Here is a 235,303-nt window from a genome sequence, read left to right on the forward strand (position 1 = left end):
GTTTCTTTGTAAAAGGATTCTTATAATAAGCCTGTGTCTTTCCCGAATATAAGTAAACTCTGAAGCTCTAACCCCGAGAGGCATTCTAACTTGTCATATTGTAGAGTTCCTAAGCATTTTAATCTGGTTCTAGCTAATGCAGGGCAAGAACATAGAAGGTGTTTACAATGAATAAAACACGTTTGAATTTTCCCAAAAGTGATTTTGGTGATTTTGGCCGAGTTTAACAAAGCGCGTTTTGAAACGTGCAGGCCGGCCCCAGTTGGGCACACCAAGTGAAGCCAAGTCTTTCTCCACCTGATCTTTGCAATGACTAACGACCAATGAGGTCGTGCTCTTCCCGTTTTTTACAACATCATTTGACTAAAGAATAAAATTTTGTTATTTTATTTGGAGAATAATTGGAGGTCTTACTCTTTTAACCCTGGATCACTAAAAAATCGTCTAACAGACTACGCACGCCTGCAGTTTTGCGAATCCTTACCACACCACCTTACTAACAAGTAGTTAAATAGAAATATTATAATCCTTTTCTTAATTTACACTCATTTATTGCTTGAAATAAAATAAGGAAATATAAAAATATACTTGTTTATAGTCTGTGAGACGAATGATTAGTGACAGAGTAACACTGATTTAAGTTTAGTGATCTAGGATTAACACAGCTTTATCAATTTCAGAGCTTAGTATTAAAACGTATATGGCCTGCAATCAAAAGGCCTGCAGCTGGCTTCTTAGTAGGGTAGAGGTCTCTCTCTCCACACATTTTAGTCTAACCTTATTAATGCTAACTTAAGCTGCATATTCCTACGAAACCAACTCTATGACATACATACTGCATAGGTTGTTCAATAAGTTTTGCGGTTCGGTAAGAAACATTTCATGGTTTGAAATACACTTTATTATTCAGTATAGTCTCCCTGAACATCAATACACTTGTTCTAGCGAGATTTCAATTTATGAATGTCATCCCTGAAGTGAGAATCGGGAAGCTGTTATGACCTCATCATTTGCTGAAAAACGCTTTCTATGCATGCATTTTTTTAGATCTGGAAACAGCTGGAAGTCGCTAAGGGCCAATCTGGTGCACACAGTTGATGCTCTAACTTTAAGTTATGGATTTTAAACATTGTCAAAATGATTTCGTGACAGGGCGCATTGTCCTAATGAAAAATTATTTTTTTCTTCTGCAACTGTTTCACGAATTTTTCCCTTCAGCTTGTCTAAAAGGTAACAATAATATTCAGAATTTATGGTTTTACCAGTTTGCAAGTAACTCACAAAATTCCTTTCGCATCCCAAAAAACTGATGCTAACACCTTCTTGACCGATTTCTGGACACGAACTTGTTTCGTAGCCGAAAAACGAGGATCACACCACTCTTTAACCTCTTGTTTTGATTTGGGATCATGGTAATAGACCGAAGTCCCTTCCTTAGTGATGAATCTACGCACAAAATCCACTTTATCCCTTCGAAAACGCTCTAAACTAATAAATCAAGCATAGTATTACAGCTGCTGAAGTTTTACTGCGAAATACCGTTAGATGGAATAATATTGTGATGCAGGTTTATTTTCGAGCCAAGTACAGTCTTCACCTGAATTATCAGAAAACCTTGGATTACTAATCCAATACTTTAATGCTTTCTTCCATAAAAATTATTGCCTGTAATCAAGTGAACCGGGCTGTATGTATGTATCTACGGATACCAGATCAATTATAAAGTTAAAAAAATGTGTAGCATTCTGCAATTTTACTTGGACTCACAATCTAAATCAGGCTTCTTATTACCATATTAAGGTTGGATGTATTTAGTGCAAAATTTTAGTAAATCCTACGAAATATGACTGAATTCAACGTCGATATGCCACAAAGTTTATGGAAAGGTGAATAGGATAAACCCGCTAGGCTTAACTTGATCTTTTTGCGCATACATGCATATGTATTTGTGTGCAAATTATAATAGCTCGTACTTCCAGCAGAATACCCGCATTTCAAATGTTTACTAATATAAGGTTTGTTGTACTTGTAATGAGTGCATATGTTAATACTTCCTTGTAGGTATGTACATATCACTAAGTAATTTAAGGTCACTTTAATGTCTAAACAAATGGCATAATAGAGATGACAAAAAACGTTTTAACGCCAAAACAACTAGCCAAGCATTGTAAATATATATGTATGTATGTATGTGCGTGCGTAGCTCATTGCAAGTGCTTAGTGCAAGTCTTACGGTTGTATGCCGATAGTTATGAACACACATATACGCATACAAATATACATACGAAAGTGCATTTGTATATAGGTGTGTATAAAATGGACATTAATGGGATATATAATATATATAGGTATGCATGAATGTATGTATATACGTACGTTTGCTTGAGTATATATAGTTTCTATGTACATACGCATGCACATATATTTCTGTAAGTGCAGTAAATGTTATATGAGGGCGATGGAGTACATTCAAACAAAATTTACTAAAACGCACCCACATTTTCATACATATATGTGCGTATATACAAAAATACTTATATATATCTACAATACAAATAAATGCACACATTTAAAGACCACTCCCTTAAAATGCAAACCCACAAAACAACCAATCCAGATCATTTTAAAAGTGCTCTCTCGCAAAAGAAATCAGCTCCATAACTCTCTCTCGTCCCTTCTTTGCTTCCAATCCCTTTTCCATTTCCATTTAAAATCTCACAATTTTCTACACGTTTACAATATTTTTAGCCGCTGAAATACTCGTCTACATAGACGTATATACATACATACATACATATATGAATACGTATGTATTCCATTGAATATCAAGTGAAAACCATCAGTATTTTGCACAGCTCGACTAGACACACAAGGACCAACCCAGTTCAGCCCACACTAAGCACACAAACACCCATACACACTTTCATACACACATATACACACGTTTTGTAGGTAAAGCGACTAGTCGACCCAACTGACTTGCTGGATCCCGGCAACAACTCCAGAAAATGCAACACTTACCCCGAGCAGCCAGTCAGCCAGCCAAGCAACCGACTAGCCAGCCGATATAAAGTGTTGAGCGCACAATCCGCTCACGATGTACCGAAAGTCAAACGGGTACGGCCAGCATTAAGCCGAACTAACGTTCAGAGTGTCAACCACCCTCACGCCCACCAACCCCATCGCCACCTTACACGCATTTGTACATGCATACATACATATATACAATACTACATATAAAATATACCCCTTGTATTCTGGTGGTTGCTAAACACATTCAGCAAAGCGCTTTCTTCCATTTTCCACTGGAAGCAACAATTTTGAGCTTGAATTTGAGGGTAGGACCACCGTTACCGCGATTATGTCAGCAACTTTATACAAATCTGACAAGAACAGCAATAACAAGAAGAAAACAATACCGACATAAAGTTATCAACTTTGTTTTTTGCTTTACAGTTATTTGTTTGTTGTATTTTCATAGCAGTGGCTGGCTGTTTACCGTTTTTACCCCTGAATTATCCAGTGCACTTGCGGAGAGCACACCTAACCCAGCCGTCCATCTGTAAAGATGGGCTTGCAGTGCATCAATTCGGTCAGCGTCAGTTCGGTACGAGACGCACCTTTCAACTAGTAATAGTGTTTGCTGGTGCCGTTTTTTAACGTGCTTTGCACTCGCGAAATCGATCGGCCTCTGAGAGTCGATTTTTTCTGATGTGTGATAGAGATCAACGGTCTTTGTCTTTTGATTTTTTATAAAAAAAAGCTAAATTAAAAATTGTGCATTAAATGTGCTTTTGAAAGTGCACATTCATTGTCGGTTGTAACAAACGGAAATGCACATTTAATAGCGATTATGGATATGGATAATGTGTAAACGTTTCAAACGCCGCACGGTAGTTTTTTAGTGCTGTGCTTCGCTGATTCTAAATCTACAGAATGGAACTTTTGAAACTTATGATGTTTAAAAGTGACTTTCTGTGCTCCGGTGGTGGAAAATGTGATGATCGAGTACCACCAATCAATTTAAGTCAATTGCCAGAATTTTTATTGTGTAAGTGAATCCGACGATTATATAAATGAGTCACATGTGGATTAAAAAAAAATATGGAATATACTAATTCTCAGTGGGAAACACAGATTAAATGTATAATTTTACATACACGTGTATTTATGTACATCCATATGAATGCATTACATAAACAGATTTCTGCGTGAAAACTATTTTTCAGGAAAAGTAAATAAAAAATAAAAGAATATGTAAATACCTGTACAGCAAATCCACATAACTATTCACAAAAATATTCGACCAACTCGGGCCTATCAATTTACGTTAGCACAGCTTTTTTCTTAAACCGAACAATATTACAACATCTGGAAATAAAAATTTTCAATTTGGAGAAACAGAATTGTAAATGGAAAAAAAGAACCAAGAGGGTTAAATACACATATATTAACACACATAGCGTACCACCTTGAAAAAAAGTTTCACCGGAATATATTCAGAAAATTCAAAAGACAAGTTTATTCCTTTTATGTGATATTACCGCCTTCAAAGTACTCCTCATCAACTGCAACGCACTTAGGTCAGCGTTTATTCAACACTCGCGTATTTCTGGAACCCTATTTCCGGTATAGTCACCAGAGCAGTCTTCGATTTTTCCATTACTTCCTTTCGGCTGTTAAAACACGTTCCCTGTAGTGGTTTTTTGATTCGACCAAACAAAAAAAAATTGCACTGAGCCACATCAGGTGAATTCGATGGCTGTTGGATGGTATTCGTTTCATTCTTGATCAAAAGTTCCTGGTTAATGACGATACTGTGCGACAATGCGTTATCGTGATGCAAAATCCACGAGTTGCCTTTCTTTTTTGGCGAATTGCTTCACGTAAACGTCTCATAACCCTCAAATCATAGTCCTTATTAACTGTTTGATAAATTCTGTTAGAAATTAGTGGTGTACAATACCGTTATAATCAACAAAAACCGTGATCGTCGTGACTGAAAACGACGTGGTTTTTTTGGCTTTGGTTCATTCGGAGTTCTCCGCTTACCTGGACTGCGTGCCTTACTCATATCCCACGTCTCATCTTCAGTTTTGTTACCTTTGGTGAATATTGGGTCGGATCAATCCAGCGATATCAACGCAGTCACTTTTTTGCATGAAATTCAGGTCCTTTGATACCAATTTTATATCAACCAAATCATTGACCCGGTATTTCGGAGAACTTCGTTTGCCTCATATTTTGTTGAAAAGATATATACTTGTATATTTTGACCTCTCGACCACGAAAATGAAGCCCATTTTCAAATACACTGCTACACTTTTCCGGAAAATACGAAAAACTAGCGTTACAAGTTTCTTATGAAAGAGAAAATAACTTTTGTGCATCCCTTTTTAAAAAATTTCGCAAAAGAAGCTGTTTTAAAAGATTTTCATTGAAATTGTAACCAAGGAAATAATGAAGATAGTCGTTGAATTGAAATAAATCATGGTTTCATATGATAATTTGCAAACGACTTTACGCAAAGTCCTACGTTGCATTTTATATATGCCGTTCATCCGTGATCTTTGTGGATAGTGGATGGTACTACGAAATGCCCATTCTGATCATAACGGAGAGTGTATTGAACTCGACCTGGCTTTTGTGAATATCTGTGGGAAGACATCGGACCAGATGATTTAGCTCTTATACCGTAATGGTTGTCGTCGCAGCTTTAATTGAGTCATTGTTGGTGGCATTTTTCGATAAAGATGCCAAGCATTTTCAACACAAACATCTACAGGCGGAAAAAGTGCTATAGTGGTTCCCCTGCACGCGATGAGGTATTGGGGCTATTTTTGGTGGGATCAGTCCACTCCGCACATACATTTATTATATTCCGTGATCACACAAGGAGGGGTACATTTATTTGGGCTCCACTTGGCCTGAAATAACGCTGTGCTCTTGAATTCGGATTTTCACCAAAGCTGGTAGACAACATGCTACATTATTATCTTTTCATTTCACCAAACGAACGCCAGTGCTTCTCATCGCAATTAATTCCGAGTATCCTCTTTCCATTGGCTTGAAGATTTTGATATGCACCAGTGAATTTTTATATGATTGGTGGAATACAATTTTCGTGAATTGTTTCCGTATAATTATGATATCCCAACAAAGCAAAATAAAACAAAATGCAAATATAAATAAAATTCGAAAAAAGTACCCTAGGCGACCCACGATTACCATATGGTAACGCCTTAATTAAAATGTAAAAAATAAAGCAAACTAAAATTTGTTCAACAAAAATGAATTTACGTTGTATAGTTTATTTCATTATTTCATTTCGGTTGAAAAAGTATTGATATAGTATGTGTATATTTACCAATGTGCCATATCGGAAAACGGTATTTATTTAATTTTTTTGTCACCTCTTGGCTAATTATTATTCGGTAATTTTTATTTTGTTATGTCGTCTTGAACTTATTCGTGTAAATACAACATCATATTTTGCATTGTCATATGGTAACCGTGGGCTATTTCGGGTTAACTACAATATCCTGGACGGTTCCATAAGCAATGTTCAAGTCCTCTGCCATCTATCTTCTGCATCATATCCTGCCACTCGTTTTTTAGAGTTCTGTTTTCTTTAGAGTATCATTACCGAAACAGTTTTCCAACATTTGTTAGTTTCCGCATCATTGAATCCATTTTTAACACAAAATTGAATGCAAACTCGTTGTTGCAAATTCAAACCAATTTTTAAGCCTGTAAAAAATGTAGTTTCTGGATTCCAGAAAAATTTGAACACCTACATATATGGTGGGAGTATGCCTATAAATTCCATTGCGAAGCTTTGCCCTTAAAGCTGTAAGCCCTTCAGGACTGTAAAACGGATGACCCATTAACTCGATCTTTCGATTGCTCAAAAACTATCTTGTGTGAGCCGATACATGACAGCTCGCATCGACTTTGTTAAGGATGATTATAACAATTGGAAAAAATGCCAATAATATTAAAAATTATTTCATCGCACTGAAGCAAATACATTTGATTATTAAATTAACAACAATTATAAATTTAATTTGGGCTGGATGTTGGAATTGAAAAAAATTCAAGAAAATTAGCGCTTTTGGTTGTAACATCTGACGGAGATTTAGTCTTGATATAAAAAAGTCGCCGTGGTTTTATCCGATCTCAATAACATTTAAGTCGAATCTAAATGGGGCGGGGAGCAATTTATGTACCAAATGTGAGCGAGTATTATTCAGACGCCCCTTTTTCGAAGTTTTGTTTCCGTCATATTTCTTTCCTTGGGCTCATCATTTGTACTAAAATTGAGTAATTAGGTTTTTCCTTTTTTGCAAATCACCGTTATGGCCGATTTTTCCCATCGTGTACCAAGTTTCATTGAAATATATTAATTTTTCCTCGAGTTATCGTGCGCAGGAACAGACGAGCAGGCGGGCATAGCTAAATCGACCCCACTCTTCATTCTAAGCATTTTGATATAATCTGGTCTATATCTATTTCGATTATTTTATTATAATACTCTTGCGCGGCCGCCGTGGCCGAATGGGTTGGTGCGTGACTACCATTCGAAATTCAGAGAGAGATCGTCGGTTCGAATCTCGAATTTTTCTAATAGCGGTCGCCCCTCGGCAGGCAATGGCAAACCTCCGAGTAATGGATGGCGGCCGCCGTAGCCGAATGGGTTGGTGCGCGACTACCATTCGGAATTCACAGAGAGAACGTCGGTTCGAATCTCAGTGAAAACAACAAAATTAAGAAAAACACAGTTCATACGGGTAAATGTAAAGTAAATGTAAAGACGGAGAGTTGTCGGCGCAAATAGTTACTCTTCGAAAAAACCTTAATTCCTGTCACAAATGTCGCCAGTATATGATACATAAACCGTTGAAATTATTCTAATCAGAAAGTTTCACCTTCAAGGAAAATACGACAAAAATGTATACCAGACAAAATTCAAAATAAAATCAAAACAGAAAAAAATGCTAAATAAAAACATATATGCATCGCCAGTTATTTGGTACAAAATGTAGTGGTTTCAATTTGTAGTTATAATTTAAACTAAATTTTCGTCTTACATTAAATGTTGTGTGCAATGGCACATTCAGAATAAATTCACATCCATAATCGAGAATGAGTTTGAGTGTTGCCTTACATCACTTCTGATCACAATATCTTGTGGATGGATGAGAAAGTTATTAATATTTTTTTCTGTCATTTTTTTCAACTAACCAATTGTTAAGTTATTATGCGTCCAAAGTCATGTCCGACGGTGACTTTTCGAAGAATGATGTGGAAAATCAATTTCAAATGAATCCTTTTATGGGTGAATGAGAAAGTTATTAGTCAGGCCTATTATTAATTCCAAAGACGTGGCAACGTCGGAAAAATACTATTATCAATTCCGAAACACAGATTTGACAGTTTTTCCTGACAAATTTATACTTCAAATAAAATTAAATAATTAAAACGTGTTATTAATACATTCAAAGTGAACAAAAACTTTGAGAAACATGATTTATTGGTAAATGGGGCATAACTTTTAATCTATTTTCTCAATCATCCACAAAAGGCGGCCAATAAGAAAGCAGGATTACAGGGTTGTCCATATTCGACCGACCCATCTGGCAACCCGGTATCTTTTGACAGAGACGTCAGATCGCTTAATGACATACCGCGTTGGAAGCGTCAGCCCAAGCAGATTTTTACCATGGAACAAAAGAAGTCAAAAGAAGAAGAACAAAATCATCATGTCCAATGAGGCTCATTTCTTATTGAATGGAACGGTAAACAAGCAAAATTGCCGTATTTACGCCACTGAAAATCCTCACGAAATTCAAGAGGTACCTCTTTACGATGAAAAAGTCACTGTTTGGTGCGGCGTTAGTGCGAAAACGATTATTGGGCCGTTTTTCTTGGAAAATGAAGATGGTGAAGCTGTTACCGTCAATCAGGAGCGTTGTCGCGATATGATAACCACTTTTGTGATGCCAATTATTCGTCGAAAGCTTATGAGGCAGTTCTGGTTTCAACAAGACGGCGCTTCACCACACACAGCTCGCACCACAATCGATTTTTTGAAGAAATTGTTTCCTCGTCGTTTGATGTCGAAAAATGGCGATTTTGACTGGCCACCGCGTTCGCCCGATTTAACGCCACCTGACTTCTTCTTGTGGGGATATTTAAAATCAAAGGTTTATATTAATAAGCCAAAGACCATAGAAGAGCTCAAGAACAACATCCGTGAGGAAATAGCTGCTATTCCAGCCGAAATGTTAGCTAAAACTATGGAAAATGCTGCAAAACAGGCACAATACGCCGTACAGGCTCAAGGCGGCCATTTGAGAGATATCATATTCAAAAAGTAATGTCAACAAATCTACTTGAACCAAATAAAATAATTATTATCGTCAACATCAAAAAAATTGTGTTTTTCTTTGATTTAAAAAAAACACATGGGTCCGTCGAATATGGGCAACCCAGTATTTTACTTCTCTTTCAAAGGGAAACGCTCCAAATTTAATACGACAGCAAAGGGTTAATAAAAAAAAAAGTTCCTCATAAAAATTATCTGCCATTTGGAGTCCGTTTGAAACTGTAGGTCCCTCCATTTCTGGAACAACATCAAGACGCACGCCAAAAATACGAGGAGGAGCTCGGCAAAACACCCAAATATGGTGTACGCGCCAAATTATGACGTTGATAGCCACTTCTGCTGGAAATTGAAGAGTACTGACTACGAGGCCTAGTTCCGTCATTCCACATTAAGGGATCCCGCTGGTCTAGAGCTCGAAAATTTAGGAAGGAATTTTTTTTACAATAACAGAATGAAAAACGATATTTAAGTTTTTTAGTCTCTGTATTTAACTGTAATATGTAAAAGAATACAAAAATGAAAAAAACAATTGTCTTTAATTTTAATAATTTTAAAAATAGCGCTGAAGTTGACCCTCCCGAAAAATTAGGCCTGGACCACACCGTGTCCATTTTGGCTCTTTTATATATCTGAAACTCAAAAAAAAAACATTAATCAGCATGACTGTAGTAGCCATGTCCCGCTACTGGAATAAAAAAATTGGCAAAATGGCGCGGTTTTGAATTTGACACTCTAAAAATCGGGTTTTTCATGTTTTTAATCAAAAACAACATGTTATAATTTCAGACGATTCGGTTGAATAGGTTTTTTTCCTTTTGACAACACCAGGCCGAAAAAGCTATAATATTGGGAATTTCCGCATAAAGATATAGTATATTCTTAAGATACTATACTTTCGAAATATCGAAAAAACTAAAAATCGATTTTAATGGCTTGAACCAAGTGCATGCCGCACCCCATCAAGTACCTATTTAAAAAATTTTCGATTTATATTTTTTTTCCATTTTTACATTCGAGATTGTTATTTTTCAGGATTGAGCATTTTTGCAATATCTCTATCCTTTTAGTGGTAGTTCAAACGCGAATTTCATTATCACTAAAAATTTAGTGATAGTGGAAAAAAATTGCATTATCTCAATTTAGTAAAACCTGATACTGAACTAACCGCTTCGGTGAAATCAGGCCTTTACGGTGCAAAAAGCATTAATTTTAAACCTTTTGAAGATAAAAATTTTTTGTGAAGATGTTTAGTGACAGTGCAATTGTTTCACTATCACTAAAGGTTTAGTGACAGTGCATATTTTCTTTCACGTGTTTTAACTATCACTTAAGAGATAGTGATAGTGAAACGCTTATTGCACTAATTATATTATATATATATATTTTTTATCATTATTGCTTTATTTAATTACCTATCTTTTTGAAAATAATGATTACTATATCAACAATTTTCAATGTAAACAAAAATCATCTGAATTCTATTTAAAAAATCAGTAGCACTAACTCGAACTTAGTTCAAGTGGTTGGCAACACTAACTAGGAAATCGTCTGAATTACTAGTATCACTTTTCCGGAAAAGTAGTTCGTAATACATAATATGGATGAATATTTGTTTCTGTCATGCGCAACTAACCAAAAATTAAGTCATTATGCGTTCCTAAGTCATGTCCGACGGTGACTTTCCAAGTAACGTTGTGGCGGATGCATTTCAAGCGAAACATGCGCGTATTATTCCAGATTAAATGTGTTGAATAATATCAACATTTGAGGAGCTTGCTCTCCCCTATTTGGATTTTAATTAAGATCACTTCTGCTCAAAAAGTAGGTCCCTTCAATTTATCGAAAACAACCACTTGATTCCCTTTCATCAATTTGGTTTCAGAAAAAAACCACTCAACAATCAACTCAATTCACTGCGTTGTAAGCACCATCGAAAGCGCTATGGAAGAGAAGAAAGTATTTTCCGCATATTTCTTGACTAAAGCGGATTATAGTTGGAGATCTCAAGTAAATTTTATTTTTACTTATATGGCTTTCGTACCTGTATTTAAAATATAAAATTCTTCGTTTTAAAATTAAATTCATATTGCTTGTTAGTATTAATATTTACATACTAAGTATTTGCGATATCATAACGACTCTGTAAATTGTTCCTTGCATATTGCGTTAATACGAGGGGTGCCTTTTATATGTCGGGATTAGAGAACAAAAACAAATTTTAATCATCGAAATCACTTTATTGTTTTTCAAAATATTCTCCATGAAGATCTATACACTTTTGCATGCGTTTGAACCAATTGTCGAAGCACTTTTGCCACTCTGAATGAGGTACCTCCAAAACATGCATTCTGAATGCCGCAACCGCTTCTTCAGGTGTCGAAGTTTGTTTTTTACGTACGGGAATAAAAAGAAGTCATTCGGTGCCAGTCAGGACTATACGGCGGATGACCCATTAATTCGATGTTTTGGGTGCTCAAAAATGCAGTTGTTTGAGCCGATGTGAGAGCTCGCATTGTCCTGCTGAAGAGTGATCCGTCTTTGGCGATTGGTTTTCCTAATTTCTTGGAAGACAACTGGCAAACAAATGGTTGTGTACCACTCAGAATTTACTGTTCTGCGTTGTTCTAGTGGTACGGTTGCGACATGTCCAGTTTTTCCGAAAAAACAGGCGACCATTTGCTTGGAAGGGCTTCGTGCGCGAACAACTTTTGTTGGATTTGGCTCATCTTGAAACACCCATACAATCGACTGCTGTTTACTTTTGGGCTCATACGCGTAAATCTATGATTCATCACCTGTCACGATGTCATAGACGTGTTTCGAAGCCCCGTGAGCTTATTTTTTGAGCATTTCCTTCGACCAATCGACACGAGCCTTTTTTTGAGCGATTGACAAATTGTGTGGGATCCAACGCGAACAAATTTTTTTGACAGTCAAATGCTTATGTAATATTGAATGTATGCTGATCCCACTATCCCAATCTCACCATAGGTCACATGACGATCTTGCAATATGAGTTCGCGCACAGCATCAATGGTTTTCGGAACAACAACTGATTTTGGACGACCTTCACGAAATTCGTCTTGGAGTGAACTACGACCACGATTGAATTCACCATACCATCGATAAACCCTGGTCCTTGATGGAGCTTCATCGCCAAAAAATGAATTAAGTTCATCGATGCAATGTTGCTGAGTTAATCCACGCCGAAAGTTATAAAAAATAATCACACGAAAATGTTCACGATTTAATTCCATTTTTGGACCGAGATGAATCTTTTAAGTTACTGTAAACAACACAAATAGCGCTGGTATTTCAAAACGTTCTGAGTAGGTAAAAGCCAAAAAATGTCAAACTTTGCGATACAGCTGTCAGTTGCCAGATTGCAACACCAGGGTTGCCAAATCCCGACATATACAAGGCACCCCTCGTAAAGTACAAAAACAAAAGCACATAGAGAGCTTAAACTGATATTACGTAATTAAGAGGTCCCAGTGATCTAGAGCTCGGGTATTTTCAGGAATTTTTTTTTACAATAAAAAAAATGAAAAACTATTCTTAAATTTTTCAGAATTTTTATTTAACTTATTTTGGATACAAAAATTAAAAAAAAATATTTTTTTAATTTTAATAATTTTAAAAATATATTTTTTTAATTTTAATAATTTTAAAAATGGCGCGGAAGTTGACACTCTAAGAATAGGGTTCCTTTTTTCAGTTTTTAATAAAAAAAATATGAAAAAATTTAAATAATAATATGATTCTAGTACAGGCGATAGATATTGATGTTGTGAACAGCATATTAAAATTTCAGGCGATTCGAGTTAAAGAGTTTTTTTTTAACAACATCAGGCCAAAACAATTCGTTTCAAGATAAATAAGTTTAAAATTTGAGGTACAGGAGCGCGCGAACCGCTCTCTACCTAATTAATGGGCTGCAGAAGTTATAATATTGGGAATTTTCGCATGAAATTTTCACTGTATAATCTTAAGATACTATACTTTCGAAAACGAAAAATTTATTTTTTGAAATTTCTAGACCACCCTTAAGATACCATCGATAATTGCGAATTAGTATAAACAGAATGACGACGCTGAAAGAACCTCGTCGGGCGTAATTTCGCACTCACGAGCTTTGTCGAGAATAGATTTATTTTTAATTTTGCCGCTAAAAACGACGAGAAAATGAGCTCTCAGTGAACAAAGTAAACAAATTTCTTCGCAAACGTTGCTTTACTAGCAGAAATGCCTTATATACAATATTATAAATATGATATTGTATTTAAAACTTTGGTAGTTTGAATTAATCGTAAAATTTGGAGATTTATCTTTTCGCTCTGGCGCGAATTTCGTTTTGGTTTTGTTTAATTGAGCGAAATGTTGCGACAAATATCACCCAACGGCATTGGCCCGCTCGATGAAGTTCGCTCAGTGATTTGATTCTGTTTATACTATACACTGTTATACTTAATAGAAACTTGGTTGAGATTGACGGGAGGCAAGTTTCTTTGTCGTGTGCTTATATTTGTGTTAATTCCAATTAATTAGAGTCTAAAATATAAAATATACATATGTATAATGTGCAATGGATTTGTTTCAATTTTTTCTCTACCAGCTAATATGTACATATGTCGAACGCCGGCAACGTCGTGAATTTCTTCGAACGAACTTCTTCGTCGCTTTGGTTGTGTGCAATCTCATACACTGTAGTGTGATTTGTTTTTGACAGCGAACTTTTCTCCAACAAGATTCTGGTTACACTTCCCTAACAAACTGATAAGCCGTTTCGATGGCATATCCAGGTCACCGGATCCGACCCCTATGAACTTTTTTCTGTGCGAGTACCTCAAAAATAAATTCTACGAAACAAATCCAGCGACCATCTCAGCGAGTGGCGCGGAGTACAGAGGCTAGAGTCCAATATTGTATCCGACGCAACGGTCAATATTTAGAGAAATAAATTTTAATTCCTCATTCTACCACCGGACACCTTGTTAACTTGATTCTGTTTCGCCTTACAAAATTGATGATGAGTTCACAAATGTTACACGTTATGTATACGGCTATAAGGATATGACCACATCACCTTGTGGAGAACTAATCTTCGTGGATGCAGAATTTCTGATTATCTTGCGGCAGAAAATGCTATATTCATGTACAAACACATATATCATCATCATCAGGCAGAGTTTCAGCTCCTGGTGAGCTTTAGCTTCAGTCACAATTTTCTTCCAGGCGTCACGATTTTTGGCTGTTTCCCTCCAGTTGTTTACGTGCATCCCTTTCAGGTCAATGATGATTTAGTCTAGCCAGTGCACTTTTGGGCGTCCTCGAGCTTTAAAAACCAACGGATTATAAGTGGTCAAGGTTTTTTGCGGGCGGTCATTGTTCATGCGTTAAATTTGACCCAACCAACTTATGCTTTGTGATTTAATGTTTTTAATAACATCTGAATGACACAGCCCAGACCCAATCAGCGCAAAATATGCCATTTTGATACACCAATTATAGAACCACTGCTTTTTATTCATTATTTTATTTATTTTATTTATTTATTTTATTCAAGTTAATAATTTTTAAGTTAACCATCGAGAATGAGAATTTCCACAGTATTTTGTGTCTTAGAGCACCCTGACTTGGGCATCGACACAGATAGTGAGAGTCTGTTTCCTTAGATTCTTCTTGATTGCAGCTTCTACATGTATCGTTGTACAGCCACTCCACCTTCCTGTCATGTTCTCCCAAAGGCCAGTGGCAGATTATTGTTGACATAATTCCGAATATGTCGTCTCGTGGCTTTCTTAACAATTCGTCAGTTCTGGATTTGTAGAAATTGAACCACGATTGTTTAGTTATTTTGCATTATTTATTTTGTATCCGTGTTAGCACATCTATTAACGGCCAGCTTTTGGAATACAAAGAATTCCTGGAAGGTTTTATGCCATCCTTGACATTGTCCAAGTAGACAAATGTACAAAGTTACACGATAGAACAACGCGTTAAAATTATTGAAGCTTAAACATACTCCATATCGTTTAAATGTTCCACGGTAAGAGGGTTTCACATGATACCTCTTATTCGTCCGAAAATTCCAAGTCCCTATTCCTCATATTTAATCATATCAAGTATTTCTCGCTTTTCTTGGTACAATTAATCATCAATTTTATGTTTGAATAACTTCTTTATTGTATAAAAACTGATTTTGAGTAAAGGAAATCTTTATTTTGATCTTTACGCGCCAAAATTATAAATCTTCCGATACAGACTATATATACTAATATACTTACATTTAGAAATAACAATAACGAAAAAGAATCTAGCGCAAGAAGAGAAAAGCTTTGTTATTATTAAAGGCATAGAAAAAATCATGTCAAACGCAGCATCATCTCTTTGACGCATACGTTGACAGTATCAAATCAAAGGCTAACAAATTAGAATACTATAGATGCTCTCTTTATACTATATTTGATTATGAATTTTATTCACTGCAAATATTTTTTGTATGCTGCAAAACAGCGTCAAAGAAAGCATTAAAGTTTTTATTTATTATTTCGTTTGAGCGTTTTTATGTGGGATTTTTGATAGACACGAATGCTGAAATTCGCTCTTTTTGTACTCTGAAGTGTTTGCGTTGTGAAGCAAGAATTACAAATATAAATTATAAGTTAAAAAAATACCATGACAGCAAAGAGAGGAAGGCGCTCTTATGGGTATGAGTGTGCGAATGTGTTTGAATTAAAAACAAAAACAGGCATGGCAGCATAGAAAGTGCTCTTACCTATTTGTGTGTTGCGGTTGATCAATTCTTTTAAATGATTGTGTGTGTGTGTGTGTTAGATATGCATGAGTATGTCTATAGGATTTTAAAAGTACTGTAACTTTTTTCCTAAAAAACGCATGCAATTTTTTTCCGGAACGTACATTGCCGTGGTTCAAAGCTATTTATGCTAAAAATCTCATGAAAATCGGCCCATCCGTTTTACGTGTAACTTATTTAACCTACTATGTAATTCGGTATAGAATTATCATGAACGTTCCAGGTGAGTTGTGTACAAAGTTTGTTTGATGCAATATTCTGCATTGAAAATACTGTTTTGTAAAATTCTACTTGATAAAATTATTTGTTGCGAAATGATGTATTTCAAAATTCTGGATCGCAAAATTAAAACTATACTATTAACCCTTTGCGGCCGTATGAAATTTGGAGATGGGTGTCGTACTGGTCGAAATTAATTTCTGTTGAAAGAAGAAACAGAAACAAGATTTATTAATTATAAACATTAAATAAATACAGTATAAAATAAGTATGGTTCTTTGCTATGGTGGCTGAGAGTAGACATACGACCGCAAAGGGTTAAAACAACTAGTGCTAATTCCAAAAGCGGATCAATTCACAAAAAATTTAATTGTATGCTAATTTCTCTTGTATCTAATATCATAATTCTTTATTATAAGAGATATGTGCATACGTTGAGTTTTTAATGAATACTAATTTTTTTCCTAAAAACATAACAGATACATGTTTTTGCAATACTTAACTATGGCTCAAAATAAAATTGTGAGCAGAATTTTACAATAAATTTAGAATCAGAAATTAAATTCAGAATTAGAAATTTATTATGGGATATTAATTCTAAATTATTTTGTCAGAAATTTGTCAGAAGTACAGAATTATGATTCAAAGTAATTTAGGCGTTTATTTTGAGTTTATTTCACATTTTTTCTGGAATTATAACCTAAAAAATGTTTTTAATGCAGAATTTAGGACCGTTCCCCCTCGAGGTAAAGGGTGTTTTTTAAGAGATTGAGAACTTAAAATGATAATTCGAATGAGCAATACGGGAAAATCGCATGACCTTTATTTTTTATTATGATATAGCCGCCGCGGCTACGGGACATAGTCCATTAGATCAGTCCAATTTCAAGACCGCAAGTTTGCTTGAATATTGCAATAAATCGATTTTAAGCGCGCTGTATGGCCAGTTGAGCCGTCTTGTTCCAACCAAATATCGTCGATGTTTAGCTGATTAATTTTTGGAAATAAAAATTCAGTCAGCATGGCTCGAAAGCGCTCGCCATTCCACGTAACCTCAGCTTCTTCCCCATTTCGATAGAAATAAGAGCCTATGATTCCGCCAGTGCTCTATGAAATTTGCGAACAGATATTTTTTTTTTGTTTATTTTTTTTTTCAAAATAAATTTCTACAACTTAGAAGAATTTTTCTGGCATTAAACGATTCATGATGACTTGTCAAACCTTACTGAACAGAAATGTCAAGACAGTTTTCCATTCTCAGTCGCCAGACCATAGATATCGATATCGAAATTTCTCATGAAGCTAAAAAGACTCTTGATTTTATCGGAAAAAGTTTGTGGAAGCTCCTTGGCTTTATATATATTTTAAAAATCTTTGCTTCGTTCTAATTGCGAGTACCTCGAATCGGGGAATGGTACAATGGATTCAACGCTTAGTGTTTCAACAATCGTAAAACTAAAACCGAGACTGAGAAAACGTGAAGCTATTTATTGTTTATAAAAAAAATATTTATCGGTGAGAAAAAATCTTCAATCAATTACTAAAAACCATATATTTAAGAAGCTCGTGTTAAAATTTGAGACTAATCGGCTTAACCGTTTTCGAGTAATGTTGGTCACCGACTTTAAAAACACCATTTTGAGAAAAACGCGTTTAAAGTTTGAAAAGCACTTTACATAGGATAAAAATTCTCTGAAACGCTTTTTCAAATTCGCGAGTAACTTTGAAATATTCACCAAAACGATATTAAATTGTGTGTATCTTAAATATATGTACATTAAGAAAAAATATCGATTTTTTGAAAACTCCAACTGTATATAACCTCTTCATGGCCTTCGAATAATGCGAAGTTCTATTTGACAGCGCTTTGACGGCATTTGAGATTTAATTTTCTAGCGTCGCTGCGGATATTTTGAACCTTTTTTTTCATTTTCCAAAGTTAATTGTAAATTTTAGGTGAAATAATTCAATAATTTATTTTCAGCGTCTCTGTTTTCTTATAAATTATTCTGAAAGCGTCTAAATATACCTTTTGGTCATATAAGCTTTCAAAGTAAATCAAAACAAAGCAAGCTTTTATTGTACCTACACCCTAAGAGTTTTTATGTTAAAGCACTAACTTAAAATAGTGCTAACAGATTTTCCAATCATGACAAATGCAGTTACACTAAATTCAATATTCGAAAAAAGATGTTTACTTAATTATAAATTTATATTAAACACAAGTATGTAAAAATTTAAAAATTGCATTTACGTTTGTCTTTTCAGCTACTATACCCAAATGCGGAGGCTGTCATGAACTTATATTAGACCGATTTATATTGAAAGTGTTGGAGCGAACATGGCATGCGAAATGTTTGCAATGCAGCGAATGTCATACCCAACTAAACGATAAATGCTTCTCCCGAAATGGTCAGCTTTTCTGCAAAGAGGACTTTTTTAAGTAAGTTAAGCTACAAAACTACTATTTAAGAATAAGTACCGCGTAAATTAAGCAGAGAAAATATGTATGCATGTTTTAGTTTTTTGTTTTGCTTGTTGGACTTAAAAAGATGGAAAAACTCAATGCGAAATTTGAAAAAGGTGCAGGAGTAAAAAATAGAAGCAACGCTTTGACTGTTTTGAGGTTATATTTTATTCCTATAAAATCAGGTCATAAGAAAATTTATAGAATCCAAAATAAACATGGCATTTAAAGACTTACCAAAGTTAAGGGGTTACATACGTCCAACACCGCCAAAAATTCGCTAAAAAAAACTGTTTTTAGAAGGGATAACAATAGAAGATGCTTTCCATTTCAATTCAACCGGGCTATTCGGGACATGTTCTTCGATTTCGATGTAACTCAAATATGTTGCTCTCGGTTGAATTGAAATGGAAAGCATCAGAAATAAATATAAAAAAGTTTTATACATTGTTTACTAGTACTGAAACCTTATAAAAAAATGTATTTTAACTTTTCTTTACAAAACTTAGTAATGAAAAATTACGTGAAAGTACAATGAAAAAAAGTTGCTCCACGTTCTGCATCATTTCTCCTTGAAATGTTGATGGCACTGTAATAAGTAAAAAAATTCTTCTAAAATAAAGTTGTAGTTTTTTGAATCTCGAAAAAATTTGCAATTTATGGCATTTATAAAAAGTATGCGTTTTACGTCATAAATGACACACTTTAATTATGTTTATAAAATTAAAAAAAAAATATATCAAAAATCAAATCTATAAAGAAAACATTTTCGAGTATTTAAAAACAAATCGCATCAAAAAATATTAAAAACTTGTATCATGCAGACCGCGCCGGAAAAAGTAGTTTCGAGAAAAACGAATTTAAAGTTTGAAGTACAATTGAAGTACTAGTTAATGGCCTGTAGAAGCTATAATATTGGGAATTTCTTAATGTACTATACTTTCGAAATATCGAAAAAAATCGATTTCTTGAAAATTCTGGACGTATGTAACCCCTTAAATTGAAATACTTGTTCAATAAATTTCTTATGAAAAACTCCTGTGGATAACCCCATAAATCGATCTGGCCAAGAGTTGTCATTCCAGCACCATTCCCCAAACATTTAAGGAGGTCTTATGCTGTTACAATAATAATAACAAAAACCAAAAAAACGGGAGTCGCTACACAAACTGAAGGATCTTTCGGGATAGAAATTAACTGATACTGTTTCAAGATTTAAAAAAATCGGAAGCTTATTTGAAGGAGATGTACTAGATTTGGAAAAATAAATAATAATTGTTAAATTTATAAATTGAAATCTTTCAATTTGATCACGATGTAGGTAGGTTGAAAAAAGACTTGCTCACCACTTTACAATATCTTTTAAAGCCTAAAGACTAGTACTAACTGCAGAGCAGTGAAATTTCGTCAGGCACATGCATTTGACTTGCTGTGAAATGTTGCTAGCAACATTGAACGTCAAATGAAAAGAAACGTCAAATTTATGAGCATCGCCCCAGAAGCAGGTGGCCAATTTTGGTAGGAAAAGTTTTGTTTTTTACTCATTTTCTTCGGAGTATGTGAATTCAAGCACTTCAATCGCAAACGATTTGCCAGTTTTCGTACAATTTCAAATGACATGTGCATTTTAAATAGATGTGAAAAAAATTTTGTTGGCATATTGCGCGGTGTTTTCAGGACTGAAGTGAGTATTATTCTGCCATGAGATACATAAGAAATTTCACGCATATTTCACGGCATAGCAATTTATATGAATTGCGAAAGCGTCATGTTACGTGAAATGCGAATTTAGTACTTAAGGCATCACAAGTAAAGGACAAGCAAATTATTAAATATTGGGGTAGGAGAGAGCAAATCGACAAGATTTGTGAAATTTTCGGCAATATGCCAAATAAAAATTGGCTAACGGCAAATCAATTTCCTACAAAATCATGACTTCTATGGTATTCAATAGAATTTTCGATTATTTTGTATATTTAATTAAACCCATGTCATGATTATTTGCAGTTCTTTATTCAATTCCACCCACATTTCATAAAAACTGGAATAGGGGGTGCTATACATAAACTTCTATCGATGATATAAAAAGTGTATTATGATATTTTTTTTTTTTTTCAAATTGGAAAAATTTGTTCAAACTTGCTTCTTAGCAAACCGTTATATACTACATTAGGGGTCATAAATCAATGCTCCTAATATTTTTAAATATTATTTTGGGGGAAAAAAATCTATTATTTTTACGGTAGATGGCTTAGTGATCGATATCTCGTAAAGTATCGATCAAACAATTTAGAGTTTACGCTCGTTGTCATGTTGACATTTCGCACTAATCAAATCTTTTGCTGTTTTTTGTTTTTCCATTCAGTTGTGAGTTACAGGGTGTTAGGTTGGGTTAGATTAGGTTTTGTGCTCACAAATTAGGTTTAGAATAGCCAACACACTTAGACCATGTAGGTCTGTTGTGGGACCACTCTGTAACACGGGAACCTTAGTGTTTAATCATCATGATATCATAGAACCATTTAGAAGCGTAGGATAGGTTTTATACCAACACCGAAAAGTTCCGTAAGAGAGTCAGGGTCCGGCACTCGAAGTGTAACCAACTTCCGACTGCTCGAGCAGCTAGTGCACGGAAGCATTTTGACGAGAGTAAACGCGAAAAAAAATCAGTAATGGATTTGAAACGTGATAGTGTGATTGCATTATATCTGGCTGGAAAATCACAACCAGCGATTGTTTGTGAGCTCGAGCACCTTAAAGTAAATAAAGTTTTTGTTTATCGCATCATTACTCGCTACAATGATACTGATAGCATCGCGAAACGTCATGGAGGTGGTCATCAAAAGACTGCAACGTCACGTGAAATGGTTCAAAAAAAGGCCAAAAGACTCATGATCTCATACCAAAGCAACAAGTCAGACTTGAGAGAGCGATGTAGTTACTTCGCTTAACCGAAAGTGGTCAATTTCCGAACATTGTGTTTTCTGTCGAGTAAATTTTTCAAATTGAATAATTCATAAACTCCCAAAACGGTAGGGCTTATTTGACCGACCGTTCATACGAGAATTTGAGTCATCGATTGGCCACCAGGAGGCAGCAGCCGCTACAGGTAATGGTTTGAGCCGCTGTAAACGCAGATGAGCGCTCTCCAATCATTTTCATCTTACCTGGCGTCAAAGTAAATGCGAAATATTATCGGGAAAGTATTCTGGAGGTTGCTTTGAAGCCGTGGGCAGACAAACATTTTGGTGGCAAACCATGGACGTTTCAACAGGACTCTGCACCGTCTCACAAAGCTCGAGTGAACCAAGAATGGCTAAAACACAACGTTTCGAACTTCATAACGTCCACACAATGGCTCTCAAATTCACCAGACGCAAATCCGATGGATTATTCTCTTCGGGCCATTTTGGAGAGCAAGGTCCGAACTAAAAGATTCACCAGTCTCGAGGCGCTGAAAAAAGACATTATCCGCGAGTGGGCCAAAATACCTGTAAGTCACATTCGGGCAGCTTGCGATTCGTTTCTAGACCGTCTAAAGACCATAGTCAAGGCAAAGGTGGTCATATCGAGCAAAAGTAAATTGATTCTTAATTCTGTATTAAAGTAATTTTCCTAACTAAATTTATTGGGCTTTTAATTGGTTACACTCTTAACCTGTAATATTTTCCTAACATCGTTGCTCTACTCGCTAAGACTGGACAATTACAGAGGAAGTATTCTACTGTTTCTTCGTCTTCCTCGTCTCTACAACTTCTGCCTTATTCATGAGAAAATTCTCCTAATTCTTCTTACTGTTTTATAAAATCAAGTATACGCAATGGATACCTCTGCTTACGTTACCCCTTTGAATTGTTGAGAAAATGAAAAACTGAGTATGCAGCATCACTAATTATATAAAATTTATATTTTTACGTGCAAATGAAATGTTTCGAGGATAAAAAAAAATATTTACTGTCACATAGTGTTATATATCAAAGATGAAGCCTGCAAAACTTTATTTGTTCATTAATATCCCTTTTGTCCCCTTCAAAGTAATCCCCATGAGATATTATGCACTTGTGCCAACGTTTTTTCCAATCTTCGAAGCACGTCAAAAAATCATTTTGTTTATCTTGTTCAGCTCCTCCTTCGATGTCGTCTTTATCTCATCAATCTTTTCATGGGCCTCTTCAATTTCGGGAACAAGAAAAAGTCACAGGGGGCCATATCTGAGGAATACGGTGGCTGTGGCATCATTAGTGTGTTGTTTTTGGCCAAAAATTCGCACACAAGCAACGATGTGTGAGCAGGGGTGTTATCGTGATGCAAGAGCCAATTTTTGTTCTTCCACAAATCCGGGAGTTTCCGGTGGATTGTTTCGCGCAATTTGCGCATAACTTGCAGGTAATATTCCTATTGACCTTTTTACCCTGTGACAAGAACTCATGATGCACAACGCCCCTGCAATCGAAGAAAACGGTAAGCAAAACTTTTACATTCGACCGAACTTGGCGCGCTTTTTTCGGTCTTGGTTCGTGCGGCAGCTTCCATTGAGATGATTGAGCTTTGGTTTCCACGTCATAACCATAGCAGGTATATACCTATGAAGTGAGACTTTCAGCTATTAGTCCATACATGTCGCTAGGAGTATTTTTAAACATTCCCAAATGTCTTGTTTTTTCGTCTGTCATCTATTAACAATATTCAGTTCATTGTTTGTTACGTTTCATACGACAATGCATTTTTGTCGCTCTTAAAAATGTCGAGTTTCGTGCCTTCAAACTACGATTTGCCGACATCGTTGATGTTCTGTTATCAATTGAAGAAAAACGCTTCTCCCGGTTCAGAAGGAAGTCTTTTTTGCATCGAATCATTACGGCTGATGAAAAATGAATGTATTTCTCCAATCCCAAGCGTAAATGATCGTATGGTCCGCCCGGCCACAAGTTAAAAACAACGGCCCAACCAAATCGCTTAGGGGGCAAGGCAATGCTGTGTGTTTTCTGAGATCAGCGTGGTATGATTTAGGACGAGCTAATAAAACTAGGTGAAACAGTTGACGGTGCACGCTACCAACGACAATTGGCCGATTTGAACAGCGCTATACACCGAAAACGCCCAGAATGTGCCCATCGGCGTCACAAAGTAATTTTTCTCGATGACAATGCACCGCCACATAGAACAAGAGCGACCCTTGGTACATTTTGTACCACCGATAAAGGTTGCTTTGGTCCAAAGTAGCTTCTCCGTATGACACAGCCAACATTCGGAATGCATCCGCACACTTAATTTCGTTTTTCGCACAAAATTTGATACAGCCGAAACACGTGCAAGCAAAGCAACTGTCAACAATTAATTAAACATTCAAAAGGGCCGAACTCGTCGGCATGGGTGAGAGACATGAGTACCAACATATCGCCACAAAAAAATTGAGATTCGAATATACGTGACCTGCAAAAATTCAAAATTTGCGATACTTTTTGAACACACCTCGTACATTAACATCACTTTTCCATAAAACTGATTCAGCTTCACCGAACGATAAGTTCGGCTTTGTCTTGCTTTAGAGAGATATATTTTTAGACCTTGTCCAACAAAGTTGTCAAAGTTTTTAACTTCGGTATACTGTTGCACCCATTTATTTATAAATGTCTTCGACTTCTTCAAATATTTTGCTGCAGATACACGTGGGATAGGGTGTACACATAGGAGTAGTGTTTCAATTCGTTTTCCATGCGCGGAACTCAACACGTATTGCGAAAAGCGCCTATTTAGAAGGATTGAAATTTATTTTATAACGGAATCCTAAGTTCGAATTTCATCGGTCATGCACAGACTGTATCTATATATATATACTATTCGTTATTGTTACTGTTATTTTAACAGCATAAACATGTTGCAGTTATAGTTTTTGGCCGGATACAAATTCGACTTGTTCCGATGTGGTAGAATCACCTCCCGTGTCAACGTGTACATCTTCGCTTTCAGCTTGTGAGGTCTGTCTTGATACACAGCTTCATGCAACGAGCCAAATTCCAGAAACCGTACTCGGAGATTTATATCCTATCTTTTCGACGTCACATACCCGAAAGAATTCGAACTTAGACGTTTAATTATAATGAATTTGACAGTATTAATTTTTAACTAACGTATATTAATTTTAGAATTTTGTTCATTTTATTTTACAGCCTATTGTTTTCTTGTTATTATATTCTCAATTCTCCTAAATGTTTATATCAACCTAACTTTTCATTTTTGTTTATAATAGTTCGCTATTTTGACATCTTCCACGCGGTTCTGAGAAGGAGATCAGCTAAATTCGTCTCAGTTTTCCACTTTAATCTACGTATTATTAGCTTTCATTCAAGATTCTAATAGTACATTTCCACGGCAGCATCATCTGTAATTCGCTCTCCAATTACGAACGTAATTCTCATAAAAAATTTTGAGAGCAATTTACCTCATTGGTTTTGCATTGAGAATCAACCAAATACCCAGGTTTTTTGGGGCAAAAACTAAATACTCACAAAGGCAGTGAATAACCCCGATTATTGCGCGCTAGACCCATTTTAAACGCGTCGTTACCAGAAGACCAAATGTGGCTTCTGGTCCTAAGATATATTTTTCTGACTCTTTACATATTCATAACTCCCTTCTTTTGATTTTTCGCAGGAACATCAAGTTTTTCACATTAGTGTGTTCTTGAGAAATAGTATCATCCGATCTGTGGGTAACCTGCATCATATTTGAAAATACTGTAAGGTCTTGTTTTATGTGGTGGATACATATAAAAAAATGGCATCAAAAAGGCTTCACTTGCCTTGAAAAAGTAATGATACGTTCCGTAATTTTCTAAAATCGCATAAAACCAAAACAACGAGTTAAAATTAACTTAAAACCGCATAAAAAAGTTTGCAGAAATGAAAAGAAATAAGCTGCTTAATAAATTATTTTCCAATTCATTTTTTTATTGAAAAATAATGTAGTTTTACATTTTTAATCATATCGTTCACTATTTACGAAGTGGTTCCAAATCACGTCATCGTCAGAAGAGACTGTTTCTGCAATAGATATTTGCGGAAAAGGTGATGGGTTAATGGATGAATGAGTGAAAAATAGTGTGAACTTTTTGCGTTCCACGATTTCTGAAGACTGTCTATGCACGGGCTTCAAAATCGCATAAAACGAAACCTTACAGTACACGCTCGGTAGTGGTAGCTCTCTAATAGATGCTTACAATTGCTAAAAATAATAATAAAATAACGCCTTTTTCTCTAATCCTCATCATTCTCTCCCTAGCTAATTCGTCATCTCTCTCTAATGGCCAGAAACTGAGAAGAATGAGATGTTTATTGATTAACCCGCCGACCTTGAGCTCAGCTTACAAAGTTTGGCCATATTAAATGATCCATATTTGGCTATCTTTTTGTGCCTCTCTTGAAATGGTTTCTTAGTAGTTTCTTTTATTTAAAGACATATTCGGGTTAAATACGATACGTTTGCGTTGCGTTACATTGCTGAAGTCTCCAAAGAAAGCTTTCTGCAAAACTCATCGGCGACCTTGTTACGGGGGATATTTCAATGTAGCACTGAAGTCTATTAAGAACTATATCAGAAACACTTCACCAAAAAATTTTTTACATCGAAGATCTCGAGTCATTTTCAGTACACAATATTGCAGAGAACAGCACTCAGTTTACTTCTTAACTTCCATGGTATTGTCAGTACAGTTACCAAACATCACTTAGAGTATTGTTCATTTATGTTTTTAAAAAAACAGAAGCAATTTATTTACCGCAAACCACAATAAGTAGCACTAATTAAAACTTCTGCTTTTCCAATGTTCGGGCCTACTAGACGATATGGAACAAAGTGTTCCGCATGTGATATGGGAATTCCGCCAACGCAAGTGGTTCGGAGAGCGCAAGACAACGTCTATCACCTACAATGTTTTCTATGTACAATATGCTCTCGAACACTAAACACCGGTGATGAGTTCTACCTTATGGAAGATAGGAAGCTTATATGTAAGCGTGATTATGAAGAGGCGAAGGCGAAAGGTGGGTGTGTGCTCAATAAACTTAGTATAAAAAAATTACTAAAATATGTTTTAACTCAATTTTGCTTTCTTTATTGCAGGACTCTACCTGGATGGCTCATTGGATGGCGATCAACCCAATAAACGACCTCGTACAACAATAACGGCAAAACAATTAGAAACGCTGAAAACAGCCTACAATAATAGTCCTAAGCCTGCACGACATGTACGAGAGCAACTATCACAAGATACTGGACTGGACATGCGAGTCGTCCAAGTTTGGTTTCAAAATAGGTATGCACGCACAGTTAGATTAGGAAATGCTATGAGTATGCCAGAACCTATACTACCACTCGTAGAAAGTATTCTAATATTCAGTACTCGTGCATGTGGAGAACTAATAATAAATGCTCATCAGTAGATAATAAATTTGTGGTTGTTTGATCGTGTCTAGGCAACTTGTTCCTTCTCTCAAATTCACTTAAGTTAGGTTAGATTGAACTGGTTGAATTGCAGTCACGCGTAGATCGTTTGGATCCATAGCTATACCAAATGGAGTTTATTAATTAGGCGTTTTGAAATAATCCACCCGCATGTTGATGTTTCTATTGCGAATTTGAAAAGACATTTCAACTCCACTTGGAAGGCACTGAATTATTTGGCAGGCAGCTTGGCTGCCTTATGGGACATTGTCATCAGAAAGTTGGATCCTTCTGCACCTTACATTAGGACGGGCATAGCGAAAGGACTTTTCTATTCAAGTACCTACTTAATCCAAAATAGCACTTGTTGGTAAAAAAGATTATCCATTGGATTTCAAGGCTGACATTGTTAACGGTGCTATCAATATCATCGGCAGACGCCAACAATTATACGCTCTTATAAAAAATTATGTTCTGTGGGTCGCATGTTCTTTTCCAGCTTCAGGTTAAAGAAGTCACGACAGGGAGTTACTCTGTTAGAAACCTCATTTGGTTTCAAACGACTCGGAGAGTTCCTTCCCAATTCTGATGGCGCTACTGGAATTGAGTAACGTCATTTTGCATAGCCGTATTAGTTTTGCGAGAATACCAAATTCTGGCATCGTAGCATATAGGCAATTCCTTTTCGTGCTGTCGAATGCAGCTTTAAAAGCGACAAAAAGATTCAAATTCCATTCCTCAACCCCAAAAACGTATCCTTACCAACCTTACTCCCGCACAATAACCAGCGCATTCTTTGCATTGCGGCTGCTAAAACAAGCAAAAAACAAAGAAAAACACACAGTTACACATTGCATCAGTGGCGCCAACAAGAGGAAGCGGGCGACTGCGGTAATAGCGCAGACACACGGAATTTAGCGAAGTCCTCTGTGAGACACAGATATGGCACTCCAAGCAGTAAGAAAGCGTTGTTCTTAAGCAACGACAGGTGGCATTCCCACTACTTAGGACTGGTAGCGGCAATCTAATCACCTACCGTGTCAGAAATCAAAATAGATTAACAAAACTAACGCAAGACTGAGTCTTGTCGAGGTCCTATGCTCCCGAGAGGAGAAAAAAAAATCTAAGTCAGAAACTTAATGAAAATGCTGTCTGAGATTTCTCAAACTTGCATAACTTTAGTTTCATCTGAAGCTGATGTATGTTCATAGTACGATCGTTTCCATATATTGGAATTCCTTAGTATAAGCGATCAAATAGCGATTTTTCGTTGAAAAAAGACTTATGGAGATGAAAAATCAAATTTAACTCTATTCCTGAGATGCTGAAGCTTCTTACTTATTCATCAAAAATACTTGTCTGCATTAAAAACTTTTCTCCTATGTGTTATACATTTTTTTTACTTGGATTATACAAATGTACTTAAAAAAAATTATCTCATTAGGAGAGCGAAGGAGAAACGACTGAAGAAAGATGCTGGCCGAACACGATGGAGTCAATATTTTAGATCAATGAAGGGAAGCTGCTCTCCGCGAACGGAAAAATTCCTCGACAAGGACGAGTTAAAAGTAGACTACGACAGTTTTAGTCATCAAGGTTAGTATTTAAATATATTCACATTTATACCAAATAGTTCTATATAACACAATTGTTGATACGTTAAAATTAATTGGCTCTTTTTCGCAGATTTAAGTAACGATAGCTACAGTACGGTCAATCTAGGTTTAGATGAAGGTGCTTCACCACATAGTATAAGAGGATCATATTTGCACGGTAGTTCCAGTCCACCGCAATACCCAACTAGTCGATCACCACCGCCGGTGGGGCACAACCACTCGTTTGGTTCATATCCCGATAACATCGTTTATACAAATATAGGTAAAAAAAATTTTAATATACTGTGCGAATCCATGTCAGTGATCCAAGCATTTTGGGCATTGTGTAAATTTTTCTAAAAAGAAGTAAACTGGACAAAATATATTTTTTCGAAAAAACATTCCCGCCATCGAAGTTTTTCTTAGCTTGTTATTAAAAGCTGAAACTGTGGTCAGGAGTCCCTGAAAATGTCATAATGAGATTCTCATTACTTTTCGAGTTATATTCAAATGCGTACGTAATCAATTAAAAGTAAATAAAAAAAACTATATAGGTAAATGTTAAAAAGAACCGAAAATATTTCACTTTAAAAAACTCTATACCACAATTTCGACATTGATTAAATCTCAAAATTATTAAATTTTTTTCAAAATTGTATCAATCTACTTTGTATTAAACGCAAGCTTTCCAAATAAATCAATTTTGAAAGGAATTGACGACAATGCCCAAATACTTGGATCACTTGACATAGAATCGCTCTAATGTAATATATTTTTTTCCTAGTTCCTCCTCTCGGGAGCATAGGGCCTCGACAAGACTCAGTCTTGCGTTAGTTTCGTTAATCTGTTTTCGATTTATAACAGTGGAGGTGATTAGCCTACATATCACCTTTTTAACAGTAAATCATCTTCATGAATTTCTTAACATGTTGCTTTCATTTCTTTGTGTACGGATACTTTTTCTGGCAAGTGTATTTAGTTAGAACAAGAACTGCTACATATTTCTCAATAAATTTCGATTTTTTTCGTAGTTCTTTGAACATTTTTAAATAGACAAAATCCAGCAAGAAGCTGAAAATATAACTTCAAATCGCGGTTTATTTATATTACTGTCGCCGAAAAAAAAACAGAAAAGAATGAAAACTTATTATTTGCGTACAATTACGTTTGTGTATGTAGACACAGCTGAACAGAATGTTCTATTCATTTCACGTCACAGGCTGAATGAAAATAATTCATTAGGAGATTGGACACCTACAAGTTACTACATATCGCGTAGCACTTTTTTTCCAAGATCCAAGTAGGCGTTCTGATAAAGACTGCCTCTTCTCCTCTCCAAGCTCACCAGTTTTGGAGCCAGAATCATGCCATCGGCTCACCTTCTAAATAGATTTGTTTTTCTTGTTCACTCCTCTCGGGAGCATAGGGCCTCGAACAGACTTGTCTTGCGTTGGTTTCGTTAATGTAAAGCATTTTTTAATAAGAGGTATTATTTTGACATTCAAAGAAAAATGCTATTTTTTAATATAAATGTTCGTTTATTTATGTTTATTTTATTATAAAGAGGAAGGTATGCCGTTAATAGTGGAAAATAACATCAGGCAAATGACCACCGCGACCACGCTTACAGACCATCAATTTTCCATACCCGAATTGCAAGGTGGCTCCCTATATCCTCGATAGCCTCACGAATTCCATCATTGAGATCTTGAATCGGCCCTGTGCTGTTGGCGTAGACCTTCTCTTTCACATGGAACCAAAGAAAAAAATCTCAAGGTGTTAAATCACAAGATATCGGTGGTCAATTGTGATCACCTCTTCGAGAGATAACACGGTCCGGAAACTTTTCCCGTAAAGGATCAATGGTTTCGTCTTGTTGAAAATAAACGTTATCCAGATCAATACCATCCAAGTTCTGTTGTTGCTTAGGAACAACGCCTTCTTAATACATGGAGCGCTATCTGTGTTTCACATTTTTCTGCCAGAAGGATCGCACAGATGGTTGAGGACTTCGCTAAATTTGGTGTGTCTGCGCTCTTACTGCGGTTGGCCGCTTCCTCTTGCTGGTGCCACTGATGCAATGTGTAACTAAGTTTTTGGGTTTGAGGAGTGAGAATTTTTTTTTTTTTTTGAAAAAGTAGGTAAATTTAGAAAAGTGCGAGGACCGAGCTTTACATGGGATTCGAACCCACAACCTCCGGTGACAATAAGTTGCCAATTTTCCGCTCTTTCTACCATTTTTTCCATGATGTCGTCTGCTCTTAAGGGACCCAGACTGCCTTTGACAACTTTGCGATCTAATTGTCATATTCACATTATAATAATGAGTGATCTGCATCGTCAATAGGTCCATCTCCGTTGATGCATTCAGTGGTTTCCGTTTCCATTTTTTGTTTAGATACTTTCGAAAACACCCATGCCCAGATAGCATCTGAAGACCACCTCTCCGAACTGTCTGTCATACCATTGATCTATGTTTGGTATAAATCTCGCCATCCATCTGCCTTTCGTCTCTGACTCCCAGCGCTCTTGCAATTTTTATAGTGCGTGTGCTTTAATTTGTTGTTTTGCGCAATTAGTACGGGCGCATGTGTGGTCCACTATGGCGTTTGTGGTGCCTTTTTATATATTATAACTTAATTTTGGTTGTATTGACTTGCTTAAGTTGAGTTTACATAGACTATAACTAGCAAACCAAACCATAAATTGTTGCCGCTTTCAAAACAAAGTACATATGTACGTGAAAAGCAGCAGAATAGATAAAAGAGCGAGTGAAATTCGTCTTCCGGTTGCTTGGTTGGTTGGTTTAAGTGTTGATTGACACCATAAATTAGCGCTTAGGCACCATTTTGTTGCCACACCTTCGTTACCAACAAGTTACACGGGTAATCCCTACACGACTATAGCCAGTCTGTGCGATTAAAAAACCGTATAAGGTTGTTTAAGTCTATACCAGCGGCTTGTCAAGGGTAAGGGTTAACAACCTTGCCTTCCATAGGACAGAACATTCACAGAGAAAGTGGAAGATGTTGACGTTTGTTTGTGGCTGTAACATGCGTTAAGGTGATCCGTGTTCATGAAACTTGAGCTCTGCTCTTTGCGTCTTTGGCGTCCTAGACAAATTCGGTGGCACTTCGAAACAATACATCAGAAAAAAAAACCATCAGGAAAAGATAGTTTCATAAAAAATGTAATCATCTAACCATCACTAAACGGCAAAACCTAAAAGACCCATTACTTTACCATTTTTTGAGGCTCAGCTTAACGTTCCTGTGATTAAGCTACATTTTTTTCCGAATAACTCACTTTCTGCCTTATTTTCCCCTCGAAACTTGTAACCATCGTTCATAACGCTAACAAAGCCACAGCTTTCGAATTTTGTGCATTGTCCGTTAGGTATCCATATGGCGAGGCTTCGAATCGCTCAAATCCTTTCTGCAGTAGCTGTCTGGAAGATTAGGTGAAATCATCTCAGCAGCTTCTCCTCAGATATATTGCTCCCGCCGGGCTCGTATTCAGACATCTTGGTTTTCACTTTTTAGCTACACTTGCGGATAGGACATGTTTAAATTTCACACATCTGGTGAATTTTATCAGCAACTTCAAGTGGTTAGCCAACGTTTGGGTGTCATCCTTCTCTAATGACTTCCCCTCTATTATGTTTTGTCTTCTCCCTGTGTTTTCCTCTGTATGGTATCATAATAAACGAATTTGATTGTTTGTTCAAGATGGATCTTACATAAAACAGCCATTTAACCTAACCTAACCTAAATTAACGCATAAGCAAGATTCGACACATTTATTAAAACCGCATTCTGCATTATAAAAATGTACATCTATATACGTCGTCGCCAGATTCAAAATCAAACAATTTTCTGTCAAAAAAGTTGGCTGTCCGACATTTTCTATAATTGCGCTTCTGGCAAATTTAAAACACCAATTTTAAACGTATTTCAGTCGGCTCTCATTTCGAGTCTCCACTTGTTTATAAAGTAATTAATTGAAAACATATATTTCTTTCATTTTATATAAAATTACGCTCTTACTCCAGAGCTCATCTCATAACAGACTGTTACCAAAACTCACAAACGTCAACTAGCTGGAAAGAAAAGAAATATTTATTGCTTCCTATTTACAACTTCCCTGCTCGCCAAGTGGGGGAATATATGAAAGCAACAACAATTTAGCACTGATCAAGCGACCTTGTTTATAGCCGCTTAGCACACAAGCGACAAGTATAAGAGATATTTTTTTATTATATAATATTTTGAATGCTTCCATTGCGCTGGTTTGAAGAACAATGCAGTTTGAGCAATTTGTGATGAAAAGCAAGACGCTTGTTTTTCGACCGTACTATGGCGGCATCAAACCATTTTGCGCACTTGCAGACGAGACGCTCTGAAAACTTATGCTATTACACAACAGTTCGCCAAAATCATTTTGATTGCAGTGAAAGTTTTAGTTTTATTCACTAATCGTTACTAAGATGCCGGTAGTGTTCCCCAATAATCCTTTCAACCGGTTTTAGCAATTTATATGTTTCACATCGATCACACAAAATTTAAAGCGTGACTAGGATGAATATCGAAGTCAGTGTTACGGGTTGACTGGATTTAACATATGATTTTCTACTTTTAGGGCGCCAGTAACGATACAATACAAAAAAGTAATGCGTTTCAATGTGACCCTGTAAATACAAATGTTGATATAGTTCGAGCTAAAAATTTTTTTTACACTTCGAAAGAATGCACAAGACGATTCCATACAAGGTGATAACAGCAGTAGAAAACCAAAGTTTATATGTATTTTCTTTTTGCAATATTGTGAGAGTAATTTTGACTGTTCCGTTATGGGGGTTTGGCCAGGATTGGCCAAGGATAATAGATTTCCAGGTTTGCTATTTAACTATGGTGAAAAAAAGGAACTTTCGCTACCACGTCACTTGGGAGATTCTGCAGCCGAATTCTGCACGATCATTTCACTTGTATTCACTCACTCGTCCAATCAGGTGTGTTTTTGACGGCAACGAAGTGTCATTGGTTGATTTATTCCGTATATCATCCCAAGTGCCACCAGTCCATCAGCTGATTCAGTCAAATTCGGTCAAAGCCGAATAACGGTCTGTTGTGGAGCTCACCTTCTCAATTATTTTCACCATGCTCACACGTATTCACACACTCGACCAATCAGTCGTTGTTCAAATAGCAACGAACCAACATAAGACCAATACCGTCTCAGTTTTTCCGTAAGGAAACCTTTGTCATGACCCCGGTTACGCCAGTACATCAGTTGATTCTTTCAAATTCGCTCAGAGTCGGTTAACGCTTTGATCTTAAATGCCTATTCTTACGCTCATCCATTCTTACTCTCATCGGTGGAGAGAATGCGTCTATCATCATTTTGTCGTAAATATATCACCAACACAGTCTTAGTTTTTACGTAAACAAACAGCTGTGATCACCTCAGCCACTCAATTGATTCTTTCAAGTTCGCTGAAAGCAGGCCACTCCTTTTGATTTTTTTTTCACCATGCAATATTTATTAGTAAAAACACACCTTGTCACACAATAAATAATTATAAATAATACATAAATTATTTTTATTTTCAGATCATAGTACATCATCGAATAATGTATCTGCGGCGAAAACACATCGAGTACATGGTAGCGCAGTTTCGGATTTGAGCAATGATTCTAGTCCAGAGCAGGGCTATCCTGACTTTCCACCAAGTCCTGACTCCTGGCTGGGCGACTCAGGGAACACTTCGAATCCGAATTCGCAAACACCGGGCGTTCATTACTGATACTCGTACACACGCATATTGCTTAAGTATTTGCAAATGCGCAATTACTCTTATTGGCGCGCCAAACAGAATGATCATCAATTCAAATTCACACACAAAATCCTATAACATTAAATAATACTTGCTATTACATTAATTAAAATATTGTATGTATTTGAATTATCAAATTTTGCGGCGCAAATTTAAAATTATTTATTTAAAGATTTTTAAAATTTATATTTATAAATATAGACGTTTTTGTATGTACATAAATAATGAATCAAAAATATATAAATTGCTCAAAACGCCGTACTTAATTTAAAAATATTTGATGTTAATTTTTTTTTGATAAAATATCAATAGAATACCATTTATTTATAAATTCCAAGGAAAATGTGTTACAATTTGTTCGAAACAATAAAAAAAAACCAATTGGTATATGTAAATATTGTATATATAAGTAAACATTAGGTATTCATGTAAAATAGAAAGCATTTAAACATAATGAGAATAGACAAATTATTTATTAAACATATGCTTTATACAAACTAGTAAATATCATTTACGAGAAAGTGATGTCATGTTTATATCTACATGATTACCTAAAAACTATTTGACACACAAAAATAAAAAATAAAAACTGTTAAGAATAATAACTTGTTTTTTGTTTCTTGCCTTAAAGGGAGAATAATGGAGGAAGATTTGTTTATATTTTACATAAGTAGTCATAGGTTTTCCTATGGTTTCTAGAAGTACAAAAATACTGAAAATCATACAGCAAACTTGGTTAGGCAATATTTTTTATGAAATAATAGTACAAGGTTCTGGCAATTTTAAATAAGGGTGGGGTTAAGATAGTAGCATACGCCGATGACGTGGTCCTAATGGTATCGGGATCGTTTCCCTTAATCATGGCCGAGATTTTGTAAAGGTTACTGTTTGCATTCAGTCGCTAGGCTTCCAGTTGCGGCCTCAGAGTCAACTCCGACAAAAACGGAGCTGGTGCTATTTATCAGAAAATATAATGAACCACACTTCAGAACTCTCAAATTAAACAACCAACCTCTTTCGCTTTCATCGGAAGTTAGGTATCTTAAGGTGATATTTGACGCTAAACTCCATTGGAAGCTATACATTGAAAATCGTGTAAAGAAGGCCAGTATAGCATTCTACTCCTGCAAATCTGTATTCAGCAAAAAATGGGGGCTCAAAACACAAGTCGTGCTTTGGGTGTACATAGTAGGAGTTCTGCCAATTTCAACGTATGTATGCCTGGTTTGGTGGGAAATTCTATAATATTACTAAGCTGGGCAGGGTGCAAAGGGCTGCATGTGTGAGCATCACATTGCACCAGTGCTGCCCTGAATGCTGTTTTGCACTTACTTCCAAATGACTTTTACGTTACTTTCATCGCTGCCAAAGTCTGATTGCATTAAAGGAGGTTGGCTTCTGAAGACATTCTCCCAAAAGACATGGCATCGTTTTTGGGCAGTTAACAACCTATTTCTCCGAACTTCAGACATATCTATCTATCAACAAACTAGAGTTTGAAGGTCGCGCCAGGGCAATGTTTCCATGTAGACAGGATTAGAACGAGGGAAAAATCTGTTCCGAAGCTGGTACCTCTTCACTGATGCTCCAAAGTGGAATCGAGAGTAGGAGCGAGGGTTTTCTCTAAATCAGCCAATTTATCTATTTATCTCCTTTAAACTGCCAAATACTCCTAGTATTTTTCCAGCAGAAGTGTTTGCGATCCTGCAAGCATGCAAAATGCTTAGGGACCGCCGGAGCGAGGGAGATATTAACATTTTCCCCGATAGTCAAGCCGCGATCAAGGCTCTGACGACGCCATGGTGCAGATCCAAATTAGTCAACTCCAATTAGACAAGTAAGAAGGGCATTTCTTTGATGTGAGTTCTAGTGTAAAGAAATTGATGATGAGCTTGTCAGTAAGGGGACTTAATTTGTCTCAGAGATCGTCTACCCGGCCATTGCTATACTCCTGACTGTTGTTAGAGGGGAATTGCACAACTTATTTATCAGGAAAGCGCAGAAAAGATGGAGCTCCATTTCTACATGTGCTATTTCGAAAACGCATTGGCGCCAGTACTATAGACGGACGCTCAGAAAGTCGTGGGGACTCCGCGTTATTCAATTTCTAAATTAGGGGAACTTGGGGAGCCCCAGAGTGATACTTCAACCATTTCACCTACCTACCAACCTAATACAAGTCTCGTTTGAAAAGTCCGTGCAAAGTCAAAGAGATTACACTACTGGCATGTATCTAGGCTATGTTGAGTTAGTAGCATCTCTTTGAAGAACACATACCAAGATTCAGCCAGATCCTTATATTCCTTTGTGTTTGGCATTCGTTTGAATGGAGGAAGTCGAATGATTTTCCTTTTCCCTCACGGCAACACACCAGCTCACACCCCAGCAGTTGTGGTCGCAAAATTAATGGAAATAGGGTTCCAACTTGTTTCACATCCCTCCGTTTCTCCAGACCTGGCTCCCTCAGATCCCACGGACTACTATTTGTTCCCCAATTCGAAGAAATGGCTGGCGGCAAAAATATTTTTTTTTAAATGAGGAGATGATTGCAGAAACGATTGGCTATTTTCCAGACTTGGACAAATCCTGAAATCCTAATATTTGAAGGAGATGAACAAACTAGAACAGCGTTGAAAGAAGTGTGTAAGCCTAGAGTGTGACCCTGATAAAAATATTTATAAATTTTTCATAAGGCCAACTTTCCTTCACCTCATCCATTTCGATTACTAGCACTCCTCAACATTTTTCGGTGAATTTAAACTTTAGAAATTTTTCCACAAATTTTGCCTCCACTACAGATGTCAGGAATGCCTATAAGACCCGGTTTATTTCCAATTATGAAATTAAAATTCACAACAAAAAATCAAACGTTTAGCAGTGCATTGTATCAAAAAAATTGATGTTGTTCCACAAATGCCGTTTTATAACACCTCCGAACGGCAGATACTTTTTCGTGAGGAGCTTGTTCATGACTGAAAGGAGGCTTGCCATAGACTGCCGAGGGGCAACCGCTATAAGAAAACACTTTTTCTATCACTTTGGTGTTTCATGCGCGGAGTTTCGAACCCGAATGTAGTCCATTCGACATCAGTAATCGAACTAATTAAAACCTCAACAAAGCCAATAATGGCATCCCTACCTATTATTCATAGTGTTTTATTTGTTGTCCCGCTTTTGCCAATATTTTTACGATTTCTTTTATGGCAACCTGTTTATTTTCATTTTTTTTCAAAAACCCATTTTTCGAACAACCCGAAAGTTGAATAATAGATAACTTCTTTGTAACTTAATACGCTCTCGCTACTTTCAAAATAAAAAGACGCCTTTCAAAATTTATATACACATACGAGGCGTGTTCAAGAAATAAGGTGAATTTTCAAATTGCACGAGCTACATACATTCATCTTTCGATAATTTTCGCCTTTTTTTTATGTTCGTACTCTCGTCTCGAATATATGTTCACGGTATTAGCAATATGGCATGTTTAGTTTGTTTGTGTAAGGCATAAATAAGAGAAGAGTTTTGCGTGTTCGGCGATTTTCTGCTATCACAAAAAAATTGATCAAAAAATTTGCATAAAATTTTGTGTAAAAAATAGAATTAAGTGCTCAAAAACACTTGAAATGTTGGCAGTGGCATACGGTGAGAGTACTCTGAGTCAAAAAATGTTTACAAGTGGTACAAAAGCTTTCCACAGAAGGTCGAGAAGATGTGAATGACGACGCTCGCTCTGGATGCCCCAGCACATCAACAACCGATGAAAATGTTGAGAAAGTGAAGAAAATTGTTATGAAGAATCGTCGAATCACAATTAGAGAAGTTTCTGAGGATATGCCATGCATTCTTTTCGGATATTTTGGGCATGAAGGGAAGTTCGTTCCAAAATTGATGGATTTTGACCAAAAACAATGTCGCATGAGAATTGTGCAGGAATCGCTGAATGACGTCAACGACAATCCAGATTTGCTTAAAAAAATCATAACTGGTTGACGAATCATGGGTATATGGTTATGACATCGAAACCAAAGCCCAATCGTCTCAAGACAGAAGAGAGCCAAGACCAAAAAACGAACGCCAAGTTCGATGAAATGTCAACGTTTTGCGCACTGTTTTCTTCGAATACCAGGGCTTAGTGCATTGTGGAGTTCGTACCACAAGGTCGTATTGTAAAAAAGAGGTATTACCTTGAAGTTATGCGCCGTTTGCATGATGCAATACGAAGAAATTCATGGCTTTTGCATCATGATAATGCACCTGCTTATTCATCTCTGTTTCTAAGAGATTATTTGGCCAAAAACAACACCGTTTTCATGCCTCAGCCACCGTATTCACCAGGGGCTTTTTCCTGTTCCCAAGATTGAGGAGACCCATGAAAGGACGGCGTTTTACAACGATTGAGGAGATAAAAACCGCATCGCTGAGAGAGCTCAAGGATATACCAAAAATATGTATTTTTTGAACTGCTTCGAGGATTGGAAAAAACGCTGGCACAAGTGCATTATATCTGAGGGGGACTACTTTGAAGGAGATAAATTAGAAATTGATGAATAAAAAAATATTTTTTGAGAAAAATTAAAATTCACCTTTTTTTCGAACACATCTCATATAAGTATTTCTACTGCATTTTACAGTTCTGTAGTTGCTATACCCCAATATTTTTTCATCCGATCCTCTTGCTCATTAAAATCATCATCTTCTTCGTTCAGGGCTGAGCGATCCTGTGTTACCGTGAAATCGTACTCCAAATTGTATGGCATCAAGCGTTGTAACGAACCAAAATAGGCTGCATTTGGGCCACCACTCCATTTCGAAGACAATCCAACGTTTACCGCATTTTGGCTTTTCGACTCAAAAAGGTTATATCGAGATTGGGTTTGAAATGAACGGCAGCTACCAAAGTGCTTTGATAAGAAAGACATTTGTTGTTGTTTTTGTTGTTGTTGTTGTCGCTGAAAACGTTTTTCCTGATGTTTATGGGTAAATGTTGTGAGAGGTTTCTTAATTTCACTATATAACAGCTGTGGCGAGCTGTGCGATATGAAACGATTTCCAATATTTTTAATTAAATTGTTTTCTTTGTATTCACTTTTATCCAGTTCAATATTGAGCTCGACACCCACTTCATTTTTTGGATTTTTCGTAATCGATTTCGATATTGTATTGAGTTCTTTATCGAACAGCAGTTGAGTGTTTTGCTCCAACATATATTCCCAACACTTGAATTGTTCTTCTGAAAGCACCGAATCGGTTTCATGCAGAATTTCCAAATCATCATCTTCTTCTATAACATGCTCTGTCGCAAAAGCATATTCTTCATTATTAACACCTTTATTAAGATAGCTATGTACATGATCGCTTTGTCCACTCGGTGAGGAGCGATCACTTTTCATTATGCCTCCCATTAAGTTTTGGCGTGGCGAACAACGTCCAATGAGGCGATGGCTACCTAACGAAAGTTTGTCATCGGTATTCATGTTTTGTGTTATAGGATTCTTGCGTACTGTTTGTTTCAGCTCTTTCAATAAATCATCTACATCCGTGCCAATGTATTTGAACCGTATGACAATAATGCTGAGGTTATGATCTGCACCGAAGCTTTGAGCAAGATCTTGTAACCGCTTTGCGGCTAAAACTATATTTTCTTCCTTTCGTATCTCTTTAGTAACGAGTTCAATGTCCATAACTCCCCAGAGATGAGCGTTGCATATTACTAAGAATTCATCATCGTTACTCAAAAACGTTTCATGTATCGAGGGATCAGTGATACGACAAATTTTGCCGTCAGTGCACGTATCGCTGTTAGAAATTTTCGTACTATGGGTAGCACCTGTCAAACATATTGTTGATGTTCTACGCACTAGATATGCCCCTATATTACCAATGCTTGCAACACGCAGTACGTACCGTCTGGTTCTCTTTGGGCGCATATAGTCTTTGAAGCCTGCACTTTCTTTCGAAATATGACATAAGGCAATATGCATATCTTCGCATCCTTTCTCTCTAGCCAAACGCTGATATACTGACAGCAATGTATATTTCATATATTCCTTTGCTGTTTCTTTTACACTCCGCTCATGTATCAATATTTGTGGCACCAGATTCACTAACGCTGTGGTGACTGCACCCAAAGTCCCGGTTTCAAGAATGCCGAAGAGTCCCTCATCTTCTGCGAAGTTGCATAAGCGTATTTGCTTTACCAGCAGTTTTCGGCATTTTCCAGTTGTTTCGGCGAATCCTACAGTCCATGGCTGTCGCAAACTGTTGCTATCCTTCAATTCTTCCAATTGCGTTGTCGGCAAGCTTGCCCGATTCTTACCAGATACATCAACTAAACTCATTTTCTTCAAACTTTGGCACATCTGTACTTGTTTCTCATCGAATTGTAATTGCAAATTACACGACAAATCTAAATATTTTATATTCTTTGGCATAATATTCAAAAGATTTACATGATCCAAATGGTTGTGTGCTAAATCTAAGACTTTCAAATTCGATAATTTCGAAAGACTTGGCGTTTTATACAATAGATTTGAATGCAAACGCAAAGCTTCTAATTTTGTAAGCACGCAAATATTGTCCGGCAGATTTTGTAATTTATTTCCCGATAAAACCAACACTTCTAAATCGCCCCAGCTTCGTATAATATTTTCGGGCAATTCGCGTATCGAATTATACGCTGCGTAAATGATGCGTAATTTCTTTGCTTCGGCAAAAGTTGGAAATATACTCTCATTGAGATTATTATTTGAAAGATATAACTCTTCCAAACACCAGACGCCATTCAGCGCATGACATTGCTCAATCGCGTACAGATTGTTACTCGAGACATTCAATACCTTTAAGGTTTTATAAGTTATCGCAAAGAAGCTCTCTGGAAGTTTTTGCAACATATTGCATTGCAAATATAAATGCGACACAGTAGCGAAAATTAATGGTGAACTGTTCAAAGAAGCCAGTTGATTATAGGCAACGCTGAATGTGGACAATTCTTGAAAACTGTCTTTGGTGAATATATTGTCAATAGTCCACAGTCGATTGTGATCGCCGTATAAGCTGTTTAATTTGTTGCAAGCACCTATCCAATCCGGTAGTTCTTCGAAATCATTGTGTGATATGTCAATATTCACCAGCTTAGTTGGAGGTGATAATGCTGTTATTGTAGTGAGATCTGCGGAAGAAGAATACATATTAACGTATGGTAAGTTAAAAGCATTTACAGTTGGGTATATGTGCATCTTATGACCAAGGGTCGATTTTTGAATGCCAGTAGAGAACGTCTAAAATGGAGAAGGTACAACTCACGGTTGACAGATTACCAGGTTTGGCCTTCAGCTAAAAAAACCAATTTATGAGAGTAACTTCTGTGGCCACGTCACCGGGAACTCAGCAGCAGAGTTTTGCCCGCTCATTTCACACGTATTCACACACTTGTCTAATCAGTCGGTATTCAGAAGGCAACAAAGTAAAATGAGTGAAGAGCGTGTTGATTTTTTTCGTATATCACGAAAACTGTCTCAGTTTTTTCCTAGACAAACCGCCGTATTTACGCCGGCTGATTCCTTTAAATTCGCTGAGAACCAGTTAATGGTCTGATATTGACAACACCTTCTGAATTTTTTCTCCAACATTTACATTTACAACTCATGCAATAATGATAGTTTTCAAGATACGCTCTTTAACCATGATGGAAAAGAAAATTTTAGGAGGCACTTCGGCTGACACATCTTGGGAGATTCGGCAGCCGAATTCTGGGCGATAGTTTCACATGTATTCACACACTCGTCAAATCAGTCGTTATTCAGACGGCAACAAAGTGTCATTGGTTGATTTTTTTCGAATATCAATTTTGTAAACTCATCCCAAGTGACGCCAGCCAATCAGCTTATTCGCTCAGAGCGGAATAAGGGCCTATAAAAATCTTTTCACCTGCCCAAATACCGTGACCGTACAAAAAATAAGCAAACAAAACCGCTAGGATAAGCAAAAAGTGAGTCGAAAGCCAAGAATCCCAACCAACATTTCTTATCAAGAAGTTGCGAAAAAGTAACTTCAAGAGTCTTGTCGAGGCCCTATGCTCCCGAGAAGAGTGAACAAGGAAAAAAAAGTAGACATAAAGATACTATAATTTTTGATACACTTTCGTTCGTTTTATGTACAAGTTTTAAATTTAATTTTGACTAAAGCCTGGTTTTCATTATGCCATTTTTTTATTAAATATTTTGACACGAAGTGATGACACGTTGGAATTTTAACATTTTGCCATGGCTTCAAATCGAAATGATTTGATGATGAATGATTTTTTTTTTTAATATAATAATGAAAACCAGGCATAAGAGCTCCACTGGTCCTTCTGCTCAATTGCACACATACTCACTATTGTGTTTCGCCGTTAGAGTTTTCAAATTTTTCCCGTTAATAATCAACTCCTTCAATTTATTGTGATTACATATCAAAATCTCAAGTTGCGCTAAAGAGCTCAAATCCAAGATATCCATGCCATTTTCGGTGATCTCCAATTCTTTCAAAAACTGAAAATATATACAAGTTTATTGTTTAAAAATGTGACAGTGAACTTGTTTTACTAATCCCTGCTGCTTAACAATTATTTCAATATTTCTTCATATTTCAAGGTATTGTTTTAAGTAAGAAACTGAATTAGAAAAACAAGATAAGTTACCCGGATCTGCACAGGAGTTGTTATACTTATATTCCTACACGGGTTGGTTATATTTCTGAGCCTTTCTAGATTTCAAGATCCACTACGATTTGCATTAGCAGGGCGTTCAAAAATACACCACATAAAGATAGAGGATCAATTTTGCATATTCTACACATTAATGTTGTAGAATAAAAGTCAGCAGCTCGTATTATCGTATACCCTTATTACCCTATACTATTAAGGCTCATATCTGTGCTATCTAATCCATAACTTAAAAAATGGGTGAACAATTACCACGCTACACGTAGAAGTGTCAACGGATGTCTCTCAGTTTGACACAAGATAAAGGGTAGTGACTTCTAATGAACCATTCCTTTCGCTCACCTGACTACTAAAGCGCCCGAACTAAAATATCAACCAAGGCGTTGAAGTGGTGATTCACCAATAATCCAATTAGTGCATCCGCACCATTTTGTTGGCACATCCTCCCTGCCAACAATTTATGCGGTTATTTCTTCACGACTATATTCTGTCAGAGCGATAGAGAAACCTATTTATGTCTGTACCGGCCAGCTCTTCGAGGTTTTCAAAAAGCGATTTCCAAGGGTTAACATCCGCGCCTTCCATAGAGCAGGGCATTCTTACACACTTTCCTTTTTCCTCGGTTATTAAAAACTACGGCCGTATATTTTGAAAAGGATACCCATTTTGGGTGTCTGCTCTCCTATGGACCAGAAGCCAATTATCACTATCGTGAGTCTCCATGCATCGCTCCGTTTCATATTTGTCAATCTTGACGTTTATTTGTGGTTGTAGCTGGGCCTAAATGTTTTGATAACTTTGCACGTAGTCTAATCTCTCCAAATACAATCCATGATTCGTAGATATTTTGAGGCGTTGCATTCTTGATTGCACCCGTGGTGTCAATACCGATTCCGCAAGAATAGTATTCATGGCAGATCAATGTTCCGATGTCCCAGGGCCCAGGTGGTAAGGCTATTTCTGCTTTTTTCCACCAGTTTAGAGATTGTTGTAGCCGAATCAGTGCCTGGGTTGCAGCTTAGCTATCCGAAAGAATAGCGATATTGCCCTTAAAAGAGAAGCCTATGATTAGTTGTAGGCTACTAAGCTTTCCCTATTGCCAATACTTCCGCCTGGAAGATACTTCAAGTATTAGGAAGACGCACAGATTTTTCAATTCTAAGTCTGTGAGAATATATACTTGCTCCAACACCACAATCCATTTTTAAACCATCTGTGTAGACTGTATTGGTGAAGTGATTTGTAAAAATCCTTAACTCCATTCCTCCCGAGATGGAAAGAGAGTGGCAAAATTCCTATTGAATGTCACTGTTGAGACGATGTAATCAGTCCTTCCTTTCAGCGACCCGCTTCATTTAACCTTGATGCACTCATGATTGCCATATTCTTAATAGCTAAGAGCATCCTTACAAGATTGTTGCAGAACGACGAGGGGCTAGAAAGAATTTCACATCACATAGCTTGGACGATGACAATATCCGATGTATAGTCGGTGAGTATCGTAGGCGATGGAACGATGAGCTGTATGAGCTTTACGACGACATAGCCATATATATATATTATATATAATTGGCGTACACCCTGTTTTGGGTGTTTTGCCGAGTTTCTCCTCCTATATGTGGCGTGCGTTTTGACGTTGTTCCACAAATGAAGGGACTACAGTTTTAAGCCGACTCCGAACGGCAGATATTTTTATGAGGAGCTTTTTCATGGCAGAAATACACTCGGAGGTTTGCATTGCCTGCCGAGAGGCGACCGCTTTTAGAAAAAAAATTTTCTTAATTTTGGTGTTTCACCGAGATTCGAACCTACGTTCTCTCAGAATTCCGAATGGTAATCACGCACCAACCTATTCGGCTACGGCGGTCATAGACATAGCGCAGCGAATAAAGATCCAGCGGCTACGTTGGCTGGGTCATGTCGTCCAAATGGATACAAACTCTCCGGCTCTGAAAGTATTCGATGTGGTACCAGCTGGTGGTAGCAGAGTAAGAGGAAGACCTCCTCTGCGTTCGAATAATCAGGAGGAGAGGGACTTAGCTTCACTTGGTGTGTCCAACTAGCGCCGGTTAGCACGGGAAACAAACGACTGGGGTGCGCTTTATTAAACTCGGCCGAAATCACTTAAGTGGTTATCGGTCAATTAAGAAGAAGAAGCTTAAGAGCAATTTTTCAAATTTTAGCACAGAATATTTAATTTAAAGTTGAAAAGAAAATATCTACTAAAAATTAATTGGTTTATTCCTATTACCTCGGTCATTTAAAAACCAAACAAAAAATCTATGAGTTGGGCAATAGTTCAGTAAAGCAACTTTGTTTTAAAACTAAAAAAAATTACTAAGACAGCAGATGCAGTAAGCCGTGATTGATTGAGTACTCGTAATTTTGAAAATATTTTGATACTTACATCATAATTTCCTATTAATATATTTCCTCCTAGTGTATTTTGATTTTCATCTGATCCTAGCTCTTTATCACTTGTCATCGCTCCTTTAATATCGGACTGTTCCAGTGTATTTGTTCTTATTTTCAGCGTGGATCCAGACATTTCAATACATGCCTTTTGCTTAGTAGATTTATTCATTTTCTACGAGGCACTTTACTGTTTTCGCAACAATTTGGTCATGCATCAGTGATTTACGAAATTACACACTTCACTTTTTCTTAGATTATTTTTGAAAGGCATGCGATTTTAAACTAAAACAATACGAGTATTATTCACATTAAATGTTTTAGATCTATACACAATCTTAATACAATAAATATTTGTATTGTTTTTTGCTATTCTCGAATTTGTTTGCTTCCTTTTGAATTTTGTGTTTTCATCTAAGTCTTTCAGCTGTTCATGCTATAATGAAAATTTTAAGTGGTAAATAGTTACGCCTGAGAGAACACACTTTTCCACCTGTCTTGCTAAACTGAGTCCGATAAGCACTTTGTGGTGGAAATCAACAGGTGCAAGATATTTAAAGAAAAGAAGTAAGTACACTGAAAAAATTTAAATAAAATATATTTTATGTTTTCTTCTTTGATAGTATATAAATGATATAAGTTTTACTATTTATATGTTTCGAAAATGGAGATGTTTCGAAATTCGAGATTAGATTTTTATAAAATGGTTTCAAACTTTCAATTTCGTTTACTAATTTAAAAATGGTATTTTTATTTGTTGAACGCCAGCACATTGTGACATAAAAAATGTATTTCTGGCCATTGTTTATTGGACTTAATCCATCCCTATTTTCGAAAATTGGCCAGAGTTAAATTAAAAAGCACTTAGTTCTTTTATTTACTGGATGAAGAAGCGAAGCGAATGGATGTGGTGGTGAACGAGGTAGTTGGCGCACGCGCATATCGACATCCATATCACTGTTGACAGAAATGATTTCGAGGTTGTTAGAGAATTCGTTTATCTAGGGTTCAGTATTAGCACCGATAACAATGTCAAATAAAGTAGGAAATTGAGTAGTAAAATCCTCTCTTGACGAACAACGCCGTCCTAACGTATGGCGCAGAAGCTTGAACGATGGCAACATCCGATAAGGATGTCTCTTGGAGTGTTTGCGAGAAAGATTCTGCGGATAATTTTTGAACCTTTGCACGTTGGCGACGCCGAGTATCGCAAGCAATGGAGCAATGAGCTTTACGACGAAATAGACATATCGCAGCAAATAAAGATCCAGCAGCTTCGTTGGCTGGATTATGGTTACAAACGCTCCGGCTCAGAAAGTATTCAATACAGTATCTGCTGGTGGTAGCAGAGGATGTGGAAGGCCTCCTCTGCGTTGGAAAGATCAGGTGGAGAAGAACTTGGTTTCTCTTGGTGTGTCCAACCGACGCCGGTTAGCACGAGAAAAACACAACTGGCGGGTTTTGTTAAACTCTTGTTAAGACGAAGAAAAGAGGAATTCCATATTTTATATTTTTTTATTTATTTACTAGCCGACCTGGCGAAATGCATACCATCTCAGAATCAGAAAATATTGCCTTAACTAAGTAATTGAGTTAAATTTTTTTTTTATTATGATAAATAAGTCATTCCGAATGAATTAAACTCAATAAATGAACAAAAATCAAAATGGCTGGATGGATTGCACTTGGGCTCGGTACTCTTCATTGGAGCACATTTCGTTTCGTGAATGTGAAAAGGAATATTTCACAATTAATGCCTCACCATATTCTGTAAATTGGGTGATAATAATACGTATTATATAAACATAATACTATATACGAGTATAAGAAATCTCTTAGAATTTGCATGAATCTATGCTGTGCATCTTCAAGCGGCTGCAATGCCAATTCGATGGTATAGTTTTTACTCTCCCGAGCCAATCCACCTGGATGTATGGAGGACGTTTTTATATATAGGCCATTTGCATTTATAACATCGTGCGTTATACACCTTGGTAGTGTGTTTTACTTCTCATAGATTGCATATTGATGGCATATTTTACATTTTCTTGAAGGTATTTTCGATAGTCTAGTCTTTGATATGAAGAGGGTTCAGTTATTTCCTCACGTTCTTCTGGGTCATATCATTTTACCCCATAGATCTTATAGTGAGAAGATTATTATTATTATTATTTTGCAAAGCTTACAAAGGTTCACTATATTTTAAGACTTTTTAAGAAACTATTTGGCCAATTCGATTCTAATAAACTGTTTGAAGTCTTCTACACGTAAACGTCTTCGAGTCGTGTCTTTGGATACCTCTACACGACTTTTCTTTCAAACTAATTCAGCTTCACGCAACGGTAAGTTCGACTTTGTCACAAACAAATCACTGATCTTCTTATCATGTTTTGGAGATTTTTTTTCCTCGTCCGGGGAAGTCGGCAACTTCGGCATACCGTTCCACCCATTTACAGGGTTTGATTGAAAAGTAATGAGCCTTATTTTTTTAAGCAGTTTTATTAAACCTTTTGGCTTATACAACTAATATTCTTCAAAATAGGACCCTTGAGCGTCAATACACCGCCGGAATCGCGTTCAATTCGGTTGTCACAGTTTTTTGGATCGCCTCGATGGAGTCGAAACGCCTCCCCTTCAGCTTTCTTTTCAGGCGCGGGAACAAGAAGAACTCCGGAGGGGACAGGTCTGAGCTGTAGGGAGGGTGGCGAAGCACCGGAACCCCCATCTTGGCCAATGCAGAGGTGCAGAGGAAGGCGGTGTACGCCGCCGCATTGTCGTGATGAAGGATCCAATTGTTGACGAGGTCGGGCCGAACCCGGGCGACGCCGTTTTTCAGCCGAAGGAGCACTTCTTTGTAAAATGCCGCGTTTATAGAGCTTCCTGAAGGTAAAAACTGTTTAGCTTTACGCAAAATTTGATCGAGTAACGTTGCTCCAACGATCACTGCATTTTCGCCACTGCAAAATCCTAACACACTTTTAAAACAGCTTTCACGCGCACCGCTGTTTCCAGCGAACTGGGACCGGTTTCTAGTGGAAGGGGAAGGTCCCAACGATCATTAACTTACCCCACCAGCCGATTCGGTTGATCGCTTAGCAGATGCTCCGCGCGAGAGGGCTCATTACTTTTCAATCAAACCCTGTATTTATGAACATCAACTTCTTCCAATATTTTTCTGTAGATGTACGTGACATTTTTGAACCTGTATGCCATTTGTATGCATAGAAACACTTCTTCAAGTCGGACTAAGACAAAGTGGTCGTGTTGCAGAATAAACATTTGAATACTTCACAGTATGTTTTGATGTCATATTCATTTTTCAAAAATTTCTTTCTTTGATTTACAATTTTTTTAGTCTAAAGTTACGCGAAAATTTCAAAAAAGGCCTGTAGAAAAGCATCAAAGACACTTTTTTCACATGTTGTCTCGCGGCAGCTAATGCCAAACGTCCTAGTGTATTTCCGCCGTGAAAACAGCTTCTCATAAAAGCTTATCTGCTGTTCGGATGCATCATAAAACTGTAGGCCCCTCCATTATGAAGGCCAATTATATATATGTATATACATACATATGTTTCTTTTATTTTAGCATCGAAAGCCTTTATCCCCTCATTGTTGGACTGTAACCCAAACTAAGCCTCCTATGTCTAAATACCGAACCCCTCCCGGTACTAAAGTAAAGTAATTAGTCGGGAAGCTGTTTCAGCACTAGGCTTTACATCAGCTTAGCTGCCCCTCATGCTGGTTCATTCGCAGAGAGCTACTGCCTTTTGGATTATCATACAGGACCCAGCTTTCATCTGCGGTGATCAAGCAATCTGAAAACGGTTCTGTAATGTATCGGCGAAGCAACTCTGTTTTCTTCAGACAGATTTTGCGGAACCCAAACATCTGTTCTGTTTTTTTCACCAATTTGCTGCAAATGTTCTTGGATGGTCGACCAAGGTTGGTTAAAAGTATTTGACAGCTCCTCGATTGTCCGACACGCAATCGCTTCCACTTGGAGCCTTAACACGTCATTGTCTAAAGTTGTTGGTCTTTCTGATCGATGTAAGTCAGAAAGATCAAAATTACCGGATCTGAAGTTTGAAAATCACTTTTGAGATTTACGAACATCTAAGGCACTTGGGTACACATCGCACATGTTTTTGGTAGCAACTTTTGCATTACTTCCATTGTGAAACTCCAAAAGCATCCGTAGGCGGATATGAATCTCTTCTGGTATTTCTTGTGAATCTTAAATGGCGAAAGAAAATTTAAGGTTTAAGTTTTCACAACTAAACAAGTCAATTTTACTTTGAAACGTCTCCGGCATAAGTTTCAACTACGCAAAGGGTAAGGCATTCACATGCGCAGAAACGACGATACTTTTCGGTCCCCCTTATACATTCACACACATTTATATATTAGTTTTGCTCAAAAGAAATCCATTATTTTCACGGTAGTACGGCTGTAGTGATCAGTATCTCGTAAAATATCGATCAAACAATCTAAAGTTTGCCTGTTTCATTGCCAAGGTCACATTTCACAATAAAAAAATTCTTTGGCTGTTTGCTTGTTCCATTCAGTTATGAGTTACAGGGTGTTAAAAATGGAAGTCAACAAAAATAAAATTCGGTACATTTCACAGTTTTTCTTTAAAAAAGGCAAAAATGCAATCCAGGCTGAAGGCGCTGAAATTGTGAATGATATTTATGGTACCGATACTGTATCAGCTAATTCCGTGCAATTTTGGTTTCGTCGATGCCGTTCAGGCATTTTTGATGTTAAAGAAAATATCGATATGTCTTTAAAATCACAGAAATAATCGAAGTTGGCCGACATGTTAGTAGTCGTAGCATCGCCCAGGACCTAAAGATCGACCATAAAACAGTTTCAACCATTTGCGCAAAAATTTTACGCAAAAATAATGAATTTCTTTTCCCCCAAACTAATAGTATGTATGTCTGTACACACTTTTAAGAGAGTTTCTGAGGAATGTGATTTTACCGATCGTGTCCAGATATAGCGATATTCAGTGTAATACAAGGGCAGAAGAGTCCCAAGCCTAACACATAGATTGCACTAGTTTTATTGCATTCACCTCTTTTTCAGTTAGTACTAACCTTTAAAAAGACAGCTGCTAAAATTTCATAATTTATTTACTAACCTTAAAAAAGACAGCTGTTAAAATTTCATAATAATTTATTTATTAGTTCGTGACGCTACTTATGTCATTTTCAAAACGACGGAACAAAGAGAAGTTCGTGTTTTAAATTTACGCTTCTTCTTGATGGGAAAAATTTAGTTCAAGTGAAGCAATGGCTTGAAAAGTGTTATGGAGTTTCCACTCCATCAGAAACAACAATAAAACGATGGTTTGCTCACTTCAAACGGGGTCGTAGAGACACCGATGATGCACAACGCAATGGACGTCCAAATGAAACGGTAACACCAGAAAAAATAAAAAAAAAATCCACAAAATCGTTTTGAATGATCGTGCAGTGAAGTTGCGGGAGTTAGCTGACATCGTAAAGATATCAAAGAACGTATTGCTTTTATATTGCACGAGCATTTGACTATGGAAAGCTCAGTTCAAAGTGGGTGCCTCGTTTGCTCACTGTTGACCAAAAACAAGACATGCTGATGATTCTAAGCAGTGTTTGGCCATGTATAAGCGTAATAAACCGAAAATTTTGCGTCGATTGTGACAATAGAATAAATATGGATCCATCACTTCACTCCGGAATCAAAACGATCGTCATCTGAGTGGACAGAAACTGGTGAAATTCGTCCAAATCGTCCGAAAGCACAATCGGCTGGAAAAAGGTTATGCCCTCGGTATTTTGGGATGTGCGTGGTGTAATATTCATCGACTATCTTAAGAAGGGAAATATTAGCAACAGTAAATATTATATAGCGTTAATGGAACTTTTAAAGGCCGAAATTGCAAAGAAACGTCCGTATATGGCAAAGAAAGAAAATTTGTTTTATCAAGACAACGCACAACTACATGAATTGAGCTTCGAATTCCTTCCACATCCACCGTATTCGCCAGATTTGGCCAAATTGCTGTTCGCAGACCTAAAAAAAATGCTCACCGGTAAGAAATTGCGTTCGAATGAAGAGGTTCATGAATTTCAGCGATATTGAGGCCTATTTTGAGGCAAAAGATAAATCGTTCCACAAAAGTGGTATTTAAATGTTAGAGCGGCGCTGGAATGATTGCGTTGTTCTTGATGGAAATTACGTTGATGAATAAAGTTAAATTTGAACAAAAAAAAACGTGGTTTCCTTGTTAGGTCCGGGACTTTTTAGCCCATGTGTTATGAATGTACTTATAAACAATTTTTCTTTTTTCCGTTTTACAGGGGTTTAAGAAACAATTTATTTCAATAAAACATAATACATGTTTAGTTCAATGTCCATTATATTTAATCTTATATATGTACATACAATTTAATAATTAAATTAATTAACCAAGTAATTTACGAATATAAAGTAGACGGCTTAAAATTTCGAAAGTAGGATATTAATAACATTTGTTAAAAGAAATAATCAAGAATAATTAGCTTTGTTCAAGTTGAAGCAGCAGAGTGATTTACATTTACAGATTAAACATATTTGTATATAGTAATAATTTACCCGACTGCTAAATCTGTGCGAATGTAAGTATGAGTATATATACTTTTATGTAGATGCAAATGCAGTTGATCCTTGTGAATCTGATCGGTGTCGTGCTTGACTATTGACTTGACTTTCCTATAGAAATACTACAGCGTCATAGTGCCAATAATTATAACAACTTGATCACAATTTTGATCTTGCTACTTTAGAACGCACATACATACGCACTAAGAATCGTTTGCTGTCGTATTTGCTCAATTTCGGCTCCAGTATTTCCATTTTACCATTTTCTACGATTATTCATATATGTATGTAAGTATGTATATAGATATCTCTATCTCTATCCAGCAATGTGTACATATTTAGAAATATCTATAATTAATAATGTATTTGATTATATATATACTCATATATGCATATTTAATATAAAGGGTTCTCATTACTCTCCTGCATCTACTTTTTATATCCTATTTTTATTTCTTTTTCATATCCTTCAGTTAACAATAATTATTTTTTACTTAAATATATATTTATATATACTACATAGAAGAATGTGACTACTGTAAACACAAATTATTAATTCCTAATTTGATTCATCTCCAAATTCATCCGAATCCCATCCGATCGAGATGTCATTTTCATCGCCGAAAGTTGCCCGATGCATGGCACAGAGTGCATATACTAATTGCGACATAGCGCCATAGTATGTGTACTCTTCATTTTATACAGTTATAGTAATGCGAACGAAGTATTTGAATGCAGTCATTTTACGAACATTTGACTAATAAGTTTTGTCACATGCTGCGCTAACCGCAAGCATTTTACGAATTAAGCAAATGAAAATTACAAATGAATTTTGAATATGGCAAGCTATATAAACTCAAGTTTACTACCGCATAATTCGGATGCTTACTGGCGCAAAATAAATAAATATAGAACCAGCTCTATTTTATTTTCAAAATTATACATTTGTTTCTGAACTTACTGCCCTGCAAATATTCTAGGAATAAATATTAATTAGTAACCAAATATACTAAAAGCAATGCAATGCGGGAAGTACACAGACCGCGGCAAACAATAGCACATAAATATTTTCCGCAGATTTGACTACTATTTTTTCCTTTTATGTTCATTATTTTCTAACCAGATATCGACAATACGTAAAATCTTTGTAAGGACCCATGAAAGGAAAATTAACGCACACAATTTTTTCGTCTATTTTAAAGCCACATTTGACAGCACGAAAAGCCGTATAGGCTATAAGCGGCGATGTCTTAAGCTGGTATCCCCGCAAAATAAATACGGCGGTGCAAATAACGTTGAGTAATACCAGCAACTCCTTCGGAATGAGGAAAGACCTCTCCGGTCCATTTGCTACCAAACGAGGTTTCAGACAAAGTGACTCTCTGTCGTGTGACTTCTTTAACCAGTTGCTGGAAAATATTATATTATATTGACGTCATTGGCCTTTAAAACCGTACTGTTAAGTCTGCGTTTTCTAAGATGGATAAAGAAGCAAAGGGAATGGATCTGGTACTGAGCGAGGGCAAAACAAAGTAGCTCCTGTCATCAAACAAGCCTTCGACGCACTCGGCACCCACTTCACTGTTGGCACTTATAGTTTTGAAGTAGTAAAAGACTTCGCTTAATTAAAATTAAAGTAAATAATTGGCGCGTACACTGCTGTTGGGTATTTCTTCGAGCTCCTCCTCCTATTTGTGGTGTGCATTTTGATGTTGTTTCACAAATGGAGGGACGTACAGTTTTAGGGCGACTCCAAACGGCAAACTGTTATCAGGAGCTTTTTCATGGCAGAAATACACTCGGAGGCTTGACATTGCCTGTTGAGGGGCAACCGCTATTGGAAAGAGCGTTTTATATTATTTGATGTTAATACACGGAGAGTCAAACATGCGCACTCCCGAATGAAAGTCACGTACCAACCCATTCGGCTACGACGGGCGCCTTCGTTTATTTATGAACCAGCATTAACGCCGTTAAAAATATCAGGCCTGAAATCTAACGAAGAATCTCTCTCTTGCCAACAAGTGCTTCTCTGGACTAAGTAGACAATTTAAAGTCCTCTCTCGACGAACAGAACTAATGGTTGATAAATCCCTTGTATGGCGCAGAAACTTGAGACAATGGTGTCCCTTGGAGTGTTTGAGAGAAAGATTTTGTCTAAAATGTTTGAACCTTTGCATGTTGGCGACGGCGAATTTTTCTAATTTGTGTATAAAATTTGATAATTGGATTAATATGATTTTTGTTTGTCAGCTACACTTTTGTAAAAATCCATTTATGGCGATTATATTCAAAACAAGCAAAAAATAGTCAAAACTGGTCAAAATGTTAATGTGTTACCGTTTTGTAGGGGGATGCAGTTCCTATGGTATATTGCAGGCTAGATTACTTTTACATGGACATTTAGCTGAGTATTTTACTACATTTTGTTCGCATTTCTATATCCGTATATTTATCTTGCTAGAAAGTTACCACATTTAAATAGCAAACATTTTGAGTTGTATATCTCGGTTTCGGATGTTTTTAGTTACTTGATAATTAATTAAGTCTTATTTAACATTCAAATATGTATATATTAATCATTTGTTATTAAAAAGTTTCACTAATTTTAAACCTTATTCGCTAAAAAAAGCGTGAAATTTGATTTCCGCCAATCATAACTGTATAAATCTCTATACTGCAAGCTCAGCAAAGAGCTGGCAAGTCTTAACTACCATTACACTATATAATTTCAGTTTGTCTTCCAGCCCGCCGTCATATCACTTTACTAACCGATTTCGAGTGAGAATAGTTAAGCTTGCGTAACACATACAGACATTTATACCGAGTATACGTTTTCAGTTTTTAAACACCGCACTCAAAAATTGCTGCTATCTTCACTTTGTATTGACTGCACTGACGGCGGGTGTGGACGAATGTAATGTAGTCGCACTGGACTGTGATCCGACTAAACTGGAACCACTTACTTCCACTGCGTGTTGCTTTTGATGGTGCTGTTGTTGTTGCGGGTGATGTTGAATTTGCAGTGAGTCCGTTATAACAACACCACCGCCACCACCACCACCAACACTTCCTACGGCAACACTGTTTGCACCGGTTGAAACAGTTGGTGATGCACTCGATGAGCCGGAATAGTCCAATTTGTAAATTGCGCTGCGGGTTACATCCTCCATGGACGCTTCTTGACAATCAGGCCCGCTATGACTTTGCGAACCACAATTATAACAAGATAAGTGTTTATTATTAGCAATCGGTGCTGCCTGCGTACTGTACGGCGTTCCAGTCAGTATCGTTGGACCTGGCACAACAGCTGCATTAGTCTGCAACGCCTGCGTAGCCGGCTGTTGCTGTTGCACTTGCAGTACTCCCGTAACACACGACGTAACATTTGTATTGGGCGGCACGGGGTTAGTGGGGCGCAATGTTACTGGTGGCGCCCCCGGTGGTGCGCCACCTGGGATGGGATAATATGAATATATATGCTCATTCGGCATTAGACGAAGAGGAGGTGGCGCAGGACCGCCGGTATGGCTCATCAATCGTTGATGTTGTGCAGTAGGCGCTGCATGATATGGGTAGGTAGTGTTGTATTGTTGATGCGGTGACGGCAGGATAACGGGGTTCGGTGTTATATTAGTAATGATGCCACCTCCACCACCAGCTATACCCGCCGAAGGCGAACTCATTAATACAGGATTAGTTGCTATGTTATTGTTGCTGGAACCCATATTTGAAGTCGTATTCACAACTGCAATACTATTTCCAACACCACTGTTATTATTATTGGCCAATGAAGTTTGCATTAGTCCAATACCGGCACCAGCATTACCGCCGGGTGCCAAAATTATTTCAGTACCATACATCGGCTGTGACTGTGGCGTCAGCGCTGGATGCGTATTCAGCATAGGTGATGTATACATTCCACTAGTAGCCGTGCTAACCGTATTTATGACAACATTCGCCGAAATTAATTTGTCCGATCGGCCATTAAGCCTTGTATTCCCCGTCTGTTTGTTATAACCATGCTGCTGATGCTTCTGAAGCTGACTTTCACCACCTAATCGGAGGCCCGGCACATTTGATGCACTAGAAAGCGTTGGCGTTTCTGGTGGTGAAACATCACCACATGAACCATTAGAACTACCAGTATCACTGCCAGCACTTTTATTCGAATTCATTGATCCCGGAACCAATGTGGTATCCAACCCGCTACCAGATCCATCCGACATTGACATATTTTGCATTGAATAAGCCAGAGCGGAAAAATTTGTAACCGGCTGAAAGTGTGGATTAACTGATAGTTGTTGCTGCTGCTGATGAATCAAAGGTGTATAACTTCCCGCCTTATGCCTACGTGGATAGCCATTACGAATTAGCGTCTGCAGAGGATTTCCCGTGCCGTCGTTACTTATAATGCTCTGAAATAAAAACAAACTTTTTACTCTTCAGTTTTTAAACAATTATGATATTACAAATGATTAGGTGGAAGCAATGGGTATAACTTTATGGGATTTCATCTTAAAAAAACTGAGCAATATAGTTAACACATAGTATAAGGTGATATAACTGTGTGTGTTTTTGTAACAGGCAAAACGTAGTGCGGCAGGCCGTTTGTTATCCGCATTTATGTTCGACTTTCGGCACGTGGATAAGATCACACGCACGAAAATTTACATATTCAATAGCAAAAATAAAACACCGTTAACTCTAACCTAAGCTAGTTCGAACCTGAAATGATCTAAATAAAAACACAAAAGATAATGAAAAACTTTGCCTTCAAGTACCTGAGTGTGTGCTAGACTATATAGTATATATGTAACGTACATACATGTTAGATGTTATTGCGACGCACACTGGGGATTTTTGTACAGAGATGCGGAAAAAAGTATACATCCCAAAAAATATTTACATTTTTACTACTAACGAAGTTGTATATATTTGTGTATGAAAAGAACATGTTTAAAAACTATTTTTTAAAAAATAAATTTTATTTTATTTTTTTTTTTTTTATTAACCCTTAACTGGTATCGTGGGGGCCGCGCAGACCCCACGCGTTTTATTTTTTTGAATTTCTTAAAAACTACGCATAGTACGCGGCTGCCATTTTGAGTAATCTCATTACGTCGCGACACGCGGCGGGTGTCGGACGTTCGGCGCTGAAGCTTTTACCAGAGCGGAGCTACGTACGTTGCGGGGGCCGTGCGGACCCCACTATACGCCCACTATACGTTGAAATACTTATGTTTTAGTTTATTTTTTCAAAGTTGATTTTATAAGAAATAAGAAAACATACATATGTTAGCTAAAGACTTTCGAAATAATAGTTTTTTTTTATTTTTATAGTGGTAAGAAAAAAATACCAAAAAATTGTCCAAATTTTGTGATCTCTTGTAGTAAATAAGTTAAAAGGAGTATATGAATAAAAACTTATTAATTTCATAAAACAAGCTTGTTATTTGTCCTATCAAAATAATTCTTGAAAAAAATTGTAGACATTTGGGTCCTAGAATCTAGTTTTAATAGGGGGCCGCGCGGCCCCCACGATACTAGTTTCGTTAGTCAAATTTACGATACCAGTTAAGGGTTAATATAAGCCAGCAAATATTTAGGCACAGGATACATGTAAGTTCATAATTCTGAATTACCCTCAAAATGTCAAAACAAAATTAAAAGTGTTTCGTTATCATTATGCACACACTAGAAAGCGTTTAGTTATTATCATTGCCAAAAAATAATCAGTGGCGCCTGGTGGCACCTGCAATTGATTAAAACTGAAAGAGACGCTATTAAGCAAGACGTTGATACTAGTTTCTGACCGTAGGTAAATGTAGCTCAACTTCCAGATCCAAGAATATGAAGGAATATGATTTTTTTTTTCGTAAAATTAATTATAAATAGATAATCAAATGCTTCACAGCCTTTGTTCTGCCGGCTAAAATATATAAAAATATCGTACCCTAAATGAAAAATAAAAAATTGGAAGTCGGCTCAAGCAAAAGGAAAAAAAACACCTTGGGCTTTGAAGTTTTTTCTTAGTCAGTTCAATACTATAAAAAAATATACTTTTGACATATCTATAAAAAAAACTGTAAGTCGGAGTTTAGTAATTCTTTTTGATTTTATTGTTGGTTCTATTCTGGAATTTAGAAATATCATTAAACATTGCGGTGGTATGTTGCAAATTTGACTTTTTTCCGCTAAATCCCCAGTGTGCGACGTTGAAACTACAATCCCCGCAAAATCTCTTTGGCCTACTAACTAAAAAGGTAATTCAGTCTTAATATTTTTTATATTCTCGTTTACTCCTCAGTATTTAGCAGAGTTACTACAGAGTTCTCCGAATAAACGTTTAGCTTTCATGCTTTTATATATAATATAATTTAATTTAATTAGGCTTCCCAAAAAAATTAATTAACCAAAGAAAACTAAAAGGAATACCTACAAAGCATATAATTGACAATATCTGCTCTTCCTAAAACATAATATTTTCTGAATGTAAAATTTAAGTTAAATTAAGAAGCTACCAGAGTTGTCTGTAATTTTATGTAGAGTGTAATTTGCAGGTTTAATGTTTTTGCGTTTGCTAGTTTAGCATTTGTTAATTTTAAAGAACGATTGCACTTCGGCTCCGGCCATGTTTCAGCAAAAGTTCAGTTCGGTTTCAGTTCAGCTTTGGCAAAAAACATTTCTTCATTTTTACTATGCCATTTTTTCTGTTGAAAAATTTGCTTCAAAATATCTACCACCATCAAGAGTGGCTAGCAATTTTTCAGTGTTGCAGATCAGCTCTATTCCAATAGACGATGCCGCTTGCTAGGCAGAAATACCGAAAAGCTATTGTTTTTACATTCTTGTCCGAGCTGTATTTTATAGGCACGTTAGCCAAGATTCTTACGTAAAGTTTTCCACATAATCGAAGAACAAAGGCCAACAAGTTGAGAATGACGATGAATAGACGTTTCAGCGCCATACATTCTCAAAAACTGTCGGTGAGAGATGTGCATAAGAAGTTGCACAAAGAAGTTGTATAAAAATATCAAGTTTTTACTGCGTAAAAACATGTTTTATTTAAATATATCTTTTTCTATTTCAAAATAATTTTATTACATAAGGTAGTATATTTTCGTATTTAGAAAACATTGTGCAGCTATCTTGCAAACCATACGATTTCGAGAATATCGCACATGATCTTTTTAAAAGGATAGGGTTTTTCCAAGGTGAATCTATTAAAGGTGGTATCGGTAAATCAGCTGATTTGTTTTTTTCTTTTGCAGTGTCCATGTGGCTGTCAGCACAGAATGAAACAAGGCGAATTCATTCTTTGTTTTCTATTTTTACAAAACTTTGTTTTGACAATCAAACGTACAAACATTGTTTTTGGTCTAGTGCCACCACCTTTAATAAATGCGATTAATTTTGTTCTCGTTTGAGAACATCATCAATTATTCCTTTTTTTCACTAATTTCTTACTGAAATGTTTTGTTTACACTCACAATTGACAAATGACAAGAGTTTGAGTGTTGCTACTCAAAAATTTGTAAAAACTGTAGCCGCATAGATTTGTACATAACTACAATTCAAAAGTGTGCAGGATCGAATCTCCGTGCACGAAACACTAAAACGAAAAAGGTTTTTCTAATAGCGATCGCCCCTCGCCAGGCAATGGTAAACCTCCGAGTATATTACTGAAATGAAAAAGCTCCTCCTCCTCCTCCTCCTCCTCCTCCTCCTCCTCCTCCTCCTCCTCTGTTGTTGTTGTTGTTGTATCAGCATAAACATTTCCCATAAATAGGTATATGAGGAATGCTACTGAAGTGACAGTCCTTGGCCGGATATAAATCCGGGTCGATCCGGTAGCGTAGAACCGACTGTCGTGGGAACGGCTCCTCCTCTGTAAGTACCTCCACTTGTGGAACAAAATCAAGACGCACACCAAAAATACGAGGAGAAGCTCGGCCAAGCAAGCGAAAAGGGAGTAAGCGCCAATTATTATATAATAAATGAAAAATATATAAAAATTCTGATTAAAAAGTTTGAAATTTTGTTAAATATTTGTTGAATTTTTTGAAATTTGCAAAAAGCTTCGATATATATGGTTTTTGCATGAGATAGAACTTTATTTACCAAAAATTATTTAAATTTAATAAAAAAAATTGTCAAAACTGATCGAGCTTTTCCTACAGTTTATGGTATATGTCTTGATGATGTCTGTTGTCCCAGAAATGGAGGGCCTACAATTTTATGCCGCCTCCGGACGGCAGATGGTGTTTTATAAGACGCTATTTCATGGCAAAAATACACTCAACGACCTACCATAGCCTACTGAGGGGCAATTGCTATTAGAAATAACTTTTTTTTCTATGATTTGAAGTATAATACCTACTGTGGGTTTTGTACCCAAGGGAACCGAATAGCAGTCACGCACAAACCCACTCGTCTGCGTTAAAGAAGAAAAAAACACAATAGTCCCACCAATCATAAGTAAAGACGTAAGCCCTAATCAATTTTTAACCCTTTGCAACAGATATCACTTGCGGGAAACCCTATTTTTACTTAATTCATCTACATTGAGAACTCGCCTATATTAATAGAGGCCACATGACAAAGTAAGAGGCATTCTAGATAATTCTTCTCCAGCTTCTCTGTTATAAAGTTCGCCGTTCAAGTTTATTTAAAAGATCGTGCGAGTATTGAAATTAGTGTTCCGGACCAAGTCTTTCTGTTATACCCCAACCACTAAGTCTGCATTGATAAGCTATTCTCGAATCAGAATTGAGCCGTATTCAAAACACTGGAACCTCTATTGACAACTTTGAAAACTGAATATATTTCAATTCAAACTTTCATGGTTTCAAAGTAAGCTTAATAAATGGACAATTCCGAAAGCCGCATGAGAGTTTTTGTATGCACATGTTTAGGTACATAAGGAAAGGGTGAGTGTTTATATTTAGCACTTACATCGTCCATATTCTTTACATTCGATGTCATATTAATGTCATGAATCATTTGCTGATGCTGTTGTTGGCCCATCGGTGGCGGTGTAGTTTCAGCCGAAGGACGTCTGACATTCTTCAACGATGCACTCATCCTTTGTGGGATATTTCTTGATGGTAACTGCATGCCAGGCTGCATCATGTTGTTACTTGAATTTCTACTGGGGCTTGTTGTTCGGCTACTTGAAGGAGAAGATTGTTGGCTAAGCATTGGCGACGCTGACTGAGGGGGATGCTACAATTTTAAAACAATATTTAGTTATATAAAGTTTAAACTCATAGTTGTAGAAATATACTAAACTAAAAATATAAAAAAACGAATAAGCTTTTGACACGCCATGTATATATGTAATAAAATTTCATTAACAATATATATACAAAATACGAAATTTACCTCAACAGTTTGAGGGTACATCCGTTGCCATGTTGGTTGAAAAATAGGATTCGACTCAGTTGGAATGACATTTAAGGAAATCATATGAGGATCAACAGGAACGGGATGTTGCATTGTTCCATCTGCCTGAATTATCTAAAATATTGTCATAATATTTATTAGCTTAAAAAATATTAATGAAAAAATATTTTACACTGATCTACTAATATATGATTTATCATATGTACATATCGAGCCCTAATCGCAAAAAGGGCGTAAGCGAAAACTTAAAAGCTGTTAGATTAAAGTTATGCCGTCGATACAGTACTGGTAAGGGCTATAAAAATATTTCCATAATTCAGTAATATATTTGTATTTTCAAACTTTTGTTAACACCATTTCTTGAGAAATTAATTTTATAAAACTTATAGACTTTCTTCAACTTATTTTAACTTTTATACATACAGCTGTGAACGTGAAAATAGCAGTACCTTTAAAAAATTATTTTGAAATCATTTTTTTTTTCTATAACTCATACAAAATAATGTAAATACTAAACATCTACAAAGGGCTAAGGGATTTCCGATGAATAAATCTGACAACTAAGTAAAAAATGGTTCTTTATTGGCATCCTTACGTTTTTAAGTGCAACATTGAAATAGCAGTGCCTTCATTTTTTAAGGTTATAACAAAGAATATAAATAAAACTTTGCACAGGTTTAGACGAAAGTTATTTTTTTATTATTTATTTATCTAGCGAAACACTGCATCACAGGAAAATGAAAGCAGATTCTGAAATTGAGAGCAGATGGAAGATCTTACACAGAAATACAAAATATTCTTGCACGTTTAACAAAAATTATTTCAAACCCAATCAAATTTGAGGAAAGATGAAAAAAAGAGGAAGAAAACCAAAAACTTGCCTGCATGACGATCGCAGAATTGTAAGGCGCTCCAAAGCTCATCCCATGAAGCCAGATATACAAATTAAAAAAGAGGTGAACTTAATGTTTTTGACATGACTGCGCTTAAAAGACTACGGGAAGCTGGATTAGCAGCCCGCAGCTCACGAAAAAACAACTCTTGACACCAACACATAAGGCAAAACGTTTGGAATTCTGAAAGAAAACATGCTAGCTGGACAGCTGACTTTTATAAACTGACGAATCTAAAATAGATGTGTATAGCGACGCAGGTTCAAGACAGTATGTTAGACGTCCACCTGGCATCGAAAATCAGCCAAAATACACTCTAAACACCATTAAACATGGGGGGATCAAAAATAATGGGCTGGGGATGTTTATAATATTATGGCGCAGGCCGCATACACAAAATTGATGACATAATGGGCACCAATATTTATGTGGAAATAATGCAGAATGTTATTTGCCGTATTGTAAAGAGAGCATGCCAATAAATGGGTCTACCAGCAGAATAATGATCCTAAACACAGGATAATGATCAGAAAGCCAGGAATTGGTTTCGCGCAAACAAAATTGAGGGTATGGTATGGCCAGCTCTGTCCTCCTAACTCAATTCTATAGAAAATCTGTAGGAGGAACTTAAAAAGTGTTGTACACAATGCCAAACCGAGTAACAATCAATAATTTTGGGAAATTGTCAAAGTTGCGTGGTTGAAGATTCCGAGGCAGCGATGTGAGCAATTGAGGGACTCAAAGCCCCGCCGTTGTTCTGCAGTAATAAAAATTTGGGAAATTGAACTAAATATTAGTTAAAATATTGTATCTGTATCCTTTGTGTATCCTTTAATTTTTTATAAACTCGGACAGAATGCGGTACTTATATCAAAACTGCTATTTTAACGTTAACCCTGAATTTCTACCTTTTGTTATAAAAAGTTTGTATTGTGTTATAGAATTGATTTAAATATGTGTTCACTTAAAGAATATAATAATATTACAAAATAATAATAAAAACTTTCTAATCACATAATAGATTAAAATGTTTTTGAAATTTTTCATATTTTTTTGGTGCTGCAACTGTATTCGTGTTCGCAACTGTATCTTATATAAATATTATATATTATATTACATATTTTATAAATACTCGACTTTTTCCTATTTTCCTATAAAAACACAATTTTGGCGGCAGCGCAAGCTATGGCAATGTTAGACGAACTACTGCACATAGCAATTATTTTGGAGGGGGTGTCGTTATTCGATCATACAGAATGTCGAGTCGTTCATCTGCTAAGACAATATGTATACCATACGATCGTTTGATAGACTCGAATGCCAAAAGTCTTCGTACGCATTGATGCAAGTATGAGCAAAGAGCACATAAAAACAAGATGATGGAGTTCAAGCCAGAGTACATCCGCAGTTGACACCAGCCAAGTCATGAATTGTAAAGTGTTTTCAAATAACAGGTGTTATTGGTGAATGGATTGCGCTATCGAGAGATTACTAACGATTTTTTATAGCCGGAATTGGATTGTATTGATCTGAACAACGTTTATTTTCAACAAGACGGCGCTACGTGCCATACAAGCAACGAAACCATTGATCCTTTACAGGAAAAGTGTCCGGACCGTGTTATCTCTCGAAGAGGTAATCACAATTGACCACCGAGATCTTGTGATTTAACACCTTGCGACTTTTTTCTTTGGGGCCACGTGAAAAAGAAGGTCTACGCCAACAGCCCCGGATCGATTCAAAACCACAAAGACGGAAATCGTGAGGCTATCAACGACATAGGGCAGCCACCTTGCAATTCGATTATGGAAAATTTCATGAAAAGGATATTGTCCTGTAACCCTGGTCGTGGTGGTCACGGTATACCTTCCTCTTTATAATGAAATAAACCTCCGACCATTTATATTAAAAAATAGAATCTTTGAATATCAAAATAACACCTCTGTTTGGAAAACCCTACATTTGACATGTTCCTACACACACTAATCTGACACAGAGCATACTGTGTGTAAGACCAAAAGCTGCTGATTAGACGTCACACAAACCGTGTTATCTAGTCCCTAATTGACATAAGGTCTTGAGATGGCTCCAGAGTTCAGATGAAGGCTTCTCCGGCAAACATTTCAATTATATGCCTCGAATTCTGGATTGGATGCTAGCTATCCCGCATCAGAAGTGTGCAAAGCAACCTCAGACCTAAAACTTGCTCCAGTGACGAAATATAGGAAATGGGATCCTCCGATCTAAGCACGCTCTCCCCGAAACTCGTTCCACATTACCGGCCAGACCCTGAATTAAATCCGGCTAAGGTTAATAGTCCTTCAGCAGCTTTCTCCAAAAATTTAAAGGGAATGTTGTATGCTGTTACAACAACAACTGAACTAAATAGGGTCATTGGCTGGAAAAATAGGTGTGTAGAATCAGCTACGATAGAGATGATAAACATGAATTGAACATAGACGAGGTACTAGAATCAATAACATGAAATCAACAAAAGCCAATAAATATAATATATATATATTTTTTTATGTGAATTCAAATTGAAAAAATAACAGATTATTTGTTAATAAAACATCTCCAAAGATGTTTTGGTGAATGGTGCTGAAGTGACGAATATATATTCGAGTCATTTCGGTAATGTAAAACAACTGTAGTGGTCTAATGAAATCGTACTATTATGGATTTTCAACATTTTCATATTATTTTGCCTTTACTGTAAAACAAGGGGAGAATGCGACTACGCAAAAGAAAATATTGTATTTTCACAAACTAAAAGCTTTATATGTGCCACATGGATCAAGAGACAAATTCAATGCACCGATTTCTATCTCGAAACACTGCAGAAACGCAGCGAAATTAAGTAATTTTTAAGCGAAAGATTACTGTTGATGACACTACAATAGTAATGAGGAAAGAAAATCGTAGTGCAAGTCCCTCCAATGGTAGCAAAACCAGGATATGAGTCGAGATGAGTAAAACTGTATATTTCTTGGTATTGAAAGGAGTATGTTATGATCTGATTCCTGTGGAATCGAGGTAGTCTCCAATTGATATTGAAGCCAGCAATTCAATCCAAGTAGTCACAATTAATAAACAGAAAGACCGTCTTGTTCCATTGCAACAACATCATACCACATATTTACATCTTTTTAGAAACGACCGAAACTGAGAACTTGGCCTGTACTTACTTTTGCACGCAAAATGCGAAATTTCGAAATAAATTCGTAATAATGTTCAAGAAGAACCTCATATTTAATTTAATCTATTTCTATTAATGAGAATTTTATTAAAAGTCAATACTTTACATTTCTAACATACTTTATATCTGTGTTATGATTTCAATGAAGCGCACTTTACACTGAGTGTTTCTATGAATGGGAACTTAATTAAAAGTCAATATTTTACATTTCTAACATACTTTAGATCTGTCTTATGATTTCAATGCAGCGCAATGCCATATTATAAATTCTATTTAATTTTTACCACCTGGATTAAAATAAATGTATTGGTTAAAAAATTATATCCATACCTTATGAATACCCTGTGGAAATGTCATCGGTATGTGTGGCATAATGTTGACGGGCGTTAATATCTGTGGATGTGGTTGTCCAGGGATATGCATTGCATGCAGAACATGTTGTGGAATTTCCTGGTGGGACGGAGGCAAATGCTGACGCTGCTCCTGCTGATGTTGAGTATGAACTAGCGTTTGGTCAAGATTTTGCGGTTGCGGTTGCTGCGATTGGAAATCGATAACCAACTTATTCTCTTTAATCTTTTCGAATATTTGAGTGCATTTGCATTGTTGATCAAATGAAAAAACCGGATGATTCGCAGCCATAGTATAAACTAATAGAAGCTCCTGCAAAGTATCTGAGTCATTCATACATAGAAAGTCTCGGTCACCCCAACCATCCAATGTTCGAAATATCTCCGTCACGCAGGTACGATTACAAGCTCTGATTAATGCTAAATAGAGCGCCATTTTTCTTCGTATTTTCTTATCAGTTGGTTCTCCTTTTTGACACGCAACCATATCAGTCGCCAAATCTTGAGGATTATTCACCCTCAACTCCATGCCGCGCAATTCCTGTGAATCTCGCCGGCCCAACTCTTCTAGACATGTCCCTAAGAACCGTAACTCAAATGGCAGACACATGTTGAGCAATGTACACATAGTGTCAATCCTTTTATAGCTCTCGAGTTCTTTAAACCATTGGATAACGTCCTTTTTACAAATCATTTCCGCTGATACATTTACTGTCCCGCATCAACGAAGTGAAAATCTGTTACAACGTTCTCTTTTCTCCTTTTTCTTATAAAATTCGTCTTTTTGATATATATTTGTATAGTTGCACGACAGTGCAAATCTGCATTAAATACAGAGGCGCGAAATTATGGTGCTGCCTCCGACAGCGTCCTGATCGCGCAACTATTTCTTATTATCCTTTCTGTTATTGTTATATTGCTATATTTTATATTTTATGCACAATTTTTAAAATTCAATATTTGGCTTAAGATAGCCTGAGGCCAGAAGGTCGCACCACACATTGGCACTTGATTCTACGGTGGCAACTCGTTACTCGTTCAAATGTACTGGGCCTTACTTGCAGCTCGTTATTTCACACTCTATTCTTTTTGGTCTGCTTGCGCTGTTGATAGTCGTCGTTCCCGTCACTCTACTTTATAGTTTATCTTTCTATTCCTTTACACTTTTTCTTACTTTGGCTCAGCCTGTAATTTCTTCTTACTATGTCACAGTAAAATTTAAACCACACATTTAAACTCTGTAAACCGCGGTGATAATCATGTTAAATGATTTTACTATAAAAATCTTTTTCAAATAATTCCTTTATACGAAACTACTTTGGAACAAAATAGCCCAATGTGTGTAGTCAATTTCATAGATGACTAGATGTGAAACTCTTTTTCTCGTGAGAGCGCTGAAAAATGTGCATTTTTTATAACATTTTCCAATATTGCCACACCGGTAGAAACTTGAATTGGGTATTTTTGAACCAAAGGTCTGGAATTTTTAGTTTCCACACCACCATTGAGGTTAGTATTTAGTGTGCGGTTGCCCAATAGCCTTATATCACTCGTAAACACCTACATATACTAAATATAAGCACAATCCGTATGAAATATGTACATAAATAAGCCAAAAATTTAAAAATTTATATGTAAATGAAATTATTTAAAACTGATATTCATAAATAATTTAATAATAATAAAGTTATGAACCCGAAAAACATAAGTTATAATTAAAAACATGACTTATTGCGATTTTTTAATATAACACAGAAATTGGGTAACAAAAAAAACTCTCAAACAACGAACAGAATAAGTTAAAGCAGATTACTTTTAATCTTTGTAAAATATCTCAAACTTAAATTAAATTCCCTTACCTACGCTTTTCACTCATAGAATATTTACGTATATACAAATTTACAGACATAAACCAACATACAGATTTCAATAAAAGTACATGTATGTACATAAGACTAATTAAAAGTAGAAGTCGAAAAGGATATAATGAGCTTTGGATTCTACAAACTCACTTAAATTCAAATTATTACATTGCAATTGAATTAATTTTAAGACAAATAATTATAAACATTTCAACACGTCATTTCTTCATTAAGCAAAAACGAACTGTTTTCCTCTGTTATTTTTGGCGCGTTTCTTCTGGCAGTCTGCCATTTCGCCTATCAGCTGTTCAAAATCCCATAATGTGTGAGTGCTGCCAAGTTTTGAAACGTCCTCATGGGCGCGCTCTCTCTCAAAATGAATAAGTTTCACATCTAGTTATCTATGGTCAATTTATTCACGACAAGTAAAAACAGTGCTACCACTTACGGACAACAAAACTCACCGCCAATACTGCCAAATTCGGATACCAATGGCAGCTGTGAACATAATACTCCAACAGTGCTCCCCAAACATTTATAGGAGATATTTTATTTTGCTAATTTATTCTTTCGGATTTCTTTAAAAACCAAACTTCAAACTAGACGATTAAACTTCATTTCAAAATTCACATGCTGTAAATTATATATTTTTGTCTAATTTTTATTTTATTTATTTATTTATCTAGCTTTATTGCTATTTTCAATTCATAATTGTATTAAGGGGTGCCGATGGGCTGGAACTCGAAAATTTAGGGTATTTTCAAAATGAAAAACAAAAATTTTTAATTTTAATAATTTAAAAAATGGAGCTGAAGTTGTCCCTCCCGAAAAATTGGACCTGGACGGTGTCATCCGTTTTGGCTCTTCTATTTATCTGAAACACAAAAACCAAAAAAATTATTAATCAGTATGACTGTAGCTATGTCCCGCTATGGAATAAAAAATAATGACAAAATGGCGCGGTTTTGAATATGACACTCTAAAAAGACAGGAGCGCGCGGACCGCTCTCTACCTAATTAATGGGCTGTAGAAGCTATAATATTGGGAATTTCCGCATGAAGATTTCACAGTATATTCTTAAGATGCTATACTTTCGAAATATCGAAGAAACAAAAACAATTTTCTAGACCCCCGGTTCCCCTTAATTTCATAAATTTTGTAATTTTTTGTGTGGTTTGCTTAATGCTACGTTTATTTAATACAATATTTTCTTTAATATAATCGATCAATAATCTTCTAAAGGGTTTTCCAATAACAGGTGTTAGGTGTTAAACAGGAGAGATGATTAACGATTTCTTATGGTCGGAATTGGATGGTCTTGATCTGGATAACGTTTATTTTCAACAAGACGGCGCTACGTACCACACAAGCAACGAAACCATTGATCAACCGTGTTATCTCTCGAAGATAACCACCGAGATCTGGTGACCACCGAGATCTGGTGACTTTTTTCTTTGGGTCACGTGAAAGAGAAGGTCTACCTACGCCAACAGCCCAGGGTCGATTCAAGACCTCGAAGATGGAATTTGTGAGGCTATCGAAGACATAGGGCAGCCACTTTGCGATTCGGTTATGGAAAATTTCATGAAAAGGATATTGTCCTGTAAGCCTGGTCGTGGTGGTCATTTGCCTGACGTTATTTTCCACTATTGACGGCATACCTTCCTCTTTATAATGAAACAAACATCCGATCATTTATATTAAAAAATAGCATTTTTCTTTGACTATAAAAATACCACCTCTTTTCTTTCGCTTTTAATGGTGTTTGGCAATTAAATAAATAATTTTAGTTTCTTATATAATAGAGTATTTTGTGACCTCCACATGTACTAGTTGCTCTGATAAATATTTGGGTAACAATTTATGTTTCATTTACATAAATATAAATAAAGTATGCCACTATGGGCTACAGAAGAAAATAAATGCGTTGCTACCCAAGCAGTACTCCACCATCCTACATTCGTATTTATCCGACCGTTACTTCAGAGTAAAACAAGAAGATTCATATTCATGTCTCAAACCAATCAAAGCAGGGGTTCCCCAGGGAAGCGTACTTGGACCTTTATTGTATTTGCTCTTTACATGCGATCTGCCATGCAATGCAAACTGCGTAACAGCTACTTTTGCCGACGATACAGCTATTCTTTCGATAGGAAACACGGAAAACACATCGACATCACAATTACAATTAGCCATAAATGAAATATATGACTGGACCAATAAATGGCATATTAAATTAAATGAAAGCAAGTCTGTGCATATAAATTTCACCCAAAACAAAATCAAATATGTTCCAATATATTTAAATGGCAGACAGGTTCCATACTCAAATACTGCAAAGTATCTAGTATCTAGACGCCAAGCTAAGATGGAAAGCCCATGTAAAGAAAAAGAAAGAAGAAATAGAATTAAAATACAGAAATTTGTATTGGCTTATGGAAAGGAATCAGCACTATCCACCAATAATAAAATGATTGTATACAAACAAATTCTGAAGCCTGTATGGTCCTACGGCGCACAGTTATGGGGCTGCTCCAGCCAAAGTAACATTCAATCTATACAAAGGCTCCAAAACAAAATTATTAAATGTGCAGTCGGTGCTCCGTGGTATATCCGTAGCTCCGATCTTGAACGCGACCTAAATATTGACTCGGTGGCAGACACGATAAAAAAGATAACAAAAGCCCATGATGAAAGGTTAAAAAACTACGTCAATACGGAGGCCACTATTCTCGCTAATCCAGCTAATTGGAGAAGAAGACTGAAACGCAGAAAGCCCAAAGACTTAATGTACTAACCACACCTTAGCGTTAACTGTTGTATATATGTACCTTATTTTCTAAATTCTAAACAAATTGCTCGTTAGTTAATCAAATTTTTCTTTGTAACTAGTCGCAATGTAAAATAATAAAAAAAAAAAAAAATGTTAATATAAATACGGAAATATTCATTACAGTTCATTGGTTGGTAATAAGCCATTTGAAAGTATCGAGCATGCATGTTGATGGGGTAGTAATTTTTGCAGCCTGTTTATCATTTCTGTTGAAGCCAGGAACAATACTCAAAATGCGGCTTAAAATTAATCATCACATTATTTAATTTTAAGGCGCTATCAATGGACAATATTTTTCTTATTCTAGGAAAAACCCAATCTTCTCGGCACACACGTAGTTCAAATGGCTTTCAAAATTCAAATTTCTATCTGTAACTATCCTGACGTACTTAATTTCACTAATTTTTTCTATTGCTTCGTTGGCTATGATACATCTTCATTTAAATTTTCATTTATTATAATAGCCTTAGTTTGCTAACATTAAGTTTTAACTTGTTCATTTTTAAATACCTATCTATGCATGTTTTTTAAGTTAATGTTCATTCTTTCAATGCATTCGTACGTTGAAATACCAGTTGTCTACAGAGGTGTCATCAGCAAACTGGCAGATCTTGACTACATGTAACACTTTTTCCATATCATTGATTGTACAAGGTGGCGCAAAAGTAACCTTGCGCTGTTTTTTGGCTGTAATTAAAAAAAAAAAAAGAAAAACTTTGATTCTTCTTGTGGATTATTTTTATTTGGTATTTTAATTTTTTTTTTACATCAAGTCGAGAATATGATGTCATGTAAATGGCCGCCGCCACAGTTGATTGCCATTTGAGCCCTTTTTATGGCATTTTCCATCACTTTGGCCAAAACTTCCGGCGACAGGTCCTCACATTCTTGACGGATATTGTCTTTAAGAGCTGCAAGAGTCTGAGGCTTGTTGACGACTTCAAAAAGCCCCACAAAAAGAAGAATGGAGCGGTCAAATCAGGCGATCTTGCTGGCCAGTGCAAATCGCCAAAACGGGAGATTAGGCGCACGGGAAATGCATCCTTCAGCATATCGGTTGTGGCACGTGCAGTGTGTGCCGTTGTATCGTCCTGTTGGAACCACATGTTTTCCAATCCCAATTCATCAAGTTGCGGCAAAAAGAACTCGTTGATCGTTGCTCTGTAGCGCTCACCATTCACAGTAACCGTTTGGCCCGCGACGTCTTCGATGACTCCTCCAGCGAAAACAGCACACCATACAGTGACTTTGAGCGGGTGTAATGGCTCTTCGTGGATTACACGCGGATTTTCAGTGCCCCAGAAGCGTATATTTTGCTTATTTACGTACCTGCTAAGATGGAAATGGGACTCACCACTCATGATTATTTTTGATGAAAAATCATCTTCCTCTTGGTGGTGATTAAGGATGGCTTGGGCGTATGTTAGACGCGATTGGCGGTCAGCAGCTAACAGCTGATGCACCGTCTGGACTTTGTACGGAAAAATCTTCAAATCTTGTACCAAAATTCGCTGTAAAGACCGTCGACTGATACCCATTTGCGTGGCACGTCGTCTGGTCGATGTCGACGGCGCTTCCATGACATCCTCGGCTACAGCAACAATATTCTCTGCAGAACGGCTACTCCAGGGTCTGCCACGCCTGGCAGCATCTCGTGTTGTGTCAGTCTCTTCGAGGCGAGCGGCTAAACGTCGCAGTATTTCACCAGTAGGCGTTGAACGGCGAGGAAATCTGCGACGAAATTCACGTTGTGCCAAAGTCACCGACCGATTATTGGTCACATAAATAGCCAGCAATATTCCGCGTTCTGGAGCAGTGTAGCGTAACATTGTTTATTAACGTGTATTTCGCATGTGTTTACTACACAAATGTCAAAACAGAACTGACATTAGGGGCCAATCGCAAAATTGATAGCATTTTCTGATAGGAGGATTACTTTAGCGCCACCTGTTACATGAGAAATTGAAATGTTCCCAGCACCGCTGCTTGAGATACTCCCAACGATATGGATTTCTGGTCACACATCCAATCCGATATCCTTGTGCACGGCCTTCTGTTACTTAAGTAGCTTTCGAACAATTTTCGTTCAACTCTTTGCATTAGTATTTTGTAATTTTTTTATTAGAATTCTTCTGTAGATTGTTTCAATTACTCTTTTTAAGTCTACGAAGACAGCCACTTACCTACATTTGCATTCAGCTATTACTGATTTCCACCTCGTTATCACTAGATTTATCGCTGACTCACAGCTATGGCGTTGTCTAAATCCAAATTGATATTCATATAGCAATCGGTTCTCCATATGCATTTCTAATTGTTTATGTACAACCTTCTTGCGAAATTCCTCCTGCTTATATGTGTTTCTAGATTTGTTTACGGGTATGACTGTTGAGACTTTCCACTTATTGGGGAAATCCCCAATTTTCAGCGAATGGTTTCTGATATTTGAGAAGATTGGGCCATTAGGTGAAATGCACACAATATCATTTTCGTAGATGTCAAATTGAAGTCTTTTTTTTGCTTATACTTTTAATCACCCTTTCTAAATCGTGTATGTTTAATGATGTAAACTGGAACTGAACATCTTTATAATCGACTATTGGAATGATATTGTTAATTTCTTCTACACTTTTTATAAAAAATACATTCATTATGTTTTTTATTTCGTGCTTTTTGTTAGCACCTCGCCATTTATCGACACCTTGGATAATTCGTTATTTTCCTTTAGAACCAGATGTTTAATAGTTCTCCACATTGCCCTTTGGTCTCGTGCTACTTGAATTTGTTTTTGTATGAAATTGTTTCGTACAAGTTGCAACTCGTAGACATAGCGATTTCTGTATTGCTTATATTTTTGCCAATAACTATATTTTCTGCTCCATTTCGCAGTTTCTTGCAATTGAATATTTGTATCTTTCATAGTATTTAGATAGTTTTGAAACCACCCGTCAAAATTTCTATAACCCGAAATTACCTTAGATTTGGTCATCGTTCGAATGGATTGTGGAAACTTCTTCCAAGATTTAACTAGTATTATACGACAGTAATTTTTTTTTGCCATTCAATTCGAAATATTTCGGATATTTCTTTAAATCCAAATCATAACATGATGTTTGACATGATCTATTACTTCGTAGTTTAAGATCGCAATTTACGAATTCAACGGGATGTTTTGATTAGAGCCTTTTTTCTAGACAAAGAGCTGATTAAAAGTGCAATCATTGTTGCGTGACTACCATTCGGAATTCAGAGAGAACATAGGTTTGAATCTCGGTGAAACATTAAAATTAAGAAAAACATTTTTCTAATAGCGGTCGCCTGCCGAGGGGTGTATTTCTCCTAATGTATTTCTGCCATGAAAAAGCTCCTCATAAAAATATCTGCCGTTCGGAGTCGGCTTGAAACTGTAGGCCCCTCCATTTGTGGAACAACATCAAGACGCACACCACAAATAGGAGGAGGAGCTCGGCGAAACACCCTCGTTACCGTAACTCACTCGGATTTATATCCGACCAAGGACTGTCTCTCCAGCAGCATTCCCCGTGCATGTATGGGAATGTTTGTGCTGACACAACAACAACAACATAATTATCTTTGGATTGAAGTTAATGTTAGGTTAGGTTAGCCCGGTTGGCAATAAGCCGACCTCTATGAATCCCTAAAGTAGACATCATGTAGGATGTCAGCGCTTTTGGCGAATCTAAGTAGGGCTGGGAGCACCGCTTTTAAGACGTCTTCCAGACCCTCAAACAGTGGGGCTCCCAGGCATCTTAGTCGCGTTTTTGATAATGCCGGACAAACGCACAGAAGGTGTTCTAAAGTCTCCTCAACATCCTCTCTGCATTTTCTGCATTTGTCCGTGTTAGCAATCCTTATCTTGTACGCATGTGCAGCCAATAGATTGTGGCCTGTTAGCATACCTATGATAATTCTGCATTCCTTTCGCGAGAGCGTAAGTACGAATTGAGTGAGTTTTTTGTCGTTAGTTCTACACATGAGTTTTGCTGTTTTGCATGGGGTCAGGTTAGTCCACCTAGCTTTCACTTGCCTTTTCATGTGGTCGTCCATTTCATTGTATATTGTGTTTAGCGGTCTCGGTATGTCGTTCTCTTGTTCAAATGGTAGTCTCACAGCACTTTTTGCTATCTCATCTACTATTTCGTTCCCTATAATGCCTTTGTGACCAGGTACCCAGTAGATATGCAGCCTACTGTTTCCGGCTAGCCTTTCTATGGCCTCCCTGCTCCGTCGAACATTTTTGGACTTAATACAATATGAGCTTATTGCTCTTATTGCTGCTTGACTATCCACGTATATATTAATTGTTGAGTTCTTTCTTGTTCTAGTGTAGGCTAGCTCCGCGGCCTTCCCCACAGCAAAAACTTCCGCTTGGAAAATACTGCTGTGGTCTGGCAGCTTGATAGACTGCCTTATTCCTAGTTTTGAGCAGTAGATGCCCGCTCCCACTCCGTCTGGAGTTTTCGAGCCGTCTGTATAGATGTGAAAGGTTCTATGGCCAGGCTTCATGCCTTTGTGCCATCCCTCCCCTTCAATTGTAGTGCGGAACCTTCTCTCCCAATTAAAGTACGAAGTCATGTAGTCTGTGCCACCTGAGCTCCACTTTCCTATTGAGCTGTGACCGAAAGTTCTGCAGATGAATACCCCCGCACACATTAGCCTCCTCACGGATTTCGCTGCCAGGTTTTCTGCCATGAGGTCAATAGGTGGCATGCTGAGCATCATTTCCAGCGCCGCCGTTGGAGTGGTCTTCATCGCTCCTGTTATGCACAGAGCAGCGAGTCGTTGAATCCTTTCCAGCGGCATTAAGTATGTCAGTTTTTTTGTCGCAGTCCACCATACTAAGGTTCCGTACAGCAATATCGGTCTGACTACTGCTGTGTAGCACTAATGCACCAGGGAGGGTGATAGACCCCATGTAACGCCCAGCATTCTTTTACATGCGTACAACGCATTACTGGCCTTTTTCATCCTCTCCTCAACGTTGTGCTTCCACAGCAATTTGCTGTCCAATATTACTCCGAGGTACCTTGCATAATCTTTGAGAAGTAATTCGTTGTTGCCTAGCTTCGGGAGGTTCCACGCCCGAACTTTGTACTTCCTGGTAAAAAGTACCATGTCCGTTTCCCCGCGTTTATCCCTAGCCCTGCGCGAGATGCCCATTGATGTATCGTTTTGAGAGTGCTGTTCATTACATTACTGATGGTGTCCAGGTACTTTCCTGTAACTACTATAGCTATGTCATCGGCATATGCCACTAGTTTAGGTGCCCCTCTGTCAAGTTTCTTAAGAATTTCATTTGCTACTAGTAGCCATAATAGTGGCGATAGTACCCCACCTTGCGGAGTACCTCTGCATGCATATTTGGTGACGCTCGCATCGTTCCACTCCGCTCTTATCTTTCTACTAGCTAATAGCTGCCTTATCCATAGATAAACCGCGGGTTGCACATTACGTGACTCTATGCTATTTATATTAGCATCTTTTGTCACGTTGTTAAAGGCCCCTGATATATCTAGAAATACTCCTAGAGCATACTCCTTACATTCTAACGCCTTTTCTATGTTTAGTACAAGTGAGTGAAGTGCAGTTTCAGTGGATCTGCCTTTAGTGTAAGCATGCTGCGCTTTGGATAATTCGTCCGGCGCAATTGTGTCTCTAATGTATGTATCTAGAATCTTCTCTAACGTTTTCAGGAGAAATGAAGTCAAACTAATGGGCCTGTATTCTTTTGAGTATAGAGGGTTGCTTTTTCCCGCTTTTGGAATAAACACAACCCTCGCTTCTCTCCACGATACAGGAACGTAGCTGAACCTCAGGCATCCCCTGAATATCGTTCTTAACCATGGTACCACAAGGTGGCTTACCTTTTGGAGCATGGCTGGGAAGATTCCATCCAATCCTGGCGATTTATATGGGTCGAAACTTTGTATAGCCCATTCTATTTTGTTGGTTGTAATTACGTTCGTCGGGATTTCGTGCACAATATCTCCTCTAGGTTCGAGATCTGTAATGTCCGCACACCCTGGAAAATGTGTACTGACTAGGTCTTCTAGAGAGTCCTCACAGCTGTCAGCCCACTCCCCGTTAATTTTTCGTATTGTTCTTGGCATAGACGGATTCTTGGATAGCAGTTTCCTGAGTCTAGCCACATCGTTAGTGTCTTCCATACTGCTACAGAAGTCTTTCCAAGATTCTCTCTTGGCTTTACGTATCTCTTTCTTGTATACTTTTAGTAGATCCTTATACTCTTTCCAACAGAACTCATTGTCAGCCACTTTGGCTAACCTATAGAATTCATGTACTCTACGTCTTTGTGCTCCTAATTCCCTGTTCCACCAGGGAGGCTTCACCTTGCGTTTATTACGTGTTGGAGGGCAGGATCTTTTAAAGGCTTTGACGAGAGTAGTTGCAAACAATTCAACCCCTTTCTCAAGTGCGACGTGTGACTTGTATTTCCGGGGTATCATTGGTGTTTTTGATAGTATATCCCTATACAAGTCCCAGTTCGTATTCTTAGGATTTCTAAAGGATGTAAGCTTGTTTTTTGAGCGGAATATGACCTGAAAGCTTATGTATCTGTGATCAGAGAATGAGGGCCTACTCAACACTTCCCATTCCTGAACCATAACATGCCTGCTTGTGTAGAGTGTTAAATCGAGTACATTCTTCGAGGTTGGTCCCACATATGTTGGTTCTTCATCTCTATTAACTATTTCTAGGCTACTTTGAAGAATATAGGTAAATAGTGACTCATCTCGGTCGTTTATATCTGCACTTCCCAAGACCGTGTGATGTGCGTTTGCGTCCGTTCCTACCACCAGAGCGTGCTTCATTCTGGCAGCTGTTTCTACCAGCTTCCGAAGTTCCGTCTGTGGTGCTTCTCCATCATGTGGCATATAGCAGGACCCAAAGAGTAGCGTCTCATCCTTGCAGCCCTCCAGCGCCACCACTGTCAGATCGTTGAAGTTAATGTATTATTACTGACTTTTTGTGGGCAGAATGGCGCATCTTATTACGTAGCCTATCAAATAACGGATATTTTGTGCACTACTTTCGGTAATTATACATCAGACGTTTTTCGACGAGTGCTGCATTAAGACTCGGAGGATCTGCAACGATCTACCTATTTTATGGGCCTGTCACAATAGGTTCGTTGCAGCCATTGTGGCAAGGCATTTAACTGCCGCATATAAACAAACAAACTATATTTTATTTTCGTGAAAGCAAATATTATATTTCGTTGTGTATGAAGATATTTTTGTTGTTGTGATACATAACAAGTATATCCCCAATTCGATTGTATATATATACAAGTATATCCTCAATTAATTGAAGAATGAAATAAGTAATTATCGCCCAATTTCCAAGCTCTCGACATTTTCTAAACTTTTTGAAGCCATTGTCAAAGAAAATTTGTTCTTTGCCACTAAAAGCTTAATTTCGTGCAATCAGCATGGATTCGTCACTGAACGGTTCACAGTGTCTAATCTCACCGATGTTAGTGAATATTGTATTAGAGCCTTCTCAGCAGGGCAGCAAGTCGACTGCATTTACACGGATTTTTCCAAAGCTTTCGACAGAGTCTCTCACAACATTTTACTACATAAATTATCTTCACTAGGGTTTCATTTTGTTTTCTTGCAATGGTTGAAATCCTATTTTTGCGGAAGGCGTTGTTCGGTCCTTTGAAACTCTGATTGACTGCTCTGGAGTGTCTCATTAGATGTAAGTTTGTAATTGAATATGTATATATTTTCATTATTCCTTAGTTTTAGTAGTCAGCCGGAAATTATGTGCAGTTTATGTGCACTACGGCATAAAAAACACATAACTAAAAGGTGACGCAATATTAATCATCCTATTTTGTTTTTGAATAAATTGTTTACTAAATAAAATAAAAAGTAATTTGGAGTATTTTAACCTTTACACGCACCATTGCTTTTCGGTGCCAAGTGCCAAATATGATTGACGTACGACCCCCTTTGCCAAAATTATAAATCTTCCGATAGGGAAATAAATTTTGCGCCACCTTGTATTTAGCTGTCAGTCAAATTCGTTATCACAATGGACCCATTGTGACGGATAATACCAAAAGCAAGAGCAACGTAAACTTAACAATCCGTTTTCGTTTTGGACGCACAAGAGTTCTGCTCAAAATTGCATTGTTCGATTTACAATAAAAGTAGCGCGACACATTGGAAGTTTTCCCTTTTTGTTTTTTTATTAATTTTTGCTTTTATAAAAATACAGTTTGTACCACAACAAAAACCATGACTCAAACTTTGTACAAAATTGAGCATAGGTATTTTCAAACTCTTTATTTAATCAGATTTTTTAGAAAAACTTCGAATATGCAGTTTCACAGTCCATGGAATTTGGAATAACAAAGTGCAAATTTGGTGTGGCTCATAAAAAAATTTCATGCATTCGCCATATGCAAGAAATGTATAAGACCGTTAACAAAAATTTATAAAAATCAACGTGAATTTTAAGCACTTCAAACTGGCGCAATATTATACCAAAATTGAGTGGGCTATAAAACTACACACCAAGAATTTTACTAAAAATTGTTACTAATAGCTTAAAATGTTGATGAATTTTTTCAAATTTTTTATAAAGTTTCAAGCATATATGGTTTCTTTTATAGTATGAACTACACACATTTTTGCAAAAAAGGAATAAAACAAATAAAAACTTGTAATAGTCTGGCTGCTATTATTTTGAATTTTTGTGCTCGACATGCCTCACTTAGTACCTACTAGGCATACCTCACGTAAATACCATATATAGAAAGTGGTGAACAAAATTTTTTAATAGACTTCTTACATAAAAACTTTTATTGAAATACGATTTTTATTAAAGTTATATGTATTTATGTTTGTATTAAATAACTCTGATGGTTAACTTTTTAATATCGTTCAAAAAACATTTAAAACCCATCTTCGTCATCCTCTGCCATTTCTTTAGCCAATTCTAAATCTTGCTGTTCACGCTCCCGACGCTCTTCAGCACTTTCAAGATCCTTACCATAGGATTTCGGAGGATAACGCATCGCTTTTACACTTTGATTGTGCAAATCAAGACAAAATGTAATACGTTCATGAAATGCCAATTGAGGTTCGCGTGTGCTGTATATATCAGTACTTTCTTTGCTCCGCATATAATTATGTTCGGGATCAAGCGTAGCTTCAATAACTCCATCCCGTATTGCTTTAGATACAATAAATTCTGCATCTTCAGCTGAATCTAACATTAGACGTTTCGCAATATCATTTGGAGATATACGGGAATAGGAAAGTCCAATAGAACGTATCGCTGTTTTTATAACATTATGTCTAAGACGAATTATAAGAGTGTACGTGTGATCTTGCTGAAATTTCGGTCCATAGTTCTCTACTACTTCTCCAAATCTCTTTAGATTACCCAAACGCACAGCTTGAGTAAGTTGGAAATATGGAGCAAGTGACTTTCGGAGCGCCGCTTGTCTAAAAATTTGTCGCTCAGGTATATTTCCTAATAGCAACTCAACAACTATAATTAATTTTTGTACGGTTTGTCTAAATCCAACGGCTGCATTTTGCGGAGCTTTTCGTAACGCCTGTACCAAATGTTTATGTGCATCGCTGTATTCCAACTTTGCTGCTTTTATGCGTCCCAAATAATACAAAAATCTTGCCCACTCGTTGTTACTTGCAGAAACCGGGAATACCGATTTCTTTACCAGCTTATCAGCTTGATCGTAAAGTGAATAGTGCAAGTAATTTCGAAGCAAGCAATTGATAAGAACGGCTTGCCCTTCGAAGTCATTTCTCAGAGTAGCTGTACGTAGGCGAGCATGTAGAAATCCTCTTATAGTTTCAAGGCAATTATTAAGTTCATTTACACGAGAATAGTAAAAATATGATTTTGCTCCGATCAAATCTAATGTGCGACGATTTTGCGCTGCAATTTTTTTCATAAGGGACTCGGAACAGATAACTGCACGCTTAATATCTCCCTCATCGATTAATTTCACTAGCAACAGCAAATAAAAATATGCATCTACCTCAGCAATTGGAAGCTTTGAAGCGGACCGGCTTCGTGGGACCTCAGTTTCTATAACCCCTACTGGGGTATTTGGTATCAGACTAAGAGTAGCTTCACGTTCAGCACCGGCTGGATATATAGATTGAATAAGGTTACGGAAAATAACAGCACTAAGCTTTCGACGTGTGTTTGGGAGAGACCGAAGGACTCTCAAAATGAACCTAAATAAATCCAATAATATTATTTGTTTACTTTACTCAAATAAAAAAAGTTTTTTACCGAGATTCTTTTGAGGCTACGGCTCTTTCGATTTGGCGTATTTGCTCACGCACTTCTATGATAGTTGAGACGCCTTGATCTTTCTTCATATCACCAGAATTTTCCCCAGAGGGCTCAACCTCCATTTCAACATCCTGTCCTGCAGTTTCCGCGCTATTAGTCATTTTCGTTTTTCTTCCTTAGTTTATAACAAAATTCACGTCTAAAAAATGCTGAAAATTCACTGTTACCCAAAAATTGTCGAGTAATGCAAATTGTGAAACGCATTAAAATCGAAACATTCTTATGTCAATCGAATGCGGGGACGGTGCTGCCACTTTTATTTATTTTTATTATTGTATGTCTACACATCGTACGCAACAGTGCATAGAAGTTGATGGGGGCACCTTCCGAAAGCAGCAACTTTATTTTTTTCGATTTTGACAACCGGTTGATGCTTTTACTAGACAGGAAACAAAATAAATAAAACGAAGAGAAACCGCTTTTTTGTGAATAATTTTTGATGGGAAGAATTGTGATTTTTAAATTAAACCTGCAAGGGAGCGGAAATCGAGAAATCAAATCCACTTCTCATTTTCCAGAGAAGTTACAAATTCTTGCTGGACAAAATTATATCCAGTCAAATTGTTTAAGAAAAACAGCTTATTTGGCATATAGTTGCATTTTTGTCAACAAAACAACTGAGTCTGAAAAAATTTATAATTTACAAATATTTATGTAAGAATGGACGGATTGCCAAAAGTATATTTTTATTCGCGTTGCCTAGTTTATTGTAATCATATAAATAACATGCCCACCAAAATACGCGAATTTATGAGAGAAGAATTTACGAGTCGTTACTTAAGCTGAGATAAAAGAAATTTGATATGCAATCGTGGCAATCAACTGGCAAGTTTTTGCAAATTTTTAGAATTTTCTGTATTAATTTTCAATATTCTTCGTGGCGAGAACAATACAATTAAATTAAGCAATCAAGAAGAAGTAGTCGTTCGCACGACAGTCGGTTCTACGTTACCGGAACGACTCGGATTTATATCCGGCCAAGAACAGTCGCTTCAGCAACATTCCCCATATATGTATGGGGAAGGTTTATGCTGCTACAACAAAGGTCCTTCTTCGTATTTATAGGTGATTAATGTATATGCATACGGCGGCCGCCGTAGCCGAATGGGTTGGTGCGCGACTACCATTCAGAATACACAGAGAGAACGTCGTTTCGAATCTCGGTGAAAACACCAACATTAAGAAAAACATTTTTCTAATAGTGGTCGCCACTCGGCAGGCAATGGCAAACCTCCGAGTGTATGCCATGAAAAAGCTCCTCATAAAAATATCTGCCGTTCGGAGTCGGCTTAAAACTGTAAGTCCCTCCATTTGTGGAACAACATCAAGACGCACACCACAAATACAAGGAAGAGCTCGGCCAAACCCCCAAAAAGTACGTGGCGGTGTACCAGCCATATATATATTTAAATAAAATGCATATGTGAACGTATTATAAGGTAATATTTAATACACCGTGGTGGAAATCTACTACTACAGTTGTTTTGAACAAGCTAACATTTTACAACACTATTACCTCACAGGTATTACAGCAGCTGTTTTCAATTTAGCCTAGCTTTGATATATGCTTATGACATCCTCCTTGAAGAAATCGTGTGTAAATAGTTAATAGCTAATTCTTTTTTAACAATTTCATTAAACTCAATTATTTTTTTTGCTATAACAAGTACAGAAGGTATAATGAAGGGTCTATCGCTCACACGCTTTTTAAATTCAAGAAACTGCTATCGGCCGACGCTTATAAGGTCTTTTAGCGATAATAACGATAATAGAACAGAACATCCTCATCCAATTCAGCGCACATTTAAACTTCTCCGGAACGATATGCGTAAAATCAAAAAATTCTTGACTCCCTCAATTAAACAACATGAGGAGGTTGAGGAGGAAAAAACGCATGTGGGAATTACTGATGAAAATGAGTTCCAGACACATTGTGATGTTCTAGTAATTGGGGGAAGAGGTGTTGGAGCTTCTATAGCGTACTGGTTAAAAAAAAAAGCCCGCGATGGACTAAATGTTGTTGTTATTGAACGTGACTATCCTGTAAGCATTTAATTTAAGGACATTATTAATTCATCATATTATTTTTGAAAATTTATGTTTTGGATTTGACAATTTACTTTGATAAGTTAAAATTGTAATTATTTTTTCCACCAGCTTTTAAATAACAAGGCTTGTTTAACGCTACCTGTGGGTGGCTTGCATCAGCAGTTTCTTTTGCCTGAAAATATTGAAATGGCTCTTTACGGAGCAGAGTTTATGAGGAATTCAAAAGAGAAGTTGGGCGTTGATGTAAACTTTGACCCACAAGGATTTCTTACCTTGGCTTCTGAGGAAAACGCGGAAACTCTCAAAAGAATGTCACAGATACAAAATGAATTTGGGGCTCGGACTGAAATTCTAACCCCAGAGCGTCTCAAGGTAAAATATCCCTGGCTAAACGTGGAAGATGTAGCCCTTGGTAAGTAAATACAGGTTTGTTTAGAAAAAAAATGCACTCATTTAATTGTTTATTATTATTTGAAGGGTGTCAAGGACTCGAAAGACATGGTTGGTTTGATGCAAACAATTTGTTATTTGGCTTAAGAAGTAGAGCCAGCGATTATGGTGCACATTTTATAAAAGCGGAATTAATAGATTTTGAATTTCAAAGTGACACAGATGTTGTTGTGGAAAGTGGAACCACAGTAAATACGTACCGAGCTTTGGACAAAGCAATAGTAAAAACTCCCAATGGCGATACGCGCACTATAAAATTTGCGATTTGCGTACTTGCTGCTGGATCTAATTCCGAGCAAATTGCTCGATTGGCTAAAATTGGTACAGGTCCTGGCATTTTAAAAGTTCCACTACCAATTCAACGCCGCAACTGTTGTAGTCATATTTTAAGTACTGATGCCATTAACACACCAGGTCTGGGAACCCCATGTATAGTTGATTTGAATGGTTTATATTTTCGAAGAGACGGATTAACTGGTAATTATATTGCGGGACTTACCAATTGCACAGATTCAAATAATGAAAATGTACCTGAACAAAACCATTTTGAAAACAATGTTCTGCAACATTTAATGCATAGAATGAAAACATTTAAGAAGCCACATGTCATCGAAACTTGGGAAAGTTTTTATGAATACAACGTTTTTGATGAAAATGGTATTCTCGGGCCACATTCTTATTACAACAATCTTTACATTGCGACTGGATTTTCTGCTCTCGGCCTACAGCAATCGCCTGCAGTAGGAAGAGCTATTTCTGAACTAATAATAGACGGACAGTTTCGAACAATAGATTTAACGAGGTTTGGTTTTGATAGAATCATTCTAGATCAACCGATATTCGACTATGCCTTTATGTAACTTATTCATATTTTGGAACTATGTATATATGTATCATACATACATATGTATATCATAACCATGTTTATAGTCGAAAAACGACCCAATGTTCAATGCTACTTTATGTATAATGCGTATAAAAAATTAGTACTTTTCTTTAAATATAATATATTAATTGGATACTTTGTATTATGGGAAATGTGAATAGAAAGATAGATTTTTTTTATTTAGATGCGATTCTAAGCAGCAGTAGTTCAAAAGTTGTTATAAAAATCAAGAAAATTAAATGAAATCCGATTTTGTCTAGACTCATGAAGATCTGCTTGATCATGAGGATCCGATGTTAGGATTATTAATGTTATACCCACTTACCAAGCCCTGTCTTGTTCATTTTGTTCATTAATTCTCATCGCCGTTGTTGTCTAACGGTAAACCTAAGTAGTTTACTATTCCAAAAACGTAAGACCAAAGAACAGAATACGGTCATTGGTATTGGAGGGAAGTTATTTAAAGCGGTAATAATTTTTGGATGGTATAATATCGCCCATTAGACTAGTTATTTTTAAGTCAATTACATTTAATATATTTAATAAAAATACACAATGTGATTACATTCAAATAAACACAGAGAATTCAAAGCTCCATACATACATATGTATTTTCATTTGAACTGTCCCGGAGTCGGACCAAACAATCCGCCACCCTGTTTGCTTGCTGCTCTTGAAGGTGCGAATCCCAACAACTTTTGAATATTCTGCCTTATGGACATAGTACAAAGAATGTAAAGGAAGATGAAGGAACAATCGGTATAATCATCGCCTGATAGGTTCCTATGGCTCAAACCTTGTATCCAAGAAATGGGTGTGAACGGTAATTGTGCTACCACGCGGCCATCGAATCTGTCAAAAGATGGTTTATTTACGAGCCCGTTACTTCCATTAGTTATCATACTTACATGCTATTAAACATGCTGAGAAGTGCAGTGAACGCAAAACCTGTTGCAAACATAGACTTCATTTTAACCAACGATAGGTCTCTGTTGTTGTTTTTTAATTTCTCTTCATCGCGCTCAATCTTCTTTTTCTGGGATTTATCTAGAGATTCTCCATGGATTTCCTTTCGTCTTTCTACTAATAAATACATATATGTTTTATTTACAAATGAATGTGTTCATATATAACTTTATTTCTATTAGAAACATTTCTGAGTCTTAAGTCACATCTATCATGAATAAATATAAATACCATAGCTAATTGACAAAATCACATTTGTATATTTATTTTATATTTTGGCAATTAGAAATTTTATTTAAAATCATCTGTCCTTTGAAGGTATCTTATATTGTGGGCACACTACTAATAGAAACAAATTTAGGCTTTTCAATAGTGCATACAGCAGCCTCTTATTCGTGTGCGCAATCAAAAATTTAATTCAATCTTTTTAAACTGTTTTTCTACAAAAAAATGCGAAACAGAATGTATATTTTTATGCGTGTGCTTTCGGTCCAAGATGAATAGGGAGAACATAGCATTTTAAAAGTGAAAATTGCAGTTGAATAAAGAAGAAAAGAAAGTCTAACATAGAGGTACAACTCTTCACTAAAATTCCTAAAATCCTTGAAGACTATTTTTTCTTTTTGTTTTCGAGATTGTCTTACATACATATGAAAATGTTGAAAAACTTTTTTACGAGTGTAAACTACTGCTGTTATTGGTATTGTTTTTGGAAGCAGCATAGACTATTTTTGCCGGTGAAGTGACCGTCCTTAGTCGAATTTATTTTTATATCGATGTAACCTAGCGCCAATCTAAAAAGTAACCTGTTCCGAGAAGATTCAGCGGCGCAACTACGCTCACAAAAAAATAAATAAAAACCAATTAAAAGATCAACATTTGCTAGTACTAGGGAGATATTGACACGATATAATTCATCTCACTTACATTTTTTGCTCTGTTTCTCCACTTCTCCTTTTAGCTTTTGGTACTTTTCAGTCCTATATACCAACACCCAGGTGAGACCTAAAAATCAACATGTGATAAATATAAACCAAATTGCAAATAATCATTTTAGCCGCTAACCTTCTCCCAAAAGTGCTGTACAGATTGATATAAATACAATCAAGACCGTGTCACTCCACATATTAAGCGAAATTAATAGGTTGGAATTGTTGATATAAAATAGTTAAGTAGCATGATAACTAGGTATACGAGCGATACATCGATGTATCGATGATAAAAATCTCCAATATCGAAAAAATGTCATGCATCGATATCACATCAAAGATAACATACAATTTTTGTTCACTTTTATTAGTTCCTCATGGCTTTAGCAAGCAAGGCTTCGAGCGAGGCAATTGTTTCCTTAAGGGTGGCATCCTCAAAGATAAATTGCCTATCAAATTGTTTGCAGCCTACATCATACCCACTGTATATTCTCTGCTGTATACACAATAAAGGAGGGAGCGCCTTCCGAAAACGGCTCCCTTATTTTTCGTGATTTTGACAACCGATGGTGTCCAAAAAAAGAAAGAAAAGTTATTCATTTGTTAATATGTGAACTTTAAATTAAACTAAATAATGAAAATGAAGTGCCGTGTGCTAAATTGTGAAGCCACGAATCATAACAAAACCCCCATGTGCAATATTTGTGTTTTTTTTTCCTCGGACGTCGTGTCAAAAAAGTATGTTTGTGCGTATATATGTTATTTCTTCGTGTGTTTGCCAGTTTACACATGTTACCGCTTACTCTTCCCTTTCACAAACAAGTATCTTCTGTTTCTTTTGTTTGTTTACTCGCGGCATTGACATCACGGCGAATTCGGAAGGCCCAATCTGGTATTCTATAAAAAGAGAGTATATAGAAGTGTCAATGGAAGGAACGCATAGAATTTTGAGGCGTTCTCATTTTACACACATAGTTCACCATATATATCTTTTCTATCATAAACTTACAACAAGAGACTGATTTGTTCATTTCATATTTCGTTACATCAAAAAAACAAGCATTCTAAATGCAATATTGGCTATTAGCAAATCATTCAAAAATATATATCAACTGTGTAATTGTTAAAACTTTTATTACAATACTAGCATTTCCCAGTGGGCTTCGCACCACCATACATAAAATGTTTTTTTATATCGCAAGAAATTTTTCATATTAAGTTTTCTTTATAGAACTCGTAAAATGTTTAAACAGTTGAATTAGTTGATTTTTTTCATTCAACATACTCTCTAAAGATGTCACAATAGCCTTTTCTGTACTTTTTTTAAATTTGATTGTGGTGGTCACCTATATACAGGTAAGGTGAAAGAGCCGATAAAAACTTGTAATTAAACTTTGATTCTTAAATTTCCATTTCAATTTTTTACGCTAAATAAATTATGCTAAAATAAATAAAGTTAAAAATGTTTTTCCAGTTCCTTGAATGCTCCAGTTTTTATTATATTTTCGTCCAAAATTAATATTAACATAGTACGCTTACAACCACAACAGTACAACAGAAACACTCATAAGCGGCTGTGTATTTGTTGTTGTTTTTCCCATACAGGCATTTCGTATGAGAGGAAACCATTACTCACATAAAATGTCATAACGCAGGAACGCCGGCACCAATTTCAATCAAACTTCACACAAACCACCTCCTCAAAGATAGAAAAGAACTCTAAAATTTTTGTGTCAATCGGTTCGGCGGTTCTTGAGTTATAAGATTACCAAGGAAATGTAACTTCTTTATATATATATATAGATTAAGATTAAGATTATTCAATTTCTTCAACCAAATCAAATATGAAAAACTATCCATATAAGAACGCAAAAAGAGAAAATCACTCACATGAATCCATTTTTATCCATGCACACAAACTTACACACATACATATTGTACAAATATGTGCATACAAATATGTGAACTTACATAATAAATATGCAACTGTACGCACTTGCCATAGCAAAAGTCGAGGCGTGCCTACACAGTGTTATTAAAACAGCTGATTTCTTGTTTTCCCATTTCCCTTGAATATAGAATTTCATTAAAAGGGCATAACGAGAACTGGGAACAAATAAAATTGGTCAAAAATCGCCGCCCTCACCGAATTCGGTGCTTTTATTGCAATAAGTTTTGGCCGCTAGGGTATCGATCACCATTCAGTTGTTGAAAGATGAATGAAAAATTCTGGTTGGGTGCTCTGACATTAAATAAATGAGCAACTATAAACACAAATATGCTCAACTTATTAGATACGACATAGCACTGGAGACTCTATCGTTAAAGATTAGCCGATATTCAGATAAAGAACTCGATTTACAGCAGCATCAACAAGGCATTGTCAATCAATCACTGAATTGTAGAAGATCACAATACCCTAAAATTACAGGAATTAGTATCAATTTTCAGATTGAGCTATAATCCAAGTGAATTTTAATATTGAACCAATGATATATGCTTTAAATAACAACTGACTTTTGTCTTCGCAACAATTTATAATAAGTTGGAATATGGTTCTTTTACTATTTCACAACTGAATTGTTAACTATTTGAAATCATGTTGAATATAATCACATAAATACATTCCATTGAAAACATAATAAAGATAATAATTACAACATGATATTTGTTTATTTATGTTTTACTACTTTTTCAAAATTCGCATCTGAAAATGTACTTTCCTTTTTCGTATATTATAGTCCTAAAAAATGAAAATACATTAATGAACTTACTTTTCTAAAATAAATTTATTGATTTCAGTATCTTTTACTGAAGTAGTCATTTGGAAGTATGATGATTTGAAATGAACCACATGAAGGTATTGAAATCCATTATTTTTGCGTAAATTGTTTTATGGTCGATCTTTAGCTACTGGGCGATGTTACGACTACTAAAATGCCTGTCAATTTCGATAATTTCTGTAATTTTATCGACATTTCCTTTAACATCCAAAAATGCCTGAACGGAATCGACTTAAGGGAAATTGCATGTAATTATCGGTTACAGTATCTGCACCATAAACACCATTCACAATTTGAGCGACCTGGCTTGCATTATCGCCTTTATCAAAAAAACTGTACCAAATTTTCGCTTGTTGACTTTCAACACCCTGTAATTCACAACTGAATAGAACAAACATAAAACGGCAAACGATTTTTTTAGTGCGAAATGCCACCTTGACAACGTACTCTGACGAGCATAAACTTTAAAATGTTTGATCGATACTTTACGAGATATCGGTCATACATGACTCATCTATGATATCGGTTACTACAGGCATCTACCGCGAAAATAATGGATTTCTTTTTCCCAAACTAAATGTAAAGTAAAACAATGTAAAAAATGTAGGCGTTTTCTTTGTGAAAACTTGACTCAAAAACGAACAAACGGATTGCAAAAAATCGGGGATTCTGCTATTTCCGTGGCGCCGCAATCTTATGGCGGATTCTTATAGAACTCGACCAAAGAAAACGAAATGAATGAGTAAAGTTTTTTGATATCTCGCTTAGTTTTCGAGATATTGAATAAAAATACTGTGGACTGCGTAGCCGGAGTTGGACTGATGAGGGCTATTTTTTTTGAAGCGCGGCCGAAGGCCGCCCACGCGGAAAAGGGTTCTACGCAAAAATACTGTGGATTGCGTAGCCGGAGTTGGACTGATGAGGGTTATTTTTTTGAAGCGCGAGATATCGAAAAATTTTATTCCTATATTTTGTCTTATCTCGCCGAATTCTATCGAACCTGAAGAAAAAATTATTATTATTATTATTATTTTTTATTTCATATCTCGAAAACTAAGCGAGATATCAAAAAATTTTACTCCTTCATTTCGTTTTCTTTTGTCGAGTTCTTTAAGAATCCGCCATTAAATTGCGGCGCCACGGAAACAGCAGTATTGCCAAAAAATCGAACAGTATGTTCTTTAGTTCCATTGCACGGACATGGGGTATATTTTAATCCTAAAGGTGGCGCTGGAGTTGCGTTATTCGGAAAATCTGTTTATGGTCCAAGGTGGATTTAATAAGGTGACAGCATTCACCCAGCTGAATTTTTCGCCGTAGGTATGGCTTACGTCAAAATGATATGCTTTGTTTGAATGTATTGGTATGTTTACATTCGTATGTTTACATTTGCTTGCTGATTTTGACGTGATGCTTGCACCAAACGCAACAACAAATACATGTAGGGTTTTACTTATATGTGTTTGCTGTCACCTGTAATAAATCCGCCTTGTTATGGTCCAATTTAGATGAAGTTTAAAACGTATGCTGCAGACGAGATTAGAAATACTTCTACGAAAACCGGAACCGTTAGATGGCGGTAGAGTCAAAATATTCATTAAATCGGTATTTAATATTTCTACGAAAAATTAATCCGCTGAATGGAGTTGGAGCCGAGTTCTCTATGTATATAAATTGAATTACTGCTACAAATTATTACAAAAATATGGACGATTGTATTCATATACCACCGTTTTTTTAGTATATCCGTACGTGATATGCAATATCATGATTACTGATCTTACTTTTACCAGAAGATTATGCGGGGAAGTCCAGGCAAATCGATGGAATTTAAAAACTCTGCTGAGTAATTGACGATCTCCTATTGATTCATTACTGTATCCACAGATTTGTAAAAAATCACCTGACCTGAAATTGGACCTTGAATGGATGTGTTGTGATGTCATGGATGTCTTTGTTTTTTGTTTAGCACCTTCACCCAGACATCGTGGTTTATGTAGTTTATTTCTATGTTTGGAAAAACCTTCTACAAACATCTTCGGACAACGTTATAAGCCCAGTTTTCGTATTTACACCTATTTTCCCATTTCAAACACATTTACCATTTGCATTAATTTCATCATCAGATGCTGGTTTTGGAATGACGGGAAGTATTTGACGAAAATTATTGGCCAGTAAAAGTTGGTAATCTCTACGTAGATCTTGTAAAATGCGGTTCAAAGCTTCTAAAGATTTTTTATGCTCTATCGTATTATTTCGCCATTCCACAAGTTTTTGAAATGTTGCATGTTGGGTTTTCATGCATCTGAATATTCAGTGGGAGCTTCAGAGCTGAGAGTGACGTGTAGCAGCGATTGTAGAAGATGCAAGTTCCAAAGCAATCCGGACTTGCAATCTTATTGTTGCCAAGAGAAGTAATATTATGTCAGGTGCATCGAAAAAATACACTCCTCCACTTCCATCGCCTTGAACAGACTTGACAGTGTTGTTGATGGTGGACGTTCAGAAGTTTGGATCGCATTACTTGATGTGAAATATATTCGTTTACCATTTTCGAGGTTACATTATTTCGTTCTTCGTATTTGTAACGGATACACCAAAAAAGCCATGTCGCTCCCCTTAACATATTTGCATACATACGTGTATTTTGAGGATTTGACACCGATATGAGCGTTAAATGTCTCGGACAATAACAGCGAATAGTTCATGATTTAACGATTGCCAATTTCAACATCCTGGTCAGTTATTTTCAACCTAGTCGATTTTCTCGTTATGTTCAGCGGATCGACGACCATACAACGGGTGTCCATCATTACCGGTTATAGTTTCTACGACCAACGCTTTTGAATACCACTTCGAACATTTCGACTGAAATCACATCAACAACATCATTTGGTCCTAGTTTATCTACTAACTAATTAAGAATGTGGGTGTAGAAATGAACGTTTCATAAGTGATTTTATTTTTTTTTAATGCGCGTGATATCGTGTCGATCTAATGAAATGTGGCCCGGAAATAAAAGGTATTTTAGTTGGTTCAGTTGGTCAACATTGTTAACTTTAATATTCATTGCATCACATTCGCATCACAGCATTTTCTTATACAATCTAATATAGTTCAAGCGCTCGCTTTCAATCTTAACATGCATGTCGACATATTGGAGAAACAGCGCTTACAACATTTCGGCAGGTGGTTATGAAAATTCATTGCGCTTATTTTTTTTTTTTTTTGTTGATTTCGATGCCTAAAAGTTAAGACATGAATGTAATAAAGGGTTTTCCAATAACAGGTGTTATAGTTGAATGGATTGCGCTATCAAGAGATGATTAACGATTTTTTATGGCCGGAATTGGATGGTATAGATCTGGACGTTTATTTTCAACAAGACGGCGCGACGTGCCACACAAGCGAAACCATTGATATTCCACGGGAAAAGTTTCCGGACCGTGTTATCTCTCGAAGAGGTGATCATAATTGGCCACTGAGATCTTGTGATTTAACACTTTTTTTTGGGGCCACGTGAAAGAGAAGCTCTACGCCAACAGTCGAGGGTCGGTTCAAGACCTCAAAGATGGAATTCGTGAGGCTCTCGAGGACATGGGGCAGTCACTTTGCAATTCGGTTATGGAAAATTGCATGTCCTGTAAGCGTGGTTGTGGTGGTCATTTGCCTGATGTTATTTTCCACTATTAACGGCATACCTTCCTCTTTATAATGAAATAGACATCCGACCATTTATATTAAAAAATAATTTTTCTTTGAATATCAAAATAACACCTCTTAATAAAAAAAACCCTTTAGAAGATCTATTCAATGCTCTATAATAGTACTCACAAGTTGAAGAGCTCACCAGTTTTATTGCAAAATAATATTCCATCTTCGCCTAACCAATATAACATCGGCTATTGTAAGTGCATTAAATCGACGAGTGCTCTCTGGATGAAGATTTGTCTGCTCAGACGACAACCTTATAATTATCGGACGGGATTATATATAGAGCCGTCTTAAATAATCTAATCATATGTGAAACGATTTTTTTCTTGCAAGGTTTTCTCAACTTTAAATTATCTTAAACACAGAATGAAATATGCACTATCAAAAAAGTAACATCTATTCAATTTTTGCAGTTTCAGATAAATACTTAGGTAAACTCTAGGACGGCCGCCATAGCCGAATGGATTGGTGCGTGACTACCATTCAGAATTCAGAGAAAACGTAGGTTCGAGTCTCGGTGAAACACCAAAATTAAGAAACAGTTTTTCTAATAACGGTCGCCCCTCTGCAGGCAATGGCAAACCTCAGAGTGTTTTTCTGCCATGAAAAATATCATAAAAAAATCTGCAGTTCGGAGTCGGCTTGAAAGTGTAGGTCCCTCCATTTGTGGAACAACATCAGGACGCACACCTCAAATAAGAGGAGAAGCTCGGTGACCCTAACCCAAAAAGGGTTATATAAAGGGTTTAGATAGAGATTACTTAAAGCTGCTTTTATTTGAGTGGATTTTGTTGATTGTTACAAAGACAAACTTGATTTTATCCAAACTACGAATGCTTAGTTCGATTTCTTTGCATCTTTTAATTTTCTGAGAGAAATAATTAAACAAACTTATGATGTGAGTATATATCTATGTAAAAATAATTAACCAAATGTATATACACAAGACTAAAACCGAATACTATTATCAAATAAGACCAAAAGTATGTTGAGAGAACTTATTGTGTTTTATTTTAAATATTGTATCATTGTATATTGATATTAAGAACTTTATGTGGTCAAGTGCCACTTTACTGCTGAATTTGTATCCAAGGTGGCGTCGAGAACACTTGTATTGTAGATTTCAATTGGCCTGCTGCGCCTCTCCACTTAAAAGAATTTTCCAGAAAGTGTCATAACAGATTTTGATGTTTTGGATGCTCAAAATCTGACCGTTTCCTAAGGATATTTTAGTAGCATTTGCAACTAAATTGAATACCCAATCTAAACTTTTGCGGGTATAAGAAGTAATAAAGACTTTTTTCGCAACACATTGGAAACAATATATGGTAAGTTACTTATTTCCAAAACTTGAAAATAACAAAATTACCGACTGTTTCGAGTAAAATTATTTGGAAAAATTAACGATTTGTTTATCTAAGAAAAGGATGGACTTTTGAAAATGACTTTGGCGACAATTTGTTTTTGTGATTTGAAATTCTTTGAATTATTTTTAGTAAAAAAAAAAAAAAATGTATGTATATCTTCGCCAAAGGCTAGGATAGCCGGAAACTATTTCTTTAGGTTTGTTGAAATACTTGCCATTTTTTAACTTCAGAACGATGCTAAATGAAATTTATTTCAGCTTTCGTTCAGCATGCATCCGCTGTTGCATGTGTTGAAAAGTAATAAATTTCAAATGCAACGACGACGTAATGATAATTTGGTTATACAATACCAATAATTGTTTAGTAACGGCGTCGATCACGACTACGAGAACGGCGATCACTGGATCGATTACGCCTTTGATCCCTTTCTCTTTCTCTATCTCTTCGTTCATTGGTCCGATTCCTTTCTTTATCTCTTTCTTTCCCTTTTTCCAACTCTCTTTGCTTAATGCGCTGTTTATGTTCTTCAAGTCGCTTCTGTCGGAATGCCTCTTTTTCAGCAATCTTAAAACAAAAATAATTTAGCACTATTAACTTATTTTATAACAAAATCATTATGATTTTTTATATGCAGATCTATTGGTTTTGTGTTTAGAGTTAGTGAGAGATTAGCATAAGATTTATGGGATCACTATTTATAATCTGTGATACTTATCTATTATCAAAACTTGAAAAAATAACACATTCAAACAAAACATCTGATTTCAATTCAGGTCGTTTCGATAGCGTGATCAGAACTGTATTTGAAAAGTCACAGTATCCCAAGCTCTTTCATTGGCTTTTAGTTCTTTAGTAACATAACTTTATATAACGGTGTTACGGCCGTGCCAGAAGATTCGGCGTCTTACAGAAGTAATGGAGCGACCATTTCTCGAACTTACTGAATAGTGACAAATGTGGGGTCATAGAGAATTTGAAAATCCCGATCACACCATCGTAGACAACGGGACGGTAATTTCGCTACTACCCGACGGGTGCGAATAGTGATAAAGCGGCTAAAGAACAACAAAGCCATAGAAGACATTGAACTGCTGGCTGAGCTAATAAAACATGGCGGCGAAGTACCTTCATCAACTCCTGTGCAAAATATGGTCGGATGAATGCATGTCTGTTGATTGCAATCAACAATCTGTGCAAACTAGCCTGGAAATAGTTTTCTAAATATCGCGTACCCTCTATCGAGCGTATTATGAGAAAGATCGAAAACCACCGTCAATCAACTGATTGGACCTTATCAATGTGTCTTTATTTACAATACCCTTGAAAAGAGAATCGACACACATCAATTTTTCATCGACTTTAAAGCCGCATTCGACAGCACGAAAAGGAGTTGTCTATATGCCGCGATTTCTGGCATAACCGCAAAACTAATACAGTTGTGCAAAATGACTTTGAGCAATACCAGCAGTTCCGTCAGTAAATTACTATGCATTTACTAGTCATTTAATACCAAACGAGGTTTCAATCAGGTGACTCTGTGGTGTAATGATGATGACCCTGAACCTGAGCAAAATTATATAGACATCAACGGCATTAACAACCGTGCTGTTAGTTCTGCCTTTTCTAAGCTGGAAAAAGAAGCAAAACGAAGGCGTCTGATGATGAGCGCGGACAAGACGAGGTACCTCCTGTCCTCACACAAAAAATAAGCGCATTCCCAAGTTAGCAACCCCCACTTACTGTTAGCAGTTATAAATTTGGAAAAGTAGAGAACTTACTTTACTTGGGAACCAGTATTAATAACGATAATAATGTCAGTCTTGAAATCCAACGGAGAATCTGTCTTGTCCGCAAGTACTATTTTGAACTAAGTAGGCAATTGAGTAGTAAAGTCAAGATTAAACAATGGCAACAAGAAGCATACCTTGAAATATTTCAGAGAAAGTTCTACGGGGATTTTTGGACCTTTGCGCTTTGGCGACGGCGAGTATCCCAGACGATCAAACAATATGCTGTATGACCTTTACGGCGACATAGACATTGTCTAACAGAGGAGGGCCTCCATTGGAGGAAAGATCAGGTGGAGGACTTGGCTGCACTTGGTGTGAAAAAAGAAACGACTGGCGTGCTTTGTTAAACTCGGCCAAAATCCCTTAATTAGTTATTGCGCCAATCAAGAAGAAGAAGTTATGGCCATTTACTTGCAGGATATTTTCTTCTTATTTGCAAATCGTAGAAGATAATATATAATATTCTTGGATAAAACACTGAGTCATATTTGAACAATTAGCATATGGCTCGCCAAAAACCCGCGTGTCAATCGAAGGCGAGATATATGTATACATAGAAAAAAACCTCCCTTAACCACAACCGTTCTATGCATGTGCCTATCTGCTATGTTATCTAGTCAATAAGAGTCCACATCATAGATTGAATAAATTCAAATAAAATCCCTACTAATATTATAAATGTGAATGTAAGTTTGTTTGTTACGCTTTCACGCCAAAACTACTTAACCGATTATTACGAAACTTTGTACACATGTTTTTGGAGGTGATAGAAGTAACATAGGATACCTATTGGTGGATAGGGTTCGAGATATAGGTCAAAACGTGGACCCAGGTAACCTTCGGATGTGTATGTACAATATGGGTATCAAATGGAAGCTGTTGGTGAATGCTTTAGTTCAGAGTATTCTTCATGCCGCTCCGTGACTTGGGTCTCGAGATAGAGACCAAAACGTGGACCCTAGAATGTGTTTGTACAATATGGATATCAAATTGAAGCTGTTGGTGAATGCTTTAGTACAGAGTATTTTTCATGCCGCTCCGTGACTGGGGTCTCGAGATGCAGGTCAAAACGTGGACCCGGGTAACCTTTGGTTGTGTATGTACAATATGGGTATCAAATGAAAGCTGTTGATAAGTGCTTTAATACGGGATAATTTTGATACCTATTGATGACTAGGGTCTCGAAATATATGCCAAAACGTGGATCCGCCGTATCTTTGCACCGAATTAAACCAAAATTACACACATTGTTAAGTAAGTATTGAAAATGGGTTTCGTAAAGTTTGGTTGTAATTCGGAACACTGACAACGGGTACAGCGTTCTTTTGAACCAGCCATAATGTCGTTTACTTTTTTAACGCTTAGGGCGGAACTGAACTGTCAAATTGACAGTGTGAGTTACAATGTGTCAATATTTCTTTTTGATTTGGATGCCATAAGGAGAAGACGTAAGTGCAAAGTCTAAAAATTCTTTGTGAATTTTTTTGGAGTGGATTTTGGAACAGTGAATAATTTCTTCCGAAATTTGAGAATTTAATGTGAAATTCGAATGTTCAAATGAAATTATGTGTTCGTGGAAAAAAAAAATTTCGTTTTTTTTGTTTGAAAAATATAAATGGATAATGGTTAAAAAAGCTCTAATGCTTAATAAAACATATAAATTGAAACGAAAAATTCATGGATGATCAGGAAAAAAGACGATTGTATCTTAGTTATTCATTTGCGTTGATTTGAAATTCCAAAGCAATCTTCTTTTTTCTTGATTTTCAATTTATATTTTATACTAGCAAACCCGGCCCGCTTCGCTGGGCAAAGACACGGCGGGTCCACGTTTTGGCATATATTTCGAGACCCTAGTCATCAATAGGTATGAAAATTACCCCGTATTAAAGCACTTATCAACAGCTTTCATTTGATACCCATATTGTACATATACAACCAAAGGTTACCCGAGTCCACGTTTTGACCTATATCTCGAGACCCCAGTCACGGAGCGGCATGAAAAATACTCTGTACTAAAGCATGCACCAACAGCTTCAATTTGATATCCATATTGTACAAACACATTCTAGGGTCCACGTTTTGGTCTCTATCTCGAGACCCTAGTCACGGAGCGGCATGAAAAATACTCTGAACTACAGCATTCACCAACAGCTTCCATTTGATGCCCATATTGTACATACACAACCAAAGGTTACCCGGGTCCACGTTTTGACCTATATCTCGAGGCCCCATTCACGGAGCGGCATGAAAAATACTCTGTACTAAAGCATTCACCAACAGCTTCAATTTGATATTCATATTGTACAAACACATTCTATGGTCCACGTTTTGGTCTCTATCTCGAGACCCTAGTCACGGAGCGGCATGAAAAATACTCTGAACTACAGCAGTCACCAACAGCTTCCATTTGATACTCATATTGTACATATACAACCGAAGGTTACCCGGGTCCACGTTTTGACCTATAGCTCGAGACCCTTTTTTTAATAAGAAGTATCCTATTTTACTTCTAACACCTCCAAAAACATGTGTACAAAGTTTCATAATAATCGGTTAAGTAGTTTTGGCGTGAAAGCGTAACAAACAAACTTACATTCACATTTATAATATTAGTAGGGATTTACTCAAAAACAAATAGAAAAACAAAAAATATTGTTTATGCCAAAGCGCTCGAATAAAGAATAAATAAATAAATAATATGAAAACCATATCTATTCTATTTTAGTGTGCGGCATGAAAAATACTCTGAACTACAGCATTCACCAACAGCTTCCATTTGATACCCATATTGTATATACACATCCGAAGGTTACCCGGGTCCACGTTTTGACCTATAGCTCGAGACCCTTTTTTTTAATAAGAAGTATCCTATTTTACTTCTAACACCTCCAAAAACATGTGTACAAAGTTTCATAATAATCGGTTAAGTAGTTTTGGCGTGAAAGCGTAACAAACAAACTTACATTCACATTTATAATATTAGTAGGGATTTACTCAAAAACAAATAGAAAAACAAAAAATATTGTTTATGCCAAAGCGCTCGAATAAAGAATAAATAAATAAATAATATGAAAACCATATCTATTCTATTTTAGTGTGCCCAGTGAATTGGGCCGGGTGTGCTAGTATATGTATAAAAGTCGCACTATTTTTTACCATACTTACTTGTTCTGGTGTTAATGGTAGCCAGTAAATACATGGTGTACTCTTAGTTTTGCGAAACAAGTCATCCAGAAGTCTTAACGGTGGGTCATTTTCCTTTTTCTTTACCTTCCGTGCTATAAATATATATAAATAAAGTAAAATTGTTTTATTGGGAAATATGTGTGCACATGCAAACATATTGGTCAGCATCCATACCTGGCGATCGGCTACTACTTCTCGCATCTCCTCTTCCCTTAGACCGGGGTCTCCTGTCTTTCCCATTGCGATCAGTTTCCCGATTGCCAAAAAAAATTTCCCTTTCTCTGCTACGCCGCTTTATGACTTCTCTGTTCTTATCTCGATCTAAACTCTCCTTCTTTCCAACATCCCATTCTCGAACCGGCCTTATTGTCTGAAATATATTACATTGAGCCAATAACCCAAAATTCTTTTTTGTCTAGCAACGAATTTAAGGTTAAAAAAAAGAATTTAAGTTAAAATACAAGAAAACGTACAAATGATCTTAAATGAATACGTTAACTATATTTTATTAAAGTGATAAGATAGTTACATTATTCGTGCTCAAAATAATAGCAACGTGACGAATTATCAAGTTTTAACTAGTTTTTTTATGTTTTTATAAAAGTTTAGCGCATTCTACAAAAATTTAAAAAATGTCAAAAAAATACATCAAACTTTTCAACTTTTGATTCAGAATTTTCCAAGGCGCATTTATTAAATGTGGTAGCACTAGACCAACAACAAAGTTTTGTACATTTGATTGTCAAAGCAAAGTATTGGCAAAGTAGAAAACAAAAAATTAATTCACCTTGTTTTATTCTGGGCTGACAGCCACATGGACACGGCGAAAGAAAAAAAAAAACAAATCAGCTGATTGACCGATACAACCTTTAATCGATTCGCCTTGGAATTTTTAGAAAAAATCAATATTCTTATAGTAAAATTAAAGTTTAAAGCGGCTCCCGTTGAATTAAAAACTATATATCTCATATAAAAGACTTCCGTACATGTCTTTACTATACTATATGCAAAAAAAATTACAACAAAGCGATTTTTGAGTAATTTCAAACTTACAATTTATTATTTATAAATATAATACTAATATTGAATGGCCTATAAAACTACATAACTTGAAGTTTTCGAAACATTTTGATTTAAGATAAAAAAATTTAGATGACAATTATTTTTAATTTGTAAAATTTTTGTGAATTTCGCCCAAAGTTTGAAGATTTGAGTTATATGGTTGTTTTTTTTTGTAGAATGCCCTAATTTTTTTAAAACATAAAAAAGTTAAAACTTGGTAATTCGTCGCGCTCCTATTATTTTCAACAAATATATTGTAATATTAACAAACTCGTAAGTAAATTGCAGACTTATTCTATAAATCAAAAATTTGTATTACGAAATATCGTTTCGATTTATGGTAATCGGTATTTAGGCACACTGTATTTGTTTCAGCGTTACATTAGCGGGAAACACTTTCGAGACGTGATGGAAATGTTCCGACTTGCTGATTTTCGATCGCATTATTTCTAATTTAGTAATTAATGGCGGCCGGCGTAGCCGAATGGGTTGGTGCCTGACTACCATTCGGAATTCACAGAGAGAACGTAGGTTCGAATCTCGGTTGAACACCAAAATTAAGAAAAAGTTTTTTCTAATAGCGGTCGCCCCTCGGCAGGCAATGGCAAACTTCCGAGTGTATTTCTGCCATGAAGAAGCTCCTCACAAAAATATCTGCCGGCCGGAATCGGCTTGAAACTGTAGGTCTCTCCATTTGTGGAATAACATCAAGACGCACACCACAAATAGGAGGAGGAGCTCGGCCAAACACCCAAAAAGGGTGTACGCGCCAATTATATATGTATATATATATATCTTACAGTTCAGCTTTGACAAATGAACCGTTTGCACAGTTTTATTTTTAAAATTAAACCTTTAAAAATATATTATTATTATTATTTGTTGTGTACTATTCCAGAAGTGGACGTACTATACTATACTATTTACTATATGCTTTTATATACTATCATACATACAAAGGTAGTTCCTCTTAATAACATTAGAAGCCATTTGACTTTTATGTCTAGGACTGAAATATAGGAGATTATGTAATTATGTAATTTTTTTTTCAAACTACCTTCAATTCAGTTCATATTAACTTTAATAAAATAATAAAAAGAAAAAAATATTTGGACATTTACAATCTGCAAAATTCCAAGATACCAATGCAAGGAAACAGATAGGCAGTTTTCTAAATTTCGAAATATCATAATTTGTCTTAATAAATAATTCACGCCATATGAGCAAAAATGAAACTTTAAAATCGCTGTATCCGTCAACAAATTTGAAGAGAAACTACCTTTTTTTGTATCATGTTCTTTACTATTGCACCTTTTAACACTTACCCTCTTTTCATCTACGCCATTCCTATCTCTATTCCAACCCATGCCGATAAGAACATTATCTCTATGACTTTCTTGACCAAAACTGGATTGCTCCTCTTTGGTAGATTGAATAGCACGATCCATGTCACTCTGTTTTGCAAAGCCTACAATTAAGCATTTGGGGTTTGAAACCGGCCAACGTACTCCATGTAAGGCATGACGCGTTTCAATGGCTTCACTAAAAATTATTTTTCAATTCAATTATAGCAAAAACATATAGAAAATTCAAATGCATACTCTTCTGTCTCATATTGTACATAGCATTTCGATTTGATGCGATCGATCCAAAATCCATCCTCCACCATTTTTCCAGTGCGAGCTAATAACCCTTTTAATTGAAGTACAGTAAATGGTCGTACAAGGTTTGTTATAAAAAGTATATTAGTGGCTTTCTTATTTTGTGGACTCTGTGAACGTTGTTCAACTTTTATATTAACTTTGTTAACGGTTCTTTGTACGGAAGATGATTCACTTTGGTTCCGATTTGTTTTTTCAACACTATTAGTAGTACTAGGTCTGTGAATTTCCCTTTCTGGGGAAGGAGTCTCTTCGCCTTCCTCACGTTCCGAGTTAACCTCTTGTACTTCAGGTGAAGATGCCAAGTTAACTTGTGGAGCAGGATGTACGTTTTCAGGAATTGATGTTTTCAATGTTTCAGTGGTAATCACAAGGAGCGGGCTCCTGTTTTGTACCGTCCTCTTTGTTGTTATCCACGTCCGTTTATTTACTTTTACGTCAGTTTTTTCCTCGGAATTAATGGCTTCGCTTTTGGGCGATTGAGGGTTTGACATATCATTTTTAGAATTATTTGTATTATCAGTAATTTGGGCTTCACCTTCTTTGCTTACCACTTCAGTTTGAGGCTTTTCTTCGCCTTTTTTCTCAGACACAGTAACATTGTCAACTAAGCTTTCATTTTTGCTCAGTGCATCTTGTGATTGCAACTTTTCTTCATCATTATCTTCCGCTTGAATTTCTAACACATCCAATGGTTTCATAATATCAACATTAGTTTTCGGACTTGATGAGCATGAAGCCGCTGTTATATCTGATTCCGATTTTTGAAGTGCTTCTTTCTTTAAATTTAATTCTTGGTCCATTTTTTCCTCATTTGAACACTCCTCTTTTACAGATTGGATTTCTTCCGGAATAGCTTCGATTTTTAAGTCAGTGATAGTGTTCTGAGCTTTACGTTTGGCGGGACTGCTTCGATCCTTTACCGGTGTGCGATTACGTGAACGGTTCTTACCAGGTTCAGTTGACGGTTCTTCATTAGTGGTATCAACGGGACAATCTGCATTTTGAGTACCCTTTTCCGCCTCATCCCCTTGCGGGGACATTTCGGGATATGCGCCTTTTTCACTCGCAGTTTCAGATGTTTTACGCGATCGACGACTTGTTCGTCGAGACACCGGGGCAGGAGACGAAACTTCAGTGGATTTCTTTCTTTCACTTCGTCGCCGCATCATGAAATTAATGCTAAATATTTAACGCTATATGTACGTTTAATTTTTTCAGAGTTCTGTCCCTACTTAAGAAAAATAACTTTGTTTCCGTAAAATATCCACGACTTTTGAAAACTCGATACAACAAGCACCACTCTGTGAAGTGTGAAAGGGAACCATCTTGTTTTAAGAAGTACGTTCAGTGTGTTCAATTTTTAATTGCTACCGATTATCTTTTCCTATTGTGCGTTCATGAAAGACTATTTACACATGGGTAATTTCATGTAACGGAACGAAGTGAATTGTCACTTAATTATCTATTGCTTCCAAAATGTATGAGAAATGTTATAATGAACAGCAAAAGACGGTACAATACGATGGGAAATGTAAAGATTAGTTGATTATAAATTCGTTCCGTTTATTACTACTACTTTGGTAATTTATATGTACTATATATATTTGGTATTTTATATATACAGGGCCCGCCATCTATCGTTACGGATTTGAACTAGGTATTATTTGAAGAATGGTAACACTTAGCTGTCATCTGATTTGACAGAAAATTAGTTTTATTCTTCCGTTGAACGAAAATGGTAGTGTATACGCTCAAAGAACGCTGGGAAATATTGCGACATTACTTTGAAAATCATGGTAATGTTGCAGAATGTGTACGAAAATTACGTACGGCAATGGGAAGAAGAAAAGCACCGAATGAAGCGTACGTGCGTTACTTTGCGAAAAAAGTAAGAGAAACGCCGTTGGATTATTATCTTTGGGGTGCCGTCAAAGACCAATGTTATGCCAACAAACCAGCAACAATTGATGCACTGAAGACCAACATACGCGATGTCATAGCTGAAATACAGCCGCATACAATCGAAAATGTGTTGAAAAGTTGGACCGATCGTATGGGATGGTGCATAGCTAACCGAGGCAGCAATATGAATGAAGTTATGTTCCATCATTAACCGGAAGGATTGTACTTGAAAATAAAAAAACAGTTTGGAAAAATATTGAGTAGTTTCTTTTTTATATCATTTTTAATTTCGTAAAGTTATATGGCGGACCCTTTATATAATAAAATCAATATTACAAAGTTTTTGTAATGCCTTAACCTATACCAAGCGCTATTATTTCATTTACTGAACATCTAATTCCTGTTCAACTCAAAATCGCGTCGAGTAAACATTCATCTTCTTACTCAACTTTGGTTTGGTAATTAAAAACAACTGTGGATGTCACAGAGAATATGAAGATTCCGATCCCCAAATCTTTGACGACGCGACTATGGTTCTGCTAACCAACTGGATTGGACTTTATCAGAAAAGACCCAAAAAAGGAGAATACAATACAATACAATACACACCATCTTTTCATCAACTTCAAAGCTGCATTCGACTGCACAAAAAGGAGTAACCTATATGCCGGGATGTCTAAATTTGGTGTCCTCGCAAAACTAATACGGCTATGAATAACGGCGTTGCTCAATACCAGCAGCCCCGTCAGAATTGGGAAGGACCTCTCCGAGCCATTTGATACCAAACGAGGTATCAGACAGGTGGCTCTCTGTAGTGGGATCATGATGAATCCGAACCTGAAAAAAGATGATATTGACGTCATCGGCCTTAAAACCGCGCTGTTAGTTCAACCTTTTCTAAGTTGGGTAAAGAAGCAAAGCAAATAGATCTAGTGGTAAACGTGGACAAAACGAATTATCTTCTTTCATCACAAAAAAGATCAGCGCGTTTGTAAGTTAGCAACCCCCATCATTGTTAGCGGCTATAAGTTCGGAAAAGTAGACTACTTAGTTTAATTGGGAACCACAAGAACCATCAACATCGAAACAGAAATATTGTTGTAATAAATTTTTTTTATTATAAATTCCTACGTTTATTTTTGAATATCCTGGATGTACCCCGCGTCTGCGAACATTGTACAGATCCATAAGGAAAAATACTCTCAGCTGGTTGCCCAAAAATGCCCACAGCTGAGAGCACCAGATTCCAAAACGCTGTTTTATATAACATGGTTAATCGTATCAAAAAGTTTTAAAAATTACGTACACATTCTAAATAAAAATATATATAAATAAAGCTAAAAAAATATTTGTTATTGTGAATTTTCCCAACTATTTTGTATTTTTTTGTTGTGGAGATTCTATTGTTTTTAATATTACCATAAATATTCCAATTAGGCATATCAACCCCGCCAATACGCTCAAGCAAAAAGACAAGCACTCACACCATCACACATTTGACTGCTTGTCAAACTCAGACCAAGGGTGCCTGTCAAAAAATAGGAAGAATGATTTTACTTATATTTTTGTACAATGGCTACAAGTGGCATAATTCATTCTAACAGTCAAACCTTAAGGAATACAAAGTGCCATTTTTATCAGCCAAATCAAGTTTAAAGATATCGAAGTTCTCATGCAGTTAAAAAAACACCCGATAGATTTGTGCAATAGTCGACACCTTCTTTATTCTCTACATTCGTGTAATCGATAACTCATACCGGTATTATCTGTGACTCTGTTAGTAAGATAGAATATTTTGAACATTTTTTTGGCCAAAGCGCCAATTACTTTTAAGTTAATAGCAAGAAATAAGGAATATGTGGACTTTATTAAGTAGAAAATTAATTTGTATGATTAAGAATTGTTCAATTAGACGTTTTGCCTTGCTTCCAACTGCTGACAACAGTGTGGACCCAAAGGTTATGTTTGAATTAAAAAAACACTTGAGGACCCAGCGGTTGCTCCTTAAAGATGGGCCAACGTGCCTTCAGGTGGAATGTCGTCTGTGTGATAATATATCTGGCGGGGATGCTTATGTGAATAAACGGACCGGTGAGTACTCGAATATGTTATGAAAATGTATTAACACAATCTAATTTTCAGGGCTTTTCCTATGTCCCACCTGTGATATGAAGAAAAATGTGGCAGACGTGCTTCCTTTATATGAAAAAAAGTCCAGAGGCGATGCAAAGTTCAAAACTGTAGATTATAAAACTAAATTCACAAACTTGCAACCCGTTTTGCAAAGTGTTTGTGACCAACTTGGAATAAAGGGACTTAAATCGACAGACTTAGAGTACTTAGGAACTGAATATGAACCCAGTCTCAATGCTCTTCGTTTTCCTCTTCGAAATGTTACAAATAAAGATGTCGGTGAGAAAATTCTTTATTTGTCCGATAAAACAGAGGAAACAATAGAAAATTATAATCAATCTGGGTTACTTTTATGTAATGCTGACCACAAAACCACGCGTGTTGTTCTAGTGTCAAATATTATGGATTTCATCGTTTTAATAATGCAGCGTTTGAGTAACAGTAGGTAATTTTAAATATATTTAAGTGATCAAAACGAGAACTGCCAATAATGTATTTTAAGTTATTTGCTTAGAGCTAAAGAGTTAAATTGGAACTTCTAATCGTGCGTAATTCGTATGTATGAGTTTGACAGCTGAACACAATACACATGTTATCCATAACTATGCGCGTAAACACAGAGAACGGGCATGAATTCGTATACGCACAGAATTGGATTTTCTCAACTTGCATGCGTTTGCTTGCGTACACAACTAATTTTAAGTTCTTTAAATTTGACTTTGAGAATACAAAAGTGCATATTTTTTGAAAGAATATTTGTGCCTTGGTAAGTACTTTGCTTATACTTGTCCTACCAGTATTAGCCTGCGATTTCTTCTGATATATAACCCGTGGCAAAATAATAAAAACAGCACTAGTTTTTAATGTAGTTCATACTACAATAAAAACCATAAAACAAATTTTTTTTCTTAGCTTACAACAAAATTCTCTAACTTTCCTATTGTCAAATTAACCTCATCTCTCTGATGAGAACGGCTCTTTGCCATATAATATTTTTCTATATTTATTACATTATGCATTATGAAATAACGTAGTTGCAGATAAAATCAACTTTTTCATTACGTAAAAAACACGGCTATTATTGCCAACTCTAGCCGGAATGTTTACTTTATACGCAAGATGGGGAACTCTCAAATTAAATCTACTATTAACAGCAGGCGTACGAAAGAATGAAAGAAAATAATACATGTATTTCGTGGGGTATTGTTAACAATTAATAGTTTCTGAATTGAAAATTTTAATCTAATTTCTTTTAATATTTTTCTTTGTTTTCTTTTTTCAGCTGCAATTGCTTGTTTACCGTACGGATTGAAATCACTGCCTCAGGAATGCTTACCCTGCCTTGAAAAATTTAAATCAGTTGTATTTTGGTTTGATTTCGATACAGCAAATTGGGATGCTGCAAAGAATTTTTCGAAAAAATTGGATGATAAGCGCTGTTTTTTTATACGACCGACGGACACTGAACCATCTGCTTTCGAGGCTCATAAGAAACGATACAATTTGCAACATATTTTGGACAAAGCAACACCTATATGTCATAAGTCTATAACTACGTTCAGCGCACTCAAAAATGATATCCTTAGTGAGTTGCAAAATATTGAAAAAGTCAATGGAGTAAAGTGGAAACGGTATCCTATATTGAATAAAATCCTTAAAGGCCATCGCAAGGGAGAATTAACAATACTAACAGGCCCTACAGGCAGTGGCAAGACCACTTTTATGAGCGAATACTCTTTGGATTTGGCTTTACAAGGAGTTTCGACATTGTGGGGTTCTTTTGAAATCCGTAATTGTCGCTTGGCAGCAACACTTCTGCGACAGTTTGTAGGTTATTCCCTAGAGGATAAACTCAATGAGTTTGAGTATTGGACCAATGCATTCGAAAAATACCCTTTGTATTTTATGACTTTCCATGGTCAGCAGCCTCTTAAGCTAGTCATGGAAGCCGTTGAACATGCTCAATATATACATGACATAAGTCATGTGATAATTGATAATCTTCAATTTATGATGGGTACATCCTTTACACAGAAAAGTGACAAATTTTGGGAACAAGATTCAATTATATCTGCTTTTCGGTCTTTTGCTACCAAAAGTAATGTGCATGTAACATTGGTAATGCATCCACGCAAAGAGCGGGCGGAAGAGGACCTCACTACCAGTTCTGTATTCGGGACAGCAAAAGCTACCCAAGAAGCTGACAATGTACTTATTATTCAAGACAAACGCTTAACTTCTCTTCGAGGGAAAAAATATTTACAAATTGTTAAAAACCGTTACAGCGGAGACTTGGGTATAATGCCGCTAGAATTCGACAAAGAATCGCTAAGTTATTCTATATCAAACAGAAAGAAGAAGTCGAGTAGCTCATGAAAATGTTTGAAGAAATAATCAGTTATATTAAATACACTTTCCGTTAAATATTTAGATGTACGTTAATAAAAAAACCATGTTTATGTTGAACTTTGTTTGTAGTTTTTTGTATCAAGCAATTTCTTTCCACACATCGCACATATTGCTTTTTTGTATGCGCATGCTTGACAATAATAGGAACCGATTTGATGTACCTTTTGCCGGCAAATCCTAAACATAGTTAGCGTTACTTTTTGAGGATACACATTAATGGATTTACTAACCTACATGGTGCTAAACTTTTAGCAATTGGATTATGTCTATCTCTTGCCGTCGACAAAGCTTTGTTTTCATTTATTTTCCTTTTTCCAGACCCTGTTTTCCAAGGATCTGGTGTTGCAATTTTAGATAACTTCTCTTCACAACGATCACAAACCATATCAAGCAGCTTATTTGTTTACTTTGTTTTAGAATTAGGGATGAGCACGTGAAACAAATATGTAGCTGGTGTATGATATGAGCTAGTTCCAATACTCGATACTTGCTTACACAACGTTTCACTGCAGCTTAATTAAACACAAACACCAGCCGAATACTTGTCAAATTCCATACAAATATCCAAATATCATAGTCCAACCAAGCGTGTTTGTGTTGAGTTTGCATACATTTTATTTACATCATTACAATAGTGTTCACTTCAATTATTTTTTCTGTTTTTTACTGCATCCCTAATAATAAGTTCACATATCAGTAGATTATTTATTATTTCGAGCTTAACTCCCAATCCATAATTAAAAAGCGAGATTATATATATATATAATTGGCGCTTACACTCTTTTTGGGTGTTTGGCCGAGCTCCTCCTAGTATTTATGGCGTGCGTCTTGATTTTGTTCCGCAAATGGAGGGACCTACAGTTTAAAGCCGACTCTGAACGGTATATATTTGTATGAGAAGCTTTTTCATGGCAGAAATACACTCGGAGGTTTGTCATTGCCTGCCGAGGGGCGACCGCTATTAGAAAAATGTTTTTCTTAATTTTGGTGTTTCACCGAGATTCGAATCTACGTTCTCTCTGTGAATTCCGAATGGTAGTCACGCACCAACCCATTCGGCTACGGCGGCGAGATTACCTATACAAAATTTCTCTTCCGAAATTCGAGATTATAAAATAATTGTAGATTATAACCATACTTTATTAAATGCAACCCTGTGTTATCGATAAATATTTTTACGAATGTAAAGAGAAGTAAATAATAAATAAAATGGACGTAGGGAAAGAAAGTATATAATTCTAATAAAATTTTTATTAGATATTAATTCTGCATTCAAAAACGCATGTCCCCATAGTCGCTTTGTTATTGCTTTTTATAAAATGTAACATCGAGTTTCGCATGCTGCCATAATTTTTTTCAACAACAGTAGACGTCGTTTACGAACTCTCTATTACTAGCAGAAAATGCACAATTGCTTTATCTTTACCTTTTCTTCATGTCGTTAATAATAATTAAACCAACCAAAAACTCTAAAATATTTCACTAAACCAATTCTCATAAAGAAAAATCTTAAAAAAAAGTCCTGACAGCTGATTGTCAATTTTGCAGCTAATCTCCCATATGTGAACGGGTAAATTAATTTTATGATTTACTGCTAATCACTACATATGTGAACGTAATTTTAGTTTACTATTCACGATTTTGACAAGTCTGACGTCAGGCTCCTTTCTAATACAAAACAAACAAAAGGAGAAATTACATGTTTGTGAAAATCCAGTGAATGGCTCGGCATTATTATGACTTGTGAGATTTAAACTAAAGAACCTAAAGAAAGTGAAGTGTCGCGTGTTAAATTGTGAAAGAACAAATGAGTATAAAGCCTCCAGTTGTATTTTTTGTGTGTTTTCCTCTTCACAAACAAGTAATTTCTTTTGTATTCGGAAGGCGCAACTTTGAATTCACATATTTTCAATGTGGTGGCATTCGAACAACATTTCTAAAACTGTAAAGAGAAATGGAAGAACTTCAAAGGAAAAAGAATAGAACGAAATAAATGACAACTAGATAAAATTAGTTTGTTGCGCATTCATAACAACTTTCCGTCATTCCGTTTTATTTATTTATTTATTTAACAAACGCCAATCGGCAATATACATACAAATAAAAAGAGGGTACAGAAACAGAACTAATAGAGGGCTGGTATGTAATACAATGATAAAGAAAATGGGCCGGACGGTTCTTGAGAAAAATCTATAGGATGATATTTTTGGCATTTCGCAGAAAAGTATCGTAGGTTCCACCATAGAAGTCGAGAACACCATGAAGTGAGTTGACACTGATGGCTATTCTATTGCACGGGCCGTGATAGACGTAGCTTTTGTAAGTAGCGACTGTTTTCAGTAGACGACTATTCCTAAGTGTGAGACCAGCCGGGGCAAGCTCGAAGGAGCTGCGTACTTCCGGGGCATCAATAATACCATTTACCACTTTATAAAAGAACGCCAGATCAGTTATGCGACGGCGAGCCCGATGTTGTACCGAATGTAGATATCTTCTGTAGCTGAAGCGGTTGATGATGAATGTCGGAAGGCTAAGGTCTTGCAGAGCTTACGCTGCACTCTTTCAAGTCTAGTAATGCCTGCTTCAGTGTATGGAGACCAGATTATGGATCCGTACTCCAGTATTGGAAGAACTTGAGTTTTGAAAAGACAAATCAGGGAGTAGGGATTCTTGAAGTCCTTGCTATTCCTAGTTATAAAACCGAGTTTTATTGACATTTGTAAATTAAAGGCGAGTTGAGCAATCAACAATTCTAATCACATCACCTCTATAGATACACCTTGTATTCTATCATTCTTTACATATTCTGAGAGCGTTACATTAAATCGTAAAGTAACCTGTTAATCCTCCATGATGATGCATAGTCTATTGCGATGCTTATCAAGGTATTTGTTTATTTATTATGCCCAGCCATTGTTTTGTATTAAAACAAAAATTATTTTCAAAAAACTTTCTCAACGAATTACTTACATTTTGTACCATACAAAAAAAAAGTTTGCATATTTCACACTAAAAAATATTTATGTACTGTATTATTTCGACATGAAAGTAGATATTTTTATTTGCGCGTCCAGGTTAGTCGCCTTTTTCATCCAATAATTTAAATTCGGGGATTATTTCGCACTGCCTCAACCAAAGGGGACTTACTAATATTTGTGATTTTATGAACTCGGACGCTTTAAAACAAGTAGAGCTGCAAAACTTTTTACGATCTGTTATATCGTATACCTTATTTTTAGTTGTTGATATTTGATATTTTTTTGTTGGCACACTAAAATAAAAATAAAGAAATTACTAATAAGGCATTAGGTTTCTGAAATATTTTTACTTTTCCAACTCTTTTCTACATAAGGGATAGCCACATAGCATAAGAATATTCCGCTCATCAACTACGTCGTCGTAGTGACATTGATTTATATTATTCAACTGCAAAATAATAAAAAAAACATTTAATGTATTTTCTAAGAGATTTTCCGAAGCCTCTTTAAAGTTATAAGCCTTATTCTATTTTGGGAACAATTATTTACTTGCTATTACATGTGCATGGCGCGCGCTTAGGCACAATAGGTCATAGTGCACTATTGCCCATTAATAATAATAAAGTAATTGCATTGCTTCGTTGCCAGTTAAAATCTTTCTTTTTGAACATATTTACATTTCCACGTGAATATATTTAATTTTGACTTGTTACTTTAGAGGTTTCCGGCTAATATGGGTAATACTAACCTGCGTTAGGAAATAGTCTTTTTCAATATTTTTTTCCAAAAAGGATTCTACTACCGCCTGAGCCTTCGCATTGCATTCCTTTTTCTTCTGCACAGCCTTTAAAAGCTGTTCATCGCTACAAAAGAACAGTTTTTTGGTATATTCTTATATTACTTAAAATTTTTGAAATTTTAAAATTGTTTACCTGAGACGATGTCGATCAGATTTCTTCATGCTATTTTATTGTGATGTGTATTAGGTATTAGGTATTTTCGAAATATATCAGTAGCAAAAAATCGATGTTTTCGCTTAAAGTGAAGACTGCACTATATCAAGCCATGCACAAAGTAGCATTAGTACAAAAAGAAAATTTATGTGTATTTTGTTTATGCAATTTGGAGATTTGAATGTCAAAATTTCAATTATATTAGAATGTTAACCAACAAACGAAACAATAATAAAAAAAGAGGTTGTCTGTAAATTCGGTTTACTGACGATACTTCAACGTGACAACGTCATAAGAAAATATTGATGGAATGGTTGCATTTTTTCAAAAGAAAATTTTAATTTTATTTGTTTGATAGATATTTTGTATGGCTATAGAGAAGGAGGTAAATGGAATCGGAATGGAATTGATGAAGTTACATTTACACAAACGTAAACAATTACGAAACATTTATCAAATTCATGAAAGATATGTTCAATTTCGATTGTGCATCAGACGTTAATAAGTCAACAACACTAAGAGGAACCATCATCGATATGACTTTTTCAAGACACGTTACACTCGAAAAACTCCCTTTCATTTCCTACTTCTCCTATCATCGTCCTATTCTCAACAGAGAAATGGTTCATTACCGTGCACACAGGAAGAAGGCATATGCAAATACAAATATGTGAATTTATATACATATGCTCATATACATACATATATATGCTTACTCAAGTAGGAGAGAGCCAGATGTCGAACGTTGCCGAACGCGGGGGCCGATTGTGCCTATTTGTCGTCCGTTCCGAGCTCTCGCTTGCAGTTCAAGCAAGGTAAAACGACGCATGAGCAACGATGCATTTTTTGGTGCGTGCAGCCGGCTACATCGAATTATAAGATGTTATCACGTCAAAAATAGATCACTGTGACATTAAAAATATCAAATCGTATTATGGTTATTAGTGTTCATGCACGCATCTTGGGGATGTTGTTTGGTTCCAAATAGGTCCAGAACAAGGCGAATTGAGTATCTAAGGTGGCGCCATTAAAAAACAGTTACTTTATTTTTCGCGATTTTCACAAGGCTGACGTCAGCTCAGTTCGCAATGCAAATTAAACAAAAGTAGGAAAAATTACGTGTTTGTGAATATTCCGTGAATGGATTGGTAGTTTTGTGATATGTGAGATTTGAACTAATCAAACTAATGAAATCGAAGTGCCATGTGATAAATTGTGAAAGCACGAATTAATATAAAGCCTCTAAATGCAGTTCGTTTGCGTTTTTATGCTAATTTCTCTTTCTTTTGCTTGTTTATTCATGGGCTCTTACTGTAATCGTGTATTCTATCATTCTTGGGTCCAAAGTGACTTATTTAAAGGCAGTAAGATTCGTTAGTTAATCTTTAATATCTTTATGTATTTTATGTGGCAACATATGACAATATGTCACTTAATACAATTATTTATTATAAATTTGTTTATAAATGGGACACCGCGTTTCCAGCAGATTTGATTATTTTTCTATATAATTTCTATTCAAATAGATGTGCGAGATCGGCATACAAATTTTAGCCAGCAAAATACGATAAGTATTGACCAAATATTATATGTTATTTAAGTGACCTATTCTTTCAAATTAACTGTTAACTTCTTAAATATTTTTTCTGTAGATGCTGCTGCAATTAACATACACATACATAAATATGAATAAATTTGCAATAAAAAATAAATGTAAAAGCACATGAAAATTAAAAACAAAAATAAAGCAAGTAGTAAAATAAAAGTATATTAGTGGAAAAATGTAGACTACGTATCCGCGAGGAAATTGTTAGAGTAGCGAACGAAAGATGGCGTAACGAAGTCACTTGCAAAATAGCCCGACAGATGTGGCCGACTCTCAAGGCTAAACGCACAGAACTTCTACGATGAAGAGATAAGCATAGTCTTAGCACACTGATTTCAGTTATTACGGGGCACTGCCTAATCGGTAGGCACGCCCAGAGAATGGGTGTGCAAACACATGACTTCTGCAGAAGTTGTCTAGACGAGACGTTCCCACGACAGTCGGTTCTACGTAACCGGAACGACCCGGATTTATATCCGGCCAAGGACTGTCACTTCAGCAGCATTCCCAGTATATGTGTGGGAATTGTTTATGCTGCTACAACAACAACAACAACGATGAAGAGACAATCCCGCACCTCCTGTGTCACTGTCCTGCTTTATCCAGACGTAGACTCGTTATTTTGGCTGAACATTTCTTCAACGAGTTAGAAAACCTCGGCTCTGTCGAAATTAAGGATCTTGCGAAATTTTTGAATAGCACACATTGGTTTCAGGAGGGATAGGGGCTAGTTCCCCACGCGGCATCACAATGGGCCATGAGCCTGAGTGTGTCCTACAATGAACAACCGCTTCAACCTAACCTAGTGGAAAAATGTGAATGTATTGAAAATCTGTGGGATTCTTATGAGATGCTGAAATCTCCTTAATATTTCCTCATAGCTTGGTGCGAGATTGAAACTAGTAGTATTAGCCCTGCGGTTTTAAGCTCTGGCTTCATGTTGCTATCGAATGCGATTGTGCACTCCCAGTAAAATTAGTTTCTCTATTTACTCAAGAACTAGCGAGGACTTAACCACAAGGCACGTTACTTTATTTATCGTGATTTTGACAAGTGTGACGTCAGGCACTTTAATAATACAAAACAAACGAACAAAACCAATAATATTAGGAGAAATTACATGTTTGTAAAAATTCAGTGAATGGCTTGGTAATATTGTGACATTTAAACTAAACAAACACGAAGATTTTCTGCGTTTTTACGCGGATGACGTCGTATATAATTTTTTCTGTTTCGTAGTTTCTATTGCTTTCGTCTACTTTTCCTCTTCCCAAACAAGTAATTCCCCTTCCTCTTGTTTGCATATTCTCGGTGCCTGACGTCACAGCGAATTAGGAAGCGCAGTCTCTTATTCTATCATTATTGGGTTATACCACATGCACATGGTATAACTCAATTGTTAAATGTCAACACCCTTTTCTGGTATTAGGCAAGTCTCATTAGACTGTGTTTTGGTAGAGAGATCGACGAGTAAGGAAGAGGTGAACGCAGTCTAACTCATACTCATATTCTTAAAAAAAAAAATGTAATTTTTGGCAGCTCTCTTGCAGTCAAGGTGGATTTAATAAGGTGACAGCATTCACCCAGCTGAATTTTTCGCCGTAGGTATGGCTTACGTCAAAATGATATGCTTTGTTTGTATGTATTGGTATGTTTACATTTGCTTGCTGATTTTGACATGATGCTTGCACCAAACGCAACAACAAATACATGTAGGGTTTTACTTATATGTGTTTGCTGTCACCTGTAATAAATTCGCCTTGCTTCCAGTGCTGTCAACGTATGTTTATTTATTCCAGTTGCTTCATCTATTCACGCATGGCGAATCGAAGAGTGCTATTATAAACTTGTATGTACCGTGCTATTATCACTGAATCAAGAAGGAACATTTTTAATTGGCTATCCACTTCAATTATTTTGATTAATGTCTATAGGAGGTTTCACATCGAGTTCACTCAAATTCTTTTCGATATTCGGTAAACTTTTCTATTTGATTATATACGGCCCTCAGTTTTTTATTCTCTCGGATAAAGAAGTCGCAAGAACGCGATTTTTTTTAAGCGACGACATCATTGAAGTCTTCTGTCACCTACGATTTAGTTCAAGAAAATAAACACGGTTAAAACATTTTATTGTTATTAAGACAAATGTTGTTATTGCATTAAGTATTATTTTATTAAGCTATAATAGTTTAAAATTTATATCATAACAATATTATTATCCCGCTCGAATGCCAAATCCACTTCTCGCTTTGCATCTTCATCTGTCCATTCACCGCATTTGGTTAAAACATCTGGCTCGGTATTTGGTGTTGGCTATGCGATTATATTTATTTAAAAATCACTTAAAATAATTAGTTACTTAGAGTATTGTATGTGTTTACATTTATATATTTATTTTTTATAATATTTTTGAAGGCTTTGTTATACCCAAGGACCGGATATTTTAATTTTCGAAATAATTATTTTATGTAATAATCAATGCATGGAATAGGGAAGAACTCTTCGTTATTTATTCGAACGGATTTTAATGTATTTATTTTAATTTTTTACAAATATCACGAAACCCCTTTGCTGACCAATTTTATAAAAGGCAGTAATAATGCTCGAACAAAATTATTTTAATTTCAAATTTAGATTTTTTCAAGAAAGAAAGCTAAAATCTGGATTATCGGTCATCCCAAATTTAGAAGTGCAAGTCAAACTAACTGGTATTTGCAAATTATAATTGCAAACGTATTTCGTTGCTGTGTAGCCAGCTTTCTTGCACTAAATTGTGAAAATTCAATTATAGAGGATGTATTTTACGATTGTATATCGGAATAAGTAAAATGTTCTAAACAAACATATTTATGCAATTTTATGCTGTATATACTTATATTCGGCCCCTGTTTACAACAATAAATAAATACGGCAAATGCGAGTGCTACTATACCTGTTTATCAGCGGCAGATAATTTTTTGAACATATTTGCATAAATTTTCCTCTCCTTATCGTTAGCTTCTTTTATTCGTTGTCTGCAAATCTGTATCTGATTAATGGCCGCTTTATTGGTAGGTTCCAACTCGATCACCTTCAAATAGCAAAGAATTAGTCTATGCTTTATAAATAACTTAACTCAAAAACCTTTTCGAAATCATCTAAAGCTTCTTTAAATTCATTTATAGCTAGATTACATTGGCCTCGTCGGAAGAGCGCTTTGATATTAACAGGATCCAATTTGAGGGCTTCATTGCACTATGGAAAAGTACAGTATTTCAAAATATGCACTTTTTTAACTAAAGCCGAATTCTTTTGTATACGAGTTGCGAAAGAACATTCCAACTCGGTTAATACAGCTATGGCAGTAAACTGTCACAAAATTACACAAACAGAGAGCAAAACTAAATGACATTTGAATTGAAATTTTCCAAGTTCTTTAATGACCAATCACAATAGTGCCATAATTGCGTTTGCCGGCACCCCACGTAGTAATATACTTTCAAAAAGTTTGATTACACTGAGTTAACATATACAAGCTGTGTTGTTGCTTGTATCTAAATCGGCATCTATCCGAGTGTTATTTTTCAACTCGTGTGCAAAAGAATACGGCTTAAGAAAAACTACTTACTGCTTGCTTTCCTTCGAAGTAATCATTCGATTTCTGGTAACATAAAGCTATATTGCTGTTTGATGCTATCTTAAGTTTCTTAGATTCATCATTATCTGAAAGTGAGTTTTATAATTTGAAACAACAAGACAAGCGGCGAAAATTATATATAGCGAATTATGTTTTAAATGTATGTTAAGACCCGAATATCTTTGACAGTGCAAGAAATAAATGTTAGCTTACCAATTTCTGAAATAATTTCTGTGCACTTTTTATACATTTTTATGGCCAAAGCATAATTCTGTTTTGAAAAGTATTTTGTTCCCTTAGCTTTATACAATTCAGCCTGCTGCAATCTTTCCTCCTCAGTTAATTTCCATTCTTCTAAGCCCTGAAACCGAAACGGATATATTTATGAGTACTGAAAGTAAAAGAATATTCACAGAGCATGCGTACCTTTTCACAATCAATCAGCTTGACAATATACTCCACCGTGGAATTAGGAGGAATGTTGAAATTATCGTTCCCTTTGCTTCCGAAAGCATATTTCCCTTGGATTTTCAATCTAAACAAATAATTGCATTCAGTTTTCTATTTTGTATGTTTATCATTGCATATAAATACGCCTAGGTGTACATTTCTTTGGTTAGTATTAAATTTGCCATTTTAACATCTGATTTAATGGTTCATGTGTAAATTTGTAAACGTGTTATTAATTGGAATGCTAATTTGATAAACTCTGATTATGCAAGTATAAAGGGTTATTTGAAAGGAATATTTAAAAAAGTATTAAATACTTACTTTGAGGTTTCTCCAACCGTCATTTTTTCCAGTGCGATTTCAACTCCTTCTATAACTCCACAGTCACAGCCTTCGCCATAATCAAACTCAACATCGCGATCCTCAAAAATATTTCCATTGTATTTGCCGGTTATATGGGCTATAGAATAAAATTACTTAATTTATCAAGTAATTCAAACTATATATACTCTATAAAATGGAAATGCAACAATAAAAGGCCCTAATGCCATTACTTTGCCAATGAAACGCAACTTTCAGTTACTCCGCTAAATATTCACCTAATCTTTGCATAATCGGTAAAACGAAGGTGGAATTTACGATACTGGAATGACTATGTATTTATATCCGGCCGAAAATAAGTCTGCATTATTCGGGATATTAGAAGTCGCATTCCGAGTATTGATCGAATTATATTCGAGGTTACTAATGCGAGTTCAAACTTGTTTACTAAGTCCATCGAATTACGACCATTAGAATGAATATAATGGATAAGTTGGCAACAGTTTGGTCTATGTTATCGAAAGAACGAAAGAGGTGAAAGAAAAAATTTTCCGGATAGAACAGTCAGAAAAGAAAATATGTCTATATTATTTTATAGCAGACCTTTTAAACTGCCACTCCAACAGTCCTTAATATGAATTTTAAAAGAGTTTTCCTCGTTTTAAATTTACAATTTCACTAATACAAATTTACTAGCAACAAAAGTTGTAAGCATTGAAATCGACACAAAGTTGCAAATCTTTCAATACATTTCCGTTATAAAAAATGTTAAACAAACTGTTTGAATGATTGGAGGTTAGGTTACATCGCATATTTAGAACTGCTCAGTAATCTCAAGATTTTGCAATTATTAACGATAATCTTTATTATTGCCACATTTAACTAACTTAGCACAATGGAAGTAATGTTTTTTTTTTGCTGCACGACCAATTGAAGACTTATAGCTTATACCTACCTTTAACCAGAGCACCCTCACCAGGTGATCGTTTCTTATCACTGACTTCGACAATGTATCTCTCAATGCTACCGTCCTTATTTGGGCTAACATCTTCCCCTTTCCAGCCGAGCATTTCCAACTGTATCGATATTAATATAACGGGTAAATTTAATATAACATTGAGTGCTCAAATAAAAACTGTATGCGTACCTCAAATATTAGTGTCGAATTTGGCGGAATGCTGGGTGGGCTTCCAGCTGCACCATAAGCATAGTCAGGAGCGCATGTTAGTTTGCATTTTTCATTCAATTTCATTGTCGCTACGCCCATATCAAAAGCCTTAATGACATGGCCTGTGAAATAAATACAAATTATTTTGGTGGCTATCATAGTTTACGGCCCGGCCGAAATTGATCAGAATACCAAACATTATTAGCCAAAATGTACTTTCATCGCGCGTTTTCTGTTCATTTCCTTACTATTGAAATAATAAGTACGATTCGATGCTTCACTGAAAGAGTAATTAGTGATACAAAACACCACTTTTAGGGATTTTCTTGTTATTAATAAGTTTTAAACGGTTTAAACAAATTACACTCCATTTTTGGAGTATTAATATTGGAACCAAAACCTGCAGATTGGTAACCACATCAACTATATGTAACCAATTTCGGCACCCGGGCGGTAAACCAGATTATCATATTTAAAAAAAAAAAGGAAACTTCCAGAACTTTACCTTTCCCCAAGTCAAACTCAAACGGTTCACGTTCCACACTCGAATCAAATACAGTCCCATCAACTAATTTTCCGGTATAGTGCAATGAAACCTTGCACCCATTTAATGGGTGCTCTTCCCCGTGCCCTTCTTGTATTATCTCCTTCAATACTCCACCATCGCCAGATAAATCAATTTTCTTATTTTCAGACATTTTAAATGGTTTAGTGAATATCTATAAACTCAAACGTTTCAAGCTGCTCAACCAATGTGATTAAATCACTCTTCTTCTTCTTAAAATGCCATTCACATGCAAGGGTGCGAAAAATATTAACCCATGCGGCAGTTTTTCAAAACAAGTTTCATTCACAATAAATATTATATTATTTATTGCATTTTAACACTTCCCTAATATCGAATATACTAATACCAGGTTACCGAAGTGAAAAGCATGATGAAGTAGCAAAGCATCTCGATCTGGTTTGGAGTTATATTCATTCATTGTTTTTCATGGGTATTTATTAAGTAGTACTTAAATATCACGGAGTTTCAGGTTATTTATCACGTTATTGAAAAAGAGGGAAAATATAGTGCAGTCTAACTGTAATATTATCGAGCTCGATCTAGTATATTTTATGAAATTTTGTGAAAATTTCATGCCACTGCTGTAAAGTAGATAAGGTTAGGGCAAAGAATAAAATTCGACCCTTGGGATACCGTACAGAGGAAAACAGAGTGAAAAGAACAGTGCAGAATAGAAAAAGGAAGGGGGAACTAAAGGAGGATGACGATCAAACGGTGGCATTTAGTCCCCGCGCTACATTTGTTTTAACCGTTTGGATGCCCACAAAATTCGAGAGAGGAAGGTTCTCACCACTTTGCACGTTTTTGAGTTGACGCGAAACCCATCTTGCCAGGAGCAGAGCACAGGTTCTCACGAGAACCCTAATCCTGTTATCACGCGATGAAACCATCTCGAGGGTCCCCTGTCTAGCTAACTCGCCGCACCCGACTAATATCGAACGCACCAACAACGAATCCAGGGTCCTTATTACCGCTTGTCTGTCTGAGTAAATGTTTATCTCCCTTACAGTAGTTATAGAACTAAGCAACTAATCCACTACTTCTTTGATTGCGGCTTGATCCGCTTGAAAAACACTACAGTGGTCCGGTAGCATGAGCTTCTCATATAATACTCCTCCACCAATCCTTCCGCCGAACTTTGTACCGCTCAGACCAAGAGAGGGGTGCATTGATCCCATGGACTGGGGATGAATTCAAAGTTTCTAAGAATACCAGAGTGTCCGTAGCTTAAGTCTAGCTTGTAGCCCAAACGCCTCAATCTGATTGCGGCACATGCAGCAGCAGTTTGTAGGAGGTTTTTACCGTAACGCGCTAAAGTTTTTATTCAGATATTTAATTATTTTCCTGCCATCAATACCACCTATAATTAAACAGACCTTGCAGCCGATAGACAAAAGGTGGGGAAGAAAAACAAATCCCAACAAGTTCTAGAACACAATATCCCTAAATAAGGCAAATAACGCTGTTATAAAATGTAACTATAGTGCGATAATATAGTGCTACCTGAAATAAAACAAAATGCATATTGAGAACTATAATCAACTGCGATTGCATATCATTCCATTCAAATCATGATTTTAACACTCGCGTCACAAATTTGAGCTATGGTGTTAAATTCAGCAGGCTAAAATTTATTTTAAAAATTCACCACAATGTCCAATTGGCATATAGTGGGATTACACACCATATACAGATAATGCTCTCCGATGACAAAACACAATTTTTTTATACTTATAGGTTATACTACCAGCCTTGTCCATCTGTGTTCTTGCATCTGACAAATGCTTAATTTTCACATTAAATCAATAATAGATTCGAAAGCCTTGTGTTGAAATTTTTATTATATTTACTTAATTTCATTGTTTCTTTAATAATTTTGGTCCATACAGAAGTACATATGCGCAATGCCAATCTCCACCTCCTGAGAGACGCAGTATATCCTCTGTGGTTACGGACGTAACCACATCGTCATCAAATTTAAACCAGATATCACCAGAATGTTTTACCCATGCAACATAATGTCCCGAAGAACTTGATCGTCCTTTATGCGTTAGTACAGCTTGAAGAGTATAGTATCCTGAATTATTGCTCCCTGGATCATCTTCAAACCAATAGTTCTCAGTTTCTACATTTTTATCACTTTCCATTGCAGTACTTTTACTTTCTTCAGAAATTGGTTTGTTATCCCCTTCTAGATGTTTATCTTCAGCTTCTTTAAATTTGGCTCTCATTGGGCACAGCTTATTTTGCAGTTCAGCGGTACATAACTCAAATGCATCGAACTCGATTGGAAATTTTATGTCTTTCAAAACTTTGGCATTGATACCTTCCTTACCCTTGTATTGAAAACGTACAAATTGTATTGTTAAATATGCTGGGAGGCGACTTATCAGCGACTGAAAAAATTATAATTTGATAAAATTATCTTAAAAAAGATTTCATATAAAGAGTACAGTAACAGAAATTAATATTGATATTAAAATCTTAAAGTTCACCGGTCCTGACCCTAAAATATGAAACACTGTGAAAAAATACCTAATGATTAATTCAGCGTTTGAGACTTGACATTAACTGAATAAAATTCAAAATGTATTTATTTGAACAAAATTTGTTAAATGCAGCAATAAATACAATATTATTTGATTGTACTAGGCAATACAGAAATGAAATCTTACATGTCGACTTTTTTTAGAACCTGTCCGATACAAAAAACTACTTTTATAAGCATTTCAAATTTTAAAGTAAGAATTACTATACCGATTTCCAAAAAAAATATAATTTAAAATAAAATTATAGCATGAAAAAGTTTCTTAGTTTAATACAGACACTTTTCGACCAACTCATTTTGCATTTAATTTCAAAACAAATTGTTTAAGAAAATTAAAAATTTTCTATTTGATATTGACTTGTTTGACTCTAAAATCTTATAAAACTCATAAAAATAAATTTTTGCCAAGACAATTAATTGATAGTTCACTCCTATTTGAAAGTTCTAATAACTAGCTAATTTTTTTCAATTCCTAGACGACTAAATCAGACAAATTTTCTAATAAATCGACCAAACTCTTTTCATGGTCAATGTTCAGAAATCTGTGGCGCTATGTTACTACAAACTAACTGTAATTGAAAGCATCTTTGTAAAGTAAGTTGTACGAACCGAGCCTATAAATTATTCTTAACTTTGAAATGGCCCGGCAAGTTGCAAGAAAAGCGTTATAATTGGATATTATTTTCCTAAAATTCAGATAAAATATTGAGATGTGAGAACTAACAAATAAACGATTATAAATTTAAAATAATAATAAAATAAATATAATACACTAAATATAAAGCAACATAACAACCATAGAAATCAAATATATTGATTGATTTTGACTAATTATTTATTTATTTTGTAATTTCATTTATTTTTTTTTTACAAATATAGTTCATACTACATCATACACCATATAAGGCAAAGTTTCGAACTTTGTATAAAATTTGTAAAAATTCGGTAAATTTTAATCAAAATTTCAAACTTATTACTCAGGATTTTTAGAAAAATGTTGGATATGCAGTTTTATAGATAATTGAATTTTGGTAGAATAAAGTAGAAGTTTCAAGTGATTTAAAAATCAATTTTTGACAAATTTTTCTGCGGTATTACGTGTTTTCTCCATATAGTTAAGTGGGAGTTAAATGAAGAAAATGCACAAAAAACAAATCTCAAAAATCAGTGCGATTTTTGACTTACTTGAAATTTGCACTTTACATGAAATTTTTTCGGAAATTCTGAGTAAAATGTTTGAAATTTAGATGAACATTTGCAGAATTCCTTCAAATATTTCACAAAGTTTGAAACTTTGCTATAACATATATGGTTTTTATTGTGGTATGTTTTTATAAAAGATTGATTTAAATTAAAAAGTAAATAAATAAAATGTAAAAACTTGTTGACTGTACGAGTATATACTAAAATAATTATATGAATAATCTATCCACTTACAGTTCGTATATAGTTGGCATCGCGGCCCAAGGTTTCTGATCGTTTTATCAATTGCTCCTTCATTTTCTAAAGATCAAAACTTAACGTTAATAAAAATGTGAGATCGAATATGTTTATAAATTATACCGATTTCAAACCACTATGCATATATTTCACTTCCGTCGAAATAAAGCAGCTAAGTTGAAGGAATTGCTCTTTTGCTATGGTTGGCTCCTCATCTTCAGCTTCAGTACAACTCATTTTTACTTCAAAGGAGCCTCCAAAGTATTGCTCTATAAAGGAACTGAAAAAATATGTAGCTTAAAATATGTGTTCTTGATTATTTTCAATGTGAAAATGTATATAAACAAGTTGGTTAGAATGGTAGATATTTTTATGAGGAGCTTTTTCATAGCAGAAATACACTCGGAGGTTTGCCATTGCCTGCCGAGGGGCGACCGCTATTAGAAAAATGTTTTTCTTAATTTGCTGTATCACCGAGATTCGAAGCTACGTTCTCTCTGTGAATTCCGAATGGTAGTCACGCACCAACCCATTCAGCTACGGCGGCCGCCTGTGTTAAGTATTACAGTTTGAAAATATTGACTGCCAAACGCTGAACTCTCAACTTTGTAAAGACATGTTCAAATCGATATTTGCAAAAATTTCCTATCGAAAGTTTGAGGTCTCTTCCCGAGTTGCTCCATATATAATATTTCCGTGCATTTCCTCTCATCTGCCCTAAACTAACTAGACCGCAATGCGAATCAGTCAAATGCAATTCTTGTCTTGACTAGTGCTACTTCCGTCTATGCGATGGGGTTGCCGCCCCAGAAAATTAACATTGCTTAGTGCGCTGAACTTCACCTCTCGCCTATTGTCACTGGAGGAACTCTATACAGGTTACTTCAAACACTTCTCTTTAGGGCTAGCATTGAGCGTGACTTTGGAAATGAAGGTCTCCACACGAACTCAACTTCGGTTAGTGCATCGGGTGGTGCTATTTCAAGACTTGTTCAGGTGTTAGAAACACTTGAGAGTCGACCACACTGTGGTTTCATGCTGCCCTCGGCTTCAGCCCTCTTCTACTTCTCGCAACGCGCTGGAACTGCATTTAAAGTTAACGGCAAATGTGTATGCTGTTACAACAACAACCATTCCCTACTTCGCCAAATCAGCGCAAGACAGTCAAAACTATGTCCTATCGTCTACGCAAACTAATTCATCTAATACCCCTTTCCCTACCGTTAGATCTCCTCAATACAGCGCGTTTCCTGTGCCTACCATTACTTATATAACTTCGATGACAACATTTAGCGGGACATTAGGTGTCAGTAAGGCTGTTTACATCAAATGGTTAATATAGGTCTGACTTGTGTAGGGTCGTGTATTCAATGTTTTAATATGACGATCCTGAATAAAATGCTGTTCTCAAACGCAAACTCAGCTGCAAATGGTGAAAAAATATTATACGAGCAATTTCTCTTGAGTACTTTAGAAATCAATCTTCACTTTTAGCTTTTTTTGAAAGAGGAACAATAAATTTAGTTGTTTATTCATCAAAAAAATGTTGCAATTTCACAGAAATTTGTATGATGCAATTCTGTGTTTAACTGATTTAAAAATCCGTAAATATGCTAAGATACTGTGATTGAAAATATACAAAATTTTCAGATAGTTTGAGAATACTATTATCTTAAGGTTGATATATGCTTTAAAAAGTTTTATTTCTTACTTGTATTTCTTGATGTTGCTACCTTCAATGGCTTTGTCATTCGAAGCTGGTATTTTTTGCTGCAACATTTTTAGTAATTCAGACCAACATTCATTTGCATCTTGTTGGCGGTAAGTTCCATTCTCACCGACTTGCGAAAACTGTGGTGATGCGCGATGTAGTGTTTGTAGCAAAATTATTGGCGTCACTGTACTACCTCGTTCCATTTGTTTGAACAAAAATTTCATTGCCGACGCCATTGCAGTAGACATTGAGCCAGCATCTTCGCTGTCCACCCGATATTTATCAAGAGCCTCTCGCAGCTCAGGCACTACATGCAGACATTGCACGGTTGCATTCATATAGCAAGTATTTCCTAAATTCGTCAGGCCTGCAGGCAATTCCATCTATTTTAATCGAAATTTCGACAAAAGCAAACAAATAATCCAAGGAAATTGTTTTGAAATGTTAAAAATACATAAATAATTCTGCTAAACTTAAAAATGATTGTTATTTTTCATATAAGCTTAATAATGCGTAAACAAGATTAGAATTCATGACTCACAAAAGTATTTTCTTTTGACTAGTAGGTAAGTGAAATGGTTGACATACTAGTCTGGTACTGCACAAGTTGCACTAAAGCGCAGTTTTGATACCAGCTTTTGACTAGTAGTTGTGTATAATTAATATTATTTTCAGATTCTACAAACTTTCGACGAAATTCGGCAAGCATTTTTTCTAATTATTCTAGCAAAACAACCTTAATGTTACTTTTCGATAAAATCTACTGATTTCACACTTTACCCTCTATAAGCCCATAGATTCTCTATAGGCGCTATGCACACGGTTTTCCAAAACACAAAGCTTTTTGTTTTATAGGCATTGACATTGAAAATCGCTTTTTCTGAAGTAGTTTTATATAACCGGCCTATTCCATGCTACGCGACTGTGGATGTTGTTACTCCCGAATACTCTACACATAGCCTCATCGGATACTTACGTTGTGTAACTTTGACCGACTACCACGCGTTATATTTTCTAAAAAACTGCCATCTTTACGCCATTTCATTAGGTTTTTTTGTCGTTTGGCGATATCGACTAAACATATTACAAATGGATTTCGTAAATGATCCTTCGTTGTGAAGATATAAAACACTTATTTTTAGCTGTAGTTGATTCTTTTCCATTTTACGTTTTCGATGTGAAAAAAGCATAATCAAAAATGAAACGAATTCATATGTGATATTAATGATAATACCCACTGTTCAGCTCAAATTAAATACATCAACTAAGCATTTCAAAAACAATATGAAAGATACTTCTGTGAGCACAGGATCTCATTGTCACGTATGTTTTTTGTTATAATCTTTCAACAGTATAATATTCGTGTTTGTGTTTTCTGGCTCTTTGTTCCAACTTGGAACTTATATATAGGTATATATATAACATTTGTTTTTACTGACACGGTACTTCTTAAGGAAATGCGGAACAATTAGGAAAATTAGTTAAAAAATAAATACCTCTCCTCAATAGAAAAGAAATTTGTAATTTTTACATACAAAGGACTATGCAATATACTTCTGTGAGCCACTGTAAATACTCACCGCGGTGGCCATTTCTGCATCATTCATGTCCTCAATAAATTTTACGGGAGTTACTGGTACTTCGGGAACCTGTTCTTTTGAGCCTAAGAGCAACACAGTTGCACCCTGTAAATGGAAAAGATACTTATGATCATTATGAAATTTTATAGTGCACCTACTCACATCTTTTAATTGCAGGTTCCACTCATAATCTTTTAAAATGCCGCCTTTACACATTACTTTTTGGCGTTCAGGTTGCACCCCCGTGAGGGCGAACAATTGGGCTTTAAACAACATAGGTTCCTCATCAGTATTCACTTCAATGTCGGGAAAAAGCTCACGTCCCCATTTTACTTTAACTACAAATTGCGAAACAAATAAATGTTATCATTGATGTTTTTCGCTAACGAATCCGGGTTACCTTTATAAGCGGGCATCTTAAGTTATTTTTTTTTCAATAATAAACTGCTTAGCAATTTACGAACTTCTACACTATCTGAATAGCAAAACCTAAAAGTCATTTGGCCTACATATGCGTTTAATCAAAAACGTTTTTAGAACGAAAAGAACAGGGTAGTAGCAATAGAAAATGAACTATATTTTATAAGCAGGGTGGTAACATTTATACTGAATAAACTTTTCACTTTTGTATCTATTACAACATATCGACTAAAAACTCAATATAGACATAACTTAACGTAAGAAATAGGCAATGATTATTCAACACGTTAATGAATGTTTTGTTGTTGTTATAACAGCATATATGTTTCCCATACAATTACGGGGAACGCTGCTGGAACGACAGCCCATGGCTCGATATATATTAAATCCGGGTCGTTCCGATAACGTAGAACCGACTGCCTAGGGAACTTATTATGTTTTGTATTTATATATTTTTAACAGTTAGGCCTCTATAAAGCCTCATTAAATAAATTCTGTTTAAAAATACTTTCTTCATTTATGTATTTTTAAGAATTATAAAAGCAAAAATAGGGTATGTCCCTATCAATGTCAATAATAATACGTTCACATATGAGTAGATGATCTACTTTTTCGCGTTTAACTCAAAATCCGTAATTAAAAAGCGCGATTTCCCATACAACCTTTCTGCCCCAAAATCTGAGATCATAAAATAATCCCAGATAATAACGATACTTATTGACATACAACCCTGTGTTTTCTGTGTTACCGATTATTATTATTACGAATGTAAGGAGAAACATCAAAATAAAAACTAAATGAAATGAATGCCGGCAAAGCAAACAGGTCTGTAAATAGAATTCTAATAAAATTTTTGTTAAATATTATTAATTAGGGATTCATGTTACAGAAAAAAGCGTGTGCCCATAAACGTTTTGTTCTCTTATTACTTCCTATAAAATGTAATATCGAATTTCGAATGCGTATTACTGCCATAATTTTTTGCAACCTCGGTAACCGTCGCATACGGATTTCCTCCAACTGTTTATTAGTAGTAGCCAATTGCGCAATTAAATTAACTATTCCTTCTCCTTGTATTTTCTTCATATCATTAATAATAATTAAAGAAACCAAAAACACCGAAATAAAATAGTTTCTATGAAGAAAACCTTCTCAAAGCAGCATTGGCAGCTGATTGTAGATTTTGCAGGTAATCTGCCATGTGTGAACGGGTAGATTAATCTGGTGGATTTATAGGTGATTAATGCATATGGGAAAGTATTATAAGTTAAATATTTTACTTTAATTCTGTGTGGATAAGTTTTTATTTCTGATACCAGAAATTGGAAATACAATGTAATTCGTAAATTAGTTCATTCATTTTTATTTTAGTATTTTTTTAAATTAAAATGCTTTGGTTATTCTTAACAGCTCCTTTTGTTTGCAATAGTATTTATTTGACAGGGAAAGTGCAATAATTAAGCATTTACATGGGACAGTTTTGTACATTAGCAATACATTCACATTTCTTTACTAATGTACTCACAACTCTACTTATCTCCACCACTGTCTATGATTTTTCGTAAACAGTACATTCGGCAAATGGTTGAATGCAACTGGCCAATTTGGCGACGTTTCATTGTAATTCGAGATAGAAACGAAATCAGAGCAAGTAATTTGTACGAAACGGCACTAATGGCGGTTGATTAAAAGAGAATTGCTTCAATAAATGTTTGGACGCTTTAGCTACGCCAACAGTTTGTGTCCTTTTTGGTAGCTAATACGTGTTTTTTTTTAATTAATATCAGCGCATTTTCTTGTGTACCTTGGGTTTACGCAATACCCCACCAATTAAAAATATTGTTACGTTCTTCTCCAAAATAAAACGCCTCTCCATAACTCCGCTGAGTTCGATCACTGGATTGCTAAATAAAAGCTACAAACAAAAGCAACACAACTTGCTTGCTTTATTTAGTTTCAATTCTTAATCAATTTACTTTACGTTTACACGTTTGCACGCTCAACTTAAGATCCATGGTTTTATACGCATGCACATTTGGTTATATACATATCTTAATATCTAATATCTCGTATTTTCTGGCGACTTCTATTTCTTTGCGGATTATAAAGAAGTCTCAAATGACCTTCACTAAATCTTTCGGAGTTCATAGCAGCATCGAATCGATCCTTCACCTTCACCAAAACAATATTAAAAGTTGGATAACTCTCATCTTTCCGCATGCATTAACAATCATCATATATAAATAAACGAAATTTTCCCAAAAAATTTGACCACGAGATAAATTTAAGAAATACAGTTATTATTGTGCATTATAAATTTTACTAATTTTATTATGCACAACTTAGCAAGTTTGCGTCAAAAGAAAGCGAAAACAATGCTTGTAGACAGGACTTAACTGAGAGAATGCGCGTAACTAGTCAATACGTTTGGATAACAAAAGTACTCGGTATCACACAAAAAGTATCGAGTAAAGTCTTGTATTTTCTTTTATTGGCTCATCCCTGAATGAAAATCTAACTTATTTATTACTTAAGTTTTAAAGAGGTTTGGCAGAAGATATGGAGTTTCAAGAGTCACCTGAAGTAAATGAATTGAACGAAAAAGTCAAACTTAGGCGAGAGGCACGAATTAGAAAAATTCTTGACAATGCCAAGAGCCGATTGGAGAAACTAAACATGCGGCAAAGCGGTGTCGGTGATACTGATTTACTTAATGAACGTTCCGGTAAACATAGTTCTTGATTTTACATACTAAATATTCAATGTTCTCTTATATTTTAAGGTGCTCACACTCAAGAAGCTTGCGAATTTTCGGACCCAGAGGTTGAACCGGATATTCCAGAACATTTACAAATGCCATTTCAATTTCAACAATTTGAAGACACATTCAAAGGATTCGAAACTACGATTAACCATGAAGATACTTGCGAGAAAGAAAACTCGTTTTTAAAATATAAGCTGCATGTTGTGTTAGCAGTTACCGTCGCTTATATTGTATCCTTAATTCTAAATGGAAGTGAAGGAAAAACATTTTTTGTGATTATACCAGTGGCACTGGTGATTATATCGGATCTCACAATTTTCAATCAACAAAAACAACAAAATCCCATGATCAATATGTTGGTTATTTTTGGTATTAGATCTCAAGAAATTTCACATGCTTTCAATGTTGTGTCAAAAATGCAGAATATTGTGACGGACTTATCAATTTTCATTTTTTATTTTTGCCTAGCTACATGTTGTGGCAATCAATTTGTCCACCTAGCCGATGTTATATAAATTTAAAACATAATGTTAAAATTTGTAAATGATTTCGTCCATTATTTTGAAGCTTGTGGGACTAATTATTCGTATGGAGAAATGCAGCTTGTTTATTTCGGAAATTATAGGCTAAAAAAATTCGCACGGTTTAAACCAAGGCATTGAATCAATCGCCTTACGTACAATTTGACGACTCATCCAAATGTTGCGTTCGACATATTCCACACGGCGGTCGGTTCTACGTGACCGGAACGATGTGGGCACGGACAGCTACTTCAGCAATACGCAATATTGATTATAGCAACGAACTCACGAATGAGTGAACACAGAAGGTTTTCTGAACAAAGGTGAGAAACCAGTGCGATAGTACTGTAAACATGTGTGTTTCACTAGACAGGGCTAGTATACCGTTACCACCTTCATGAACTCCCGTCCTGTGAATGCCGTAATCGGAGTCCAACCACCACCTATTGCAGATGAAGAGCTCCAGCTTCCCCGTGAGACTCGTGTAACACTGGCACAACTACGTTCTGTATACTGTAGCAGGTTAAACTCCTACATATCCAGAATCGACCCCGACTTACCAAACACATGTCCGGCATGTGAAGGTACCCCGCACGACACTAACCACCTCTTCACATGCCCCCTTAAACCGACTCATCTAACCTCCCTCTCCCTCTGGACCCAACCTGTCGAAACAGCATGTTTCCTGGGCCTACCCCTAGATGAGCTAGACGAAGACGAACGATGATGTGCCTAAACTGACAGGGCTACCTATGCTGTTAAAACAACGACAACAACAACTACTGTAAACATGTAGAAATGCGGCATACAACGCTGCATAGTTATCATGGGGTTCTTACCGGAGCTGGATGGCTCCTCTAGTGAAGACACTCTCGACTAGATCCAAGCCAAGAACTAGAGAGTTCTCAATAGAGGCCGCAGGAGGTAAGTTTTGGAAATAGCCATCGCCATTGGCCCACTGCACGCTGACATAATTCGGCAGCGGGGCTACTACCTCAAATATGGGTTTAGTAAAAAGAGTCTCAGACCAAAAGCCAAGCCTTCCAAATCGGGAAAGCCACTAGTAGTGATAAGAGGATGACTAAAAAAATCCTTGATGATCTAAGGCGGTGAAGGTAGCGCGTAGGCAACTACCTGAAGACACCATGCCGCCTCTCCGAGAAGGAGAGCCCGGGCGGAAGAAAAAGCCGTCTTGCTGATATGCAGTAAAGGAAGGAAGGTGGCTGTTCGTGGCCACACAACCGCAAGTAATGCCTTCTCACGTAGTAACTACTAACAATGCGAGACATCTCAAATGTTTCTCGGCGAACCTTAACCATGCCTACTTAACCTGATGTTCTGTGCAGAAAGTGCACGGGAGAAGACTTAGGGCTATCCTTCATCAGAGAGTCATGGATTGTTAATAACTAAAGGCATAAACACAACTAATGGTAAGTTAATTTATGCCAATAGTCCTCGCCCAAGAATGGCGATGCGGGAAAAACCCGACAATTAATTGTTAAAAAAAATGGAAATTTTTGAAAAAAAAAAATGGAAATTTTTGAAAAAAAAAAATGGAAATTTTTGAAAAAAAAATCTTTCGATCACGCACGAGTTTTTTATGTCACCAGTTCAAAAAACATAATTTTGAGAAAAACGCATTTAAAGTTTTGCCCGATTCCGAGCCCGGGCTCGAGCGCCCTTTGTTAATTGTTGAATAACTCGAAAAGTATTTGTCGGATTGACTTCAAATTTTCGCACAATATTTTTTAGATATTATACTTTACTTTTTTTTTATATTAATTCTGACTACCCTTAACCCCTTAAAAATGAAAAGGTTTCACGGTTGAGGTATCATAATAACTTTTTTATGTATGCATTATTTGAAAAAATATATTTTCTAAAGAAACCAAAAAACGATTTTATATAAATACATACATCTAATTTTTTAGACATATAATATTTTTACATTAACAATTAAAGATAACATTTCAACATTTAAATTAAAACAAGTTAAAAAAGATTCCATGGTTTTATAAAACTTAAATTTTTTGTACATGTTTACGCAGATATACTTCAAACTTTATTGATTCGACTTTTTTTAATTCTATCATTTAATTGGGCAATTTTAAATATGAGCGTTTTCGAGTAATAATTTTTGGCGTGGAATGCCCCGTACTTCAGAATATGCACTCTCGTCGTATCAACCCTCTAAAATAAGACGATTGAAATAACATCACTGAGCCAACGAGTAAAACATTTGGAATATTCGTTCACCCACATGCATACTTATATGAAATTATATATGCATGTGTGTGCTTTGTATCAACTCAAATCCACCAATCAATTCCATTCGTAGCCATAAGAACGCGGTGATTGGCCAAATTGGATAGGGCATGTAGAACAAGCCCAGTGATTATATTTTGGAGTTGAAAATTCGAACTACGTGTTGTACAAGTTTTAATATCCCTCTCAATTGCTTTTGAATTCTTTTAAGAATACTTGCGCGCGAACGTCGGAAAATAAAAGCGGATATGCAATTTTGAAATAAACACGAGAAGTTTGTTTTGTTAAATTTCCAAATATATAAACAAAGTCTTGTTAAGTAATAATAATCAATGGCCAGATACGATTCCCAAATTTGTCGGGACTCGCCTAACTGTTACAACAGTGAAAATATATATTTCAACGATTTGCGGCTTAATGATGTTTCGATTATGGAGCGTACGTGATTCTAAAATTGCTAAAGGCATTTATAGTGAAACATTGTATATGTATATATTTACATACGTATACTAAATACATATATTGTATGCATATATATGTATGTATTAAATACTTTATAAAAATATTTGTGTGTATATCGGGTACCAAAAAAAATATTATAAAATTTTAAGTGAAGTGAATACATACAAACCAACATTTACTGGAATTGCACATATATTTGCGTCTACAAAACGATGGCTTAGTGAAATTTTAATAAAGCCCAAATTGTAAAACAAGGGGGAAATGTGATTAGTTTTATATCTGTATGTATGTATATGAATATTCGGTACAAGTCTACATACAGCCATGGTCATATAAAGAGCACATTTACACTTTGGAAGCTAAGAGTTGAATATGTTTTTAAATAATTATTTTTTTTTGTGGGGAAAAAACCACATAAAAAATAAAAAACTTATTTACTTCCACTTTAAAACAGAAAAATGGTCATAAAGAATTTCAGTTCTGATTTAATTTACGATAACGTTGATAACTCACGAAACCTCTTGGACACATAAATAGCACATCCTAAAAAATTCCAAATAAATGCAAAAATAGTAAACAAACTAGATAGTTAAGTAATAATATTGCTTTACCAGATTAGTATTTTGTACTTTATCCACCGTTTTTGATTACTTCTTCAAGCCGTCGCTCCATGCTTTCTACAAGCTTGCGGCATCTTTCCTTTGGAATCGAGTACCAAGCCTCCTCCTTTTTTTTAGCGATTTTCACCTTAACGCCAATCCACAAATTTTCTATTGGATTGAGATCAGGGCTCTGCGCCGGCCAATCCAGTACATTAATTTTTTCTCTTCTGAGCCATTGCTTTACTGTCTTTGCAGTATGTTTTGGATCATTGTCCTGCATAAATGTCCAATTTAATGGCATAAACTTAAACACAAATGCCGTGTTTAATCGTCTTTTTTGTGAACCTAGGATTCAGCGCTTGATTTTTTGGAACACGTACAATAGTTTTTCCATCTGGTCCCATCCTATTTATTTTGGTTTCGTCGGTCCAAAGTACGTTTTTCAAAAACTGAATAGATTTGTCTTTGTGGGGTTTTGCAAAGGCAAGTCGGTGTTTGATATGTCTTTTTGAGAGGAGTGGGTTTTCTGTTTATGCGGCCTAACAGCTGGGCTTCGTTAAGTCGCCTTTCTACAAGCTTTCTGGACACCTGTAGACCAGATTCTTCGTTTATTTCAAGCATTATTTGCCGTGCCGACTTAGAAGGATCTGCTTTGCTCTTGCGTATTATAGCTCTATCCGGCTTTGGTTTTCTTTTCGTATGTTCCCAAATTTTTTCATCCAAACTGTTTTTCCCAAGACTTTTTTCCCAAAAGTCATTTTTCCCAAAACTTTTGTTCGGATTTTAATTGAATTGGGAAAAATGGTTTTGGGAAAATTGGTTTGGGAGTTATTTTATTGGGAAGAAAAGTTGTGGGAAAAATGACTTTTGGGAAAAATGGATTGGGAAAAGTGTACGGTAACCGGGTAGGTAGGTGAAATGGTTGAAGTGCCACTTTGGCAAGTAACACTAAATAAAGCCTTTTTCACTCCATTATAAGAATTTCAGCAGACAGGTAATAATGCGTTGTTCTATCGTGTAAAATTGAAGATCTGTTTACCTGACTAATGTTAAAGATGACATAAAACAGGTACCGTCTAGGAATTATTCACTACTGGCATCTAGGTGCCACTTTTAAAAGACCCTTTAGTAGCGGGTGCATTTTGCTCGAGTTCAGGCGAAACTCGCAACTTACTCCCCCATTTATTACCGATAGATCTACACATCTGTAACTAGCTGTCAGGCTGAAAGAAATGCTGCGGAGCTGGACCACTAGCAAGATCCCTCTCCGAGGACCATCATTTGCTAATATTACTAATAACTACCTATTATTGTGCTTTCACTTCACAAAATATTTCTATGTGGTATTACTATCTTGGAGAAGGAGGCGAATTTTTAGAGATTTTGATGCAGAAATTTACACCGACGGGTCCAAGATGGACTACTGCAGCAGGGCAGAATTCTATTCCGAATACCTACAATTACCTAGGCAATACACCTTCCAGACTAAGCTAGGATATTCCAGGCATAATTGCTAGCAATCAGGGTAGTATGCAAGATTATCTCGGACATCAGGCAAGCTGGAGCCGGACCGCCAAGTTGATATAAAAGCGGTAAATACAGACTTTGTAACTTCCAATCTTGTAATGCAGTGCATAGAGGAACTCAGCTCGTTCAGTGAGTTAATGACTAGATTAAGTCAGCATTTCAAGTAGACGATGGAAGATCCTACCAACCCCTGCGATGCCCAGGAAGACATGACATGACTATAACGCACAAAAGACCAAACAACTGCTGTGTATGGGCGGCCCGATATATCAAGACTAACGGCGGTTCTTACAGGACACTAGAAGGTAGGGGAGCACGCGAGGAGGTTAACTAGATGTGGCAACTCGTATTTTTGGTAACATCTTGTATGTCCTCTGACATATATAGTTTGTGTTAGTTCCCCATTCCTTCGGTATTGGTCTCAGACGTTTCACGAATGTTCATGATTCGTCACAATACTATTGCTTATGCACGGAATATGGTCACTGGCTCCTGTCGTTTGTTTTGCTCCAGGACACCCCATTCTCATATGGGAAGCTATAGCGCGATGATGGCTGAGATATCTCGCCCGGAAGAAAAGCACATACGCTCAGCTCAACCCAGCTCTATCTTAGCTTTATTAAGGGTTTGGATGGGATGAGTATGGGTCACGAAAAACCATGAGGTCGAAGTGCAAACCTCATTTTCCTTGTTTATTCCCTATGCAAGTATATGCGAGTAAAACTAACCGTTTATAGTTGAAAAGGTAAATTCCTCCTCTTTGCATTTTGTAATAATCAGAATAGTACTTTTTGAGTTACAGGCGTTTAAATTAATACATTAGGACATTTTCAAATTTTTCGAAAGTGGATAATTTTTATTTACTTATTTATTGTATAAAAAAAATTAAAAATGTTAAAATGAATATACAAAGCACAAGAGCGTTCAAATTGGGCAAAAAATGTAAAATTTATGACAAATGCTTAAAGTAGTGTAAACTGCGTGGGAAAGTTTGAAAAATGTGGTTTTGAGAAAAACCTCTCAAAGTGTTACGAGCAGCTCTAAAGCGCGACAGTTACCAATTTTTTTTCTTAAGGACCCACTGATTTGTTGTTTTAGGAAAAAAAAAACATCAAAAATCTATTACTCCAAAATCCTGAGTGTTGTTGTATTTTACCCATAATTTCACTTTTGTACGATTTTTGAATACAAAAAATTATTCGCGGAATACAACGGAACTATTTATATTTTTTTTTATATATTGTGCATTCGAAAAGTGATTTTAATCGCGGATAGAAGCACGTGTTGTTAAAAAATAAAATGGAATCTTCGAACGCGTAGTAAAAATGCAACAACTGCTGCTGCAGAAATAAACACTGTTCACGGAGAGGATACCGTGAGTGTAAGGACTGCACAAAAGTGGTTTTCAAAATTCCGAAGTGGTAACTGCGATTTGGAGTATGTCCCGCGCACTGATCGTCCTGAAGTCTTTAACTCCGACGCCTTGCTCGAACTCGTGTAAGCTGAGCCAAATTTGACAGTCGATATGATAGCTCAGAGGTTAAATTCGTCGCATGAAACAGTTCACAGGCACCTGGTTCAGTTGGGAAAGGTTTCAAAGCTGAGAAAATGGGTTCCGCATAGACCTTCCATCGCCAACCTTCAGCAGAGAGTGAATGTGTGTTCTCAGCTGCTGCAACGGCTTGAAAATGAAAGTTTTTTGAACTGTATCGTTACTGGTGATGAAAAATGGGTCCTTTACAATAATCATGGTTGCAAACGCCAATGGTTAGATAAAGATGAAACACCAGAACCGACCCTTAGAGAGGCGTTCACCGCAAGAAGATTCTCCTGTCTATTTGGTGTCTATATGACCGGTCTTGTTTATTATGAACTTCTGAAACTAAACCAGACGATAACTGCTGATTATTATTCCCATCAGCTATCAACAAAAATCGACCGTCTTTAGTGAATAGACGCAAAGTTTTGTTTCACCACGACAACGGAAGACCTCATACCGCAAGGCAAACATTAGGCAAGCTGAACGAGCTCGGATGGGAGCTAATGCCGCATCCACCATACTCTCCGGATATTGCACCTTGTGATTATCACCTTGTCCGTGGACTTCAATCCCATATGAGTAACAAGAACTACTGCTCAAAAGAAGCTATATAAAGGGATATCGAAGCGTATTTTGGCTCCAAGGAAAACAAATTTTTTTGAGCAGAGAATTAAAAATTTGCCTTAACGTTGAGAAGACATTGTAAATAATGAAGAAAAATATATTATTGATTAATAAATACTTTAAACATCTTTTTTATTAATTTTAAAACCACCTTTAAAAAACGCACGAACTTATGGACTGACCTTATATATTATTCCAAAATTACTGTGATTAACGAATTTTCTGAGTTTTCGAAATAGGCGTACATTCGTTATATTGGACGACCACTGCAATACAAATAACGTTACAGTAGAAACTCGATTTTTGCTCATAGTCGATACTTGCGACACAATTTTTTTCACTGCTGCGTACTCAGTACTTGCGACATTAGAAAATGTTTACCTTGATACTTGCAGCATTTTTTGTTTTGTCTTTCTGTTTTGCTGTTTTTGCGTTGTATTTTTGCGTATAAAGCTCGAGGAAGTCGACATTTCTGGTAATGACATGTTTGCATTAAATCAACTGAATGAATTTAGGGGAAGTACCATCTAATTAATTTGCTGACGAAATGATATGGCCTCTGGAGACGGTCCAGCATGCTTGACTGAGCTTTGTGTGTGTTAGTGCAGTCGGGTGTCGTCGTGTCACACATACTTGTTGTCGGCTTTTGAATGATGAAAATCAAAAATTTTAGATATTAGCGTCAATCAGCCGACACGCACACATATAAAGTTCTTGTCAAACAATGCTTGACCGTGACCAGAGGCCAATAGTTTTGCGTTAACTTTTGCCGGGCGTGGTCTCATAATAGCAAGGAGAAAATTTACGCTGCCTACAATAAAAGAAAAAGCTCATATTCTGAACAAATTTAATGCAGGAATTTCTATTAATGCATTAGCTAAAAACTTTCATATGTATATATGTAGCAACAATAACTCGTATTAAAGGGTTAGAGGTAGTCAGAGGCCCGAAAAATGATGAAATTTAATAATTTTTGTTTGCTAGTCAATTGCTTTATTTTTCAAAAAAAAAAAAACAGAAAAAAATAATAATTGTAAAAGTTATCACCAAACACCTAACAGAAGTGTACGCGCCAATTATTTATTTATTTTTTTTTTTTAAGTTATCACTGTTTGTATGGAGCCCGTTTCTCCAGAAGTCCCTTGCGGTGATCATCACAAGTCCTCGGAGATTCATCTAAAATCATTCGGACAAAAGCAGTTAGTTTTATTAATAGATAATCTTGTGCCGGACCGAAGCTTTTTTTCAAAATTAACAATATGGCGGCCTCAGGAAATAATTTTCAGATTTTCGAGAAAAAAACCTACAATTAATTGTTTAAAAAAATCGAATTTAAAAAAAAAAATCCTTCGATCAGGCACGAGATTTTTATGTTTTTCAAAAGCAGTATAAATTTTATTGAAATCTACCAAGCGGTTTTTAAGTTACAGTGATCACCATTTCAAAAAACATAGTTTTGAGAAAAACGCACTTAAAGTTTTGCTATCGATCTATCGATTTATGTAGCGCCCGAGCGCCCGAGCGCCCTTTGTTAATTGTTGACAATCTCGAAAAGTGTTTGTCGGATTCTGTTCAAATTTTCACACAATATTTTTAATATTTAAGAAAATGCAAAAAAATCCAGTTTTTTGAAAATTCTGACTACCCCTAACCCCTTAAAAAATGAACAGTCCATGAAGAAGTTTGTTACACGATCTGAATTTTGTCCAGATAAAAGGAAAACTCTTAAGATTTCTGAGTTTCCAAAAATGGAAAAGGCGTTGTTCAATTGACTTGCGGATCAAAAGGCCAACAATTTACCAATTACAAGTGATATGCCAAAAAAGAGAAAACCAAGTTGGAGGCTTCCACGCTAGCAACGGTTAGGTTGCAAACTTTTAAAAGAGGCATGGCACCATCGATGGGTACAAATTTGAAAAACTAATATCAAATAAGAGTGACTGCATGCACCTATTTTTGGGCAAATTTAACAAAACATTTATGGATTTAAGTTTGACAAAAGAGCAGATACGAGTATACAATGCCGATGACTCCTTTATTTTGGAAGCTCTTACCCGATAAAAGTCCTGTGCGCTTAAAAGAAACCTTGGCTCCGGAGCATACATAAGATCAGCAAGGAGAGAATAACAACGTTCCTTGCTGAGCTCAAATAAAAACGACAGGAGCTTTGTTCTGATAGGTAGGTAGGTAGGTATAGTGGTTGTCTGTTGACAAAATAGTCCCCTATGGCATCGATACATTGTTTTGCGTGATCTAAAAGCTTTTCGAAAAAGTGTTTTAGGTCATTGTTCGGAATGTCCTTCAGGATGTCGGTACAAGCCTTTTGGATGGCCTCTACGGACGCAAAACGTTTTCCTTTCACGGCAAAATGCAATTTTCCGAATAGGTAGAAGTCACAGGGAGCCATATCAGTTGAATATGGTGAGTGATTAATGGTTAAAATGCGATTTCTAGTCAAAAAATCAGTCACTAGAGTGGATCGATGAGATGGTGCCTTATTATGCAATAAGCGCCAGCTTCCTCCTTCGCGGTATTCAGGGCGAATTCGACGAATTCGATGCAACAAACGCTTTAAAACGCCAAGAAAGCAAATTGCATTGACGGTTTGGCCCGTTGGCACAAACTCCCTTGGAATCGTAAAAACAAATGAGCATCGACTTGGTTTTTGACTTCTCCAAACGCGATTTTTTGGGTGGTGGCTCGTCTAGGGCCTTCCATTCGGCACTTTGACGCTTAGTTTCAGGTTCATGTTGGAAACACCACGTTTAATTAGCAGTTGCAATGTTGTAAAGGAAGTTCTCCCCTTTTCTCGCCTCTTTAGTGAGGTCTTCCGAATGTTGAATGCTGAGCAATTTTGGTCCTCAGTTAACGTATGCGGAATGAAACGTGCACACACCATTCATATGCCCAAATTATCATTTCAAATGCGATAAATCGATGTTTTGGAGATATTCAACTCCGATTCCAATTCAACTCAATTCAATGCAATTCCAATGATGATTTCGGTTTATTTTTGATAATATTATAAACAATTTCGATGGTGTTTTCGATGATTACTGATTTTGGGCGATGGGTGATGTTCATTGTTTATATTTATGTCTTTACAACCATCTCTGAAACGTGTAAATTACTCATGAACTCTGGCACGAGATAGACAATCATCGCCACAAACCTTTTTCATCGATTCAAATGTTTCGGTAAACATTTTACCGATTTTAAAACTAAATTTGATATTAGCTCTTTTTTCGAAACTCATTTTTGTACCGATGACACAAACATACCGACCCTTTCGACGCAATAACTTCGCTTCCACTGAGCCAAATGTTACCAAGCTTTCACTGAAAGTCAGCTAGGGATGTAACGCACTAACTCATTAAAAAAATCGCTATGAAAAACATTTTTATAACGCCAGTCTTGTTTATTTTGGACTTCACCTTGTATATGTATATGCAATTATATACATATATGAATGATTAATAAAGCAAATACATACATATGTATTATATAAATACTGGAACTTATGTTTTTTAATTATTCTAGAACAATGGAATGCGTCATACTGTTCTGACTCGAGTAACAATCCAAGCTGTTATATAACGAATGCATGTACGGCAGCTAATTTGTCTTCAAACACATTTTACCGATCACCACAATATTGTTCTGGCTCATCGCCTAAATTCGATGGTAAGAAATAAATATTTAATAATACTACAAGAGGATGCCGTTGAGTTTAATTTAAATATTTTATTTACAAATAAAATAAATTAAAATTTAATAATTTATTGAAGTTAATTTATCTAATTATATCTTCCGATCGATACAAACATACATATTCATATATGTACATACGAGTATGTCATAGTTAGTGTTGCATAGAACCAGCAACTCTAAAGTTATGAAAATCACTTTGTTAATGCCATTGGATATATATGTATGTATATGTATGTATCTTGCATCCTTCCTAAAACTTTCTGCATACACATTTTTAATTCCTTTAATTTTTCGATATTTTTTTCAAGATGCAGGAAAAGACTTCCACGAGATTTTGCTCACACCCACTTCAGCGAAAGCAGTTGCTGTGCCTGCGGTACGTATAATTAAGAAAAGAAATACGGCCAACAAAAAAGAACGAAGAAGAACACAAAGTATCAACAACGCGTTTACTTGTTTACGGGAGAAAATACCTAATGTACCATCAGATACGAAATTATCCAAGGTAAATATACGAGTAGTGCACACTAATCTATTCAAGTAAACAACTGTAAGTATCCTATTGGAAAAACCTGAAGTATGGAACCAAACATGTACATACTCGATTCCGTTATTGCAAATATAGAAGTATACAGAAATATAGGGTCCTTCAAAAAAAAAGTATTCAAAATTTGTTAAATTATATGTAGCTGTCATGTTGCTAAGTTTTTGGTTAATTGTTTAGTGATGTATGGCATGTCACTATGGAAGTTATAGTGTTGAGCAATGTATGCAAATCATGTAATTTTTATTTCTAAATCAAAGTTCCATTCGTGCAACATTCCGAACATTACAACATTTTTATTTCGATGAGCGGATGTGAGAAAAAGCTTGGTTGTATTTCGAGAAAGTCTCAGTTTGGCGTGCATTTTCGTCGGTGGGTTCGGCAGCAAGTGGGTTCAATAGGACAGCGCTATGTGCCACACCGTCCCATTTATGTTACCGAAACGACGTAGATTTATATCCAGCCCAGCATAGGGAATATGTCGTCCCCTTAGTATAACAATAGCCTATGTGCTCATAGGCTATTATTTTTTTATTGAATTTTTGGATTCTCCATCGTCGATTTTATATGTGGTCAAAATTTTGTCAAATTCTAGTTCCACAAAGTGGGTCAAAACGTCAGTCAAAAAATAATAAATATTTACAGATATAACGAGATTTGAGTGAGAGCTACTTTCGACAAAAAGTTTGAAATTCATTTTCTCAAAACATCAAAAAATTTATAGGCTATTTTAATACTAAGGGGACGATGTTATGCTGGTACAATAACAACAACATGGCCATTCTTCACAAGCGACTTGAGGGCACAGCTATCCCGCATGACGGGATGATTTTACGCCTTAGCACTTTTTGTACGCAAATTGTGGACCTCGTCAAGCAACCGCACAAGATCAAGTAATAAGAAAACCGTGTATTTGTAATTGCGTACGCCACGTGACGTTAATAAAGTACGTGGCGTCACACTTTTGACGCTTTGCTTACATTCCATTGTTTGTTTGCAAGTTCAGAGTGACTTTGACAAATATAAGAATTAAAATAAAATGGGTGGTAACTAGATGTAAAAATAATGAGCGTTTGTTTGGTCTCCCGATAAACGAAAATGTCGGTAAATCTTTTTTGAATTTTGGCTTAACTTCGTTTCTCTGGACATTGAGAATTGGAGCTTGGGTTTAAAAACTTCTTCGCAAGCTGATAAGGGTGGGCTGTCCGTAACTTTTTTCAAAAACTGCCGGCTTTTGCTATTCCTCTCAAGCTAATTTTTAAGAAATCTCTATCTTCTAGAATTTTTATCAACGCTTGGAAAATCACAACTATTACTCTTACACAACTTACAATACTATTTTCAAAAGTGGCTAAAAGAATTATGTGTGCAATTACAAGCTGATCTCGAAGCTTTCTATTGTATCCAAACTTTTCGTAGGAGTTGTAAACGAAAAGAGGTACTTTGCGACTAAGAGCTTAATTTCGCCCAATCAACATGGATTTATCATGAGAAGGTCTACAGTTTCCAACCTAGCTGCTTTTGGTGAATATTGTTGTTCAACTTTTGCTGAAGGGTTTCAAGTCGATTGAACCTACCAAGGGTTTCTCATACAAATCTATTACGTAATGTAGCTTTGTTGGTTTTCTTTCAATGGTTCAAATCTAGTTTATCCGATAGACCATGTGTGGTAACCATTGAGTGTCAATGCTCGGAACCTTTCATTGCATCTTCAGGGGTGCCACGAGGCAGTATTTTAGGGCCTTTTCTCTGCGTTCTATTTATTAATGATATTAGATAATTTGAAAATATTTTCTGGGATTAGAAAAACTGAGGATGTTGCAATCGGAAATTAATGCGGTAATTAAACTGCATCTAAAGTAACTCTGGCATCTCTCTAAATATCAAGAAATACTTTCATGTTTCTCGGACCCTTACTTTTTATTTCCTTGTTGTGTTATCTGGAGGCCTTGCCATCAATTTGCAATTGAGATAATGAACGTTAAAACGTCTTTAAAATTCTCACATCCTATCCGGTACTACAATTCTCGTTACATTTTAATTTAAATACTTTAAGCCTCTAGAGTGTAGACTCCCGCTGTATTTTATTTTTAGTATAATTAAAGGATAAATTCTTGTTCATCGCTATAACGGAGCATTCACTTTCATATCTCTACTAGATCTCTACGCAACAATTACCCATTTCATCTTAAATTTCTTAACATGAATTATGCGCATAATTCCCCTACTACCCACGATCTAAAAAAATTCAATGAGATCTTGGGTTCTATTTTGAAGTCAAAGAATGAATTATAAATTTCTTAACTGGTCTGTAAAAACTGTAATTATGTTTTAGGCTCGAAATAAAGGAAGCAAAAACTGTAGCAAAACTGTTGTGATCACAGCATTGTTTTTTTTTTATTTTGTTTTTTTTTTTTTCTACTTCTACCATATTTTCTTTAGTTTGCTTTCCCTTTCACATGGCATAAAGTACATAATATATCGGTGGAAATTTGAAGGCCGCTTGATTTCATACTTAAGTCATAAAATGTTCTCTGAAAAAAAAAAATGAATGGATATATGTATGTATCATACATTACTTATTTTACTTTTTAAAGACTCTACATACAGAGTATTTCCAAAGGTGACGCCTAGAATAGAGAATAATTCCTGACGGTACCTTTTTTTATGTCATATTTGAAAAGATGTGCAATTTTACACGATAGAGCTAATGCGTTGCTTTATGCGTTATTTATGAAAATGGTTGATCTTTAAGATAAACATATCGCAAAACTCGAGAATTTTTTTGGTGAAAATAATTGTCCAAAAGAGTCGACAATTCAAAGGTTTGAGAAAAATATTTAAGAAACTAGTTCTGCCTAGGATAGAAAAAGAACTGGCAGAACATAAACTGAACGTTCTGTTGAGAATATTGCTGCTGTAGCGCAAAATGTTGCTGAACAACCTTGAACATCGATATCTCGACAACTAGATATTCATGAACCGACTGTTTAGCGGATTGTCATGGGGGGCATGTAAATTATTTAAATTTAATTTTTAAGAGCCGTGTTCTGAATAAATATAGTGAAACCTGAAAGAATCTAAATTTGTACACGTTTAAAATAACATCTAGGCACGTCTCTTGAAAGACCCATTAAAAGTTGAGAAGGATACAACACAGCGTTAGCCGAAATTGAATATAAAAGGCGCAGTTTTTAATCGGCCAATTTTCCTGTAGGGTATGTACACAGATACACTCGTAATCACTCAATGACCAAAATAAGCATACATATACATACTTCTACATATACATATACTTTTGTATATAGGGAGGTTGTTGTCCCCCCTTCACATTTTTGAATTTCCAATCAATACCCAAATATTAATTACCAGTTTCGTCATTTATTTTCAATTGAAAACACTGGAAGACCAATGTAATTAGTTGCTTTCAGGTTCTTTTCTAGTAAGAATTAGTCAGTAACTGAATTTCTGAGAATTTGTTAGCATTTGCTTTCAAAGAGAAAACTCTTCAAAAAGGTACACAAATACAAAATTTGCAAAGCTTTTAAGTTTTCATGACGCGCAATACAAAAAAAGTGAAAAGGTGGCAATTGCACCTTGATCTAAGTATATTTGTATAGTTGTTCACTATTCTTCTGTTAAGGGGTAACACCACTGTAGAAATTTCAAAAAATTAATTTTTTTTTATAAGCTTAAAAAATTCTTTGAACCTTTTAAAATACAGAACAAAAAGTTTTATACGTTACCGAAGTTTATTTCATAAATATTTTAAGCTTTTAACCAAGCGTTAGTGACTGCTACCTAACGACTTCTCCAAATTTCCAAACTTTAAACGCGTTTTTCTCAAAACACGTTTTCTGAAATTGGCACGCAGCATAACTCAAACAATTTTAAATATTTTTAATCAGGTTTTTCACTACGTCTGTATAATAACCTTCTTAAGAGAAGAGCGTAGGGGATTTTCGATAGATTAATTTAAACGATTGTTATAATTATTTAAGTGCCGTTTTTTTAGTCCAAAATAGAGTTTTTTCCTTCAAATGCTTGCTAGTTCCACAAAAATAAATATTTTTTAAATCCCCTACGTGTTTCTCTAGCTATTCTTATCTAGATTAAGAAAAAAAAATGTTTCTTTGTTCCAGATTAAAATTTGCACCCTCTGTGCTGCGTGCCGCGGAGCTCCTTCAAGAGAAACCACATTACAAAAATGTCTCCAATGCCGCCATTTTGTAAAATTTTTCGATCAAACTTTGTAGTTTTGTATTTTAGTATATAAGTAATAACTTCCCAAATCAGAGTGATTGTTTCCCCTTTCCTTCTATACAAAAAAATTCTTTAAAAATCGTGTTTATTTTACGCGTGTACAGTGGTGTTACCCCTTAACTTGTAAACAGCATTCGGAAGCTAGCATACGTACTCGTATATGGCGTTAAGTTGCAATGTTGTTACGTACAGGATTTGTCATATTCGCCAAGGGGTAATCGCTGTTGGAAAATTATTTTTCCACCATTTGGTATTTATTACTTAAGCTGCATTGTGGCAACCGACCTGCAAAAGAACGGTAGGTAGTTTAGCGAATTACATGGGAAGCAACAACATAAAATTTGCTAAAGGAGTTGATTAATAGTGATGCATATTAAAAATCAAAACAAGGCTATTTTGAATGAAAGCCTGGAAAGTATTTGGAAAACTGTTGTACACGCAGATAAAACAAAACAGAATGGAGCAACAAAGTAACATTCGTAAAATAAAAAACAACATCAAGACGCGCACCACAAATGGGAGAAGGCGCTCGGCCAAACACCCAAAAAATGTGTAAGCACCAAATATGTACAACATTCTATAAATATATATATACGTATTCAACAAGTAGACCAGACAGAGATCGCCAGTATTGTGAATTTACTATAGCTGCTGTCGATTCACCAACCACCTAACGAGTAGTGAACAAATCAAAAGAATTCACCTTAAGCCTAAAATTCGTAAAAAACATTTATTGTGATCAAAGAAAAGAAATAAAATGCATCCACAAATAAATGAATGGACAATAAACACGTAAATTTGGTAAGAAACTAGAATAGACGGAGAGCTGGCGGCCGCGGAGGTACTACGATAACACCTCCGGCTAGAATTTTGAGGAGTGGTTGGGAGAACCATGAAGCAGTGCCATTTGCAAGGATTTTGCTCAAAACCCCTGCAAAAAAGACGTCAGACAACTTAAAGTTGCAAAAAAAAGTTGCTAAAAAAATGTTCGTACCTCCGGCTGAAAATTTGTAGGCTTACTGTTTGAAGGTCACAAATGCTGTATATAAATCGTCAGACATCTAGATCGCTGCAAAAGTAGTGTCAGACGACCCCAAATTTGTAAATTTTTTTCGAAATTTTTTTTTTTTACCTCCGTCTGACATTTTTACATACTATTGCAAAAAGCATTTCAAGTACACATTTAAATTGTCAGACGAAAATACCGTTGCAAAATACTTATCTCAAGCTACATACAGTGCTACATATTCGTTTAAACGCATTGCATTTTTTTCGTTTACTTTAGAACTGTTTTAAGATTACAACAATAACAACAACAAATATTCTTCCAAACTATTCGTTTAGGTAACAGTAAACCATCGTTGCATTTGTTTATTATCTATTGCTTTTTGTTGTAAAATAACGGGTGTCTATTTAAAATTGTGCTTAGAAATGCTACATATTCGTATAAACGCATAGTTTGTTAAAGAGTGCAGTAGTGAAATTAAAAGTGATTAACTTGTGAATATTGTTTGTAACTGAATATTTTGGTAAATTCTTACAATTTTTTTACACATTCATTCAAATTTCTTAGCTAAATTAAATTTTTTAACCTAATTTCTTCAGATTTTCTAAAATGCCTAAGGCAAAATACTTAAATGATGAGTGTTTACCATGAGGAGGGCTATTCCAATCGTGAAATTGGACAAAAAATTGGAAGATCGGAAGGAGTTGTGCGTGCTTTCTTAAAGAAAGCAGACATTTATGGAATAAAGAAAGCAACAAGAGGCAACACAAAATTGTCACAGCGTGACAAAAACAAAATAAAGTATGAGGCTACGAAAAATTTTTTGAATTGCAAATAAAAAATAAATTGGGTCTTCCTGGGTGTTCCTCATCATTTAAGTATTTTGCCTTCGGATGTGTATGTACAATATGGGTATCAAATGGAAGCTGTTGGTGAATGCTTTAGGTTAGGTTAGGTTAGCCTGGTTGGCAATAAGCCACGCATAGACCTTTTGGTCCCTAGCGATACCAGATAGAGACCGAACTCTATGAATCCCTAAAGTAGACATCGTGTAGGATGTCAGCGCTTTTGGCGAATCTAAGTAGGTCTGGGAGCTCCGCTTTTGAGACGTCTTCCAGACCCTCAAACAGTGGGGCTCCCAGGCATCTTAGTCGCGTTTTTGATAATGCCGGACAAACGCACAGAAGGTGTTCTAGAGTCTCCTCAACATCCTCTCTGCATTTTCTGCATTTGTCCGTGTTAGCAATCCCTATCTTGTACGCATGTGCAGCCAATAGATTGTGACCTGTTAGCATACCTATGATAGTTCTGCATTCCTTTCGCGAGAGCGTAAGTACGAATTGAGTGAGTTTTTTGTCGTTGGTTCTACACATGAGTTTTGTTGTTTTGCATGTGGTCAGGTTAGTCCACCTAGCTTTCACTTGCCTTTTCATGTGGTCGTCCATTTCATTGTATATTGTGTTTAGCGGTCTCGGTATGTCGTTCTCTTGTTCAAATGGTAGTCTCACAGCACTTTTTGCTATCTCATCTACTATTTCGTTCCCTATAATGCCTTTGTGACCAGGTACCCAGTAGATATGCAGCCTACTGTTTTCGGCTAGCCTTTCTATGGCCTCCCTGCTCCGTCGAACATTTTTGGATTTAATACAATATGAGCTTATTGCTCTTATTGCTGCTTGACTATCCACGTATATATTAATTGTTGAGTTCTTTCTTGTTCTAGTGTAGGCTAGCTCCGCGGCCTTCCCCACAGCAAAAACTTCCGCTTGGAAAATACTGCTGTGGTCTGGCAGCTTGATAGACTGCCTTATTCCTAGTTTTGAGCAGTAGATACCCGCTCCCACTCCGTCTGGAGTTTTCGAGCCGTCTGTATAGATGTGAAAGGTTCTATGGCCAGGCTTCATGCCTTTATGCCATCCCTCCTCTTCAATTGTAGTACGGAACCTTCTCTCCCAATTAAAGTACGGAGTCATGTAGTCTGTGCCACCTGAGCTCCACTTTCCTATTGAGCTGTGACCGAAGGTTCTGCAGATGAATACCCCCGCAGCCATTAGCCTTCTCGCGGATTTCGCTGCCAGGTTTTCCGCCATGAGGTCAATAGGTGGCATGCTGAGTATCATTTCCAGCGCCGCCGTTGGAGTGGTCTTCATCGCTCCTGTTATGCACAGAGCAGCGAGTCGTTGAATCCTTTCCAGCGGCATTAAGTATGTCAGTTTTTTTGTCGCAGTCCACCATACTAAGGTTCCGTACAGCAATATCGGTCTGACTACTGCTGTGTAGCACCAATGCATCAGGGAGGGTGATAGACCCCAAGTAACGCCCAGCATTCTTTTACATGCGTACAACGCATTACTGGCCTTTTTCACCCTCTCCTCAACGTTGTGCTTCCACAGCAATTTGCTGTCCAATATTACTCCGAGGTACCTTGCATAATCTTTGAGAAGTAATTCGTTGTTGCCTAGCTTCGGGAGGTTCCACGCCGGAACTTTGTACTTCCTGGTAAAAAGTACCATGTCCGTTTTTCCCGCGTTTATCCCTAGCCCTGCGTGAGATGCCCATTGGTGTATCGTTTTGAGAGTGTTGTTCATCACATTACTGATGGTGTCCAGGTACTTTCCTGTAACTACTATAGCTATGTCATCGGCATATGCCACTAGTTTAGGTGCCCCTCTGTCAAGTTTCTTAAGAATTTCATTTGCTACTAGTAGCCATAATAGCGGCGATAGTACCCCACCTTGCGGAGTACCTCTGCATGCATATTTGGTGACGGTCGCATCGTTCCACTCCGCTCTTATCTTTCTGCTAGCTAGTAGCTGCCTTATCCATAGATAAACCGCGGGTTGCACGTTAAGTGACTCTATGCTATTTAAAATAGCATCTTTTGTCACGTTGTTAAAGGCCCCTGATATATCTAGAAATACTCCTAGAGCATACTCCTTATATTCTAACGCCTTTTCTATGTTTAGTACAAGTGAGTGAAGTGCAGTTTCAGTGGATCTGCCTTTAGTGTAAGCATGCTGCGCTTTGGATAATTCGTCCGGCGCAATTGTGTCTCTAATGTATGTATCTAGAATCTTCTCTAACGTTTTCAGGAGAAATGAAGTCAAACTAATGGGCCTGTATTCTTTTGAGTATAGAGGGTTGCTTTTTCCCGCTTTTGGAATAAACACAACCCTCGCTTCTCTCCACGATACAGGAACGTAGCTGAACCTCAGGCATCCCCTGAATATCGTTCTTAACCATGGTACCACAAGGTGGCTTACCTTTTGGAGCATGGCTGGGAAGATTCCATCCAGTCCTGGCGATTTATATGGGTCGAAACTTTGTATAGCCCATTCTATTTTGTTGGTTGTAATTACGTTCGTCGGGATTTCTTGCACAATATCTCCTCTAGGTTCGAGATCTGTAATGTCCGCACACCCTGGAAAATGTGTACTGACTAGGTCTTCTAGAGAGTCCTCACAGCTGTCAGCCCACTCCCCGTTAATTTTACGTATTGTTCCTGGCATAGACGGATTCTTGGATAGCAGTTTCCTGAGTCTAGCCACATCGTTAGTGTCTTCCATACTGCTACAGAAGTCTTTCCAAGATTCTCTCTTGGCTTTACGTATCTCTTTCTTGTATACTTTTAGTAGATCCTTATACTCTTTCCAACAGAACTCATTGTCAGCCACTTTGGCTAACCTATAGAATTCATGTACTCTACGCCTTTGTGCTCCTAATTCCCTGTTCCACCAGGGAGGCTTCACCTTGCGTTTATTACGTGTTGGAGGGCAGGATCTTTTAAAGGCTTTGACGAGAGTAGTTGCAAACAATTCAACCCCTTTCTCAAGTGCGACGTGTGACTTGTATTTCCGGGGTATCATTGGTGTTTTTGATAGTATATCCCTATACAAGTCCCAGTTCGTATTCTTAGGATTTCTAAAGGATGTAATCTTGTTCTTTGAGCGGAATATGACCTGAAAGCTTATGTATCTGTGATCAGAGAATGAGGGCCTACTCAACACTTCCCATTCCTGAACCATAACATGCCTGCTTGTGTAGAGTGTTAAATCGAGTACATTCTTCGAGGTTGGTCCCACATATGTTGGTTCTTCACCTCTATTAGCTATTTCTAGGCTACTTTGAAGAATATAGGTAAATAGTGACTCACCTCGGTCGTTTATATCTGCACTTCCCCAGACCGTGTGATGTGCGTTTGCGTCCGTTCCTACCACCAGAGCGTGCTTCTTTCTGGCAGCTGTTTCTACCAGCTTCCGAAGTTCCGTCTGTGGTGCTTCTCCATCATGTGGCATATAGCAGGACCCAAAGAGTAGCGTCTCATCCTTGCAGCCCTCCAGCGCCACCACTGTCAGATCGTCTGAAGAGAGATTGTTATCAATGTAAGAACATATACTTTTTTTGACCAATATCACTGTTCTTACCTTATTTTTTACAATCGGGATGTATGTGTTGTAGTTGTTTGACTTTAGACCGGAGACTATGTTGCCCGATGCTATCCATGGTTCCTGGACTAGAGCCACATCGTAGCCGACTCGCTCTATGTTGAGCAGGAGCTCGGCTGAGGCGTTCTTACTTTTGTGGAGGTTTATCTGAAGGACTTTCAGCATCTGGCTTCAGTACCTTCTCGGGGTTGGATACTACCTCCAAGTCACCCTTCTCCACTTCCTGTATGTTGAGGGAGGCTTCCATGATCTCTTCTATACCGAGATCCTTTTCCACCTCCCCCGCAGCGAGCGTGTTGTGGTTGTCATCTGTCGGGTTGCGCTTTTTGAGGCGAAGGTGCACGCTACCAACTCCCCAAGCCATCCTCCCGAATCGCGCGTAAAGCAGGTCCTCTGCCGGCTTGTTGATTTGGATGATGTAGTCCTGGCCTCCATCAGCGGTTGCTGGTTTTGCCACACTCAACACTTTCCAATCGTCTGTCGGCACGTCCGTGTTTTGTCGTTGTAGTAGTCGCAGCGCATATTCCGGTTTTACCACTCGCGGAATGAAAACCTTTGCCTTCGGTATTGAGGGAATGCAGCTGCGATCAACAATTTCCAGTGATGCCCCCTCCCACAGGCCGTGAAGCGTTTTTACCGCTTCCTGGTGAATGCTTTAGTCCAAAGTATTTTTCATGCCGCTCCGTGACTAGGGTCTCGAGATAGAGACCAAAACGTGGACCCTAGAATGTGTTTGTACATATGGATATCAAATTGAAGCTGTTGGTGAATGCTTTAGTACAGAGTATTTTTCATGCTGCTCCGTGACTGGGGTCTCGAGATATAGGTCAAAACGTGGACCCGGGTAACCTTCGGATGTGTATGTACCATATGGGTATCAAATTGAAGCAGTTGGTGAATGCTTTAGTACAGAGTATTTTTCATGCCGCTCCGTGACTGGGGTCTCGAGATATAGGTCAAAACGTGGACCCGGGTAACCTTTAGTTGCGTATGTACAATATGGGTATCAAATGAAAGCTGTTGATAAGTGCTTTAATACGGGGTAATTTTCATACCTATTGATGACTAGGGTCAGGAAATATATGCCAAAACGTGGACCCGACGTGTCTTTGCACCGAATTAAACCAAACTTACGCACATTGTTAAGTAAGTATTGAAAATGGGTTTCGTAAAGTTTGGTTGTAATTCGGAGCACTGGCAACGGGTACAGCGCTCTTTTGAACCAGCCATAATCTCGCTTACTTTTTTAACGCTTGGGGCGGAACTGAACTGTCAAATTGACAGTGTGAGTTACAATGTGTCAATATTTCTTTCTGATTTGGATGCCATAAGGAAAAAACGTAAGTGCAACATGTAAAAATTGTTTGTGAATTTTTTTGGAGTGGATTTTGGAACAGTGAATAATTTCTTACGAAATTTGAGAATTTAATGTGAAATCCGAATGAAATTATGTGTTCGTGGAAAAAAATTTTTTTTTCGTTTTTTTTTTGAAAAATATAAATGGATAATGGTTAAAAAAGCTCCAATGCTTAATAAAACATATAAATTGAAACGAAAAATTCATGGATGATCAGGAAAAAAGACGATTGTTTATTCATATGCGTTGATTTGAAATTTAAAAACAATCTTCTTTTTTCCTGATTTTCAATTTATATTTTATATTTACTCAAAAACAAATAGAAAAACAAAAAATATTGTTTATGCCAAAGCGCTTGAATGAAGAATAAAGAAATAAATAATATGAAAATCATATATTTTCTGTTCTAAACCATATCTATTCTATTTTAGTGTGCCCAGCGAAGGTGGCCGGGTTTCCTAGTGTTAAAATAAAACTACTACTCTTCAAAATAAGATTGAAATGAAATTATTTTTTTTTTACAAATAAAATAGAAAAAAAATTACTTTCCTTCAAATAAGATTGGGATGAAATTATTTTTTTGTGTGTCATGTACCTAGTCATAATATTTTTTTTTCTTAAACAAACTTACTAAGCGCACAAACTATTCAATAATAATTCTCTACAATACACCGAAATCAGCATTTTTATTTTATTCAGACGAAGAATCTTTTACTTTTTATATGTACGACACATGCGTAAAATTTTCCCTTCAATTGATATTCTTTTATTGCGTATAGTAACTCAACAAAGTATTTCAATAAGTTAAATAAATGATGAAACTGTATTCAGCAATCTGGACTGGAAGTTCGCGATATCGCAGAGGTATTTTGCAACGGTATTTTCGTCTGACAATTTAAATGTGTACTTGAAATGCTTTTTGCAAAAATATGTAAAAATGTCAGACGGAGGTAACAAAAATAAATTCCGAAAAAAAAAAAAAATTCAGGCAGACCGGAACTTCACGGATATTGTAGGATGACTTAGCAGCGGTATTTCCGTCTGACGATTTAAATATACACTTAAAATAGTGCCCACTATAATATGTGAGAACGTCAGACGGAGGTAAAAAAAAAAAATTTCGAAAAAAATTTACAAATTTGGGGTCGTCTGACACTACTTTTGCAGCGATCTAGATGTCTGACGATTTATATACAGCATTTGTGACCTTCAAACAGTAAGCCTACAAATTTTCAGCCGGAGGTACGAACATTTTTTTAGCAACTTTTTTTTGCAACTTTAAGTTGTCTGACGTCTTTTTTGCAGGGGTTTTGAGCAAAAATCCTTGCAAATGGCACTGCTTCATGGTTCTCCCAACCACTCCTCAAAATTCTAGCCGGAGGTGTTATCGTATCCGCGGCCGCCAGCTCTTAGTCTAGAATATAAAATCTCGCTACTTGTAATTGGAAGCACTGGCCCGAAGTGCTTGAATATCGATAAACTATTGTTACTTTTACATAAAAATTTTTCGCTTGTTGGGCAGTGGAATCCTTTAGCGTGCCGAGAAGGGGTGAATCGAAGGCTTATGTATGTACGTAGCTATGTATACCTAGTCTTGCCATTTATTCTATGGTAAATTTTAGAACGCATTCAGCGAGAATAAATTCGTAAAAAAAAGTTCTGTTATTTTTGCTTTTTTCATATGCATTGTCTACTTAAAAATTATACTCAGTTTCGTGGCAAATTTCGCTTGTTGAAAATGGAAGAGGGGCTAATAAAAAATCGTATTGCAGTGATGTCATTACAAAGTGTGGTAAAAGTGCAAGTGAGATTTACGAATTGCTGCAAAAACTTAATATTTCGAGAATGTTTGCTTACCGCACGATCAATCGTTTTTCCCCAAACGTCTGAAGTTACAGACTGAAAAGGAAGTGTTTGTCCTTGCGCGGTTCGAGAAGAAACTCTCAGAAACGCCCTTAGAAAGCTGAATATCATGTCCAGAGAAATGAATGTATCGACCCAATCCATGTCAAGACTAATTAGAATGATCTCCACGTGAAAGCCTTCCGTCGCTCAACTGGTCATCTTTTGACAACGCACTTGAAGGAAATTAGACTATACAGATGCAAGCAACTTCTTCGGTGGCAATGAAAATATTCTTTTTACAGACGAGAAAAAATGTTCACTTGTGAGGAAGTTTTTAATAAGCAAAACGACAAAATCTATGCTAAAACTTCTAAAGACACAAAAAATGTTGTTCCAAGGTTCAGCGTGGCCACCATCAAACTTCCGTAATGGTTAGGTGGGGAGTGTTTTGTAAAGATGTAACCATCTCTTCATTTTTGCAAAAAAGGGGTTAAGACCGGGGCGAAAGTGTAAAAGGAGGATGTCTTAGAAGTTGTAGTGAAGCAGTTGAGCTGTACTCTCTTCAATGGGGAGCGTTGGATCTTCCAACAACATTCCTGGGTTGATAGCCGCAGAGGATTGGCCGTCTGGAAGTCCAACTCAAAATCCATTGGACTACAGTTTGTGGTCAGAATTGGAGAACATGGCCTGTCGAAGACCTCACTGAAATTTGGAGCAGCAACGTCAGTATCCTATTATCAATATCAATGGCCTAATCGTTGAAGACTTGTGTAAAAGAAAATGAAATGAATAACCATTTCGACTGAAAATTTAATTTTTTTTAATATTTACATGATTAAATAAAACTAACTTCAAAAGTGTTATAATTTCATATCAACAACGAACTTAACTTGTAACAGATCTTATGGCAGGTCTAAGAACAGTCCGGTTCACTCGATTAGAGGCAATAATTTTATTTATTAGACGCAATTTGTATTTTAAAGCAACAGTATTTTATCTAGTTACACAAGGGTCTCTAATGATTCACTTTGCTCGAAAATAAACATGCATTGAAATATTATTCCACCTAACGGTATTTCTGCAGTACTTGGCTAGAAACCTCTTGTCAGGAAATGCGAAATAAGGCGGCGAAGAATCCATGAATTGCCCTTATAAAATTTGGTTCGCTTTTTGTTATTCTCTCACGAGGTTCAGAAGTAGCAGTAATGTTCAGGACCCTATAGAAGGTGCACAATCATTAGTTTCAATACCAGTTTTTTAGGCTTCATGTTAAATTTCCCTAGGCGTGTCTCTGTTGTAACACTTAACATTTTTGCGAAAAAACTATATTGATTTGTTTACAGAAGTGAGAGGTACTGTAGTCGAAAGAGAAGGCGGCTTCATGTTACACCTTGCGCAATTCTATAACAGCATCTGTCTTACTTCTTAATAGGCACACTTGAATTATAACTATAGATAAGTATGTACATATGTACTATATGTATGATTATTGAATTTCTATTTTCTTCTTTGTATTATTTCATTTCAGATAAAAACCTTAAAGTTGGCTATTTTGTACATTAAGTATCTCGTTGAAGTGTTGGATGGAGATCAGGATCCAAAAACGGGGTTTACCGCAGATTTAAGACCTCTTCACAGAAAAAGTTCCAGTGATAAGAGATCGTATTTAAAACATGATTTGAAGGTGAGAAATATTTGTGCTATGAATTCAAAAAGGGAAAATTATTATCTTTATTGCAAGGACATATCCAGGATTTCGATTAGTGGGAAATTCAGTATTGCGGTTGAATTTTTCTGCATATTTCTGACTTTTTATTGGAGGTGATTTATGACCTTTTATTTTGACGCTTACAGCTCCATAGTACTCGAAATCTATCAGCCAGTGTTATACTTTCGCGAAGTGTTTGTGAAATTAAAACAATTAAGATAAGCGCTTGCCTGCGAAATGGGGTTACAGGTTAACAATTAATTAAAAAAATTTAACTACAAATAACTCGAAAAAGTGGGCATTCTTGGACAGGAGGTGTCGTAAGACTGTAAGTCTCTATTTGAGGAACAGCACCAATACGCACACCACAAATTATTTTCCCTACCTTTACCTACTCTAATAATTCAAGCGCTGGGTAATTTGGGGAATGCCCTAGTTATTTGTATTTAAAGTGCCTATATTTCATCCAGAATATACAAAAATTGGAACTTCGCTATATCGATGGTTTTTACATATGAGGGACAAAACGCTCCTGGTTAGCGGACAGATGTTGAATGAAAACGTCAAAATTAAAAAAAAAAATTGCTTTGGAAAAGAGATATAGAGCTCGGTTGCTTAAAATTTCTGGTGAAAACCTAATATCGCCGCTTCAGTTGAATGACCCATTCAAAATAGCGGTAAACACGAAAATGGAAGAGCTTAGTTTAAACAGTGAGCAACTTTGCAACGCCGGCGAATGAGGTTTATTTTGGAAAATGTTGCCACCAAAGACGTACCTATATATATATATGTATTTACCTGAATAATTTATAATTTTACACAGAATTATTTCAAGAAAAAGTACCAACAGCCTTTTCACAGAAGAAATAAACCAATGTTGAATACCGTAACGGCAGTACCATTATTGACAGCCCATTCAACATTAGGCGAGGTTTTATAATTCATAATAGGTAAAAAAAAGTATATTTTGAAAATTTTGAAAAAAGTGCAGTATATCAACTCCTCATTTTTGAAAATATTAAAAAGTTGGCGTGGCTCGCCCGCGTTGGGACGTCGACGTCCCTCGGCCTCCGGCCCACGAGCACGCTCAGAATCATATAACCCTCAATCAATAGAATTATAGAATTATGGACTGGTATTCCCAGTTGATTGTAGTCTACTCCCAATTCCAGAATCTTTAATTTTATCCGCTTATTGTAATAGAAACTCGGCAAATAATGAAATTGATTGAACTCATCGCCGCGTGCAGTAGATCGTGTGACGGTGTCAATAAGCAAATAAATATATGGTATGGGAATAAGTTTCCGTCCTTTCTTAGCCAAAGTCTCGAAGTATTTAAACAATTAAATAATACATGATATTATGTGAAATTTGTGCCATTGGAAGCGACAACTTCACTCCAACTTTCAGGCAGCATACGGATTCCTCTGACGAAAAATTCAACTTTTTTTGACTTCAGCCATTCATTGAGCCAGTTTGCGTTGCTCTCGTAATAAGTCAACCGCTCTTTAATAAGGGCTGACTGCATTGATCAGAACAGATGGTACTCCGAAGGTGCAACATGTGGGGAATACGGCGGCTGTGGCAAGATTTCCCAATTCAGTCCCTCTTAATATTGCTGGACCGATTTAGCAACGTGGGACCTGGCGTTGTCATGCAGAAAATTAGTTTGTCATGTCTACCGTCTCATTCCGGCCGCTTTTCTTTGAGAGCTCAATTCAAACGCATTAGCTGCAGTCGGTAACGGTCGCCAGTGATGGTTTCGGATGGTTTAAGGAGTTCATAATAGATGACACCTTTCTTATGCCAACAGATGCATGCAAATTTTTTTTCGTTGTTGATGGACCTGGTTCGGCTGGCAGGCTCTAACTTTTTCGACGCAATAATAGATAAATTTTTCATCGCCAGTGACCACACGATGCGGAAAACCTTTTCTTTTCTCCCGTTCAAGAAGCATCTCACACGTCACCAAAAGTCTCTCGATGTCCCTCTCCTTTAATTGATGTGGCACCCAGTTACCTGCTTTCTGGGCCAAGCCCATCGCGTGCAAACGTTTACCGACGGTTGATCTGTCAACATCCAACTCTTGAGACAAATCATCAAGGGTTCGACATCTATTAATTGTTGTATCTAGTTGAGTATCTTCGAGTTTTTTCCGTGCCCCTTCGCGATCTTTATCAGTCACGTCGAAATTGCCACTTTGGAAGCGTCGAAATCACTCTACAAGTTGTAAATATTGATCAATGTACGACACGTTTTAGTTGCACTTTTCTTTAAAAGGTAATAATGAAGCATGACTTAAGACAAATGTACTATCAATACTCTGATATGGATCGTAAACCTGGCTCACAAATAATTGGATCGAAAACAAAATTCAAAGCTGTGTGAACAGATGTTCACGTGGGATATTGAATATCTGGTGGCCCAAGACCATAAGCAACGACGATTTATACGAGAGGTGCAAAATCCAGCCGGTAGCTAACATGATAAAACTGCGAAAGTAGAGTTAATTGGGCATACGCTTCGCAAGGACGCAAATGAAATCTGTCGTCAAGCACTGGGTTGGAATCGCAAGGTTGGCCGTACAAAAATATCTTGGAGGAGAACTGTCCACAAGGAAGTTGAAACGTCAGGAAAAACTTAGAACGAAATCAAGCTCCTTGCAAAAAATAGAATCAGATGGAGGTGTTTTACTGAGGCACTATGATTCAGTGGGAAAAACAGGAACCGATGATGAGGATGATGACCTTCCGCAAATGCTGTTCTTTCGGGACGAACATAGACATTTTTGTCGTTAGATAAAACAGGGTATTTACGCTTGAAACGAATGTGAGCTACTGCGATCGAGACCTCACATACATATATAGTATCAGCAACGACACCTTTTTTACAAGGGCGGAAACTTATTCCCATACACATACACATTTACGCATATTACCGATAATTACGCCCCTCTTACACGTTTTTAGTTATTTTTATTAAATGATTCTGCTATAAAATTACTCAAGTCTGACTCGTCATACCGGAAAAAGGGTAGTTTCTAATTTCGGATGTGTTGCAAAGCTAATGTATTTACATGTTTTATCAATAAATTCGGCGAATGGTTGGAACATTAATTTAGCAATTGAATGTTGAATTGCTGCTTCATTAATGTAAAAGCAAACAGAGATAAGTCGCACACTTGACACTATGGCCGAACGAACAACCGTACACAGCCAGCAAAAGCAGATGCTGTTCCGCATGGATGTTCTATGTATATATGGGAGTAAGCAAGAGAAATGGGTACAGAACAAGTGCATCTGCGCTTCGTTTTCCACCAAATATGTGTTTGTGTGTGTGTACAAAAAAATGCACATACATATTTATATACATAGATCCGAAACTCTTGGTGGCTTTCGAGAATAAGTGCTTATATCTTGCGGTTAACATAATTGTGCACTCCCACAAAATTAAAACAAAATACGATAAAATGTTTATTGCTCTCATCTTCATCTTCATGTACATATTTATGTATGCATGTACAGTTGTATTCATATTAATAGCAGTGCTTACTGGTAATTGAACAGGGCGCAACTTGATCCCAAATAAATGTAATTAAATTTCAAAACTTTTTGCCTTTTTCAACCGTGTGATAAAAAACAATATAAATTGAAGGAAAAATATTTACTACCACTAGTGAAGTGGAAAAGAAACTCCAAAAAATCCTGTTCATAAATATTATATATCAGTGTGACTTAGCATGTCTTATCTTATAAAATTAAGTCCGAATAAAGCTCCGATTTGCAAAGTACAATATTTTTTTGTATTTTGAAACTGCGCTCTGATTTCTAAAGGGTTTCCCAATAAGAGGTGTTATTTTGATATTCAAAGAAAAATCTGTGGCACGTCGCGCCGTCTTGTTGAAAATAAACGTTGCCCAGATCAATACCATCTAATTCCGGCCATAAAAAATTGTTAATCATCTCTCGATAGCACAATCCATGCACAGAAACTGTTGCTCCAGCTTCATTTTCGAAAAAGTAAGTCCAATGACTCCGCTGGACAATAAACCGCACCAAACAGTCACACGTTGAGGATAGAGAGGATTTTCAACAATAAACATGGATTTTCTGAGCCCCAGATCCAATAATTTTGCTTGTTGACGAAGCCACCTAGGTGGAAATGGGCCTCATCACTCAAGATGATTTTTCGATGGAATTCCGGATCATTTTCATGCATTTCAACGATCCAATCAGCAAAGACACGACGTTGTTGATGATCGGCCGGTTTGAGTTCTTGTGTTAACTGGACTTTATAAGCCCTAAGACCCAAATCTTTATGCAAAATACGGTGTAATGACGTTTGTGGAATGCCTAATTCCAAAGAACGACGAGGAATGGACAAACCTGGGTTTTCTTCAACACTTTCGGCTACAACAGCAATATTTTCGGCTGTTCTTGAGTGACGTGTGCGGGTTTTATTCTTCACATCACTAACTTGTCCCAACAGCTCGAATTTTTTCACCAATTTCAATGTACGAGTTTTACGAACCGTCTCTGCCAAATTTTCACCATTTTTATAGTGAATTTTAATAATTTCAATGCGTTGTTTAAGCGTGTATCGTTCCATTTTTATCAATGGCGTAGTTTCTACTTGTCAAACATCAAAAAATTACAGCTACAAAAGTGACATCTACCGAAATAGCGGGCTATTCAAAATAACACCTGTTATTGGAAAATACTTTGCAAATCGGAGCGTTAGTCGGACTTAATTTTATAAGATAAGAGATTCTAAGTCACACTGATATATAATATTTATGAATAGGATTTTTTGGAGTTTCTTTTCCACTTCACTAGTGGTAGTAAATATTTTTCCTTGATTTGTTCTGGTGTTGCTCACGGGTATTTTGTAAAGGGTTTTCCAATAAGAGGTGTTATTTTGATATTCAAAGAAAAATGCTATTTTTTAACATAAATGAGGAAATTAAAGAGGAAGGTATGCCGTTAATAGTGGAAAATAACATCAGGCAAATAATCACCACGACCACGCTTACAGGACAATATCATTTTCATGAAATTTTCCATAAGCGAATTGCAAAGTGGTTGTCATATGTCCTCGATAGCCTCACGAATTCCATTTTTGAGGTCTTGAATCGACCCTAGGCTGTTGGCGTAGAGCTTCTCTTTCACGTGGCCCCAAAGGTGTTACATCAAAAGATCTCTTTGGCCAATTGTGATCACCTCTTCGAGAGATAACACGGTCCGGAAACTTTTCCCGTAAAAGATCAATGGTTTCGTCGTGTATAAAATAAATGTTGCCCAGATCAATACCATCCAATTCCGGCCATAAAGAATCGTTAATCACCTCTCGATAACGCAATCCATTCACCAATAACACCTGTTATTGGAAAATCCTATATCGTCCCCTTAATATAACAATAGCCTATGTGCTCATAGGCTATTATTTTTTTATAAAGTTTTCGGATTCTCCATCGTGGATTTTATATGTGGTCAAAATTTCGTCAAATTCTAGTTCCACAAAGTGGGTAAAAACGTCATTCAAAAAATAATAAATATTTACAGACATAACGAGATTTGAGTGAGAGCTACTTTCGACAAAAAGTTTTAAATTCATTTTCTCAAAACATCAAAAAATGTATAGGCTATTTTAATACTAAGGGGACGATATATACTTTGCTTTAACGACAGAGCAGCGCATACCAGGTGTTTGCTGGTTTAAAATAGAAAAATAATTAATTTGATTAAGTAAAACGAAGAATTAAAGAAAATAATATATTGTTTTATAATCCTTTTCTCGAATAAAGCCGACACTTATTATTCTCCTTATTGATTAGCGCGATAACTGCTTAAGATATTTTAGCCGAGTTTGAAAGAGCATGCCAGTCGTTTCGGCGTCAGTTGGAAGTTAAGTCAAGACCTTCTCCAGCTTATCTTTACAAGGATACCTTCCTCTTCCTCTGCTACCACCAGCTGGTATCGCATAAAATCGCTGCTCTGATACTGAGAAATAATTATTTATTTAATTTAATTAATTATTGCAATTTCTCAGACTGCTCCGAAATATCAAAATAATCAATGTGATTTCGAACGTGTCAATGCAAACTAGCATTGCATTTAGTCTTTCTTGTTTTTCTCTTTAAAAGTTTCATTACTTTTTATTCCCAATAGATATGAAATGTAATTTTTCGGCAATGTTGCCATCGAAAATTCCCATAATCCGCTTAAATTAATATATAATAATTAAGTCTAGTTGCCAATCCGCATTAGTTGCAATTAATTCCTGAGATAATTTCGAATTAATGGGTCCCGGTGGTCTAGAGCTCGAAAATTTAGGGTATTTTCAGGAATTTTTGTTTACAATAAAAAAATGAAAAACGATATTTAAATTTTTTAGGCTTTTTATTTAACTTCTTTTACATACCAAAATGATTTTTTTTTTAAATTATAATAATTTAAAAAATAACGCTGAAGTTGACCATCCCGAAGAATTGGACCTAGACGGTGCTGTCTGTTTTGGTTCTTCTATAGGACTATGTTTAAGTTCGTGCGGTTTTTTTTCGAAATTTGAAACTTTATTGACGTAAAATGGTTACAAATTTAATATTCAAAGTATTGTCCATCGCTTACTACTACTTTTTCCCATCTTTCTGGCAATTCACGGATTCCCTTTGTGAAAAATTCGGTCGGTTTTGCCGCAATCCACGAATCGATCCATTTTTTGACTTCATCGTAATTACGGAAGTGCTGGTCAGCCAGGCCATGTTGCATCGATCGGAAGAGATAGTAATCGGATGGCGCAAGGTCTGGACTATACGGCGGGTGGGGTAGGACATCCCATTTGAGCGTTTCTAAGTATGTTTTGACCACTTGTGCAACATGTGGCCGAGCATTGTCATGTTGCAAAATAACTTTGTCGTGTCTATCGGCGTATTGCGGCCGTTTTTCTCGCAGTGCTCGGCTCAAACGCATCAATTGTCGTCGGTAGACATCCCCCGTAATCGTTTCATTCGGTTTCAGTAGCTCATAATACACAACACCCAGCTGGTCCCACCAGATACACAGCATAACCTTCAGGCCATGAATATTCTGCGCCGACGTCGATGTTGAAGCATGGTCAGGGTATCCATACGTTGCCCGACGTTTTGGATTGTCGTAATGGACCCACTTTTCATCGCCAGTCACAATTCGATGCAAAAAACCCTTTCTTTTGTGCCGTTGAAGCAGTTGTTCGCATGCCATAAAACGGCGTTCAACGTCTCTTGGCTTCAATTCATACGGCACCCAATGGCCTACCTTTCGGATCATTCCCATGGCTTTTAAACGTTTGGAAATGGTTGATTGATCAACTCCCAAAGTTTTTGCAACCTCTTCTTGCGTTTGAGCCGGATCTTGATCGAGCAATTCCTCCAATTCGGTATCCATGAACTTTGGCGGCGCACCCTCGCGTTCTTCGTCTTCCAAGCCAAAATCACCACTTTTAAAGCGTGCAAACCACTTCTGGCACGTTCGCTCAGCTAGAGCATGCTCACCATAAACTTCCACCAAGATACGATGACTTTCGGCTGCTTTTTTCTTCATATTAAAATAATGAAGAAGAATTCCCCGCAAAAACACATTATTTGGCACGAAATTCGACATTTTCAAGTGTGGTAAAAATATTGTTGTTTACGCTTCAAATAAAAAACTTATACTGACGTTTGTGCCTTACGACAGTAGCTCTCCAATGAATGTTTGGAAATGTGGATCGATGGAATAATAATCAAGTTACGCCATCTGTTGTAAAACCGCACGAACTTATCGATAGACCTATATTTATTATTTATCTGAAACACAAAAACCAAAATAATTATTAATCAGTATGTTGTAGCTATGTTCCGCTACTGGAATAAAAAAAAAATTAACAAAATGGCGCGGTTTCGAATTTGAACTCTAAAAATCGGGGTTTTTCAGTTTTTTAATAAAAAAAAAAAAATAATAATAATAATATGATTCTAGTACGGGCGATAGCTATTGATGTTGTGAATAATATATTAAAATTTCAGACGATTCAGCCGAATAGTTTTTTTTTTTTTTTTGACAACACCAAAAAATTCGTTTCGAGATAAATGAGTTTAAGGTTTGAGGTACAGGAGCGCGCGGAGCGCTCTCTACCTATTTAATGGGCTGTAGAAGCTATAATATTGAGAATTTACGCATGAAAATTTCACAGAACATTTTTAAGATACTTTACTTTCGAAATATCGAAAAAATAAGAAATTGATTTTTTAATAATTCTAGACTACCTTAATATTTCTGGGCTTTAAGGCAACAATATATTATTTTTTATTGACACTAGCACAACGCCGATGTTTGCAGATTGACTTTTAAACGCCATTTCTTCGATTGCATACGGTTGCATAACTTCTGCCAAGATTTTTACGTATTTATGTATGTGAAGCGGTTCCAAAACATTATTTTTATCCTTCTGAACCGAAAAGTACCACTTTACATTTCTTCGTCCACAAATTATACAGTCATATAGAAATTTATCAATTTATATCATTCTTTAGAAAATTCGCGAATGACGCTTATTTAAGAGCGGTACCTTGTATTGACTGTGGTCTTTCAAATTACTGTTTTATAAACTACAGCAACTCTTTAAGCACTCGGAAGCTAACATTGACCTGCAGTTTTACTCACATAATGACTTTGAGAGTCGGTTTTTTCTTCTATTAAACGTTTCGTATCATGTGTTTCAAGACGATTTCTCTATTTCAAAGCCTCTGACACCATTTATATAGAACAACCAACTATTTTTATCATTTACTTGCAAGTTCTGAATTTCTTGAGTATATTTCCGGTTCCACTAGAATATTATTTCGTTCCCGTTATTTTTTTATTTTTGGCGAAATTGTTTGTGAATTAAGTAGTTATTTCACGGCGGCCGCCGTAGACCTAACCCATTCGGCTGTGACTACCATTCGGGAGTGCGTAGGTTCAAATCTCCCAGCATGAAACGCCAAAATTTTAGACAAAAATTGTTCTAATAACGGTCGCCCCTCGGCAGGCAAGGGAAAACCTCCGAGTGTATTTCTTCCATGAAAAAACTTCTCACAAAAACCATTTGCCATTCGAAGTCGTCTTCAAGTTGCAGATCCCTGCATTTGTGGAACAACATCAAGATGAACGCCACAAATAGAAGAAGGAGATCAGACAAACAAATAACAGAAGTGTACGCGCCAATTATTTATTTATTATTAATTTATATATAGAATTTCGCTCAAACAAGAATTAATAACGTCATTAACAGGCGATTCAAACAAAGTTCCTATGAAACCACGAGTAAATCTCACAATAACCAAAGAACGCATAAAAATAAAGAGCCGAAGGACAAATCTCGTATAGAAAATTCCAGTACAAAAATAAGTAATTAGAATCAATTTAGACACCAACAATTTTACAATTTCTTCAGTACTTTGGGTTAAAGCATATCGCATTATTATTATGGGCACAGCTGTACATACATACACGTATGTAAATGTGTATATAAAAATTCATATACATATATATATGTGTATAAGAAAATTGATTATTTTCTTTAATAAAAACTCGCATCAGTATTTTTTCCGATTGGAAATGTCTTATTACTTTCAAGGGCTTAATGGATTTCACAATAAAAGTCCTAAGTTGAAGCAGATCAATGTATTGTAAAGCAAAATACACTTGTTTGTCGAAAATTTAATATGTAAACCAATTATTAATTTCAGCAGAAATTTGTTTGTTATTGCGGCTGAATTTGACTTTGAATAATTGAGTTATAAAGGCAGAGATTTGAACACAACGAAAAACTATACGAGGCCCTCCCTCGATCAACTAACCACTGAAATTTTAAATAAGAAACATTCTAATTAATAAAAAAACAATAAATTATGTTAAGAAGTATATAGCGTAAGCAGTTAGGTTAGGGTGAAGTGTTAACTAAATGTAGTTTTCATAATTATAGTTTGGCACGCTAAAAAAATTGTAAGATATAAAAGACTATAGGTACATGTGCTTTGCTTTGGAATGATCATTATGATTAAATAATTCATACTGCGGATCAGTTGCTGCTCTAAACAGCGTGATAACACAATGGAAAACCCATGTTTTTCAGTTTTATACTGTACTAGCAAACCCGGCCCCCTTCGCTGGGCACACTAAAATAGAATAGATATGGTTTAGAACAGAAAATATATGGTTTTCATATTATTTATTTCTTTATTCTTTATTCAAGCGCTTTGGCATAAACAATATTTTTTGTTTTTCTATTTGTTTTTGAGTGAATATAAAATATAAATTGAAAATCAGGAAAAAAGAAGATTGTTTTTAAATTTCAAATCAACGCATATGAATAAACAATCGTCTTTTTTCCTGATCATCCATGAATTTTTCGTTTCAATTTATATGTTTTATTAAGCATTGGAGCTTTTTTAACCATTATCCATTTATATTTTTCAAAAAAAAAAAAAACGAAAAAAATTGTTTTTTCCACGAACACATAATTTCATTCGGATTTCACATTAAATTCTCAAATTTCGTAAGAAATTATTCACTGTTCCAAAATCCACTCCAAAAAAATTCACAAACAATTTTTACATGTTGCACTTACGTTTTTTCCTTATGGCATCCAAATCAGAAAGAAATATTGACACATTGTAACTCACACTGTCAATTTGACAGTTCAGTTCCGCCCCAAGCGTTAAAAAAGTAAGCGACATTATGGCTGGCTCAAAAGAACGCTGTACCCGTTGCCACTGCTCCGAATTACAACCAAACTTTACGAAACCCATTTTCAATACTTACTTAACAATGTGCATAAGTTTGGTTTAATTCGGTGCAAAGACACGGCGGGTCCACGTTTTGGCATATATTTCGAGACCCTAGTCATCAATAGGTATGAAAATTACCCCGTATTAAAGCACTTATCAACAGCTTTCATTTGATACCCATATTGTACATACACAACCAAAGGTTACCCGGTCACGTAGCGGCATGAAAAATACTCTGTACTAAGGCATTCACCAACAGCTTCCATTTGATACCCATATTGTACATACACGTCCGAAGGTTACCCGGGTCCACGTTTTGACCTATATCTCGAGACCCCAGTCACGGAGCGGCATGAAAAATACTCTGTACTAAAGCATTCACCAACAGCTTCCATTTGATATCCATATTGTACAAACACATTCTAGGGTCCACGTTTTGGTCTCTATCTCGAGACCCTAGTCGCGGAGCGGCATGAAAAATATTCTGAACTAAAGCATTCACCAACAGCTTCCATTTGATACCCATATTGTACATACACATCCGAAGGTTACCCGGGTCCACGTTTTGACCTATATCTCGAGCCCTATCCACCAATAGGTATCCAAACTATACGGAAACCATCTTCAATACCTTCTTAACATTGTGTGTAAGTTTGGTTTAATTGGGTGCAGACACGGCCGGTTAGCGAACACACAAAAAGTTGACTTTATTTTATATATAAGATTTTTTTCAGTTTGTGTCCGAAAAATCTCAATATCTTACGGAACCCTATTTTTTCCAAAATAAAATGTAATCCATGTTACTCTTGGATAATGTAGTTTTCGAATGGTGAAAGAATTTTCAAAATCGGTCTAGTAGTTTTTGAGCCTATTCGTTACAAACAAACAAACAAACAAAGTTTTCCTCTTTATAATATTAGTATAGATTAGGTGGGTGAAGAAGAAATTCATTTTTTTTTGGATAGATGGCTGTACTGATCGATATTTCGTAGAGTATCGATCAAACAATCTAAAGTTTATGCTCGTTACCAAGATGACATTTCACACTAAAAAAATTCTTTTGCTGTTTGCTTGCTCCATTCAGTTGTGAGTTAGAGGGTGTTAAAAAGCAAAGCAGGGTCAGCAAAGAGAAAATTCGGTACATTTTAGAGTTTTTCTTGATAAAGGCGAAAATGCAAACCAGACCGCTGAAATTGTGAATGGTGTTTATGGTGCCGATACTGTAACAGCTAATTAAGTACAATTTTGGTTTCGTCGATTCCCTCGCACAGGCAGGCCCATCGTCAAAAATGTCTATAAAATCACAGAAATAATTGAAGTTGACCGAGATGTTAGTAGTCGTAACATCGACCATAAAAATGGTTTTAAACCATTTGCGCAAAGCTGGACCCAAAAAACATGATAGATCGAATTTCCATCTGCGAAGCTTTGGCAAAACGGAATGAAATCGATCTATATGTATCTTAACCGGACAATATTGGGCGAAAACGACCGTGGTCAAAGCCTAATGAAGTAGCTCAAGCGGTGGTCAAACTAGGACTAACGGTGGGACTTGAAAGAAATCATTTATCATGAGTTGCTTCCGTATGGCCAAACACTAATTTCAGATCTCTACTGTCAACAACTGGACGTTTGAAGCTAGCGACTGACCAGAAACGGCCAGAATTGACCCACAGAAGAGATGTTATGTGTTGTGTTCTATCAGAACAATGCAAGGCCACAAGCACTGTAGTCACTCGCCAAAAACTTCGGGAGCTTGGTGGGGAAGTTTTAATGCATCCACCTTATAGTCCGGACCTGGCACCACGCGATTACCACCTTTTTCTCTCGTTGCAAAACTTCCTGAATGATAAGAAATTGGTAACAAGAGTATGGAGTTTTTCGCCAATAAAGATCAAGACTTCTATGAGAGAGGCATTATGAATCTACCTTTAAAAGGACAACAAAGTACCCCCTTTAAACTCTATTTTATTTTAGTGCATTTGAAGTGATTTACACCGTACTATCTTTTTACACGGTCTTTTTTACACTTTTTACACAATTTTGAAATAACACGATTAAAAAATAAATTTTTTCGCACGAAACTTTCGTTCTTGCACTAATTTCAAAACAAATCTTTATTTGACCTTTACGCGTTACAATTCGAGAAAGCAAAAAACAGTCGGTAATAACAGACTTTGTTACAACAAAAAAACCAACAAAGACCATTAATAATTTGAATAAAACCCGACAGATGCGCTGGACATATCTGACATATCTACTGATTATACCATTTTTGGTCCAGTTTCAAAATTGTTTTTTATTCCTAATTTCAATTTGAATTTTTATGTGTTTTGTACTTATGGATTGAATTTTCACTGTATACTAATTCCAATTTTTTTTTTTTTGGAAAAATGGATTCCGTTATTACTTCTTTCGCACGGTATTTTGGGAAAATATTTCGTGTTTTTTCCCCTTACAAATTTACCATACATATGTCGCATGTACTTTTTTTTACACGATTTTTTTCACGCTTCTCATAGGAACGTATCTACCGTGTAAAACAGAGTTGAGTGGGCACAATTCAACACGATTTTGTCTGGCACGTTTAGGAATTTATCACAAATTAGAATGTTTCACTTGAACGCTTTTAAAATTGGGTATTTGGCATTTAAGGGTTATTACGCTATACCTCTGTTTTGTGATAAATATATTTAGATATAAATTGAAACAACGGATTAAAATTTCACCACTAAACTATATTTCCTTTACAGAATATTCAACGATCACACAAAGGACGCACCGGTTGGCCCCAAGATGTCTGGGCTTCTGAATTGATTCCTGATCAAGAGTGATAAACATTGTTGTGATTTCTACCCGGCCGATGTCTTTTCACTTTTTGTGCATAAAATGTCACTCGGGACTTTGTTTTTTGGTTAGAATTAGATATAAGCAAATAAAATAGTTTAATGGAACTTTGATTTATTGGATTACATAATAAATTTATGCGAAAAATTTCAAGTTTCTAATACAGGAGAGATTACAACAAATTCACAGAAACCGCAAAAACTAAGTTGACTTCGCAAAAACTAAAAAATACAGACATAAAGACTCGGAGATAGATCCGACAACAAACGCGCTCTAAATCTTTGCAAGGATAAACTATAAAGTGTTAGTTAAGGCTAGTAGAGTAGTATATCCTCGACAAACTCTAAAACTTAGAACGCACCTTCACCGAAGAGAAGATGAAAAATTTAGACTACTTCTTTAGGCACACTTTTCAGGATCCTGTACGACGGTAGAAACAGGAACAGAATACTCTGAAACCCTGGGAAGAGTTAAGAGCAATAAATCGATTATTTATTGCCAATGAAATATGTACATATATACGACACCAAGCTTGAAATGGGCGATAAGCAGCTTTGAGCTAAAATCACCTTGTATTGATGGCGTTTTCTCGGAATTATTCCAAAAGGGCATTGGCCTGCTACTAGAATCACTTACCGGGATTTCTAGAATAAGTATCGCTCTTGAGTGCATAGCAAAGATATGCAAGAGGACACAAATATTTATACTGAAGACAGGAAAGAAGGACCCCCTTCATCCTAAATCTTCAGGCAAATTTGCCTTACGTCATTTATACTAAAAATGATAGAAAAGGTAGTACACAACTAGTTCATCTAGCCTAGGAACGGGCAGCAGAGTGGCACGCTCGTAGCAGAGCGTGCTAGCAAAGTGCTAGATGGGGGGGCGACAAACTTACATCAGAAGGGTAAGCAATAGGCGTGTACGTATATTAATCACTTCTGAGCAACGAATATGTGTTTGTAAAAAAAGAGAGTGAAGCTTTTCCAATAGCAAAGTTACCAGATAAGGGTACTTCATTCCATGTTAGGGGATTACGAAGTGTTGATCGTTTATATTAAATAATAAAATGCTTTTGGTTTTTTTTATTGGAAACGCTTCTTTGAATATTAACATCATCTTTGCAAATTTCTATTTTATTTACTTTTATAATTTTTGTAATCAAGAAGCATAGGCGATTTTATAATCAAGAAGTTTGAACATTCGCATGTCAAAGTTTCATAGTTGCTAAATTATGTGGAGAAAAATTTGTACTGACAATCGGTGCATATTTTTCTGAATGAAAAAATTGTCTTCGTTTACATATAAGTATGTATGTATATCGTATGTTTTTATGTTAGTGCATTTTTTTAAAGAATGCTGGTCACAACAGCGAACAGTAATCTCAACCAGCCATATTTTATTTAAAAAATGCATGTTATACATTTTATTTTGTTAAAAAGGACAATTCATACATGTTTCCATTAAAAAAATAGAGGATTTTTTCAAAAAACATTGAGGAAATTATCATAGCAGAGTGGGTATTCTTGGTGAGTACTTACAGTGGCTCACAGCTTATTTTACGCAGTGCATAGTCTCAAATCCCAAGCTTTATAACTACAAAGCTAAGAAGAATTTGAAAAAGAAATTGGTACCATTAAAAAGATTAAAAACTCAAATTTAACAAAATAACTTCATTTATTGTGAAAATATATATTTAAATAACTTTAAACTACGAAAACCAAAAATACTGGTTAATTTCAGGTCACAGCTTATTTTATGCAGTTACTTATAATTATAAAAAACTTAATATTAAACATAATTTGAAGTATTTTTAATATTTGGTATGATAACCCTTGTTGTCTATAACAGATTTAAGGCGATTTTGCATTGAAGTCACCAGTTTTTTTGTAATATCTGGCGAAATATTCGTCCACTCCGTTTTCAGCGCCTCCTTTAGGTCGTTTTTGTTAGAAATCTTATGTTTCCGGATATTAGTTTCTAGTATAGACCACAAGTTTTCAATGACATTCAAGTCTGGCGATTGTGGCGGCGGCGTCATCAAGTGAGGACAGTTATATATTAGCCAGCTTTGTACAATACCCGCTTTATGCTTTGGATCGTTATCCTGATAAAATCGAAAATCTGATTTTATACCCAGATCCTCGGCACTCTGCAACAAATTATCCTTCAGAATCTGTAGGTATTTAAATTTGTCCATTGTTGTCTCAATAAATGTCAACCTCCCAGTACCAGCAGCCGACATGCAGGCCCAAACCATGACGCTGCCACCGCCATGTTTCATTGTCGGTTTCAAATTTTCTTTATTGAGTTCCTTATTTGGTTTTCGCCAAACATAGGACATCCCATCCGAGCCGAATATGTTGAATTTCGATTCATCTGCGAAAATAACAGAATTCCAGTACTCTGACGTCTCTGAAACATGCTCATTGGCAAATCTAAGTCGGCAAAGTCTATTTTTTGGGCTGATAAAAGGTCTTTTACGTGCTACTCGGCCATGAAAATCGTGTTTGCGCAGAATACGGCGAACAGTTTCCACATTACATTGTTTACCGAGGTCAGATTGAACTGCAGAGGTCAGTTTCGGAGCCGAGAGTCGTGGATTAGCTTTTATCCTTCTTACAATAGTTCGCTCATCAGTGTCACTGAAAATTTTGTTTGGTGGTTCCCTGCCCTTATTATGTACACGATTTTCATGGACGAAGCGCTCGATGATTTTTTGCACTGTAGGGGCGTTAATGTTAACTATTTCTGCTATTTTTCGCTGCGATTGGCCGTTTTTGAAATGGTGAATAACCAATTCACGTTGACCTATCGTTGTTCGCGGACCCATTTTATTAATCACATTAATTGACACTTCAAATACTAAAATCAAACTAAAAAGCGAATACAAAGTAATTTTATAAATAAGCGATGATATTACATACGCCTACTACTCTTAAATAACGTAATATTTAAGTACCGTTGTACAAAGAAGCGACTGCATAAAATAAGCTGTGACCTGAAATTATGCAGTATTTTTGATTTTGGTTGTTTTATGTTATTTAAATACATATTTTCACAATAAATGAAATTATTTTTCTAAACTTGAGTTTTTTATCTTTTTAATGGTCCCAATTTATTTTTCATATTCTTCTTAGTTTTGTAGTTATAAAGCTTGGGATTTGATACTATGCACTGCATAAAATAAGCTGTGAGCCACTGTAGTTGCTCTCAAATTCAAATCACACGCATATGGCAATGCGCACAGTATGACAAAATACACAAAAATTATTAGAGAAATTTGTTTGCATCCGCTCATGGATTTTGCACCATTGGTGGCAACGCAAACCACTTTTCGCCATGATACACCCACGCGTTCAGTACATTCATTAACACATTGAAATAAATCTTCACCTTTAGTCGTCCCTTTCATTGGAATAATGTCCAAAGGTTCTTCACATATATTTAGGTGGGCATCAACTCCTCGGATAAAAATCGCTAATTGGGCTATGTCAGATATATCTGTACTTTTGTCAAATACATAATATACAAGACTTCACCAATTCGCCATCCGAAAATGCACGATTCTCAAAAGAAAGGTTTAACGCGATTTCATAAGTTGCACGCTTTGCATCTACAACGTAATCTTCGCTTTCCTAAGAAATTAAAAAAAATTTTAATAATTTGAATTTTTCCGACCTTCTGTAATTTGGCACATCGAATCGGGCTCTTCGTTTAGACTTAAGGATTTGTATATACTTTTCCTTTCTTCTCCTACATATTCATCATATTCACTCCTGTGCAGCTCATAATGTCTCTTTATGTTAAAAACCTTACACACCACATGTTTTTCACATACAAGGCATTGTGATTCTCCGTCTACATATTTGCATAAAAAAGTTACACTCCACTTCGGATTCAAATTAAACAATGTTCTTTTATTTTAGCTCATGCTGAACCAAATGTTTTATATTTAATATTTTATTTAACTCTGCTTATCTAAATTAAAAGTTAAAACAGAATAATATATTACACATTAGAAATAAATTTATGTTTTTGCCGGCAGTTGAACACTGTGCACTTTGTTTTGACGTTCGCCGTTTCAAATTTTTAAATAGAATTTTCAGCACTTTCACTGCATCCACACCATACAAATACACTTAATATTAGTGGTTTTTTATGCGACAATAATATGTAACTTACGGTCTCAAAAAATATCGTCGAAAAATGAAGAAATCACGAAAAAACTGATTTTATTTATGAAATGTCAAAACTTATGAGTAAGAGTTGCCGCAGTTGTTAAATGTGGGAATCAATTTTGGAAATTGTTGATTTTATTATTCATGATTTATATACATATGTAAGTATATACTATTGGTTGTTTATTTTTATTTGCAGTTGTGCATTTCAGAGTGTTTTGGATTTAGATAGGCGAAATTAGTTTTCAATCACGTCCACTTTTTATGAAAAATAAAAGAAAAAATGGTATCATTTGACAAACTTCGGTAGCTGAAGAGAGTTTGCAATTTTATAAAGTAATTTGCTAAAAAATTTGATTTTCTGGATTTCTTAGCTCAATTTAAAAAACATCAATTTAAAAAAATATATCCGATCTCAAAAAACATTTAAGTAATCATTAGATAAGTGTAAATAATTTACAGATTCGTCAGTATATGCAGTGATCAATATTATTGAAGATTTAACTGTCCTTGCTTTCCAATATGTAAGATTTTAATTTAATCTCAAATTGAATATTTTCAGATCTTCTTTACATATAGCAATTAAAAAACAGTATTACGCGAACTTTTGAAATGTTTAATTGCTTGTTTATTGTTCTTCATTATCTTAATTCATTATTATAATAGAAAGTTTAATATGTATTAAATTTAGTTATTGAAGAAAAATCTACCAAAAAACCTATTTTTTTAGAAATTTGTTGATATGAAGTTAAAAGTTGGCATCCCTGGTAAGAATTCATGAATAATTGCTCTCTCATTCAGGATACAAACACAGACACAAATCGCTCAATTTTTCCGTTTCTTCCCTGTGCTTTGTTATCCCCCTTCACCTAGCACTTTTAAGCACGCAGAAGCACACGCTGCCGCACAGTGCAAATGTGCTGAGTTTGCCCATCACTAATCTAGCCCATGTGTTTCGATTAGATATAGAAGGTGCCTTTGATGATACCTCAGATGTAACCATAGATAGGATCCTTGTTAGAAGAGGTATTAATAATACCCTCGCTCAATAGATTAGACAAATGCTAAGTACGAGAAAGGTAGAGCTATTACTAACCAGCTCGGGTATCACCACTAATGTGAAGCACAGTAGTAGATAAATTCTAGATGGAATTAGGCAGTAATGTTTTATCATTTGAGGGGTATGCTGACAGCACAGTCATATTAGGTAGAGAGAAATTTGAAGGAACTCTGTGTAAGAGTTCAATTAGGGTTAAAAGTAACTAAAAGGTGGTGTGTTAATTTAGGGCTGAGCATAAATCTAGCAAAAACGACCATCGTAACATTCACAAAGAAATACAAGCTCGAACATCTTAAGCCAATTTACTTAGATGAAATTGAGATAACAATTCAAAGGGGAGTTAAACTCCTGGGTATAAGATTTGATCTAAAATAACTAAACTAGATTATTCGTGACGTGTAAATCAATTGCAAGGAAAAGTTGGGGATGTACACCAAAATGACTTCGATAGGCTTTGCACTGCTATAGTTTTATGGACCTATGATTTCCTATGAGACACGGGAGTAGCAATTGCACAACGAAGCAGTAAACACAATAGGTTTCAAAAACTTGCGTTTATACAGTTAGTAACATAAATAAGAATACAGGAGCCTGATTTATGGAATTGTTTGACGCTAACGCTTTCCTTAATATGTAATCAAAATATTTTACACATGGTAATTGTGTACTGGAATAAGCTTTCAAATGCGCCTTAATTTAGCTGTAAATTTTAGGTACCGTTATCCACGATTTGCTTTGCCTTTGATGCCAACGAAATTTATGTTACAAAAGTTAGTATACAGCAAACGATTGTTCAGTTAGCATAACGTTTATTTTTACGTATTGATTAAACAAGTTAATGCTATTAAAAGGAAATAATTAAAGTGAGTATAAAAATTTAGTGAAGTACGTTTTGTATTAATTTTTGCGACATTTTTAGTAATGGCAACAAGAGGAAAAGAGCTTTCTGATGATTTAAAAAAACTGATTATAAAATATCACAAGGATAATAAATCATTGCGAGAAATCGGTCGTTTGATAGATTGGAGTTTTGCTACAGTTCAAAATATTGTGAATAAATATAAAAGTGCGGGAAGCACCACCAATAAAGGGCGTTGTAGGCGTCCGCCGCTCCTAAGCCCCAGAGAAAAACGCTTAGTCGTACGGAAAATCAGGACAAACCCCAAAATAAGTGCCCCCAAATTGAAATCTGAAGTTAAAAATGAGCCGGGAAACAACAAACAAACAAACTATTCGCCGGGTTTTGCATAGTGCTAGTTATCATGGGCGCAGTGTTAGGAAAAAGTCCTTCGTGAGTAGTGTCAATCGGAGTAAACGGATTTCATTCGCAAAAGATCATGAAAAATATGACCAAACGTTTTGGAAACAAGTTATATTTTCTAATGAGTGTAAGTTCAGTATCTGTGGATCTGATGACCGTGAAAAAGTTTGGAGAAAAGTTTGGATACCAACACAATCGAACATTTATGGGAACATTTAAAGCGACAAATACGTAAACATCCGATTAGAAATAAGGAACAACTGAAAAAATCCCTCAAGAGTAATGGAATAAAATACCAACAGCTGTAACTGAAAGCTTGGTGAAATCAATACCATCACGACTTAAAGCGATTGTAAAGTCTAATGGTTATCCTACCAAACACTAGGATTTGATTTTAATTATGTTTTTGATTTCACAAATTAATAATGTGATGAACTGTATACTTACCTACTTCTGTTTAATATAAAAAGCTATCATTTTGTTCCTTTTTAAAATTTTGTCATTATTTGGATTAAATATGATTTTTTTATTTCATTCATGTAAATAAAACACAATTTTGTTATCACTTAGGTTGTTTGAAGGAATCGATGGTGTATACTTACTTCTGTTACTAACTGTACGTATGTAAAACAGGAGATATGTATATACGTGACCCATGGCAACCATGGAGGTTCTTCTAGAACTCACACCTCTTCGTATTCATATTTAATCCCGAGCGAGGAGGACTATCCAAGGAAGTATTAAAGCTTGAGATCTCAATGCCATGGGGCATGATGCTCCCAATGTTCAGTTTTTTTCAAACGTTTCAAGCCAAAACTGGGCAATAAAAAGACTTGGGAAGGGTTATCCAAAATCTAAAAGATAAACCAGAACACGGTACACGGATGGATCCCTTACCAAGAAAGGTGCAGAGGCAGGTGTCCGCGAACCGGGGAAAAGATACTCGAAAGCGCTAGGACGAAAAACAAGCATATTTCAAGCGGAAGTTTACGGCATAGAAAGATGCGCTCATTTTAATCTTGAACGCAGCTATAACAACTCAAGTATAGCTATCCTTACTTGATAGCCACACAGCAATGAAGGCTCTCAATTCTTTCTAACATCAAAACTGATGCTGGAAGACTTGATAAGCTGAATATGAGATCAAAATAATCTAATCCGTATTCTATGGATTCAAGGGCACATAGGAATTATTGGGAATAAAATGGCAGATAAATTTATTTATTTATTTATTTATAGTCCGGTAGCCAGGGGTCGATTTTGGACTGCGTTTTTATACCGTTAAATTCTTGACTATACTTGTGATTTAGCTTTCATGAATAACGTATTTTCCCTCCTCTACGGCTCAGCTGACTATTTTTTTTTATTCTACTAAATGTCAACAATACACAAGAGAAATATCAGCCGGTATTAAATGAGCTGTTAACAACTTTTTTTCGACACGTTTCGCAGCATCCTAGGCACGTACCCACCGCCAGTTGACGGTTGGTTTCGTCATCCATTGGATGGCGTCTGCCTTCAGTATTAAAATCAGTCGGCATGAAATAATGAGGTCAAAATTACCCCTGACTGCCGGACTATTACGTCAATCAACTAGGAAAGGTTCGGCCTCCCCATTTAGAGGCTTAGTGCCATTTGGGCTTAGGAAATGGTAACTTCTCCTCTCTGATTCAGGAAGTAAATGCAAAGAAGATTTTATTGGGACTATCTACCCAGTTTATCGCAATCAAAATCAGTGATAGGTAGATTTGACCTAAGCCGGTTTAAATATGGTGTGATATTAAATATGAATAATTTTAGAATTATCACAGAAACAGGGCTTTGTTGATTGAATCATCATCTTACTAACATGGAAATATTCTCCAATGGAACTTGCAGGTTCTGTAGAGAGGAAGATAAAACCGCCAAACATTTCCAGGCATCGTTCCCTGTACTGACGCATAAGCGGGACAAGCACTTGGGTAAATATATTTTTCCAGAGGAGTAAACGCCACTCAATAAAATAGGACTAATAATAAAATTTATTGAGGAAGTGGTGCGTAGAGAAATACTCTGAATCCATGAAGGGGGCACAATAGATCTTCAGGTCGCAGTGCTAAATCTCAATACATATTCATACATACATTTGTGATATTTTATTGAAATTTAAATATACATATATTTGTATTTAAGTTAGTATTTCCAAATTAAACACACATGGAAACAAAAATTAGGCAACTGAATTTCTATTCTGGGCTAAAAAGAGGTGTAAATGGCAGTTGGATGTCCTCCTAAAATCATTGCACCTTTAAAACTCACTATTTTGTATAAACAAACCATATACATATGTATATGAATGCCCACAAGGAAATGTTCGCATATACATACATACATACTAGGATTTTGAGGACGCATGCAAAGACGTAAGAATTATAAGTTTAATATTATTTTTTATGTGCCCAACTTCTTGATATTGATGCAAATACATATATTTCAATGCTGGATCGAAAATCACTTTCGCTTTACATAACTACAGCTACACAAGTAATGGTTGAAAGAGTGTTTTTTGGCATACAAATGGTATTAAGCGACCGAAACTATAATTTAGGTGATGAAATTATCGGTTATAATGTTGTATTTTAATTAATAAATTTTACAAAGGCTTTTTACAATTTTTAAATTAAGAGTTTAAAATTAAAAACATATATTTGCTTTTAATTTTATAAAGTATCGATGTGGTTTTTGCAAGTGTCGACCAATGCATGTATGTCGATACTCGCTCTAAAATTTCGAGCTTTTGAACAGTTCGGTTAGCTAAAGAAACATTAGCAATTTTATTTTTCAGCATTTTTTTAATTTTCTAACGACGTTAGCACTGTGCAAGATGGTGACATTAGGCCAACAACAAATTTTTGTACATGTAACGACAAAAGAAAAAAGAAAATAAAAAGACGAACTGCGTTGAACAGCCAACAAGAATTTGAAACTAGAAGCATACGACGATATTGCGAATGGAACGGTTTTTGGGTATTCCATTTTGTGCTGACATACACGGCGAATCAGCTATACACCTGCTCACAGAAAAGTCAAAATAATAAAAAGTATAGCTCGAATTACTGGAGCTCACGCTAGAAAAGTTTCGAGTAACGATCATCGAACTGATGTGCTGGTGCTCGTTGCTCACTTGCCGTCCCTTTTTATAACTGTTACAAATCAATATTTCACATAAAAAATAAACTTTGAAAATTGCTCTTATCGTCAACTTGAATATTTGTTCCCTTATAACTGTTATGAGACAACTGTTTTTTGTTTTTGTTTAATTTGAGCAACTTTTTTGACTCTGAAATTTTAAATAACAGTTAAATTTAGCCCCTGACAAGCGTGCCTTCTTAAAAAACGATAACTTCATGCTGGCATGTTCTCAATCGCAAAAACAAAACATCACGGTTGTGCTCTTTGAGACGAGGAATCCCCGTTGAAATCGTTCTTGATTTACCTTAACACATATGCATATATGTATATGTAAACATAATTTTCTTATAACAATGTCATGAAAAAATACACTCCCTGGAATGTTTAGCTTCGAAGGCATGGGTATACTACAATGACCTTTTCCGACTGGGTGCATGCATATGTATGTATGCACGCTTGCACTTATAAATAAATATCATGCGTACATTGTACATATGTATGTATGTATGTGTATATGGCATGAATATAAAGTAGATTCGAACGTACTCATTATACAAACAAATTTTTTAAGATTCTTTTATTGTTTATAGGATTAGGATGGTTACCCTAAATGAATGTAACTTCCTAAGAACACGTGTTCGAAAGTACTTGAGCACTTGAAATTAAAGATTTGTTTTGATTGAATTTCTAACTCTTAAAATGGAAAATACTCTTATAAACAAATTTATTTTTGAACATTTGAACCTAATTAACCAGAGAATAAACATTTACAATAATACTTTCGCACATCGGACGTTTGGGCTTACTTCAAACTTATAAATACGTAAACGTACGAGTAGACATACACCTACGCACGTGAATATATTCTTATATACATATGTATATAAATACGTATCTGTTTAAAGGTAAGCAATTTAACATATGTACATACATATGTATGCTCATATATGCATGCATATGTGTGTAGTCTCTTTTTTAAGCAATGGACTCAATCAAAAATCCTTTCTCATAACGTCCAAATAAAATAGTCTTTATTCACTGTCCGATCTTCTGGCAAAAATTTGTGGTGTATAATATTTGGAGCTCTGCATTCACTCGCCTGATGTCTGGATTGCGTGTTGCACTCATAAACCTAGTTCTGGTGAGCATACGTTTGATGAATGATTAGTCTGATTCAGCCTCGGAAATCGTTTCTTTGGCGATATGAATGCGATCCCTGTTTTGCATGAATTTCAGGTCCTTCCCTAACTAACCTCCCTGGAACTAACTTTGCAGCAATACAGCGCCCAAATCATTAACTACAAGTTTTAAGTGGATCCATAGGCAATGTTCAATTTTTCTTTCACTTTATTGATGTTTTCACCAGTTTTCGAAAACGACGGCCTGCCACCAAGTGCGCCATCCTCGATTGACTCACGATCTCTTCTGAAGCGTCTATGCCACTCATAAATGGCTGTTTTCTTTAGAATATCATTACCGCAACAGTTTTCCAACATTTCCAAGGCTTTCGTACCAGTGAATCAATTTTTAAAGCAAAATTTAATACAAACTCGTTATTGCAAATTCAAATCCGTTTTTAAAACTGTAAAAAATCGAAAACGCATGCAGAGGTAGATTTACTCAAAACGGAGTAACTTATATACATAAATTTCAAGCAATGGTGATAACATTTTGGTATGAATGTTAATCACAGATATGGCAACTTAACAAAAAAAAATCATAACTCAAATCAGTTGAATCAGAGCGCCATCTGGCAATTATTCCGGGAACTTTTTGATCAAACATAGAGCATATGTACATATACAGGGTCCGGCACTCGAAGTGTAACCAATTTCAGACCACTCCCGCCCATACATCAGCTGTCTGTTAGTTCACTAAATGACAGTCCAGAATATTATTTACAAAGAGAGTAAACCCGAAAAAAGAAAATCAGTAATGGATTATAAACGTAATAGTGTGATTGCATTATATTTGGGTGGAAAATCACCCTCTGCGATTGTTCGTGAGCTCGAGGATCTTAAATAAATAAAGTGTTTGTTTAATTTATTAATGTTAATAAACAATCTTTCTAACGCTTCCGCCCCACACTCATGCATTTGCTGTCCAGGAGCTATATGTGTGCGTGTCGGGCGACACACGTACTTGCTCCGTATCACACATACTTGTTGTCGGCTTTTACATGATGAAAAACTTTAGATATTAGTGTCATGCACCCGACACCCACACATATAATCTGTTGGACATGCATGCTTGAGCGTCACCAGGAGCAATATTACTTCGTTCGGCATTGTTGCCAAACTTTTCGTGAATATTCATGATTCGTCACAATATGTTGAGAAGAATTCCACAGACCATTATATTTTTTACAAAGCTTCCTGTCTTGGGGACTGAACAGTGATCAAAAGAACCTCCATATCATAGATATTCCAACAAGCACGTCGCAAAAATTAAATCTTGCTAAATTTTCTCCTCAAGATTACTTTGATCTTTTTCAATAGATGGTATTTCAATAAAAAAGACATTAATAAACACTAAAGTAAAGCTCAAATATCAATTACCACAATTTTTGTCAAAAATTTTAAAGCTAGGCAATCAAATGTAAGAATTTCTTTATGGTAATTAAGTAATTTTAGTTTTTCACTAAGTTTCGCCGTTTTGTTTTTAAACATTTGACAGCAACCCAGCTGATCGATTAAAATTACACAAAACTTGTATCAAGTGCCTTCATGTAGCAAAGCATGTAAAAGTATAAATGTATGCGTTATGGTGCTCACACTCACCTACCGTAGTCCTATCGTAGTCCCTTTTCGCTGCCCTTAGGATACACAAACTTGAGCAAAATTTATCCCGTAGAAAACAACTGCATTCTTTTAGTTACATATTTACACAATACATCGGTTTGTGTGTGTTTGCGTTTGGTTGTATCTACACAATGTTGCCATTGATATTTTTGTATACACACTTTTACACACATCCGCGTTATCTGTTACAATTTTACATTGTATACTATACCAAAGTCGAAAACAACCAAATGCAAATAGTTCATTTATCTATAATTAACATTGTTTTTAAGTTATTTTAATAAAAATTGAAATTTTTCTAAGTTTATTTTATAAATGATTTCGAAATGTACTGTTTGGCAACATGGCGTGGTGAGAGAGCAAAATCCTGCGATTAAATCTACGATACTACGGAACGGAAGGGTGGTGGTTTTTCACTTACATGGGGCTCTCATTAGATTCATCGTGTCAACTGACATGGACCTGCGTTTACGTTGGTGACTGTGAGCACCATTAGGCAAATTTAATCGCTTACTTGGAGTTTACACTGGACGGTTTTACAAAGACAATAGTAATACATTTACTCGTTTTTACTAATAAATTCACAATTTTCTCACTGTCTTCGTTTCTGTCTATGATTTTTCGATAACCATAAATTTGCCGAATAATTGACGTAAAAATACATTCACATAAGTAGTAAATAGCAATAAATCCAAAGAATTAATCTACCTGTTCACATATGGCAGATTACCTGCAAAATTGACAATCAGCAGAAAAGTTTTTCTTCATAGAAATTGCTTTGGTGGAATATTTTGGAGTCTTTGATTTGTTCAATTATTATTAACGATACAAAGAAGAGACAAGGAGAAGGAATAGCTAATTTAATTGCGAAAGTGGCTGCTGGCAATAGACAGTTGGAGGAAATCCGTAAACGGGTGCAATTTATTTAGTTTTTACTTTGACGTTTCTCTTTACATTCGTAAAAATAATTATCGATAACACAGGGTTGTATTTAAAAAAGTATGGTTATAATCGAGGATTATTTTATAATCTCAGATTTCGGGAGAGAAATTTTGTATGGGTAATCTCGCTTTTTAATTACGATTTGTGAGTTAAGCACGAAAAAAATAGATAATCTAGTTACTTATATTTGAACGTATCATGACATAGAATAGCTTCAATAAGAAATTTCAGGTGCTGTAGTTAATAATCGGTTCGCCAAATTTTTTGACAATAATTAAATCACAAATAGCATTAAAGTATCGGCTGTTTTTTTAAGGTGCATGCGAACTATAGATATCGATAACTATGGTTTGGCAGCTGAGTCAGTTGTTAGGGTGAATGGCTGCGCATCGAGCCATGCCGATTGAATTTTAGCAAATTTGAAGAATTTGAAGGAGCAAAGTGATTTTTCATTGAGCTGCTTGATAATATTATATTTTAAACAATCTAGCCGAATTAACCTTTTAAGTGATAACATTCGCTAAGACGAGCAAAATTCTATCTCTGAACAAGCCTTTAGGATAGTCACTATGTACCGGTTTAATAACAACACCAAAAGTCTAACCACAAAAGAAACTATGTGTATGTATACTACAGAAAAGTAATCACATAAAACAAACGAATAATTTGCGTACAATTTGACTAATTACATACTTGAAGGATTCTTGATTCTGTTTTCTAATTAGCAAAGAAAATTTGTTTGTTCAAATAACTCAATGTGGAAAGTTGGAAAAAAGATTATTAAAACTTTATAAAAAAGTTACATTATAGAATTTTAAAATTTCTGGTTATATATTCGTGCCTAGTAATGTCCGTGTCAATGTTATTCGCAAAAATGAGTGATTCAGGTGACTTTGAACATTTATAGAATAAGTGGAAACGGGACGAAGGAAAGAGTTCAACTTTTTAATAGGTCGAAAATTGCCTATTGGAAAAGCAGTGTACACATAGAGCAACATACAAAGCATACCAATAGTATACAACAAAGAGCATTGTACGCCATTTTGAATAATTGGCCCTTTGCTTAACAATTTGTTTAATTTTATTTGTGAACAATTAAAATATCCGTAGTGCCGTAATTCAAACATAATTATATAATATACCTATATACAAAAATATATGTGTGGATTGGTCTACATATAAATAGAATAAAGACATTTCGTTGCTCAAAGTGTAATGTTTACTAAGCAGTGTGATCACATTAAATTGTATAACACAAAAGTAAAGCGCGTTATTGTTAAAAAGAGACTAATTGTTCATCCATCTACGATGTTTAAAAACACGTTCATATGTGAAAATTCGATTACGGCAATGATAGTATACATAAATCAGCCATTGGTAAACGCATTCAGAGCCCGAATTACTAGCATACCGGCGAGAATAAGAGTTTGTGTTTAGATTGACCATTGCAAAGTCATTGCGTGAGTCGCCAGCGTAATTAGGCTTATAAGTTATATGCATCGTTAAACTAAAAGATTTTAAAACGGTATATAAATCGTGAAGCCTTCAGGATCCAAACAAATTCATTTGATACTACAAAATAGAAACGGCCACAAACACCATTGATATAACTTGCAGCTGAGGGAAACACAAGATCTTTGCAAAATGAAACTGCTGGAAAGCTCGCGTTTTGAGGCAATTAATAATGCACTGTCTATACAAACTGGAGGAAGTACGATTTTTGGTCGTATTGAGAGCTATTCATGCAAAATGGTAGCCGCAGATAAAGCTCTCTATAAAAGATTCACCGCTGACACACACGGTGTTGGGCCACATGATTTACAGGCGCTTTCACCACCACAAACTTTGGCGGATCTTTCACCAAACTTCCACCGAAATAACAGCCAATCTGGAGATGAAGGAATAATACTTTGCGATACAATTTCGCGCAAGACACTTTTTTACTTGATCGCAACTTTGAATGCTTCATTTGAACCAGATTATGATTTTTCTGATGCAAAGGTAATATATTAAGTATTAAGTATCACTCAATTTTAATGTTTTAAGCAGCTTTTATAAATTATAAAAGCAAATCCACATCATTTTTTGGAATCAAATAATGGGTACGATTTAATTAATTACCAAATGATTTCGGATTATGTGTTCAGATGAGTGACCCAATTCAAAAAAAGTTAAAACACTCCTGTATATGCATTTTTGTTTGTAAATTTCGGTAATAACACACTAACCACTCGTATTCTGCCTTAGAGCAGGTAGTTAATAAATCAATTTTTACTTTCACCTTTACTTATTATATTGTACTATGTCTAATTGTTGAGTTTGTCGAGATATCGATATTGAAGGTTGTTCAGCAACACTTTGCGCCACAGCAGCAATATCTTCCACAAAACGTCCAGATTTTGTTTTGCCAATTCTTTTCTAATCTCGACAGAACCATTTTCTTGAAATTTTTTCACCAACCTTTGAATCGTCGACTCATTCGGACGATTATGCTTTTCCACCAAAAAAAAAAAAAAAAACAGTAAAAAAATCGATTTCAATTTTTTTTATACTTTGTTTTTACATGGCATTTGCTTTGCATGCTCTATGGTGAAAGGCCTTAAATAGTCGCAATCTGGAAAGAAATTCATAGCGAATTTAGATAATAGTTTTTTTATCTTACTATGTTTTTACTTAGGTTCATGCCGTGGTAAAAAGGAAGGTAATTTCACTAAAAAAATTTTGACGGATACACGGATGTTTGAAGTTTCATGATTTATTAATTTTGCTGACAGCGTTGCGATATTGTTAATAGTTAAAAATAAATTATGATATTTCGAAATTTAAAAAACTACATAAATATTATATATACCGGATTGTTTGAGTACCTTTTTTTCTGCAGTATTTTTTATTTATTTTATTTATATTCTTCTTTAAATTGTAGGTAAAAATAGTACTTATTGTATGAAATAAATGGAGATCTAAAAAAAAAATTTTTTTTATTTATATATTTATTATTAAAGTCAAACATACAACCATGGGTTATTTTTACAATGATTGACCTTAAGAATTAATTCGTAGATAAAAGGATTAACAATAAAATCAAAATAAAATTATCTCTAGCGGTAAAGAAGTTGAAGTTAGAGAAGGTATTAAAAAGGAAAGTGAGATAAAAATAGTAGTAGTAGGAGTAGGGATTAATTAGAAAATATTGAAATTATGAGAAACCATTTGATATGTACATTCAGCAATTTTCGGCAAGGTAGCGAAGCAATTTATGTTTGATCTTCATCTTTCTTTTATACGTTTAATTTTTTGGGGAAGGTATTCCAAAGACGAACAGAGAACACAAAGTATTATTATTTTATAAAATTTAATTTTAATTGAATTAAAGGTGGTTGAAAAAGAAAAATTTATTATTTTCAATCCGTGAACTAGAAATATTTGAATGAAGACGTCCTAGTAGCAGCAAAAGTCAAATAGCTAACATTGCTGCTAGTGTCATTAAGTGGAGCTTCCTTCTTTTTTGTTCATACTACAACAAAAGCCATATAATGAGTGTGAACCATTCAAAGCTTCAAACTTTGTACTTTTTACTACAATTATTGAGCTCCAAACTGCATACCCTGAATTTTTATAAAACATTAAAATTTTGATGAATATTTTACAATTTTGTAAAAAAAATTTTATGGTTTTGATAGTATGACTACAATATATAAATTACATAGTGCGCGTGATGTGGTGCTTATTTGAAAATAAATATTTTTAATTTGATCAGAAAACAGCAGTAGAAAGAAACCGAGTTAAGTAAAATTGTAATAATCGCAAGAATCTGGTCAAAATGTTATTGCATTCACTGCAAACAGAAAAAGTTATATACATAGACTATATGAAAGTTTTAATATTTGTTATAATAATAAGAACTATATTTTGTCATTGCAGTCTCATGAATTTAGCAAAGAGCCTTCACTACAGTGGGTTATGAATTCGGTTCATTCAAATTTGTCGGCTTTAGCTGGGGATCAGTACCAAGTGTTGCGTCAACCGTTATGGACTGCTGTGGATGATGAAATTAACCTATCTGATTGTGACATTTATAGCTACAATCCCGACTTAAGTTCTGATCCGTTTGGAGAGCCTGGTTGTTTGTGGTCTTTCAATTACTTCTTTTATAATAAAAAGTTGAAACGCATCGTCTTCTTCACATGCCGCGCAGTAAAGTAAGCTTTTCTTAATTTTAACCATTGGTCATTCTACTAACCTATTTTATGTATTTCAGTTCAATTTATGCTGGGGAAACATCCGATTTTTCCATGGAAGACGATGTCTATTAAATTCTATGCGAAATTGGTGCACTATAAAATAGAATTAACATACGGTACCATCAGTTTAAATAACCCAATATATAAAGCTATGAACCGAATAATTAGAAACACTACGTGTTAGCTGGAAATAATATAAAAATACTTCTCAATTGCTTTATCTCTTAAAAAGGTTAGAACAAAAAAAAAATAGATAATCACATATCGGGTCTTTGAGAACCATTTGATATGCGTATTCAGATCCTGGAAGGTTAATAAAACATTGTATTTCGATATCGTATCTTTTAAAGTATATTTCTTGGCATAAAGGCAGGTGAGAGCTGCGATGTGAGAATTTGTGCCTTTAAATATACACGATGCCAATAGTTTAGTTTAAACCATTGAAATCAAAATGTATATTCAAGTATTTCAACAAGATGAAATTAATTTTTTTTTTTTTGATTGGACAAAATCCCAGATAGATATTAGAGAAAATCTAATTTTTATTGAATTTTCTAATATTGAAACACTATAATTGTTGTTCAGAAAAAGCGTAACTTTGAAGTTTAAACTCGTGTAATGCAATGCAAATTAATGTATTGACAAGCAAATAAAATTTGCTATGGATTTTTAAAGGTAAAATTTTAGTTTTTGGATCCACGTATAGATGATAGCGGGGAGTTGCTGAAGGAAGGGGCGAGTTCTCCCAAATTTAAGAATTCCAGCTGCGGGATTCATATAGCTTTGAACGATTTGTTATAATTTGAAAAATTGAAAAAAAAAAATTTGATACGCTCCTCTAATATAGAACTGTACTTAAGACGAGATTTTTACTAAGTATATAGATATACTAGTGAGAACTCCCCCTTCCTCCTATACCCTTACTGTCGTTTACGTTGGTCCATTAACTAAGTCTCGCCCTTTTTAAAGGTATTGTCCTTTTAGCAATAAGATTATATATTATATTTTCTAATATTACTCTTAAACATAAGAAATACCATCGTTTCAAACATGCGTTTTAAGTCTTTATAATTCAATATCCACTTTGAACTCAGACAAATATGTAATTCTAGTATTTAAAAATAAAAAATAATAAAAAGCAGACTTGAATAAATTGCATTTTGTTCGTTTTATTTTCATTTATCATCAGTTTCCTGCAACATCATGATTATATTTCGTATACTTTTCCAAAGTTCCTTCATTATTTTTCGAAGATACAAGTGATTGGAGATATACATTTAATAAATCAGCGTTGTTGTGTGCCAAACAAATTGCTCCGTACTGAAACAAAATAAGTTGTGTTAAATAAAATATTAGTGGTGATCGTAACTGCATCTCGTTCATTGTCAATTATAGATATTTATTGCAAAAATCATTATGCCCTTGAACAGAAATTAGTATAAATAGATAAAAATTCTAATTTTTTCCAAAATTAACTCAATGCCTCAAATAATAAACAATTTTCTGAAAAAAAAGAAAAACATAATTGAAAAGAGATTTCTATACTTCAAATATTTTTATGGTTAAAATGAAAACACATTGAACAGGCGGTATTAGAAAAAACCCAATTTTAAAATATGCACATCGCGAGAAACTTTGGAATATTAATGATGGAACTAAGAATGATGAAAGCAACATATTTTGTCTAATCTGTTTTTGGCAGATTAAATTGGCTCGGTTCCATCACACTTCTGCAATAAACTAAAACTGGCGGGTGGCAAAATGTCTGCATTATGGTGGTTTCCTTGTACTTAAGACCCCCACCAGGGGACTTACACGGTCACTCGGAGCATTTCAGAGCAGCATAATTCATTCCTCCTCAAGGCTCTTCAATAAAGCAAATTGCGTTAGCTTCATAAATTTTACTTAAAACACCTTCAACGCCCATCCCATTTCAACAATCGTATGGCGATTTCCCAAGGTGATCATTGCTGCTGAGGCTCGTTTCACTTTAGCTCGGCTATTGGTAGAAATTCGCCTTAATTTCCCGCCTGAAGTAGCCAACGAGCATTATCTTGGCACAATTGCCTTCAGGATATTGTAGCAAGTGAAACTCCTACTTATCCAGAAATGACCCCGATATACTCAACATATGTCCGGCATGTTGAGTCTACCTCTAGATAAGATTAAGGATGACCACCGGTGAATTTACCGCGCTCGGCAGGAATTGATTTACTCTTACAACAACAACAACAACCACTCAATTTGGGAATTTGAGAACTCCTAAATCAACAGAAGAAGGTAGAAGCTTAAAAATTAAGAAAAAGTTTTTCTAATAGCGGTCGCCTCTCGGCAGGCAATGGCAAACCTCCGAGTGTATTTCTGCCATGAAAAAGCTCCTCATAAAAAATATCTGCCGTTCGGAGTCGGCTTAAAAACTGTAGGTCCCTCCATTTGTAGAACAACATCAAGACGCACACTTCAAATAGGAGGAGGAGCTCGGCCAAACACCTAAAAAGGGTGTACGCGCCAATTATATATATATATATAATTCAATAGAAGACTTGAAAACCTCCAACTTAATCTCTGGTCCACCCTTAGATCACTCTTCACCACGAAAGCTAAGCGATGCTGTGCACTAGGCAACATCTTCAGTCTGTTACGTGCTCTCCATCAGGATTGTTAACGCGGCTTTCTCCAGCTTTGTAAATATTTTCGTATTGCAACACATGCCACTGTTGGTAGATATTAATTCAAAAATGTAAAATGCCAAGAGAAAAATAACTATTGCCGACAGTTACTATTTTGACCGGATGTTGATATGTACGATGCCAAACAAAATAGGAAATTCTAGATAACTATTCTACGTAAAATATTCCCACTCTGCGTTTGCGCGGACAAGACGAGCTTTATGACATGGGCATTAAAAAAAGTGTTCCCATCATAAAATCAGCGCAGTCGCAGCTGTTTTAACACATTAACGCCAACCATTTGAAATTTCGTGCACCTGCTACTTTTGTCCTCTATATAATAAAAATAATTTTTAATTTTATTATAAGTCTTAAGTACAACTGGCATTAGTATATAAATTTTCTTTATTTATAATAATAGTTGTTACCCCCTGAGAGAAATGATGAGGGCTGACAGACAGTTGCTAGTAAGGCAAACCAAAAGAAGCCGAAGATCCGTCATGCGAACGAATGCTGGGGCCATACCTTGGAGTTTGGTAGGGGAGGCAAGGTTACGTCAGAGTTCGTGCATCAGCTGAGAAGCACTGTGCAGGACACGGCTTCCACGGCTGTGCGCCACGATTGAGATACGAGATCTCGATTCCTTGAAGGACACGGCGGGGTTGGAAACAGAAGTCCGAATGCTGTTCATCAACTAAGAGGAGAAGATACGGGCGAGGATCACGACGCAAGGTTTGCACTTCGATCTCATTGCCTTTGGGGTCTCTGCTCATCACAGTATTTCATCCAGACCCAATTTCCTTATTAAAATCAGGATGCTGTCACTCTAGCAGCATTCTCCATACAAGTATGGGGAATGTTTATGCTGCTACAACAACATAACAGTCGGTTCTAATTTGAGTTTTTTTTTACATTTGAACATCTATCAAAGCTTAAAGTTCATGATTTGGTAGGTTTTTACACTAACCACCTAGTCCTCTACGAATATATACCTGGGCCGTACCAGTTACGTATACACGACTAAGTTTTTCTGTTTAAGAAAGCTCAAGTTGTTCTTATAGATCTCACTTGAATTATAGACATAATTTAAAAAATATTGATTATGCGTGCTAGTTATTATAAATAAAAATCCATTTTGTTCCATAATGATAAATTTTGAAGTGATAAGAGAACTTTATATATTAAAAAACAGTTTGTTTACATCACCTTCACACAAAGTGGGTACCATTTACAATCTAAACGGCCACCACTAGGATTTATAACAGCAAGCGTTTTCGCAAAGTTTCGGACATCTCGTTTCAGTAAGCAATCCCGCGCCAAAAACATTTTGGAGCTAAGGTCAGCAGAACGCATACCTTTCATATCATTTTCGAAGCTACGATGTATAGGTTTAGAGCAATCACTATTTCGATCCACCCAAGTTACATGAGTCGAGTCATTTATCACTTCTAATGCTTTCTCAAAGATATCTTTGGGAATCTTGATACGGTCATTATCTATTTTATTTTTCTTCTTTTTTTTAATTCCATGCCACCCTGATGAAGACATTTTTTGATTGCCTTAATTATTGTTATTGTTTACAAAAAGTCATACGTAAAAATTAATGTTCGTTAGCTGCACTTTGTAAACGCAGGGTGGTGCTGAATTACAAAACAAAAACAAGTAATTTGTTAAAGCGCGAAACACAGTACTCTCGCGGTTTGTCAAAGCAATTTTTTTTTTAAATTCTAGTTTCTATAATTAAAAGCCTTTGAATATTATTGACCTTCAGAGTTATCGTGTAAAAAAAATGTTCCCTAAATTCGCTCTTTAAATTTCGTATGACAAATTGTTATTGGAAGTTACGCATATAATAACAAAAAATACACATATATTCAATGCACATATATATTATTATGAATTCGAATACGAATATCAGAAATTTCTCACTCTCCGTGAAGTCCTCACTCTATTTAAATTTTACTATACTCTACACAAGGCGAATCTATTAAAGGTGGTGTTGGTAAATCCGGTGGTGGTGGTGTTTGTTTTTTTCTTTCGCTGTGCCCATGTGGCTGTCAGCACAGAATAAAACAAGGTGAATTAATTTTTTGTTTTCTATTTTTACAATACTATGCCGTGACAATCAAACGTACAAAACATTGTTGTTGGTCTAGTCCAACCACCTTTAATAAATGCGCTTTGACTCTACATAAGCGGTTTAATCAAACTTCAACATAGAAAATCCAAAAATTTTATTTCTCACCAAACGAGAGTCAAACGACTTGTCAAACACAAGCGGAGTTGAAACAATTGATTTGTTCTTAGTTCGCTACAAAATTGATTGCATAATGTGCACGTTACGAGTTTATAACTAAATCTTGGGTTTACGCAAGACAATGGTTCCAAAGTCAATTGAAAATACGTATTAGCTGTAAAAAGGAAGAAACATTGTTTACAGATATATAGCTAAAAAGATAATTCACTTTTAAACAACCGACGTAAGTGCCGTTACTTGCTTGACTTCGGTTATTTTAGGAATTACAACAAAACGTCGTGGAATTGGCCAGTTACTTGAAATCAATTGCCGAATTTAGTGTCTTATATAGAAAATCATAGAAAACAATAAGAGAATAGTGAATGTACATATCAGTAAAATGTATAAATGTATTGCTCTTGTCTGTCCCATGTAAACTCCAAGTGATCTTACTGTATCGCATGCAAACATTGTTATATTATTTAGAATTTCAATTAGAATTTCTTTTTATGTTTTTTGGGACGTTTTAGGAACTACAACCGATTTGAAGAGGGCAACTACTATTTTTGTTCGGGAAGACCTTGTCATCCTTAATTACAATACACTTTGTGTATTTTCAGCACATAAAAATTAGTTGCTCTTCGATTGTGAGTATTTGTGCATTATTTATGGTGAAGGTCAATGTAATGCCTTTCTCATTTTTATCACTACCCATAAAAAAACTCTTTTAGAACTTCTGCTATTGTTTGAAGTCAACACTTGAAACATTCATTAATAAGTTGAGCGCCTTTTAAAAGTTCTCCTCTTTCCCTTCTATTAGGAATTTTAATATAAAAATAAATATTTCAAACATTCGCAGAGGCTTCATAGTAAATATGAAAATATATAAAATAGCTAAATGTGTGTAAACAAAGAAATCTGCCATACGAAGTTGCCACGTACAAAATTTCTTTGCTAAAACTGCTTCGCTTAGGATGAATTTGACAGATCGCTTGCGATGACTGAAAGCTAATATGATACTAATATATGCGAGATTATCAAATTAAATAACAATAATTAATCTTCCAGTTCATATTAGATGTTAAGTTTTTGTACATTTTTTGCTGGATATTCGGAATAGTTGATTCATGTTGAGTTTGGATAAATAATATAATAATAAAAGTTTGGATAAAAATAATTAATAATATGGATGTAAGCAAAACGTCTAGTAATCTGTTCAATAGTTAGTCAAACGATCAGTGCAAAATTTCATTTCATTTAATTATTTTTCGTTGTTATATTTCATAATAAGAAAAAGTAAGCCAATGTGCAACGTTAACTGTAGTGTTTTTCATCCAACCTGCAATAGAACATTAAAATTTGTTTTGAATTATGTAGAAAGCAACAGTAAAAAATGTCCAAGGCGAATTGGATACTGAAAGTGGCATCTTCCCAAACCCGTTACTTTATGCTTTTATGCAGCCAAATGTTGGCTGGCGATTGAAAGCGATTTGGGGAATTAGTAATTATTATTAAATCCAGCATTACGACATTTAGTACACAAATGAACATAATTTTAAATATGTGAACATAATACAATGTATACAGAGCGTCGGTTGGTGCTAGGGTGCAACAAAAAAGCCTAACATAAGGGTTGTCTATGAGAATACTCGATTGCGATAATTTAGCATGTGTAAACGTACTATAATAAGAGACTCAATTTATAACTGTTGGTTACACACTCTGTGCATGTTTCTTTCCAATTGTGGTCTATGTCAAGTATAAGTTATCAGCGGTAAACAGTACACGATGAAAACATTTGTTTGTCGACTGTAAAAAATATTTATTTGATGTTGCAAAACTACGATACTGTTAATAGATCACTGAAAAAGCGCACATAGAAAAATATGTATTTATTAATGTACTTGATGGGTAAAGCATTTGAAAAAATCTGATTGGTATATGTGTGACCAATAAAGTATTTTATTTTTGTATTTCAGCCGAATCATTTTAAATATATAGCAAAATGTCAAGAGATATCGATCAAGAAGTGTCGGACACTTTATGCACTCTGTTGAGTTTTGATGAGGATAATTTTCTCAGCCAGGAAGAGGTAGAAGAAAATTTGCGGAACTGCCCTAATATTGAAAATGACACTATGGAAAAAATTTATGCAGATTATAATAGTGGTAACGCCACAAGTTCCAGAAATAACGATACTAATTATGCTGATATGGATGTGTCGGAACATCTCAGCCGGGGGGAAAATGGAGAAGTTGGGAAACTCACCAATGTACCAAATGACGAAGTCAATCAGTCCAGCAGTGGTCATAATATTTATCCTTCTAATGGTAATGAATTGAATGCGGAAAAAGAATTAGAAAAAATAAATGCAGATCATTCAGAGGATACGGTGAACAATGTATTTAAGCAGCCCGACGAAATTAAAATGGAGTTTATTTGCGAGTCGGAGCAGATTACTGTGGAGCAATTGCATCTACCACACAAGCCGACTGCAGAAGAAGCGATCAATGTAAAACAGCCCAATAATTTAAAAATGGAAATTGCTTGTGAGTCCGAAGAGATAACTGATCCACATATTGAGAGCGAATATTGTATTGAGGATCCATGTAAGAAGGATATAAATTTTAATGGTGGATTAACACAGGTAGAAATAATGTTGACTTCTGATAAAATTGAAGATAACATCATTGAAAACGAACTACTCGATAACATACTCCTAAACCAGGATTCTTCTCTCTCCTTTCCCAAAGAATGTGTCGTGAATGCTGATGACGATTGTGAGCTCTCGTCTATAATGAACGACCATAATTACACTTCCCAAGAGCACACGACTAATTCAGAAAATTTGCATAAACTTTTGGTTAATCATATTTTAAGAAAAGGTAGTAGAACGATCTCCGTAAAATATGTAAATGACTTCGTAGATAGAACGTTGGAAAGCATCAACACATTTACTACGGAAAGGGAGGATCAACTAAATTCTGAAGACGAACATCCAAAGCATGCAGTAGGGCTGATAGATATTTTTGCAGACGGAAAGTCTTCAAAAAAAGCTTTGTTTGATGAGGGGCTGAAAAGTTTATCCCACCAATGTTCTTCAGAAAAAGAAATAAGAAACAATGAAAACACTGTAAAGAAACATTCGCCTAAAACAAGTGCTGAATATAATGGCACGACAAGCGGGGAAGAAGGAAGTAATGTATTAGAAGATACTGCGAACAAAATTAGTAATCTGTCGCCTGGAATTGAAAATTTAAATGAGGGTCCTCATACATATGAAACTGGGGAAAAATCCCATAATACAGCAGTAGAGTATTCTTCACAAGAAAAAGTTTTGGATACTTTGGAATACACAGCGTGTGATGGAGAGACCGAAGGGGGTGTTGAAAAGAAAAATAATGCAAAGACAGATACCGAAAATATGGAGGTTCCGAACAATGGGAAATCATCACTTACAGAATTACCTAATGTTAAAATGAATAAAGAAGACAATGGTTGCGAAGAACAGAATACTAGTGAACCATTTTCTAGTAACGAAGAATCTTCAAAGAAGTCATCAGCAGAGAGCACTGCAATGAAAACTCTTACTTCTATCTCACAAACTGAAATAGCAAGTACGTCTGATATTATTGACTTTAAAACCTTTAATCTATCTTCAGTACCTTCACCTCAAGAGAATTGTTCGGAACCCATGGAGCACACAACATTTGACGAAGTATTCGAAATTAATTGCAACGAAAAATCGACTGTTATTAACCATTTGGACTCACTTTTGTCATTCGCGAAATCTTTGCAAAACGATTGCGAGACTTTTACTTCATCAACTACTACCATAGAAAATAGACTCCAAAAATACATGCAAGAACAATTTGAAATTTTCAAGAAAATTGTTACATCGTGCGCTGCTTTACGCTGTGTAGATAAATCGATCCAGACTGATAACAGGTTATCCAAACGTAAATTGCGAAAGCTTAATCAAAATAACAAAAAAATGTTGTTAGACTCAAGTAGTACAAGCGATTCCAGCAGTTCTGAAATATCGACAAAATCAAAAATATCTCGACCTTTTGTAAAATCATCTGCGAATAACACGGTCATAGATTCGGCTACACAGATATTCAGTGGCAAAAAGACTGAAAGTCTAGCGGCGGAATATGATGATGGTGTGCCCTTAGTGGAATATACGCAATCTGAAATATTCGAAACTGAAACATTTTGCGAATCCTTTACTCACATAAGAAAGCTAAAGAAGAATGATAGTCTTAGTGAAGGGGAAGAAAGTGAGGCAGATACATGGCACCGCAAAAAAAGTAATACCCATTCGCAAACTGGACGCAACGAGTCTCAAAATGAGAGCGACAAAGAAAATTCAGTTCACAAAAATAAAAATTGCCGAGATGAGGGTGACAAGGAGATAGAACGGTAAGGTCCCAAATAAAATTACTTTTAAATTATACAAAAATCATATCATCATTGTCATATATTGGTTTCTAATTGTTAGGCTAATTAATCTTAATGGTTTGATCAAAAGATCAAATCTGGGATCGGCAAAGTCAACTGAATCAAATGAGAAAGTAAAAGCGAGGAGTGCCACTAGTAAAAACAAGGAAACTACGGACGATTACATAGATGACGATATACATCAAGATATAATATCTGATGCCAGTATAAGTGAGGTAATTATTTTCCTTATCCACTGTTGTAGTGCGATGTTGTTGTAGCAACACTTTGCCATCGGATGTCCTTGATGACAATACTTACATACTGGTTTTAATACACAGTCTCTCATGATGTTCCAATGACTAAGCAACACGCACAAGCATGCAATTTAAGGGCGTTAATACTTAATTTCTAACAAATATAATATTAATATGTTGTTTAATATGAACTAATTAATAATTGTTTATTGTAGAGTGAAGAAGAGATTATAACAGAGAAGCAGTTTTTGAAGCGCTGCAATGAAAATGTCAAACAGCAATTGCTAAGCGATTCAAATAGCGAATTTTCACAGTCGGACGCCAGTGACAACATCGAGGAAATTCTATCTAGCAGTGAAGGAAGTAATTCACCATTAGTTGACAGATTTCTAAAAAAGTTTAATGCCAATGAAAGTGATGAAGAAAGTGAAAAATGTGATAAAGTGAATAATAAAGCATCCATACCACAAGAAGTAATTGATTTAAAAAATAGTTCAATCGAAAAAAATAAGTCGAATTCGTCAGAAAATTCAGATTGTGAAGTGCTTGACGATATGGGCTCTCTAACAAAGCAAAGCAAACCAAAATCTTTAGAAAAAATGTTATCAGTCGTTGAAAAAAGAAAGAAAATGAGCAGACTTTGTGACTCGATAAGTCTTAGTTCCGAAAGTGAGTCCTCAGATGTTGAAGCAGTTGATGAAACCAAATCACGCATTAAACCAATGCTGCGGCCCGAACAGCTCGCAACCGTGACCCGCGAAGCACAACGAAACGAGAGCGAACGCATTCGTCGCCTAGAGAGAAAACATAAGGTGCTATCAAAGCTCCTGAAAGAGCGACCAGATGTGCAAGGAGATTGTAATTTAATTTTAGATTACAATGAAGAATCTAAAACCTTTATTAAAGTTCATCCGGACATAGTAAAATATTTGAAGCAGCATCAACGGGATGGTGTTAAGTTTATGTACGACTCTTGTTACGGAGGTGTGGAGGCGCTTAAAAAAAGCGCTGGTTCTGGTTGCATTTTAGCGCATTGCATGGGTCTGGGAAAAACTTTACAGGTAATTTTCAATAACCAGCATTTCATTATCTTTCGTATTTTTATTTTTTTATTTTTATAGTTTGCAATTAAAACCATTTGTTGAATGTGATCGATTTATTTATTAAAATACATTATTATTATTCTATATAATTAATTGTACAATTCGTAAATATCCTCCAAATACATAATGGCTCGCAGCATTGGGAGGCCATCTGGTGTCCTTCGCATCTTATAATGTGGCATTAGATGTTGTTTTATGCGCCTATAATACGTTTTAAAATTACATTTCATTTGATTTCAGAGAACTGAAAACTAAACTCGAACGAGATGATTTAATTTTCTGAAAAAATTATTTTGTAGCATTTTTTAATGCACTTGTGCTTACAAAATTAATTCACTTTACGCAATGTCTTTTATGGATTTTCTTATAAATTTTTTATACAAGCTAATGCAATTTGTGTCTAAAAAACCTTCACATAGAGATTAACTGCAAGATTTAAAATTCAAATTGCCAATCGGACCATTCTGTGCATAGTCATTGAAGTACATACATATTTGGGGACTTTATTTTATAATATGTAGAGATTTATTTTCCCATGTTATGGTTCGGTTTAAGACGCCATATAGAGGGAGTAAAAAACTAAAAAAAGTTTTTACTTGCATTATCGCGTATTTCGATGTCCCGTGCGACATTGAAAAACAACATTTGCTATCACTGCAGAAAGTTCATCAAATATTAAGTTTTGTTTTTTACAATTAAAATGAGAGAAATCTTCTTTAAAAATAAGAAGATATGTGATCTTGGAACCTAAATAAAATAGGTCACGTGCGACATCGTAAGTGTAAAATTTATAATTTTGAAAATTATTACCTTAATGATTTATTTATAAAAATACATATTTTTAAATAATTTAAATCTAGATAAGCAAAAACGGCGGAGAAAAAGTTGAAGTCAGATCAAATAATATTACAAAACAATGAACTAGAAAACGTGGATACAATGCGGAATGCTAGGCAAAAGTGAAAAGGAAAAAACGGTATGAGGACATACGTAAGATGCAAACTCAGGAGAAGTTCGCAGAAACGCGAAATGCAAGCAGAAAAGTCTTACAAAAGCTGTAAAGAAGTGGAGCCATTGCCAAGAGACACGTAAAAAAAATTAAAAGTACTTGAAGCATTGTTTAAAAAATATGGACTGCTTACAAATAAATAAAACAATAATAATATTCCTGATACTATTTTAATTTAAAATTATTTTTATTTAAAATTATTTTTATTTAAAATTATTTTTATTTAAAATTATTTTTATTTAAAATTTTTTTTGTTTATTATGCAGGGTGGCTGATGAATTTTGCTACATTAAGAAACTCAAATAACTTTTTTTTTTAGTGTATGGAATTCATTTATTTTTTTTTTCAAGTTGAAGGTCATTAAATTTTATTAAATGTAGCTTAACTAGTTTTAAAAATAATTGAATTTAAATGCCCCCCATGCTCGTTGACACAAGTGCGGCATCTTAGTAAAAAGTTGTCCATTGCTGCTTTGAGAGTTGCGACAGGAATAGCCGCAATTGTTGCCCGAATGGATTTTTTTAGTTCATCCAAATTTGTTGGCTTTGTTTTATAAACTTCTTGTTTACATAAACCCCACAAGAAAAAGTCAAGTGCAGTAAGGTCAGGCGACCTGGGGGGCCAACGAAATTCGGAGTTTCTTGAAATCAGTTTATTGGGAAATTTTCGTCGCAACTCTGTCATAACAGTCTGGGCTATGTGAGACGTTGCCCCATCTTGTTGAAACCACACAGAGTTGAAAGGAATTCTCTTTCGGCGTAGTTCTGGATAGAAAAATTCTTTCAGCATTTTCAAATAACGGTCTCCAGTAACCGTAACGGTGTGACCATTTTCTTCAAAAAAATAAGGCCCGACAATACAGCGTGAAGAAACCGCACACCACACTGTCACGCGAAGAGGATACAATTCCGTCTCGTGGAGTATCTGTGGGTTAGAAGTACTCCATATTCGACAATTTTGTTTGTTCACATTGTCGTTTAAATCGAAATGGGCCTCATCAGACATGAAAAGGCAGTTTAACATGTTTTGGTCTTCTTCCACCATTTGCAGGATCTTCTGGCAAAATTCCAAGCGAATCGGCAAGTCTGCTGCATTCAATTTGTTAACCATTTGAATTTTGTAGGGAAATAAGTCTAAATCTTTGTGCATTATTGTTTGCAAAGACTGTCGGCTGACACCAAGTTGAGCAGATAAGCTTCTTGTTGAAACCCTTGGATTGCTTTGTATAGCTGCAGCTACAGCAGCGATCGTTTCCTCTGTCCGAACTGGTGGGTTTCGATGATAAGGCCTTCTTGCGACTGTTCCTTGCTCAGCAAAATTATTCACCAGTCTCATTATGGTCCATCTGCTCGGGGGATCGCCGCCAAACATCCGCCTATACTCTCTCTGTACCAAAACTACGGACTCCAGTGCGTGATAGCGGCGGACTATCCAAATTCTTGTTTGCGTGTCCCAGTTATCCATTTTAATAAATTTTAAATATCAATCTGCAAATTAAAACAAAAATGGAACAGATAACTTAAAAAGAAAAAAAGTTATTCAATTTTTTTTGGTAGCGGCTTTCATCAGCCACCCTGTATTTAATACTACGCAATGCTTTATTCATACTGCATATTTTTCTTAAGTTTGTTGTGAAAATAAATACATTGAATTCAAAAACATGTTAACTAAGCATTTTTTTTTTTTAAATAATTTCATAAAAAGAGCAACAGCAACAAATCTCGTGCGACAGTGATTAAAATTTAATTTATAAAAGTATACTCAAAACTATTTCTATGAGACATTATTGAATAAAATACTAAAATTAATCACATTAAAATATTGCTTCACATTCGCTGGTATAAACCTTTCAGTTGTTGGCCGTGTAAACCACTTCTGTTTTTGTCCCGTGCCTTGGTTTTTTGCAACTGTCTTGAAAACGAAAAATTGTCCAATTATAGGATCAATAAAAAGATATAAGTTAAGCCTACTGTCAAAATTAAAAAAAAAAAACCTTTCAGATGACTTTTTTTCAGGTTTAACAGTGTATGCTGGTCACGTTCGACATGATGGAAATGATGAAATACACTTTATTTTGTCTTTAATAATTAATTAAATAAATAATTTATATTTCTTAGCGTTACTAATAAAAGTTTTTTTTTTGGCGTTAAAGGATAACGATAATTCTTTGATCGCCAGTTTTACATTATGAACACTAAAATTAAACCCAGGAAGTTATCATTAATCAAAAGATAAAAACCAATAATTGTCGAAAGACTTGTGAAAAAAAAACCAAAAATTTGTTAAAGTTAAAGTTAAAATATATGAAAAAGAAAAAAATCATGAATTACGGGGATCGTTGCAAAAATAAAATCTTCTTAATCTGTAGTTTGGGGTAAACCTATTTTATTTTTCGACATAGTCGCCTTTTTGTCTTAGTTTGTTGAATTCTTCATTTGTCCAAGTCTGAAAAAGAGTCATTTGTTTCTGCTATCACCGTCTCGTTTGAATAAAACTTTTACCCGCTAGCCATTTCTTCATATATAATATAACACAAACAAACAAATGTAATAGTAGTTCGAGGGAGCGAAGTCTAGACAATAGAGAGAATGTGAAAAGAGTTGGGACGTTATTTACATAAATTTTGCGGCCACAACTGCTGAGGCGTGAGCTGGAAAAGGAAAATCACTCGACTTCCTCGATCCCAACGAATGCCAAACGCAAGGAATTAGATTGATCTGGCTGGAACTTGGCATCTTCCAAGGGATGCTACTAACTAAATATAGCGTTTTTCAATAGGTGCGCTTCAACTTTTTTCCGATAAAGAGGGCGAACGACGCAATATTTTTTATTTTTCGCTTGTCATTTGTAAACTTCATTAGTATACATTTCATCATGGAACGCTACACACTTGAGCAACGATTACAATACGTGCAAATTTTTTACGAAAATAATCGTTCTGTTGCTGCTACTTTAAGACTTCTTTTTTCCAAAAAATCATCTTCAGTGGTGAAGTTCACTTTTGGCTCAATGGCTTTGTCAACAAGCAAAATATGCGTTACTGGGCAGAAAGCAATCCACACGTGATTCATGAGGCACCGTTGCATCCCGAAAAAATCACTGTTTGGTGCGGTTTACATGCCGGCGGCGTAATTGGCCCATATTTTTTCGTTGACGAGAACGATCGTCACGTTACTGTGAATGGAAATCGATACCGCGACATGATAAACGATTATTTTTGGCCGCAATTGAATGGTATGGACTTAGACGAAATGTGGTTTCAACAGGACGGGGCCACAAGCCACAAGCCACACAGCACACGCTACAATTGATTTGTTGAAGAGTAAGTTCGATGAGCGCATTATTTCCAGAACTGGACCGGTCGAATGGCCGCCGCGCTCGTTTGATTTGACGCCTCTAGACTATTTTATTTGGGGTTATGTGAAGTCATTGGTCTACAGTAACAAGCCGGCGACGATTTGTGAGCTCAGAGCCAATATTGAACGCGAAATTGCTGGAATTTCGGCCGATTTATGCAAAAGAGTGGTCGAAAATTGGGTTCAACGATTAGACTTCGTAAAACGTGCACGCGGTGATCATGCAAAAGAAATCGAATTTCATACTTAAATGTATATGTTCAAACTCGATAATAAAAAAAAATAGTTAAAAAAGTCAAACCGTTTGTGTTTTATTAAAAAAAAAAGTTGAAGCGCTCTTACTGAAAAACGCTTTATAACCTCGATCTTATTTTGCACGAATTTTTCAAATGACCCTAGTAACTCACAGTAAAAAAATATGAAACTACTTATTTATTTATTATTTATGCCATAAAAAATTAACATCATCCCTGAAAAAATCTTTAACTTTCCGTTACTTTTATATTAAAAAATTCAAAAAAAAGGAACATTAAATATCATAATCTATATTTCTGAACAAATAAATTAAAAGGAGAAGTTCATTATTATACTTAAGTAGTAAAATAAAATTGATACCATTTTTTATGGTCTTTACTGAATTCTCCGAACTATAATTGATCCCTAACAATCTTATCTTACGATAACAACGACTATTTAAATTTGAGTTTCGCCCCGCCCCATCGTCGTATGGTAGTGAGCGCCTGTGTAAAATTTGCTTAACTTAGTTTAGTGTTGTGTATTCATTCCGCGATACCTGTCCTGTGTGCGTTAGGCTATTGTAAGAAAAAAAATTGTTAACGGTTATGGTTTTTTGTTATTTATTGTTTTAGTCTAAAAATTAATAAAAAAACTGTAAGAGATCGTAGTATGGTTAGAGAAGGAACGGTCAGATGAGGAAGATATTCTGGAACGGAATGTCTGGATACAGTGATCTGAAATTTTGGAAAGTCAGGGATATTCAAAAGACGGCGAGCGACTGACCAACATGACGGTGGAAAAGTGCCATTTCTTCGTAGGTATTTTCTAGAAGTAAAATGCCAGTTACACATACTTCTTCCTGGGAAGGTTCAAACAAAATGTTCAAAAATGTCGTGAAAAATTTTTGGCTTTTACCATCTGCAAGTTTGTGAAAATATTGAAGTTATTTCTTTTATTTTTACTTTATTTTCATAGACGAATATTGTTTTCCTAAGAAAAATGAAAATCTCATTACAATATTTTAAGTTCTTCGGTTTTACGGATCTCATAAAATTTTATTTATTTTTTTAGTTAAAATGTGTGACCAGTTGAATTGCTCGTAATTAAGAGAGTTATATTTTATGTTACTTGCTCCATTTAGTTCAATAAACCCCTATAATGGAATACTTGGATATGTGTTTTATTCATTTACTTTTTAAAGTCTTATCTTCTATGCTGAGAACGTGTTATTGTCCGTTGCGATGTAGCTCAGGTGGATTAATGGTTAAAAAAGTGTTTGATGTTCTAAGTACGGGGGTACTAACAAAAGTTCGGTAATTTGAATTGATTTTTTTTTAATCTTTATTTTTTTATCTTCTCCACATAATCACCATTAACTTCAATACTATTAATTTTATAATCTGTAACTCCAGCAACTTTTCCTCTCAAATTTTTTTAAAATTAAATATCCAACAATCACACGGCGCTAGATCTGGAGAATAGGCGATGAACAAATTTCTTCAATGCCACAAAGCGCAATGAAGTTAACTGTAATTTCAGCATTGTGAGCCTGCGCATTATAGTGGTGTAAGAAGTAGCGCCGCATTTCCCTTTTTTTCCATTTTTCAAGAAAATTTTTGAACACTTTTGATAAGCAATCTCAGTATACCATTTGGCAGTTATTGTCTGGTGAAGTAAACCGAAATCATCAATTTTGTTGTTGACTTTTGCTGCCTGGCTTTCACAAGTGGATTTGCTCCTTTCGGGCTCCATACCATGGACTGCTGTTTGGTTGCTGGGTCGTACTTAAAAGCCAAGTTTCGTCACCTGTTACGATAATATTAAAGTTGCTAAACTCTCCGTTTTCGAATGTTCTTAAAAAATATTGAGCAAAAATTTACTTTAGCTTCTTTCCCATCGAGAAGATTTCTTTGTGCATTACAAATCATTGGCGATACTGACATGGCATTCAAGCCTAATTCACTGCATATGATTTCCTGTGTCATTTGTGGGTCTCCGTAAAATTTTCGCTTCACCAGGGCCACATTAATCTCTTCGGTTGACGTTGTCCTTCACAGAAAATCGTCCAGTCTGTCCAGTCTACTTACAAATAGACTTAAGACATCATCATAAGTTCCTGTTTGTTACATTGGAACATACGGCCTCTAGAGGGTCTCCTCTTAAAAGATGGAATCTCCGTTTTATATACAGTTTGGAACTCATTGAAAATTTTCAAAGCTTGAGTTGACGTAGAGTATTAAATAACGAACTTCCTGCTGCTGAATTTCTACTTTCCCGTCTCTTTTTGAACCGATTTTTCTGATATTTTTAATGAAACATCGTAAGAGTATAACAAAACTAATGGAATTTTAAAATTTTTCAAAAAAATATAAAATTTCGTAATAAAAAGATTCACAAGCATATATGTATTTTTTGTATTTTATAACATTTGTTAACGCCCTCGTACCATATTTTTAAATTTGTCAAAACCGAAAATGGCATTAGCCTTAGTTGAAGGTCAAGTTATGCATATGCGCTCTAAGTTTTGCCGAGTTTTATTATTGCAATATTTGCTTCAAAAGCCATAAAAAACATTTAACAAAAAAGTCAATTAAAACAATAATATTTCCTCCTCTTATATACAAATCTTTTTTGATCTTTCAAATTTATGAAGTCATTTTTTCTAATCAACAATTTAATTTCTATATACACAGCTTATTGCGCTTCTTCACACGGTTATTTCATACAAAGAATTGAAAACATCAAAAGTTCTTGTGTTATGTCCTAAAAGTACGGTTATGAATTGGGCCGATGAAATTGAACGTTGGTTGGGCCCACTAAAACCGAAATATTATACATTTCATGACACATCGTAAGTTAATATATTGAGTTATTAGTTAAATCATTTCGAAATAAAGCCTTTTATTTTTCCAGAGATATTAACGACAAGATACAAATTCTTAAAGATTGGTCCTCATCAACACCTAATGCAGCCGGAATATTATTAATAGGCTATGAGGCTTTTAGAACACTAGTTTTCTATCATTCATATAAAAATCGCAGTATTGCCCCATCACGACTGGAAAGCATTCGCAATGACGTCGACAAATATTTGCTAAGCCCAGGTATTTTAAATTGAATATTTTGGACAAAATAAATCAATAAACAATAATCTCCTAAATATAAAAATTCAAGGTGCTCATTTAGTGGTTTGTGATGAAGGTCATATTATTAAAAACAGTAAATCAGCCATCAGTCTGGCAGTATCCCAAATTAAAACACCGAAAAGGATTGTGCTAACTGGCACACCAATACAGAATAATTTAAAAGAATGTAAGTATGTATCACGAATACTTATATCAATATTCACATGAAGTGAATATTATTATAATAGAGTGTTAGAGTATTATAACTTTTTCACATAACGCTTGTTAGTGACAGCATAACGATGCGCTATATTTCGGGTATGCTGGAAGCGTATCATAAACCGATATTGTTCGAGTTAAGTATCTTGAAATGACCTCTCTCTCTAAAGCTTCTTTTACATGCGCTTTCCAAAAAATTCATAGCGTAATTTATTCATTGAATGACATTAAAAAATTTATCTTTGTTTTTACTTAGGATGGATGCGATTAGTAAATATAATACTTTAACCCGGCGTACGTCGGTACTGGGTAAAAAATACCACGAAGGTAATAAAACCACATCGTGACCTGTCGCTTCAAGTGCCTTTCTGCATAGAAACAAAAGACGCGCTCTCTACGTAAAATAAATATTTAATTAATTATACACCTATATATTATGTGGTAATTTGTACCCGGTTGCGACCGTTTGTGTTTGTATTAGCCTAGCGACAAACCCCGGGTTAAATATAAGTTTTCTCGATGCAAATGTTTACCTAAAAGACAATGGTATACGCTTCGCATTTCGGCTCGCTAAACTTGACCTTCAAAAACAAATCAAATCAAAATTTTGATTTCCATATGTCCTCTTAGTAAGGTATGTTCCTATTTATAATGGATAAAATCTATTAATAGTCACGCTTTCTTTCGCTATTACTGTAATTTGTGCTAGAGGTAATTTAAAAAAAAAAAAATGTAATAGTATTTTTTAGAGGGCTCGAGAAATTTGCTCGCTCCAAGAGCAGACAACAGGTAGCTTGTGTAGGAATAACAGGTGCGCTCCGTTCGACGCCTATGGCGGCGCTGGAAGTGATCCTACATTTCCACACATTGATATATATGTTAACGGGATAGCGGGCCAACCTGTTTCCAGTATCAAAGCAACAGGTAGCTAAAAAAATGCATCAGTTCTATTATTTGTGGAACACTTGCAAGACGAATTGAAAACAGACTATCTGATTCCCAAGATAGATATGAACAAATACTCTAAAATAAGAATACCTGACAGGAAGGATTGGCAGACCAGAGTCATATCAGATGATATTGGTCACCATATTTATACTGCCAGCTCAAAGATGGACAATGGCACTGGATGAGTGTACTCGTAACAATTAGTCTTAAATTGTTCCTTTAAATTCCTAGACCGGTGTATCGTCTTCTAAGGTGAGATCTACGCTATAGACAAAGCAGCAGAAACGATAATACTAATGGACTTACCTCCGGCAAGCCTTGCCATTTTTGTTGATAGTCAAGCAGCGATCAAGGCGCTGGCATCAGCGCACGTCAGTTCAAGATGTATTGAAGAATGCAGGAGGACGCTCTCGCTTATTCAACAACACAACACTACATTTTGTTAGGAGTCCGGCCACTCTGGGGTGGAGGGAAATGAGAGAGCGGATGAGTGTGCAAGGAAAGGCTCAGAGCTTGACCTTTAGCGAGTGGTAGAGAACATTAGCATTCCTCAAACGAACTGTATACTGCGATTTACTTGAGCGTAGTCGCGGTAGCCAATAGAAGGTGGTCTCTGACTACTAATTTCAGGACAAAATGTCTGCTTGGATTCAACAGGTCAACTATCAGCGTCCTCACAGGTGCTATAACGGGCCACTACACTGTTGGCACCCTAGCCAGTCGAATGGGTGTACCTCACAATGACTTCTGCTGGAGTTGAGGAGATGAAGAACAACTTGAGTCGGCACATCACCTACTCTGTGAATGCCCTGCCCTTCAAAGAAGCCATGCCAAATATCTTGGCGATTATTTTTTTGAAGACCTGGGAATTTTGCAATATGTCTTCTTAAAAATATCTAAGTGGTTTAAGCAACTTAGTTAGGGGATGAAAATCAAAGGCAGGCATCACAATGGGCCTTAGAGCCAGCCAGTGCCTTGTCTTAGATAAGCAACCTGACTAACCTAACCTAACCTAGCTAAAGGGGGGAGTCCTCATACGCTCCTTCATTTCAAAAACGGATTTAAAAGTGTCACGCCTCCCCATAGTTTTACTTGCAATGTAGTTTTGAAAATCTACGTGTATATTGGAATTGGAAAAAAAAATATTTACTTCATAAAAAAATGTAAATCCATTTCGAAAATATCGAATATTTTCTAGAGTACATCGAACGTCCCTCATAAAACTGTGTATAAAAGCTTCGGCCCGCCACCTTTGCTCCCAATTTAATCGTTATATTCTTAGATTTTCAATCGAATTGCAGATAAATTAAGTTCTGAGGAATTTTCCTCCGTGTCTGAATTTTTCTGGTCATCATTTAAGCATAAAAAATGTCTAAACTAAATTTGATATTTATTATTAAAACTTATAAAATATTATTTAATATTAATATTAATAGATTACAGTATGGTGAATTTTATAAAACCATTATTTTTGGGAACTGAGAAAGAGTTTGCAAATCTATATGCCAATCCTATAAAGAATGGACAACATAAGGATTCAAGTAAAAGGGATATACAAGTAATGAAACAAAGATCTTTTGTTTTACACAAAAAACTTTCTAAATTTGTACAGGTAAGGCCAATTAAAACCTACATAATTTGAAGTGCATTTTACATATTATCTTCTTCGCATATGCCACAGAGAAAAGAAGCTGAGCTCTTAAAAACTTTTCTGCCCCAAAAATACGAATACGTACTATTTGTTCCAATGACAAAGGTCCAGGTAAAGATTATTTCAATATTTTAAATCTTATAATTAATGAAATATTCTGTTATAATGAAGACTCGAAAATTTGGATTTTTAATAGTTTCCGAAACATTTTGGTCATTGAACTTTAACTTGGACATTTATCGCATTAGTAACTATGTAGTGCTGAAATTTTGCTGGTATTTGGTTAAGGAAAAGATGTAGAAAGGAAATAAATATTTATCCAACTCTACCAGACTTGGTTCTACCAGGCATTAGGTTAGGTTGAAGCGGTTGTGCACTATGGGACCGTTTTCGTATTCGATACAAATCTAAAATACGTTTTCATAGATTTTATAGAAGTAGGAAACTTAAGCGAATAAAAAAAAATCTTAAAAAAATGATTTCCAATATCCTACCCAGAGAGAAACTCTCAATCGTTAATTTTGGGAAATTTAATGAATTTCATTCAAATCATAATGCAGAGATTTATGGAAACTTCGCTAGTTTCTTTGTTGTAAACCCATGGATGCCACATCAGTCGGAATTTTTCGTTCATATGACTTGATGGAAACATCGTAATCGTTGTATGATTCTGAGGATTATAGTGAGAACAATCCTTACAAATCTGAAAGTCTATTAAATTTCGAAAAGTTGGAAAAAGTAATGGCTGTGTTTGGCTCGCATATCGGAGGCAACATTATACTATTCGAACTGAATGGACCCGACGTTACCATCAATGGTGCGCACAACTTGCAAATAATTCGCGTCATTTTGCCTCCATTCGTGAATTGTCCAAATGCCTTAATAATTCCAGCAAGCAGGATGATCGATTCATCTGCAATAGTATAGTAGATCTTTAGATTGGCTACCTATAATCAATAATAGTACCTTTTGTCAAAATATATTCTTCGCTTGATCTTCAGGCTGACACAGTGGGTGGTATTTATGCTGGTGCAAGGTTATAACTGTCAACTGTGATGTGCGTTTCAACAAACGGGAATCCTTTTTGCCTTCATTCACTGCTAGACCAACCTCTTTCAAGCCGCGCTGAAGAGACGTATGTCGTACTCTTACTATACAGGGTGCGTATGGTTTTTCAGGACAACGTAAGAGTAAAACTAATTAGCTCTTATTTTGAACACATTTTAATGAAACTTCCCGAATTTTTTACACAACATTAACTCATCTATTATATATCTATATAATTGGCGCGTACACCCTTTTTTTTTGGGTGTTTGGCCGAGCTCCTCCACCTATTTGTGACGTGCGTCTTGATGTTATTCTACAAATGGACGGCAGATGTTTTTATGGGGAGCTTTTTCATGGCAGAAATACAATCGGAGGTTTGCCATTGCCTGCCGAGGGGCGACCGCTATTAGATAAAGCGTTTGCTTCATTTTGGTGTTCCACTGAGATTCGCACCTACGTTCACTCTGAATTCCGAATGATAGTCACGCACTAAACCATTCGGCTACGGATAAATACATAGATATTATATCTATAAAATCATTAAATACAATTTCTATTAGCTGCAATAACCTCCTCGTTCCGGGTCCGGAAAGGAATGCTTGCCCGAATTAAATGCTCCTCCTTCATGTTGACCATAACGGTATTAATTGCAGCCTTCTCAGACGAAATGATGTTATGAGGATATTTATTGGTTTCACGCCCAACTACTTCCCATACGTGGTAATTCAGGGGATTAAGATCTGGGGAGGTAGGGGGCCACAAGTTCGGTGTTAAGTGGTCTTGGAAATTTTCAGCCCTCCAATATTGCGTCGCTATCGTTTTGTGTGGAGGAGCAGAGTCTTGCTGAAAGATGTATGGGCTGTCACCACGTACACTCTTAATCCAGGACTTTACTGCTGTCTCTAGAATCTCGATATATGCTTCAGAATTAATTCGAAATCTTTGAGTAAAGATGTGTGGTGGCATGCATGTCCTTTGCTGCTCACAACACCTAAAACCATAACATTGATTGGAAATTTTGTGTGTATGACAACAGGATTTGAACATAGACATCTGTAATTTCTGCGGTCTTTTGGCCTTGGTCAAAATTTTTGTTGGCCTTTTGGTTTTGGTCAAACTTTGATTCGTCCGAAAAATACCATAATATCTCAGGCGTTGCAGGGTGTTTATCGTGAATGCTATAACTCCCTGTTCTCGTGTTTGTTTCGACATAAACAAACTCGACAGATAAGAGACCCTCAGACACATTAAGCTCCCTCGCAAGTCATCTCATTGATTTTGAAAGGTCCTCTTCAATGATCGCTTGCACTTGTTGAATAAATTCTGCAGATTGGACAGTGTCAGAACGTTCCTCGTGTTTTTTACGTTTTGCAAAAGATTCTGCATCGCCGCCTGATGGAAGCACGGTGAACCTTATAAAAGAACGAACGGACGCACTTAAAAAACTTTGAGATTTCTAAATCGGTGTGATTTGCACATATAGCGACGATAACTGCATGTGTCTTCATTTCTTGAGTTAAGTTGTAGCCCTCCAGTCTTATATGAAAACGAGTAATAAAAAAAATAATTGTTTCGGGAAGTTATAGCGGCATATATGTATGCCCTCCAATACCATATGCACCCTGTTTATGGTGCCGCCACATTTCAAATTGGCAGTGTTTGAGGTTATGATTGCAACATTGAGATGCATTAAAATATTACATAAAAAAATTACTTATCGCGTATCTAATATTATATATATTATTTATATTTTTTATTTATATATTTTCTTTGCAGACTATTCTTTACGAATATATAATAAATATAATTTCCAAAAAGGAAGATCGAGGTAAAGGATTAATAACAGATTACACGTGCTTACGAAAAGTGAGTTACCATGATGAACTACTTAAAAAATATTACTCATTGTATGAATCCTTAGATATGGACTCATCCTAAAGTATTGGAAGACGCTTGGAAAAATGCGACAGCAGTAAGTAGTAATTTGAAAACATAAACAGCAAATCATTAAAATGTGCGTTCGTGTTTCAGCAAAAGCATAGAAAAGATCCTCGTAAAAACCAAACTGTGAATTCAGACGATGATCAGCCGGATGATGTGTATGATAGTCAGACAGGTGTGATATCTGTAACAAACGATTGGTGGAGAAGCTTACTTACAGAAAAAGACTTGGAAACCATATTGCCTAGTAATAAATTGCGCACAATGTTCGAAATACTTCGAATGTGTGAAGAAAAAGGGGAAAAATGGTAAGTTGTTTTTCATCAAGTGTAATACATTCACAGACTATTTGGTTAAATTATTTTAAATACTTGCAGTCTAATATTCTCCGCCTTTGTAGCGGTGTTAAATGTGGTGGAATACTTTTTCAAAAAGATGAACGATAAGGACCCGGATACCTTAAACGAATTAAGTATGTCATTGAGCTGATAATCATTACTATAATTTATTGTAATTATGTTTTAGAAATGTCGCAAGGCTATCAAGTCAAAAACACTTGGATACTCGGCAAGGACTATTATCGGTTGGACGGGAAAACGCCGAAATTGATACGTCATGAAATGATTGAACAATTCAATTCAATTTCGAATAAACGTGCACGTGTTTTTTTGATATCTTCAAGAGCAGGCGGACAAGGTATTAATTTAACTGGCGCTAACAGAGTTATAATACTCGACACGTCATGGAATCCATCCAACGATCAGCAAAACATTTTTCGAGTATTCCGTTTGGGTCAAAAGAAAAATTGCTACATTTACCGACTTCTTGCCATGGTATGGATGTAAAAGCTATATAAACATTTATATTTCTTCCTTTCTATTCTAATCCACTTAATAGCTGTGTTTTTTTTTCTACACGTATATGCATCTGCTTATGAAATAGTTGCGGATGCAATCGGTGCTTCCGACCTTTTGTACATCGTGAAAAGATTTCAAAGGTGAGCTCTTTAACAGACCATTATTCGACTCTGAGCGAATTTAACAGAATCGGCTGATAGGCTGACGTCGCTTGTGGTCACGAAACGGTTTGCTTACGAAAAAAATAAGATTGTGTTAGTGATATACGAAAAAAATTAACCAATAACACTTCGTTGCCATCTGACCAACGACTGATTGGACGAGTGTGTGAATATGTGTGAAATGCTTGTGCAGATTTCTGCTGGCCATGAGATTGTGTTAGTGATATATGAAAACGAATCAACACAACCTTCACTCATGTTGCTTCGTTGCTAGCTGAGCAACGAATGATTGGACGAGTGTGTGAATACATGTGAAATGGTCGTACAGAATTCGGCTGCCGAATCTACAAGTAACATGGCAGCCAAAGTTCTCCTCACAATTTTCTTTTTCACCATAGCTAAATAGCAAATCGGATCATCCTTGGTTTTGTTATGTAGTTTTATCAGCTTTTTTGCAATCTGCAATTTATCGACCGTAAATATTAGACGAAATATCAACAGAGGAGACGTACGTTGATAAGGTGCAACGCACTTTCAGAATTCTGAAAATAATTGCACGCGAATACAAATAAATCGGCATCAAAATTTTTTTGTTTGCCCAACATCAGAAAAGTATCAGTTAAGCAATTGCAACAGTGTTGCAAATTGTCATCAGTGCAGCAGTATTGCCGCTTTTATTACGTGCCTCGAACAAGCTTATAAATACGCATTTTTCTAGTAGCTGAAAACTTTCTTTACCTCTGGCATTTTTCAGTTCGTAATTTACTTCAATCAATATTGATTTCATATTTTTTGAACAGTGATGCCAAATCTTTTTATGAATTATAGACAATTGTCTAAGTTCGTGTTTTTGCTGTATACGAAGATGCATATGCGCGTAAAAAACACGGCTAACATTACTTATAAAATATTATTTCTTTCTGTATATTTAGGGTACAATGGAAGAAAAAGTGTATTCAAGATCTGTCACTAAGCAAGCAATGAGTTTCAGAGTTGTCGATGAACAGCAAATTGATCGGCATTATAGCATGGCGGAGTTAACTGAATTATACAGGTAGACTATAATTTTCAATTCAAGTAATTCACTGAATTAAAAAAATATATATATTCTTGTAGCCTAACTTTGCCAGATTATGAAAATCGGCCAATGCCGGATTGCCCACAGGATAGTATTTTAGCGAGTCTAATACTGAATTATCCGCAATTAGTCTATAAATATCATGAACATGACAGCCTTCTAGAGAATAAAGTAGAACAAGAACTAAGCGAACAAGAAAAGCAGGATGCTTGGGCTGCATATGAGCGAGATCAACAATTAAATTCAGGTATAATGGTATTTGTGTTAAAATTTTCGCTAAAATATTAAGTAATGATCTTTTGCAGAAATTCGTGAAATGCCAAATCCGGATGAGTGAGTAATGAAACATAGTTATTAAAAAAATTCGATTTAGTTTTGTTAATTGAAGAAAACTGGGTATTATTGTTCGTTTGCTGAAAATTTCAACCAGATACATTTTGTCCAGTTTTTTGTCGGTTTTGTCTTATATCCTAGACAGACGGCGGCGTTAATCGGAGCAGTTTGAAAAATTGCAATTTACGATTTTTTTTAATAAATAACTATTTCTTAGTATCAGGCCAGATGAAATACCCGTACTTGTAACTTGCGATTACAATAAGCAAATTAACGGTTAGCTAATCCGCGTCGGCGGTCGCCGGAGCCGAATGGGTTGGTGCGTGACTACCATTTGGAATCTCGGTGAAATACCAAAAATTAAGAAAAAGTTTTTTTCTAATAGCGGTCGTCCCTCGACAGGCAATGACAAACCTCCGAGTGTATTTCTGTCATTAAAAGGTTCCTCATACAAAATATTCGCCGTTCGGAGTCGACTTGAAATTGTAGGTCCCTCCATTTGTGGAACAACATCAAGACGCACGCCATAAATAGGAGGAGGAGCTCGGCTAAACACCCAAAAAAGGGTGTACGTGCCAATTATATAAATATATATAATCCGTGTCACACCACAATTGTAATCTGAATTAACTGCGCCGGTAATCCCGATTAACGCCACTGTCTAAGTGATTGAGCGAGCACAATAAAGCAGACGTAAACACTTTTAATTAGGAAGGTACTGCTTTGTTGCTACTGCATTTCTGTTTATTATAATTGGCGCAAATTTGGTTTGGCGCCCTCGCTTTGTTTGCATCTTAGTATTATCCTATAGCCTTATGCCACCTCCGAATGGCAATTTTTATTTTTTTTATTTTATTAACTTTGTCATAGCACAAATGCATTCAGAGGTTTACCATTGCCCACTGAGGGACGACATCTTTTAGAAAACGACTTTATATCATTTCATGTTTTATGTCCACAGTGGCCATACAACCCTGATATAATGGAATGATAGTTCTATAGGAACTCGCTACTTGGCAGCCTTCACCCATGTTGATCCAAAATTAACAGTAAATAATTTCTTTGATGCCTTATTTGTGTGTTGGGTACATCTAGAAATCTCAATGTTAGTTTTTAAAACAAAACAAGGAAGTGGTAATGGTTAGCTGTTAGCAATTGGTTCAGTTCGAAAATTTATAAGCAAATTAATGCATTACATTTGGCGGTCGCTATAGCCAAATGGGTGCGTATCTACTATTTGGTAGAAAAGTAGGAAAACCAATGTAGGCATGAAACACCAGGAAATGACAATTTTTCGAGTGTATTTCTGCCATGAAAAAGATTCTCACAAAAAATATCATCAAGAAGCACTCCAGAAATTGGAGAAGAAATATACATATATATATGTATATAATTGATTGAAAGTGAAATAATACGTTACATATTTGGAGATTACAGTCATCTTTTAAAAACTTTCAAAAAAAGTCACCTTTATCTTTAAGGGGTAAGGCCATCCTGATGGCTTGAAAATTAAACGATTACTAATTCTTTCTTTTACGAAATTATTAGACGTCAAACTTTTTCACATTTATTAGCGTCTAATACATTTAATGAACTTCAAAACACATATTTCCAAAAACCAAAATAAAATTTTTAATTGGGTCCTCGTGAGACAGTTTTTCCGAAACACTACTTCATGCTGGACGTAAAAAGCACAAAACTGTAGACACGTAATTTGCATCTGAAATAAGTAAATAAAGACTTAAAAATTTTATAAATTACATATGTACAGAATGAGGTAGGTTTTTAAAACCAAAAAAAAATGTTACACAAGTAACAGCACTTTAAATATTTTTTTACTAAAATAGTTAAACATTTATAATTAAAAATAGTGCGTGTGGCGTAGTACACATAACAGAAGTGAAACTTTCAAGGCATACAAAGAAAGAGGGAGAGAAGAGACCCGAGAGAGAATGAGAGAGAGAGAGAGAGAGAGGGAGAGAAGAGACCCGAGAGAGAATGAGAGATGGAGAGAGAAAGAATATATATCTAAATAAATTCACAACATTTGCAGAGAATACAAATAGACAAAATTTACAAAAAAATAATATACGTGGTATATCAAATACGTATATATAGCGTCTGTCGCCAACGCGAACTGCCACAGCACGCACAATACGATCTGTCGTATTCTAACTATACGTTGCTCTCTCTCTCGCTCCGATGTATGATATAAGCGTGGCGTGCGCACATATAGCGTCTAACGCTATAACGTGCATAGACAAGGAACGCGCATACGCAATACTATCTATCATATTCTAACAATATGTTGCTCTCTTTCGCTCTACTATAGTAATATGGCTTTACGTTTACGCGTCAGTCTCTTTCTCTCTCTGTTATATTCTAACGCCGGGTATATAATGTATACGTGGTTCTCTCTTGCTCCTACAATACGAGTAACGTCGTACGACTTAGACTAGAGCCTAAGCGTAGGAGTGGGAGAAAAGACGAAGGACCGCACAAAAGGGAGACGTGAATAGTCTAAAGTGTATCTAAGATATATATAAGGTATAGCTCTCTCTCTCTTTTTCCTCTATGTTATATCTTTTTTCTCTCTCGCGAAACGTAAATGCCCAAAACGTTGCATGGCCTTGAAATTTTACTCTCCATTCTTGCTCGTCCATCGACGTCTAAGAAGTTTCACTTAAAAAAAAATCAATTTAAAAAAATCTACGTTACTTTGTGTGAATGTATCTAATAGAGCTTTCTTTTATCGAAAAAATGCCTTCGCATGTTGCTTATTTCATATAAGACTAGAACAAGAAAATTTAACAATTCAACAATTAAATTCTTCGCAGAAATATTTTGAAGAATCCGTGTACGCAGATAAATTAAAATCAGCTGCGCAACGCTCACTCTCACTTTTTGTATAGGGTAGAAAATTCTACACATTTGTCAGAGTGCAACAGTAGGAGAAATGAACAAGCAACTCTGTGAATATGCTTAAAAAAGAATATGAAAATTCTGGCGCAAGGTAGAAAAAATGCAGCTTTATTACGAGAAAAGTAATCACCATAAAAAGATAGGTATCTATTGTTAGGTCAATCAGTTGAAAACAGTTTGAGTTATTTCAAAACAAAAAAATTAGTACCGAGAAAAACGCAAAAGAAGATAAAAAAATCTATGCTCTCTGCCATATTCAAATATTCATATATTCTCAAATTGTTTTAGATACTTTTATTGGAAACACCTCAAAGTACTTTAAATTTAAGCAAAACAAATATTTTTGTTTAAACACCCAGGGTGGTTCTACCCCTTGAATCAACCATTGATAGTATGTGTTATATCCACAGTATTTTTAATATTTTCATTTAAGTGCAAAAAGTCATATTTTTTTTAAGTAACTACATGGTAACCATCGTTATAAGTAAAATACAAAAATTATTGCTAAAAATTATATTTTTCATTAAATTTGTAACATAGTTCATTATTTATTTTTATTGTTTTGTCAAAAGTGCTTATCGAAAATTAAAAAAAAAAATTATAGGTTTTAAATTCAATATACTATACAAACTATGGCTGTTAAAATCCGCAACCACTATTACCTAATCTATTCTTTTATAAATTATATGGCTACTCATCTGGTAAGACCGTTCCTATAAATTTATCAAATATCACACAAATTTTATTTTCATTGTTCCATAGTACAGAAATTTCCTTATCTTTATTTTTTATTACAGCGTACAAAGCAATCTTTCAGCGCCTAAATTCTCTTCGTACTTGGGCTCCTCCTTATCCGCGTTCAATGTAAGTATAATTAAAGTTTACCTTATGCGTAAGATTAACTTTTACTTTATTATAAAAATATAAAATATTCATATCTTATTGCCTTGAGCGATAAATAAACTTTTTCATCATCCAACTTTGTTGTGTGCGTTTTGATGTTGTTCTACAATCGCCCTGTTTTACGCCGCCTCCGAATGGTAGATGGTTTTTTATGAGTGGCTATTTCATGGCAGAATCACGCACAACTCATTCGGCTATGGCGGCCACGCTCAATCATGTATTCAGCCCAATAAAAGGTTTTGTACAGTTTTTCGCTTTATTTCGCCAATGAAATTAACTTATTTACGATTATCCGATGTTGATAAAATACGCGCCAAATTTTCGATAACTTTCGTCTTACAATATTTTGCTGATAGATTCATAATTACGTGATTGAAAGTGTTTTATCATCAAGCAAATTTTGAAAATGTGATAATCGCTTAGTGCCATTGTGTGCGCTATATGGCGGATGCGACAGAACCTCCCATCCAAGCTCTTAGAGCTGTCGGGGTATCATTAGAAAAATGTGTGGTTTTCCGTTGTCTTAATGGAACATAATACCTTTTTGATTCGCGAATTCTGGTAGCTTTTGGTGGATCGCTTGCATCAGTCTGCCAGTTTTTTTCAGTAGAGGTCCAAATTGAGTGTTTGATTCGGTAAAGACAGCTCACAGGGGATGTTTCCTTTTCAATTCCACCAAACACAGCAAAGCCGCTCACTGCGATTTGATCACTCTTTTTGGCTATTGCCCTCGTAAGTGATCTATTTTTCAGCCAATTACCATCCGCTTGAAAAATTCATCGAATTCGTCTTCCGAGAGCGGCAGATATGCACAGGGTGTGCTTTAAAGTTTCGTTGTCCAGCTCCCAAAAACGAAAGACGCTTATTTCTACAATTCCTAGTTTATGAAAATGATAAATGCCTCTGTTTTGGCCTTTCCACTCAGTGGCGGAGGATTCCCTTGTCTTCCCAATCGCTGGCCTTCATGTGGATTTTGGTAAGTCTGCAAATGAGTTCTGGTCCATGGAAATTTTGATCTAGTGCCTGATTTCGCAAGGCAGTCCGCTGGTTTGTTGCCGTCGTGACCTTCATGTCCCGGTACTCAGCCCAGGAAGGCTTGTGGTTCTTGCTCCAGGGTATTGAGGACAGTGAAGTACAATTTTGTAATGCTGTAACATTCAATACATCAACAAACCAACACCAAACTGTTTTTTTTTGGAACGCAAATATCTTAAAATATGGCTCTCTAAAAAATCTAACGAAAAATGGGAACTTTTTATTTCACTAAAAATGTTTATATACCTATTTATTCTATTTTATATTTTCTATAATATATTATAATTTGTATAAATAATTAACTTTTCTATTCATAAATAATGTCTTGGAACCATAAAAGAACTTATTCGGTATGAGTTGGTTTGAAAAATTTCATAGATGTGTATTTTTAAATATCTTCCAGTATTTGCTGACAGTTTTTCATTTAACAGGAAAATTAAATGATTTTGCTTTCTTTACTTTTATAGCAAATGTCGGCGCTTTTCAATTACGGAAATTACTCTCCAGCAGCGCTTTCATCCTACCTGCCATATCTTTCTCATTTGAGCAACTACTCCACATCCAATCAGCAATATTTGGAGATGCGAAAAAGAATTGCGGAGGGCGCGTTTGGCTATCCAGATATAAGCACATCCCTAGGCAGTGCAGCATTTAGCTCACCGTTTGCACAAAATGCGCCAAAATCTGTCTCAACCAACCCACTGATTCCAGATTTGCCTATTCACAGCCCGGCACTGCACACGAATCCACTCAGTGCACTCGGAGATTTGAGCATGTATGGACTAGGTGCCGCCAATAATCACTTGGCGCACAATGTGAATACGTCTGCATTGCCACAACGACAACACAACTCACCTACCTACCCATCACCAGCTGCTTCCACCGCAAACAACATGCAGGCAAATTTCGACTATCAAATGTATGAAAACAGTTTGAAAAGCCTTGTTAATTATAGGCATGATTTTTCTGGAAATGGAAATTCGTTAAACAAACCAAAAGTTAGTAATACACCGGTGAATGCATTTAGAAATCCTCTGTTTTCTCCGTCGGTCAATATGGGTTATGACAAAAACGCGTTATCGTCTTTAAATAGCCCATCACCAAAAGCAGTGGAGCAGCAGCCACCAAAACAGCATACTGATAAAACATCAGCCAAACCTTCGTCGGATATATCTTTACCCTTAAATGCAAGCACAAGAAACGATGGGGTCATGAACAAAAGCAATTTTTCTGTGGGAAATTCTGTTGCAGCGCGGAGCTCGCCTCTACCGCAAGTTGCTGCCAAAAGAGCATTTCCACCCGATCTGGTTATCTCAAATGCAACGAACTTAGTCGAAGATCGATTAACACCAAATTCAAAAACTACAAAAGATGCTCAACACAGCGGCATGCCGAATTTTCAGTCTTATAAAGGAAATAGTGCATCTAGCAGTGGTGGCATTTATTCGAACAAAAATACAACCGGTAAAACGTCAAGTGATAATATAAGCACCAATTCAGAAATGCAAATCATACCTACTAACAGCCCACCTGGCTCAACGAGCGTCACAAAACAATTCAGTGAGATATCACCAAGTATTTCATTAACAGCCGTGAGCAACACAAATACCAGCACCAGTGTTAACAAATCTAATTTTAACCAATCAAAGAATCAAGCGAAAAATGCCTCCAATAGTAAAATCGCTACAAGCAGTAACAATGCGGCCGAATCAAATACACCTTCACCATCTTATACAGCAAATAAATTTTTCGAAATGAACAAAAAACCAGTGAATCGCCCCGTTTTAAAACCGACACCTTTAACGACAAAAACTAAACTAGCCTCAACATCTGAATCGATTTTGAAATCAGCTTCTCCTACTCCTACACAAAACTCATATCAGCAAAGCGCAAGCGATCTTGGGCCCAAATTATTATCAGCAGTAGCCGCTAAAAATAAAAATATTGTTCATAAAAAACCTCAAAATCTCCCAATGCAACCAATAAAAACTAATACGCAAGGACGTACGCCGTCAACAGTTACCACAGCTAAAACTCAAAATGGCACGGCAAAGCCAACTACATCTAAAACAGTGCCACAATCACAGCAAAATGATGCAAGAAAACCTGCAATATCTATGGAAAAGAGACTATCTCCCATCATTACATCACAATCTTCTTCCGGCGTTCAAGTGCAAAAAACACCTGCTGGATCAGGTACAGTTAAAATACAGCCCAGTTCAGTGAAACAATCTACAGCTTCAACAAATGATAATATGCTGACGTATATTCTTGAGACGTGCATTAATCAGAGAAAGTTTGCCATAGGTGCTCCCACGAAAAGGTAAGTGAGCGGTATCTCGTGAATAACTTTAGTAATTTTGGCTTTCAATGCTTCAATCGAAGCTGGTTTATCCACAAGGCATTTAGACTTTACATACCCACACTTACAAGTAGCAAGTAGCGCCGTGCTGAAGTCCGGCATCAGGAGTCGTTTATCATTCACTATTACATTAGCGCCAGCCTCGCCTTTGAAGAAATGTGGGCCGATGATTCCTTCAGTCCATACGCCGCACCAAACGGTTGTTTTCAATGGATGTAATGGCTGTTCTTGAATGGCTTCGGGTTGCTCTTCAGTCCAAATACGACAATTTTCCTTATTGACTTAGCCATTAAACGAAAAATGGGTGTCATCGCTGAAAACCATAAATTGGCCTGAGCACACGATGAACACTTTTCACAGAGCGTAGATTTTCGTAATACAACTGTACGGTTTGTAAACGTTGTTGAGGCGTAAATCTTTCCATGATTAAATGTCAATGAATACTGAAAAAAATTATGTATTTAGTTTGATAGTAGTCACTCGTGATCTGTCAAAAAAAAACCGTATTGGGAAAAAGTACCTCCAATTCATTTAATTTTTCAGTATGCTGCGGATGCTACGGTCAGATATTTTCAGTTGCCTGTCCATTTGATTGGCACTTCGTCGGGGATTTTACTCAAGTCGCTTCTGCGCTTTTTGACGTTTCGCAATGCTACCAGTATCATTGTAACGAGTAATGGTGTGATAAACAAAAACTTTATTTACTTTAAGATCCTCGAGCTCACGAACAATTGCAGGTGGTGATTTTCCAGCAAAATATAATGCAATCACACTACTACGTTTGAAATACATTACTGATTTTCTTTTTTGCGTTTACTTTCGACAAAATACTACCGATCGCTTGTAAACAATACTCTAGACTGTCATTTAGCCAACTAACAGACAGTTGATGCCCGTGCATCAGTTGCGCGAGCGGTCTAAAGTTGGTTACATTTCGAGTGCCGGATCATGTAACTAAACGGAGACGTTTGCTGCCTCGTTACCATGAATACTTATATGACAAGGAATCCATAATAACTATATTTTCTCAACATTTTCGATTCGACGCGTTATAAGTTTCTCATTGGATTCACTGTCCGCGAGTTAGCGATGGGCTTTATGAGCTGATTTAGAACCGATACGCTGATGAGTATTTTCGTGGCTGTTTTCGTGGTAGTAATCGCGCTACATATACCGATGGCTTCTGCTGTGAACGGGAATAAAAATCAAGGCCAGTATAGCCTCGGGTGTACCTATAGTTTTGGAACCATCGGTAAACCTTGTAAAGAGTTGTGCGTTCTTGAAAGTAGCATAGCAGAAGAGTGTCCTTTTCTGAGCATAGTCGCGGCATTTTTTCGTGATTTGTAAAGGAAGGTTTATTTTTAGATAATTTTTCTCCGTGTGTGTTAAGCCCAAGTTAGTTGCGATGTCGAGAACTAGGTATAATGCGGAGAGTATTATCGCCGTGTTGTTGTTAGGTATCAGGAAATGTGTGTCAATATTGATAACGGAGTTTGAGGAAAATATTAATTTGGGTAATAGCCTCGCATGTGTTTGATTCATTCTATTTTATAATTTGGTAAACATGCTTTTGCTAGGATATTTTTTGATTGGTGCTGGTATGACGCATTATCTTGCTGCTTGGTGGTAAACAGGTTTAACGCATTTCGGAGTATTGCCCGATACACATATCGCACTTGTTACGTTAAAGCGTAACAACTCAAAATCTGAACATTTTCAGTAGAGACGAAAAACTGTTTCCGTAAATATTAATAATATATTACAAGGAAAAAATATGTAATTGCACGAAAATATCATTGAAAAGAATATAACGGTTGTTTCATTCTTATTTGTTTAGTAGTTGCGCTAAAATAAAAATTTTTGAGTTGTTACTCGTTTTCTGAAATTTTTTTATACACTTAGTGGTATATTTTAAACAAACCGTTTGGTTGTAAACAGGCACAATTCAAAATGTTACAGTTTATGTGACACAAATTTGTTCAAACACTTGGAGACAACTAAAAATGTAACTCTTTAGTTGAGACAAAAGTCTTTCTGAAAACAAAAAGAGAGTCATAACGGTTTTTTTAACGAAAGATTAGACAAACCACTGAACGATTTTTACAGTGTGTAAAGATGACCACTGTACATTGTTTTCTTGCAAAAAACTAAAATTTGGAAATTTTGAGTTGTTACGCTTTAACGTAACAAGTGCGATATAATGCCCATATATCTATCATTAAATCTTAATTTAATGTCTTGGTAAGATATTTTAGTGTGTTTATGTCTACCTGACCGCTTTTACTAGAGAGGTATGTAAATGAGGTTTACTCTGTCAGTAAATCATTTTTTAGTTGAGCGATAATCGTGGAAAAGTAAAATGTCTAATAGCTTAAACCTTTTAACCTTGGAAATTTCGGCTTTACTAATATATATTTTGTACATAATATGGGAATAAGTTTCCGCCCTGGTAAAGGAGGTGTCGCTGCTGATACTATTTTTGTGTTCGCTCTAGTAATATATTGGTGATTTGAAAGTGTATATGTGAGGTCTCGATTGCAGTAGCTCACATTCGTTTGAAGCGTAATGATCCTTTTTTATCTGACCTCAAAAATGTTTACATTCGTCCCGAAAAACAGAATTTGCGGGAAGTAGTGCTTCATTATTACCTTTTAAAGAAAAGTGCAGCTGAAACGTGTCGTATATTGATCAATATTTACGGTAATCACGCTCCATCAAATACAACTTGTAAAGAGAGATTTCGACGCTTCCAAAGTGGCGATTTCGACGTGAGCGATAAAGATCGCGAAGGGGCACCGAAAAAATTCGAAGATACTCAACTACAACAATTATTGGGTGCAGCCGCATGTCGAACCCGAGATGATATATCTAAAGAGTTGGATGTTGACAGATCAACCGTCGGTAAAGGTTTCCACGCGGTGGGAATGGTCCAGAAAGCAAGTAACTGGGTGCCACATCAATTTAAGGAGAGAGATATCGAGAGACGTTTGGTGACGTGTGAGATGCATCTTGAACGGCAGAAAAGAAAAGGTTTTCTGTATCGTATTGTCACTGGCGATGAAAAATTGATCTATTATGATAACCTTAAGCATCGAAAAAGTTGAAGCCTGCCAGGTCCATCGACAGAGAAAAATATATTCATACTTCAAATGTTAAACCATCTGAAACCATCACTGGCGATCGTTACCGACTGCAGCCAATGCGTTTGAATTGAGCTCTCAAAGAAAAGCAGCCGGAATGGGACGGTAGACATGATATACTAATTTTGCTGCATGACAACGCCAGGCCACACGCTGCTAAATCGGTCCAGAAATATTCAGAGGTACTGAATTCAGGAATCTTGCCCCACCAGCCGTATTCCCCAGACATTACACCTTCGGATTACCATCTGTACCGATCAATGCAGTCAGCCCTTATTGGAGAGTGGGGCACTTCTTACTAGAGTATCGCAAACTGGCTCAATGAATGGATCAAGTCAAAAGAAGTCGAATTTTTGGTCAGAGGAATCCGTATGCTGCATGAAAGATGGAGTAAAGTTGTAGCTTCCAATGGCACATACTTCACATACTATCATGTATTATTTTATTGTTTAAATAATTCGAGACTTTGGCTAAGAAAGGACGGAAACTTATTCCCTTAATGATCATTTTTTCGTTTTGTCAAGATTTATTTTTACACTAAAAAAATCGCCTCATTCTGACATGTGTTTTAAATATTCTCGAATGTCGCTTTTTGTTTCTTAAATTGCTGCCACTACCTATTCAATGTGATTTGGTAAGACGCATTAAACATTTTAGAAACACCCATCCCGCAATACCGTAATTTATATTTTATTACTAACAATGTGGTAAAGTTGCTTGTAATCTGTACATAATATGAAACTTCAAAATGCCTATACTAGTCAAGAAAAGTCAACTGCCTTCCATTTTTTTTATCATGGTTCAACTACTACAAAAGCCATAACAAACAACCATTGTACAAAATTTATAAAACTCCGGAAAATTTTCAACAAAATTCCAAACGTTTTGGCGAACATTCTGGGTATGCAGTTTTATAGCCCGCCAATTCAATTTTAAAAGTTTTAAGCGGCTCGAAAATTGCGTTGATTTGCGAGAATTTTTTTTTTTTTTTTTGCTGACATGTTGCGCGTTTTCTTCATATAACGAATATACAATATTTTTTAAAAAGTTTATAAAAATACACATATTTATATTATTGATCCATACTTTACGAGATATCGATCTGTAGTGATCTACTGAGCAAATAATGTACATATTTATAATATTTCTTTTTCCCCAAACCATATCCATCTCGATTATTTTATGCGCTTGCATGCAAATGTTACGTGAACAAAATTATGCTGTAATACACGCACGCATTTATGATATGATTTCTTATTGTTTTGCTCACTACGCTTTCGTATATATGTAGATAAATACATGCATACGTAGGAGTACTTAGCCTTAACGGCAGAGCAACGCTTGCCGGGAGTTTGCTAATTTTTCATATAAATAAATGGTCGTGAGTCCGAACCGGTTTCGGTTATTACTATTTTTGTATAATTTACAATTTCTATTAGCACAATTTTTCATCTACTCTACATTTGGCTTACATTTGCATGATAAATACGAATCCCAATCTGAAGTTTTTTTTTTTTTTTAATTAATTTACCACTGTGCTCCAATTTATTAAACCAATGACTCTACTGATACAACTCATTTTTTTTTTTAATTTCGTATATTTGTATTTTTGTGTTCGTTTCAGTGGCGGAGGAACTACTGTGACCAGAGTGCAGGCCCAAGGAAAGAGGAAAGGTTCAGATAATATATCCAAAGATAATGGTTCGAATGAATCGAAACGTGCAAAATAAAGAATGCGCAACCGATGTGAAATTTAGGCTTAGATTACATATTTATAACTACTATTAGTATTTATTTACTTAGTTTAAAATCCAAACTTGTGAATTTAAATAAATGTTAATATTAATCATAAACTACTTTTTAAGTAAAATGTTGCATAATTAATCAATTAAACGTAATTGATTTTTATCACACGCAATTCTTAAGTTTTATTTTATTATCACGCAATAGTGTTTAAGAGAACTCTCAAATTATAATTTTATGCAATAGTTAAATGGAAAACAATTAGAAACATTTATGTACATATGTATGCTCAAAATAAATCTATATATATAAAAAGAAGTTACATTTCCTTGGTAATCTTATAACTCAAGAACCGCCGAACCGATTGACACAAAAATTTTAGAGTTCTTTTCTTTTCTGAAGTAATGGTTTGTGTGAAGTTTGATAGAAATCGGTGCAGCCGTTCCTGAGTTATGACATTTTATGTGAGTAATGGTTTCCTCTCATACGAAATGCCTGTATGGGAAAAACAACAACAAATACACAGCCGCTTATGAGCGTTTCTGTTGTACTGTTGTGGTTGTAAGTGTATTATGTTAATATTAATTTTGGACGAAAATATAATAAAAACTGGAGCATTCAAGGAACTGGAAAAACATTTTTAACTTTATTTAATATATTTTAGCATAATTTATTTAGCGTAAAAAATTGAAATGGAAATTAAAGAATCAAAGTTTAATTACAAGTTTTTATCGGCTCTTTCACCTTACCTTTATATAGGTGACCACCACAATTAAATTTTAAAAAAGTACAGAAAAGGCTATTGTGACATCTTTAGAAAGTATGTTGAAAAAAATCAACTAATTCAACTGTTTAAACATTTTACGAGTTCTATAAAGAAAACTTAATATGAAAAATTTCTTGCGATATAAAAAAAACATTTTATGTATGGTGGTGCGAAGCCCACTGGGAAATGCTAGTATAATATATAATAAATATCTATACGTAAATATTATAAACTGAAGTGCCCAAAACCGCCTGTCTGGACGCGTTTAATTAACTCAAAAACTAACCAGCGGATTCTTATCATCGGTGGACGGTGTGATTCATGACGAAGGTTTTTGCATATTATTTATTAACCCTCCGTTGAACATTTATAACCTTCGGTTGGGTCTATTTTGTCCTGTTCGAGGGTCCTTCTTAAAAGGGTATATTCATATCTCGATAGAAAATTAAATTTTAGAAGGCTACCTGGAAGCTCAATTCATTAGCTTAATATGTTAAATTCAGGTCCAAAGTCGAAAAAGCCAGTCTGGCCAGACACGGGTGCCCAACGGAGGGTTAAGGTTTTATGTATTAGGTTGTTCAATAAGTTTTGCAGTTCAATAAGAGAAGGCGTAGCTACTAGCCTAAATTTTTTTTGTTATTTTGCTGCTCTCTTCGTATGAACGTATGCAAAGTTTCTTTTTAATCTGTCAATTCAGTCTTTGTTTACAAGCCATTTAGTATCGATGTGTCACAGTATTTTCTACAATGGAAAAAAATCAAGTATCGAGCAGTGATTGAATGATTGGTATAACTTAAGCAAACAATTGGGTAAAAGTGAGAATTCAAGGTAATCGCAAGGAATTCAAGGGTCGCCATACAAGACAGGATACGAGCTGCAACTAAGTCTTGCTTCGCACATACAAAGTTAATGAAGTCGAAATTACTTTCCAGGAACCGGAACTACAAATTTACAAAACTGTCGTAAGACCTACACTTAAATACGAGTGACGTGGAGGCGAGTTCTAACGGAAGCAATGGTTCGTCCTGAACTGTGATGCTATGATGATGATGTTGAAAGCGTGTAAGGACTTTTCGCCATCAATTAGTACAGCAGAAAGATGGGTTGCTGAATTTAAACGTGAACGTACAGGCCTTGACGACGATCCACGCCTTGAAGATGTCCAAAAACAGCAACAACACCAGAAATCGTAGAAAAATAGGCATCCCATTGGGCAGTGTAAGCAATATTTTGGCTGAAGTAATGGGTTTCAAAAAGCTGTGTGCACAATGGGTGCCGCATTCATTAGCTAACAATGGATTAAAAATGCATTCGAATGCGACTATCTCAACAATATTTAGAGCGTTTTCGAAAAGATAAAGTGGACATTGCACCTGAATTCATCACCATGGATGTGACTTAGGCCCATCACCATGATTCTAAATCAAAATAGGGGGCTAAAGAGTGTTGTAAACTTGGATCAGAGATGCCAAAACAATTTTGTTTATGGATTACTTGAAAACTTGTAAAACAATAGATTCTGAATATTATTGTAACCTTTTTGACCAGCTGGAGGAAAAAATTCTTGAAGAAACAATATTTTTGATCAGGACAAGAGCATTTTGACAATGGCTAAAATCCATGAACTATAGTTCGAATTGTTCGAGCATCCACAATATTCACCAGATTTGGCCCCTAGCGGCTTGCATCTGTGTTCAGACCTTAAAAAATACCAATTTTTTAACTGGATGATAAAACTTCAGTCTCTTTAAATGTTCACATCTCGCAAAAGGAAAATTCGTAATCTTAGTTGGAGCGAATCGTTCTCTTAATGAAAATATATATATATAAAAATTAAGCCGAAAAAAAGTGTGCATTTGTCCGGGGTAATCTCAGCAACGCGTGTAAGGAAAACAATGAAAGTTTCACACATTGTTGGTGTTGCTTTGGCAAAGGTTTCTGTGAAGTTTGGTTGAAATCCGATAACGCGTGTGTGTGCGGTGCGTCGGTTAAGTGAGTGTGTTTTTGCTATTTGCCGCACGTATTTTTTGTACCGCACATAGCATTCATTAGAATTGAATACATTTTGGTCGTGTTTGTCTGGGCCGATTATTATGAAATTTGGTATATATATATATTTTTCCACGGTGAAGGTTAGTATTGTATAATATGCTTATTGATTCCACTCGCCACCAGGTGGCGCTGCCGAAGGCCAAAACGAGGGGCCGTGTAACCCTAGGATGTGTTTTTACATTGTGGGTATCAAATCAAAGCTACTGATGAGTGCTTTAATACAAAGTATTTTTTAGATCTCTGAGTGACCAGGGTCTCGAGATATAGCCGAAAAGGTGGACCAAGGTACCCTTGGACGTGTTTGTACAATATGGAACAGATGAAAGCTGTTTATGAAAGCTTTTAAGTGAAGTAATTTTTACTGCCCGTTTCCGGGATAAGGAAAGGAGATGGAGCTGGAGATGGAAGGGGAAAAGGAATAGCTACAGGAAGACGACGAGAAAGAGGAAGACCACTTATTATTAAAAATTAAAAAAAAGAATTCTAAAAAAATTTTAAAATGTTACATATACGCTTATTATATAAACGTTAATCTGAAGTCAGTTATAGTGAAAAATTCATTGTATCATTGCCGGCGTGATTGGTGATCGTTTCCTTAATTTTTTGCAAAAAAGTTAGGCTAATATGAGATAGGTATTACCTATATCATTCATATATTTACGTATTACCTGTGTACTCACAAATATACGGTTGAAGCAAATATATGTCAGATTTTTACTTCGCCTGGAAAAGTTTATATAAATTTAAGAAGAGTAAATAGAACTTATTCTATATCAGACTTCACGCAAAAAAGTCATTTGCACGTGAACACATAGCTGGGTTAAAGCGGGGGGGAATAGAACAGTTCTCTTCTCCTTCTCCGCTTTTTCGCACACGTAATTGTATGGGATGAGTGCACGATGGCACATAAAAAGTCACTGGAAGCGCTTGATAGAATATTACGAGATTTACGTAGTAAAAATGAAATGTTTGGTCGGGCCTTAGTGCTGCTGGCAGGTGATTTTAGACAAACACTGCCTGTTATTCCTTGAGCAACTGTAGCAGATGAATTGGCTGCATGTTTGAAATCATCATATTTGTGGAGACATGTTCAAACACTCAAACTAACTACAAATGTACGTGTTCTAATGCAAAATGATCCATCAGCTGCTGAATTTTCACAGCAATTATTGGATATTGGAAATGGCAAAGTTCCTGTCGATAATTTAACTGGTTTAATAACTTTACAACCAAACTTTTGTCAAATAAGTCAAACGAAAGAACAGTTAATTCAAAGTATTTTTCCAAATTTGCCTCAAAATTACAAAAATCATGATTGGCTTAGTGAACGAGCCATCATGGCTGGCAAAAATAAAGATGTGAATGAAATGAATGCGGCTATTTTGGCTAACATACCAAGTCCAGAACAAACATATCGATCCGTTGACACTGTTACAAGTCAAGATGGTATTGTAAATTATCCCACTGAATTTTTGAATTCCCTTGATTTACCTGGACTACCGCCACACATGCTAAACTTGAAAATAGGAGCACCGATTATTATGTTGAGAAACATAAATCAACCACGACTATGTAATGGCACTCGATTAACAGTTAAGAGATTGATGAATAACGTCATTGAAGCAACAATTGTAAATGGAAAAAACTCTGGTGAAGACGTTTTAATACCGCGAATACCAATGATACCATCGGATATGCCGTTTGAATTCAAACGTCTTCAATTTCCTGTTCGCCTTGCATTCGCGATTACTATTAATAAGTCACAAGGCCAAATTTTATCAATTTGTGGTATTGATTTAGAATACCCATGTTTTTCTCATGGCCAGCTTTATGTTTCATGCTCAAGAGTTGGTAAGCCATCGGTATTGTTCATTTATTCAACAACGCATGGAAAAACGAAGAATATTGTATACAAAAGAGCATTACAATAAAAAAAGTAATAAAGTATTGTAAATCACATCAAACGTTTTTTAATTGCTACTACTATTTAAAACTTCTTTCATTACTATTCATGCGCGAGAATTTTTATAAAATACACACAGTATTTTTCGGCTTAATTTAATTAATTAATCTAGATTTTTTTAAAGACGACCAGGGGAACGGGCGGGTTTTCGCTAGTATATATTGTATGTAAATGAGATTAGTTAAAAATGGAAGTAAGACGAAATGTATTTAAACCAAAGGTTTGTTTGTAGGTCGTTATTATATAAAATAAATTTTAATAAAAAATGTAAATCTATAAATATTATGAAACAAAGATACGGCTATCTAAACGCGATGAGTTCTGAAACTACCGAACGGAGTGATACATGAGGAAGACTCCGTTTATCGAGGTACCAGCATTAACACCGATAATAATGACAGCCTTGAAATCCAACATAGGATCTCTCTTGCCAACAAGTGCTACTTTGGACTAAGTAGGCAATTGAGTAGTAATGCCATCTCTCGACGAACGAAACTAACACTTTATAAGGCTCTCATCATGCCCGTTTTAAGTATGGCTTAGAAGCTTGGACGGTGACAATATTCGATGAGGCGTTCCTTGAAGTGTTTGAGAAAAAAATTCTGCGGAAGATTTTTAGACCTTTGCACATTGGTGACGACGAGTATCGCAGACGGTGGAACGATGAGCTGTATGAGCTTTACGACGATATAGACATACGCATAAATATCCAGTAGCATTGTTGGCTGGGTCATGTCGTGCGAATGGATGCAAACGTTCTGACTTCGAAAGTATTCGCTGGTACCACATCGGTATTAGAGGAAGAGGAAGGCCTCCTCTGCGTAGAAAAGATCAAGTGGAAAAGGACTTGGTTTCACTTGGTGTGTTAGGACGAGAAAGAAACGACTGGCGCGCTTTGTTACACTCGACAAAAATCGCATAATCAGTTATTGTGTCAATTAAGAAGAAGAAGACACAGGAGGAAGATTTAGTTATAAAAGGCCTCTTCTATTCGCCTTTCCCCGCTCGCTAACTCGCTTCGATTAACTTGACGAAAAATTTGCATGCGAAAGCAGCAACAAAGTTATCGAGCAAGATTCGATTAGACTGATTTGCCACACTGTCTTACCAACACTTGCTAACTCTTGGCGAAAAGAAGAGATCTAAAGTTAAAAAATTGTATCCCAACTAATTTTGAATTATCTTTGGTGTGCCCTCTTATATTTTACTGTTTTATTTTTATATCTTGACTATTAATTGTGGCTAAAATAAATTTGTATTTTTAAATATGACATAGAACGAAGAAAAATATGTATTTTTTTGTGACAATTATGCATAGTAAACTAGTAAAGATCAGAAATACAGTGGCCTTAACCTAAACAAGTAAATATGTCTCGATGTATTTTAGTACAACGTTATTGGTAGGCGCAAATACAATACTTACAATGTTTATGAAGGTATTTGATTTTATTGATGTGGTTGACTCAGCTTACTCCGTAGTACAGTATTCTGTAAATTTTTTTAATAGATCTTCAACACTATTTTGGGCAATATTCGTTCTACGGACTTTAACCGTCACTGGCTTATGCTCATAAAATTGTTCTTTTAAGGCCACTAAGAAAAAACGTTAAGGACGAATTGGCTAATAACACAATTGCCGAGCGCGATTGATTCGTATGGCGCATTATCCTATTGAAACTAAAGCGCCAAAACTTCAATAATTGGTCTGTAGCTTTTTTCGTAGGCTAAATTGACGATCCAAGCAGTATTTTCTTTTGCATAGGCTTATCGTTAATCAAGTACAGACTTTCCGTCCCGGAAAAACAACAACAATCTCGTCGGTCAACATAGCCGTAATGTAAATGTCTTTATTTTATCTTTAAACTTTTTTTTCTTTTTCACTCGTCGACAAGACTCTTCCATCGTACACGGTTCTGTGCTGTTGTTTTTGCACCGTCCCATGAGATATCGGCATCTGCTAGTTCGCGCAGCATCGACCTTCTCCAAGTGTTTTTTGGTCGACCGTGACATCTACTCCCTTGCGGGTTCCAATCCAGTGCGATTCTCGTGATGCTATCTGGTGGTTTTCTTAAGGTGTGACCCATCGCCACTTTCTGCGTTTGATTTGCCTAAGGATGGGTTCATCGTTCGTTAATCTCCACAGTATGTCGTTACTGATGGACAATACGGACTTCAGGCATGAGCCGAACATTCGTAGTTTAGTTACGAACTCCCCTGTATAGTATGGGGGAATGTCGCCCTTGCTTTGTTTAGCCTGCAGTTGACATCTTCATCTGCTCCACCATCTGCCGTAATGATGCAGCCGAGGTAGCAGAATGCTTCTACCAATTCCACCGGGCATCCGTTAACCAATATCTGTCTTGTGTTGTGGTTAGCTCTCATAGCCTTGGTCTTGGCGATGTTGACCTACAGTCCGGCAGTGCGTGCCAGCGCGACTAGTTTGCTCGCCTTCGCTTGCATGTCAGAGTTTATGAGAGAAGAGGCAGATGTCATCGGCGAAGTCCAGCTCCTCAAGATGTATAGTGAAACTCCATACGACGCCTTTTTTGTGCAGGATCAGTTGGCTCATGACGTCATTAAGGACGATGGCAAAGAGAAGGGGCGACAGGGGACAACTTTATCATTTATCTTTTAACTTTAATACTGTCGGTTCCACGAAAAGAGTAACGGTGGTCCCCAGGGACCGGAGCCGGCCACGTGGAAAGATCAGCGCTAGTTCTCAGGCACCGGTGTCGGACTCAACGTGTTAAGAGAAGCAGAGATCTGTTCAGCAAATGAAATGATAAACGAAAAAAGCGACCCGCTCAAGCATATATGACAATTTTTTTTAATGAGGGATGGAATTTTTGAAATAGTGTGTATACCACTGATCTTAATCGGTTGATTTGATATATCGCCTGTGTTGTTTCAGTTTGTTTTTAATTTAGTTCGTTTTAATTCGGGCCCGAATGCGCTTGTCATCATCTAAATATGTCCCTTCCCACGATAGTCAAAGGTAAGTTGGCAAAGAAGTGTCACTACAGCAGCATTCCACAAAAATGTATGCGGATTCTTATAAGGTGTTCGTGCCAACGGTCCAAACTGTCAATGCAATTTTCTATGTTGGCGTTTTGAAGCGTTTTGCCCTGAATACCGCCAAGGAGGAAGCTGGAGCTTATTGCATGATAATGCACCACGGCAT

General features: G+C 35.9%; 17 protein-coding genes across 19 annotated transcripts; 7 read left to right on the plus strand and 10 right to left on the minus strand.

Moving 5' to 3' along the window:
- The first annotated feature begins 3,561 nt into the window (after positions 1 to 3,561).
- On the plus strand, positions 3,562 to 34,947 carry LOC129248069 (LIM/homeobox protein Lhx3). Its single transcript, XM_054887500.1, has 7 exons — positions 3,562 to 4,051; positions 18,693 to 18,867; positions 26,731 to 26,933; positions 27,013 to 27,205; positions 28,778 to 28,929; positions 29,020 to 29,211; positions 34,538 to 34,947. The coding sequence occupies exons 1-7, from the start codon at positions 3,937 to 3,939 to the stop codon at positions 34,729 to 34,731; spliced, it is 1,224 nt and encodes a 407-aa protein (XP_054743475.1). The 5' UTR covers positions 3,562 to 3,936; the 3' UTR covers positions 34,732 to 34,947.
- A 2,451-nt stretch (positions 34,948 to 37,398) lies between these two features.
- Positions 37,399 to 46,185, minus strand: LOC129249328 (protein phosphatase PHLPP-like protein). Its single transcript, XM_054889084.1, has 3 exons — positions 45,870 to 46,185; positions 43,136 to 43,289; positions 37,399 to 41,929 (listed from the first exon to the last, which is right to left on the minus strand). The coding sequence occupies exons 1-3, from the start codon at positions 46,044 to 46,046 to the stop codon at positions 39,387 to 39,389; spliced, it is 2,874 nt and encodes a 957-aa protein (XP_054745059.1). The 5' UTR covers positions 46,047 to 46,185; the 3' UTR covers positions 37,399 to 39,386.
- Positions 46,186 to 52,262: 6,077 nt separating this feature from the next.
- On the minus strand, positions 52,263 to 67,698 carry LOC129247493 (uncharacterized). The gene is made up of 4 exons (XM_054886640.1): positions 66,334 to 67,698; positions 61,891 to 62,025; positions 61,462 to 61,731; positions 52,263 to 56,921 (listed from the first exon to the last, which is right to left on the minus strand). The coding sequence occupies exons 1-4, from the start codon at positions 67,045 to 67,047 to the stop codon at positions 55,380 to 55,382; spliced, it is 2,661 nt and encodes an 886-aa protein (XP_054742615.1). The 5' UTR covers positions 67,048 to 67,698; the 3' UTR covers positions 52,263 to 55,379.
- An 11,574-nt stretch (positions 67,699 to 79,272) lies between these two features.
- LOC129248081 (probable 26S proteasome non-ATPase regulatory subunit 3) lies at positions 79,273 to 81,642 on the minus strand. Its single transcript, XM_054887515.1, has 2 exons — positions 81,376 to 81,642; positions 79,273 to 81,317 (listed from the first exon to the last, which is right to left on the minus strand). The coding sequence occupies exons 1-2, from the start codon at positions 81,537 to 81,539 to the stop codon at positions 80,000 to 80,002; spliced, it is 1,482 nt and encodes a 493-aa protein (XP_054743490.1). The 5' UTR covers positions 81,540 to 81,642; the 3' UTR covers positions 79,273 to 79,999.
- Positions 81,643 to 82,988: 1,346 nt separating this feature from the next.
- On the plus strand, positions 82,989 to 85,422 carry LOC129248009 (FAD-dependent oxidoreductase domain-containing protein 1). The gene is made up of 3 exons (XM_054887408.1): positions 82,989 to 83,481; positions 83,596 to 83,899; positions 83,965 to 85,422. Exons 1-3 carry the CDS (start codon positions 83,119 to 83,121, stop codon positions 84,795 to 84,797), a joined length of 1,500 nt encoding a protein of 499 aa, XP_054743383.1. The 5' UTR covers positions 82,989 to 83,118; the 3' UTR covers positions 84,798 to 85,422.
- On the minus strand, positions 85,333 to 86,999 carry LOC129248010 (calcium load-activated calcium channel). The gene is made up of 4 exons (XM_054887409.1): positions 86,855 to 86,999; positions 86,717 to 86,794; positions 85,732 to 85,906; positions 85,333 to 85,675 (listed from the first exon to the last, which is right to left on the minus strand). The coding sequence occupies exons 1-4, from the start codon at positions 86,913 to 86,915 to the stop codon at positions 85,438 to 85,440; spliced, it is 552 nt and encodes a 183-aa protein (XP_054743384.1). The 5' UTR covers positions 86,916 to 86,999; the 3' UTR covers positions 85,333 to 85,437.
- A 7,200-nt stretch (positions 87,000 to 94,199) lies between these two features.
- Positions 94,200 to 103,676, minus strand: LOC129247641 (apoptotic chromatin condensation inducer in the nucleus). 2 transcript variants are annotated; one of them, XM_054886854.1, is made up of 5 exons: positions 102,225 to 103,676; positions 101,949 to 102,165; positions 99,736 to 99,976; positions 99,541 to 99,653; positions 94,200 to 95,146 (listed from the first exon to the last, which is right to left on the minus strand). In XM_054886854.1, exons 1-5 carry the CDS (start codon positions 103,454 to 103,456, stop codon positions 94,943 to 94,945), a joined length of 2,007 nt encoding a protein of 668 aa, XP_054742829.1. In that variant the 5' UTR covers positions 103,457 to 103,676; the 3' UTR covers positions 94,200 to 94,942. The 2 variants fall into 2 exon arrangements, with proteins under 2 accessions (XP_054742829.1, XP_054742830.1); XM_054886855.1 differs by having other exon boundaries at positions 99,736 to 99,931; positions 102,225 to 103,675.
- A 2,275-nt stretch (positions 103,677 to 105,951) lies between these two features.
- On the plus strand, positions 105,952 to 108,768 carry LOC129248426 (mitochondrial DNA helicase). The gene is made up of 3 exons (XM_054887969.1): positions 105,952 to 106,280; positions 106,332 to 106,763; positions 107,605 to 108,768. The coding sequence occupies exons 1-3, from the start codon at positions 106,046 to 106,048 to the stop codon at positions 108,696 to 108,698; spliced, it is 1,761 nt and encodes a 586-aa protein (XP_054743944.1). The 5' UTR covers positions 105,952 to 106,045; the 3' UTR covers positions 108,699 to 108,768.
- On the minus strand, positions 108,693 to 109,326 carry LOC129248427 (cysteine-rich PDZ-binding protein). The gene is made up of 2 exons (XM_054887970.1): positions 108,962 to 109,326; positions 108,693 to 108,908 (listed from the first exon to the last, which is right to left on the minus strand). The coding sequence occupies exons 1-2, from the start codon at positions 109,114 to 109,116 to the stop codon at positions 108,779 to 108,781; spliced, it is 285 nt and encodes a 94-aa protein (XP_054743945.1). The 5' UTR covers positions 109,117 to 109,326; the 3' UTR covers positions 108,693 to 108,778.
- Positions 109,327 to 111,733: 2,407 nt separating this feature from the next.
- Positions 111,734 to 112,723, minus strand: LOC129248002 (putative RNA polymerase II subunit B1 CTD phosphatase RPAP2 homolog). The gene is made up of 4 exons (XM_054887394.1): positions 112,642 to 112,723; positions 112,458 to 112,572; positions 112,060 to 112,157; positions 111,734 to 112,002 (listed from the first exon to the last, which is right to left on the minus strand). Exons 1-4 carry the CDS (start codon positions 112,668 to 112,670, stop codon positions 111,807 to 111,809), a joined length of 438 nt encoding a protein of 145 aa, XP_054743369.1. The 5' UTR covers positions 112,671 to 112,723; the 3' UTR covers positions 111,734 to 111,806.
- Positions 112,724 to 116,418: 3,695 nt separating this feature from the next.
- On the minus strand, positions 116,419 to 120,602 carry LOC129248544 (FK506-binding protein 59). Of its 2 annotated transcripts, none has more exons than XM_054888130.1 (10): positions 120,331 to 120,602; positions 119,805 to 119,947; positions 119,613 to 119,733; positions 118,658 to 118,796; positions 118,313 to 118,421; positions 118,100 to 118,247; positions 117,878 to 117,972; positions 117,394 to 117,504; positions 117,203 to 117,340; positions 116,419 to 116,583 (listed from the first exon to the last, which is right to left on the minus strand). In XM_054888130.1, the coding sequence occupies exons 1-10, from the start codon at positions 120,521 to 120,523 to the stop codon at positions 116,467 to 116,469; spliced, it is 1,314 nt and encodes a 437-aa protein (XP_054744105.1). In that variant the 5' UTR covers positions 120,524 to 120,602; the 3' UTR covers positions 116,419 to 116,466. The 2 variants fall into 2 exon arrangements, with proteins under 2 accessions (XP_054744105.1, XP_054744107.1); XM_054888132.1 differs by having other exon boundaries at positions 116,419 to 116,611.
- Positions 120,603 to 122,216: 1,614 nt separating this feature from the next.
- Positions 122,217 to 128,197, minus strand: LOC129248372 (ubiquitin carboxyl-terminal hydrolase 14). Its single transcript, XM_054887897.1, has 7 exons — positions 128,076 to 128,197; positions 127,838 to 128,013; positions 127,676 to 127,780; positions 126,093 to 126,478; positions 124,505 to 124,661; positions 124,379 to 124,444; positions 122,217 to 122,789 (listed from the first exon to the last, which is right to left on the minus strand). Exons 1-7 carry the CDS (start codon positions 128,089 to 128,091, stop codon positions 122,250 to 122,252), a joined length of 1,446 nt encoding a protein of 481 aa, XP_054743872.1. The 5' UTR covers positions 128,092 to 128,197; the 3' UTR covers positions 122,217 to 122,249.
- A 2,383-nt stretch (positions 128,198 to 130,580) lies between these two features.
- Positions 130,581 to 131,403, plus strand: LOC129247718 (uncharacterized). The gene is made up of 2 exons (XM_054886976.1): positions 130,581 to 130,820; positions 130,878 to 131,403. The coding sequence occupies exons 1-2, from the start codon at positions 130,655 to 130,657 to the stop codon at positions 131,372 to 131,374; spliced, it is 663 nt and encodes a 220-aa protein (XP_054742951.1). The 5' UTR covers positions 130,581 to 130,654; the 3' UTR covers positions 131,375 to 131,403.
- Positions 131,404 to 133,977: 2,574 nt separating this feature from the next.
- LOC129249091 (heart- and neural crest derivatives-expressed protein 2) lies at positions 133,978 to 170,960 on the plus strand. The gene is made up of 5 exons (XM_054888718.1): positions 133,978 to 134,083; positions 141,941 to 142,084; positions 142,420 to 142,616; positions 157,100 to 157,255; positions 170,819 to 170,960. The coding sequence occupies exons 1-5, from the start codon at positions 133,978 to 133,980 to the stop codon at positions 170,897 to 170,899; spliced, it is 684 nt and encodes a 227-aa protein (XP_054744693.1). The 3' UTR covers positions 170,900 to 170,960.
- A 14,018-nt stretch (positions 170,961 to 184,978) lies between these two features.
- Positions 184,979 to 189,724, plus strand: LOC129247255 (repressor of RNA polymerase III transcription MAF1 homolog). Its single transcript, XM_054886306.1, has 3 exons — positions 184,979 to 186,326; positions 188,247 to 188,524; positions 188,584 to 189,724. Exons 1-3 carry the CDS (start codon positions 185,970 to 185,972, stop codon positions 188,636 to 188,638), a joined length of 690 nt encoding a protein of 229 aa, XP_054742281.1. The 5' UTR covers positions 184,979 to 185,969; the 3' UTR covers positions 188,639 to 189,724.
- Positions 189,716 to 192,874, minus strand: LOC129247256 (uncharacterized). Its single transcript, XM_054886307.1, has 2 exons — positions 192,442 to 192,874; positions 189,716 to 189,886 (listed from the first exon to the last, which is right to left on the minus strand). The coding sequence occupies exons 1-2, from the start codon at positions 192,781 to 192,783 to the stop codon at positions 189,752 to 189,754; spliced, it is 477 nt and encodes a 158-aa protein (XP_054742282.1). The 5' UTR covers positions 192,784 to 192,874; the 3' UTR covers positions 189,716 to 189,751.
- Positions 192,875 to 195,257: 2,383 nt separating this feature from the next.
- On the plus strand, positions 195,258 to 227,516 carry LOC129247046 (transcriptional regulator ATRX-like). The gene is made up of 20 exons (XM_054885913.1): positions 195,258 to 195,382; positions 195,451 to 197,896; positions 197,976 to 198,150; positions 198,387 to 199,232; positions 206,570 to 206,727; positions 206,790 to 206,980; positions 207,051 to 207,188; positions 209,605 to 209,780; positions 209,850 to 209,930; positions 212,643 to 212,732; positions 212,788 to 212,838; positions 212,898 to 213,115; positions 213,185 to 213,279; positions 213,333 to 213,640; positions 214,758 to 214,879; positions 214,942 to 215,150; positions 215,209 to 215,236; positions 218,956 to 219,022; positions 220,564 to 222,419; positions 227,223 to 227,516. Exons 2-20 carry the CDS (start codon positions 195,477 to 195,479, stop codon positions 227,326 to 227,328), a joined length of 7,335 nt encoding a protein of 2,444 aa, XP_054741888.1. The 5' UTR covers positions 195,258 to 195,382; positions 195,451 to 195,476; the 3' UTR covers positions 227,329 to 227,516.
- The last annotated feature ends 7,787 nt before the right edge of the window (positions 227,517 to 235,303 follow it).

The sequence above is a fragment of the Anastrepha obliqua genome, chromosome 5, assembly GCF_027943255.1.
Source record: "Anastrepha obliqua isolate idAnaObli1 chromosome 5, idAnaObli1_1.0, whole genome shotgun sequence".
Classification (NCBI taxonomy): domain Eukaryota; kingdom Metazoa; phylum Arthropoda; class Insecta; order Diptera; family Tephritidae; genus Anastrepha; species Anastrepha obliqua.

Bases quoted from the DNA above. Each gene is read 5' to 3' on its own strand.
- LOC129247256 (XM_054886307.1), bottom strand. From the start codon at position 192,783: ATGTCTTCATCAGGGTGGCATGGAATTAAAAAAAAGAAGAAAAATAAA. The intron at 189,887-192,441 runs GTGATGTAAACA...ATTTTGTTTCAG, and splicing joins GGTACCCACTTTGTGTGAAG to TACGGAGCAATTTGTTTGGC.
- LOC129248426 (XM_054887969.1), top strand. From the start codon at position 106,046: ATGTGGACTTTATTAAGTAGAAAATTAATTTGTATGATTAAGAATTGT. The intron at 106,281-106,331 runs GTGAGTACTCGA...TCTAATTTTCAG, and splicing joins TTATGTGAATAAACGGACCG to GGCTTTTCCTATGTCCCACC. The intron at 106,764-107,604 runs GTAGGTAATTTT...TTCTTTTTTCAG, and splicing joins AATGCAGCGTTTGAGTAACA to CTGCAATTGCTTGTTTACCG.
- LOC129247046 (XM_054885913.1), top strand. From the start codon at position 195,477: ATGTCAAGAGATATCGATCAAGAAGTGTCGGACACTTTATGCACTCTG. The intron at 198,151-198,386 runs GTAATTATTTTC...TGTTTATTGTAG, and splicing joins CTGATGCCAGTATAAGTGAG to AGTGAAGAAGAGATTATAAC. The intron at 214,880-214,941 runs GTAGACTATAAT...ATATTCTTGTAG, and splicing joins GAGTTAACTGAATTATACAG to CCTAACTTTGCCAGATTATG.
- LOC129248372 (XM_054887897.1), bottom strand. The intron at 124,445-124,504 runs GTATAATTTATA...TTTGATCTTTAG, and splicing joins TGCATAGTGGTTTGAAATCG to AAAATGAAGGAGCAATTGAT. The intron at 122,790-124,378 runs GTAAGTGGATAG...TAATTTTTTCAG, and splicing joins ATGCCAACTATATACGAACT to TCGCTGATAAGTCGCCTCCC.
- LOC129247718 (XM_054886976.1), top strand. From the start codon at position 130,655: ATGGAGTTTCAAGAGTCACCTGAAGTAAATGAATTGAACGAAAAAGTC. The intron at 130,821-130,877 runs GTAAACATAGTT...TTATATTTTAAG, and splicing joins TTTACTTAATGAACGTTCCG to GTGCTCACACTCAAGAAGCT.
- LOC129248544 (XM_054888130.1), bottom strand. From the start codon at position 120,523: ATGTCTGAAAATAAGAAAATTGATTTATCTGGCGATGGTGGAGTATTG. The intron at 117,973-118,099 runs GTAAGCTAACAT...ACTCACTTTCAG, and splicing joins AGAAATTATTTCAGAAATTG to ATAATGATGAATCTAAGAAA. The intron at 117,341-117,393 runs GTTTTTGAGTTA...TGCTATTTGAAG, and splicing joins CTTTAGATGATTTCGAAAAG to GTGATCGAGTTGGAACCTAC.
- LOC129249091 (XM_054888718.1), top strand. From the start codon at position 133,978: ATGGCCAGATACGATTCCCAAATTTGTCGGGACTCGCCTAACTGTTAC. The intron at 134,084-141,940 runs GTACGTGATTCT...TAATTATTCTAG, and splicing joins TGATGTTTCGATTATGGAGC to AACAATGGAATGCGTCATAC. The intron at 142,085-142,419 runs GTAAGAAATAAA...ATTTTTTTCAAG, and splicing joins CTCATCGCCTAAATTCGATG to ATGCAGGAAAAGACTTCCAC.
- LOC129248081 (XM_054887515.1), bottom strand. From the start codon at position 81,539: ATGACTAATAGCGCGGAAACTGCAGGACAGGATGTTGAAATGGAGGTT. The intron at 81,318-81,375 runs GTAAAAAACTTT...GGATTTATTTAG, and splicing joins GTAGCCTCAAAAGAATCTCG to GTTCATTTTGAGAGTCCTTC.
- LOC129248009 (XM_054887408.1), top strand. From the start codon at position 83,119: ATGAAGGGTCTATCGCTCACACGCTTTTTAAATTCAAGAAACTGCTAT. The intron at 83,482-83,595 runs GTAAGCATTTAA...TTTTTCCACCAG, and splicing joins TTATTGAACGTGACTATCCT to CTTTTAAATAACAAGGCTTG. The intron at 83,900-83,964 runs GTAAGTAAATAC...TATTATTTGAAG, and splicing joins CGTGGAAGATGTAGCCCTTG to GGTGTCAAGGACTCGAAAGA.
- LOC129247493 (XM_054886640.1), bottom strand. From the start codon at position 67,047: ATGATTTGTAAAAAGGACGTTATCCAATGGTTTAAAGAACTCGAGAGC. The intron at 62,026-66,333 runs GTATGGATATAA...ACAATATTTTAG, and splicing joins TTCCACAGGGTATTCATAAG to ATAATTCAGGCAGATGGAAC. The intron at 56,922-61,461 runs GTAAGTGCTAAA...TTTTTATTTCAG, and splicing joins ATGTAAAGAATATGGACGAT to AGCATTATAAGTAACGACGG.
- LOC129249328 (XM_054889084.1), bottom strand. From the start codon at position 46,046: ATGAATAAATCTACTAAGCAAAAGGCATGTATTGAAATGTCTGGATCC. The intron at 43,290-45,869 runs GTAAGTATCAAA...ATATATTTTCAG, and splicing joins TATTAATAGGAAATTATGAT to TTTTTGAAAGAATTGGAGAT. The intron at 41,930-43,135 runs GTGAGTATGTGT...CTTCTTCCGCAG, and splicing joins TCTAACGGCGAAACACAATA to ATCTCACTACAATAACAGCA.
- LOC129248427 (XM_054887970.1), bottom strand. From the start codon at position 109,116: ATGGTTTGTGATCGTTGTGAAGAGAAGTTATCTAAAATTGCAACACCA. The intron at 108,909-108,961 runs GTTAGTAAATCC...AACTATGTTTAG, and splicing joins AAAAGTTTAGCACCATGTAG to GATTTGCCGGCAAAAGGTAC.
- LOC129247641 (XM_054886854.1), bottom strand. From the start codon at position 103,456: ATGATGCGGCGACGAAGTGAAAGAAAGAAATCCACTGAAGTTTCGTCT. The intron at 99,977-101,948 runs GTAAGTGTTAAA...ATTCGTTGCTAG, and splicing joins ATGGCGTAGATGAAAAGAGG to ACAAAAAAGAATTTTGGGTT. The intron at 95,147-99,540 runs GTAAGTATGGTA...TTTTGTTTTAAG, and splicing joins TACCATTAACACCAGAACAA to ATTGCTGAAAAAGAGGCATT.
- LOC129248069 (XM_054887500.1), top strand. From the start codon at position 3,937: ATGGAACTTTTGAAACTTATGATGTTTAAAAGTGACTTTCTGTGCTCC. The intron at 4,052-18,692 runs GTAAGTGAATCC...TTGTCTTTTCAG, and splicing joins ATTGCCAGAATTTTTATTGT to CTACTATACCCAAATGCGGA. The intron at 29,212-34,537 runs GTAAAAAAAATT...TTTTATTTTCAG, and splicing joins CATCGTTTATACAAATATAG to ATCATAGTACATCATCGAAT.
- LOC129247255 (XM_054886306.1), top strand. From the start codon at position 185,970: ATGAAACTGCTGGAAAGCTCGCGTTTTGAGGCAATTAATAATGCACTG. The intron at 186,327-188,246 runs GTAATATATTAA...TTGTCATTGCAG, and splicing joins ATGATTTTTCTGATGCAAAG to TCTCATGAATTTAGCAAAGA. The intron at 188,525-188,583 runs GTAAGCTTTTCT...TATGTATTTCAG, and splicing joins TTCACATGCCGCGCAGTAAA to TTCAATTTATGCTGGGGAAA.
- LOC129248010 (XM_054887409.1), bottom strand. From the start codon at position 86,915: ATGTGGAGTGACACGGTCTTGATTGTATTTATATCAATCTGTACAGCA. The intron at 86,795-86,854 runs GTTAGCGGCTAA...GTTGATTTTTAG, and splicing joins TACAGCACTTTTGGGAGAAG to GTCTCACCTGGGTGTTGGTA. The intron at 85,907-86,716 runs GTAAGTGAGATG...TGTATTTATTAG, and splicing joins GGAGAAACAGAGCAAAAAAT to TAGAAAGACGAAAGGAAATC.
- LOC129248002 (XM_054887394.1), bottom strand. From the start codon at position 112,670: ATGAAGAAATCTGATCGACATCGTCTCAG. The intron at 112,573-112,641 runs GTAAACAATTTT...GTTCTTTTGTAG, and splicing joins TCTGATCGACATCGTCTCAG to CGATGAACAGCTTTTAAAGG. The intron at 112,003-112,059 runs GTAAAAATATTT...TTTTTATTTTAG, and splicing joins TGTAGAAAAGAGTTGGAAAA to TGTGCCAACAAAAAAATATC.